This window comes from Rhinopithecus roxellana, chromosome 4 (genome assembly GCF_007565055.1).
Source record: "Rhinopithecus roxellana isolate Shanxi Qingling chromosome 4, ASM756505v1, whole genome shotgun sequence".
NCBI lineage: Eukaryota > Metazoa > Chordata > Mammalia > Primates > Cercopithecidae > Rhinopithecus > Rhinopithecus roxellana.
Genome location: NC_044552.1, coordinates 74,497,241 through 74,752,229, shown reverse-complemented (window position 1 = coordinate 74,752,229; position 254,989 = coordinate 74,497,241). Strand labels below are relative to the sequence as shown.

At 39.8% G+C, this 254,989-nt stretch overlaps 1 protein-coding gene, 2 non-coding genes and 1 pseudogene across 3 annotated transcripts; all 4 read left to right on the top strand.

Annotated features, from left to right (window-relative positions):
* The first annotated feature begins 24,481 nt into the window (after window positions 1–24,481).
* LOC115897075 lies at window positions 24,482–24,588 on the top strand. The gene has a single exon (XR_004057022.1). It is a non-coding gene; the product is annotated as a U6 spliceosomal RNA (small nuclear RNA).
* A 1,620-nt stretch (window positions 24,589–26,208) lies between these two features.
* AFG1L (AFG1 like ATPase) lies at window positions 26,209–247,484 on the top strand. Its single transcript, XM_010382494.2, has 13 exons — window positions 26,209–26,557; window positions 56,541–56,764; window positions 78,717–78,768; window positions 87,405–87,506; window positions 88,443–88,573; window positions 99,152–99,251; window positions 132,000–132,058; window positions 173,373–173,455; window positions 204,101–204,171; window positions 204,428–204,528; window positions 237,035–237,175; window positions 241,204–241,317; window positions 244,198–247,484. The coding sequence occupies exons 1-13, from the start codon at window positions 26,419–26,421 to the stop codon at window positions 244,324–244,326; spliced, it is 1,446 nt and encodes a 481-aa protein (XP_010380796.1). The 5' UTR covers window positions 26,209–26,418; the 3' UTR covers window positions 244,327–247,484.
* Window positions 122,465–122,569, top strand: LOC115897088. Its single transcript, XR_004057035.1, has one exon. It is a non-coding gene; the product is annotated as a U6 spliceosomal RNA (small nuclear RNA).
* LOC115897242 lies at window positions 182,587–182,710 on the top strand (annotated as a pseudogene).
* Window positions 247,485–254,989: the final 7,505 nt, after the last annotated feature.

The window sequence follows — 254,989 nt, the reverse complement described above, 5'->3', positions numbered from 1 at the left end:
TAGTTTTACTCAACCACTCCTACCTTGGATGGATGGGTGGCAATGAGTCAAGTTTTTTTTTTTTTTTTTGAGATGGAGTCTTGCTCTGTTGCCCAGGCTGGAGTGCAGTGGCACGATCTTCGCTCAGTACCTCTGCCTCCTGGGTTCAAGCTATTCTCCTGCCTCAGCCTCCCGAGTAGCTGGGACTACAGGCGCCCGCCACCATGCCCAGCTAATTTTTGTGTTTTTAGTAGAAACGGGGTTTCACCATGTTGGCCAGGCTGGTCTCGAACTCCTGACTTTGTGATCCACCCACCTCGGCCTCCCAAAGTGCTGGGATTACAGGTGTGAGCCACCGCACCTGGCCCAAAGGTTTTATCATTCAGAAATGGCAAAACTCGGCTGGGCGCAGTGACTCATACCTGTAATCCCAGCTCTTTGGGAGGCCGAGATGGGCAGATCACCTGAGGTCAGAAGTTCGAGACCAGCCTGGCCAACATGGTGAAACCCTGTCTCTACTAAAAATACAAAGAAATAGCTGAGCATGATGCTGGGTGCCTGTAATCCCAGCTACTCCAGAGGCTGAGGCAGAAGAATGGCTTGAACCTGGGAAGTGGAGGTTGCAGTGAGCCGAGATGGTGCCACTGCACACTCCAGCCTGGGTGACAAGAGTGAGACTCCATCTCAAAAAAAAGAAAAAAAAAGAAATGGCAAAACTAGCTCCAGAATTTATATACTTACCAATATTTTATGCTGCCTCTTAGGCAGGAATTCAAATAGACAATAAGCATAAAAAAGAAATGAAATTACTATCACTGACTGTTTAGTGAGCTCAGAATAAACACAAATGGATAATCTTAATGGCCAGAGCCTTCAAACTGTGATAATTAATACTCTACTCAAAGGACACACCTCTCAGGGCACCCACAGCGATACCAGTATACAGACAACTTATTTTTCTAGAATTAGGCCACTCTAGGAAAACATAAAATTTATGATAGTTTTCTAACATTTTAGCTCATCGTTAGAATATATTCATGTCTTCTTCTCCTGCCTCCACTTCAACTGCCACTATACTCAAACTCACTAATCATATAAATGCACATTAAACATGAATACTTTTTTCTGTGTATCAGAATGGCAAAAATCCAAATGAACAGAAACACACGGTAGGAAAGTAGGAAAACAGGCATTCATATTTTGATGACATGAGTATGAATTGTTACACCCTTTTGGAAAAGTAATTTGATGATATTTATCAAAAGTAAGACTATTAGAGTAGTTTTACCTGCAAATCTAACTTTTGCTGCAAGAGTCCATGGTACACAAGGTTGTTAGGGCAAGGATGTTTATCACATCTTTGTTTGTAGTGGCAAAAACTGGAAACAGCTCCAAGGCCTATCAGTTTTTAAAAATGCTTGAATTAGGCTGGGCAATGGCTCATACCTGTAATCCCAGCACTTTGGGAGGCCAGGTCAGGCAGATCACTTGTCAAGACCAACACAGGGAAACCCTATCTCTACGAAAACTTTAAAAATTGCAGGGCATGCTGGTGTGTGCATGTAGTCCCAACTACTTGGGAGGCTGAGGTGAGAGAATTGCTTGAGCCCAAGAGGTTGAGGCTGCAGTGAACTATGATCATGCCACTCTACTCCAGCCTAGGTAACAAAGACCTTGTCTCAAGAAATAAAAAAAGAAAAAAAAAAAAAAGAAAAAGAAATAGAAAATGCTTGAATTATAGTATATTTAAACTGTGGGAAATTGTATAATGATTAAAGTAAATTAACTGGTTATATTTTCGTTTATTAGAATAATTGATTTTTTAGTTATTAGAATTAGAGGGGGAATATCCATGATGTATTAGTGAAAGCACTGAATCCTAGCCACTAGACTACCAGAGACCATGATATTGGTAAGTGAGGATCACAAAATAATCTGTCTGCTATGGTCCATTTGGGTAAACAAACAAAACCCTATCAGTAGGCCAGCCAGAGTGGCTCATGCCTGTAATCCCAGCACTTTAGGAGGCTGAGGCAGGTGGATCATTTGAGGTCAGGAGTTTGAGACCAGCCTGGCCAACATGGTGAAACCCAGCCTCCGCTAAAAATACAAAAAAAATTAGCTGGGCATGGTGGCACATACCTGTAATCCCAGCTACTAGGGAGGCTGAGGCAAGAGAATTGCTTGAACCCGGGAGACAGAGGTTGCAGTGAGCCAAGATCACGCCACTGCACTCCAACCTGGTTGACAGAGTGAGACTCTGTTTCAAAACAAACAAAAAAACCCCACCCTATCACCCTACATTTATATTTGTATATGTTTATATGTGCATGGGGAGAAGTATAGAAGGATATACACCAGGGTATTAGTGCTGGTAGCTTAAGAGGGTGGCAATTGAAGTGGAGGTAGGAGGAGAAGACACAAACATATTCTAAGGATGAGGTAAGATGTTAGAAAACTATCATCAATTTTCTGTTTTCCTTAATGGCCTAATTCTAAACAGAATAAGTTGTCTGTGTACTGGTTTTGCTGTGGGCATCCTGAAAGGTATGTTCCTTGAGTAGAATATTAATTATCACAGTTTGAAGGCTCTGGCCATTAAGATTATCCATTCCTTAGCCGGGAGTGGTGGCACGTGCCTGTAATCCCAGCTACTCAGGAGGCTGGGGCAGGAGAATCACTTGAACCCAGGAGGTGGAGGTTGCAGTGAGCTGAGATCGTGCCATTGCACTCTAGCCTAAGCAATAAGAGCGAAACTCCATCTCAAAAAAAAAAAAAAAAAAAAAGATTATCCATTCCTGACTGAGCACAGTGTCTCTTGCCTGTAATCCCAGCACTTTGGAAGGCCAGGGTAGGTGGATAACTTGAGATCAGGAGTTCGAGACCAGCCTAGTCAACATGGTGAAACCCTGTCTCTACTAAAAGTACAAAAATTAGCCTGGCATAGTGGCATGCACCTGTAATCCCAGCTACTCGGGAGGCTGAGGCAGGAGAATCACTTGAACCTGGGAGGTGCACGTTGCAGTGAGCTGAGATCATGCCACTGTACTCCAGCTTGGGTGACAGAGTGACACTCCACCTCAAAAAATAATAATAATAATTAATTAATTGGGATTCTGTTTTATCAATCAGTCCCTTGTGAACTTGATTAGTGTGTCACTTCCTCAAAACCTGATCACTTCTAAGGGAAAAGAATAAAACCAAGTCACTGAACCTCTTAAGTGTCAGACTCTGGAATTATGGCTGTCAACGAAAAGAGTCAAACTGTGTGAAATATTTGAAGAGATTTATTCTGAGCCAAACATGAGTGACCAGTGGTCCATGATACAGGCCTCAGGAGGTCCTAAGAACATGACCCCAGGATGGTCAGGGTACAGCTTGGTTTTATACATTTTAGGGAGACATGAGACATCAATTAATACATGTAAGATATACATTGGTTTGGGCCAGAAAGGCGGGACAACTGGAAGTCAGGGCTTCCAAGCCATTAGGCAGATGCAAAGGTTTTCTGATTGGCAATTGGTTGAAAGAATTATTATCAATAAAAAAGAATGTCTGGGTTGTGATAAGGGGTTATGAAGAAATAAAAGTTTTATTTTGCAGATAAAGCCTCCAGGTAGAGGGCTTTAGAGAAAATAGATTGTAAATGTTTCTTATCAGATCTAAAGAATCTGTTCCATCGGTAATTCCAAAAGGGAGGAGGGTATGATAAGGCATGTCTGACTCTCCCTTCCCATCATGGCCTGAAGTAGTTTTTCAGGTTAACTTTGAAATGCCTTTGGCTGAGAGGAGGGGTCCATTCAGATGGTTGAGGGGACTTAGAATTTTATTTTTGGTTTACGTGGCAAACCTAATGAGATCTGTCAACTTCTCAAGTGCCAGCTGGGTTTCTTTTACATCATTTTTCCTATGTGGAGCATTTCAAATCTCACACCCTGACCTACCCTCCAAACTCCTGCTCCCAGGCTGCTGAGCATTCCTGGAGGAAATCTAGACCTACTGGCACCTTTGCAAATTTATGGTTTCCAACTTCAGTTGATCCTTAGACACATCTCAGAAATCCCATTTAATTCTTTTTTTTTTTTTTAGATGCAGTTTCGCTCTTGTCGCCAGGCTGGAGCACAATGGTGCAATCTTGGCCCACTGCAACCTCCACCTCCTGGGTTCAATCAGTTCTCCTGCCTCAGCCTCCTGAGTAGCTGGGATTACAGGTGCCTGCCAACATGCCAGCTAATTTTCGTATTTTTTTTTTTTTTTAGTAGAGATGGGGTTTCACCATGTTGGCCAGGCTGGTCTCAAACTCCTGACCTCAGGTGATCCACCTGCCTCAGCCTCCCAAAGTTCTGGGACGACAGATGTGAGCCACCTTGCCTGGCCTCCCCTGTTTAATTCTCTTCTCATATTTTGCATTCTTCTTCCTTACTCTCAGCAGATAACCTTACTTCTTCCTGCACAAAGAAAAGTAAAAGCCATGAAGCTTGGTATCTCCCTCCTCACCACCAAAAGACTATTTACAGTATGAGTCAATTTCAGAACTTCTGAGAGCATGAAGCAGACCCACACCACTTCCAGCTTTTGAGGATCTGGACATTTTCAACTTTGGTACTGAGGAAATTATTTAAAGGCATTGTGAGTTGTTTGTTAATTTTAAGTAGATAAAGCATTTACATTATTTAAAAATCAAAATGTATTTAAGGGTGTTCATTGAAAAATTTGTCGCTAATTCCTGTCTCCAGCCATCCTCCCTTCTCTATTGACAGCCACTGTTGGCAGTTTCTTATGTATCTCATATATAAGAAAGAAATAGTACGATAGGATACAAACACTTTTGCACCTTACCTCACTTAAATGTTATATGCCAAGGTAGTTACACATCTATATCTGTACAAGAGCAAAGTATTCTATGATATGCCATAATTATTTAACTTGTCTTCTACTGACAAATACATGTTGATCCTCATCTTTTACTATTATAGTGCTATAATGAATAACCTTGAATATGCCAGTCATTGTACACATGGGAGCATATCTGTAGCATAAATTGCTGTGAATAGAATTACTGAGGCAAAGGATATATGCATTTGTAATTTTGAGAGATATTGTAAACATTTCCTTTCATATAGATGAGAAAAAAATAATTCAAAGCAGCCTGAGCTTGGAGAGGTATGCAAAATTTATCAGGCCCAGATAAACTTTAAGCAATAAAGACCTTTTTTTTTTTTTTGAGACAGGGTAGCACTCTGTCACCCAGGTTGGCATGCAGTGGTGCAATCATGGCTCACTGTAGCCTCAACTTCAGCTTTGACTTCCTGGGCTTCTGCAATCCTCCCACCTCAGCCTCCTGAGTAGCTGGACCACAGGTGCATGCCACCACCCCCATATACTTTTCGTATTTTTGGTAGAGTTGGGATTTCGCCTCATTGCCCAGGTTGGTCTCAAACTTCTGAACTCAAGCTATCCACCCGCCTCAGGCCTCCCAAAGTGCTGAGATTACAGACATAAGCCACCATGCCTAATAAGACTTTTTTTTTTTTTTTTAAATAGGCAAAAGGAGGTACTGCCTTGTGGGAGCAGATAGTTTATATATCTTATTTTAAATTAGTAAATTGGAATTCTGTTTTAACAGCCAGTTCCTTGTAAACTTGATCAGTGCATTGCTTCTTCAAAACCTGGACGAGCGTGGTGGCTCATGCCTGTCATCCCAGCGCTTTGGGATCACTTGAGGTTAGGAGTTCAAGACCAGCCTGGCCAACATGGCAAAATCTCATCTCTACTAAAAATATAAAACAATTAGCCAGGCATAGTGGCTCACACCTTTAATCCCAGCACTTTGAGAGGCCGAGGAGGGCAGATCACGAGGAGATTGAGACCATCCTGTCTAACAGGGTGAAACCCCGTCTCTACTAAAAATACAACAAAAATTAGCCAGGTATGGTGGCGGACACCTATAGTCCCAGCTACTCAGGGGGCTGAGGCAGGAGAATGGCGTGAACCCGGGAGGTGGAGCTTGCAGTGAGCCAAGATCGCGCCACTGCACTCCAGCCTGGGTGACAGAGACTCCGAGACTCCGTCTCAAAAAAAACAAAAAAGAAATTAGTGGGGCGTGGTGGTGTACACCTGTAATCCCAGCTACTGGCAAGACTGAGGCAGGAGAATCCCTTGAACCCAGGAGGTGGAGGTTGCAGTGAGTTGAGATTGTGCCACTGCACTCCAGCCTGGGCCACAGAGTGAGACTCTATCTTAAAAAAAACAAACAACAGCAATGAAAAACCTGATGAGTATGGGACATGAATCATGACCTCTTAAGGGCAAATACTTAAAGGCGTTTTGTTCCTGACTTGCTGCCTCACCCATTATCTTCATGTTTCTGGAGTCTGTGATATAAAGAATAAAGTATAAAAAAAAACAAACAACCCCATCAAAAAGTGGACAAAGGATATGAACAGACACTTCTCAAAAGAAGACATTCATACAGCCAATAGACACATGAAAAAATGCTCATCATCACTGGCCATCAGAGAAATGCAAATCAAAACCATAATGAGATACCATCTCACACCAGTTAGAATGGCAATCATTAAAAAATCAGGAAACAACAGGTGCTGGAGAGGATGTGGAGAAATAGGAACACTTTTACACTGTTGGTGGGAGTGTAAACTAGTTCAACCATTGTGGGAAACAGTGTGGCAATTCCTCAAGGATCTAGAACTAGAAATACCATTTGACCCAGCCATCCCATTACTGGGGATATACCCAAAGGATTATAAATCATGCTGCTGCTATAAAGACACATGCACACGTATGTTTATTGCGGCACTATCACAATAGCAAAGACTTGGAATCAACCCAAATGTCCAGTGACAGACTGGATTAAGAAAATGTGGCACATATACACCATAGAATACTATGCAGCCATAAAAAAGCATGAGTTCGTGTCCTTTGTAGGGATGTGGATGCAGCTGGAAACCATCATTCTCAGCAAACTATTGCAAGAACGGAAAACCAAATACCGCATGTTCTCACTCATAGGTGGGAATTGAACAATGAGATCACTTGGACACAGGAAGGGGAACATCACACACCAGGTCCTATTGTGGGGAAGGGGGTGGGGGGAGGGATAGCATTAGGAGATATACCTAATGTAAATGACGAGTTAAACCTATAATCCTAGGGAGGGACAGGAGGATTGCTTGAGTGCAGAGCTTGAGACCAGACTGGGCAACATAGTGAGACCTGCCTCTACAAAAATTTTTTAAAAAAATTAGCCAGGCATGGTAGTGTGCCCTTGTAGTCCCAGCTACTCCAGAGGGTGAAGTGAAAAAGGAGGATCACTTGAACCCAGGATGTCGAGGCTGCAGTGAGGTGTGAAGGCACCATTGCACTCCAGCCTGGGCAACAGAGCAAGATCTGTCTCAAAAAAGAAAGAAAGAAAGAAAAACCCACCCCATTTGTAACTGCTGCTAATAGGAGTGCATATTCAGGGTGACTTGAATCAACATTGCTGGGTGGCCATCCTGAAGCTTTGGGCTCAGTTAAACTCTACATTTAACATATTTCCCAAATCTCCTTATTGAAGGTTGACATAGGTTTTGCCAGTTTATACCCTGTTCAGCAATGTATGGAAGTGCTTGTTGGAATGTATGAAAAGGGTGTGTGTGTGGCAGGGGGAGGGGGTGGCGGTTATGAGAAGCACCAAATTAGTAGGGGCTAGGCAGAAGTGTGGGTAGTCTGGACATCCTGTTTGCAACTGGCATCTGAAGTGGGGGCAGTCTTATGGGACTGAGCCTTAACCTGTGGGGTCTGCACTAACTCTGGATAATTAATGTCAGAATTGAATTGAATTGTTGGATACCCAGTTGGTACCAGGAGAATCAGAGACTACACACATAACCTTGGAGATGATGTTAATGTTGTTTGAAGTCCTTTGGGATGGGACCTATGTGACCTGCTCCTTTGTGATGGTCCTCCTGGGAACCCCTTGCCAATCCCCATGAAGAGCCCTTCTCATCTTGTTGTGTTCTAGTAGCATATTAATCAGTCTCCCTGCTCTCAAAGGCTAACTACTTCCACAGTCATGAAGAGATCAGCACATGGATTGCTCTCTGGACAGCCTGAGTTTGATGTCTCTGGGAGGCTAATACTTTAGTTGAACACTGATTTCTTTGTATATTTGTTCAGTTTTATTTAGAGAAGAGGCTAACTACTGCTGGGGAAGAGCAGGAAAGAGCCAGCCCCTGCTTGCATGCCATCTCAGCCAAATAAGCCTGGTGGTAACTTTTAATTTTCATTTTTTTTTTTTATAGAGATGGGGTCTTGCTATGTTGCCAAGGTTGGTCTTGAACTCTTGACCTCAAGTAGTCCTCCCCCTTTGACCTCCCAGAGTGCTGAGATGACAGTTGTGGGCCACTGTACCAGTCCCCTCGTGGTAACTTGACTTTCACTCTTGGTAGGTTAGGGAGGTTAGTGACCATCCGTTTTGTTTTAGGCATGCTCATTAAGGGGTCTCACTCCCTGCTAGACTTTACAAATTCTCTTCCAAGGCACGAGTTTCTGTTCTGTTACATTGTTTGCGCCTTGCCTCTTGTATGTTGGTAAATCAGGCAGTGCTGGATTGGTTGTATGAACATCAGAACCATCTTTGTCCAGTTCTTCTCCATCAATTACCTATTTTTATCTTCTCCCTTACGCGTTGTGGCAGCCATGAGACTGCGTCTCTCAGATCTCCAACTGCAGAAAGCATAATTAACCTTTGGCCTCACCTGCTGTACTCTGAAATTCATGACTACTGCATTTGCTCAGAGGCTACACTTTCCATGGGCTGCTCCCAGCCAACGGCCAAGCACATCAGGGATACTAAGGCAGGCTTATTCCTTTATAGATGACATTGGACACAATGTCTGAAAAAGTCAAAAGGAAGCATGACATGTGCAACATGTGCAATTCTTGTCTCAAGTCAGGTGGTTAGCTTCTGAAAAATCATAGGCACAGAATTTTTGTTGAGATAGGGGAGCGCCTGATATCATGCAGAGTGTGTGATTTCAACCATGTAAAGGCCATGTTACATGTTAGTGTAAACCTGGATCAGGGCAGAAATAAAAAAGTTCTCAGCCACAGGAATCCTGGAAACCAGGCATTTTCACTGCTTCTCTCAAGAAGATGAATTACCCACTTTCTGAGTAAAGAACCACCAATGTATCTATCTAGAGCAATGTTTCTTCAACTGTTTTTTTTTTTTTTTTAAGACAGAGTCTTGCTCTGTTACACATACTGAAGTGCAGTGGTACCATCAGAGCTCACTGCAGCCTTGAACTCAGACTCAAGTGATCCTACACTCTCAGCCTCCCCAGTAGCTAGGACTAGAGGTATGTGCTACCACCACACCTGGCTAATAAAAAAAAATTGGGGCCGGGTGCGGTGGCTCATGCCTATAATCCCAGCACTTTGGGAGGCCGAGGCGGGTGGATCACGAGGTCAAGAGATCGAGACCATCCTGGCCAACATGGTGAAACCCCATCTCTACTAAAAATACAAAAATTAGCTGGGCATGGTGGCGTGCACCTGTAGTCCCAGCTACTTGGGAGGCTGAGGCAGGAGAATCGCTTGAACCCAGGAGGTGGAGGTTGCAGTGAGCTGAGATCATGCCATTGCACTCCAGTCTGGCGACAGAGCGAGACTCCATCTCAAAAAAAAAAAAAAAAAAAAAAAAAAAAAAATTCTGTAGAGACCAAATCTCATTTTTTTTGCCCAGGCTGGTCTCAAACTCCTGGGCTCAAGTGATCCTCCCACCTTGGCCTCCTAGAGTGCTGGGATTACAGGAGTAAGCCACCTCGCCATGCCAGAGCAATATTTTTTCAAATACTAATATGCATACAGATCACCTGGACCTTGTGAAAATGCAGATTCTGATTCAGGAGTTCTAGGATGAGGCCTGAGATTTTGCATTTCTAACGAGTTCCAGGTAATGCCAATGCTGCTGGTCCCCAGACCACACTGAGTAGCAGGGATGTAGAGAATCTCAAGAATGCCAGATGTATTTGATTAATTGATGGGATCTTGTGGAGGGTGCCATTCCAGAACCATTAGCATCATGATATTTCTTTGGCTGAACAGATATGGCTTTCTTAGGATTCTCAGACCCTCTGGCTATTCATGTGACAAATATGTACTGAGCACCTACAAGAAATCAGGGACTGTGCTAGGTGCTAGGGTGGGTGTGAGGCATATGGAGAGGAGACAAAGTGGTAAACAAGATACAGTTTTTCCTTCCACGATCTTTTGTCTTTTATGCTTTTTTAGAGACAGTCTCGCTCTGCTGCCCAGGCTGGAGTGCAGTGGCACGATCATGGCTCACTGAAGCCTCCACCTCCTGGGCACAAGCTATCCTCCCATCTCAGCCTCCTGAGTAACTAAGACTGCAGGTGAGTACCACCATGCCTGGATAATTTTTTAATTTTATTTTTTGTAGAGACAGGGTCTTGCTATGTTTCCCAGGCTGGTCTCCAACTTCTGGCCTCAAGTGATCCTACTGCCTCACCCTCCCAAAGTGCTGTGATTACAGGCATGAGTCACCATGCCCGGCCACGATCTTTCAGTCTGGTCATAGGGGCATGAAAATGAACAAAGCCATGTCAGGAGAGTGTCATAACAGCCACATAGCCCAGTCTTGGGGGAAGAGTAATGGAGGAAGGATTCCAGAAGGAAGCAACAAGGAAACTGAGACATGAAGTTGGTGTTTGACAGGCAAATTGCATATGTTTTGGGTGTGCTTAAGTGTCTGAAGTATATTCCAGAGGTAGAGATAAACAGCTGAAGAGGTCCAGAGGAAAGAGAGAGCATGGGACACCTAGGGAACTAGTGTAGTTAAGGACTATTGGAATGAAAGGGAAAGAAGATCAGGACGCAGGCCAGAGAGACAAGGTCATGAAGGGCATCATAGTCCATGTTTATGGTTCTAGACACTATCTAAAGACACTCTAAAGTAAACCATGGAATGAGTGTAACTTATTTTTAGCTCAAAAAGATAACTGTGACAGAACAAAGACAGTAGCAGTAGGAATGTGGAGAAATTAATGGACTTGAGAAATACTTACCCTGTTTCTCTGATTTGACCCAAAGAAGGTACAACTGAGGATTGCTCAGACCAGAAGTCTGTGAGATGCCAGGCCAGAGGAAAATGTCAGGATATAAAAAGCACCATGACTTCCATTGGGAGTGGAGGGCCTGGCAAATCTCTGTGGATTGTTTTCAGGGTTCTAATGAAAGCCCTTAGCCACAGGGGTATATACTCCTAGGAACAACAGGTTTGATTCCCAATTGTATTTGCAAAGGAAGTTCTTCTAACTTTTCATTTACACATCCTCACAGGAGGTATATTTGTCAGGAACCCATGGGTTGGGTTTGGTAGAGACTCTGACCAGGCCTGCCAGACAAGACTTGGTATACTAAACTGTCCAATATTCCCAAACCTTTAATTACCTCAACGAAGTATGAGAATATCATTACAACTTTTGCCACCTGTCACACCAAACACTCACACAGGCACCCACAGGCTATTTCTGTTTGTTATCCTACTCACTAAATAAAGCTCAACTTGTGTGAAGTCAGTCTAATGCCATTTACCCTTAAGCATTTCCCAATATTTACATCCTTTCTGCTGCAAATATTATCATTACTTATCTAATTACTTTGGGCTTATACCTCTGAGACATGTTTTTGTCTTTCTCATCTACCCCTCCCTGCCATAACTTATTTAATGTTAGACTATAGAGCTCTCCATATACTGTTTTGCTTTCTCTAATCTCTTCAGTCCATTGTGAATAATAGCATGATGTGCATATCACTATCCTGGTATACTTTGCTTTTATATTATAAATTATTTCTTGGCTAGAATGTTTTTTTTACATTTTTTTTTGAGAGGGAGTTTTGCTCTTGTTGCCCAGGCTGGAGTGCACTGGCGCAATCTCGACTCACTGCAACCTCTTCCTCCTGGGTTCAAGCGATTCTCCTGCCTCAGCCTCCCGAGTAGCTGGGGTTACAGGTACCCGCCACCTCACCTGGCTAATTTTTTTTTTTTTTGGATTTTTAGTAGAGATGGGGTTTCATCGTGTTGGCCAGGCTGGTCTTGAACTCCTGACCTCAGGTGATCCCCTGCCTCTGCCTCCCAAAGTGCTGAAATTACAGATGTGAGCCACTGCACCCAGCCTAGAATTTTATATTTTATATAAATCTGTCTGGTTTGAAGACAGTACTATAAGCAAATCAATTCTATTTAATCAAGGGTTGGTAGAGATGTGCTTAGTAGCTGTGTAACCTTAGGCAAGTTATTTTACATGTCTGGGTTTCCATTTCTTCATGTATAAAATGGGGACAATAGTAGTCCTTAATTCACAGGGTGTTACGAGGATTGAAAGAGTTAATATTTGTAAGACAGTTGGAACAGTGCCAGAGACTTGGTAAGCTCTGAAATACCTGTAATCTGTGTAGAAGTCAATAAGGAAATGAGTTTATCAAGAAAGAAAGAACATGGTTGAAGATGAGACCTTGAATCCCACAATAAGGAGTGGCGTTTGGTGGTGTTTGGCTGGGTTTGTTAGCTGAGGATAGCGAATGAATGTTATATCTAGGTGAATCTAATAATGGAATTGATTATTCTCTTGACCAGAAACCTGAGCTTAAATCTATTGATAGAATGTTTGAACTGTTTGACTTACTGTTGTCTTAGATTCAAAACATTGGTTTTCATAGGCATTTCAGTTCAATGCAATGTCAATTAAGTAGGTCTGAAGTAAAAGAGTTACCATGAGAGGTTTATATTACTATAGCTTGCATTTGAGAAAGTCAAAATTTTCAAAATATGGTTAGTTCCAAAGTATATTTTTGATAAACCAGCTTGAATACTGCATTGTGGATAACAAGGTTAAATAAAGGTTCTAATAAGACAAACAGTGACAATTTAAATAAATCAGATGTTTTTGTCGAAGATTACTCTGTGATTTTCTCCAATTATTCATGACATTTCACCCATGCATATTGTGATCTGCTTTAATAGTGGAAGAAAAAAAAACCCTTGTCTCCTTGTTTATTCTTTGTTCTCAAGGAGATAAGCTGTTTATAAAGACACGTTATTTGTTATTTAAATCACTTTTACTGAAGTTGTTTATTTCCTTGTTTCAGTTTCTAAAAATATTGCAACAATTGTAATGCTTCTTAGAGATGTCTATTCAATTCAGAGTGATTTGTACTGAAATTCTTTGCTAAATGGGCACAGGTGCTGATGTGTATAACATGCTAGAGTGAGTCAAAACTAATAAGTGCTAAAAAAAGATAGTGGGGATATACTTGTGTCAACTTTAAAAATCTATGATTAAAAACATTTTAGACCTAAAGTCTTAGATATTTGTAAAGGTCTATCTCTACACATCCTTTTAAATAAGAATTTAATAATAGTGGCCGGGCGCGGTGGCTCAAGCCTGTAATCCCAGCACTTTGGGAGGCCGAGACGGGCGGATCACAAGGTCAGGAGATCGAGACCATCCTGGCTAACACGGTGAAACCCCGTCTCTACTAAAAAATACAAAAAACTAGCCGGGCGAGGTGGCGGGCGCCTGTAGTCCCAGCTACTCGGGAGGCTGAGGCAGGAGAATGGCGTGAACCCGGGAGGCGGAGCTTGCAGTGAGCTGAGATCCGGCCACTGCACTCCAGCCCCGGCGACAGAGTGAGACTCCGTCTCAAAAAAAAAAAAAAAAAAAAAAAAAAAAAAAGAATTTAATAATAGTAATAATAATAATGAAAATAATAAATTAGGTATAACACCAAAACCATAAGCAGAAAAGCTGCATAATTTAAATACAGAAATCTGTTTCCTAGAAAATGCCCTTTAATCACTTTGCAGACTTTGAAGATCATAATTATTATATAAAAGTAATTACATTAAAAGATAATTTACCTGGTAGTAAAGTATCAAATTAAAGCTGAAAAACCATACTTGTAAACAGAATTATATATTTTAAAATATTGTTAAACAGCAAACATGTGAAATTGTATCTCCTGCTTCTCTCTTTGCTATGCATAAAATTACCTCCAGAAAAAATTTTGGTGATTTGGTACTATAAAGTTACATGGTAGTAAAGTATACAGCTACATTACATGTCTTGAATATCAACCTAAACTATGACTTATCCTAGGTAATCAGCAGGATTGATGTGTGAAATAAAGCCAAGCAGATTTGATATTTTAAGGGACAGCTGATTATTTCTAAGAACTAAAGGTTGAAAATCCAGCTGGGTTGATTTGGCTTGAAAAAATGAAGTCTGGTAATGTAATTTATAGTATCTATTCCTGCTGAGTAAGCCCTGGATACTGCAAACTCGTATCTGTGATGCACATCTCTCCCTTTGAAATTGATGAGAATTGCTTGGGCTAAGTGAGAGGCATGCTGGGAAAATTGGGCCCTTACAATTGGTGTGTATAGACATTAGAGGTTTCATGACACTTTCCTCATCTGGTCCCTCAGTTGTCTCCAGTTCTGGTTTTGGCAGAAGACACTCAGCTTTGGAAGGAATACTCCTTGAATTAGATATGTCCAGACTAAAAATTATTCAGGTGTTATCACCTAGAGAGTCTTACTTGAGAATTTCTTCATTATCAGTAAAGTTGGGTAAATAAAACTTACCTTGATTTAAATCTTATCCAAGTAATCTCAAGATGTCCATTTGAAAAACAAAACAAAAACCAGCTGATATCTTTGAAGTCTAGGCCAAATCATGGCTAATTTTGAGTGTAGTCACCTGGAGCAAGTACTATACTTATAAACAAATTCATATAGTTTTATCATGGAATCTTTGAGTTTTGAAGATTGGCTGCATTTTAGGCCAACTTCAGTTTCAGTTCAATTTGTTTGCCTGGTTGCATCTCATTAAATCCAACTAACCAATCAACAAAACTAGATTGGTTATGACTATCAATGAATAGCAATCAAAGTATTATGTGGCATGGTCTACTTTTTGTCTATCTGTTGATCTGGTTTAAGGGTTATTTCCATTACCATTCAGTTAACTTCAAGAAGGTATAGTAGCTGTGTTATATTGGACAAGTCACTTACTGTATCTCTCAGAATCATGGAGTTTTTTTGTTTGTTTTAATTGAGACAGGGTCTCGCCCTGTTGCTCAACCTGGAATGGAGTGGCTCGAAAACAGCTCACTACAGCCTTGACCTCCCAGGCTCAAGCAATTCTCCCACCTCAGCCTCCTGAGTAGCTGGGACTACAGGTGGATGTCATCATACTTGGCTAGTTTTTAAAAGCATTTTTTTGTAGAGATGGGGTCTTGCTATGTTGCCTAGGCTGATCTTGAATTCCTGGCCTCAGCAATCCTCCAGCTTAGCCTCCCAAAGTGGTAGGGTTACAGGCGTGAGCCACAACGTGCCCAGCCCCCTTGAGGATCTTGAAATAAATGTATTCATTAAGTCTGAATATCAACAGTAGTATCAAGTATATAATGTATGTGTAATGATGGATACTAAATATATATTGCAGTATTAACCTGGAACATTCTTTTTTTTTTTTTTTTTTGAGACAGAGTCTTGCTCTGTCACCCAGGCTGGAGTGCAATGGCATAATCTCGGCTGACTGCAACCTCCACCTCCCAGGTTCAAGCAATTCTCCTGCCTCAGCCTCCTGAGTAGCTGGGATTACAGGCACGTGCCACCACGCTCAGCTAAGTTTTGTACTTTTAGTAGAGATGGGGTTTCACTATGTTGGTCAGACTGTTCTTGAACTCCTGACCTCAAATGATTCACCCACTTTGGCCTCCTAAAGTGCTGGGATTGCAGGCATGAGCCACTGCACTTGGCCTAAACCTGGAATATTCTTAAAATTGCCTTGAAAATATTAGAAGTCAATTGATAGTTTGGGTAATTATTTTCATTAAAATTTTCTTTCTTTCTTTTTTTTTTTTTTTTTTTGAGGTAGAGTCTCACTCTATCACCCAGGCTAGAGTGCAATGGCGTGATCTTGGCTCACTGCAACCTCCGCCTCCCGGTTCAAGCAATTCTCCTACCTCAGCCTCCCTAGTAGCAGGGATTACAGGTACCCACCATCATGCCCGGCTAATTTTTTTTGTGTTTTTGTAGAGATGGGGTTTCACCATGTTGGCCAGGCTGGTCTTGAGCTCCTGACCTCAGGTGATCCATCCATCTTGGCTTCAAGTGCTGGGATTATAGGCCTGAGCCATTGTGCCCAGCCAAAACTTTTTTTTTCTAATTTAAAAAATATCTTGAACCTGACCTCAAGTGATTCTCCCACCTCAGCCTCCCAAAGCACTGGGATTATAGGCGTGAGCTACTGCACTGATTTTTCAAATATTAGTAAAAACCATCAGAACATGTGTAGGAAATAAAGGGGGGGGGGTTACCAGTTTTTCTAGAGTAATATATACAAAGGTGCATGTAAACAAATAAGATGCTTGGTAAATCACCCATGATATGTCGCTTACTGAGTATAAATTATTTGAGTGATCTGAGAGGATGGTAAGGTAGGCAGGAGCCAGATACTGATTTTCTAAAGGTCCATAATAAAGAAATTGTACTTCATTCTGTAGACAGTAGGGAGGCATTGCAAATTTAGGAACTGTGAAGGATCATAGTCAGAGAGGTGACATATTTGGAAAGATGCATTTGACAGCAGTATGGTGTGTAGGGGAAAGAGCCAGAGCCAGAGCTGGGAGATGACTGCATCAGCCTCTGAAAGACAAGAGGGAGACCCAATGAGCACTGGACTAGACTTCAAATATTCTGGCCAGTCTCTAGTTGTGAGTTAAACAATGTTTCAGTAAAGGGGAAAAAAGGTAACTTTTGTTGAAAGGTTAGCAAAAGAGTAAGAAATGAACTGCTTATAGCAAAATCTATACTTTGTATACATTTATAAATCTATATTACTGAAGTGTGTACATCTTGGTTAGAAGTTACATTTCTCATAGTTAATAAGGTACTTAGGTATATTTGTTTATCTAGTTTGTTTAAATTAAGTAACCTAGTGCCTATAGTCCCAGCTACTTGGGAGGCAGAGGCAGGAGGATTGCTTGAGCTCAGGAGTTTGAGGCTGTGCTGAGCTATAATGGCACCACTGCACTTTACCCTAGGTTGACAGAGTGAGATCTTGTCTCTAAAAAAATGGAAAAGAAAAGAAATTAAGTAACTTAAGTTATATCTTGTTAAGGATATTTAAAATACAAATGTTATGAATTTAGAAGCTAGATATTTGACTCGACTGTAGAAACTAGGAGTTATTATGTAATGGTTTCCATGTGAATTAATTAATTAATTTATTTATTAATTTATTTAGTGTAGTGATGGGGGTCTTGTTATGTTACCCAGGCTGGTCTTGAACTCCTGGCCTCAAGCAAGCCTCCTACCGGTGCTGCCTCTCAAAGTGCTGAGATTACTGGCGTGAGCCACTGTACCCCCTGAAATAATTTCTTATGTATCTTCAAATGGACCACATTGTTTTTCTTAGCTCTAAAGTGTTTGTTAAATTAGAAGAAATTATACTTATGAAGAACCATGTGTAATGGCAAATAAATAAAGAAGCAAATGGAAAAAAGGGCTCTTGGGTTGTGTTTCAATTACTTCTGTAATATTGAATTTAATGGTGTTTTAAAAAATTAATCTTTAAAATGGATCCACAGTATGGATGTTCCTAAAGAAATTAGAAACAGAACTACCCGGACTACAGTGGCTCATGCCTGTAATCCCAGCACTTTGGGAGGCCGAGGTGGGAAGACTGCTTGAGCCCAGGAGTTTGAGAGCAGCCTAGACAACATGGCAAACTCTGTCTCTACAAAAAATACAAAAATTAGCCAGGCATGTGTTGCGCACCTGTAGTTCCAGCCACTTGGGAGGCTTATGTGGGAGGGAGAATCGCCTGAGCCCCGGAAGTCAAGGCTGCAGTGAGGCAAGATTGTGCTACTGCACTCCAGCCTGGGCGACAAAGTGAGACCCTGTCTCAAAAAAAAAAAAAGAAGAAAAAAAAAAAAACCCCTCAAAACCACAGAACTATCATATAAACCGTCAATCTCCCTTCTGGGGAAACCACCTCCTTGTAAAGATATCTGCACACCCATGTTCTTTGCAGCATTAGTCACAATAGCCAAGATATGGAGACAACCTTTGTCCATAGACAGGTGAACGAATAAAGAAAATGTAGCGTGTGTGTGTGCGTGCGTGCGCTGGAGTATTATTTTATTTTTTTGAGACGAAGTTTCACTCTTGTTGCCCAGGCTGGAGTGCAATGGTGCGATCTCGGCTCACTGCAACCTCTGCCTCCTGGGTTCAAGCGATTCTCGAGCCTCAGCCTCCCAAGTAGCTGTGATTACAGGCATGTGCCACCACGCCCGGCTAATTTTGTATTTTTGGTAGAGACGGGGTTTCACCGTGTTAGCCAGGTGGTCTTGAACTTTTGACCTCAGGTGATCTGCCCACTTCGGCCTTCCAAACTGCTGGGATTACAGGTGTGAGCCACTGCGCCCGGCCTGGAATATTATTTAGCATTAAAAAAGAAGGAAATCCTGCCATTTGTAGGATGGACCTGGAGGATGTTATGCTAAGTGAAATAAGCCAGACATAGAAATAAAAATATTGAATAGTCTCACTTATGTTTGGAATCTATTTTTGTTTTTTTTTGTTTTTTTTGGCTAATTTTTGTATTTTTGTATTTTTTGTGGAGGTGGGGGTCTCCTTATGTTGCCTTGGTTGGTCTCAAACTCCGGGGCTCAAGTGATCGAGCCACCTCGACCTCCCAAAGTGTTGGGATCACAGGTATGAGCCACCACCTGGCCTTAATTGTTTTATTTTAGTTTTGAGGTGGGATCTTGCTCTGTCATCCAGGCTAGAGTGCAGTGGTATGATCGTAGCTAACTGCAGCCTCGAACTCCTGGGCTCAAGGTATCCTCCTGCCTCACCCTTCCAAAGTGCTGGGATTATAGGCAGGAGCCACTGCACTCAGCTTAAAATTTTAAAAAGTTCAAACATACAGAGATAGAGAATAAAATGGTGGTTACCGGGGTAAGGTTGGAGGTTCACTGGAGGAAATGAGGTGATGTAATTCAAAGGATACAAAGTAGCAGATCTGTAAGCGGTCTATAGTTAATAAAATTACACAGTATTTGAGATTTTTTGCTAAATAAGTAGATTTTAGCAGCTCTTGTCACAGAAAAGTAACTGTGAGATGACAGATACACTAATTTGCTTCACCATAGTAACTATTTTACAATCTATACGTATCCTATAACATCATGTTGTAAATCTCAAACATACAATAAAATTTACTTAAGAAATTAAAATGGGCTCAAAATCTTAGAAGCATCGCTTATACCATGAAGAAGGTAAAGTAGTCTCTTTTTTTGCAGACAGAAAATAAATTTTGTATTAAGACTACTCATTTAGTCATTTAACAAATATTTGAGTTCCTTATAACCTAGGTACTACTATAGGCCCTGGGGATATGGTAATGAACAAAACAGACATAAATCCCTGCCACAGGGAGCTTAGATTCCAGGATGAGTAGTAAGAGCAGATAATAAGCTAATAAATTAGTAAAGTACATATTATGCTAGATGGTAGTAACTGTTGTGGAGAAAATAAATCTGGGAAGAAAGAAAAGGAGTGCTGGGCAAGACTGTAATTTCATATAGACAGTAGTCAGGAAAAGGCCTTAACTGAGAAGGCATCATAAGGAAGTAAAGACAAAAGGAAGTGAGCCAAGTAGATATTTTGGAGCAGAGCATCCCAGGCAGAAGGAACAGGACATGCAGAAGCTTTAGGAATGGGAAGCAGGCTTGGTGATTTCCAGGAACAGCAAGAAAGCCAATGTGGATGGACAGAGTTGGGGCCAGCGAAGGGTCTGAGATGAGATCAAAGAGGTAGTTGGGACCCTCATCATGAGACCTTATAGGCTGTTTTGATAACTGAGTGGCAGGGTAAGGCACTAGTAGGTGTTAAACACAGGAAAGTAATGATGCAACTTAGAATTTTAGAAAATATATATGGCTCTTGTAACTGCCCAGTGGTTTCATTTTGCCCATTGCCCAGGTATAGAGTCTATTTATCAAGACAGGGGAATTGACATTAGAGAAAGAGTTTAATTCATACAGAGCCAGTTGAACAGGAGATCAGAGTTTTATTATTACTCAAATCAGTCTCCCTGAAAATTCAGAGACAAGGGTTAAGGATAATTTGGTGAATAGGAGGCCAGGGAGTCAGGAGTGCTGATTGATTTATTATTACTCAAATCAGTCTCCCTGAAAATTCAGAGACTAGGGTTAAGGATAATCTGGTGGATAGAGGGCCAGGGAGTCAGGAGTGCTGATTGATCGGGCTGGAAATGAAATCAAAGGGAGTCAAAGCTGTCCTCCTGTGCTGAGTCAGTTCCTGGGTGGGGACCACAAGACCAGATGAGCCAGTTTATCGATCTGGGTGTCACCAGCTAATCCATCAGGGTCTGAAAAATATCTCCAGCATCAATCTTAAGTTTTACAATAGTGATGTTATCCCTAGGAGCAACTGGGGAGGTTTAGAATCATGTGGCCTCTAACTGCATGACTCCTAAACCATAATTTCTAATCTTGTGGCTAATCTGTTAATCTTACAAAGGCAATCTGGTCCCCAGGCAAGAAGAGGGTTTGTTTTGGGAAAGGGCTATCATCTTTCAAAGTGAAACTATAAACTAAATTCCTCCCAAAGTTAGTTCAGCCTTCACCCAGAAATGAACAAGGACAGCTTGGAGGTTAGAAGCAAGATCAAGTCAGTCAGATCTCTTTCACTATCATAATTTTCTCACAGTTATAATTTTTGCAAAGACAATTCCACTGTGTGGAGAACAAACTATATGGGTTGAGAGTGAAAGCAAGGAGACCAGTGACAAGGCAACTGCAATAATCCAGGAGGGAGATAATAGTGACTTGGATCAGGGCTGGTGGTAGCAGTACTGGCAGTGAAACATGATGGAATTCTGGATAATTTTGAAGACGAAGCTGACAAAATTCACTGAAGGACTGGCTGTAAGGTGAGAGTGAATGGGGAAAGCAGAGGATGATTCCTGTGATAAATGGCTTGACCTACTGGAAGGCCAGTGTTGCCATCTACTGAGATGAAGAAGGCTATGGACGAAGTGGTGGAAGAGGGAATCAATTACTAGGTCCTTTCCTCCCTAGGGAGGTGGCTATAAGAAGAAGAACAATAGTATGAGGAAATGGTATTTTGGCTGCTTCATGCCAATTGCCTATTCCATCTGCAGTCTGTCTCTGTCAATGGCCCAGTGGTATCCTCTAAAATGGCAACCTCATGAACCTGGAAATGGAAAATCCCAATCACCCACATTTATTTAGGATTACCATCTCATTTATTTAGATCCTACTTGAAAAATATTTTTCTTTTCCTTTAATGAGTTTCATAAATTTGCTACTTGATGTTCTGTAGCACTTTCTTCTACTTAAAAATTTCTTCTGGGCACAGTGGCTCACACCTGTAATCCCAGGACTTTGGGAGGTTGAAGCAGGCTGATTGCTTGAGTCCAGGAGTTGAGACCAGCCTGCGCAACATGGTGAAAGCTCATCCCTACAAAAAATTAGGTGAGTGCGTGAGGCATGCCTGCAGTTTCAGCTACTCAGGAGGCTGAGGTGGGAGGATTTTTTGAGCCCAGGAGGCAGAGGTTGCAGTGAGCTGAGATCACGTTGCCGCACTCCGGCCTGGGCAAGAGTGAGACCCTCCCTCAGAAAAAAATTTTTTTGCACCATTTTCAAGGTTAGAGTGCATTCCTTATTTCTATGATTCTTGGATATCATGAATCTATGTTGTCCTAGGCATGCCCTTATTTTATTTTATTAAAAAAAATTTTTGGCCAGGCAAGGTGGCTCACACCTGTAATCCCAGGACCTTGGGAGGCCAAGGCAGGCGGATCACTTGAGCCCAGGAGTTTATCAGCCTGGGCAACATGGCAAAATCCTCTCTAATAATACCAAAACAACTAGCCGGGCATGGTGGTGTGCACCTATAGTCCCAGCTACTAGGGAGGCTGGGGTGGGAGGATCACCTGAGCCTGGAAGACAAGAGGCTGCAGTGAAACCCTGTCTCAATCAATCAATCAATAGAGATGCGGTCTCGCTGTGTTTCTCAGGCTGGCTGGCCTCAAGTGATGCTCCCACCTCGGCCTCCCAAAGTGCTGGAATTATAGGCATGAGCCATGGTGCTGGGCCTGTTCCTTATTTTAGGTTTTGACATTATTCTTCTCAATTTCTATTTACAATCATTTCTGAGTAACAGTTTGTATATACTGTATATATTATCTCATTTAATTCTCACAAAGCCTGTGAGATAGCTAATACAGAAACCACCCTAATTTTATGGATAAGAAAAACAGACTGGACATGGTGGCTCAAGCCTGTATCCTCAGCATACTGGGAGGCTGAGGCGGGAGGAACATTTGAGGGGCCTGGGAAATATAGGGAGACACTGTCTTTAAAAAAAAATGTGAAAATTTTATCCGGGCATGGTGGCACATGCCTGAGGTCCTAGCTACTCGGGACACTGAGGTGAGAGGATTGCCCTTTTAAGCCAGAGAGGTGAAGGCTGCAGTGAGCTGAGATCCCACCACTGCACTCCAGCCTGGGTGGCAGAGCAAGACCCTGCCTCAAAAAAAAAAAAAAAAAAAAAAAAAAAGAAAAGAAAAGAAAAACAAAGGGAACTTGAATTAGTGACGAAATCAGAGCTCAAATGTATCTCCTGACTCAGTATGTTTTCTATTGATCACTTTCTTTCTTATTTCCTCATTTCCTTCATTGTATTTGTCTTTCTCTAGACTCTTTTAATTTGGTTTTATCCTTAATATTAGATGCCAGAGCTACTTGCCATTTTCTCTAGGAAGATTTTTTTTTTTTTTTTTTTTTTTGAGACGGAGTCTTGCTCTGCCGCCCAGGCTGGAGTGCAGTGGCCGGATCTCAGCTCACTGCAAGCTCCGCCTCTCGGGTTCACGCCATTCTCCTGTCTCAGCCTCCCGAGTAGCTGGGACTACAGGCGCCTGCCTCGTCGCCCGGCTAGTTTTTTGTATTTTTTAGTAGAGACGGGGTTTCACCGTATTAGCCAGGATGGTCTCGATCTCCTGACCTCGTGATCCGCCCGTCTCGGCCTCCCAAAGTGCTGGGATTACAGGCTTGAGCCACCGCGCCCGGCCAGGAAGATTTTTTAAATAAGGACAAGAAAATACCTCATGATTTTATGACTTATTTCAAATAGTTTTCCTGACAATGTTCAAAAATTTTTTCAGGTTATTTTGTTTAATTTGTTTTAGGAATTGCAGGAACAGCAGGATTAATGTTTTAATAAAATGGTTTACAATGGCTACTTAGTCTTCTGGTCATTCTCTTAACTACATCAATTATAATATAATCGAATACATCAATTACACTCTAAGTTATTAAGTTAATCTATTTCCTTTTAAATTAGCTTACATTTGTATAAAATAAAGTTAATTTCCTGTGTTTCTGTCTACTTGCACAACCATGTGAAAATTTCCTGTAGGTCTTCTTTGGCATTAAATTATCCATGAGTGCTTATATTACCTCCATAATTATTAAGCTGTTGGAATTTCTAATAAAGGATAATTTCATTGGCCAAGACAAGTGATTTTTCGGAGCAAACATGATGAAATCTAAAGACTCTCTGAAAGTCTTTTGAGTGTGATAAATACATATTCAAGTCAAGGGAAAAACAATCAGATTTTTCAAAAGGTCTTTCACAAAGTGTCACACCAAAAATTAGCAACAAAATAAAAAAAAATCACCACAGTATGGAAGAACAGTTTGTCATGTCAGGTCGTGGAATTACAGATAGAAGATAAATAGTTAGTGTAAATTGGCTTATTTTGACAGATACAATCAAAATAATTTTTTTTTTTTTGAGACGGAGTCTTGCTCTGTCGCCCGGGCTGGAGTGCAGTGGCGCGATCCCAGCTCACTGCAAGCTCCGCCTCTCGGGTTTACGCCATTCTCCTGCCTCAGCCTCCTGAGTAGCTGGGACTACAGGCGCCCGCCACCTCGCCCGGCTAGTTTTTTGTATTTTTTTGTGGAGACGGGGTTTCACCGTGTTAGCCAGGATGGTCTTGATCTCCTGACCTCGTGATCCGCCCGTCTCGGCCTCCCAAAGTGCTGGGATTACAGGCTTGAGCCACCGCGCCCGGCCCAAAATAATTTTTTCTATAAATGATTTGACCAAGTTGGTAGAGACGTCTCTAAATTATTATGCCATGCTACGGTTTCTCTTTCTTGTTTCTTTGGAATTCCTCTTCTAGTGTGGATTAACTGCCTGACTTCCTGGAATTCTTCTTAGTGTAGTCTTCTCATTTGTTTTCACACAACTGAACTTTCTCCTTCCTATACTCCAGACTTTGTTGCCTGCCTTATTTCACTCTATTCCCTGTTCTTGGAAGGTCTTTATTTCTTAAAAGTTAAGCTTGTAGTGCTTGCTTTGGCAGCACATATACTAAAATTGGAACCATACAGAGAAGATTAGCACGAACTCTGCACAAGGATGACACACAAATTCGTGAAGTATTCCATGTTTCTAAAAATTAAAAAAAAAAAAAGCGTTTAAAGCTTGGGATGGTGGTTCGCACCTGCAGTCCCAGCTACTGGGGAGGCTGAAGCAGGAGGATCATGTAAGTTCAGGTGTTCAAGGCTGCTATGCACAATGATGGAGTCTGTGAATAGCCACAGCACTTGGGCCTGGGCAACATAGTGAGGCCACTTCTCTTTTGAAAAAAAATAAATAAATAAAAAAGTTGAGCTTTTAGAAGGCCTTTTTGATTTACCAGCCAAACTGCTCTCTCATTGATTCCACAACACTGAATTATCTTTTTTAAAAATTTATTTTAAAAACCTTTTTATTTTGCTCCCTCTCACTCCCCTCCCCCTTTCCCTCCTCTCCCCTCCCCCTTTCCCTCCCTTCCCCTCCCCTCCTCTTTTTCTTTCTTTTTTTGAGACAGAGTCTCGCTCAGCCGCCCAGGCTGGAGTGCAGTGGCGCGGTCTCGACTCATTGCAGCCACCCTCTCCCGGATTCAAGCGATTCTCCCTGCCTCAGCCTCCCAAGTAGCTGGGATTACAGGCACCCGCCATCATGCCGGCTAATTTTTGTATTTTAGTAGGGACGGGGTTTCACCATGTTGGCCAGGCTGGTCTTTAACTCCTGACCTCAGTTGATACGCCTGGCTCAGCCTCCTAAAATGCTAGAATTACAGGCGTGAGCCACCGCGCCCGGCTTTCTCTCTCTCTCTTTTTTTTTTTTTTTTTTTTTTTTTTGAGAAGGGACTCACTCTGTCTCCCAGGCAGGAGTGCAGTGGCACAATCCCAGCTCACTGCAGCCTCCACCTCCGGGACGCACCCCCACCTCGGCCTCCCTGGTAACTAGGACGACAGGGCGCAGGCCACCATGCCCAGTTAATTTTTGTTTTTTTTTGCAGAGACAAGATCTCGCTATGTTGCCCAGACTGGTCACAAACTCGCGGGCTGAAGCAATTCTCCTGCCTTGGCTTCCCAGGCATGAGCCACCTAGCCCGGCCTGTATTATCTTTTCTGGAATTCATCTCGCTTACTGGATTGCCAGCCTCTTCTGGACAGCAATTTGTACTCCTAATTCGCTTATTATAGTATCTCAAAGCATGTATCGTTTAATCAAATTAGGGCTGATCAATGAGAAGTTACCCTTCGGATACACTATCCCATTACTTCTCCGTCCACCAACAGTCCTTCTTAGGCCCTTGGTTTTCCCATGCCACTTATACATTCTTTCAAAACATTTGAGTGCGTACCATTTATATTACTCAAATACGAAAAGGGAAAACGGTACGCACACATTTCAGGTACTCGTCAAAGATGAGTTGGACGCTGGAGGTAAAATAAAAAATGGGCCTACCATTTAAGGAGGTGTGACGAAGTGACATCACTATTGCGTTAAAACCCGAGGGCCCACTGGGTCACCTCTATTTTATTCAGGTTTCGGAATCTCGGTCATGTGAGCTAACTTAAAAGGCTCAAGAGTGGTTACCTGCCCACCCGTCATAATCACTTCCCAATTCCTTGAAAACTTCGGGTTCCTAGGCCGCCAGCGCCAGGCGGAGAATCCCCCTCCCTGCGGCTGCCCAGACTGGAGCTGCCCGTTCCGTTCCGCCCCGCCCCACTGCATGCTGGGAGTCGTAGTCCCGGCTGGCAGCGTCCGGAAGGACGGGAGGGCACGGGAGTGCAGCCTGCCTATCTGGCTACTGGAGGTCACGTTCCCTAACTGCTCCCTTGGTTCTGTCGGGTGGAGCCTTCAGCGTGCACGGCGGGATTTGACTTTGCCACCGTCTCTCTTGGGTTTCAATAAAGTTTTCCTCTTCCTCTCCTCGTACGGAGTTCAAGATGGCGGCCTCCTGGTCGCTCTTGGTTACCTTGCGTCCCTTAGCACAGAGCCCGCTGAGAGGGAGATGTGTTGGGTGCGGGGCCCGGGCCGCCGCTCTCGCTCCTCTGGCCACCGCCCCTGGGAAGCCCCTTTGGAAAGGTCAGTGACTGTGCCATGAGTAGTCCGAGCCGACTGCATATTACTGGAGAAGCCTCTGGGGTCACCCTCCCTGTCCGATCTACCCCAGGTGTCTCCTGCTTTCACGAAGCTAAGGGCTCCTCGAGAGGTGTTTCCATTTCTCTTGACCTTTTATACTGTCTGTGAATGAGCCCTGAGCACTGAGGGAAATGACCCTGAGTGACTTTCATTTTGAGGGTCAGAGGTCGACTCAGAGTTTCTTCCCTCCGGGACGTTTAGAGACCTGAGCCCAGTGGGAGTGCCTGGCTTGAAGTGATGCAGGTGTGGGGTTGGGGCTTGGGGACCCCTACCCTCTGCTTTTTCCGGGCTCTCAGGGCTGGTGACTTAGGGGCACTGGAGGAAGAGCCGCGCCTGGGACCTCTGCAGGCCCTGCTGTCTCGTGATTCTGGGAAAGAAGGTCCACATGTATTCTCAGATTTAGGGATCGATTCTTGGTGTTCTTTTAAAGTCACTAGAGGGTTCAGTGGAATTATTTTGTCACCGGGCTTTCCTTCTTCCTGGCTTCCTTCATTCATTTGTTATATGTTCGTGAATGAATGAATGTATATTCTGAGTAACCAAGTCAAGAGTGCCAGTTTTACTGCTCTATTCGTATACTCGCACTAAACTGCACGTTTTTCAAAGGCAAGGACATTGTGTCATTGTTTCCTAAGCACTTAGCGCAATGATTGGTACCTGATATGCAAATATGATTTTTGAATGAATGAATGAAATTATTCTCATTGTCTCCCTGATCCACATACTTGTTTTCCTTTTTCTCAAATTCAAGCAACCCCTGTAATATACCTTAATAGATGGATGACCTTAATAAAGTATATACCTTAATAAATAGATTCTTATTGATTAATTTAGCTAAAAATATGACAATCTTTGACCCTTATCATTAGTGCAGTTGAAATTAATACTAGAACTTTGATTACATCACCTTACGTTTTTATGGAAAGATTAGCATAATGCACTTAGTATAATGGAATAGGCTCCACACACTGCCTAAGGGGTACCCCTGATCTGCTGGAGTAGTCATTATAAATAAATAAATAAATAAATAAATAAATAAATGTATAATGGAATATTCTGGTAGTGTAAGCTGTGGATTATAATATGAATTTTATTTTTCATTTTTGGTAGTCAATAAAAGCAAATGGTATAAATTTCAACAGGTGCAAGAAAGAATATGGCAAAATGTAAGGCTTTCTTCTATCCCTATCCCTTAGCTGCTTAGTTTTTCTCCTCAGAGGCAATCTCTGATACTAGTTTCTTATGTATTCTTCCAGATACATTCTGTGTATGTACAAGCATATACATATAGAGATAACCGTATTAAAAAAAATAGAAGTAGTAACATGCTGTACACATTGTTTTGTGTATACAGCAGTTAATTCTGTTAATTGTTAATTTCTTTTTAAATTTAGTAGCTTGGAGATCATTCCATATCAATACCATATCAATTTCATATTAATAGAACTGCCTTGTGTTTTAAGTTTTAAAAATAGTATTCCATTCTATGTATATACCATGATTTATGAACATTAAGATTTAAGGAGCATCATTATAACATATAAAATTCACCGAATGCTTATTCCGTGTCATACAATATGCTAAGTACATTCTGCGTACATTATCTTATTATTCCTCATTATCCTCATTTGGAGATCACGAATCCAAGGTTGCTGAAGATATATGGCTAGTAAGTGTCAGAACTTCTGAATTCAAGTAAAGGCTGTGCTATATTAATCTGTACTCATATTTTCTGGAATATACAAAATTTAGCCAGTTCTGGGTGTGACGATTAGGTGAAAATGCAGTTAGGTTAGAGGTCCATTTAATTGTATCTAAGGATGCTCCCTTCCCCTCTTTATTTTTATTTTGTATATATATATATATATATATATATATATATTTTTTTTTTTTTTTTTGAGATGAAGCCTTGCTCTGTCTCCTAGACTGGAGTGCAGTGGCATGATCTCGGCTCACTGCAACCTCCACCTCCTGGATTCAAGCAATTCTCCCTGCCTCAGTCTGGGTGGGCATCTCAGATCACAGATGTCCACCACCACTGGTTAATTTTTGTATTTTTAGTAGAGACGGGGTCTCACCATGTTGACCAGGCTGGTCTCAAACTCCTGACCTCAGGTGATCCACCAGCCTCGGTCCCCCAAAGTCCTGGGATTACAGGCGTGAGCCACAGCACCCTGCCCCCATCTTTAAATAAAAGGAAAATTTTAGTTGAAATTTTGTTCAGTATTCAGAGTCTGATTTACAAATCTATTTTCTATCCCTTTCCTGATTTTATTTTTTATTTATTTTATTATTTTTTTTGGGATGGAGTCTCGCTCTGTCGCCCAGGCTGGAGTGCAGTGGCGCGATCTTGGCTCACTGCAAGCTCTGCCTCCCGCGTTCACGCCATTCTCCTGCCTCAGCCTCCTGAGTAGCTGGGACCACAGGCGCCTGCCACCATGCCTGGCTAATTTTTTGTATTTTTAGTAGAGATGGGGTTTCACCGTGTTAGCCAGGATGATCTCGATTTCCTGACCTCGTGATCCACCGCCTCGGCCTCCAAAAGTGCTGGGATTACAGGTGTGAGCCACCACGCCCAGCCCTTTCCTGATTTTTTTGGGGGGTAATTTATTGTTTACATTTCTATTTTATCTTCATTTTTCATCTTTTGAAGTCTACTATTTAGTACAGTGTAATGTGGCTGGGCATGGTGGCTCTCGCCTGTAATCTGGGCACTGGGATTCTGAGCGGGGAGGATCACTTGAGCTAAGGAGTGTGAGACCAGCCTGGGCAACATGGCAAAACCCCCTCTCTAAAAACATACAAAACTTAGCCGGGTGTGGTGGTGCACGCCTGTAGTCCCAGCTATTTGGGAGGCTGAGGTGGGAGGATCACTTGAGCCCAGGAAGTCGAGGCTGCAGTGAGCTGAGAGAGATGGTGTCACTGCACTCCAGGCTGGGTGACAAAATGAGACCCTGTCTCAAAAAAAAAAAAAAAAAAAAAGAAGGAAAAGTGAATGAAACTGAGTTCCAGCCCTTGAATTCCAGCCCTCGAATAGCCCATAGCGTTGAAAGGCAGATGATATTATGGTAGCCAGCATTTGATGAGCTCCTTCTGTGTTCTAGGCATTTTGCTAGCAGTTTCTGTTTCATAATTTAATCTCCATAAAACCCTATAAAAATTGTTGTCTTTATTTTATAGATGAATAAATAGGGATGGTCACCCAAGTTGGATTTTTTTTTTCTTTTTCTTCTTTTTTTTTAAAGTGAGCAGCAGCAAGATTTATTGCAAAGAGCAAAAGAATAAAGCTTCCACAGTGTAGAAGGGGACCCGAGGGGGTTGCCCCCAACTTGGATTTTAAACCCAGGTGTTTTTGCTTCAGAGTCACAAACTTAACTGCTATTTATAATAGTTTTTTAATGTAACAATGAACATTAATACATATTGTACCATGATCTAAGCCTGTTTAAAGTGTTCTAAGACTACAGAGGAGGAAGCAGCTCTGCTTGGAGAGGGGAAGAATTTTTTTTTTTTTTGAGACAGAGTCTTGCTGTGTCACCCAGGCTGTAGTGCAATGGCGTGATCTCGGCTCACTGCAACCTCTGCCTCCCAGGTTCCAGTGATTCTCCTGCCTCAGCCTCCTGAGTAGCTGGAATTACAGGTGTCCGCCACCACACCTGACTAATTTTCGTATTTTTAGTAGAGAGGGGGTTTCAACATGTTGGTCAGGCTGGTCTCAAACTACTGACTTCAGGTGAGCCGCCCATCTCGGCCTCCCAAAGTGTTGGGATTACAGGTGTGAGCCACTGCGTCTGGCCAGATTTTTTATTTCTAGCAAAAGTATGGATGTGAGCTGTACATGGCCCTTATTGTTTTATGGTCTCTGAGAGAGCAGCTAGAGATGAAGCTGTAAAGGTGGGCTGATCTGGTTGAGAAGAGTCTCTTACAGTATGTTAAGATGTCTAAGCTCAGTGGGACACTAGTGGAAGTTTCTCAGGAATAGAAGTGATCAGATCTGTTTTAGCATGATTGTTCTTCAAACAGATCAGAAATGCCTGGATGGGAGAATACTGGAAGCTGGGTGATTATTTAGGAGGAAGTTGAAGTAGATTGAGTGTTAGGGAGTGGTTTAGGGGCTGAATTACTGCTGTGGTGAAGGAGAGCAGGGCAGCAGAGGGAGGGAATTCAGAGACACTTCTTTGATAGAATTAACATACTTGGCCAGGCACAGTGGCTCATGCCTGTAATCCCAGCACTTTGGGAGGCTGAGGCTGGTGGATCACCTGAGGTCAGGAGTTCGAGACCAGTCTGGCCAACATGGTGAAACCCTGTCTCTACTAAAAATACAAAATTTGCCAGGTGTGGTGGCGCATGCCCATAATTACAGTTACTTGGGAGGCTGAGGCAGGAGAATCGCTTGAACCTTGGAGGTGGAAGTTGCAGTAAGCCGAGACCACCTCCATTGCACTCCAGCCTGGGTGACAAGATTGAAACTCAGTCTCAAAAAAAAAAAAAAGTCATTCCACTTCTGGCTGAGTATATTCAACACTTGTTTTCTTTCTTTCTTTTTTTTTTAAGACCAAGTCTCACTCTGTTGCCTGGGCTGGTCTTGAATTTTGTGGGGTTTATTTATTTACTTCTTTTTTTTTAAGTGAAAGCAAATTTATTAAGAAAGTAAAAGAATGAAAGAATGGCTACCCCATAGACAGAGAAGCCCCAAGGGCTGCTGATTGTCCGTTGTTATGGTTATTTCTTGATTATATGCTAAACCAGGGGTGGATTATTCATGCGTCCTTTTTTTAGACCATATAGGGTAACTTCCTGACATTGCCAGGCATTTGTAAACTGTCGTGGTGCTGGCGGGATTGTAGCAGTGACGCCAACCAGAGGTCACGCTCATCACCATCTTGGTTTTGCCTGGCTTCTTTACTGCAAGTTGTTTTATCAGCAAGGTCTTTTTGACCTGTATCTTGTGCCAACCTCCTGTCTCATCCGGTGACTAATAATGCCTTAGCCTCCTGGGAATGCAGCCCACCAAGTCTCAGACTTATTTTACCCAGCCCTTCTTCAAAATGGAGTTGCTCGAGTTCAAACGCCTCTGACATTTCCCCCACTCCCTTTTACAAGGAAACCCTTAATCCTAAGGGTTGAAGAGAAACAAAGATCCATCTTCTGCAACTTCTTGAGGCTGAATAGGGGCAATGCTATTCCTGCCTAACTATTAGGGTCTCTTGTATTCAGGGTAGAGAGGAGCTCAGTCAGAAAGCATCGATATGGCGAGGGCCACTCATAACTTTTGAGTTCTGACAAAAGGTGATATCTGGAAGATTAATAACTGTTCAATTTAAGAGAACATTGAGTAAGCTTATCCTGCATTCCTTCACAAAGAGTACAGTAGCAATATATTCCATAACAGTCAGGTAAAATAAATAAAATAATCCCAAGTAAAGGAACTTAGAAGGCTTTCCATGAACTGGGCAACTATTGGAACCAAGCTGATGTGGAGTTGCTAGCTGATTCCAGTATGTGCCCAAGATTAGCATATTGATCCAGATTTTTACATTACCCATCCCTCTTGTTTCTTCTGAGCAGCAACCAGAGATCACTGATTGATTTATAAGAATGAGCAGAATCAGTCTAAATTGTAGAAAAAACTTAAAAACAACTGATGAGACTATATATATTTTTGTTTTTGAGACAGAATCTTGTTCTGTTGCCCAGGCTGGAGTGCAATTGGCATGATCTCAGCTCACTGCAACCTCCCTCTCCCAGGTTCAAGTGACTCTCCTGCCTCAGCCTCCTGAGTAGCTGGGATTTCAGATGCCACCACCATGCCCTGCTAATTTTTGTATTTTTGGTAGAGACAGGGTTTCACCATGTTGGCCAGGCTGGTCTCAAACCCTTGCAGGTGATCTGTCCACCTTGGCCTCCCAAAGTGCTGGAATTACAGGCGTGAGCCATCACTCCCAGCCCTAGACAAGAATTTAATAACCATATTATACCATAGGTCTTGAAACATGATTTTTCTCTCTAGTCTCCCATTTTTACTAAAGACAGATCATGGTAAGACCGATTTGCTTTATTATACTTGGCCTGATATTTGTATGAAGTACAGGAAAAATAAATATTTTTCACATAGGCTTTTAAAATTGGCTTTGATGGAACTCTGTTCCATAGAAGGAATCTCAGATAAGACTTTTTTTTATAAAAGCTGAGCCCAGCCATGGGTTTGTACCCTCAAATACCTATGAGTTGAGTAAATACCTCTTCTCTTGAGGTTCCAAGATAACTTGGGGCTCCTGGGCCTGTACTTAATACTTATTTACTTACTACAGATCAGGAACCCTGTGTAGGGACTGTGTAGACAAGATATGAGGCCAGTTTCCAAAGGAGCTTTTATTGGCTCTGTAGGTCAAGTTTGATTCCTTAAAGGAAAGCACACCACTTCAGTCAAAACCTTGGTAAAATAACCAGTTTCTCCAATTGTGCCCTGTTACAAATGAAAACAGATTATTATTGCACTTAAGCAAATAACTATTGCCGTAAGTTAAGATACTCACTAATTGTTTTCAAGTTCTGGAGAAATCAGGTAGAGAGAAAAAATTGTGCTCCAAATTTTGTTTACAGGAGTATACTTAATTGTTAAAAGCTGTCAGTAGCTCAAAAGATAAGTTTCCTTGACTCTGGAAATTGGAGTTTTGCTCTGTCACCCACTGCAACCTCCGTCTCCCAGGTTCACGTGATTCTTGTGCTTCAGCCTCCTGAGTAGCTGGGATTACAGGTGTGAGCTGCCACACCCGGCTAATTTTTGTACTTTTAGTAGAGATGGGTTTTGCCATGTTGGCCAGGCTGGTCTCGAGCTCCTGATCTAAAGTGATCTGCCTTACAAAGTGTTGGGATTACAGGTGTGAGCCACCACGCCTGGCCTTTTTTTTCTTTTCTTTTTTAAATTAGAGACACAGTCTCACTATGTTGCTTGCACTGATCTGGACTCCTGGGCTCAAGCTTTTCTCCTACCAAAGTGTTAGGATTACAGGCATGAGCCACCATGCCCAGCCTGGTCTCTAATTTGAGCTCAAGTGATCCTACAACCCCAGTCTCCAGTAGTAGACTTCAGGTGTGCTCTACCCCACCTAGCTCTATCTTCTCTCCTTTTTTTTTTTTTTTTTTTTTTTTTTTTTTTTTTTTTTTTTTTTGAGGCGGAGTCTCGCTCTGTCGCCCGGACTGGAGTGCAGTGGCCCGATCTCAGCTCACTGCAAGCTCCGCCTCCCGGGTTTGCGCCATTCTCCCGCCTCAGCCTCCCGAGTAGCTGGGACTACAGGCGCCCGCCACCTCGCCCGGCTAGTTTTTGTATTTTTAGTAGAGACGGGGTTTCACTGTGTTAGCCAGGATGGTCTCGATCTCCTGACCTCGTGATCCGCCCGTCTCGGCCTCCCAAAGTGCTGGGATTACAGGCTTGAGCCACCGCGCCCGGCCTATCTTCTCTCCTAAAAGCGTTATGGATGCTAGCTCTTCCTGCTGTCTTTTGCTTCCCTTGCTCAAGGTTCTCTATTGAGGACCATTTCTACTCCTTGCCTGGAGATACCTGATACTTTAATCTCCAGAATCTCTTTCATAATCTCCTTTTACCATCCTGCTTATCCTTCTTATTTCTTCTCCTCATTGCTCCCATCCCAGAAGCTACTCTATCAACATGTTATCTATCCATACTCTTGACTAGGTGGCAGTTTTCAACAAGTTTTTAAGCCTGAACATGTAATTCATTCTTCCATTTCTTCATAATATAATTTAAATGCAACTCCTATGGATTCCATTTTGAAATTCTCATTTACATGTGTGTGTGTATAAAATTTAAACTAACATAACAAATGAATGGGTTTAAAAATCTTTTGAAAAAAATTAGATCCCTTAGATGTCTTTATTAAATAGTATGTGAGCAGGGTGAATATTAAGGAGTTACTCAGTATGCTGGGCCATGCCTCAGAATAGCTTTATTCAGATTTTTAGGCATTATTTTACTGATTTGTTATCATGACATTTAAACTACTATTTTTTTCCTTTTGTAAAGTTATACACATTGGCACATTTAAGATTAACTAGCTTCTGAAGGAAAAGAATGATAACCAGAAAGCATTTAGTTTTAATTTTCATAATTTTTCTATTTAAATCAAAAGCACCCTTTTAAAGCCCCTAACTCAGCCTTTTATAAATAAAGTAAATCATCTTGCAATGCATTCCTTGATGATGGCTTATGTTGTTTTTCTAAAGAAAGAGTTTAATTAAGATTTGATTTTCTTCTGTCCTGTACTTTGTTTATTCATCACAGAATGAAACATAGGTCTTTAATGTCAATGGTAAGTCTGACTTTTTGGGTCATTGATGACCACTGCAGTTTTCAAAAAAGCAACTGAATATTTATCTTTTGGGTATAATTAGAACATAATAGAGCATAAAATGGGCTGCCAGTGACCTTAGTATGGGCTTCTGTCATTTCAGGAGAACATTTCTGGTCAGTGGCCACTGTTTACAGTTTGTTAAAATCAACACAAATGTACAAATAACTCATGAATAATTGTGAACACAGTATTTAAATGGATGTTTAATAAATATGCATTAAAAATCTAATTACAGTAATGAAGTTTACAGCTGAAATTTTAATCCAGTCCTTTAGAAATACTAAAGTGCTTTTCCTGATTGTGCATTTTTCTCAGAGCAGTTGGATAAACATTTTAAACTGGAAATCTGAATTCCTTATATAGTTTTGATTTCATTTAACTAAGCATGTGTTCTTTTTGGCAATCGTCTTCTTTCTCTTTGTGAAGAAGTAAAGCTCCTTTATTCCATAACTGTTACTTTGAAGCATTTTGATCAGTTCTGTTTTAGGAATGGTGAACATATGGGATACCAGATGACTAATAAAACCTGGTCTGGAAAAGACTAGATTGCGATTTTTGTTTCATTCTGCAGTACTGGATCAATCATTTGATTTGGTATTTCCATTTCTCATCTGTAGAATGAGATTCATTTTCCTAATTCTACCTTCCTTGCAGGTCATTTATGAGACTCAAATAGGTTATTATGTGAGAAAGTCTTTTGAAAACTATCAGAAATGTTACATAAATGTATGTAATTGAAATATTAACCATGACATGCCAGAGGTGGTGGATTCTAGTCAGTGAGTAGAAATGGAATGAACTCAACTTTATACAGAATTTCTAGAGCCATTTTAATTCTGGAGAGGCTCATTATATTAACAATGGCCAAGGGCCTAGTCTGAATTCAGTGCTTTGAATTCCAGAAAATGCAGTTTTGATTTTTCTGAGATTGTGCAAAGGGCCGCTGTAGATAACCAGGGATGGTTTTTGTTCTCCTGGACTTCACTACCTTTCCTCTGGATACTCTGAACACCTAGAGGTTCTTAGAAATTATGAATTACCTCTTTTTTGAGACAGAGTCTTGCTCTGTTACCCAGACTGGAGTGCAGTGGCATGATCACGGCTCACTGCAGCCTCAACCTTCTGGGCTCTTGTGAGCCTCCTGACAGCCTCTCGAGTAGCTGGGACCACAGGCACAAGCCACCACCACTATGCCCGGCTAATTTTTGTATTTTTTTTCTTGAACCTCTAAATCTACTTTATAATTTTTTTGGGCGGGGGTAGAGGCAGGGCTTCGGCATATTGCCCAGGCTGGTCTCGAACTTCTGGGCTCAAGTAGTGTGCCCGCCTCAGCTTCCCAAATTGCTGGGATTACAGTTGTGAGCTACCATATCAGGCTATGAAGTACTTCTTTTGCCATTATGTTTCAAAGAAAGCTGTTGAAATTTGATTTATACTATGCAGGTAAACTGTCTTCATTTAGTAAGAAATGGATACTGGTTTCAAAAGGAACTGGAGTGATTGGTGATTGTGAATTATTTGTTGGACAGCAAGATCTAAAGATGACTTTTTTTTTTTTTTTTTGAGAGTTGTGCTCTATTGCCCAGGCTGGAGTACAGTGGTGCGATCTTGGCTTACTGTATCCTCTGCCTCCCAGGTTCAAGTGATTCTCCTGCATCAGCCTCTTGAGTAGCTGGGACTACAGGCACCTGTCACCACACCTGGCTAATTTTTGTATTTTTAGTAGAGATGGGGTTTTGCCATATTGGCCAGGCTAGCCTTGAACTCCTGACCTCAGATTATCTACCCACCTCATCCTCCCAAAAGGCTAGGATTACAAATGTGAGCCACTGTGTCCATCCTCAAGATGGCATTTCATAGAAGCATAGAGTATTAGCGCTACAGAGGGCCTCTGGGCCATATAGTCAAACAATGTTAGACATGTAGCTTCTGCCTTAACTGCTTCTTTTTGAGGCATCCTATTGATTTTTGGATAGCCTTAATTTTGAGAAAACTCTTAAGTAGGATGAAATTTGAGCATTTATGTAACTTCTCCCCATTCAGCTTGAATTTTTCCTCAGGTGCAGTGTATACAACACTAATACTGATTCCATGTGTGACCGTTCTTTTAACATATCAAGACTGATAATATTTCATTCATTTATTTACTCATTTACTCATTATTTATCAAATTATTGGGTGCCACTTTGTCTCAATTCCATTTAATCACCTTTAAAACATTAAAGGCTTATTGTATTTCTCCCATTCATTCACTCATTTCCCAAGCACTTCTTGCTGCCATCCATATGCTACATGCAGGATGTTGGGATGCTGTATGCTAAGTGTCTTGTTAATGTCAGCAGCAGTCTTTTGTGCTCTCCGTCAAGTCTTACAACATAGTTTCTAGATCCTTGAACTCTTTCCCTTTTTGAGATTACTATCTACTTTCTGAATGACCCTCTGAAAATGTGACCCCCATATCACAATATATTCCTTCAAATACGGTCAGCCTAGAGCCCTGTTGTAGGTTACCTTTTCTGTGTCCTGTTGCATTAACTTTTGGTGGTCAGGTCACATTCATATATTACTTGCAACTCTTAGAGTTATTAAAACAGGTCTCTCCTGTTTGTATTTGATTTAATATTTTTTCTATTTAAAAATAAATTACTTTTTTTTTCTTTCTTTCTTTTTTGAGATAGAGTCTTGCTCTGTCACACAGGCTGGAGTGCAATGGTGTGATCTCAGCTCACTGCAACCTCTGTTTCCTGGGTTCAAGAGATTCTCCTGCCTCAGTCTCCTGAGTAGCTGGGATTACAGGCACATGCTACCATGCCTGGCTAACTTTTGCATTTGGAGTAGAGACAGGGTTTCACAATGTTGGCCAGGCTGGTCTAGAACTCCTGACGTCATGATCTGCCCAACTTGGCCTCCCAAAGTGCTAGGATTACAGGCGTGAGCCACTGCACATGGCCTAAAAGTAAATTACTTTTAATTATAAAAATACTACATCATGTTTACAGTAGAAAATACAGAAAAGACAACTGCTGTTAACTTTAATTTTTCTTTTTTCTTTCCTCTTTTTTCTTTTTTTTTTGGAAACAGGGTTTTGCCCAGTCGCCCAGGCTGGAGTACAGTGGTGCGATCACAGCTCACTGCCACCTAAACCTCCCAGGTTCAAGTGATCCTCCCACCTCAGTCTCCTGAGTAACTGAGACTACAGGCGAGCACCACAACGCCTGGCTAATTTTTGTATTTTTTGTAGAGATGGGGTCCCACCCTATTGCCCAGGCCTATAGTACTGCTATGAATATGTTTGTACATATCTTTGGTGCATATATGTATGCTTTCTATTGGGCAGATACCACATAATAGAATTGCTGGATCATGTTTTATACATATGTTCAGGTTTAGTAGACAAGGCCAGTTTTCTGAAATGGTTATATCAGTGTATCTTTCCATTAGCAGTGTGTGAGATTTCAGTTACTATGCATCCTCACCAACAACTGGTATTCTTTTTGATTTTAGTCACTCTAATAAGTGTGTACTGATATCTCATTGTGATTTTATTTTGCTTTTCCCTGATACATTTTGAAGTTAAATACTTTTTTATATATTTACTGGACATTGGGATAGGCTCTTTTGTGACATGCACATTGTCTGTTTCTTAATGAGTTGTAGTTCTTTATATAATCTTGATGTAAGTCCTTTGTCAGATACATAGATTGCAAGTATTTTCTCCCAGTCTGTAGCTTGCTTTTTAATTTTATTTTTTCATTTATCTCTTATCTTGTAAGTGGTGTAAGGCCAGCTTTTTCATTAAAAAAATGTTTTTTTGAGATTACATCTCTCTGTGTCATCCAGGCTGGAGTGCAGTGGTACAATCATGGTTCACTGCAGCCTGGACCTCCTGGGCTCAAGCAGTCCTCTCACCTCAGCCTCCCAAGTAACTGGGACGACAGGCATGCGCCACGACACCCAGCTAATTGTTAAAATGTTTTATAGAGACAGCATCTCTCTATGTTGCCCAGGTTGTTCTTAGACTCCTGGCCTCAAGCTATCCTCCCACCTTGGCCTCTCAAAGTGTTGGGATTACCGGCACGAGCCACTATGTCCAATTTAGCATTTTCATTGCTAATGGAGTCTTTTCATGAACAGAAGCTCCAAATTTTATTTTACTTATTTAATTTTAATTTTTTTAGAGATGGGGTTTTGCTCTGTCGTCCAGGCCGGAGTGCAGTGATGTAGTCATAGCTCACTGCAGCCTCAAACTCCTGGGCTCAAGCGATCCTCCCACCTTAGCCTTCCAAGTAGCTGGGACTACAGGGTTGTGCCTAGCTGAAGAAGTTCTAAATTTTATTTTATTATTTATTTATTTATTTTTTTTTGAGACAGAGTCTCACTCTGTCACCCAGGCTGGAATACAGTGGCACAACCTTGCCTCACTGCAAACTCTGCCTCCCCAGGTCAAGTGATTCTTCTGCCTCACCCTCCTGAGTAGCTGGGACTACAGGGGTGCGCCACCATGCCCAGCTAATTTTTTGTGTTTTTAGTAGAGATGGCGGTTTCATCACGTTGGCCATGCTGGTCTCGAACTCCTAACCTCAGGTGATCTGCCCGCCTCAGCCTCCCAAAGTGCTGGGATTATAGGCTTGAGTCACTGCGCCCAGCCAAGAAGTTCTAAATTTTAATGTAGTCCAATTTAGCGATCTTTTTGTGTGTGTCCTATTTAAGAAATCTTTGCTTACCTCAAGGTCACGAAGGTATTTTTATATGTTCTTTTAGAAGCTTTATTGTTTTACCTTTCATGTTTAGATCTATGATACCTCTGGAATTCATTTTTGTGTATGATGTTAGGTTAGGGTCAAGATTTATTTTTCTTTGCGTGGATATCCAGTTGACGCAGCAACATTTTTTATATAGAGCATCTTTTTTTTCTGGGCTACCACAGTGCTGCTTTTAACATAAATCAAGTGACCATGTATGTGTGGGCTTCTGTTTTATTCCATTGGTCTATTCTTATACCAGCATCACACAGTCCTAACTTTGTAGCTTTATAATAAGTTTTAATATCTGATTGTATAAGTCCTCCAACTTTGTTCTTTTTCAAGATTGACTGGACCTGAGCTTTGATACCATCGCCATTAGCCACATGTGGACACTGAGCACTTGAAATGTGTAATATGACTGGGGAACTACATTTTTAATTTCATTTAATTTTAGTTAAATATAAAATTTAAAAAGGATACTTGATTCTGCTATTGGAAAACTGTTCAGCTATTGGAAGACTTTTAAATATTCTTGGAACATCTTGGGAAAGTGAATCTACTTTTTCTCAACTGTAGATTTTATGAAGTCTAAATACAAATTAAATATTTCCAATGAGAATTTAGCTTCCAAATTGAGATGTGTTGCAGATGTCAAATACTAAATCTTTAAGACCTAATAGAAAAAAAGAACACAAAATATCTTATTAATAATTTAAAATTTTTTATTATTTGTTGATTACATGCCAATTACAATTCTTGATGTCAACAACTCTCAGGAGATTTTACCCAGCTTGGAAGATAACACTTTAGCCTGTTACTGTTTCATGGATGTTGGCAAAAGACATGGAACTCCTGGATCAGAGATAAAGAACTTTATCATGGACTAGCAGGCAATGTGAGCTTTATGTGTGCCTCAGTTCCCCTTGTTCCTCAAGTCCCATGGGGCTATTCAGAGATCAGTCCAGGTGGGTGATGTATACTCAGCAGGTTTGTGTCACGGTTAAGGAACCCCAAGCTTAGGAAACCTCATCTTTTATAAGGGTTGCAAACAAGCCTTCCCAACTTTTGACCTGGGGGGAGACATTATTATACTAGACAGCAAACAAGCCTACGCCATTTACATTTCCGTCAGCAGTGTATGAGGTTTCTAATTTCTCTGCATCTTCTCTAACACTAGTTATTGTCTGTCTTTCTTATCATTGTGATCCTACTGGATGTGAAATGGTATCTCATTTAACTTTGATTTATATTTCCCAGATGACTAATGATATTGGATATCATTTCATGTGTTTATTAACCATTTATATATCTTTGGAGAAATGTCTGCTTAAATCCTTTTTCCTTTTAAAAATTGTATTTGTCTTTTTATTGTTGAATTGTAAAATTTCCTTATATATTCTGGATATAGATTCCTTATCAGAGATGTGATCTGCAAATATTTTCTCCCATCCCGTGGGTTGTATTTTCACCTTCTTTTTTTTTTTTTTTTTTTTGAGACAGAGTCTTGCTGTGTCGCCCAGGCTGGAGTACAGTGGGGTGATCTCAGCTCACTGCAACCTCCGCCTCCCAGGCTCGAGTGATTCTCGTGCCTCAGCCTCCAGAGTAGCTGGGAGTATAGGTGTGTGCCACCGCATCTGGCTAATTTTTGTATTTTTAGTGGAGATGGGGTTTGGTCATGTTGGCCCCAGGCTGGTCTCAAACTCCTCGGCTCTGAAGTAATCCTCCCACTTAAACCTCTTGAGTAGCTGAAAGTACAGGCAAGTGTGTCATTGTGCCTAGAAGTTAATATTATTTTTATCTTAGAATTCTTATTGTGAGTGGGATCCTTTTCTTTTCTATTGTATTTTCCAACTGGCTATCTATGGTATGCTGAAAGATAAAGATAGTAAAATGTGTTTCTCTGTTTCCAGTATCCTTCTTTTTGGCTTAAGAGAAGGCATAAGCCACTACATTCTTTAAAACTTTTAAATGGCTCCTGTGGCCTTTAGGGTTAAATTCAAACTGCTTATTATTGCAAGACTCTGCCTCACCTGGCTCCCTTGTACTCCTCCGGTAATTCATCTCTTACCTCTCTCTGCCTTTCACTTTACATCTCAGACAAACTGAACTTGTTCTGTTTTCTTTAGCGTTCCACACTGTTGTGTTTCTGGGCCTTCTTTCAGGCTAGTACATCTCCCTCCTTCCTTCCCTCCCTTTCCATGGCACACTTCTGTCTGCCCTTCTGATCTCAATTGAAACATCATTTCCTCTGAGTACCCTTCCTAAACTCCCTAACCTAGATTACTAGCTTTGACCCTGTGATCTTATAGCATCTACCCCTTCCCCTTATGACATACCACACACTTTATTAGAGCTGTTTATCCACTTATTTGTGTCTACCTATTTTTTTGTTTTGTTTTCATTTTTATTTTATTTTATTAATTAATTTATTTTTTAATTTGAGATGGATTTGTTGGTATGTTGCCCAGGCTGGTCTTAAACTCCTGGGCTCAAGTGAGCCTCCCTCCTCAGCCTCCTGAGTAGCTGGGATTACAGATGCACTCCACCACACCCAGCTTCACTGCTTTGAGTGCAGCTAACAGCATCCATCCAGCTCACCACTGATTGTATTTGCAGTTTCTGGCACAGAGCTTTGTACACTATAGACAGTTTATCATTATTTTTGAACCATTTATTACTTCACTAAATTCTCTATTTTATACTTTTTAAAACTGATTATATTCCAGGATAATTAAGGTATTTATTTATTTATGTATGTTTTTAATTTTTTTTTTTTTTTTGAGACAGCGTCTCGCTCTGTTGCCCAGGCTTGAGTAAAGTGGTACGATCTCTGCTCACTGCAAGCTATGCCTCCTGGGTTCCAGTGATTCTCCTGCCTCAGCCTCCTGAGGAGCTGCGATTACAGGCATGTGCCACCACGCCTGGATAATGTTTGTATTTTTAGTAGAGATGGGGTTTCATCGTGTTGGCCAGGCTGGTCTCAAACTCCTGACCTCAGGTGATCCACCTGCTTCGGCCTCCCAAAGTGCAGGGATTACAGATGTGAGCCACTGAGCCCAGCTAGGATAATTAAGTTTTTAAGCCTAAATGCACCTTAGTTAAATTTTATGTTGGTAGTTTCATCCAACTTTTGTAGCACATCAACATCTTCTTGAATTGTGATCGTGACCCAGCATGATTTGCTTCCTAATTTGGTGTCATCTTCAGATTTGAAGACTAGGTCATTTACGTCTTCATTTAGTGCTAAATATATTAGTATTTTATATTTGGAGTTCAACAAAGTGTACATAAACCTGGTTATTATCAAAATTCTTAAGAGCCTGTTATGTAAAATGTAAGGGCTTTTAGATGTGTATGAAAAGGAATTTCTTGGCCAGCGTGGTGGCTCACATCTGTAATCCCAGCACTTTGGGAGGCCGAGGTGGGCGGATCACGAGGTCAGGAGTTTGAGACCAGCCTGGCCAACATGGTGAAACCCTGTCTCTACTAAAAATACAAAAATTAGCCCGGCGTGGTGGCGGGCACCTGTAATCCCAGCTACTCGGGTGGCTGAGGCAGGAGAATCGCTTGAAATCAGAAGGCGGAGGTTACAGTGAGTGGAGATTGTGCCACCATACTCCAGCCTCGATGAAAGAGTGAAACTCCTCAAAAAAATAAAGGAAGGAAAAGGAATTTCTTCCCTCCAACACTTTGGCTTTGGGCTTTTCATAGAAAAAGCTCCTGCTGCTGATAGGCTTTAGAAGAGTGCCACTTATTAGTAGAGGCAGTTGACCTTAGTGTGTAGGCAGGGCCAAGCTCTAGCAAGGTTGAGGAGGATGGAGACCCAGGAGGAGTGGGTTGTTGGTTGCTCTAGGAGGCTTGAGTACTTCAGATATGACAGCCTGAAAGAGGTTTGTGTTTTGATTTTCTGTTACCTGCCTGTGACAAATGGGAGCACAGCCTTCATTAGTTTATAGTATTATGGTTGTTTGAGTGAGAGGGAGATCCTGGTGTTTTGGGTCACTTAGCTTCAGATCCTGGCTTGGACATTCACTTAACTTTTTAAGGTATTTTAGTTTCTTCATGTATAAGGAATAATAATACCTAACTTAGGTTTTTCTGGAGAAGTAAGATAATATACAGAAAGTGCTATTTGTGCACTGGCTATACAGTAAGCACTTCTCTTTTTTTTGGAGACAGGGCCTCTGTTGCCCAGCCTGGAGTGCAGTGACACCATCTCAGTTCACTGCAGCCTCAACTTCCAGAGTTCAGGTGATCCTTCCACCCCAGCCTCCCAAATCGCTGGGACTACAGGTGCATGCCACATGCTCAATTAATTTTTGTATTTTTTGTAGAGATGGGGTTTTGCCGTGTTGCCTAGGCTGGTCTTGAACTCCTGAGCTCAACAGATCCACCCAAGTAGATACTTATTAATGTTAGTTTTCTTTTTCTTTACCTTCCAGAATGTTGTCCCTCATGAATTTTCTTTATTTTTTCTTTTTAAAATTTTGTATTTATTTTACTTTATTTTAAGACAGGATTTCACTCTGTCATCCAGGCTGAGTGCAGTGATATGATCATGGCTCACTGTGGCCTTGAGCTCCCAAGCTGAAGTGATCCTCGCACTTTAGTCCCCACCGCTGAGTAGCTGGGACTATAGGTGCATGCCCCCCTGCCCAGCTAATTTTTGAGTTTTTTGTAGAGACAGGGTCTTGTCATATTGCCTAGGCTGGTCTCGAACTCCTGTACTCAAGTGATACTCCTTCCTTGGCCTCCTACAGTCATGAGTTACCACACTTAGCCAAAAGGATAGTTTTCTTTACTTTGGATACACCTTACATTTGTATAGACATATGTCATTTTTCATGTCTTCAATTCTTTCCTTTAATCATGGGTGTTTTTGAGTTGGAAATTTTTTATGGAATGTTTCTAGCTCAACGCCACTTTACTAATAAGTTGTAAGTTTTCTGCACATTATACCACATCTTTATTGATTTTGAGTATGCAGTTGGAGATGAATTCTCAAAAAATATTGACCCCAAGTATTAAAATAACCTTAAGTATGAAACAAAGCTTCATTATATATATATATTATATTATATAATATATATAGTTTTGTTTATAGTTTATATATTATATATAATATAGTTTATATATAATATAGTTTATATATAATATATACTTTATATATAATTATAATATATATATTATATGTATGTATAGTTTTGTTTTGTTTTCTTGAGACTGGGTCTTGCTCTGTTACCCAGGCTGGAGTGCAGTGGTATAATCTTGGCTCACTGCAGTCTTCACCTCCGGGGTTCAAGTGATTCTCCTGCCTCAGTCCCCCAAGTAGCTGGGACTACAGGCATGCGCCACCATGCCCGACTAATTTTTGTATTTTTAGTAGAGACAGGGTTTCACCATGTTGGCCAGGCTGATCTTGAGCTCCTGACCTCAGATGATCTGCCCGCCTTGGCCTCCCAAAGTGTTGGTATTACAGGTGTGAGCCACCATGCCCAGCCTAAAATATAATTTTAAGAAGAAAATGTTTACTTTCTGTTGAAAGATTCTGGTCCCTCATTTTCCCTAAGTTTCTAAAGAGTATCAAATATAGAAGCCAGGCAAGTGGCTCATGTCTGTGATCCCAGCACTTTGGGAGCCTGAGGCAGGAGGATCACTTGAGGCTAGAAGTTCAAGACAAGCTTGGGCCATATAATGAGACCCTGTCTCTACAAAAAAGTAAAAAAAAATAAAAAATTACCCAGGCATGTAGTGCGTAGCTGCAGTTCCAGCTACTGGGGAGACTGAGTTGACAGAATCACTTGAGCCCAGGAGTTGAGCCCAGGAATTTGAGGCCACAGTGCTATGCTTGAGCCACTGCACTCTAGCCTGGACAACAGAGCGAGACCTTGTCTCTAAAATAAAGGAATAATAATAAAAAAGAATATCAATACAATAAAGATATTTTATCCAGTCCAACCTAAAGCACCAAAGAACACATAGGCCCCGTATTCCCTTTGCTATTATCACCCTAGCTATGTGGAAACAGTGTCAATACAATTAAGCTTTATGACATGTCAAGATTATGATTATCTTGCCTGTGTCAACAATGTTTCCCTTTATGTTCTTTTTTTGGTTGTGAGATAGAGTCTCGCTCTGTTGCCCAGGTTATGGTGCAGTGGTGCGATCGTAGATCATAGTTCACTGTGGCTTTGAACTCCTGTGCTCAAGTGATCCTCCCACCTCAGCTTCCTAAAGTGCTGGGATTACAGGTATGAGCCACTGCACCCAGCCTTCCTCTCATGCTCTTAAGATGCAGCAGTCCAGGTATCCTGATTTCACAGGTAGAAGTACAAAGGCAGGAAGGAGCGAATCCCTGTCCTGGTCTCCTTTTGAAGAGCATTGGGGAAGACTTTGCCAGAAGCTAAGTTCCCCATTAGGCATCATTGGCCAGGGTGGTGATCACATGCTCAGTACACCATGGAGAACAACATTATCATGATTTAGAGCTGAAACAGTGGAGTCAGGTGAGGAACCCGGAGGTTATTATCCCAGAGCCCACGTTCCTTCCACTACTATAACATCCTGCTTTCCTGCTGTACTGTGGGGCACAAATGCCACTTCCTGGCTTTGGGAACATGGACAAGTTACTTTGCCTCTCTGTGCCTCAGTTTCTTTCATCTTTAAAGTAGGGATAATATTAGTACCTACCTCAAAGGGTAGTTGTGAAGATCAAATTAGTTAATGTACAGAAATTCCTTAGAAAAGTAACCTGGTACTTAGCAAATACTCAGTAAAGGTTAGCAATTGCTACTGTTATTAGCTACGTGATCTCGGTCTGTTAACCTACAATGCTAACTCTCCGGTCCAAATCATAGACATTGCTCTCTGTCTCTCTTTCTTTTATTTATTTATTTTCTTTAAGACAGGGTCTCACTTTGTTCCCTGGGCTGGAGTGTAGTGACATAATGACAGCTCACTGCAGCCTTAACCTTCCTGGGCTCAAGTGATTCTCCCATCTCAGTCTCCTGTGTAGCTGGGACAACACGTGTGCACCACCACACCTGGCTAAGTTTCGTATTTTTTGTAGAGACAGGGTTTCACCATGTTGCCCAGGCTGGTCCTGAACTCCTGGACTCAAGTGATCTGCCTGCTTCAGCCTCCCAAACTGCTGTGATTACAGGCATGATCCACTGAGTCCAGACCATAGATATCTCTTAACTATTTGAATACTCTTCTAATTTCTACTTTCACGTAAAAAAATACATAGTAGTTTTATTGAAAATAATTCACAGCTGGGTGCGGTGGCTCATGCCTGTAATGCCAGCACTTTGGGAGGCCAAGGCGGGTGGATGACCTGAGGTCAGGAGTTTGAGACCAGCCTGGCCAACATGGTGAAACCCCATTTCTGCTAAAAATACAAAAAATTAGCCAGGCATGGTGGCAGGTGCCTGTAATCCCAGCTACTTAGGAGGCTGAGGCAGGAAAATTGCTTGAACCCGGAAGGTGGAGGCTGCAGTGAGCTGAGATCGCTCCATTGTACTCTAGTCTGGGCAACAAGGGTGGAACTCCGTCTCAAAAAAAGAAAAAACAAAAGAAAATAATTCACATACTATATAATTCACACATTCTGCTTCCACTTTGCATTCCTAATCTTACTTTCTAAAGCAATCTTTTATCAATTTTTATTATCTTCAATAATATCTTGTACTCTGATCTAAACCTTCTTCTGCTTCTTTTTTTTTTTTAGAGACAGAGTCTCTGTAGCCCAGGCTGGAGTGCAGTGGCACGATTTCAGCTCACTGCAACCTCTGCCTCCCAGGTTCAAGCAATTCTCCTGCCTCAGCCTCCCGAGTAGCTGGGACTACAGGCACACGTCGCCACGCCCGGCTCATTTTTTTGTGTTTTAGTAGAAACGGGATTTCACTGTGTTGCCCAGGCTGCTGTCGAACTCCTGAGCTCAGGCCATCTGCTGGCCTCCGCCTCCCAAAGTGCTAGGATTACAGGCGTGAGCCATCGCGCCCAGCCTCTTCTGCTTAGAGGGGTTCAGTTTAATAAAAAAAAAAAAAGGAAATAAAAAAAACCCCAAAAAATAGAAAAACTTTCTCCTTGTTCTCAATCCTACTTAAAAAACCTGCATTACTTACCATGGCTTTTAAGGCCCTACATCATTTAGTGCTTGTACTTTTTTTTTTGAGACAGAGTCTTGCTCTGTTGCCCAGGCTGGAGTGCAGTGGGGGTGATCTTGGCTCATGCAAACTTTGCCTCCTGGGTTCAAGTGATTCTCGTGCTGCAGCCACGTGAGTAGATGGGATTACAGGTATGCACCAGCATGCCCAGCTCCTTTTTGTATTTTTAGTAGAGACGGGGTTTCACCGTGTTGGCCAGGCTGGCCTCAAGTGATCCACCCTCCTCAAGTGATCTGCCCACCTCGAACTCCTGGCCTCAAGTGATCCACCGGTCTAAGCCTCCCAAAGTATTGGAATTACAGGTGTGAACCACTGTGCTGGGCCTCTTATTGTCCTTTCCAACCTCTTCTTGTAGCACATAGTCTACCTTGCTTATTTGCCTCAACCATATAAACTTCCTTTCTCTTCCCTCAACAATGTGAAGCTCATTTCCATTTCCACTTTTCGTCATCTATAAACTTAGGCTGGGATGTTCTCCTTGATATTTCTCATGGGTGACTCCTTTTGGCATTCAGGTGTCAACTTAATGTGTTTTTCACAGAAAGGCTTTTTCCTGATAATCTGTAGGAGTCTCTGGTCATTCCCTGGCACAGTGCTTCTCAACCTTTAATGTGCATGTAAAACACCTAAGTATTTTGTTGAAAATGCAAATTTTGATTCAGAGGGCTGGGGTAGGGCCTCAGATTCTGTATGCCTGCCTTCTTTCCTTGTTCTCTTTTCTTTTCTTTCTTTTTTGTCGCTTTTTTTAGAAATAGGGGCTTCCTCTGTTGCCCAGGATCCGTGCACTATTATAATCATAGCTCACTGTAACCTCAAACTCCTGGTCTCAAGTGATCAGCCTCTCAAAGTGCTGGGATTACAGGCATGAGCCACTATGCCCAACCCAACAGTTCTTTTTAATATTTATTTATTTATTTATTTTGAGACAGAGTTTCGCTCTGTCACCCAGGCTAGAGTGCAGTGGCACGATCTCAGCTCACTGCAAGCTCCACCTTCCTAGTTCACACCATTCTCCTGCCTCAGCCTCCTGAGTAGCTGGGACTACAGGCGCCTGCCACCGCGCCCGGGTAATTTTTTGTATTTTTAATAGAGATGGGGTTTCACCATGTTAGCCAGGATGGTCTTGATCTCCTGACCTCATGATCCACCTGCCTCGGCCTCCCAAAGTGCTGGGATTACAGGCGTGAGCCACTGTGCCCGGCCAACAGTTCTTTTTTAAACAGTGGTTCTTGGGCTGGATGTGGTAGCTCATGCCTGTAATTCCAGATCTTTGGCAGGCCAAGGCAGAAGGATAATTTGAGTCCAGGAGTTCGAGACCAGCCTGGGCAACGTAGGGAGATCCCCTCTCTATAAAAAATGAAACATGAGCCAGGCATGGTGGTGTGTGCCTGCAGTCCCAGCTACTCGGGAGGATGGAGTGGAATGATAGCTTGAGGCTGCAGTGAGCTGTGATCATGCCACTGCACTCCAGCATGGGCCACAGAATGAGAGACCCTGTTGCCAAAAAAAAAAATTATAAAACATTGATTCTTATCTTGTTTAAAAATCGGAAAGTTGTATATTTAGAGGACTTGCCTCAGATTAAACATACTCACACATAATTTTCTTTCTTTTATAGAACTCATAATTTAATTGACAAATAATTGTATATATTTATGGGGTACATTGTGATGTTTTAACAGATGTATATGTTCTAGAAAGATTAAATCCAGTTAATAACATTCATCACCTCAACTCCTTATCATGTTTGTGATGAGACTGTTTAAAATCCATTATTAATTTTGAAATATACAATATACAATTTTCTTTTAATTTCAAGAGGCTTCCAGACACCTACCTCCCCTTAAGTCTGTCGTGGATGCTAACTCAGACCTTGTTAAGAAGAAAAGCCCTATATTTATTATATAACAATTCTTGTAAGGGTATCAGTGACAATTTGGATTACCTCTTCTTTTTGGATTGTGCCATTAAAAAGAGCATGATTATGAATTTGTAATTACCTGATGGGTTCTTTCTGTTTACTGTACAGACAAAAATCAATCCCCTGAGACCGTGGCATTCCAGTAGAGAAAAGAGTTTAACTGATGCAAGTCTCCACACAGGAGAACTGGAGTTATCCCTCAAATCAGTCTCTCTGCAGGCTTGGAGCTGAGGGTTTTTATGGACAGTTTCATGGGCAGGGGGCTAGGGAATGGCGCTGTTGATTGGTTGGGGATGAAATAATAGGAGTGTGGAAATTGATCCTCATGCGCTGAGTCCAAGTCTGCGTGGGACAACAGGACCAGTTGAGTAATGAGTCCAGGTGGGGTCAGTCTGAAAGACATTTCAGCAAAACCAATCTTAGGTTCTATAACAGTGATGTTATTTGTAGAAGCAGTTGGAGAAGTCACAAATCTTGTGACCTCTGGCCACATGACCCCTGAGCAGTAAGGGAGTGTAGAAACTTGGCCTACATTTTAGCAGAGTTCAGGCCTCTCCCATAATTTTATTCTCGTGGGCTTTCATTAGTCTTACAAAGGTAGTTTTTGGTTTTTGAGAAAGGGTGGGGTTAGCTTAAGGGAGGGAGCAATAATATTGTGGTCATTATTTTAAAGTTAAACTAGAAACTAAATTCCTCCTAAAGTTAGCTTGTCCTGTGCCCAGGAATGATCAAGCAGAGCTTGGAGGTCAGAAGCAAGGTGGAGTCGACTATGTCAGATTTCTCTTACTGTCATAATTTTGTAAAGACAGTTTCAGTTTATTATATATTATTTGTTTAATGAAGTAAGATTAGTTAAGGGGAGTATATTAGCATAAACTTGGGACTCCACAGCTTCAGGAGAATTTTATTTGTTCCAAACTTATATTTTAAGGTGAAAATAGAAAAATGGAAAGAAATCACTTCTTTTCTTGCAGATAGCATTCCTATAAACATGGTGAATGTCTCTAAAACCCTCTAGACTTTCTGTAACATGTGTGGCATGTGGCAAGCACCAACCTCACGACAAGATCAGGATAAGAAGGGCAAGGATTCTCTGTGTGCCCAAGGAAAGTGGCATTATGACAGGAAGCAGAGTAGCTATCGTTATCATAGGCAGACTAAGCTGATTTTCCAGAAAAAGGCTAAAACACAAAGAAGACTGTGCTGAGACTTGAATGCGTTGAGCCCAACTGCAGATCTAAGAGAATGGTGGCCATAGGAGACGAAAGCATTTTGAAATGGGAAGAGATAAGAGAAAGAGCCAAGGTTGGTCTAGTTTCTAAGTATCATCTTTTGTTTTATTATGCAGATAATACAATCTTGAGGTTACCTTTACTTAAAAAAGTTGGAGAAAATGAAAGTAATTACAACTATACACAAAGCCTGAGGAAACTCATTTTTTCCCTGGGGAAAGTAAAACTAAATAGGAGTAATTTTTACAATATCAAGGAAGTTTTAATAGGTTATTCAGATGTAGGACACAAGATACTGATTAAATCTTTCGGCAAGTGGGCTGTGGAGTATACTAGGATCTTCCTGAAACTCAGTTTAGGAGAATATAGTGAAATAAGGTACAAAATTGAAGTATTCGAAAGAATAGCGCAGACTTTTTGGGTTCCTAAAATCTTTCATTTATGTTTGTAGATTAGTGTGTGGAACTTCCGAATGGCATTTTCCCACTGTCCATTTGGAGTACAATAAGACAAATTAATACAAATCAAAATAATATGGCAGCAGCATCACATAATTTGTGTACACTGATGTAGTAACAGATTTAATTTAGTGCAGCTTTTGAGAAGTCTTTTGTATTTCAATTTATACAGCTGCTATCCAGGGCTAAGCTGGCCGATCTGTCAGCCTTGAGTATCTTGCCTGACTGATTCTCTTTTTATCTCTGCTGACTAGCTGAATTTATGCCTCATCTTCACTGTACCTTGGTTTTCTTTTCTGAAAACTGGGAATGAAGTCTACACTATTAAATCAAGATGTTAGGCTAGTGAAAATAAAAGAAATACTTTAAGCCTCTCCAAAGGCAGATGCCAAGAGAAACAGTATGTTTTGCCCACAATACTGATATTTCCTATGAATAACTTTTAAACAATTTTTAGTTAATTAATTAATTTATTTATTTAGACAGGGTCTTGCTCTGTCACCCAGGCAGGAGTGCAGTGGCATGATCGCCACTCACTGCAGCCTCAACCTCCAGGCTCAAGTTATCCTCCCACCTTAGCCCTCCGAGTAGCAGTAGTTCCTAGTAGTAGTAATCCCCATAGGACTACAAGCATATACCATTATGCCTGGCTAATTAATTTTTTTTTTTTTTTTTTTGTAAAGACAGAGGTTTCACTATGTTTTCCAGGCTGGTCTCGAGCTCCTGAGCTCAGGGGATCTTTTCACCTCAGCCTCCCAAAGTGCTGGGATTACAGGCATGAGCCACTGTGCCTGGCCAAAACAATTTTTATTTATCTTATTTTTATTTTTTTTAGAGATGAGGTCTTGCTATGCTGCCAAGGCTGGAGTGCAGTGGCCATTCACAGGCATGATCATGGTGCTCTGCACCCTCCAACTTTTGGTTAAAGGGATCCTCCTGCCTCAGCCTCCCAAGTAGCTGGGACTACAGATGTGCACCACTCCACCCAGCCTTAACTTTTAAAAATTAGGTATTATTTATTTATTTATTTTGAGACATAAGTAAATATGCTCTGTGGATGGTAGTCTCAGGCCTGTTGTGTTAACCCTTTTCTGCGCATTATTTGTACTAAATATCATCCTCTAAAGTGAGGCTGTTGGGAAATAGGGTGGTGTGGGTATGTGAATGAGGGGGATATGAGGAGGGTGGGACTTTGTGCCCACCTTCCCACTTTTCTCTTTAATAAACAGAATTCTATGGAACATTTTGTATGTAAAAAAGGTATGGCTGTTAAAATAAAGTTTAAAAACCACTCCTTTAAACAATGAGATGAATTTCAAGCCAAAGATTGATAAAATCACATTTGGATTTTAGTAAGATCAGCCCTAGAGTTGGTGGAAGATATTTTACAGATCGTGGTAGTGGTAAATTTGGCACAGTGGTGGCGATCAGAGTCATACATCAGTACGTGGGGGCTATGCATTGATTTGACCTAAAATAGTGGGATATCTTGAAGGGAGTGGCCCGCAGGTCAAAGCTGGATTAAAAGATTTTCTGATTTGCAGTTGGTTAAGGAAACAAAGCTTTGTCTAAAAATTTGGGATCAACGGAAAAGAATGTTAGCTCTGGCTCATGAGCATAACCTCCTTCAGGCCCCTCAGGAAGAAATTTAGAATAGAGAACAGTGGTCAGAATTCAGTCCTTAGTTCCCCCTTATCTGAGGTCTGTGTGCCAGTGGATCCGTTTGGTAGGGGTTGGAGTTTCTGAAAAACAACTCAGTGACATATATTAAGATGTTATCTTTAGTTTCTATGGAGAACAATCTAACTTCCTTGGCCATTATTTTGAGTTCCTATTATCTTCTTATGAAGTGGCTCATTTACTTCTCAGGGCTAGCTAGGTGTCTGGAATTTCCCTTGAAGGAATTCCAGAATTTTCTTTTCCACACTGGGGGGGCATGGCAGGCCCTAAGAGAGACCCTGCTTCCTTTAAAGGGCTCAAGCTGGGGTGGTAGGATGAGGAAGGAGAGAAGGGAATAAATTAGAGAGAATTTCACATACAAAATTGAGTAGCATCGGTGATTGATTGGCTGAGAACCTGGTTGAGGAGTGGAGAACAGGATCGTGGGAGGGAGAGGAATATATCAGTAATCATTCTGGGGTTTCTCACTTGGTTGACTCCAGAAATCTAAAAGAGGGGGTAGAGAAGAGCGTTTTTCTCTTGTGAGATTCTCAAATCCTGTAACACTAACTGGGTATTCAACAGTTCAATTTGATTCTGACACTCTTTATTTGAAGTGAGCATCAGATCCCACAAGTAAAAGGGCTCAGTCCCACAGAATGCCCCATTTCACATGCCAGCTGCAAATGGGGTGCACAGGCTACCAATATATCTACCTGGCAACTACAAATTCGGGAATTCCCATAACCTTCCTCCCCTTTAGATTTGATAATTTGCTAGAATAGCTCACAGAACTCAGGGGAAAATTTTGCTTATGCTTACTGGTTTGTGATAAAGGATACAACTCAGGGAGCCCAATAGAAGAGATGCCTAGGGGGATACCTAGAGGTTGAACGCACCTAGATGCGTTCACCAACCCAGAAGCTCTCCAAGTCTTCTTGAGTGTTTACAGAGCCAATCTCTAGCCCCACCTTCCTGGGGTCAGTGCGTGGGGCTGCAAGTTCCAACCTTCTACCCACTTGGTCTTTCCGGCTACCAGCCTGACCCTAGAGTCACCTCCTTAACATAAACTCAGGTGTGATGCAATGAAAAACAGAAAACACTCCTATTACTCAGGAAATTCCAAGGGTTTTAGGAACTCCATGCCAAGGAATAGGGACAAAGATCAAATATATTTCTTTTTATGTCACACTGGCAAATATCTCAAATTGCCGGGAACCTTTAGGAACTCTCAACCTGCATCTCCAGCTTCAACATTGAACCCAAACCTTATCCTGGTGCTGTGAGGCCCAGTGTTCCAGGATGCCCTTAGATTCTCTTTTACAGGCCTTAAGCACCTATATCAGTTAGGGTACAACTTAGGCTTCTGTAACAGAGACCCCAATTATACACTACTTTAAAAGCAAGATAGAAGTTTATTACTCACTTTTTGTTTCTTTTGGAGAGAGAGTCTCACTCTGTCGCCCGGGCTGGAGTGCAGTGGTGTAGCTCATAGCTCACTGCAGCCTCAAACTCCTGGGCTTAAGCTGTCCTCCCACCTCAGCCTCCCCAAGTAACTGGGACTACAGGCACATGCTAATTTTAAGCCTGGCTAATGAAAAAAATTTTTTTTTAAATTTCTTATTTTTAGTAGAGATGAGGTCCCACTATGTTGCCCAGGCTGGTCTCGAACTCCTGAGCTCAAGTGATCTGCCCGTCTAAACCTCCCAAAGTGCTGGGATTACAGGTGTGAGCCACTGTGCCTGGCCAGAAGTTGATTATTCTTTTACATAAAAATCCAGGTAGGCAATCCAGAGCTGGTTTGGCAGCTCAGCATTGTTGGAGAACCAGGCTTTGTGCGCTTGTTGCTCTGCTTTATTCAACATTCTGTGTGCATCTCATTGCCTCTTCCAGCTGCAGTCATTACACTTTCACTCCAGTTAGAGAGAGGGGAGGAAAAGGGAGCCAGGAGGATATGCCCTTTTCCTTTAATGGGATATATCAGAACTACACACGTTTCTGCTCATATCCCATTGTTAGAACCTGCTCACATGGCCATACCTGACTACAAGAGAGGCTAGGAGATGTAATATGTATTTGGGCAGCCATGCATCCAGCTAAAACTTCTATTTAGAAAGGGGGAACAAATAATGGAAGACAGCCGTCCCTATCTCCAACATTCATAGTATATTTAAGGACTTTTCCCCCTCTTTTGGGGAAAACATGGACCTAACATTGTGATTGTTAATTCTTTTCACTAAAGTAATTTTTATGTTATTGTGACAAAGGAAACACAATGTTCAATGAAATGAATAAAATGCTGGCAGAGTACCTTTGGGAAATCTTGTTCTGAAAAATGTGCCAGGTCGCTGCTGTTTATTGTTACTTCTAAACAGTAGAGAAGGAGTTAGCTGCTCATTAAACCTGCCCCAGATGAGGAATGGAATTATGGTTGGACCTCGCCACAATCATTTCTCTCCCAGGAGAGGCTAAAAATAGGATCAGAACACCACCCTGCTTTGAAGCAGACACTCTTGCTGTGTCTCAACTCCATGTCCAACTCCCTAAAGGTTATGGAAAACAGAAAAATATCTTAGAAGCAGAGGGCTGAAATCGATGTGGTAATATCTGAATGTTGTGTTGTCTTTGGGTAGAGAATTAAGGAGCAGTGGAAAACCCTTGGGACTAATCTTGATGTCTCTGCCTTGGTGCTTAAGAACCAGAATTAGGGCTAAGTCAAAGAAAGGCAACTCTCTTGCTTTGGGAAGGAGATGAGCACCAGTGGCTCTTTTAGTGGACTGGAAGCAAAGCAGAAGCTGTAGTAGGAATAGGCCTTCTGGAAGAGAGGTTACAATTATAGTTTATGGGTTTGGGGTTTATTTCCTTTTGTTAAAATAAAACAATTAGAAATATATTCATAGTTTAATTTTTTTTTTTTTTTTTTTTTTTGAGACCGAGTGTCACTCTGTCACCCAGGTTGGAGTACAGTGGCACAATCTCTGTTCACTTCAACCACTGCCTCCCAGGTTCAGGCAATTCTCGTGCCTCAGCCCCCCAAGTAGCTGGGATTACAAGCGTGCCCCACCACACCTGGCTAATTTTTGTATTTTTAGTAGAGATTGGGTTTCAACATTTGGTCAGGTTGGTCTTGAACTCCTGATCTCAAGTGATCCACCTGCCCTGGTCTCCCAAAGTGCTGGGATTACAGGCGTGAACCACCATGCCTGGCTGAAAATGTATTTTATATTATTTTTATCAAAATGACATTTACAAAAACTGCTCAAATAGATGTAACTAGTTAAAAGTTTGAATTTGACCCTTACAAAACATGTAGAGCACTGTGAAATGTATTTAAGAAAGTCTAAAATTTTATATGTTTTTGTTTATAGCCTATACAGTTCAGACATCTGAGAGCATGGCCCCAACTGCCACTTCAGAGACTTATTTGAAAGCTTTGGCTGTTTGCCATGGACCTCTGGACCACTATGATTTTCTGATCAAAGCTCATGAGCTAAAGGATGATGAACATCAAAGAAGAGTCATACAGTGTTTGCAGAAATTACATGAGGACCTTAAAGGATATAATATAGAGGCAGAAGGCCTTTTTTCAAAGGTGAGGCTTGTGTGAAGTGAAAGATTAAACAGTTAAAAGTGTAAGCATTTTTTAAAATGGGTGCAATGCAGTAGGGCACAATCATGAAACAGCTTGAAAAATTTCTACCAGTTCCTTTACACAAATTCTGTTGGATCCCCATTCCTAGCCTTTTGATGTTCCATAGCTTTCTTTTGCCTTCAGGGATTTGAATAGCTTCATATTCAAGTATTTTAAAAATGCAGTCCAATCTAAATAAAAACTTCTATGGAAATCAAAGCTTTCCCTTTCCTCTAGCTCAGGTCTCATCCACGGATCAGCGTGGAAAAGGAAGAGTGATGTGTTCTTTCCCTTTTCTTCCTCCTTCTTTCTCTGTTTGCCTGACATCTCTAGGGTCAGAATGAGAAGAAGGAAAGATTAGAGTGAAACAGCAGTCGTAAGCGACCAGTTAGTTATTGGGGCCTTTGTATGGTAGATGCTGACATGCTAGCTCTTTGTTGAGGGTCTTAATGGTGGGTTCTTCAAGACTCCCCTGGGGACCTCCACACTTCTCCAATCTTTGACTAACTTCTTATGACTCTGGAGAAGCAACTCACAACCCCACATTCTTCTGACACCCCCTTGCCCTTGCCTGTAGGCTTCTTGGGTGGGGTCCTTTCAGGACAATTTTTTTTTTTTTTTTTTTTTTTTTTTGAGACAGAGTCTCACTCTGTCGCCCAGGCAGGAGTGCAGTGGCGTTATATCTTGGCTCACGGCAACCTTTGCCTCCTGGGTTCAGGTGATCCTCCCGCCTCAGCCTCCCAAGTAACTGAGTCATAGGCATGCACCACCACACTTGGCTAATTTTTATATTTTTAGTAGAGATGGGATTTCACCATGTTGGCCAGGCTGGTCTTGAACTCCTGACCTCAAGTGATCCACCTGTCTCGGCCTCCCAAAGTGCTGGGATTATAGGTGTGAGCCACCGTGCCTGACCTGGAACATTTCTTGTTGGGTCATCTTTTATGGTGTCTGTGCAGGCCACAGGAAGCATAACATCTTCTTTCTCTACTCCTTGCTGCATGGGCGGCCTCAGTCAGCCTCCTGTCCTCAGACTTTTGCAAGCAAGAAGCAGGCACTAATTTCTGTCTTTGTCATGCATATCCCTTCCTCCTGGGGATGTATATCAAGTTCTCCCAAGAACTCTTCCACACCCTGCTCTGGCAGCTGCTTGCGCATTTTCTTACCTAGGCAAGCATCCAGCTGGGGAGAGCGATGTCCATCTCAATTTATATTCAATCCTTATCTCTTTGGATGCTTCTCTTGGGAACCCCTCTTATTTGTTACGAGATATCTGAAGGGAACACCACGGCACCCTACCCAGCTAACAACTTTATACCTTGATCACTCTCTTCAGTTTCACTTTGGTTTTAGGGCTGTTTTGCCTTTTGTTGTTGTTGTTATTATTGTTGTTTTAAACCTAATTCCTGCATGGATGTGACTAGTGTGTCTATTTATTTATTTATAGATGGATTCTTGCTCTGTTGCCCAGGCTAGAGTGCAGTGGTGTGATCTTGGCTCACTGCAACCTCCACCTCCCAGGTTCAAGCAATCCTCCTGTTTCAGCCTCCTGAGTAGCTGGGATTACAGGCATGCACCACCACACCCAGCTAATTTTTGTATTTTTAGTAGAGATGGGGTTTTACCATGTTCGTCGGGCTGGTCTCGAACTCCTGACTTCAGGTGATCCGCCCATTTTGGCTTCCGAAAATGTGGAATTACAGGCATAAGCCACCGCGCCTGACCTATTTATTTATTTGAGACAGAGTGTTACTCTGTCGCCCAGGCTGAAGTGCAGTGGTGTGATCTTGGCTTACTGTAGCCTCCACCTCCCAGGTTCAAATGATTCTCCTGCCTCCCAAGTAGCTGGGATTATAGGCGCCTGCCACCATGCCTGACTAATTTTTGTATTTTTGGCAGAGATGGGGTTTTGCCATACTGGCCAGGCTGTTCTTAAACTCCTGATCTCAAGTGATCCCCCTGATTCGGCCTCCCAAAGTGCTGGAATTACAGATATGAGCCACTCTGCCTGGCCTATTTATTTTTGGAGATACTGCCTCATTCTGTCACCCAAGTGGAGTGCAGTAGCACGATCATAGCTCACTAGTAGCCTTGAAGTCCTGGGCCCAAATGATTCTCCTCCCTCAGCCCACTGAGTAGGCTAGAGCTACAGGCATACACCACCATACGTCACTAGTTTTTTAATTTTTTGTAGAGACAGGATCTCACTATGTTGCCAGGTTGGTCTTGAACTTCTGGCCTTAAGCAATCCTCCTGCCTCAGCCTCAAAAGCACTGGGATAATTGGTGTGAGTCACCGCATTCAGCTTATGTCTTTCTTTAGAGTGAATGGGAGCTTATTTTCCCTGGTCCTCAGCTTTGAGCTTTTGTTGACTCCATGACAACAGGAAAACTCCTGTTCCTTATCTAATATAGAAGCCAATAGTCTCATCTTTAAATTCTGGAGAACGTTAATAGTAATAAGAGTTAAAATATGGTCCAACCTAAGAAACAAGTTTTCCTTTAATTGACTGTCCCCATCCCCTGCCAAATATGCTTTTACTGTAAAGTCTTTAGAAGAAAGGCACCACAGAACAACATTAGTAGTACTTTACTTAAAAATGAATGAGGGGCCAAATGCAGTGGCTCATGCCTGTAATCCCAGCACTTTGGGAGGCCGAGGTGGGCATATCACCTGAAGTCAGGAGTTCGAGACCAGCCTGGCCAACATGATGAAACCCCGTCTCTACTAAAAATACAAAAATTAGCTAGGTGTGGTGGCAGGTGCCTGTAATCCCAGCTGCTCAGGAGGCTGAGGCAGGAGAATCGCTGGAATCCAGGAGGCGGAGGTTGCAGTGAGCCAAGATCACTCCAGCCTGGGTGACAGAGGGACTCCATCTAAAAAAAAAAAAAAAAAAAAAAAAAAAAGAATAAGGGCCAGGTGTGGTGGCTGAACCTATAATCTTAGCACTTTGGGAGGCCAAGGTGGAAGGATAGCTTGAGGCCAGAAGTTTGAGATCAGCCTGGACAATATAGGGAGACCCTGTCTCTACAATACAAATAAAAAACAAACAAAAATGAGTGAAAGTAATTTTACTTTTTAATAAAGCTCCTGAGAGTATAATTAGTTTATTTTTACGTAAAGAAAATGTCTTCCCATTGTGTTAACACTATTAGTTGAAAGAAATAGAGATTCATTTAGATTGCAGAAAGAAATGGAGATTTAGAATGAGATTATATAAGAACGTAGCAATGAAAGGCACCTCCATGACACAGCTAGGCCTTACAGTGCTCTGCCATTCATATCATTCATTGTCTTGGTTCACTTGGGCTGCTATAACAAAATACCATAAACTGGGTAGCTTATAAACAACAGAAAAAGATTTCTCGTGGTTCTGGGTGCTGGGAAGGCCAAGATCAAAGTGCTGGCAAATTCAGTGTCTGGTGAGGGCCTGCTTAACTATTCATGGACAGCTGTCTTTTCACTGTGTCCTCACATGGCTGAAGGGACAAATGAGCTCCGTCAGGCCTCTTTTGTAAGGGTACTAATCCAACTGAGGAGGGCTCTGCTCTCATGACCTCATCACCTTCCAAAGGTCCTACCTCCTAAGAGCCTCACTTTGGGGGTGAGAACTTCAGCAGATGAATTTTGGGGCAATGCAAACATTGAGACCACAGCACACACTTACTTTTTTGTTCCTTTTCTCTCATGTCTGCTTCAACTTCTACCAACTTCTTAATTCTCTCTATGTGTCTGTAGTTTAAATTCCTGAGTAAGGATCTCATAGCTCAACCAATGACTTCATCCCTGTTCGGGTAGAGCTTTCACACTGGGTTTCTTAGAGGCCGTTAACCAGTGTAAAGATTGACTTACCTATGTTCCCATGCAGGGCACCTCCTGTGAGCATGGCAGTTGCTCTCAGAAGTGAACTGTGAGTGTGGTGGGCACCATGAGTGATCAGTCTAGCACGATGGTTGTAGGTAATAATGATGAATTATTTGTTTGTTTTTTTTTTTGAGACGGAGTCTCGCTCTGTCGCCCAAACTGGAGTGCAGTGGCCGGATCTCAGCTCACTGCAAGCTCCGCCTTTCGGGTTCACGCCATTCTCCTGCCTCAGCCTCCCGAGTAGCTGGGACTATAGGCGCCCGCCAGCTCGCCCGGCTAGTTTTTTGCATTTTTTAGTAGAGACGGGGTTTCACCGGGTTAGCCAGGATGGTCTCGATCTCCTGACCTTGTGATCCGCCCGTCTCGGCCTCCCAAAGTGCTGGGATTACAGGCTTGAGCCACCGTGCCCGGCCAAATTACTTGTTTTGATGACCAGCCTCTTTTTCCCATATTTCTCAAAGTTTATAGGTGAGTAAAGAACCAAAAAGTTTGAAAAATATAGACTGCTTATGTACTGCATATCTAGTTATATGTGATATATAGGGATATATTTGCATATAGTATATGAACTATAACATATAAAACTATGTAATTATATAGTTTGCGATACAGGGGGGCATCCAAGTAAAGTACAGTTTAGTTACGTGGCCTAGCCAGGAAACAACATGTTGTACTCAACTGGATATTTTGGTTATCTGAGATTTGAATTGCTTTCCTGAATTTTATATCTTGCTCCCTTTCTAGTCCTCTTCCTTTTGGAAATATATTCCTTTTTTTTTTTGTTTTGCTTTTGAGACAGGGTCTCACTCCGTTGCCTAGCTGGAATGCAGTGGTGCAATCATGGCTCACTGCAGCCTCAACCTCCCGGGCTCCAGCAAGCCTCACACCTCAGCCTCCCCAGTAACTGGGACTACAGGTGTATGCCACCACACCCAGCTAATTTTTTTGTATTTTTTTTTTTTTTTAAATAGAGATGGGGTTTTGCCATGTTGTCCAGGCTGGTCTTGAACACCTGAGCTCAAGCAATCTGTCTGCCCCAGCCTGCTGGAAATATATTCCTTTTATCCCTCCTCCCTACTCTGTAGCATCCCTAGGACTCATCTTACAGTGGTTGGTGAACTCCCATCCAATCACAAGTATCCTGTAATTATTAACTTACTTGGTTGAGGATTCAACAACGGTGGTTTTTTAAAAAATCATTGGCTCTTCTTAGGGGTATTTTCCCATACATCCACCTTTGATATCTGAGTTGGCTATGATGGGCCAGCTAGTGAATAACCCTGGTTTTATTGGGTAGTTAAAATCTAATGTAAATGTAAGATTTGATATGGCAGGTAGAGTTTCAAATGTGTCTAACGAAAGGTCCTATTTGTTAAATCCTAGTGCATGTGAATAAATGTTTAGTAGGTAGAGAAACATATTTTTCTAATAGTATTTGTCTTATAGCCTGTCTCCCTCTCTTCCTCCCTCCCTCCCTCCCTTTTGAGACGGGGTCTTGCCATGTTGCCCAGGCTGGTGGTGATCTTCTGAGTTCAAGCAGTCCTCCCATCTCGGCCTCACAAAATGCTGGGATTATAGGCATGAGCCATTGCTCTTGGCCCTTATAGTTTCCTAAACCCACTGAATCTTTATTTTAAATAAATATTTTATTTAACAATTTAAACATTTTTAAATAAACAGTTTTATTTTTTATTTATTTTTTGAGACCGAGTCTCGCTGTGTCACCCAGGCTGGAGTTCAATGGTACGATCTTGGGTCACTGCAACCTCTGCCTCCTGGGTTCAAGTGATTCTCCTGTCTCAGCCTCCCGAGTAACTGGGATTACAGGTGCCCACCACCACGTCTGGCTGATTTTTGCATTTTTAGTAGAGACGGGGTTTCACCACATTGGCCAGACTGGTCTCAAACTCCTGACCTCAAGTGATCCACCCGCATTGGCCTCCCAAAGTGCTGGGATTACAGGTGTGAGCCTCTGCGCCTGGCCCCACTAAATCTTTAAAATACTGAAAGAGATCCAAACATCTAGCATAATTTGAAGAAAAGTATATAAAACTTTAGTTTTTGAAGAGAATAAAGATGACACAGACCTATTTTTTTCTAAAAACAAACACTGATATGCCAATTATCAGAAAAGGAAACTTTGGGCTATTAGGTTTTCCAGTGATGGAAAAACTTTATTTGGAGAGTTCTTTATTCTGGTGCTATGGTTTGATATTTGTCTCTTTCAGAACTCATGTTGACATTTAATCCCCAGTGTGGCAGTATTGAAAGGTGAATCCTTTCAGAGGTGACTGAGTCATGAGGGCTCTGCTGTCATGAATGGATTAGTCCATTCGTGGAGTAATGGGTTAATGGATTAGTGGATTATCATGGAAGTGGGACTGGTGGCTTTATAAGGGGAAGAGAGTCTTGAGCTAGCACACTCAGCCCCCTCACCATGTGATGCCCCTGTGTCATCTGGGGCTCTGCAGATAGTCTTTACCAGCAAGAAGGCCCTCACTAGGTGGGGTCCCTCAGACATGGACTTCTCAGCCTCTGTCACTGTAAGAAATAAATTCCTTTCTTTCTTTCTTTTTTTTTTTTGAGACTGACTCTCACTCTGTTGCCAGACTGGAGTGCAGTGGTACAATCTCAGCTCACTGCAACCTTCCCGAGTTCAAGCGATTCTCCTGCCTCAGTTTTCTGAGTAGCTGGGTGTGCCACCACGCCCAGCTAATTTTTGTATTTTTAGTAGAGACCGGGTTTCACCACTTTGGCCAGACTGGTCTCTAACTCCTGTGCCACGTGATCTGCCTGCCTGGGCCTCCCAAAATGTTGGGATTGCAAGTGTGAGCCACTGTGCCTGGCCCATAAATTCCTTTTCTTTATAAATTACTCAGTTTCTGAGTAAAACTCTGACTTTGGACTGTAAACCTTTGCCTTGGGTATGAAACCTTGGCGTTGTTGAAAGAATAGTGGAAACTGTAAGGGACAAGTTTCACCACAGCACAGTCTTCTCTCTCTGATAGGCCATCCGAACAGCTAAGGAGAAGACAGATCACTCAAGAACTTAAGTTGTTTGTTAGCTACAGCATTTCTGCTGCTGTGATACACATTTAGCCATTTTGGAGGAAAGCTAAGCAGTACTGACTGCCCATTTTCCTGAACTTTAAATAACAAAAACTATTTCTCAAGATCTTCATTTTATTATTAAATTCAACTAATTACTACCTGTTTAAAAATAAATTTCAGAATATCTGAAACTCAGTTTCTGTTATAAGTGACAGAAAATGAACTAAGACGTGGTAAGTAGGATTTATGATTTTATGAACTTTGAATTTTGTTTTTAATATAGTTGTTTAAACTTCATTATGGGCTGGGTATGGTGGCTCTTGCCTGTAATTCCTGCATTTTGAGAGGCTGACATTGGAGGATTGCTTGAGGCCAGGAGTTTGAGCCAGCCTGGCCAACATAGGTAGGCCCCATCTCTACAAAAAAAAAAAAAAAAAAAAAAATTAGCTAGGCATGGTGGTACATGCCTGTGGTCCACCAAATTGGGAGACTGAGGTGGGAGGATCACTTGAGCCCAAGAGGTTGAGGCTGCAGTAAGCTGAGATTGTGCCACCGCACTCCAGACTGGGCGACAGAGAGAGACTGTCTCAAAAAACAAAACAAAACAAAACACAAATAGATTTCATTATGGTGCAGTTATTTTTTTTCCCTCATTGTACTCCTAAGAAACTTTCTGTAAGTCTATGCTATAATATTAAAATAAAGTATACCTTCTTCATAAGATACCAAATTTATTAACCAAGGTGAAAAAATTGCTGACAAACTACCAGGCTGGTTTCACCTACCTATGTAATAATGTTTTCTCTAATAAATTAACATTTGAAGATGTTATGAGCAGATGACCATGCCATATGAGCAACAAACTATGAAGAATGAGCATTTATAAACATGTTACTTTTGTTATTGAATAAAATTTACAACCAGGTTAATCTGACACATTTAATGTATGCATAATTGTTATTGTGCTGTGAGGTAATTAGGCATAAATGGTAAGTAGTTCATGTAAATCACTATAATTAGAATTACTTTTACACAGCCAAATCAAGCATTTCCAGAGTCAGGGAGGGAGAGAATTAAATAGAGTATGGAGCTACTCTGAAAATCTGTGTTTCCATTAATCAGGGGTCTATAGGCAGCCAGGTTTTTTCATCTCTTAGGAGGAGACATTGTAGCGCAAGAGACCTAAGAATTGGGAGCCACAGAACTCCTTTCCTTTTTCTCCTGCCCTCTACCAGATAATTTTCAGTTTTTCCCTAATGAGAACTTATTTCCAACTCCCTTTTATATCCTACCATCTTTTATTTGGATACACCCTCCTCACCCTTCCAAGAACAATGCATGAGGCAGATGGAAAAGAACTCAATTCTACTATTGCACTCAGAGCAGCCACAGGCAATACATAAATAACTATATTCCAATAAATCTTTATTTACAAAAACAAGTGTCATGCTGGATTTAGCCCATGGCCGTAATTTGCTGGCCCTTGCTCTAGATGACTGCTACCTGACTAGGTATAGAGAGCTGGTAGATGATTACCTAGTCTAGCTTTCCAGTTTAATATTCCATTACTGTATTGTATCCCTGCCTCTATTCAACAGGAACTATTCACTGTTCCATTAAATAGACAAACAAATAGAACAAAATAGAAAGTTCAAAATATACATGGAAACTTGATATATGATTGAGTTGACATTGTGAATCAGTAGGAAAAGGATCATCTATTCACTAAATTAGCATGGGATCATTGGTTATCTATGTGAAGATTAAAATAAAATTAGGTACTTACCTCAAGCCTGTCATCCCAGCACTTTGGGAGGCCGAGAGGGGCGGATCACGCGGATCACGAGGTCATAAGATCAAGACCACCCTGGCTAACATGGTGAAACCCCGTCTCTACTAAAAAATACAAAAAACTAGCCGGGCGAGGTGGCGGGCGCTTGTAGTCCCAGCTACTCGGGAGGCTGAGGCAGGAGAATGGTGTGAACCCGGGAGGCGGAGTTTGCAGTGAGCTGAGATCCGGCCACTGCACTCCAGCTTGGGCGACAGAGCGAGACTCCGTCTCAAAAAAAAAAAAAATGAGGTACTTACCTTTAGAAATAAATGCCCTAAATTTAAAGTGAAACTTAAGAACTTCTTGAAGAAAATATAGAGGAATAACTTTATGAACTTGAGAAAAGGAATAATTTCTTTTCTTTTTTTCAAGATAGAGTTTTGCTCTGTTGCCCAGGCTGGAGGGGAGGGTTGTAGTCATGGCTCACTGCAGCCTTGACCTCCTGGGCTCAAGCAATCCTCTTAGCTTAGCCTCCCCAGTAGCTGGGACTACATGTGCATACCACCATGCCTGGCTAATTTTTTGTATTTTGTAGAGACGTGGTCTCACCATGTTGCCCAGGCTGATCTAAACTCGTGGCCTCAAGCAGTTCATCTGCCTCAGCCTTCCAAAGTGCTGGTGTTACAGGCTGAGCCATCCTGCTCAGCCAGAAGAATTTCTTATACAAGATATGAAAGTCCAATATATATATATTCATATTGTCCTGTAAATTGAAAAAAAATTAAAAAGTCCAGCTTATAAAGGTAAACACCAATACATTTGACTATGTTAAAATTTAAAACTTCTAGTTAACAAAAGGTACCATAGAAAAAGTGAAAAGGTAGACAACAGACTGGGAGAAAAGATTTTTCATCAAAAATAATTGACTACTGGCTGGGCACGGTGGCTCATGCCTGTAATCCCAGCACTTTGGGAGGCCGAGGTGGGCGGATCACCTGAGGTCAGGAGTTTGAGACCAACCTGGCCAACATGGTGAAAGCCTGTCTCAACTAAAATTACAAAAATTAGCCAGGCGTGGTGGTGGGTGCCTGTAATTCCAGTTACTCGGAAGGCTGAGGCATGAGAATCGCTTGAACTCGGGAGGCGGAAGTTGCAGTGAGGTGATATCTGCCACTGCACTCCAGTCTGGGTGACACAGCGAGACTCCATCTCAAAAAAAAGTTGATTATGAATCACTCTCTAGAATATGTAAAGAACCCTGACCTGGTGCAATGGCTCACGCCTGTAATCTCAACAGTATGAGAGGCTGAGGGTTGGGAGGATCACTTCAGGCCGGGAGTTTGAAACCAGCCTGAGCAACATAGCAAGACCTCCTCTCTGCAAATAATAATAATAAAATATAAAGAACTTCTACCATGTAATAGAAAAACAAACAACCCAGTAGAAAAATAGACAAAGGAGAGTATCTTTTTTTTTTTTTTTCCAGAAATAACTAGAAGATGCCACAAGACTGGATAAACAAATCAGAATGTATTTATAAAGTGGAATGTTGCTTAGCATGGGGATGATAAACTATACATTCAGGTGGTTAATACTGAGGAGGAAGGGGACAAGGGAGGCTTCAACTATAATTAATGCTTTATTACTTGAATTTTGAAATAAATGTCAACATAGAAAGATTTGATAAACCTGGAGGGTTGGAGGGTGGGTAACGTGCTGTTCCATAGAGTGTTCAATTTTGCCTCTTTGTAATATTCCATTGTGAAAATATTTTACATGTGATTGTGAGATATTTCAACAGGTTAGATTTTTTTTTTTTTTTTTTGAGACAGAGTCTTGACCTGTCACACAGGCTGGAGTTCAGTGGTGCGATCTCGGCTCGCTGCAACCTCCGCCTCCTGGGTTCAAGCAATTCTCATGCCTCAGCCTCCCATGTAGGTAGGACTACAGGCCACCATGCCCGGCTAATTTTTGTATTTTTAGTAGATGCTGTGTTTTACCATGTTGGCCAGGCTGGTCTCAAACTCTTGGCCTCAAGTAATTGCCCACCTCAGCCTCCCAAAGTGCTGGGATTACAGGTGTGAGCCACTGTGCCTGGCAGCGTTAGTTGATTTTTTTTTTTTCATTTTGAAAAAATTACAACTTTTCTTGAAAATATAATTTTAGAGTCTACTAGTTCAGCCTTTCCTTCTTACAAACAGACTGAGGGGCTGGGTGTGGTGGGTCATGCCTGTAATCCCAGCACTTTGGGAGGCTGAGGTGGGTGGATCACTTGAGCCCAGGAGTTTGAGATGAGCCTGGGCATCATGGCAAGACTTCATCTCTAAAAAATGAAAATTAAAACATTTAAAAATCCAAATAGACTGTGGAAGGGGAATTATTAGCACAGTTCTCAGAAAGGCATATGAAATATATTTATAAGAGGGTTTTCGCAATGCAATATTTTCCTCTTTCTGAAATTTCATAAACTGAATACATATAAATCTGATCACACTCTTCTCCTGCTTAAGGCTTTCAGCCTCCTCCAGATAAAATACAAACTCAGCATGTTCTTCAAGGTTCTTGAGAGCCTAGTCCCTGCCTTTTGCCAACCTCCTCTGCCATTGTTCTCTGCTGGCAATAAAAGCCCCAGCTATAATGACCTGCTTGAAGATCCTTGGATGAGGCTGAGACCTTATTTTGTTTCTGGGTCTTTGCTAAAGCTGCCCACCCCGCATCCTTTTGTTATGGCTCATCTCACATTGCCTGCTGGTGACCACATGCTTCTCTGGTAGATATTTTCTTTCTTTCTTTCTCTTTCTTTCTCTTTCTTTCTCTTTCTTTCTCTTTCTTTCTCTCTCTTTCTCTCTCTTTCTCTCTCTTTCTTTCCTTCTTTCCTTCTTTCTTTCCTTCCTTCCTTCCTTCCTTCCTTCCTTCCTTCCTTCCTTCCTTCCTTCCTTCCTTCCTTCTTTCCTTCCTTCCTTCCTCCCCCTCCCTTTCTTTCTTTCTTTCCTTTCTTTTTTGAGATGGAGTCTTACTCTGTCATCCAGGCTGGAGTGCAGTGGCACGATCTCAGCTCATGGCAACCTCCGCCTCCCAAGTTAAAGCGATTTTCATGGCTTCAGCCTCTGAAGCAGCTGGGATTACAGGCATTTGCCACCATGCCTGGCTAATTTTTAGTAGAGATGAGCCAGGCTGGTCTTGAACTCCTGACCTGAAGTGATCTTCCTACCTTGGCCTCCAAAAGTGCTGGGATTACAGGTGTGGGCCACTGCCCCTGGCCGGTTTTTCTTTTCTTGGTCTTCTGGGCCTGAAGAATCCCAGCCCACTGCCTAGCACAAAGTAGGTGCTCAATACTCAATTCATGTTTGTGGAACGAACGAAACATGAATGAATAACAAAGCCATCACTAAAGAGTCACAGAACCTATCTGTGTGTCTGTGTGAGAGGATAGGTGTCTTCATTGAGTGCCTGTATCCGCATATGTCTCTGTGAATGTGTCCTGTTCTCATTCCCTCCTTAACATCAGTTCTTAGCTAACCCTGAAGATGCCTGGAAGGACAGTTTAATTTCTCAGATTCAGAAAAACAACAGTGTTCAGAACCAGGGATATTTTCCACATCTTTCTTTTGCTGAAGCCCAGATTGGCTTGAGAATAATGCTCGTATCTTAGTAGTGGACTGAATTAGTAGTGGACTGGAGTAGACCAGACCTAGCAGAGCTTCACCTAAGCCAGGCCAAAAGCAGAGTATCAGGTAGGAGCAAAGTGAACATGGAAGGATTTGCCAGAAAACTAGCCCGCTGTCATTTGTCTCCCAGTGGTGATGTAGGAACTTATAAATGTTTGTGACTTGAATGCATGAGACATCAAAAAGTCATTTGCATCTTTAAATTGTGTTATAATCAGAAATTGAGCTATTTCTTACACTAGTAGTTTTAGAGTTTTAAGCACACCCCCATCTTATTTAGATACTTAAATAGGCTTAATTATGCTAGTAAACTGAGCAAGTTGATGTATTATACTTTAGGTTGCCGAGATTCTTTTGCAAATCAGCTAAAGACATTTCAAAAACCATTTTCATTTAAAGAGAATTTATGGGTGCTAATATATAGTTCAGTTTTTTAGTTTTTAAAGATCTTCTTAGAAACCTGAAATGATCTACTTTTATCAAAAAGTGGTCCATGTTGAGAATGCTATAATGCCAGTTTTTAAAAGATGTAATTATGCTCAGCATTCCAGCTGGAATCATTGTTTCTGATTCTATCATTTTGGGAGATAATAATGCAATGGTGGGGGGAATGGAGAGAAACAGGAAAAGTAGTATTCCTGCATTTTAAACAAATTGAAAACAACACTTTTTATTTTAACAGCACCACCCTTATTATCTAATTGTCCTAGTGGAAATGATGCCAGAGTAGCAGGTGGATAGTGACCCAGAAAGGCAGAGGACGTGCTATTTCAATGTATAACTTTGATGAGAATCACCTTGGATCATTTTTTAATGCTAGAATTTTGATATCATAGGGAACAAAGGATAATGTTAAAATCATTAAATCAAAATGTTTGGAATGATGGATGACATACATTCTTTTAGTTTGCAGTAAAGGAATAGTTTTGATAACAGGTTTGAAAGCAAATGTATACAATACAAATATGCAGATATTTTTGAATAATTTTAGGTTTAGTTCAAAAGTAAAAGTAATACAGTAATTAGTCACCTTACCAAATTTTTTTCTGTTTTTTTCCAACTTTTCATTTTGAAAAGTTTCAGCAATATACTTAGATCCACTAATGGTTAACATTTTGCCACATTTGTTTAACCTTCCCTCTAAATATCTTATTTTCTGGAACCATCTACAAGTCAGTTGCATCATAATACTTGACCCCTAAATATATCACATATAACGCCTCACAAGGACCTTTTCCTGCATAACTATATTATCATCATCACATTCTAGAAATTTAACACTCATTTAGTAATGTTATCTAACCTTCCAGGTTCAAATGATTCTTGTGCTTCAGCCTCCTGAGTAGCTGGGACTACAGGCACGTGCCACCACACCCGACTAATTGTTATATTTTTAGTAGAGATGGGGTTTCACTACTATGTTGGCCAGGGTGGTCTCAAACTCTTGGCTTCAAGTGGTCTGCCCATGTTGGTCTTCCAAAGTGCTGGAATTACAGGTGTGAGCCACTGTACCCAGGCAGAAAATAAATTCTTTAATCTTTTTTTTTTGGGGGGGGGGATAGTCTTGCTCTGTTGCCCAGCCTGGAGTACAGTGGCATGATCTCTGCGTACTGCAACCTCTGCCTAATGGGTTCAAGTGATTCTCCCACCTCAGTCTCCCGTGTAGCTGGGATTACAGGTGTGTGCCACCATGCCTGGCTAAGTTTTGTATTTTTAGTAGAAATGGGGTTTCACTATGTTGGCCAGGCTGGTTTCGAACTCCTCACCTCCCACCTTGGCCTCCCAAAGTGCTGGATTACAGGTGTGAACTACTGAAATTCTTTTAAGTTATTTTTTAGTTTTTAATTTTTGTGGGTACATAGTAGGTGTATCTGTTTATGGGGTACATGGGATGTTTTGATACAGGCATGCAGTGTGAAATAATCACATCATGGAGAATGGGATATCTGGCCCCTCAAACATTTACCTTTTGTGTTATAATCAGATTATATACTCTTTTAGTTATTTTAAAATCTACAATTAAGTTATTGACTATAGTCATTCTGTTGTGCTATCAAATAGTAGAACTTATTCTTTCTTTTTTTTTTTTTTTTTGAGACGGAGTCTGGCTCTGTCGCCCAGGCTGGAGTGCGGTGGCCGGATCTCAGCTCACTGCAAGCTCCGCCTCCCAGGTTTACGCCATTCTCCTGCCTCCGTCTCCCAAGTAGCTGGGACTACAGGCGCCCGCCTCGTCGCCCGGCTAGTTTTTTTTTTATTCTTTAGTAGAGACGGGGTTTCACGGTGTTAGCCAGGATGGTCTCGATCTCCTGACCTTGTGATCCGCCCGTCTCGGCCTCCCGAAGTGCTGGGATTACAGGCTTGAGCCACCGCGCCCGGCCTCTTTCTATTTTTTTTTGTACCCATTAACCATCCCCACCTCCCCCTCCACCCCAGCCTCTCACTACACTTCCCAGTCTCTGGTAACCATCCTTCTACTCTCTGTGTTCATGAGTTCAATTGCTTTGATTTTTAGATCCCACAAATAAGTGAGAATATGTGGTGTTTGTCTTTTTGTGCCTGGCTTATTTCACTTAATGTAATGACCTCCAGTTTCATTCATGTTGTTGCAAATAACAGGATCTCATTTTTTTATGGCTGAATAGGACTCGTAACTGATGCAATTTTTTTTTTTTTTTTTTTTTTTTTTGCAGTTTATTTGCTGTTTTTCCTTCCTCAGGATTTTTTCTAACAGAAAGTTTTAATTTCAGTGGTCGTTTTTTTTGTTTTGTTTTGTTTTTTTGAGATGGAGTCTCACTCTGTTGTCGAGTCTGGAGTGCAGTGGTGTGATCTCAGCTCACTGCAACCTCCACCTCCCAAGTTAAAGCGATTCTCCTGCCTCAGCCTCTCCCAAGTAGCTGGGATTACGTGTGTGTGCCACCACAGCCAGCTAATTTTTGTATTTTTAGTAGAGACAGGGTCTCACCATATTGGTCAGGCTGGTCTCGAACTCCTGACCTCAAGTGATCTGCCAGCCTCAGCCTCCCAAAGTGCTGGGATTACAGGTGTGAGCCGCCACACCCTGCCTTAATTTCACTATTTTTAGTGTATCTATTTTTTTCCCTTATGGTCTCTGGGCCTATGTCTTGTGAAATAGTACACTTCAAGATTGTAAAAGTAAATTAATTGGAAAACATTTTATAAATCAACAGCTTTATAAGCTGTTGATAAGAAGGATTACAAGAGAAGAGGAATTTGATTTGATGGGCCCTGGTTCCTGAGAAGGTAGATGGGGTATGAAATTAAACACTGATAGAAGGTTGGAAGAAGGACAGGAAGAGGAATCGTTTTCCTTTGTAACAGGAGGAATGTCACGGGAGAGAGGAATCGTTTTCCTTTGTAACAGGAGGAATGTCACAGGAGGGAGGAATGGATGGGTGCAGATGTGGGTGGGATTGCAGTTTCACATAGGAAGTTGAGGGACTTTCAACCCAATGCCTTCTGTTCTCTCTTTATGAAGAAGTAGGAGACATCTTCTGAAAGTGATGAGTGAAATGTAGTTTTGCTTAATGGGAAGTAAGAAGGTTCCAGAGATTCTTTGCAGAGACACAGTGAACTCACTAGGGAAACAGAATTGTTGACAATATGGAGGGTCCAGAGAGAGGGTCCACTCTGCATGACTGTCAGACTTTTTTCAGCAATCCTCAGCAATCTGGGTGAAGTTCATGGAAGGGTATATATTTTAGTATGAGATTTTTCTTTTTTTAGCTATCTTTTTATCATTTGTATATAATTTTATTAAATTATGGTTAGAGTACGTTCGATTCTTTGAAATTTATTGAAGTTTTCTTTCTGGCTTAGCATATGGACTATATTTGAAATCATGCTGCTTGTTCTTGAATGTATTCTTGGTTTGTTGGGTTTAGAGTTTATATGGATGTAAATTGCTTGAACTTACTAATTGTATTATTCAGATCTTTGAGAGGGATGTGTCAAAGGATGTGGTGTTTCTTTTTCCACGAATTACAGGTCTGAGTATAAACAGGTATTGGTAAGCACATTATGCTTGCAGTCTTTGGTGTGATTACACATGCAGAGGTGAGCAGTGATGGGGAAATTCCCTATGCTGGGCCCTGCACCCAACAGATAAGGAGACAGCAGGTTGCAGAGTTGAGAGGGCTTACCCAGGGTCACCTAGCTAATCAATAGCCAGCCAGGATTTGTACCTAGATCTTTTGGGTTCAACTCTAATACTCTTCTGCCATATCTCTTATGCTTGGTGGAGGTAGGTGGTAGGTTATCACCGTCTTCCAACATCATCCTTAAGCTTACGATCTATCTGCACAATCTAAAAGGTGATGTCACTGGATCCTCATCAAAAGCCCATTAGAGAAGGTGTCATTATCCTACTTTACAAACTCCCTAAGATACAGGTAACTTGTGACAAATCTTATAACTGGTCACTAGAGAAACTGAATCATTTCAGATTTTAAAGTCTGAGTCTAATGTTACGTGTGTGCATTTTGGGAGTCCAGAATGTATCAGAGTCCTGGCAGAAAACACTTCACAGTAGATGTTTCAATAAAGACCAAATTTAGAGACTACATAGAGAGGCGTGGGCAGGCTTAAGGTAGCAAACAAGGGATGGAAGGGCAAAGGAGGAGACTGGTGAGAGCTAGAGCTGTGGCCTGAGGGATGGGCTGCTTGTTGGTCTGGAGGGATGTGGCTCTACTGAGACACATCTCTGAAGCAGGGAGGGATGGGAGAGAACGACCCATCCCTTTCTATGCCCTCTCTCCTATTTCCTGCAAGGAATGCCTCCCATGGGCTGAACCAGCCAGGAGCCAGCCAGAAAGGTCAGTCTCTTGGGGTACAGACAGGAGGGAGAAGGCATCAGGGGAGGGGAGCACATGGCGAATAACCAGCACCGAGAAACAGTGTAAGGGTGGAGTTCACTGTGATTTCTGAGACATAAGGAAAGTTATAGGGAATTAAATTTAAGGAAGGAAATTTAATAGAACAGAAAAATAGCGTTAAGTTGTGAGAAATCTAAATTGGGAGTGTGCAAATGATGTGGGTTCCTAAGGGACAGTCATTTTGAAGAAAACCATGTAAACCTTCCTCTCCCCGAAATCACTACTATTAATAAAGAATTAAAAAACTTCTTTAGGACCCATTTTATAGCCTTCTGATTAGTCTTACTTTTCTCCATTTGATTCTCTGATTTTTCCCTTAAGACATAGATTTTTAAGTGCCTTAAAATAATTTCAATAATTATTAGAAAACTGAAATTTTTATTAGGAGGAAATTAGCTTGTTTCCCCAAGTAAAAATAAGTGGTGTATATAATATTGTTTAGATAGACTATGTCTATGTCTAATGATTCTTGTTAGGAGGGTATCCATTTTGTTGATCAATTTGCTTATATTAAAATCTCCATCTTAAACAGTATTCATGTGATACGAGGTATTTGTGATCTTAGATGTTTGAGGATCTTTTCTTTGGCACAGCAGTATCTCTTTGTCATCTTCTAAATGTTACTATAAAATATAATACAACATAACAGATTATATATGTAATATAGAATGTGGTATTTGCTAAAGTGCTCTTTCTAAAATATATTGAGTTGAGAGTGAAAAATAGAAGAGACATCCATGAGTGCAAATTTTTCTCTCTTTTTATTTTTTATTTTTTTGAGATGGAGTCTTGCTGTGTCGCCCAGGCTGGAGTGCAATGGTGCGATCTTGGCTCACTGCAACGTCTGCCTCCCGGGTTCAAGCAATTATCCTGCCTCAGCCTCCTGAGTAGCCTGCTACCATGCCTGGCTAATTTTTGTATTTTTAGTAGAGACGGGGTTTCACCATGTTGGCCACTGGTTTTGAACTACCGACCTCAAGTGATCCGTCCACCTGGGCCTCCCAAAGTGCTAGGATTACAGGTGTGAGACACCACACCTGGCCAACTTTTTTGTTTTTTTTTTTAGCAGCATTCAGCTCTCTCCATGCAATGTTCCCCTGCGCCACCCCCCCATCTTTCTTCATTTCTTTTCCCTGAACTTCATTTATTCACCCTATCTTGATTTTAAGTATTAGAATAGGTCTTAAAACTATTCCCACAAAATTTATTGTGAAGAATTATGAATTGCTATGACACTCTCAGTTGCCTATACAAAATGCTGCTTTCAAAAAATTTCACATACATAGAATATACTTAGAGATTATTAGGTTTTATGCAAGTTTTCCAATTTGAAGCTGTTCTAAAATTAAGAGCATAATGCTTTTTCTGGCACTTGAAAATAGAATAACCAGTGCATGATAATGGTTCATATAAGAAACAAAAAACCAAGAAAAATTAAGAAGTTTTGGCAGGAGTAGAAAACTGTTTTGAGTGGAGATTTAAGAATAGATGGGGAGTTAACATGCAGAGAGATACTAGGAAGCCATCCAGATTGCAGAGTCAAAGCAAAGAAGATCCTTTTGTCTGGCCTAGACCGTGAGTGAGGTCTAGAAGGCACAAGCTACATTTAATAGAGAAAGAAAGCAAAAAGGAACAGGAAAACAAGAGAGGTTTCTGAGGCAGGTTGGAATGAACCCATAAATTATAAAACAAAAGCAGGCCAGGTATGATGGCTCATGTTTGCAATCCTAGCGCTTTGGGAGGCCTAGGCAGCAGTTTAAGACCAGACTGAGCAACATAGTGAGACCCTATCTCTACAGGATAGTTTGTTTGTTTGTGTTTTGAGATGGAGTCTTGTTCTGTTGCCCAGGCTGGGTGCAGTGGTGCGATCTTGGCTCACTGCAGCCTCTGCCTCCTGGTTCAAGCGATTCTCCCACCTCAGCCTCCCAAGTAGCTGAGATTACAGGCATGCACCACAACGCCCAACTGATTTTTGTATTTTCAGAAGAGACAGGGTTTGACCATGTTGGCCTGATTGGTCTTGAACTCCTGACCTCAAGTGGTCTGCCTGCCTTGGCCTCCCAAAGTGCTAGGATTACAGGCATGAGCCATTGCACCCAGCCTACAAGAGAGTTTTTTAAAAATAAAATTTAGCTGGATGTAGTGGTATCTGCCTGCCCCAGCTACTTAGGAGGCTGAGGCAAGAGGATTGCTTAAGTCCAGGAGTTCGAGGCCTGAGTGACAGAGTGAGACCCTGTCTCTAAAATAAATAAAATAAAATAAGACAAAACCAAAAGCATTATGGATGAAACCCTGAAAGCTAGGTTTTGAGAATGTTCTCTGCCGAATTATTGACCACTCTGGTTGATGCTAAGTGGCATAATCTTCACTTTTTTCTGTTTTACTCTCCCTTTCTGAACTCACTCCACCCTATCATACCTTGTTGTTTGCACAGGTGTTTAGGAACTGCTGCAGAGTTTGAAGGTTACTCTTCTAAGTGTAACAAAATTAAAGATGGTTATTTGGGTTAATAATAGCATTAGGTAAGAGAAGTTCCATTTTGCTTCATCTCCAGAGCCCTTCAGTTTCCAGTTTTGCTCTGGACCTGACTGCTTTCCTGACCTGCAGTGCCACTGTGGTCCTAGAAGCAGGCCTCCCTCTGACAAACTTTTTTCCCTCCCAGGAGCCCTCTACATTTCCCAGAGCCTATGTTTTCTTCTTGCTGAGTGGGAAGTTTTTTTCATACCCTGAATGTATGAAAGGACAATTTTCCATTTTCACACTTGATGAATAGATTGGATGGATTAGTAGGAAATCATTTTTCCTCAATGGAAACAATTTCTTTTTTGTAAAGATGGTGTCTTGCTTTGTTGCCCAGGCTAGTCTCAAACTCCTGGGCTCAAGCAATCCTAACGCCTCAGCCTCCCAAACATCATTTATTGAAGAGACAATTTCTTTTTCCCACTATGCTTTATATGGTTTTAGTAGCTTCTCTTATTTTTCCTCAGTATATTATTATGTTGACTTCACTTTTATTTTTATTAATTGATTGTGATTGAGTGAGACAGTGTCTCGTTCTGTTGCTCATGCTGGAGTGCCGTGGTGTGATCTTGATTCACTGCAGTCTCCACCTCGGCTCAAGCAATCCTTCCACCTCAGCCTCCCAAGTAGCTGGGACTATAGGAGTACACCACCATGCCCGGCTGATTTCTGTATTTTTTTGTAGAGATGGGGTTTTGCTATGTTGCCTAGCCTGGTCTCAAAACTCCTGAGCTCAAACAATGTGCCCACCTTGGCCTCCCGAAATACTGGGATTACAGGTGTGAGCCACCGTGCCCGGCCCACTTTTATTTTTGAGGTTTTTTTTTTTTGGATGTCTAGAAGGCACATTTGCTCTGAGTTTATTCCCCTCTGTATATTTGTTCTGGTCTCTGACTTTTATCTTGGAAGTTTCTTCCAAATATCTATTGACCATTGGTACTAACAAGCTGATTGAAGCTCCAGCTTGAGAGGTTTGGTGACTGGTGTGCTTTATTTACCAGAAGGTAATCTGGTAGGGATCTAGGTCTTTCTTTGGGAGAAGCTTAACCAACATAAGTGCCTTTGGGCCTTTTTGTCTGGAGATCATTCAGTTTCTCCAGAAAAATTCTTCTACTCTACTCATTAATTGCTGAGAATGAGCCTAGCTGCCATTGTTTGGGGAGCCCATCTGGGAAAGAAGGGAAAGACTCCATGGATGGTAAATCGTAGAGGGGATGTACATTCAAGTTGTGTGACTGTGAACCCCTCGCTGTGGGCTACTATGGTTATTGCCTCCTGTATTGAATCCTAAGAGGGGCTTCACAGCATTTTTTTCCAATTTTCTTTTGTGGTAAATACACACATAAGATTTACCATCTCTCATGTTTTAAGAGTACAGTTCAGTAGTATTAAATACATTTGTAATGTCATGCAACCATCACTGCCATTTATCTCCAGAACTCCTTTCATCTTGTAAAACTGAAACTCTGAACCCATTAAACAATAATTTCCCATTCCTTCCTCCCTCCAGCCCCTGGTAACCCCTTTTTCTAATTTTTTCTAATTGAGATGGGGTCTTGCTCTGTTGTCCAGGCTGCAGTACAGTGGTGTGAACACAGCTCACTGTAGCCTTGACCTCCTGGGTTCAAGCAGTCCTCCAACTTCAGTCCCCTGAGTAACTGGGACCACAGGCACATGCCTCCACATCTGGCTAATTATTTTTAACTACTTGCAGAGATGAGGTCTCCCTATATTTTCCAGGCTGGTCTTGAACTCTTGGGCTCAAGTGATCCTCCTACCTCAGCCTCCCAGAGTGCTCAGATTATAGGTGTGAGCCACAGCGCCTGACTTCTACTTTCTGTCTCTTTAATTTTTCGCTGTTCTAAGTACCTCATGTAAGTGGAGTGATAGTATTTGTCTTTTTGTGACTGGTTTATGTCACCTAGCATAATGTCCTCAATGTTCATTCATGTATATGTTAGAGTTTTTTCTCTTTTTAAGGCTGCATAATATTTCAGTTTTATACATTTTTATATCAAGTTTTTTCTTGCTTATTGTATATAATAGTCCCTCTTGGTTGTGTATATAGGACAGTTAGGAAGACTATGTATATGATTATATTTAATTATTTGCATGGTAGAGATTTATAATTTGTTCTTAATTTGCAGCTTTTTTCAAGGAGCAAACCTCCCAGGGGCCTGTATGTTTATGGAGATGTTGGTAAGTGTGTTAAAATAAGTTTTGGGTGGGCAAAACAGAAAGTTTCTCAGCTTTTGCTCAGGGATAATTTCTATTTCTATCCCTATTACCAGCAAGGGAATAGGATGAGGCAGGGTAAGGCAGGGAGAAAAGAAAGGGGATAGAGGGTAGTATCTCAGCTTTTACTTTACTTCTCTTAGGATACAGCTATAGTCTAGGGCAGAATTAGTCACCATGTTAGGGTGCAAACATTATTTAATGTATAATGTAATTAATCTCAGGGAAGGAAATCATCTACAGATAGGTTATTAGACAAATCAGGATTCCATGACTCATTAACTCAGCTTAATACTTTTTAAAAAAATAAGCTGTTCTTTTTTACTTTTAATTTCCGCTAATATTTCTAGTCATAACCTAAGCACTAAGATGAATAATTTAGTCATTATTACCTTTAATGTAGTTGATAGTAGATACTCTTAATGCATAAGTGGTAACATTTCCTTGGTCTCCCAGTTCTAGACATTGGGCAGAAAGACTCACATTTTGATGGAAATCTTCTGAGTCGTCACTTCTTTCCAGGTTTTCCTAATCATGTAGTGTCTTGCTTATGAAGTCTTCCCTGACCTCATTCTTACTGAAATATTCTGTTTTGTGGTTTCTATTTTCTTCAAACAAACCCTTTTCTCTTAGTCTTAAACCTCTCCTTGGCCACCCTCAGTCACTGATATCATAAAGGGGTTTCTACTTGGCTTTATTGCCTCCTTGCTTTCAATTATTTCTTTGATGTCTTTTTTAATTTTTTAATTTTATTTTTTTCTAATCCCTCAGTTTACTGTCAATCAATTATTTCTTCTACTGGCATACTGAAAACTCACATTCACATGTAACGAGGTCAGTTTTGTACTAGACTAATATTCACACTCTAGGCTCCCCTATAGCCACAACACATTTGCGTTATGAGGGAGTAATGGCAGGGAATATTATCTTAGTAACATTTTTAGGAAAAGAAAAAAAGGGCATTGAATAAGTAGTTTTTTTGTTTGTTTGTTTGTTTGTTTTTGAGACGGAGTCTCCCTCTGTCACCCAGGCTGGTGCGGTGGCACGATCTCGGCTCACTGCAAGCTCCGCCTCCCGGCTCACTGCAAGTTCACGCCATTTTCCTGCCTCAGCCTCCCAAGTAGCTGGGACTACAGGTGCCTGCCACCACACCCAGCTAATTTTTTGTGTTTTTAGTAGAGATGGAGTTTCACTGTGTTAGCCAGGATGGTCTCGATCTCCTGACCTCGTGATCCGCCCTCCTCAGCCTTCCAAAGTGCTGGGATTACAGGCGTGAGCCATGGCGCCTGGCCGAATAAGTAGTTTTAATGCCTTAAAGATAAAACTGTTCCTTTCTAAACTGTTCCTTCTTTTTCTAATTTGTTTACTGATGCCTTGCATTGAATATCCGTTTTATATTTCCAGATTTAGCTAATCTAATAAAAGAGAATAATTTAGTTCACAAAAGTGAACATTAGAGATTGCCCCTTAAAATTCCTTAAGTTCTTGAAATTACAGAAAAGAAGCTCAAACTATTCTTTTTCTTAGTTCATTGGCTAATTGGTACTTTTGAGACCAATGTATACTTCTTATTTAGAAAGCAATTTATAATAGACACTTGATCAATTTTATGTTCCTGCACCTTTGGGCACCATTAATGATTCTCATCCTGTTGTCAGGGCTCATTCTCTGCCTCCTGAGAACATTTACTTCCAGTACCTTCACTTTCATATTAAGTCATTGCTAAAATCAACAACTTTGTTCCTCCTGTTACTTTAACCAGCTGACCATAAATGGAGATGGTTGATAAAGCACAACTGCTTCCACTTCTGTAAAAGGACTGTTTTTTTAAACGCTATGAATGTTGTTGGATTTTAATTTAGAAAATACAGCCATATGGTAACTAACTGAAGGGAAGCACATTACAAGTTATTCATCTGAGTGTTTGAAATCAATAGAAAAGATGTGATAGTATGGGATGTTCATATAGTTTGGGTGTGTGGCAACCTTTGTTTGGAAACATCCTTATAGTATAGAGAGGGGAAGAGAAAGGAATTCTGAAATGGGAAGTGAGATGAACATTTTGGTGGCTATAATAAGTTTAGTTCAGACCACTTATAAAATAGGTAATCTGCCAGGCATGATGGCTCATACCTGTAATCCCAGCACTTTGGGAGCCCGAGGTGGGTGGATTGCTTGAGCCCAGGAGTTCAAGACCAGCCTGGGCAACATGTCAAAACTCTGTCTCCACAAAAAATACAAAAATTAGCCTGACATGGTGGCATGTACCTATAGTCCCAACTACTCGAGAGGCTGAGGTGGAAGGATCACTTGAGCCTGGGAGGTCAAGGCTGCAGTGAGCCATGATTATGCCACTGCACTCCAGTCTGGGCAACAGAGTGAGACCCCCATCTCAAAAATGAAATAAAATAGGTAATAAAAGATAAAGTTTTTATTTGGGGGGCTCTCTGGGAGAATAGCCTCAAAATGCCACCATAAGCTCTTATTCTTTATTCTTTTCCTTCTTTGGACTTGGGAAACAGGTACTAACTTTTAAGAAGGCTGGGCATGGTGGCTCATGCCTGTAATATCAGCACTTTGGGAGGCTGAGGTAGGATAATTGCTTAAGACCAGAAGTTTGAGACTAGCCTGGACAACAAGGTGAGACCCCGTCTCTACAAAAAATTAAAAAATTAGCTGAGCATGGTGGTGTGTGCCTGTAGTTCCAGCTACTCAGTAGGATGCGGTGGGAGGATCACTTGAGCCTGGGAGATCAAGGTTGCAGCGAGTTGAGATTATAGCACTGCACTCCAGCCTGGGCTACGGAGTGAGGCCCTATCTTAAAAATAAATAAATAAATAAATTGGGCTAGGTGCGGTGGCCCACGCCTATAATCCCAGCAACTTTGGGAGGCTGAGCGGGGCGGATCATTGAGGTCAGGAGTTTCAGACCAGCCTGGCCAAAATGGCAAAACCCTGTCTCTACTAAAAATACAAAAATTAGCCTGGCGTGGTGGTGGGTGCCTGTAGTCACAGCTACTCAGGAGGCTGAGGCAGAAGAATTGCTTGAACCCGGGAGGTAGAGGTTACAGTGAGCCGAGATCACACCACTGCACTCCAGCGTGGGCAACACAGCAAGACTGTCTCAAAATAAATAAATACATACATGAATAAATAAAATAAAATAAAAATAAATAAACATGCTTGAGCTCAGGAGTTCGAGACCAGCCTGGGCAACATAGTGAGACCTCATTTCTTATTTTTTTTTTTAAGAAAAATGTAAATAAATAATTTGTAAGGAGACTTCACGGGATAGAGAATAGCTACCTGGTAACACTCCCTTCCCACTTTTCATTCTTGCACTCTATTTGGGCTTTGTCCTGCTCACTTCACCCCTTTCTTCACAGATGTGTTGAGAGGATTGACCCAGATGGAACCTAAATCCTGGAAACTGCAGTAGGGTTGATGTATGAGTTGGAGGGATTATTATCATGGTTCAATCTTGAAATGAATTATTTTTGTTGTAAAATGTTTATCACATCTCATATAGAAGCCCAAAGCTGTGGTAGTAGTATTTTGTGGCTTCATTCATACCCAACAGCTGACTTTCTCACAACAGAGCCTCAATTCTTGACCAGCCGACTACAGTGGTGATGGCGGGGTTAATGAATTCTCTGGTACACTAGAAGAGAATAAAAGTATGTTTTGCTTATCAGCCCCTTTTCTGCTGCCTCCTCGTTTCACCTCACCTGTTTCACATTGACACAGATTCTAATTTCACCAGTTGAAAGGTAGGCTGGTTTTAAGGTTAGGAGTTAGGAAGCATAGTTCTCCCTGGCTTGGATGCAGGGATACATGTGCCTACTACACACCTCAGCTGTATTATAGAACCTATTGCTTCTGTGCTACAAACCTGTACAGCATGTTACTGTATTGAATATTGTAGGCAGTTGTAACACTATGGTATTTGTTTATTTAAACATATCTAAACAGAGAAGGTGCAGTAATAGTACAGTATAATAGATAAAATATGGGATGCCTGTTTGACTATGAATGGACTGGAAGTTGCTCTGAATGAGTCAGTGAGTGAGTGGTCAGTGGATGTGAAGGCTGAGGACATTTCTGTATACTACTTTATACAAGATGTTATCAGTGCTGTGTACTTGAGCTACATGAAATTTATAAAAAAAAAATTAATTGTGCTTCCATGTTAGGATAGCTATGACATCACTAAGTGATAGAAATTTTTCAGCTTCTTCATAATCTTTTGGAACCACCATTGGCTATGTGGTCCATTGTTGACCAAAATGTCATTATATGTGTTACTGTTTATAGAAATGCAGTTGATTTTTTGATGACCTTGTATCCTATGGTCTTGCTAAATTTAATTATTAACTCTAGTGGTGATTTGGTAGATTCTTTAGGATTTTTTTTGTGTATATACAATTAGGTTATCTGCCAATAAAGACAATTTTGCTTTTTTAAATTTTTATGCATTTTATTTATTTTTGCTGCCTCCTTGCACCAGCTAGGACTCCCAGTACAATGTTGAATAGAAGTAGTGAGTGTAGACATCCTTTTCTGTGTCAAATTGGAGGGGAGAAGTGTTCAGTCTTTTACAAATAAGCATATTAACTGTATGTTTTAAAAAATATATTCAATCGTTTTTATTATGGTAAAACACATAACATAAAATTTTCCTTTTTAAACATTTCTAACGTATAATTCAGTATCATTAAATCTGTTCACATTGTTGTACAACTATTACCACCATCCATTTTCAGAACATGAGTGTAGACATCCTTGCCTTTGTCAAATTGTAGGGGAGAAGTGTTTAGTCTTTTACCATTAAGCATATTAACTATAGGTTTTAAAAAATGTATTAAATTGTTTTTATTATGGTAAAACACATTACATAAAATTTACCCTTGTAAACATTTTCAGTGCATAATTCAGTAGTATTACGTCTGTTCATATTGTTGTACAACTATTACCACCATCCATCTTCAGAACATTTTTATCTTCCCAAACTGAAACTCTGTGTCCATTAAACCACAACTTCCTATTCTACCTCTCTCCCACATTTTCCACATCCCACCCTCTGACTCCCCTGGCCTGGCAACCACCATTCTACTTTCTGTCTTTATGAATTTGATTATTCTTCAGTACCTTATATAAATGGAATCATACAATATTTTTCCTTTTGGGACTGGATTATTTTACTTAGCAAAATATCTTCAAGATTCATCCATATTATTACACACTGCATATGAGTTGGATTCCTTTTTAAGGCTGAATAATATACTTGGTATTCATGGGGGATTGGTTTCAGGATCCCCTTGGATACCAAAATTTGAGAATACTCAAGTCCTGTATGTAAAATGGTGTAGCATTTGCATATAAACTTTGCGTGTTGTCCTGTATACTTTAAATCCTCTAGATTACTTATAGCAATGTAAGTGGTACATAAATGCTATAATAGTTGTTATACTGTATTGTTTTTTGTTTATATTATGATGATAGGATGATTATTACTATTTTGAAGCAGAATCTCGCTCTGTCACCCAGGTCCTGAAGTGTGGTGGTGTGATCTCAGCACACTGCATCCTCTACCTTCTGGGCTGAAGTGATCATCCTGCCTCAGCTTTTTGAGTAGCTGGGACTACAGGCATGCACCACAATGCCCAGCTAATTTTTATATTTTTTTGTAGAGAAGGGATTTTGCCATGTCACCCAGGCTGGTCTCAATCTCCTGGACTCAAATAATCTGCCTGCCTTGGACTCCCAAATTGCTGGGATTATAGGTGTAAGCCAATCCACCTGTTCCTTATTTTTTATTTTAAAAATAATTTTGATCCACTGTTGGTTGAATCTGGGGATGTGGAAACTAGATACAGAGGGCCAACTGTATCATTTTATGTATATACCACTTTTTGTTTATCCATTCATCCATTAATGGATGTTTGGGTTGTTCCATCTTTTGACTATTGTGAATAATTCTGCTGTGAATATTGAGGTGTAAGTATTTGTTTGAATCCCTACTTTCAGTTGTTTTGTGCATATACTCAGAAGTGGAATTGCTGGATCCTATGGTCACACATGTTTAGTTATTTATTTTTTTGGACACAAAGTCTCTCTCTGTTGCCCAGGCTGGAGTGCAGTAGCACGATCATAGCTCACTGCAACCTTGAACTCCTGGGGTCAAGCAATCCTCCCATTTCAGCCTCCGAGTAGCTGGGACTACAGGCATGCACCACCAAACATGGCTAATATTTTAAATTTTTAGTAGAGATGAGATCTTGCTATGTTGCCTAGGCTGGTCTTCTTGAACTCCTAGTCTCAAGCAATTCTCCCTCCTAGGCCTCCTAAAGTGCTGAAATTATAGGCGTGAACCACTGCACTTAGCCTGTGTTTAATTTTTTGAAGAACTGTCATACTGTTTTCCACAGTGACAGTACCATTGTTATTCTCACTAGCAATGCACAGGTTCCAATTTTTATACATCCTTGCTAACACTTGTTATTTTCTATTCCTTTTTTTTAAAAAATAGTCGTTCTAATGTAAGTAAAGTGGTATCTTTACCTACATTAGTTTTGATTTGCTTTACCCTAATGATTAATTAATATATTTTTAGTTAGATAATTCATGACTTTATTCTGAATCTATAAGTATACTACACTGCGTGCAGCAGAATTTGAAACTTTGTTAACTTTTCTGGGTAAATATAATTATTTAAAATCTACTGCTAATCACTATATCAAGAGATACCGTACTGAATATTTTTGCAATGAATGACTTTCCATCAAAATGACTTCTTCATAAAAAAATGTTTGGTGGATTGCTTTTTCATATACAAAAGCACTCTGACATTCAAATGGCATGGGCCCGGTGTCATCTTGTGGCATGGAGGAAACCCAAAAGATAAGATTTAGATCTTCTTACTTTCTGAAGTGCCTTTGGATTCTATTAATTGCAAAGGAATTACTAGACAGGAAGTAATCTTGTGGTGGTGGGAGACGAGGAAGTAGGGAGGATGTGAGACTGGACCAGCATGTGCTGGTCTGGCTTACTGAGGAATGCCAGGTACAAACTGAACTTGGGCCACTGAACCGAATGCCCTAGGCTTTCTGAGAGGGGATAAGACATTTTTATGCTACCTGCATTAAATTCTCAGGCTGTTGGATATTCAGTTACAGTAGTTTCCCCTTATTCATAGAGGATAGTTCCAGTGGATGCCTGTAACCTCACATAGTACTGAACCCTATGTTTTTGTTTTTGTTTTTTTTTAAGATGGAGTCTCTCTCTTGTCGCCCAGGTTGGAGTGCAGAGGCACCATCTCACTGCAACCTCCGCCTCCCAGGTTCAAGCTATTCTCCTGCCTCAGCCTCCTGAGTAGCTGGGATTACAGGCGCTCACCACCATGCTTGGCTAATTTTCGTACTTTTAGTAGAGACAGGGTTTTGTCATGTTGGCCAGGCTGGTCTCGAACTCCTGACCTTATGTGATCTGCCCATCTTGGCCTCCCAAAGTGCTGGGATTACAGGCATGAGCCACCGTGCCCAGCTTATATACTATGTTTTTAACAGAGAAGGCCACTAAGTGACCAATGGGAGGGTAGTGAATACAGTGTGGATATGCCAGACAAAGGGATGATTTATGTCCTGGGTGGAATGGAACGGGATGGCACGAGGTCTCTTCATGCTACTCAGGAGAGCTGCATAATTTAATTCTTAAGGATTGTTTAATTTTGGAGTTTTCCATTTAATATCTTTAGACTATGATTGTGGGCCTTGAGTAACTGAATTCTCAGATAAGAGTGTTCTACTCTACTAATGCGATTGTAGTCATTAAAAGTTTTAGTGTTGAAAATTAGATAATTTAATTATAAGGATTGACTGTATCAGAATTTCCTCAAGTAGGTTTTATTTTGAGAGATCTATATTCTCAGCTTTTAAAAAATGGAAGTGTTAAAATTGGCAATTCTCTAGCTCTAATCTACATATATGATTCATGTTCAATATTTATGTTAGATACTCATCTTTATATTTCATCTTTCTTCTCTTTTCTTTCTTCTTTTTTTTTTTGAGTTGGGGGTCTTGCTATGTTTCCCAGGCTGGTCTTGAATTCTTGGGCTCAGACAATCCTCCCATCCTGGCCTCCCAAAGTGCTGGGATTATAGGCGTGAGCCACCATGCCCAGCCTCTTCTCTTATTTTTCATTTTTGAATTTTCCCGTAGTGCCTAAAACAGTTCCTCATGCATAGTAATGACCCAATAAATTTTTAATTAATTATTTTATTTATGCTAGTGTCTTTTGGAAGAGAAGACTGTAAATCTTGCCAGTTTATGAACATAGTTTTCAGGGGGAAATAGCCCCTGTAATGTTAAGTAATTGTTGTATTTCCTATAAACAGGATTTTAACAGAAAAGAGTAATATCAGCATTTTATTTTTAGCTAGTTTAACATACAAAGTAAGCTCCCCCTTCTAAAGAAGTGACATAGTCTTCAGCTTCCCGGTGGAAGAGTATGGTTTCATTATCTCAAAGCTAATGAACAATCATTACAGCAATCAGTACGTACTATTTAATAGTATTCTTATTTTTTTGTTTGTTTGTTTTTAAGGTACAGGAAAAACAATGGTGATGGACATGTTTTATGCTTATGTGGAAATGAAGAGGAAAAAACGAGTTCATTTTCATGGTTTCATGCTAGATGTGCACAAAAGTAAGCAATGATCTGAAAGAAGTGATTTTTTTCAGTGGGGAAACACTACAGAATGGTTTTCTTCATTGAATGAACATATACTCTTTTTAAAAATTAGATTTTTGCTTGCAGTAAGATTTTATTTGGTTCCATTTGTTTTGTGCTATGTTGAAACAGTCAGTAATGTGTCCAGAATTGGTCCTTAAGACTAATTTAATACTTTCAAATCAGAGAACAGAGATTGCTATATGAAGCTCAGGCATTTTCTGTTTCTACTAAGGGCCAATAAAAAAAGTTAAAAATGCACCTGTTTAAATAAGTGATTCTTGATTAGGTCCTTTACTCTGTATTACCTTAGCATGTAGGCATTCAGTTTGAGTACGCATGTAAGCTTTATTGCTTTCCTAGTGGTCTTATGTTATTCCAGTTTTGCATGATTTGTTTACCAGTTGCACTGTAACCTCCCCAGAGCAGGAATCATGTGTTTTTTTCCGCTAATACTTGCAGCATTTAGTACACACATAATGAATGAAGTGGACTGGCCTTAGTGTATTAGGCTAGAGATGAGGACACATTCTGATTGCATATGTTAGACGTAATATGTACTACTTGGGCAGGATCATATCCTCTACTCTCATCCCTGAAATACACGACTAAGGTGGATGTATTGATGCATCTAGTCACTTGTCTATTACCTTGTAATTTCTGAAATGATTGAAGAGTAGAAATGGAATGACTTTGAAGTTTCCTTACAACTATAAGAACACAATAATATTTGAACAACTTATTTTGAAGTACAGAAAATGCAAACAATTTCAATGATCAAATTTGATTTTACATGAAATTTAAACTTAATTTTATGTCCATACTAAAGTTTCATTTAGAGATTTTAAAAGTGTTATAATTGTCTAAAATACACTAATGTATTTCATCTGTGTTTAATTTCATTCGTTTAAGGAATACATCGCCTTAAACAGAGTTTGCCAAAAAGGAAACCAGGATTCATGGCTAAATCATATGACCCAATAGCTCCTATAGCTGAAGAAATCAGTGAAGAAGCATGTCTCCTATGTTTCGATGAATTTCAGGTAAAGTAGAGATTTTTCATAGATATAGAATGTTATACTGAATGGGGTATGAAGATTTAAATTTTGCTCTTGCTTTTATCATTGTTTTATAAGGTGATTTGACACATTATCTCTTTAGTTGCTTCAGTTTTACTATCTCGTTCAGGAGCTGGCAAATCACAACCTTCACAGCTGCACAGGGCAAATCTGACCTGCCTGTTTTTTTATGGTTAGTGAGAAAAGAAGAGTGTATACATGCATACACACACACACACACACACGCACGCACACATTTTAAGAGACAGGATCCTGCTCTGTTACCCAGGCCCAGGCTGGAGTGCAGTGGCGTAATCATAGCTCATTATAACCTCAGACTCCTGGGTTCAGCCTCCTGCCTCAGCTTCCTGAGTAGCTGGAACTATTGGCTCGTGCACCATACCCAGCAAATTTTTAAAAACAATTTTGTAGAGATTAGGTCTTACTGTGTTTCCCAGGCTGGTTTCAAATCCTGGCCTCAAGTGATCCTCCAGCTTCAGCCTCCCAAAGTGCTGAAACTACAGGCATGAGCCATGACACCCAGCCAAGTTTTTGTAATTTTAAAGGTAGTTGAAAGAAGAAGAAGAAGAAAAAGAAGAAAGTACAACAGAGACCCTGTATGGCTTGCAAAGCCTAAAATATTTACTATTCAGTCTTTTATAGAAAAAGTCTGCCCACCTCTAAATTTTGGTCGATGATTGTACATCTCCCCTACACCACAAAGATAATCTAATTATCATAAAACAATGTCTTTAAAGATGTTTTAGTATTTTTAAAAAATGTTATATAAAGAACAAGTGATTCATCTCATTTAAGCCTCACAACATACGTATCTGTGATAAAGGGAGGGAATTGCCTTAGTTGAACTTTCTAAGTTCCTCTTAGTTTTAGGATTCTCTGAAATTATGCATTTAAATTGATAGTGAGTTATTTCCTGTTCTTCTGTGTTTTATAATCTGGATTAGTGGGGAGATGATATGGCTAAGATGCTCTTATCCCAAAGCATGCATGATTGGTCTCCTTTAGCAACTGGTACACATAGCTAACAATAGTCTAGATTTATGATGGAAGGGAAAGAATTTTCACCAGCAATGCTGTTACACTAATCCATCTAGGGAAGAGGGATCTTTGCTTCTTTCTTCCTTCAGTCATATTTAAGACAGACTGGACTCACCTTTGTATTTAGAACTGCAAAGGTCTTCCAAGGAAAGGCTTTATGGAAAAGAACAGATGCTCTCCTGCCGTTCTGAAGAGGCATACTAATCACATCAATGTTTTGCAGGAAAAGGGCCTCATTGAGTTGTTTGAAAAAGCACTGACTTAACAGTTAATGCTGCTTTCAAGAACAACAGTCAGTGATGAATCAATAGCGGCCATTTCTCTTGATTTTTCCATTACTAGCCTTTTAACCAAAATATCTCTAAATAAAACTGAACTGGCATAGTTACAATTTTGATTAAGGTATTGAAGTTAAATTTTTAGAGAGGTGTATTAATACCTAGCCTTTGTAAAATGATCCGTAGTTTACAATGTGTTTTTACATCCTTATCTCATTTAATTCTGCAAAATAGTTGGCATCTCCACATGGAAATGAGAAATCTAAAGGCATTAGAATTTCCTAGGTATCATGTAAAAATCATTACCCTTAACTGTAAAAATGTAGATTTCAAAACTTTCAGAGAAATGATTGGCTTTTTTATTTTTATTTTTATTTTTATTTTTGATATGGAGTTTTGCTCTTGTTGCCTAGACTGGAGTGCAATGGCATGATCTCGGCTCACTGTAACCTCTGCCTTCTGGGTCAAGTGATTCTCCTGCCTCAACCTCCTGAGTAGCTGTGATTACAGGTGTGCACCACCATGCCCGGATAATTTTTTTGTATTTTTAGTAAAGACGGGTTTCACCATGTTGGCCAGGTTGGTCACGAACTCCTGACCTCAGGTGATCCACCCACCTCGGCCTCCCAAAGTGCTGGGATTACAGGTGTAAGCCACCACACCTGGCTTGATTGGCATGTTTTTATGGCATAAGTGTTATTGGAAGGCAAGACTAAGAAGGTTAGGATGCTATGAAAATCTGACTGTGCATGGCCGGGCGCGGTGGCTCAAGCCTGTAATCCCAGCACTTTGGGAGGCCGAGAAGGGCGAATCACCAGGTCAGGAGATGGAGACCATCCTGGCTAACACGGTGAAACCTCGTCTCTACTAAAAATACAAAAACTAGCTGGGCGAGGTGGCGGGCGCCTGTAGTCCCAGCTACTCGGGAGGCTGAGGCAGGAGAATGGCGTAAACCCGGGAGGCGGAGCTTGCAGTGAGCTGAGATCCGGCCATTGCACTCCAGTTTGGGCGACAGAGCGAGACTCCGCCTCAAAAAAAAAAAAAGAAAATCTGACTGTGCAAAGCACGTGATCCTGAAGAAGCTACAGAGCAAGCAGGGCAACTGCCCAGTCGGTGCAGCAGACACAGTGTCTAGGGCTCGTGATACTTTTAGGGATCAAGAAAACATTTTAATTTCTTTTAAAATTTGAGGACGTAAATGAACGTATCAATAATGACTCCAGCCTGTATCTGTCTATTCTGTATTATATTTGTCCTTATACCAACATAGTTGTAATGTTTTCTTATTTGAGGATGGGGCTCATGAAAGTAAAAGTTCCTAGGGCTTACAGGAGTCATAATGCCACCTTAATAGTGAAGTCCTACCAGAAACCTGCCTGGTTGTGCTGACATACTCCATTGGGTTCAGATTTCAAAAGGTTGATATGTTAGAAAGAAGGAAACAAAAACAGCTGTCAGGACACTATCGATCCAAGTGAACTGAGTCTTGCAAAGAAATGCAGGCCACAGAAAGGATTTTTCAGATTACATATTGAGTATAAGAGAGATCCAGGGGAAACAGGCTCTTATAAAATGCTGCTTCCTGATGGAGAGAAAGCAGATGTGATAGAGATCCCTGTTATTGCCTGCCCCGTCCAAATTGCTTTGATATTTATTCATTCATTGACTCATGCATCTCAGTTGCCTTGAAGGCCCTTGTTCCATATCACAGGACAGGGGCCTATCTGTCCCACAGCTAAATGGACCATGCCTGGACAGCTGATCTATAAGTAGTTAATCCACAATCTTCTCAGCAACCTTGGACTTGTATGGTGTGGCTTGGCAAATAGGCCAGTATTAGCCCCTTTCTAATGAATTTGAACTAAATGGCACACAGGGAAGCTCTTCTTACTAATGAAATAGAAACAAAGAAATATAGAAAGTAACTGAATCACTTTAGGGGAAAGAGCACTAGAGCACTCCCTAGACAGCTGCTGAGCTCTCTATAGCAACCTCCAATTCCAAACCAAACCCCATAAGGTGCCATCAGTATTGTCCCTGTCCTGGAGTTTCAAGTAAATCTCTTTTCTTCAGCTCGATCTCCGGTGCCTATTTCTTACAAACAGTCTTGATGAAAATAGAACTATTCAAGTCGTATTTTGCTCCTATCTGCTATGTGAAGGCGTATTTCCCTATGATCTGTAAAAGATAACATAAACATTGGTAAGAAGTACTGTAAGGAAATGTCACTTTCCTTAAGATGAAATCTGTTACCTCCAGTGGAAAGAGAATTGACTGATGAGCTAAAACCCAGGAAGAGAAAGATGAAGTATCTGCTAGGAATGCTTTTGGCCACAGGAAACAGAAAACCCAACTTAAAAGGGCTTGTTCTCCAATGGGGAAATACTCTGTTATATAAGGTAGTGTCATTTTCCTTGCTCAAACCCTTCTACTTCCTCTCTGACCTTGTCTCCTACAGGTTCAGCCTCACTCATTGCTCCCTACTTTCTTCATAGATTCAATCCTATTTTCTTCATAGGTTAAGGAACCACAGTTAGTAGTTGGGTATCATGATAACTACTTATTTCCTGTAGGGTTCTGAAGAAAACATGCACAGAGATGACAAAACAAGACAATCCAAAATTGATTGCTTTCATTTGATCCCAAATTTTAGTGTAGCATGTTTTTTTTCCCCCATTCCCAATTATTGAATAATATAGCATTCTTGTATGTTAAGAGTTGACAATATGGGAGACCCTATTCCCCTGAGCAAGTTTGACCTGAATGTCTTAGAATGCAAAATGTTAATAGTCTTGCTCTTTTATTTCTTTTACAATTCCAACTTGAATCTTGGAGATTACTGCTGCATGCAAGAAAAGACCGATAACTGCATATACCCAGTGTTAGAAGAGCCAGAGAAAATGAAAATATAAGAGCAAGAGTGTGCCCCCTAAGGGAAGAAGTGATCTCTGCTAGTTTCAGTATCCTGAACTGCCTTCTTCAGGTCTTAAAGAAGTTTCTCCAATACACCAAAATTAGATGATCACAAGTCTAAATCTCTACTTATCCCCCTTCCCTAAAACTCAAGAGGGTGAAATATACTCTAAAATGTTGCTGCGCCAGCACTCTGATCCCCACCAACCACACAATTTATAATAAACAAGCAGAGCCTTTGCACTGGGCATTCTTTCTGCACAGAGTGGTCCCTCTGTTCTGAGAGCCCCCAGCTAAATTGGGGTTCCAGCACCAGAGCACTGGCAACCCTGCCCTAACAGGAAATTCAGGTAGCTGGATATAGGTGTTTACAGCTTGCCTTTCACAGAAAACTTCTTTCACCTGGAGAACGACCTGATGCCTGGTTGTCTGACCCATGACCAAGGAGTCCCTCACACAGGAAGCTTGTTTATACTGGCATATGCCTTTGTGGCTCTTGTCTGACTTATGTCCAGTTTATGCCTGTCTGACCATTGCTTTGGCACTGGGAGCCTGATGTTGTGTTCTTCCTGGCATCCTAGGAAAATCCTGGCCTGGGGCAGACCCTGGTTCTTCAGGGGGAAGGTGCAAATCAATACACCACTACAATAGAAAATAAGTTCAAAGACTGATTATTACAGATGCTGGGCAGGGAGGGAGCAATGAGTCAGAAGGCCAGTCCTTCGTCCCTGGTCACAGGAGGCAGTAATGAAGAGTCAGGCAGAGAGAGAGTATGGCAACTAGCAGCATGCATGTATATGTGTATTTTATATATATGTAGGAATAGGATGTGGCTAACTATGCTTGTGAGCAAAAGCCTGAATGGTACGTTTAAAGTAAGGGAAGCAGCAGGAAAAGTGAGGAGCCCCATCTTGTAAGCAAGAGCTATGCCTCTAAGCTCTTATCTCTGGCCACAGGCTTAAGCCATTGGGTTCTACTTTTAATGCCTAGGCAGCAACTGGTGCTGTGGGGTTTTCCTCACACCCTTACATATTCGTAAGAGCAACTCCCTCATTTCATCATGTCTTTGCTCAGTTACATCCTTAACAAGGCCCATCTTAATACCCTATTTGAAATTGCAGCTTACCATTGACCTCCACACCTCTGATGCGCCTTAGCCACGTTTTTTCCCATATCATATATCACCTTTTAACATATTATATGTAATTTACTTATTTATTATGTTTATTGTTTATCTGTATTCCCAGAATGTAAACTTGAAGGCATGAATCTTTATTAATTGATGCATCTCAGGTTTCTAGAACAGTGTCTGAGAATGAATGAATAAGTAGTGAATAAATGAATGAATGAATGAATCTAATACCAAATGAAAACTATGGAAGTGGTTCATATTAAGTCCCACTCCCCTTCCATATAGTAGCATTTCTCAAGCAAAATCAGCATTTACAGACCTCAAAATCAGCATTTACAGAATAATATGGCTGATTTTTTTTCATGTTTGTTTACATGCTAGTTAAATCCATCTTTTATGAACTATTTGAGGTATTGCCCATGTATTTACTAGAATGCTTATATTCCATCTATTATATATGCTCTATAGTATTAGTTACTGTGTATTGAGTGTTTTTCTATGTGCCTGTGTTCTTATTTTATTTTATTTATTTATTTATTTTTTGAGACGGAGTCTCGCTCTGTCGCCCAGGCTGGAGTGCAGTTGTCGGATCTCAGCTCACTGCAAGCTCCGCCTCCCGGGTTCCCGCCATTCTCTTGCCTCAGCCTCCCGAGTAGCTGGGACTACAGGCGCCCGCCACCTCGCCCGGCTAGTTTTTTTTTTGTATTTTTTAGTAGAGACGGGGTTTCACCGTGTTAGCCAGGATGGTCTCGATCTCCTGACCTGGTGATTCGCCCGTCTCGGCCTCGCAAAGTGCTGGGATTACAGGCTTGAGCCACCGCGCCCGGCCGCCTGTGTTCTTAATAACTGTATAATGCTAAATAGAATTCTAGCTACAGCTAAAATTCTATGTAGCTGTACATTAATAATACAGAATTATATTAATACTAGAATATATATCATACATAGGTAATAGTCAAAGTTAATAGTCTCTCATTTCTTGAGAGTTTACTTTATGTCTCATAACAATATTTCAAGGTAGGTATTATTACTGCTTTTGTTGCATTGATGAGGAAATTGAGGGTCAGAGAGGTTCAGTAACTTGACCAAGGTCACACAGCTGGTAACTAACAGTTTAAGTCCAGCACTAATGCTCTTGTTTACCAGTAACAGCTATGCTATACATTTTCCTTGGTATATGAAGAGTCTTGTATTATGTGTTTAAATATACAGTTCTAGAGCTGGGTGGGGTTTTGGTAGATGTTTTAGTGGTGGAGCCTAAAAATTATCCTTAAGCCTATTAAGCCTAGTACAATACTTGCTGATTTATTAGGAAAGAATTTTTGAGGCACTTTATTCTTAGCGACAGTATATCTACAATCACCACTTCACTTTTAAAATGGAATCGTATTAGTAGCCTTGATTTTTAGCTAGTTATTATTGGCCTTTAGATGGTGTTGATTAATATAATATTTATTTTACTAGGGAGATGAATGGTAATTATTGCTGCTTAAAAACATGGATATACTCCTTTTTTGTGCTCTTGAATTTAAGGAATTTTAAAGATTATGTTTTGGTAAGCATTCAGATTACACTTGCAGAATGCTCTTCATTAGCTTGGTCTTCCTTACTAAGTGTAGCATTTCAGCTTTTTTAAACTTTTATTTTAGGTTCAGGGGTATGTGTGCAGGTTTGTTATATAGGTAAACATGTGTCACAAGAGTTTGCTGTACTGATTATTTCATCACCCAGGTATTAAACCTAGTAGCCAATAGTTCTTTTTTCTGCTCTTCCCCCTCCTCCCACCCTCTACGCTCAAGTAGTTGCATTTCAGTTTTACCTGAGGTGTTAGAGACTCGATTCTTATCTTGGTTGAGAAATGTGTTTGGATAGGTTTTTTTTTTAATGTGTTTTGGTTGGTGAAATAAATAATAGCTTATCTTCAGAGTAAAGACACATGCACACGTATGTTTATTGCGGCACTATTCACAATAGCAAAGACTTGGAATCAACCCAAATGTCCATCTGTGACAGACTGGATTAAGAAAATGTGGCACATATACACCATGGAATACTATGCAGCCATAAAAAAGGATGAGTTTGCATCCTTTGTAGGGACATGGATGCGGCTGGAAACTATCATTCTTAGCAAACTATCACAAGAACAGAAAACCAAACACCGCATGTTCTCACTCATAGGTGGGAACTGAACAATGAGATCACTTGGACTCAGGAAGGGGAACATCACACACCGGGGCCTATCATGGGGAGGGGGGAGTGGGGAGGGATTGCATTGGGAGTTATACCTGATATAAATGATGAATTGATGGGTGCTGACGAGTTGATGGGTGCAGCACACCAACATGGCACAAGTATACATATGTAACAAACCTGCACGTTATGCACATGTACCGTAGAACTTAAAGTATAATAAAAAAAAAATTAAAAAAAAAAAAGAGTTTTCCTTAGGATCTTCATTATGTCCTCTTGGAATATTTATGTTACATGTTAAACTGTTTATGTTCTGAAGACATCAGATTAGTGAGGAAAACTGATTTTTTTAAATGTTATTTCTTCATATCTCTTCTGAGAGGGACACTGAATAGATGTTTTACTAATACTGGTCCAGAAAAAAAAAAAAAAAAAGAATTCTGATGAGCAGAAGATCATGCAAAATTCTCCTCTATAAGCTATCAATATCATTTAAAAAATAGTTTTAACCATTTTTATGAAGCAGGAAGAAAGCTATTAAAAACTGCTAATAAAAACTAGGTGCTTATTTTTGTGCTAATCCTAATTACTGATAATGCATGCTTATGTTTGTCATTCATTATATGGCACCGTACCAATCAGAGGATGACTGAGACTCAAGCACTCACACATGTAAATTCACCATTAGATTTTTTTTTCCTTTTTTACTTAAGTGAGTCATAATGGAAAGCAACTCTAGGTTATAAAAAAATCTTTTCTCTTTAATGCTAATGAAATGTCTCCACTCTCTGTATTAGCAGACTACCCTTATTGGTAATCTGTAGCCTTCTCTTTTGTTCATGGTGGTAATGAAATGCTGGGTACTGAAAAAGCTAGCTCTCCAAGAATGTGTGGCCAATTGTCTTCTGTTCACTTATACTGTAAAATTACTGTTCCCCGGCAAGGCTGAACAAGTGCGGGGACAAGATCAAAAGAGTATACACTGGCACCCAGCTACACCAAGTGACTCCTGCTTTATTAATTAGTCATAGCTTCTCCAAGCTAATTTGCTCTGATAGGGCAAAAACATTCTGAAATATAAAAACAGCAAATTATAACTCAACCACAAGCCTTTACTGTTGGCTCTCTTCAACTTTCAGTTTAAACCTTTGCATTGTGTCATAAGCTAAATGTCCCTTCAGTTTTCTAAACCTTAGGGCACAAAGGCTATTTTACATTTTTTTCAAAGACATTAATGATATAGTCAAATGACCATTTTTATTCTCTAAAATCGGGCAACCTTTCATTGATATTGTTCTTTTAAAAAGTCAGTGTATTGGCAATGTAATTTAAAAGTGCAGTTACTATTAAAATGTGCAAGCTTGTTCTGTTCTCTCATCAGAAATGCCACTGGTGTTCAAGCATTTGAAAAGGACTTTCTCTGTCAGTGTTTTTGCGGAAGCCAAATTTGACAGTGATCCTAAACTCTAAATTAAATAATATCAGCACTACTTTCCTTTTCATTTAATCACCATTTTGAAGTTCCCGAAGTCTTTTTAATGTAAGGAATCTTTAGTAGTTTTTTGGTTATAACCTGAGACAGCAAAAATAAATAAATAAAAAATAAAAAATAAAAAAATACATCCCTATTTCATGGTTTTGTTTTCAGGTGGGAAAGAAATAATTAAACCTTTGAGTAAGATATTAGCTGTAAAAAGAAAAGTGATTTAGACTTGTGCAACCCAGGTTATTGTTAATTGCATTATAACCATTCAGTTTGTAACTTTTAGGATTTTGATTTAATTGAAAGAATTCACCAATTTTTATGTCCTCTAATGGGGTTTAAAAATAACAATGTACTATATCTTGTGGATATATGTAAAGCAAGTTGTACTGAGATTATTTGAAATGTGCTATCAAAGAAAGATCAAGACATTTTTACACTGGGAGTATCTAAAACCCATGTTATTATATACTTACAATGATTGATGTCAATCTTCATTACAAATTTATTTTTGGAGTCAACTTCTTTCCCTCCTTAATTGTTGTCTTTCTTTGTGAATTTTAAAAGCCTTTAGAAAAAGTTACATCATTAAGCTTACTTCGTAATTGTGAATTTAAAAAACAATTTTAGAAAAGACCAATAGTTATATTTCTCTATAACCTAACTTGGATGGAATAGTTTTATCTGTATTATGCATTTCTAGTATTGTCACAAGTTATTTTTTTAAGGGACTGTATTAGCCATTCTTGAAAGGTTGTTTTGGGTTTTTTTTTTTTTTTTTGGTAGAAGGAATATTTGTGTTTGTGAAGGTTAGCAGAGGCTGGCTGTGCTGGAAGTGACTGCAGTGCCTTTTGATTATTCATGGACAGTAATAGAAGGCACTTAAAAAGAACAATGAAATTGCTTATTTTTGTGATGGGCCATCTGTTGAATTGTTTTGTGCAACAATTGCACAATAGTATCTATGTCATATCATTCTATTTTCAACAGCAGCTGATTATGTCTCACTGGCTACTTGTCCTTATTTCTAAAGTCCCATGACCATTTAAAGTCACCTTTCCAGGGACCTTTGCCAGAAAGGTATTAGAAATCTCAAACAGCCTGTATATTTTATTATTATTATTTTTTCATCTCTCTTGTTTTGGGGGGGTGGGAAACGGGTGGGAAGAGGAGGAGGGTGTTGGTCATGTTAGTTCTAATTAATTAGACTTCCTAAATGTTTAGGACAATTATCTATGCTTTCCACCTGTAGTTCTATAAAAGAAGTTATCATAGAACCATTTGGTAATTTGTGTAGAAATGATAGGCTTGCAAAAAAGCAGAGTCAAGTTTAAAAGGCTGCTATACAGTGTTTCATGATTTTAATTATCTACTCTTTTCTTTATGATGATAATTAGAATTTTTCTCTTGGAATTTACTTCCATCTTAAAAAAAAAAAGATGATCCATTAGCAAATTTGTTAGAGCAGAAGTGAAATTAAAATAAAACAAATGTGTTGTTGTCAATAGGTCACTGACATTGCTGATGCCATGATTCTGAAACAGCTTTTTGAAAATCTGTTCAAAAACGGGGTCGTCGTTGTGGCAACATCCAACAGGCCACCGGAAGGTAAAAACAAACATTGTGCTAGTCATCCAATTAGGTGGAAACTAACAAGCTTTTAAAAATCCATAATTTTGTACTAAATTTATTGTGTTAGTAAATCTGATTACTTTGCTTATTACTAGTTTTATAACTGGCTTAATCTGAAAAATCATTTGATATTTGTATTTGAAAAGTTATATATTCTTAGCAAGCTAAATCTAGTTGATTCCCATGTTTGGTGCACTTGCTGTTTTTTTGTGTTTTTTTCCCCTAAATATTAGATATGTCATATGTGCTTATAAAAAAAATGCGGGCCTTTTGGACTGCTTTTTATGGGCCATGAAAGAAACTCAACTAAATGAAAGACAAAACTCATAATCAAATTTTAGAAAAAGAATGAAAACTTGCTTGCATGAATAGTTTCTAATACTTCACTTAAATTATCATTTCTAAAAAAGCACTTGTGGCTTATTAAGTACTTAAAAATTAAAATACAAGTAATATTTAGATTAAAAACAACAAGTTTAAGATCTTGCATCTTTCAGCCCATCATGTGCTCAGTTAAAGGTCTAAGAAGCCACAGATATTTCCTGAGAGACTTAATGGGAACATCTTTCTGCCTGGAGTGCTGTTTCTCCAGATACCTGGATGGCTAAGCCCTCACCTCCTTTGTCTTTGCTCAGAAGTTACATTGCTAGTAAGGCCTAGACTTGTCTCCCTGAACCTGTAACACATCCCTTTCTTCTTGGTACTACTTCCCTTTACCCTGCTCTCTTTTTTACCCATAGCACTATGGATCTACCATATAATTTACTTATTTATTATATTTATAGTTTATTGTCTGTTCCCTTCCAGGATACAAAAGCTTCATGAGGGCAGTGATTTTTATCTCTTCTGTTCTCAAATGTGTTCTCAGCACCTATAACAGTGTCTTACACATAGATGGTTCTCAGTAAATAGTCTTAGAATGAACACGGGATGATTGCATGTTTTAAAAAGATCTCTCTGGCTGCAGTATTGAGAATAGAGTGTGGGTATGGGGTTTCAGAGTTAGAAGTAAGGAGACCATTTAGGAGACTACAGCAACAATCCCAAGGGGAGGTGATGGAGCAGTAAAGTGATGAGAAGAGGGCAGGTTCTGGATATACTGTATAGGCAGAGTCAGCAGGATTTACTGATGGAATGGATCTATGGGTATGACAAAAGAGAGAGGGATCAACAGCAACTCAAAGGTTTTGGCCTGAGCAACTGGAAGGATGAAGTTGCTGTTTACTGAGATGGGGAAGACTACAGAAAAAGCAGATTTGGGTAGGGAGGTGGAGGTAGGGGTTTCTGTGGTGACCAAGGGGGATGCATATAAGAGTTTGGACTTCACTGGAAAAGTCTGGGCTGGAGATGTATATTTGGAAGTCATCAGTCTTAAAGGAGGCAGGAAAGAGCAGCTGGTGAGGTAGGAGGAGAACCAGGAGAGTGTCAAGTGAGGAAAAGAAAAGTAGTAACAAAAGGGTTGATGAATCCTTCTGTGAAATGCTGCTACAAGCTGAAATGAGGTTGAGAATTAACCATTGCAATTAGTAACGTGGAATTCATTAGTGAGTCTGAAAAGAGTAATGTCATAGTGGGAACTTTTTTTTTAAAGTAAGCTGTGCCACATTGATGGCGTATATTGAATTTAAAATTGCTAACAGACCAAGATCTTACTATGTAGCCTGCTGTGAAACTAGGTCTCTCTCATTCTATGTTTGTGTAGTGAATTTCTTTTTCTTCATATTACATTTCAACCTATTAAGTCTATGTTGTTCCATTTTATTGATTTTTATTGAAGTATTTTTTATTTTTGTTTTTTGTTTTTATTTATTTTTGTTTTGCAAATGGAGTATGTTTGAAGTATTTTTGAACTATGATTCTAACATAATTTGTTTTTGGCTATCCCTACTATGACATTTATACATTTGATAATCATATTTCTATATCTTTAGCCATTCCTTAATTAAAATGTGTAAATCAGATAGGACTAAATTAAGTTACTTGTTGCATACCACTGGAGGCCTTGTCTTAGGAAGACATCAATTAACTAATCACCACTTTTTGGATCCAGTTATTCAAACAATTATAATTATACCTCATCCATTGTACTACAAAAGAATTATGAGTGATTTTGCAGATGTACTTATTAAAATCCATATAATGTTATATATAGCATTCTTGTGATTAACTAGTGTTAGCAACCCTATGAGCCAAGGGAGTGAGCTTTTTAATATTAGATCTTCTATCTAGGTGGAAGTGAAGCTTGTCTCTACGACAGCTGACATGTTGATTTGACAGTGGCATCAGTATTACCTTTAGACATTCGGTGACAAGCTATGCTCATAAATAGCAAAGAGCTAGAACAATTTTGGAATCCCTGTAGCAAGGACTGCTGAAAGGATAATTAGGCTGCTTAGACTATGGCAGTGTGGTTAACTAACTGAGGAAGGACAGCCACCAGGAGGCGTAAAGGAATATTTTGCAGCTCCTAGCTTTGTAGGAGTGAACAAAGCTACCGGTGTATCGGAGTAACCTGCAGAAATCTGAGCTGGAGCCACCCTTCTGGAGAAGACTGAAAGTTCAAGATGCAGAATTGCAAAAACTGGACAAACTTAGAGAAAGCCTTTTCTAAATATAAACTGTGGAAGGAATGGGATGCTTGTCATAGAGCAGGTTTTTAGCCATAGCAGACAATCATCATAAATAACTTAATATTTTAATGTAATGAAGATGACGTATATGTGTGTGTGTGCGTGTGTGTGTGTATAATTTTATTCATGGAGAAAAAAACTCAGAGAGCCTAAGCATATCAGGAAAAGGTAAAACTATAAGACGAAGAATGGAGCAGTGATTGCCAAGGTCCAGGGTAAGGAGGTGTTTGACTACAAAGGGGCAGCGTCAGGATGCAACTGCTACATCCTGATTGTAGTGGTGGTTACATGTGCTGAAAACATAGAACTGTAGGCCAAAAAAAGTTACATATTATATGTAAATTAAAAACGAATCACATGGATAGTGAATGACAGAACAAAGACGAGAACTTAGGTTTTGTGACTCTTTTTACACATTGTTTTCGATCTTTTTGCCTTATGGTCATCACTGATCTCTGTCTATCCTGTCCCAGAGAAAGAATGTCCTTTTCTTAAAACAGCAACTCAAAGTACTACATTAGAAAAAGGTGGGGAGGGGGAGAAGAAAAAAAGAAGAGTGTCCTCTTTTCCAGCTATCAAAATGCATTCAACTTTTTTTTAGGTCATAATTTTTTTTTTTTTTTTTTTTTTTGAGACAGAGCCTTGCTCTGTTGCCCAGACTGGGGTGCAGTGGTGCGATCTCGGTTCACTGCAACCTCTGCTTCCTGGGTTCAAGCGGTTCTCCTGTCTCAGTCTCCCAAGTAGCTGGGATTACAGGCACCTGCCACCATGTCCAGCTAATTTTTTGTATTTTTAGTAGAGACAGTGTTTCACCATGTTGGCCAGGCTGATCTTGAACTCCTGACCTCAGGTAATACACCTGCCTTGGCCTCCCAAAGTGCTGGGATTACAGGTGTGAGCTACCGCGCCCAGCCCCAGATCGATGGATCTCTCTCTCTCTCTCTCTCTCTCTCTCTCTCTCTCTCTCCATCCATCCATCTTTTAAAATAGAAGCAACTTCTTAGACTGCTACAAGAGCTGGCAGAGGGTTGAGGCAAAGCCGAGTGGCTGGAGATAGAATGACCCATTTGAGGTAGCCAGTGGGGCTAGAGTGGAGAGTGAGGGGGAGAAGGATGCAGTAAAGTACAAGTTAAATCTGTAGAGGTAAGAGCTACACCTTGTAGCAATAATAAGGATTTTGGATTTTATTCTAAGAGAAACGCTAAGCCATTGAAGCTTATCTTAAGCAGGGACTGATGTGATCTGAGTTGGAAATACCCTTCTGGCTGTAGTTTGGAGAATAGGTTACTAGATGGGGTATAGTAATATGGTGCATGCAGGGAGACATATTAGGAAGCTGTTGTAGCACACTAGACAACAATGAATATACCTTGGTATAAGGGTATAAGGCAGTGATTCTCAACGAGGGGCCTCTTTTGCTCACCAGGGAATATTTGGTAACACCTGAGACATTTTTGGTTCTCTCACCCGGTGGGAGAGGGCTGCTACTGGCATCTAGTAGGTAAAGGCCAGGAATATAGCCAAAGTATCCTATAATGTAACCCCTGCAACAAAGAATTATGTAGCCAAAAATGGCAGTAGTGCCTAAGTTAAGAAACCCAGGTACGAGGTGATGGCAATGGATATGGAGAGAAGGATAGATTTGAGAGAGATTTAGGAGGTGAAGTAGACAGCACTTGGATATAGGTTAGATACTGGGGAAAAAGGAAAGGACACTTTCTAACTTTCTGAGTTGTACAGCTGGGTGAATGGTGTGTCTGCCATTCAACAGAGACAAAAAACTAGAGGTTAGGAGTCTAGAAAATAATGCCTGATGGAGAAGAACATACTTTTTTTTTTTCTCTATTAATCCTTTAGCCCCTCTGTTTAATTCCTTCTGCTTCATTCATCTCATTCCCTTCATTTCTACTTATAATGCTTCAATTTCCTGGGCAAGAATGGATGGTTGTTGGTGATGGGGGCTACAATCATAGCCTAATCAGTTAATAATTTATTGTTTAGAATAACTTAATTTATTGTTAATTTATAGACAAATTAATTATTAACATTAATATAAAATTGTGAGGACTAATCATTATTAGTTTTAATCGAAAATAATTGGTGGTCATGTAAAGCAACACCAAGTTTAGGAACCTAAGAGAGTAAATAACTGTGGAGTGGAGTGTCTCGGACGGTCTTGTAGAAGAGAAGGGGAAGTCATACTTGAGGTGGGTGGAGGGAATAAGGGACCAAAGACTGCTGTCCTGCACTTCACCATTTTTTCTAGCCCTAACTTCCAGTTCATGCCTTGTTTGGGTCCAAGGCCTCACCCTCTGTACACCATGCAGCTGTGTCAGCTTGTGATTACTACTTTATTTTTTGTTTTGTATTGTTTTATTTTTGTTTTGTTTTGTGACAGTCTTGCTCTGTCACCCAGACTCGAGTGCAGTGGTGCAATACCACTACAAGACACTAGAAATGTTGTTTAAAATAAACTAAACAGGCTGGACGTGATGGCTCATGCTTATAATCCCAGCCTTTTGGGAGGCCTAGGCAGGAAAATTGCTTGAGTACAGGAGTTTGAGTCTAGCCTGAGCAACATAATGAGAGCCTATCTGTACAAAAAATTTAAAATTAGTTGGGCACGGTGGCGAGTGGTACTGCTGACTGCATCGTCGACCTCCTGAGCCCAAGCGATCCTTCTGCCTCAGCCTTGTGAGTAGCTTGGACTACCAGGCTCAGCAAACTTTTAAATTTTTTGTGGATCTCCCTCTGTTGTCCAGGCTGGTCTCAGACTCCTGTGCTCAAACTATTCTCCTGCCTTAGCCTCCCAAAATGTTGGGATTATAGGCTTGAGTCCCTGTGCCTGGCATGATTACTACTTTAGTTTTTAGCTTTCTCTTTGTTTTTTGGTCTCTAGGGATTTTCCTTTCTGGCAGTCTCAAAATGTTTATTAAATTTAATTAATCAATTAATTACTTTATTTATTTTTAGAGACAGGGTCTTGCTCTGACCCAGGCTGGAGTGCAGGGGTGTGATTATAGCTCACTGTAACCTTGAATTCCTGGGCTCAAACCATCCTCCTGCCTCAGCCTCCTGAGTTGCTAGGACTACAGGCATGTATCACTGTGCCCAACTAGTTTTTAATTTTTTTTTGTAGAGTTAGGGTCTCGTTATGTTGCCCAGGCTAGTCTCAGACTCCTGGGCTCAAGCAATTCTCCCTCCTAAGCCTCCCAAAAGGCTGGGATTATAAGCATGAGCCATCACGCCCAACCTGTTTAGTTTATTTTAAATAACATTTCTAGTGTATGTTTGTATATATGTGTATATATATATTTCACTTTATATAAATTCACTTGTTTTCATTTATTTCAAATATGTGATGACATCACTATAAAATTAACATTTGGTTATTTTCTTTATTTTCTTCACCTCCTTGGTTAGATGTATTCGTAGGCATTTTTTGTGTGTATGGCTATTACAAATGGGATTGCATTCTTAATTTGGCTCTCAGTTTGAATGTTATTGGTGTATAGAAATGCTACTGATTTTTATATATTGATTTTGGTATCCTGAAACTTTCCTGAAGTTGTTTATCAGTTCCAGGAGACTTTTGATGGAGTCTTTAGAGTTTTCAAGGTATAGAATCATACTGTCTGTGAAGAAAGAGTTTGATTTCTCCTTTTCCAATTTAGATTCCTTTTATTTCTTCCTCTTGCCTGATTGTTCTGGCTAGCACTTCCAGTGTATGAATAGGAGTGGTGAGAGTGGGCATCCTTTCTTATTCCAGTTCTCAAAGGGAATGCTTCCAGTTTTTGCCCATTTAGTATGATGTTGGCTATGGGTTTGTCATAGATGGCTCTTATTATTTTTTAGGTGTGTTCCTGCAATGTCTAGTTTCTTGAGGGTTTTTATCATGAAAGGATGTTGGATTTTATTGAAAGCTTTTTCTACATCTATTGAGATTATTCTATGATTTTTGTTTTTAATTCTGTTTATGTGGTGAATCACATTGATTGATTTGTTTATGTTGAACCAACCTTGCATCCCAGGACTGAGGCTTACTTGACTATGGTGAATTAACTTTTTGGTGTGTTGTTTAATTCAGTTTTCTAGTATTTTTTTGAGGATTTTAGTATCTATGTCCATCAGGGATATCAGCCTTTTCATTGTGTCTTTGCCAGGTTTTGGTACTAGGGTGATACTGGCTTTGTAGAATGAGTTAAGGAGGAGTCTCTCCTCAGTTTTTTGAAATAGTTTCAGTAGAATTGGTACCGGCTCTTCTTTGTATGTCTGATAGAATTTATCTGTGAATCCATCTCTGGTCTAGGGCTTTTTTGGATTAGTAGTTTTTAAATTATTGATTCAATTTTGGAACTCGATATTGTTTGGTGTTTCAATTCTTTCTGATTCAATCTTGGGAGACTGTATGTTTCCAGGAATTAATCCATTTCCTCTGGATTTCCTAGTTTGTGTATGTAGAGGTGTTTGTATTAGTTTCTGAGGATCTTTTGTTTTTCTGTGGGATTGGTTGGAATGTCACCTTTGTCATTTCTGATTGTGCTTATTTGGATTTTCTCTGTCTTTTTCTTTTTTAATCTAGCTAGCAGTCTATAGATCTTGTTTATCCTTTCAAAGAACCTACTTTTGGTTTCACTGATTCTTTGTGTGGATTTTTGAGTCTCAATTTTGTTCAGTTGTGCTCTGATTTTAGTTATTTCTTTTCTTCTGCTAGCTTGGGGTTAGTTTGTTCTTGTTTTGTCTAGTTCTTCTAAGTATGATGTTAGATTTTTGGTTTGAAATCTTTCTTTTTGAGGTAGGCATTTAGTGCTGCAACCTTTTTACTTGATACTGCTTTTGCTATATCCCAGAGATTTTGGGATATTGTGTCTTTGTTTTTATTTATTTCAAAGAATCTTTTGATTTCAGCCTTGATTTTATTGTTTACCCCAAAGTCATTCAGGAGCAAGTTGTTTAATTTCCATGTAATTGTGTGGTTTTGAAAGATCTTCTTGGTATTGATTTCTATTTTTATTCTACTGCGGTCTAAGAGTATGGTTGATATGATTTTGATTTTTAAAAAATTTATCAAGACTTACTTTATGATTGAGCATGTGGTTAATCTTGGAGTATGTTCTGTGTGCAGATGAGAAGACTGTATATTCTGTGGTTGATATATAGAGTGTTCTGTACATAGCTATTAGTCCAATTGGTCAACTGTTAAGTCCAGAATTTCTTTGTTAATTTTCTGCCTTGATGATCTAATCCTGTCAGTGGGGCATTGAAGTCCCCTACTATTATTGTGTGGTTATCTAAGTCTTTTTGTAAGTGTATAAGTACTTGTTTTATGAATCTGGATGCTCCAATGTTGGATACATATATATTTAGGATAGTTAAGTTTTATTGAATATAACCCTTTATCATTATGTAATACCCTTCTTTGTATGTTTTTACCGTTGTTGGTTTAAAGTCTATTTAATCTGATAATAAGATTTTTTTTTCTGCCTTTTTTTTTGGTTTTCTTTTTGCATGGTAGATCTTTCTCCACCCCTTTACTTGGAGCCTGTGGGTGTCATTACATGTGAGATGGGTCTTTTGAAGACAACAGATGGATGGGTCTTGTTTCTTTATCCAACTTGTCACTCTTTGCCTTGTAAGTGGGGCATTTAGACCATTTACATTCAAGATTAATATTGATATGTGCAGTTATGATCCTATTGTGAAATTGTTAGCTGTTTGCTTTGTAGTTTCTATTGTTTTTTTTCTTTATAGGATCTGTGGGCTATGTACTTAAGTGTGTTTTTGTGGTAGCAGGTATCATTCTTTTGTTTCCATATTTAGGACTCCCTTAAGGATCTATTGTAAGGCTGCTCTAGTGGTAACACATTCCTTTGGCACTTGCTTGTCTGGAAATGATTTTATTTCTTCTTTGCTATATGAAACTTAGTCTGGCAGGATGTGAAATTCTTGGTTGGAGTTTCTTTTCTTTAAGAATGCTGATAATCGGCTCCCAGGCTCTCCTGGTTTGCAAGGTTCCGGCTGACAAGTCCGCTGTTAGCCTGATGGGGTTCTTTTTGTACATGATCTGCCCTTTTTCTCTAGCTGCCTTTAAGATTTTTTCTTTAGCATTGACCTTGGACAGTATGGTGACTATATATGTCTTGGTGATGTTCATTTTGTATATAGTATCTTGCAGGTGTTCTCTGGATTTCTTGTATCTGGATGTCTACCTCCCTGGCAAGATAAGGAAAGTTTCCTTTTTTTTTTTTTTTTTTTTTGACATTTTTCACAAATTTATTTATCCATGTTCTAAGGACTAGGGAAATTTTCTTGAATTATTGCCTCAAGTATATTTTCCAAGTGGTTTGCTTTTTCTCCTTCTCTCTCAGGAATGTTAATAATTTGAAGGTTTGGTTGCTTTACATAATCCCACATTTCTCAAATAATTTGCTTATTTTACTTATTTTTAAAAATTCTTTTTTCTTTTTTGGTCAGATTGGGTTCATTCAAAAGACCAGTCTTGAAGTCCTGAAATTCTTTCTTCTGCTTGGTCCAGTCCATTTATAAAGCTTTCAATTTTATTTTGAAATTCCTTAAGCGAGTTTTTTAATTCTAGAGGCTCTGATTGATTTCTTTTTAAGATGTTTATCTCTTCATTTCTTGGATTGCTTTAGAAGTTTCTTTTCTCGATTTTTAACTTTGTCTTGGATCTCTGTGAGCTTCCTTGCAAGCCATGCTTTGAAGTTTTTTTTTTTTTTTTTTTTTTTTTTTTTTTTGATACAGTCTCACTCTGATGCCCAGGCTGGAGTGCAGTCATGTAATCTCAGCTTACTGCAACCTCCATCTCCGAGGTTCAAGTGATTCTCCTGCCTCTGCTACCCAAGTAGCTGGGATTACAGGCACATGCCACCACGCCCAGCTAATTTTTGTATTTTTAGTAGAGATGGGCTTTCACCATATTGGCCAGTCTGGTCTTGAACTCCTGACCGCAGGTGATCTGGCTGCCTTGGCCTCCTAAAGTGCTGGGATTACAGGTGTGAGCCACCACACCCGGCCTATGCTTTGAGTTCCTGATCTGTTATTTCTGAGTTTCTATTTTGGTTAGGGACCATTGCTGGAGATCTAGAGAAAATTTTTTGGTGGTGTCACTACCTTTAACTTTTTCATGGTGCCAGAATTCTTGTGCTGGTTCCTTCTCATCAGACACCGGCACTTCTGATTTTTGTAATTATTTTCATGCAGGTAGGATTTTTTTTCTTTTTCTTTCTTTCCCTGTAATGCTGTTATTATTGTTGTTATTATTATTATTATTATTAATTTTTCTTTTCTTTCCCTTTTCCCTGCTTGCCCAGGGGATGTGACTGTAGAGAATGCTCGGTAAGATCTTTTGGCTTTGCTTGAACAGCCCTATGCTGCTGCTGCTGCTGCTGCTCTTCTCCTCCTTCTTCTTCTTTTCTTTTTTTTGGAGATAGAGTCTCACTTAGTCACCCAGGCTGGATTGCGGAGTGCAGTGGCCCAATCTTGGCTCACTACCACCTCCTCCTCCCAGGTCCAAGCAATTCTCTTGCCTCAGCCTCCTCAGTAGCTGGGATTGCAGACACCCACTACCATGCCTGGCTAAGTTTTGTATTTTTAGTAGAGACAGGGTTTCACCTTGTTTGCCAGACTGGTCTCGAACTCCTGACCTCAAGTGATCTGTCCACCTTAGCCTTCCAAGCTCCCAAGGTTGCTGGAATTACAGGCATGAGCCACTGCGACCAGCTACCCTATGTACTTCTTTCAGCATGTTTTTTTTTTTTTAATATTTTTTATTATGCTTTAAGTTCTAGGATACATGTGCACAACGTGCAGATTCGTTACATATTTTCAGCATGTTTTATATTGGGCTGTGAACTTTGTCTTATAAGCCTGTAGATGGCACTTACAGGTGAGAGCCAGCTACAGCCAGTGTATTTGGGTATATACTTGATCCTTGTTTACTGGCAGAAGCTCTCTGTTGCTCCAGGCAATTAGCTGATTTGTAGAAGGCACAGTGGTCTGCACTCCTTGTTTAGCCCTGATGGTGACAGGGGTTGGGAGGGTGGCAATGGGAGACATGAAGGGCAGAGGCAGACCTGGCGAATCCTGCAGGTCCCCTGATGGTAGACACAAGCACTAGTGCCAAGGGAGAATCCAGTGGGTGACCATGAGGTACCCAAAGGTTTTCCTAGGTGTGGACCTGGGAAACCTGCTCAGCTCCAAGTTCTGTGCATGAGGATGAGAGGATGGCCTAAACTCCTAATCCAGGAGAGTGGTTGCTCCAGTTGCCTGGCGAGCTGCCTGGACATGGACCAGAGAGGGTCTTGCTGCACTATGATCTATGCCCAGGAAGCGTGGGGCAGTTTAGGCTGCTGAACCAGATGAGAGGGTGCTCTGAATGCCTGGATAGCTGTCTGGTTGTGAGGCAGAGGGGGCCTCTCTGCACCAGACTCTCTGCACAGGAAGAGTGGGGCAGGTCAAGCTGCCGATCCAGGTGAGTGATGCTCCAAATGCTTGGAGATCTGCCTAGACATGGAGCAGAGAGGGCCCCCATGCACCAAGAGCTCTACACAGGAGGGGTGGGGCAACTTAGGCTGCTGGACCAAGCATGCAGGTGCTCTGAATGCCTGGAGATCTTCCTGGGCATGTAACAGAGGGTCCCCCTGCACCAGGATCTCTGTACAGGAAGGCTGGGGCAGCTTAGGCTGCTGAACCTGGCAAACAGGTGTTCCAAATGCCTGGAGATCCACCTAGGTGTGGAGCAGAGAGAGCCTCACAGCATTGCAGTCTATGTCCAGGAACGGTGGGATGGCTCAGGCTACTGGTTCAGGCAAGTACATATTCCAAATGCCTGGATTTCTGCCTGGGGTTGGAAGAGAGAGGGCCCTGCTGCACCATGATCTCAGGGAAGCAGGGTGGGGCACCCAGCGATGGCACACGCAGATCAGTTGCAGGTTTCCATGCTGGCCCTGGCTTCAAGTCTCACCACCCAGGAGAAACTGCAGCTCTCTTCCATGCCAGACTTGTGACAGGGGAGAGCACAATTCCAGCACCTACTGCTGAAGCACTTTCCACAGTTCTGGATATGGAGGCCCCCTATCCAACTCTGGAGCAGGTGTTCCAATCTCTGGCCTGAGACTAAAATGCCCGTACAGACATGCTGCAGGTCACCAAAGAATGGCCCAGATTAAAAATGGTGTCCTGCTCTCAGTCTCAGATCTGGGAAAATGCCTGCAGCTTTTCCCAGTGTCTTTCCTTCCCAGTGTCTCCAATCCTCTCCTCAAGTTAACTACAGGGCTTGGGAGAAGCAAAATGCTTTTCCTTGGCCTGGGTTGCTTGGATTCCCAGTGGCAAGGTGAGTCACAGAGCGAGACTTCATCCTTTCTCACGTACTGGGGATTCACTCACCTTTGTCAGCTGGATGCTAGCATGGGGGCTGTTTTCTGGCATTCTCCCCCCTGGGTTCTGGGATGTCCTTTATGACTCCAGTAGATTTCCATTTTCCTCCTTGAATTAAAACTCACAGAGTTGATCTTTATGTACTATCTTGCTATTTCCAAGTGTCTGAGGCATGCTGAAAGCCGCTAATCCACCATCTTGGAAAAAAACCAACCGAAAACACTCATTTTGTATTTCATAGGACAATCTGGTTAAGGCTCTTGAACCTGAAATAAAGAGGATCTTGGATCAGATCCATAGGAATAGGAAATTATTTGAAAAGTTTCAGATAAAATATACGCAGAGAGAGTTTGTGTTTAACTTCTTATTTTTATAAAGCTTCAAGTAAATTATTCATTTAGCAATTTTGTCATGTAGGTAAATATTTTAAAGTCTACATACAAGTAAATACATTTTTACTTTTCTTTCTTTCTTTTTTTTTTTTAATCAGAAGAGACCTGGATTATGGTTTTTACTTTTCAAAGATTCTAGTGTCGGGGCTGGGTGCATTTGCACATGTCTGTCATCCTAGTTACTTGGGAGGCTGAGGCAGGAGAATTGCTTGAGTCCAGGAGTTCAAGGCTACATGAGCTACAATCATGCCTGTGAATAGCCACTGACTGTAGCCTGAACAACATAGGAAGACCTTGTCTCTGGGGAAAAAAAAAAAAAAAAAAAAAAAAAAAAAACATCAGAATAGCTAGAAACAAAAATCCATGATTTAAAATTTCACGTACATGACTCTCACATTTTAGGTACTGCAGTAAAATGTTGTTAATTTCATGACATTCCAATAGGGAAATATAATAAGACTGTTTAAGTGGATGAAGACTCTGACAACAAATTAATAATAGATTTGTAGGTTCAATTAGTTAAAAATTTGAAATTAAATTAGTAGTTCAACTTGAGACATTTATTCAATCAAAAATAGAAACACATTTTTATGGGGAAATAGACTACATAAATTGAAATGACTCTGCTTCTTTGGCAGATTGACACAAGGTGCTAAAAATGTCCCAGACTGACTGACCCTAGAACCATCAGAGCAGTGAACTTTGGAGTTTCTGGGTTTTATTCTTTTTTTTTTTTTTTTTTTTTTGTGATGGAGCTTTGCTCTTGTTGTCTAGGCTGGAGTGCAATGGCACAATCTCGGCTCACTGCAACCTCTGCCTCCGTGGTTCAAGCGATTCTCCTGCCTCAGCCTCCCAAGTACCTGGGATTACAGGCATGCGCCACCACGCCTGACTAATTTTGTATTTTTAGTAGAGACGGGGTTTCCCCATGTTGGTCAGGCTGGTCTTGAACTCCCGACCTTAGGTGATCCACCCGCCTTGGCTTCCCAAAGTGCTGGGATTACAGGTGTGAGCCACCGCGCCCAGCTATTCACTGTTTGTTATAATGAAAATGCATTAGATAGCATTCGAATGTCAAAAATAATACTATTTTTCTTAGATTATCAGGCAACAGCATGATGTGATTCCTACTCAGACCAGCATATTCATACTAAATAAAAGACTGAATATCACTAGAAAGTTGGCTAACAGTTATGGGTATGCACATACACACACATATTAATTTTAATTTATTATTTTTATGCTTCTAGGGGGAAAAATACAATGATCATCACCTTAAAGGCTGACAAAGCATTTGGCAAAATTCAACATCCTTTCTTCATAGAATAACTTCATAAAATATAAGTAGATGAATAGTTTCTTAATATGAATACCAAATATATGTATCTTAGTTAAAAAGTCTGAATTATGCTTAGCAGGGAAACTATGGAGACATTTCTGCCACAGTTATGAACACATCCAGGATGACACTGATTACTTTTTAATGTTGAACTAAAGTACAGACAGATTATGACAACAACTAGGTGGGAAGTGAGGGAAACTAGGTAAAAGCCATGTATCTTGATTGCAGAGTTGCACCAAAATTAGACCTTGTTCAAGATTATATACACTTGCTTAAGAAAATACCCTAATACGAGAATGACAAAAGATACTGCAGCAATAAATCTAATTCTTAAAAGGTGAAAGAAGCTGAGTGCCGTGGCTTATGCCTGTAATCCCATCACTTTGGGAGGTAAGGCGGGCGGATCACTTGAGGCCAGCAGTTGGAAACCAGCTTGACCCACATAATAAAACCCTGTCTCTACTAAAAATACAAAAAAAAATTGTGGTGGTGCACACCTGTAATTCCAGCTACTCAGGAAACTGAAGCATGAGAATTGTTTGAACCCAGGAGGCGGAGGTTGCGGTGAACCAAGATCAGGCCACTACACTCCAGCCTGGGCAACAGAGTGAGAGTCTGTCTCAGTAAATAAATAAATACATAAATAAAATAAAATAAAATAAAATAAAAAAGGTGAAAGAATAACATCCTTTTACAGATGATCTTACTAGAGCAAAGAGAAGTATGTTTTAGGAATTTTTTGTTTTATATTATTCAAAAATCAGGAAAACATGGACTCTTCAATACAGATGATCCAAGCTGAGAAAAGACAACAGATTGAGCTGAAAACTGATTTACTGAGATCAGCTGTGATAAAAGAAAACAAAATGAGATAAGAGATTAAATTAATTAAAATTAAATAAATTAAAATTTTCAGTAGAAGTACTAAACTGTAGACTTAAAACTGAAGAAAGTAAAATCAGTAATGTAGGAAAACTAACATAAGAAGCTCTGCCAGAATACAGAAATAGAATAATAGAATGATGAAGAAAGGAAACAAGTCCTTTGGTTATAAATGATAATTTTGTTCCCTTTGCAGGGAGAGTTTACAGTCTTGAAGGGCAGTGTCATCAGTTGTAACACTGGTAATTGGAGACAGATACAGTCAAGTATTTTAGAAGTTAAAATATGCCTTCTGCTTTTCAGATGACTTGAAAATCTTTTCTACAAAAGTAGAAAAGATGAAAGATCAAAGAAAAAATATTTCTTAGAGCAAAAGCTAGAAAACAGCAAAAAAGTATGAACAAAAATTGTGAAACAAGATCAGATATTTCGCTGACAGGGAATATAAATGGGTTAAGTTCCCTATTAAAAACTAAAACCTCTTCAGTGTATGTAAGGCCATAGCCAAATGATCTTTCTGCAGGTAACAATGATAAATTCTGAGTAAAATACTCTACACAACTATGTGAAGGTCCTGGAGAGTAAAAAAAAAAAAAAAAAAAAAAAAGTGGCTGGCAGATTCTTGAGAAAAGACAACACTTGGAAGAATGTCCAGCATGGAGAGTTTCCTGTTTTTTTTTTTTTTTGTTTTTTTTTTGTTTTTTTTTGTTTTTTTTGTTGAGACGGAGTCTCGCTCTGTCGCCCAGGCTGGAGCGCAGTGGCCGGATCTCAGCTCACTGCAAGCTCCGCCTCCCGGGTTTACGCCATTCTCCTGCCTCAGCCTCTCGAGTAGCTGGGACTACAGGCACCCGCCACCTCGCCCGGCTGGTTTTTTTTTTTTGTATTTTCCTGTTTTTTAATACCAGCCTCAGGGCAGGGTGAAATCAGTGCTGCATTGATACCTGCTATTCTCATAGAAAATCCAGTCTTTCTGGCCTGAAAAACCAGATGATAGAGTTTGCAGTAAGAAACTGCTGCTGGAAATGAGAAATGGATCCTAGAGAGAACTAGATTGGTATAGCCTGAGGTTCTGTGTGTAACCCCTGCCCAAATCTCTGACTGACTTCTGAACCATGCATGTGCAGGGCAGACTAACAGCTACCCAACTAGGGGTAGGTCCGAAACTGAAATTTGAGTTGCTGCCCAAGAGAAGAATTTGTAGTTTGAATCCAAGCAAGGTAATTTCCTACTAAAACAAAAATGTCAACAGTCTTCAGTGAAGAAAATGAAATTCACAGTATAACATTCACAAGGTCCAGGATACAATCCAAAATTGAAAATGAGGAAAATGTGTCCCATTCTGAAGACAAAAAGCAGTTAACAGAGACTAACCCCAGTGTGAACTGGATTAGCAGACAACTACTTTAAAGCAGCTGGGGAAGCAATTGCTGGGAAAGGGTGAGGTAAAGAAAATATGTTCAGAATGAATGAAAAGACAAGAAATCTCAGCAGAGAACTGAAATCATAAAAAATGTAAATTCTAGAACTATAAAATATAAAAATTCACTTGATGGGCTTAATAGCAGAATGGAGATAACAGAGGAAAGGTTCCAATAACTTAAAATTATCCGATGTAAAGAATAGAAAGAAAATGATTAGAAGAAAATAAACAGAGCCTTAGGAATGTGAGGAACTGTACAAGCTTATAACATATTTCCAATTAGAATCCCAGAAGACAAAGAGGGAGAGAATGAGGCAGAAAAACTTTTGAAAAAACAATGACTGAAAAATTTCCAAATCTGGAACACATAAATTTATAGATTCCAGAAACTTAGTGAACTTAAAGCAGAATAAATTAGGTACACTGTAGTAAAACTGCTAAAAACCTAAGGTAAAGAGCAAATCTAGAAAGCAACCAGAGAAAACATGACACGTTAAATATGCAGGTGTTGGGAACAGGCCCCCAAAATCTGGCCATAAACTGGCCCAAAACTGGCCATAAACAAAATCTCCACAGCACTGTGGCACATTCGTGATGGCCATGACGCCCACACTGAAGGTCGTGGGTGTACTGGAATGAAGGCAAGGAACACCTGGCCCACCCAGGGCGGAAAGCCGCTTAAGGCGTTCTTACACCACAAATGATAGCATGAGTGATCTGTGCCTTAAGGACATGTTCCTGCTTCAGGTAACTAGCCAGAACCCACCCCTTTATTTCAGCCCATCCCTTTGTTTCCCATAAGGAATACTTGTAGTTAATCTATAATCTGTAGAAACAATGCTTATCACTGTCTTGCTGTCAGTAAATATGTGGGTAAATCTCTGTTCGAGGCTCTCAGCTCTGAAGGCTGTGAGACCCCTGATTTCCCACTCCACACACTATATTTCTGTGTGTGTGTCTTTAATTTCTCTAGCGCTGCTGGGTTAGGGTCTCCACAGCCAAACTGGTCTCGGCATGGAGGAACAATAATTGGGAACTGATGACTTCCGTTAGAAACTTTGGAGGTCAGAGACAGTGGAACATCTTTAAAATGTTGAGAGGAAGAAACCATCAACTTAGTAATCTTATTCTAGAACTTCCTGTGAGAATGAAGACAGTAGCTCACACCTGTAATCCCAGTGCTTTGGGATGCTGAGGCAGGGGGATTGCTTGGGACTAGGAGTTTAAGACCTGCCTAGCCCATCTAGAGCAACATAGTGAAACCCCGTCTCTACAAGAAATTTTAAAAAAATTAGCTGGTGTGGTGGCACATGCCTGTAGTGGGAGCTTCTCAGGAGGCTGAGGTTGGGGGAACACTTGAGCCCACAAGTTTGAGGCTGCAGTGAGCTGTAATTGTGCCACAGCACTCTAGCCTGGGCAATAGAATGAGACTCTGTCTCTCAAATAAATAAGTAAATAAATAAAAGAATGAAGGCAAAATAAAGACATTCTAAAATTAAAAAGAAAAATGCCTCTCCTGGGCACGGAGGCTCATGCCTGTAATCTCAGCACTTTGGGAGGCCAAGGCAGGTGGATCACCTGAGGTCAGGAATTCGAGACCAGACTGGCCAACATGGAGAAACCCTGTCTCTACCAAAAATACAAAATTAGCTGGGCATCTTGGCGCATACCTGTAATCCCAGCCATTTGAGGGGCTGAGGCAGCAGAATCGCTTGAACCCGGGAGGCGGAGGTTGCAGTGAGCCAAGATTGTGCAATTGCACTCCAGCCTGGGCAAAAAGAGTGAAACTCTATCTCAAAAAAAAAAAAAAAGAAAAAGAAAAGAAAAGAAAAATATCTAAGAGAATTTATCACCAACAAACCTGTACTACAAGAGATTCCAAAACTTGTTCTTCAGGTAGAAGGAAAATGATGGATGGGTACTTCAATGATGAAGAAGTGAAATGCATCAGAAATGAAAATGGTGAATATTGGGGTAAACATAAGCACTAATTTTTTCTCTTAGTTTCTTTAAAATATAATTGATTGTTTTACATAAAATTATAGTGTTGTCTTATAGAGTTTATAGTGTATGTAGGTATGATACACGTGACACCAGTAGCAGAAAGGGGGATGTTTAGGTGGTTGTATATGAATGCAGTATTTCTACATTTTTTTGAAGTGATATTATATTCTAAGTAGAGCATGAAAAGCTAAGGATGTATATTGTAATCACAGAACAGCAACTAAAATAAAGACTGATAGATTAAATTAAAAAGGAATTTTTAAATGTATTCAAATAATCCAAAAAAAGGTAGGCAAAAAGTAAAAGAAGGGACAAAAAGAAAACAAATAATAAAATCATGGACCTAAATATTAAATGTTAATGAACTAAACTTTCCAATTAAAAGGTAGAGATTATCAGAACAAATTTAAAAAATACCAAGAGATATACTTTTTTTTTTTTTTTTGAGACGGAGTCTCGCTGTGTCTCCCAGGCTGGAGTGCAGTGGCCGGATCTCGGCTCACTGCAAGCTCCGCCTCCCGGGTTGACGCCATTCTCCTGCCTCAGCCTCCTGAGTAGCTGGGACTACAGGTGCCCGCCACCTCGCCCAGCTAGTTTTTTGCATTTTTTAGTAGAGACGGGGTTTCACTGTGTTAGCCAGGATGGTCTCGATCTCCTGACCTTGTGATCCGCCCGTCTCGGCCTCCCAAAGTGCTGGGATTACAGGCTTGAGCCACCACGCCCAGCCCCAAGAGATATACTTTAAAAATCCACAGATAGATTGAAAGCAATTGTATGCAAAAAGGTATAGCATCCAAACAGTAATGATACAAAGGCTAACATGGATGTATTAGTGCCATATTAAATAAACTTCAGAAAAAGCTGGGCCTCTCTTTCACAGCAAAGATGGATTCTGAGGTAGATGGGGAGGTCAGCTTCCCAGGGTGGCTTCCCAAGGTGGTGGAGGCAGTGGCCACACCATGGTCTCAGATGCTGAGGCAGGCCTGTGTGACTGCCAGTGGGTAGGCCATGGTGAGCGGAGAAAACAGGCACTTGTCCCCTCTGCATGCCCTGTACATACACCTGGGCTATGAGCCCCACCAGCAGATGCTTGTGCGGGGTTCAGCCTTGCCCTCGTTGGTTTCTGGCAGCACTAGGCCTGTGTCCCTTATTCCTGGGCCACAGTGCTAAAGTTTGTCTTCTATGGATTAGGTTGTAGATAAATCAAGTATTGTATGGTGGCTTGTGGAAGACAATTTTGATTCTAAGATCAGTTCAACAACCATTAGCTTCAGCTATAATCATTTCTGATATCAAAAAGAAGAAATATTTTCAACATTAAGAATTGATTAAATGATTTTTAATTTTTTTTCTTTCTTGTATCAAGGGACAAGTCATAGATTAAAAAATGTTTGACAGCAAGCCCTATCTAATTTTATAGTTGACAAATGTGTGCTATTATCACAAAGGAGAAGTCAGAGAAAGATGCTACAGACTGCGCCAATTCATTCATCCAATTTTTCTTTTCTTTTCTTTTTTTTTTTTTGAGATGGAGTCTTGCTCTGTTTGCTCAGGCTGGAGTGCAGTGGCACAATCTCAGCTCACTGCAACCTCCACCTCCCAGGTTCACGGCCTTCTTCTGCCTCAGCCTCCTGAGGAGCTGGAACTACACGTGCCCGCCACCACACCCGGCTAATTTTTTGTATTTTTTAGTAGAGATGGGGTTTCACCATGTTAGCCAGGATGGTCTCGATCTCCTGACCTCGTGATCTGCCCGCCTCGGCCTCCCAAAGTGCTGGGATTACAGGCGTGAGCCACCACCCCTGGCCACAATTTTTCTGTAGTTCAAAAACCACAATATCTCACATTGTCTAGCCGCAAAAATTTTTTTTTTTTTTTTTAGTTTAAGAAAAGCAAAATACCACAATGAACTTAAATGAACTCTTCAAAGAAATTAGTTGAATAATTCCATCCACTCACACTAACACCCCATCTGGTAGTAAGGCCTTTAGACTCCAAAGACAATCTAGTGGCAAAGTGGAAGCTATTGTTGGCTGAGCCTCTGTCACTCACACTTCATAATGAAGTAGATAGTTTTAAAAGTCGACAGGAGGATTCTGGTCACTGCCATTAGTTTGTACATGGGTTTTGGGTCTTGTTCACACACAAAGGATTCCCAGAAACATCTAAGTTTTGTTCTCTTGTTGAAGACTATAGTCATGATATTTAAGTCCATTGACTTCTATTATATAAAGAATCTCTGGTGCAAAAAACTACATCATTGGTGTTTGACCTTACTGAAAATAAGTATGTAAGTATATGGATGGTGGTACTTTTGTATTCAAATTTTATGGAGCATTTTATAAAGAGAAAATTAGGGTCAGGTGCAGTGGCTTATGCCTATAATCTCAACACCTTGGGAGGCAAAGGCGGGAGCATTGCTTAAGATCAGGAGTTTGAGACTAGCCTGGGCAACATGGCAACATCTCTCAACACACACACACTTTAGCACTTTCATGGTTCTAAAAAAAAAAAAAAAAAGAGCTTCTGGAGCCTATCATTTCCTTAGATTCCCATTACCTGTTATAGGGCATTGTACTATTTAAAACCAGGGACCAGGAACAGTGCCTCATGCCTGTAATTCCAGCACTTTGAGGGGCCAAGGTGGGTGGATCACTTCAGTCCAGGGGTTCAAGACCAGCCTGGGCAACATGGCAAAACCCTGTTTCTACAAACAACTAGCCCAGTGTGGTGGCATGTACCTGTAATACCAGCTAGTAGGGAGGCTGAGGTGGGAGAATCATCTGAGCCCAGGAAGTCGAGGCTGCAGTGAGCCATTGCACTCCAGCCTGGGTGACGGAGTGACACCCTGTCTCAAAAAAAAAAAGGTAGGATATCTAAAGTGGAGGGTTGACAATTATTATTTGAATACAAAATTGAATTTATAGGACTATGTATTTGTAGGACTGATGGAAAGAATTTCATCTTTCTGCCATCTCTAAAGCAGTTTCCATTGAAAACATTCACCAGGGATGCATGCAGTCAGTTAACATCAACAATAGATCACCCTGACTTTTCTTTTTGATGTTTTAGTTTGTGTGTCAACAAACGCATTACAAGTTGAGCATCCCTAATCTGAAAATCTGAAATCTGAAATGCTCCAAAACCTGAAACTTTTTAAGGGCTGACATAACACCACAAGTAGAAAATTCCACACCTGACTTCATGTAACAGGTTGTAGTCAAAACGCTGTGATGGGCCTATTGAAGGACTAGAGCAGTGTGTATTCCTAACAAAGCAAGAAATCATGTCACTTTATAAAATCAAAGAGAGCCTTCAGAGACAAAAACTATTGTTAATTAGGCAGATGACTCTGGAGGAAACTTCTTTAAAAAGTTTTTTATTTCCATAGGTTTTTGTGGAACAGGTGGTATTTGGCTACGTGAGTAAGTTCTTTTTTTTTTTTTTTTTTTTTGAGGCGGAGTCTCGCTCTGTCGCCCAGACTGGAGTGCAGTGGCGCAATCTTGGCTCACTGCAAGCTCTGCCTCCCGGGTTCACGCCATTCTCCTGCCTCAGCCTCCCGAGTAGCTGGGACTACAGGCGCCCGCCACCTCGCCCGGCTAGTTTTTTGTATTTTTAGTAGAGACGGGGTGTCACCGTGTTAGCCAGGATGGTCTCGATCTCCTGACCTCGTGATCCGCCCATCTCGGCCTCCCAAAGTGCTGGGATTACAGGCTTGAGCCACCGCGCCCGGCCGTGAGTAAGTTCTTTAATGGTGATTTGTGAGATTTTGGTGCACCCATCACCCAGGCAGTATACACTGAACCCAGTTTGCAGTCTTTTTTCCCTCACCTCACTCCCACCCTTTCCCCGGTCCCCAAAGTTCATTGTATCATTCTTATGCCTTTGCATCCTCATAGCTTAATTCCTACTTATGAGTGAGAACATACAATGTTTGGTTTTCCATTCCTGAGTTACTTCACTTGGAATAATAGTCTTTGGTTCCATCCAGGTTGCTGCAAAAGTCATTAATTTGTTCCTTTTTATGGCTGAGTAGTATTCCGTCGTATACACCCACCACAATTTTTTTTATCCATTTGTTGATTGATGGGCATTTGGGCTGGTTCTGTATTTTTGCAATTGCGAATTGTGCTGCTATAAACATGCGTGTGCAGGTATCTTTTTTGTATAATGATCTCTTTTCCTCTGGGTGGATACCCAAGAGTGGGATTGCTGGATCAAGTGGAATTTCTACTGTTAATGCTTTAAGGAATCTTCACACTGTTTTCCATAGTGGTTGTACTAGTTTACATTCCCACCAACTGTGTAGAAATGTTCCTTTTTCACTGTATCCACACCAATATCTATTATTCTTTGATTTTTTGATTATGGCCATTCTTGCGGGAGTAAGGTGGTACTGCATTGTGGTGTTGATTTGCATTTCCCTGATCATTAGTGATGTTGAGCGTTTTTTCATATATTTGTTGGCCATTTGTGTATCTCCTTTTGAAAATTGTCTATTCGTATACTTAGCCCATTTTTTGATGGGATTATTTATTTTTTTCTTGCCAACTTGTTTGAGTTCCTTGTAGATTCTGGATATCAGTCCTTTGTCAGATGTGTAAATTGTGAAGATTTTCTCTCACTCTGTGGGTTGTCTGTTTATTCTGCTGACTTCCTTTTGCTGTGCAGAAGCTCTTTAGTTAAGTTCCACCTATTTATCTTTGTTTTTATTGCATTTGCTTTTGGTTTCTTGGTCATGAAGTCTTTGTCTAAGCCAGTGTCTAGAAGGGTTTTTTTTGATGTTATCTTCTGGAATTTTTTGGATGAAACATTTTAAAAAGCCATCCAACAGAATGCATTTCTAGAGGATGCACTTCTTGGTCCCTCAACTGCTTCTGATGTCTTTTCTCACCTAAAAAATAATAATAATAAAAATACAGTGTACAGTACAAGGCTCAACATTGTAGGTAGAGACTGAAAGCCTGTCATTGTTAATGTTGTTTGCAACCAGTGTAGGTGTTCTGATGATGCTACCATGCTGCTTACTTACCATGAACACATTATTCTTTCATTATATTAATGATGTCATATTTTTTCCTGTTGAGTACTTATATGTGAACAAGTATAAGAAAATGATTGCTGTGCTTGCTTTGGAAGCACATATATTAAAATTGAAATGATACAGAGAAGATTAGCATGGCCTCTGCACAAGGGTAAGTTTTATTTAAAAGATGTAAAATTTTTTGAAAAAGAAAATGATTGCTTATTGGTAGCATATAAAGACAAGAATGATGGTGATGCTTAACAACCACAAATTGTCCTCGCGGGTGGCAGAGATAGTGATACCTTCGCTTTCTGATCGTTAAATGTACACAGTCTTTGTTTCATGCACGAAATTATTCAAAATGTTGTATAAAATTACTTTTAGGTGATGTATATAAGTGATATATGGAACATAAGTGAATTTTGTGTTTAGACTTGGGTTTTACTTATTATGATTTGTGTACAGTGCCTAGCAAATTGTGTGGCTTCTAGTAGGTGTTCTGTAAATCTTGGTTCCTCTTTTTATCTGTTGTCTTCAGCACTCGTTTCAGTGAAGACATAGTAGAGTTCATCGATGTGTATTGAACTGAATATCAATCTATAATATAGTATCACATGAGAGCATTTAATGAGCTGTACTACCTACAGATTTAGTAAAATGTTTGAACTTTAGTTCTTTTAAAAGAAGCTATTTCAGCAACAGCTGCTTAAGTAGTCTATAGGTGCTCTTTTATTTTAGTCTGAATACAATAAGAATCTCCTAGAAGGATAAATCAAATTGGTTCCATGAAACCATAAAATTATTTTGTGATAATTTATAGGAAACCTCCTTTAATGACATGTTTTAAAAATTTTTCTTACTCTAAATCGATATGTATATGTGTAAGTAAGCATTATTCAGCTTCTTGACTTGACACTTGGATTTTTAAGGAAAAGATCTGCATATCCGTGTGCATTTCCAAAATATTTATTTAGGTACTTGTAATTACTTTAAAAATCCTCTTTGCTTGTGTTTCATCTGTAGGTATTATAGCTATTCACTGTTGAGAATTTAGAGGTACTTATACCATTTTTTACAAAATGAATGTCCTGTAATTTTAGTATTCTGTTTTACATGACCAAGTGCTCATTTCATTCTGTTTAGAGAGATGATGAAGAAATCATAGTCAAGAACTCCTGAATTTTAAAATAGTATTTAGTAATGACAAATGTTGATATAAATGTATTATGAAATCTTTATGTCTAAGAAAAATAATATTAAACAGCTAATATTAAACATTTTGGAGGCTAAATAACATTTCAAGAGATGGCTCTATTGCATTGATAATTAGCATGATATTTGAATTACAAAAAACTTTTCAATTTAATGAGTATGGTCCCTTTTCACTTGTGTTCTATAAAAACCTAAAGGTTTTTAAGCCAAATGATTTGTTTAGAATTCTGTTTAGAATACACTTCTCAGAGCATAAAGTTTTGGATCATATATCCTTGTACAGGCTGATTTTTTAAAAAGTTCGTCCTTTAAAAAATTAAGTCTCTAAGACTTAAAGGCATTGGTATTCTATTTTAACTTTGTTGATGAGTGGAAATCTTTTAATGAAGAATATTACAAGTGGGCCTTTACATTTCTCATTTTGATTAACATATTAAAAGGTGCATGCTTGTTAAACTACATCTCAGAGCCTTATACATCCATAAAAAAGATGTTATTCTACAAAAAGGACCAAAGCATTACCTTCACATAGATGAACTTTCATTTGTGTAATATGTTAGTTTTAATTGTATAACATTGTGCTCTTTAATAATCACTGATGATATGTATGGCTTATTTCCCAAAATTTTAAAGGGCTTATTGAAATATAGTTGACGTATTATAGGCTGCACATAGTTAAAGGATACAGTTTTTAAAATACTGACATATGTATACCTTCATGAGACCATTGCCACAACTAATAGAGTGAACATTTCTATCACCCCCAAAAGTTTCCTCTTGCCCTTTTTTCTCTCTCTCTTCTTCCCTTCCCCTTCCCTTCCCTTCCTTTTTTCTCTTCTCCCTCCCCTCTCCTCTCTCTCCTCTCTCTCCTCTCTCTCCTTTCCCTTCCCTTCCCTTCCCTTCCCTTCCCTTCCCTTCCCTTCCCTTCCCTTCCCTTCCCTTCCCTTCCCTTCCCTTCCCTTCCCTTCCCTTCCCTTCCCTTCCCTTCCCTTCCCTTCCCCTCCCCTCCCCTCCCTTCCCGTCCCTTCCCCTCCCCTCCCCTCCCCTCCCTTGCCTTCTTTCACTCTGTTGCTCAGACTGGAGTACAATGGCACAATCTTGGCTCAGTGCAACCTTTGCCTCCTGAGTTCAAGTGATTCTCCTGCCTCAGCCTCCCAAGTAGCTGGGATTACAGGCATGTGCTACCACACCCGGCTAATTTTGTCTTTTTATTAGAGATAGGGTTTCACCATGTTGGTCAGGCTGGTCTTGAACTCCTGACCTCAGGTGATCCACCCGCCTCGACCTCCCAAACTGATGGAATTACAGGCATGAGCCACCATGCCTGGCCTTGCCATTTTTTTCATCTGTCACTACCAAACCTGCTGTCCCTCTCACAAGCAGCTACTGATTAGCTTTCTGTTGCTATAGATTCGTTTGTGTTTTCTAGAGTTTTATATAAATGGAATCACATAGTATGTACTCATTTTTTAGGTCTGGCTTCCTTTACTCTGCATACTTATTTTGAGATTTATCTATTTTGCTATGTGTATGAATAGACTATCCTTTTTATTGCTGAGTAGTATTTCATTGTACAGATAACCAATTTGTTTATCCATTCTCCCGATGATGGATATTTAGATTTCTTCCAGTGTTTGGCTATCCCAAATAAAGCTGAAGTTTTTAGCTTATTTATGAATAAAGCTGCTATAAACATTGAGTATGTTTTTAAAAATTGTCTGATTTTCCATTTTTACCACTTCCCACAATCATGGCTATCAACTCTTAACCTACACCAATGTTTTTATCCACCTTCCTCAGCAACTTGGCAATTAGGAAAGACTGAAAATATTTGACATTAAACCCGTTTCCTACATTTTAATCCTTTTCCTCATTAGAGGTATTTATTATAGGGAAGAAAAAAATCTGATTTTGAATCTTGAAATCTAAATAGCCTGGCCAGCATTATTTTACCTTTTATGACATTCCTAAATAAAAATTTTAAATATAACCAAATTGAAACCCGTAGTCTTTAATCACCCAAAGAGCTTATGCAAATACTTTCCTTACTATAATGATGTTATGATGAATCTTTTCTAAAGAGAATAAATGTTTCCTAATGACCATATTTTATTTCCATAAGTATATGTGGCATTTGAAGTCTATCATAGTTACCAAGTTTTCTCTAAACAAGGAAATACAGAAAAGATCCCATAATGCCATACTTTTTTAAAAAATTGAGACACATAATCTAATTTGTGTTTTTTATTATTTAAAAATTTTTTACTATTACTTTTTTTTGAGACAGTGTCTCACTCTGCACCCAGGCTGGAGTGCAATGGCACTATCATGACTCACTGTAGTCTTAACCTCCCCAGGTTCAGGTGAGCCTCCCACCTCATCGTCCCGAGTAGTTGAAACTACAGGCATGTGCCACCACTCCAGGCTCATTTTTCTATTTTTTTGTACAGACAGAGTTTCACCATGTTGCCCAGGCTGGTCTCAAACTCCTGGACTCAATCCACCCACCTTGGCCTCCTAAAGTGCTGGAATTTACAAATGTGAGCCAGTGTGCTGGGTATACTACCGTATCTATTTTCCTAAAATTTTAAAAATCTCATAACTTTATAGAATGACCTTGAGGGAGGGAGGGAAGTAGAGAGGGAGAGAGGGAGGGAGAGAGAGAGAGAGAGAGAGAAAGAGAGAGAGGAGTCTCGCTCTGTCACCTAGGCTGGGGTGCAGTGGCGCTATCCAGCTCACTGCAACCTTGACATACAGGGTTCAAGCAATCCTCCTACCTCACCCTTCCAAGTAGCCGGGACCACAGGTGTGTGCCACCACACTGGGCTAGGTGTCTGTTTTTGTTTGTTTGTTTTTTGTAGAGATGTAGTTTCCCTGTGTTTCCTAGGCTGATCTTGAACTCCTGGGCTCAAATGATCCTCCCGACTTGGCCTCTCAAAGTGCTGAGATTACAGGCATGAGCCACCATGCCCAGCCTATGGAATGACTTTTAAAAGAAATGTTTATATGAAATAAAATTTTACCCTCTTGAGAAAATTTTCTAAGAACTCTCCATTTTATAAAGAAAAATATGCAGAGCTTAAAACTTGTCCCTTTTCATTTGTTTGTTCTTGACAATACATATGTTTACATGTATGTGTGTGTAAATATACATACACTATGACAGTTATGTATATTAAAAAACATCTTCCTAAGGCAATAAATACTACCCGTTTATGATATAATTGCATATTTACAGCTTATTAAGAGTTTTTAAGAAATAGTTTAAAAATTTCTGTGGGTACATAGTGGGTGTGTATCTTTTTCTTTTGTTTTGTTTTGTTTTGTTTTTTTCTTGAGGCAGAGTCTCATTCTTTCGCCCAGGCTGGAGTGCAGTGGTACAATCTTGGCTCACTGCAACCTCCATCTCCTGGGTTCAAGCTGTTCTCCTGCCTCAGCCTCCCAAGTAACTGGGATTACGGGTACTCGCCACCACACCTGGCTAATTTTTGTATTTTTAGTTGAGATGGGGTTTCACCATGTTGGCCAGGCTGGTCTTGAACTTCTGACCTCAAGTGATCCACCTGCCTCAGCCTCCCAAGGTGCTGGGATTATAGGCTTGAGCCACTGCACCCAGCCCATAGTAGGTGTATGCCTTTATGAGGTATGTGAGATATTTTGGTACAGGTATGAGATTATTTGGTAATAGTCACATCATGGAAAATTGTATATACCATCCTCTCAAGCATGTATCCTTTGTATTACAAGCAATCCATTATACTCTATTAGTTACTTTAAATGTACAATTAAATTATTATTAAACTATAATAATTCTGTTGTGCTATCAAATACTAGGCCTTTTTTATTCATTCTTTTTTGTTTTTGTTTTTGTTTGTTTGTTTTTTGAGACAAAGTCTTGCTTTGTTGCCCAGGCTGGAGGGCAGTGGCGTGGTCTCAGCTCACTGCATCCTCCGCCTCCCAGGTTCAAGCAATTCTCCTGCCTCAGCCTCCTGAGTAGCTGGGATTACAGGTGCACACCACCATGCCTGGCTAATTTTTTTTGCAATCTCTGCCTTCTGAGTTCAAGTGATTCTCCTGCCTCCATCTCCCAAGTAGCTGGGATAACAGGCGTGTGCCACCACACCTGGCTGATTTTTGTATTTTTAGTAAAGACAGGGTTTCACTGTGTTGGTCAGGCTGGTCTCGAACTCCCGGCTGGTCTCGAACTCCTGACCTCAGGTGATCCACCTGCCTTGGCCTCCCAAAGTGCTGGGATTACAGGCGTGAGCCACGGTGCCTGGCCCTGGCTGATTTTTGTATTTTTAGTAGAGACGGGATTTCACCATGTTGGCCAGGCTGGTCTCCAACTCTTGACCTCAAGTGATCCGCCCACCTCGGCCTCAAAATGCTGGGATTACAGGCATGAGCCATGATGCCCTGCCTTTTTTATTCTTTCTATTTTTTTTTTGTACCATCCCCACCTTCCCCCATCCCCCACTACCCTTCCCAGCCTCTGGTAACCATCCTTCTATTCTCTGTGAGTTTAATTGTTTTGACTTTCAGATCCTACAAATAAGTGAGACTATGTGATGCTTGTCTTTCTGTGCCTGGCTCATTTCACTTAACCCAGTGACCTCCAGTTCCATCCATGTTGTTTCAAGTTCCATTTTTTTTATGACAGAATAGTACTCCATTGTATATAAATAGCACATTTTCTTTATCCATTCATCTGTTGATGGACACTTAGGTTGCTTCCAAATCTTGGTTATTGTAAACAGTGCTGCAACAAACATGAGAGTGCTGATATATCTTCGATGTACTGATTTTCTTTCTTTTGGATATATACCCAGCAGAGAGATTGCTGAATCATGTAGTAGCTCTTTGTTTAGTGTTTTGAGGAACCTCCAAACTGATCTCCATAGTGGTTGTGCTAATTTACATTCCCACCAATAGAGTATTGAGGGTTCCCTTTTCTCTGCATCCTCAGCAGTGTTTGTTATTCCCTGTCTGGATAAAGCCATTTTAACTGGGGTGAGATGATACTTCATTGTAGTTTTGAATTGCATTTCTCTGATGAACAATGATGTGGAGCACTTTTTCATATGCCTGTTTGCCATTGTCTTCTTTTAAGAAATGTTTATTCAAATCTTTTGCCCATCTTTTAATTGGATTTATTAGACTTTTTCCTTATAGAGTTGTTTGAGCTTCTTATATATTCTGATTATTAATCCCTTGTTAGATGAGTAGTTTACAAATATTTTCTCCCATTCTGTGGGTTGTCTCTTCACTTTGTCAGCTGTTTCCTTTGCTGCACAGAAGCTTTTTAACTTGATGTGATCCCATTTGTTCATTTTTGCTTTGGTTGTCTGTGCTTGTGAAGTATGACTCAAGAAATTTTTGCTCAGACCAATGTCCTGGAGAGTTTCCCCAATGTTTTCTTATAGTACTTTTATAATTTGAGGTCTTAGATTTAAGTCTTTATTTTTATTTTATTTTTCTATAAGGTGAGATAGGGGTCTAGTCTTATTCTTTTGCATGTGGATATCCAGTTTTTCCAGCACCATTTAATGAAGAGATGGTCTTTCCCCCAATGTATGTTCTTGGCACCTTTGTCAAAAATGTGTTCACTGTAGGTATGTGGATTTGTTTCTGGGTTCTCTGTTTTGTTCCATTGGTCTATTTGTCTGTTTTTGTGCCAATACCATGCTGTTTTTGTCTATAGCTTTGTGTGAGGTCAGGTATTGTGATTTCTCTAGTCTTGTTATTTTTACTCAGGAGAGCTTTGGCTATTTTGGATCTTTTCTGATTCCATGTAAGTTTTAGGATTGCTTTTTCTATTTCTGTGAAGAGTGGCATTGTGATTTTTGTGGGGATTGCATTGAATCTGTAGATTGCTTTGGATAGTATGAGCATTTTAACAATATTGATTCTTCCAATCCATAAATATGGAATAGCTTTCCTTTTTTTTTTTTTTTTTTTTTTTTTTTGAGACAGAGTCTTGCTCTGTTGCCAGGCTGGAGTGCAGTGGCACCATCTCAACTCACTGTAACCTCTGCCTCCCGGGTTCAAGTGATTTCCCTGCCTCAGCCTCCTGAGTACCTGGTACTACAGGTGCGTGCCACCACACCCCACTAATTTTTGTATTTTTTGTAGAGACGGGGTTTCACCATGTTGGCCAGGATGGTCTTGATTTCTCGACCTCATCATCCTCCTGCCTTGGCTTCCCAAAGTGCTGGGATTACAGGCGTGTGCCACTGTGCCTGGCCATCTTTCACTTCTTTGGTTAAGTTCATTCTTAGGTATTTGATTTTATTTGTGGCTGTTGTAAATGGGATTATTTTTTAAATTTGTTTTTCATATTATTTACTGCTGGCATATAGAAATGCTACTGATTTTTGTTATGTTGGTTTTGTGTCCTGCAACTTTGCTGACTTTGTTTATCAGTTCTAATAGTTTTCCTTTTTTTTTTTTTTTAAATTGGGCATGGTGTCATTTGCCTATAGTCCCAGCTACTGGGGAGGCTGGGGTGGGGTGTGGAAGTATCTTTCTCTCTCTTTTTTTTTTTTTTTTTGAGATAAGGTCTCACTCTGTTGCCCAGGCTGGAGTGCAGTGGCAAGATCTTGGCCCACTGCAGCCTCTGCCTCCCAGGCTCAAGGGATCCTTCTGCCTCAACTTCCTGAGTAGCTGGGGCTACAGGCACATGCCACCACGCCTGGCTAATTTTTGTATTTTTTGTAGAGATGGGATTTTGCCATGTTGCCGAGGCTGGTCCTGAACTCCTGGACTCAAGGGATCCACCTGGCTCGGCCTCCCAAAGTGCTAGGATTACATGTGTGAGCCACTATGCCCAGCCCTCTTGTGGAATCTTTAGGTTTTTCCAAATATAAGCTCGTATCACCTGCAAACAAGGATAATTTGACTGTTTCCTTTTCCTTTCCAATTTGGAAGCCCTTTATTTCTTTCTCATCTGATTGCTTTAGCTCAGACATCTAGTACTATGTTAAATAACAGTGGTGAAAGTGGGCATAGTTTGTCATGCTCCAGATCTAAGAGGAAAGGCTTTCTGTTTTCCCCCGTTTCGTATGATACTAGTTGTGGGTCTGTCATATATAGTTTTTATTATGTTGAGGTTTGCTATTTCTTTTTTTTTTGTTGAGACGGAGTCTCGCTCTGTCGCCCAGGCTGGAGTGCAGTGGCCGGATCTCAGCTCACTGCAAGCTCCGCCTCCCGGGTTTACGCCATTCTCCTGCCTCAGCCTCCCAAGTAGCTGGGACTACAGGCGCCCGCCACCTCGCCCGGCTAGTTTTTTTTTGTGTGTGTGTATTTTTAGTAGAGACGGGGTTTCACCGTGTTAGCCAGGATGGTCTCGATCTCCTGACCTCGTGATCCGCCTGTCTCGGCCTCCCAAAGTGCTGGGATTACAGGCTTGAGCCACCGCGCCCGGCTGAGGTTTGCTATTTCTATACCTAGTGTTTTGAGGGTTTTTATTATGAAGGAATATTGAACTTTATCAGATAATTTGTTGGCATCGATTGAAATTATTATATGGTTTTTGTCCTTCAAAGAATGGAGTTTTAATTTTTAGGCAATTTCATTTAAAATGACTTTTTTAAACCTTGATATCAAATATATAATATATGTTTGCATTATATATATAATGCAAATACATGAGCAGTTCTGTCTATTGGTGTATTTTCTAAAAAGGCTAATCTTATTACACAATGTTTAATTCTTTTTTTCTTTTTTTTTGAGACAGTCTCGCTCTGTCATCCAGGCTGAAGTGCAGTGGTGTGATCTTGGCTAACTGTAACTTCCACCTCCCTGGTTCAAGCGATTCTCCTGCCTCACCCCCTGAGTAGTTGGGCTTACAGGTGCCCATCAGCATGCCTGGGTAATTTTTGTATTTTTGATTTTTGGTAGAGTTGGAGTTTCACCATGTTGGCCAGGCTGATCTCAAACTCCTGACCTCAAGTGGCCTCCCAAAGTGCTAGGATTATAGGCATGAGCCACTGAGCCCATCCAAGTTATTTATTAAGAATTTTTATTATACGTTGAGAAAAGGAGAGATTTTTTTTTCCTAGTAGAATGCTATATATTCAAGTTTTAAATGCTTTTACGTATCTAATCTTCTTATGTTGGGTTATTGGTTTCGAATTTTGGAAGTGATACCTTCCAAATTCTTTTGTTGCCTCTTATTACAGTTTAAAGCTAATTTGATTGAATACCTTTTGATCTTCTTTCTGTGGCTGTTAATTTTTTTCTTTTATTAAAATTAAAATAAAATATGTGTAGGACCCGAAGAGAAATCAATTTTGGTCTATTTTTCTTTTTGCTCCTTTTTTTTTTTTTAATCAGTAGAAAGCTTTATTTGCCAGGCTAAATGATAAACTAACATCATGATTTAGGCTAAGTAAAAAACTAATATCATCTTTTTCTTTCAGATCTCTATAAAAATGGACTCCAAAGAGCTAACTTTGTACCATTCATAGCAGTCTTGAAGGTAAAAACAAATCTTTTATTTGTGTTTACTAAGATCATACTTATTGATAATCAAGGGCTTTAGTAGGATTGCCTTGGTCTTGGCATTCAAGGAGAATTTATTTTGGCATTTAGATAGTAATAGTCAGGGGCTGGGCACAGTGGCTTACGCCTATAATCCCAGCACTTTGGGAGGCCAAGGTGGGCGGATCACAAGATCAGGAGTTCAAGACCAGCCGGACCAACGTGGGGAAACCCCATCTCTACTAAAGATACAAAAATTAGCTGGGTGTGGTGGCATGTGCCTGTAATCCCAGCTACTGGGGAGGCTGAGGCAGGAGAATCATTTAAACTCTAGAGGCGGAGGTTGTAGTGAGCCAAGATCACACCACTGCACTTCAGCCTGGGTGACAGGGCAAGACTCTGTCTCAAAAAAAAAAAAAAAAAAAAAAAAAGAGACTAGCCAGGACAACACGGCAAAACCTCTTCTCTAGATAGTAATAGTCAAAGACACTAAAGGAGAAAGGAATCTTTTGATATAGTATTCATCCATGCGTACACTGAAAAAATTACAAAATATAGTCTAAATTATTCTCTAACTGAAACAGTGAATATTCTGCATTTTATAAATTTTAATTTGAGGTTTGCTCATAAATATTATAGTGGAATGTTTAAACTTATACATTTATTTCTGAAAAAAATGTTTAATGTTCCCTGTTTCCTTCAGGTTAATGGCCATTATTAACATGTTTTCCCAGCTATTAAAGTTGCTATTCTAGAATAGCATTATTACAAAAATATTCTAATATATTTAAATGTGATTGCCATCAAGTTATGAAATTATGTCAAGTTGAGGCACATAAATAGTTTAAATATTTGTGTGTATCATCACTGCATAGAGTTTAAAATAGTCTTCATTACAATATGATTAAGAATAAAATAGCCTCCTTTTTTACTATTAATTTTAAGTAATATTTTACATGATTATTTAATGATTTCATATTCTGCCAATATTTATTGAGAACCTACTATGTATAATGTGTGGCATTAGGCATAATGGATAATAGAATTATAAACTAAGCTGTTTTTCTGGCACATTATTTATAATCTAGTTGAGGATGTAACATATACACAAAAAAGCAAAATTTGCCAAAATATAACTCCCATAATTTTAGATAAATACCTTTTCCCCATGCACATCAAGTATCTGAAGAAAGGATAAAGTATTGTTTAAAAATTGAAAGCTTAAAAATTCTTACCCAAGAAGGGTTAAAATATTTTATCTTCAGACCTTCTAAAGGCATAATCAGACAATCTTTTTGACGTGTACTTTGGTTGGAATTATTGTTGGTGCCAAACTTTATTCCCTATGCTATACTTAGGAGAACTCAGACATCTGTTTCCTTGACCAATTTTAGGTTCCCAAGGATTTTAATTTCTCGGAGATATTTATAGATGTAGGAAAAGTACTTTTGGAAGATTTATGCTGTTAGTAATTTTTTCCCTTTATATTAATGCTTTGCATTTAGGGGGAACATAGACTTGCAATGTTTTCTCCATGCTAGGAATCCAAAGTAATATGGTATACACAGATACCAAAATATAAAGAGGAAGCTAGGAAAAATAGGTGCTAAAAATAGTGTCTTCATGTAGCATAAAATTCACAAAATATAAAAAGAGAAGTCTCAGAAAGAAAAAAGTTAAGAGGTTCCGAGGGAACAACTTTATAGCTGTACTTTTGTTTTTTTTACTCCAAATATTTTGTTGTTGTTTTCTTTGGCCAGTAATTTGTCATACTTCAATATATAATAGCAGTATTAATAGGAAAAATGAATAGTATACAATTTGAAATTGAACATGAACTGAGATACATAATATACAATATAAAGTTGAACATGGACTGAACTTCCCGGGAAACTAAATACCAGATTAGATGAGAAAAGGTCTAAAATATCTAATTTATTCAAGAGACTTTTCATATATAACAAAACATCAATGAAAACTAGAGCTGGTTTCTCTGAAGCTTTTCTGTTTGGGCATATAAAGTTTCTTTTGTAAGGAAGGGTGGTTTAATATTAACTTAAGTGACATTTTGCCTCTTCACAGATGCTAGTGTTACTTCTTCATTCTGGCCCAGCTGAGAGAAAGGTGTAGCAGAAGTCAATCTTAAAACAAATTGAGAATCTTAGTTACATGAAAAGAAATTATTATAAACAAGAGAGAAATTTGTTGAAGAAAAAGTACATTGTAAAATTCATTTTTTAAAATGTTCTTCTCTATAAACCAAATAGTTACAAGTTCATAATTCACCACAAAAGCTTGTGGTTTGTTGCTTGGGATATTGAAAGATAACAAAAACTTAACTATGCTCTTAGTAAATAAAGCCTGCTTTATGGCCCAACATGTGGACAATTTTTGTAAATATTTTCTTTAAAATATTTCTTCAAAATAGTGAGTACTCTTCAGTTGTTGTGTATTATTGTGTAGGTTTGTTAATTATGCTGTTCAAATCTTTGTTCTCATATTTTTTTCCTATCAATTACTGAGAGACTTATGGGAAACATCTCACTATAATTGTGAATTTGTCTGTTTTTCTTGTAATTCTGTCATTTGCCTTACATATTTGGAGACTATGTTATAAGTTGCATACAGATTTATAATAATTATTTTATTTATTTTTTTACTTATTTTGAGACAGAATCTTGCTCTGTCACCCAGGCTAGAGTGCGGTGGTACAATATTGGCTCACTGCAACATCTGCCTCCCAGGTTCAAGCGATTTTCCTGCCTTAGCCTCCTGAAAAGCTGGGACTACAAGTGCACGCCACCACACCAGACTAATTTTTGTATTTTTAGTAGAGATGGGGTTTCAACATGTTTGCCAGGCTGGTCTCAAACTCCTGACCTCAAGGGATCTGCCTGCCTTGGCCTCCCAAAGTGCTGGGAGTACAGGTGTTAGCCACCACACCTGGCCAGATTTACAATAGTTAAATACTGCTTGTGAATGGAACTTTTAAATATTATTAAGTACCATTGCCCCTTCTTTTCAAGTGTATTTGTAACCATCTCTTGAAACATTGTTATCATGAGTGCTTTAAAATCTTTATCAGATAATTCTAACGTCTTTGCCATCTTGATGTTGCCATTTCTTTACATTTAGTTTGAGATCTTCCTGATTTTTGGTATAAGTGATTTCCAATAGAAACTGACATTTTCGTAATTTGTCATTAGACTTTGAATCTTAATGTTTTAACCAAACTTTTCATTATGGCAAAATATACATAACAAAAGTTACTATTTTAATGATTAGTTATTTACATTTTGAGACAGGGTCTCACTCTGTTGCCCAGGCTGGAGTGCAGTGGCACAATCATAGCTTACTGCAGCCTCAACCTCCCCAGGCTCAGGTGATCCTCCTGCCCCAGCCTCCTGAGTAGCTGGGACTGCAGGCGTATTCCACCATGCCCAGCTAATTTTTTTATTTTTTGTAGAGACAGGGATTCACTATGTTTCCCAGGCTGGTCTCGAACTCCTGGGGTCAAGTGATTTGCCTGCCTCCACCTCCCAAAGTGTTGGGATTAAAGGCAAGAGTCACCACACCTGGCCTATTTTAATGATTTTTAAGTGTGCAGTTCAGTGGCATTAAGTGCATTCACATTGTTTTACAAGCACCACCATGATTCATCTCCAGAATTTTTCATCTTATCAAACTGAAATTCTGTACTCACTAAATAATAACCACCCGTTGTCCCCCTTTCCCAACCCTACTTACCACCATTCTGCTTTCTGCCTCTGTGAATTTGTCTTTTCTAGATACTTCATGTAAGTGGAATTACCTAATATTTGTCTTTTTCTTTCTGGCTTATTTCGCTTAGCACAGTGTCTCCAAGGTTTATGCATGTTGTAACATGTGTCAGAATTCTTATCCTTTTTATGGCATAATAATATTCCATTGTAAGGATATGCTACGTTTTGTTTATCCATTCACCTGTCAATGGATATTTGGGTTATTTCTACCTTTCAGCTATTATGAATATTGCTGCTTCAAACATTTGTGTACAAATATCTGTTTGAGTCCCTGCTTTCAATTCTTTGTGTACATACCCAGAACTGAAATTGCTAGATCTTATGGTAATTATATGTTTAGCTTCTTGAGGAACTGCCATACTGTTTTCCATAGCGGCTGTACCATATTACGTTCCCATCAGCAATACACAAGCATTCCAATTTCTCTGCATTTTCCCCAACATTTTCTTTTTCCTTTTTTTTTGGTAATAGCCATCCCCGTGGGTGTGAAGTGGTATCTCATTGTGGTTTTGATTTGCATTTCCCAAATGATTAATGATATTGAGTATCTTTTCATATGCTTATTTTATTGATTGACTGATTGATTGATTGAAATGGAGTCTTGCTCTGTCACTCAGGCTGGAGTGCAGTGGCAGGATCTTGGCTTGCTGCAACATCTGCCTCCTAGGTTCAAGTGATTCTCATTCCTCAGCCTCCTGAGTAGCTGGGATTACAGGCACGTGCCACCACGCCCAGCTACTTTTTGTATTTTTGGTAGAGATGGGGTTTCACCATGTTGGCCAGGCTGGTCTTGAACTCCTGACCTCCGGTGATCCGCCCACCTCAGCCTCCCAAAATGCTGAGATTACAGGTGTGAGCCACTGCGCCTGGCCTTATCTTCTCTTTTTTCAGATTGGGCAACATCTCATTCTATAAAATAGATTGTTACTCTGTTTCTCTGTGAATCTTATTTGAACTTTCTGTTTTAGTTAGCTCTTTTTAGACATTATTCTTCAAGAGAAGGGAGGCACTACTTCCTTTACTGCCGGATATAGCTAGAAATCCAGGTTCCCTGTTCAGCCTCCATTGACACCTGAGCTCTGGTTTGGGGTGTGCTCCTTGTTACCTGTTACTGCTGGAAAGGGGGTTTTGACTCCCGTGTGATCTCTACCGATATCACTGTGGGAGGAGCATGCTCATACTGGTTGGCTGGGATGAAAGTTCCAGTTCCTACTTGGCATTCTGTGACATCACCCTGGCAATAGTGTTAGGATTCCTCGTGACAGCCTTGTGAGGGTGGAATTCTAGGCTCCCCTTAGCCTTTGCTGGCATGGTTGGGGACGTGGCGCCACAGTTTTTCCCCGTGGTATTTGCTTTAGTAGAACAGTTATTGTCTAAAAGTGTTATCTTTTATTAAGTTGCCCTTTTCCTGCTTCTTTGGCTAAAGAGAACAGACTTTTATGGGGACCTTATTTGTATGTTTCCATCAGCATTTCTGGGTTGCTGGCTTCTTTAACTCTAAGTCTGGGATATATGAGTCAAAGATAAACCCTGTGGCTCACACTTGTAATCCCAGTGCTTTGGCAGGCCAACATGGGAGAATTGCTTGAGGCCAAGAGTTTGAGACCAGCCTGAGCAATGTAGTGAGTGCCCATCTTTACAAAATTAAAAAAAAAAAAAAATAGCCAGGCATTGTTATGTGTACCTGTCCTCCAAGCTACTTGGGACGCTGAGGCAGGAGGTTCACACGAGGCCAGGAGGTGGAGGCTGCAGTGAGCCATGATTGTGTCACTGTACTCCAGCCTGGGCAACAAAGCAATACCCTGTCTCTTAAAAAAAAAAAAAAAAAAATCCCACAGGAGGGAACCTCACCATCCTGTTGTTCTTCAGGTCTTGAATAGTTCTAGCTGTTCTTCCTTCTTTCTACTTTTCAGGTAGAGATGGGGTTTCACCATGTTGAACATCAGGGGTCTCCTGATGTTTGCTTTATATATAATTTCCAGAGGTTTTAAATTATACGTATGAGGAGGGATAGGGAAAAGTATATCTCCATCTTCCCAGAAGCAGAAGTCAGCTTATTTAAAGTCCTTGTCTGCCAATTCCATCATTTCTGGTTTTGTTTCTATGGTTTGATTTTTTTCCCCCTGGTTGTGAGTCCTATTTTCCTGCTTCTTTGCAAGTCAAGTAAGTTATGATTGGATGCTGCACGTAGTGATTATTACATTGAGTCTCTGTTACTTCCTTTAAGGGTGTCAAATTTTATTTTGGCAAGTGGTTAAGTTTCTTGCAGATCAGGTTGATCTTTTTGAGGGTTTTTTTTTTTCCTGTGCCGGAGTCTCACTCTGTTGCCCAGGCTGGAGTGCAGTGGCGTGAGGCTTATTTTTAAGTTTTGATAGGGTGAACGTAGATTAGCCATTATTCCAGGTCTGTGTTAGCCCTTCTAGGTGTTAGGTTTTAGGACCTTTCTAAGCTCTTTACTGAATCCCCGTGGTGTTCATTGAGGTGTTTCAGTGCTGACTATTCAGAATGCTTATATCTCCCAGATTATGTGTATTATTCTTTGCCCAACTCTGCATATGCAATTTGTTATTCAGCCAAAGATTACATTCCCTATGCAGATATCTGAAGCTTTTCTTCTGCATAGCATTTTCCTGTGCTGAACTCTACTGTGCAAATTCCAACTGTTTCAGCATCCCAAAACTCTGAGAACTGTCTCTTAAACTCATTTAGATTGTTCTATTGCAGTCTAGAAATTGCCTCTAGATAGAAAGCCAGGGAATATGGCCAGCTTGCTTGCCTGATTTTTTTCCCTCATATCTCAGGGATTGCTGTCTTTTGCTACCTATTACATAATGTCTGGTATCAGCTGTTTCACATGTTTTGTCCAGTGTTTTAGTGATTTATTGCAGAAGGGCAAAATCCAGTTCCAATTACTCTGCCTTGGCTAAAAGCATAAATCTCTTTCTTAGTTTTTAGTTATAAAGGAAAAGAAGGTCAGGGTTTGTTTTTTTCCTGTCTTGTTCGTGTTCGTTCGTGCGGCTTGCGGTCTTCGTGAGGGGGTGTAGGGAGGGAGGTCGGGATGGATCCTTCGGAGGGAGTTCTTGCTCTCTAGGTGTCTTTTTTTTTTCTGGAGGAGGTATTGTTTTTTCTTCTGTTATGGCGTTATCTGTCTTTCTTTCTTTCCTCTGTCTTCCCTCCTTCCCTTCCTTCCTTCCTTCCTCCTTCTTCCTTCTTCCTTCCTTCCTTTCTTCCTTTCTTCCTTTCTTCCTTTCTTCCTTTTTTTTTTGTAATCTAGGAACTTAGAGCCATGTTTTATCATAGAAACAAAAAATAAATAGGATAACAATAAAAAGACAGTTGTGGGCACAGGAATTTTGTTTCAGCTTTCTCTCACACATTTAGAGGAACAGTTAAGTAAAAGATAATACAGTCACATGAGGGGATATAACAGTTATATGGAATGTTTTTCAAAAGCTTTCGATAATGTAGAATAATGCTTATAGATAATGTGAGTGGAAAAGTATGATGCAAGGGTGCACCTATTCCTGTCTCAACTATGGAAATAATATACATGCATGAAAAAATACTGGAAAGAAATATCCCAAAATGTTAATAGAACCTATTTCTGGATATTAAGATTATGAGTCATTTAAATTTTCTCTTTTAGACTTTTCTAAAGTTTCTGGAATGATCTTGTATTATTTTTATAATGAAAACCATTTTCAAACAGGTGAGTTTTGCTCACTCCTCTTTGGAAATCAGCAGACCTGACTAGGAGAACTCATAGTCAAAGTTGAGAAACCAGCAAAAGGCAAAATGGATTGAACATGGGTCCTATCTGTAGAGACTATTATTATAAAAATAAATGGGATGGCAGGCACAGGGAGGAAGGAGCAGGAGCAGGGGGAGAGGCAGAAATGAACTAACAAGTAAAAGCACGTGACAGATATATTTTGGAGGAAGAACTACCTCAGGAAATGGGATAATTTTTCAGGTAAAATTTTCTATATTCTAAGAGAAATTAAAGTAGTCATGGTACTGATGACATAAGAGATTAGACATGAAATAATTATAAGATTGGATGATAAGTGAGCTGGCAGAGCAGCTCTCAAATAAACTGAGAGCAGACCGTTAAGTAAAGGAAAAGCATCTTAGAAAAAGCAAATGATAGAATCAACACTGCTGAAAATAAAATCAATGATAAAGAGACCAAACTTAAGAAAGATCATATAAAATGAAGCTCGAATAGTCAGAGATGAAAACTACTGCAGAAAAAAAAATGCTAGATGTGGAAAGCAGACAGCAGAGATCATACATTCACATAACTCATATTTCTAAAAAAGAGAACTCAAAGATAAATCAGAAGAAAACTTTCACGAAAGAAAGTTAGGTTGAAAGTCTACATTCAAAGTATTCATTGTATATTTCCCATTGTGTGATTCCCCCATTAAGAGTCATACACTTTTGACTGGGTGCAGTGGCTCACACCTGTAATCCTAGCATTTTGGGAGGCTGAGATGGGCGGATCACTTGAGGTCAGCAGTTCAAAACCAGCCTGGCCAACGTGATGAAACCCCATCTCTACTAAAAATACAAAAAAATTAGCCAGCCATGAGGTGGGTGCCTGTAATCCCAGCTACTTGGGAGGCTGAGGCAGGAGAATAGCTTGAACCTGGGAGACGGAGGTGGCAGTGAGCCAAGATCACGCCACTGCACTCAAGCCTGGGCAACGAGTGAGACTCTGTCTCAAAAAAAAAAAAAAAAAAGAATCAAATCATACATTTTTTTGACACATAACTGAACCTGAACCTGAAGGATTATAAAAATAATCTTACAATCATATAGAAGAAAAATCAATGAGAAAATAAGTCAAGCTGGTCTGAGACTTGTAAACTACAAGTAGATACTAGAAGAGAAGAGAAGAATTTTTACCAAACTCAATTTTTTTAGGTTCTGTAATAAATTTATTCAGAAGGTTTTTCAAAAATTTCCTTTTTTACAGTAAGAGACTTCAACAAGAATATTGAAACTTCAATAAGAATAACTTATCTCAACAATATGTTAGTTCATTTCACATGTATTACACATCTAACATGGTATGAGACACAATAAATACAAAAATTAATAACATTAGTGTTCTCAAGTGATATACAACCAATCAGTTTCTTGACATCTATAAGCAAAGAGGCCAAGTAAGGCAAAAGATCTCAGTTTAACAGGTTCTTCAGTGAAGGGCAATAGAACGGGTCAATAGGGTAGAAAAGGAGAAATGAGATAACTTTAGGTCATTTGTAGGGGAAGAGCATGAGAATGATGCCCATCAAATAAGTAAGTATTAATAAAATTGAAAGCTAATACACACTATGTAGACACTGGATTCTGCAGAAGAGGGCAGTTGGCAGGATAGGATATCAGAGGCACATATGAAGGGCACATAAATAAAGCTATTAGGTAAAACAAAAGTATATTCATTGAGTTTATAGCTTTGCTTGCATGTCTTAGTTTATGTTCCCCAAAACAAAGCTCATAGAACAAAGTTTTCCAGCTGAGTGCATATTGTTAATCCTGATCATAGGAGCACCAAAATGTACTTCTGTTAATCCAGCAAATTCCATACATATAACTCCTTGCCTCTGTTTGGTAGCAGACATTGTATTTCCTCATATTTAAAAATGTGACATCTGGTCAGCTAGGCTGTCATGCACATCTACACCCACAGATATATATTTTGGATATATGATAATTTAGGATTTATAGTCCTTAATGAAGTTTCCTGAATAAACAACTTTAAGATTTTATACCATCAGTCAAAATTGATAACGTATAAATGGAGATATTGTGGTAAGAAAATATTGGTGGTCATTGAATCTGACTAAACATTGTCTTCTTCTGATCTATAAGTCAGACAATAAAATTTTTTATCATATTATGGAGAACTTCTGTAATTGAGTTAACTACAGGATGCTAAAAAATAAAGGGGCCTTAGGAGGTTCCAAGATGGCCGAATAGGAACACCTCCAGTCTGCAGCTCCCAGTGTGAGTGACGCAGAAGACAGATGATTTCTGCATTTCCAACTGAGGTACTGGGTTCATTTCACTGGGGCTTGTCAGACAGTGGGTGCAGCCCACAGACCAGGGCAGGGCATCACCTTACCCGGGAAGTGCAAGGGGTCAGGGAATTCCCTTTCCTAGCAAAGGGAAGTCATGACAGATGGTACCTGGAAAATCGGGACACTCCCACCCTAATACTACGCATCTCACTGGGGCATGTCGGACAGTGGGGACAGGACAGTGGGTGCAGCCCACCGAGCGAGAGCTGAAGCAGGGCAAGGCATCACCTCACCTGGGAAGCACAAGGGGTAAGGGAATTCCCTTCCCTAGCCAAGGGAAACTGTGACACACAGCACCTGGAAAATCAGGTCACTCCCACCCTAATACTGCACTTTTCCAAGGGTCTTAGCAAATGGCACACCAGGAGATTATATCCTGCACCTGACTTGGAGGGTTCCACACCCTTGGGGCCTCCCTCATTGCTAGCACAGCAGTCTGAGATCTAGCTGCAAGGCAACAACGAGGCTGGGGGAGGGGCGTCCACCATTGCTGAGGCTTGAGTAGGTAAACAAAGCGGCTGGAAAGCTCGAACTGGGGGGAGCCCACTGCAGCTCAAGGAGGCCTGCCTGCCTCTGTAGACTCCACCTCTGGGGACAGGGCTTAGCCAAACAAAAGGCAGTAGAAATCTCTGCAGATTTAAATGTCCCTGTCTGACAGCTTTGAAGAGAGTAGTGGTTCTCCCAGCATGGAGTTTGAGATCTGAGAATGGACAGTCTGCCTCCTCAAGTGGATTCCTTATCTCCGAGTAGGCTAACTGGGAGGCACCGCCCAGTAGGGGCAGACTGACACCTCACACGGCTGGGTACCCCTCTGAGACAAAGCTTCCAGAGGAAGGATCAGGCAACAACATTTGCTGTTCAGCAATATTCACTCTTCTGCAGCCTCCACTGCTGATACTCAGGCAAACAGGGTCTGGAGTGGACCTCCAGCAAACTCCAACAGACCTGCAGCTGAGGGTCCTAACTGTTAGAAGGAAAACTAACAAACAGAAAGGACATCCACACCAAAACCCCGTCTGTATGTCACCATCATCAAAGACCAAACGTAGGAAAAACCACAAAGATGGGAAAAACACAGCAGAAAAGCTGAAAATTCTAAAAATCAGAGCGACTCTCCCCCTCCAAAGAAACGCAGCTCCTTGCCAGTAACAGAACAAAGCTGGATGGAGAATGACTTTGATGAGTTGAGAGAAGAAGGTTTCAGACGATCAGACTTCTCCAACCTAAAGGAGGAAGTTCGAACCCATGGCAAAGAAGCTAAAAACTTTGAGAAAAGATTAGATGAGTGGCTAACTAGAATAACCAATGTAGAGAAGTCCTTAAATGACCTGATAGAGCTGAAAACTGTGGCACAAGATCTACATGACAAATGCACAAGCTTTAGTAACTGATTCCATCAACTGGAAGAAAAGGTATCAGTGATTGGAGATCAAATGAATGAAATGAAGCTAGAAGAGAAGTTTAGAGGAAAAAGAGTAAAAAGAAATGAACAAAGCCTCCAAGAAATATGGGACTATGTGAAAAGACCAAATCTACGTCTGATTGGTGTACCTGAAAGTGACAGGGAGAATGGAACCAAGTTGGAAAACACTCTTCAGGATATTATCCAGGAGAGCTTCCCCAACCTAGCGAGGCAGGCCAACATTCAAATTCAGGAAATACAGAGAATGCCACAAAGATACTCCTCAAGAAGAGCTACTCCAAGACATGTAATTGTTGGATTCACCAAAGTTGAAATGAAGGAAAAAATGTTAAGGGCAGCCAGAGATAAAGGTCGAGTTACCCACAAAGGGAAGCCCATCAGACTAACAGTGGATCTCTCAGCAGAAACTCTATAAGGCAGAAGAGAGTGGGGGTCAATATTCAACATACTTAAAGAAAAGACTTTTCAACCCAGAATTTCATATCCAGCCAAACTAAGTTTCATAAGTGAAGGAGAAATAAAATTTTTACAGACAAACAAATGCTGAGAGATTTTGTCACCACCAGGCCTGCCCTACAAGAGCTCCTGAAGGAAGCACTAAACATGGAAAGGAACAACCGGTACCAGCCACTGCAAAAACATGCCAAAATGTAAAGACCATCAATGCTAAGAAGAAACTGTATCAGCTAACGAGCAAAATAGCCAGCTAACATCATGACAGGATCAAATTCACACATAACAATATTAACCTTAAATGTAAATGGGCTAAATGCTTCAATTAAAAGACACAGACTGGCAAATTGGATAAAGAGTCAAGACCCATCAGTGTGCTCTATTCAGGAGACCCATCTCACGTGCAGAGACACACATAGGCTCAAAATAAAGGGAAGGAGGAAGATCTACTGAGCAAATGGAAAGCAAAAAAAGGCAGGGGTTGCAATGCTAGTCTCTGATAAAACAGACTTTAAACCAACAAAGATCAAAAGAGACAAAAGTCCATTACATAATGGTAAAGGGATCAATTCAACAAGAAGAGCTAACTATCCTAAATATATATGCACCTATATATGCACCCAATACAGGAGCACCCAGATTCATAAAGCAGGTCCTTAGAGACTTACAAAGAGACTTAGACTCCCACACAATAATAGTGGGAGACTTTACTACCCCACTGTCAACATTAGACAAATCAACGAGACAGAAAGTTAACAAGGATATCCAGGAATTGAATTCAGCTCTGCACCAAGTGGACCTAATAGACATCTACAGAACTCTCCACCCCAAATCAACAGAATATACTTTCTTCTCAGCACCACATTGCACTTATTCCAAAAATGACCACATAGTTGGAAGTAAAGCACTCAGCAAATATAAAAGAACAGAAATTATAATCAACTGTCTCTCAGACCACAGTGCAATCAAACTAGAATTCGGGATTAAGAAACTCACTCAAAACCGCACAACTACATGGGAACTGAACAATCTGCTCCTGAATGACTACTGGGTACGTAATGAAATGAAGGCAGAAATAAAGATAATCTTTGAAACCAATGAGAACAAAGATACAACATAGCAGAATCTCTGGGATACATTTAAAGCAGTGTGTAGAGGGAAATTTATAGCACTAAATGCCCACAAGAGAAAGCAGGAAAGATCTAAAATTGACACCCTAACATCACAATGAAAAGAAGTAGAGAAGCAAGAGCAAACACATTCAAAAGCTAGCAGAAGGCAAGAAATAACTAAGATCAGAGCAGAACTGAAGGAGATAGAGGCACAAAAAATCCCTCAAAAAAATCAATGAATCTAGAAGCTGTTTTTTTGAAAACATCAACAAAATTGATAGACCGCTAGCAAGACTAATAAAGAAGAAAAGAGAGAAGAATCAAATAGACACAATAAAAAATGATAAAGGGGATATCACCACTGATCCCACAGAAATACAAACTACTATCAGAGAATACTATATGCAAATCTTATGCACACCTCTATGCAAATAAACTAGAAAGTCTAGAAAAAATGGATAAATTCCTGGACACATACACACTCCCAAGACTAAACCAGGAAGAAGTTGAATCCCTGAATAGACCAATAACAGGTTCTGAAATTGAGGCAATAATTAATAGCCTACGAACCAAAAAAAGTCCAGGACCAGATGGATTCACAGCTGAATTCTACCAGAGGTACAAAGAGGAGCTGGTACCATTCCTTCTGAAACTATAAGAAAAAGAGAGAATCCTTCCTAATTCATTTTATGAGGCCAACATCATCCTGATACCAAAGCCTGGCAGAGACACAACAAAAAAAGAGAATTTTAGACCAATATCCCTGATGAACATCAATGCAAAAATCCTCAGTAAAATACTGGCAAACCGAATCCAGCAGCACATCAAAAACCTTATCCACCACAATCAAGTTGGCTTCATCCCTGGGATGCAAGGGTGGTTCAACATATGCAAATCAATGAACGTAATCCATCACATAAAGAGAACCAAAGACAAAAACCACATGATTATCTCAATAGATGCAGAAAAGGCCTTCAACAAAATGCAACAGCCCTTCGTGCTAAAAACTCTCAATAAACTAGTATTGATGGGACATCTCTCAAAATAATAAGAGCTATTTATGACAAACCCACAGCCAATATCATACTGAATGGGCAAAAACTGGAAGCATTCCCTTTGAAAACTGGCACAAGACAGGGATGCCCTCTCTCACCACTCCTATTCAACATAGTGTTGGAAGTTCTGGCCAGGGCAATCAGGCAGGAGAAAGAACTAAAGGGTATTCAATTAGGAAAAGAGGAAGTCAGATTGTCCCTGTTTGCAGATGACATGATTGTATATTTAGAAAACCCCATCGTCTCAGCCCAAAATCTCCTTAAGCTGATAAGCAACTTCAGCAAAGTCTCAGGATACAAAATCAATGTGCAAAAATCACAAACATTCCTCTACACCAATAACAGACAAACAGAGAGCCAAATCATGAGTGAACTCCCATTCACAATTGCTTCAAAGAGAATAAAATACCTAGGAATCCAACTTACAAGGGATGTGAAGGACCTCTTCAAGGAGAACTACAAACCACTGTTCAACGAAATAAAAGAGGACACAAACAAATGGAAGAAGATTCCATGCTCATGAATAGGAAGAATCAATATTGTGAAAATGGGCCATACTGCCCAAGGTAATTTGTAGATTCAATGCCATCCCCATCAAGCTACCAATGACTTTCTTCACAGAATTGGAAAAAACTACTTTAAGTTCATATGGAACCAAAAAAGAGCCCGCATTGCCAAGACAATCCTAAGCCAAAAGAACAAAGCTGGAGGCATCATGCTATCTGACTTCAAACTATACTACAAGGCTATGGTAACCAAAACAGCATGGTAGTATTACCAAAACAGAGATATAGACCAATGTAACAGAATAGAGTCCCCAGAAATAATACCACACATCTACAACCATCTGATCTTTGACAAACCTGACAAAAACAAGAAATGAGGAAAGGATTCCCTGTTTAATAAATGGTGCTGGGAAAACTGGCTAGCCATATGTAGAAAGCTGAAACTGGATCACTTCCTTACATCTTATACAAAAATTAATTCAAGATGCATTAAAGACTTAAATGTTAGATCTAAAACCATAAAAACCCTAGAAGCAAACCTAGGCAATACCATTCTAGACATAGGCATGGGCAAGGACTTCATGACTAAAATGCCAAAAGCAATGCAACAAAAGCCAAAATTGGCAGATGGGATCTAATTAAACTAAAGAGCTTCTGCACAGCAAAAGAAACTACCATCAGAGTGAACAGGCAACCTACAGAATGGGAGAAGATTGCTAATATCCAGAATCTTCAAAGAACTTAAACAAATTTACAAGAAAAAATCAAACAACCCCATCAAAAAGTGGGTGAAAGATATGAACAGACACTTCTCAAAGGAAGACATTTATGCAGCCAACAGACACATGAAAAAATGCTCATCATCCCACTAGCCATCAGAGAAATGCAAATCAAATCACAATGAGATACCCTCCCACATCAGTTAGAATGGTGATCATTAAAAAGTCAGGAAATAACAGGTGCTGGAGAGGATGTGGAGAAAGAGGAATGCTTTTACACTCTTGGTGGGAGTGTAAACTAGTTAAACCATTGTGGAAGACAGTGTGGTGATTCCTCAAGGATCTAGAACTAGAAATACCATTTGACCAAGCCATCTCATTACTGGGCATATACCCAAAGGATTATAAATCATGCTGCTATAAAGACACATGTACATGTAGGTTTATTGCGGCACTGTTCACAATAGCAAAGACTTGGAACCAACCCAAATGTCCATCAGTGATAGGCTGGATTAAGAAAATGTGGCATATATACACCATGGAATACTATGCAGCCATAAAAAGGATAAGTTCATGTCCTTTGTAGGGACATGGATGAAGCTGGAAGCCATCATTCTGAGCAAACTATCACAAGGACAGAAAACCAAGCATCACATGTTCTCACTCATAGGTGGGAATTGAACAATGAGAACACCTGGACACAGGGTGGGGAACATCACACACCGGGGCCTGTCGTGGGGTAGGGGGTGGGGGGAGGGATAGCATTCGGACATATACCTAATGTAAATGACGAGTTAACGGGTGCAGCACACCAACTTGGCACATGTATACATATGTAACAAACCTGAACATTGTGCACATGTACCCTAGAACTTAAAATACAACAATAATTTTAAAAAATAATAAAAATAAAGGGGCCTGGGCTGGGTGTGGTGGCTCAGGCCTGTAATCACAGTGCTTTGGAAGACTGAGGTTGGAGAATTGCTTGAGGAGTCTGAGATCAGCCTGGGCAACATTGCAAGACCTCATCTCTACAAAAAAATAAAAAAATTAGTCAGGCATGGTGGTGTATGCCTGTGGTCCCAGCTACTCGGGAAGCTGAGGTGGGAGGATTACTTGAGCCCTCGAGTTACAGGCTGCAGTGAGCCACGATTGTAGCACTGGATTCCAGCATGGGCGACAGAGCAAGACATTGTGTTAAACACACACACACACACACACACACATACACACACACATGAAAACAGGGAAAAAAAGAAAAGGGGCCCTGACCCACACTGGCAGTTTGAGTGGAGGAGGTAGCACATGTCAGGAGTATTTCCAAAGAGCCGATGAAGCTTAAACTGAGACTTAAAAGACAAGTAAGTTATCAGGAAAAGTGAGAAAGGATGTTTACCATGCAGGAAAAAGACATAGAAGCATGAGAACTATAATTATAATTTTATTTTCAGTAATCAGTTCATTGAGAAAAATACTTTTCATAAAATAACTGTCACTAGGCTGTTTACTTGAGGCTTGCAGATTTATTTAAAACTCAGATTTTTCTCCAAATAAAAGCAAGATATGTTTTGTATTGTATTTAAGTAGAAAAATTTAGGTAATTCTTACTCTGTTGGTTGTAATTATAATAATTATCCCTCCTTCAATAAGTCTGTACTTTAACTTGAAATTTCTTTCTGATCATACAACATAGTATCTTGATTTTACCAATATTAATAAAACTTAGGTAATTCTCCTAAAGCATAAGAACAAATATAATTTATTATTATTATTATTATTTTTGAGATGGAGTCTTGCTCTGTTGCCCAGGCTGGAGTGCAGTGGCACAATCTTGGTTCACTGCAAGCTCCGCCTCCCGGGTTCACGCCATTCTTCTGCCTCAGCCTCCAGAGTAGCTGGGACTACAGGAGCCTGCCACCACGCCCGGCTAATTTTTTTGTATTTTTAGGAGAGACGGGGTTTCACTGTGTTAGCCAGGATGGTCTTGATCTCCTGACCTCGTGATCCACCCGCCTCGGCCTCCCAAAGGCAAATATAATTGTTAAAGCATTTGTTGCTATCTATGTAGCATCATTTTATAAAGTTAAATGGATTCATCTTACCCTCTGCACTGAAAGTATTTTAAAGTAGCCTGTGATAGCTTATATTAGGGTGGACAAACTATAGCCAGTGGCCAAATCTGGCCTGCTGCCTGTTTTTATAAATCAAGTTTTATTGAAAAACTTTATGCTCATTTATTTATGTATTACCTATGGCTTTTTTGAAGTACAGTTGCAGAGTTGAGTAGCTGCAGTGGAGACTTACGGCTTTTAAAGCCTAACATATATACTATCTGACCCTTTACAGGAAGTTTGCTGGCCCTGATCTATATAATATACAAAGGGCAAACAATTGCTTAAAACGACATATGTCAACAGCACAATTTTTTTTCTGTAAAGTATGACTCGTTTTATTGATGAAAATCCTGCGTCAGCATAGATTTATTGGTAGATCTTGGAGAAAGGGGCATTCCAAGAGCTTGCTGGATAAATGGTTGATTGAAGGGAGGAAGCTTGGTGAGTGAACCAAAAGCAAAGATAGTGGTTCAGTATCCATTTCAAATAATTTAGTAACTTGAGAAATATCAACTTTGTTAGGATCAACTTTCTTAGAAATATCTTCAATTTCATACATTTAAAAGGAATAATATATCTTAAATGTACCTTCATTTAATAATATTTATGGAGTATAATCTCACTGCATTGTAAACATTATTTAAAATTAGTGAGGTTAAAAGGAAAAGAGAACCAGTTGATATTTTGATTGGAAGAATAGTTTATTAGGTTAATTTCAATTTACTATTACCAGCCTTGTTGAAGATTAGATTGCCTGGCAAGCATTGCTATTCTCATCTGATCAAGGTCCAGCAATGCATGATGTTTTACACAAATGTTTTCTATTTGGGTAAAAATCTGTCTGTTTACTCCATCACTTACACTTTCATAAACCATTTAGTTTGTTTCATTCCATAATGAACCCTGAAAGAGATAAATGCTATTCATAAGTTTTAAGGTTAAAAAAATTCTCAATGTGAATTTCGTTAGCTTTCTTTTTATGATTTTCTTAATCAGTTTAACAGTGTGAAATAATCTAAATAATCTCCCCATGGGAAATGTTCCTGGACAAGATCGTATGTAGTGTTTTTGCACACAATGATAGATTTTAATATCAGTAATTTAGCACTTTGATTCTCATTCACAATGACAGCTTAGCATGCTATCTTCTTTCTTAACTTTCAAATTTCTTCTTAAAATTAAATGTTTGATGATTAGATTACTGGATGATAATTAAACTGGTGAAAAATAACCAACAAGGCATTCTACAATATAATTTTCTCTTTAATGAATTCCAGATGATTAGAGAAAAATAATTCCAGCATTAACTCTTATAAATATGAATTTTCCTTTTCCTAATAAAGAGTTGTCCATTTGGAAAGCATCACTATCTGATTTATTTGTTGGGTTTAAATATGTAACATAAAGAAGTGATACTTTATAACCTCAAGTAGTAACAATTTTGTTCTTATTATTACTACTTTTGTAATATTTGTTTAATGTTCAGGTAATGACATCATATCTTCTACTTGGTTATTAGTATTTCTTGACTGTTGTGTATCCTTTATATAAAACTTAAAAAACTTAAGTGGTATATTAGTTTTTATGTTTTTATTTCCTGAGAAAATTTTTCCAGTGAGAAGAAAATTTTTCCTGATAGTAAGCTAGAATATTGCCATGGTGTGATTTCCAGTTACAAACTTTAGAAAACTTGTTTGATTATAACCCTTCAATAAAATGCTTCAGTGTTCAGCCTTTGTCCAGCCACCTGCATTAGGATTTATAGTCTTGCTAAATAAATGTATATTTGCTATTTTTCCTGCCACAGTTTTCATTTCATTGGTGAAATTGATGTGTCAGTTTGTTCATTATAACTTTCAATACCAGAGCTTTCAGAGTGCTAAATAATCAGAATCAGCCTTTGAGGTCAGTGTCAGCCTCTATGACCTCTACTGCGTTGTCACCTGAGTCAGCCTTGCAGGGATTAACCCTTTGTTAGTGTGATAATGTCTTTACTTATGAGTTGGCTTTTTAATACTTAAGATTAAAAGAAACAAAAGACAGAACAAAAGTAGCAGACAACTCCTGAATTGAAAAGTGTTGTTGCTTTCCCCCACAAACTGTTTTAAGTATGAAATTTGAATTCTAGTATTCAACATTTTATAATATAAAATGACCATTTGACTTGTAAAGTATTTCTAAAATTATCAAATTTTAGTCTAAGTCTAGGAAATCTACCCAAGATATTTTCTTAAATTAACCTATTCCATATATGTTTGAGAAAATTTATTTAAGAAAATTGGCTATAGTAACAGGCACTAAAGTTTTATTTATTATGGTGTTTTTGTGCTATGTCCTTGCAATTAATAAATATCTAAGATGTAAATGGTTGTGATGTGGATTTAAAATATCCTTTTCCATCTTCATAACAGAATGTCGACCTTGTATTAGTCAGGGCCTATCTATGGAAAAGTAATTTTAGGTGTATGCCTTTTAAAATATTTTCTCTAATTATCTCATATAAAATAAAAATAAAGATTTTCCATGAAATATGTAAATTATATATTTGTAGTTATCTGGAATACAACAAGCTATTGCTTACATGTAAAATATATACTGTTTAGGACTTGAATTCTCTTCTCTTAGAATAATAAATAGTTATTTTTGGTTAAATCACAAGATATCAATTATTTGATGACAAAAACGGCTTAAAGGAAGTGTGTCTTAAATATGGATTAGCTAGTTCTTTGAATGATGAGATAAATTAGTTTAATTACACGTGGCAATTTTCTTGGCTAGTGATGTAATGTGAAATAAAATTCTCCCTTTCCCCTCCCTGAAAACTCAAGCCAATTAATAGAACTTTTAAGCTCTTTGTCATAGGCCACCATGGAGGTCTGCAGAGAAGAACTTTAATCCAATAAACATTTCATTTAGATCATGAAAAGAAAGCATGAGGAGAAGCTCCTGTAAGAGAGGGTGTTACTATGATTCCAACCATGAAGAGATGTGAGGAATTTGCCAAATTAACCAAGAGGTCCTCATATTGAACGCATAAATGTGTCAAAACTAACGGAATCATTATTTAATTTGCTTGAACTCTATATTGAGGAAACTCTAAAAAGCCACAACTGTTTTCTTCAAAGCCTTCACTGTTGGGCTGGATGGACAGGGCAAAAGGAGGTTGTGAGAAATCCAGATACCAAATAACACTGGCCGAAGCTGGTCAGAAAAGGGAATAGATAATTAGGCGTAATTAGCGTGTATGAATCGTTGTCTCTCTGCCCTTAGCTTGAATAAATTTTGAAGAAAAACCCCTAGTGGTGAAAATCCTTTGATGTAGGAAGAGTCATTGTGGCTTGGCAGCATAAAGGCAGTGTTTTATACTTTTTACATAATGGTTGTGATACAGACAGAGTGAATGGACCCTGCACTCCCCCTGTCTGCTTTAGACCAAGGACTTTTGGATTCTCTTGAAACAAAATGCATCACAAGTTTTCAGTTGTTCGTAATGAGGTAGCGGACCTCATCAGGGCTCAGAGGAAGCCATCTTTAGCTTTTGTTTAAATTTTAATCACAGTTTTTTTTTCTTTCTGAGAAATCTGTTTTCTTAAATCAACACTTCTTTTTTCTTCTTTGCTTGCACCTCCAGTAAGATGGGAATCATGCTTAAGAAAGCTAAATAGAAAAGTTAAACAAAAATTATCACATAAAAGATGTATACATTTTTTAATCCCACATGAAAAAGATGCTTGCTATATTCCCTTTTGCCTTTAAATCAGTAACGTTCTAGTAAAGTTGTTTTATAATAGAAAATATAAGAAAACATATCGGGAATAATTTTAGATTGTTTTTGGAAAGGACTTGTTTTCAAATTGAAATTACACAAAGTAAAATGATAAGTAGGTTACTGTTTCACAGAATTTAAGTTTTTAAGTGGAAATCAGTTTAGTTAAAATTATTAGTAGATTTATTGCAAACTTTGTTTATTCAAGAGGCATAATTGAAACATAGGTTTGAGAACCTGTGTCCAGAATAGTCGATTTGTCTGATATCTACTACTGGGGAAGTCATGAAATTATTCTTGAGAAAGCATTGCATTTATTCTGAGGCGGATGGATTACTTGAGCTCAGGAGTTTGAGAAAGTGTTGCATTTATTTTGAAATTTTCTGAAGCACCGAAACAATCACCTAAAATGCAGTTATCAACTTTTTCTGGCAGTTGAATTATGTTCACTTTGTCTATCCAAAATATTTTTAAAAATTAGTCCTCGGCAAAAAAAAAAAAAAAAAAAAAAAAAAAAGAAATGGGCTATTTCAGAACTCTAAAGTAAATCAGGTATTTTGTTGGGGGAAGGGGGTGCTGAAATAATGTGTATATTATCCTCAATATCAGAATAGCATCTCTAACTAAGTTTTATAATTCTGATAAATGTTCTATCTCTTTATTAGCTACTTTGAAACTATGTTTAAAAAAATCTACCCTTCAAATACTTCAGTGCTCAGATTTCCTTCTAATTAATATTATTCTTTTAACATATTTTAATTATAGGACTTTCTGCAGTAGTCATCCGTAATCCATTCCTTAATGTGTAATCTGTGAAGCTATTTTTATAAGCATTGCTCTGCCTTAGAGTGGTTTTACTATGACGTTTTGATTCTGGATAGACTTCTTTCAAGCCACAATGCTCTGAGATGCTTTTGGCTACTTAACCCATTTTGCATATTGTGCCATTTGTAGAGTAAAGTAGCTTTTTATACTTGAAGTTGATTTGAACTCTGAAAGGCAACACCTGAACATCTCACAAAACTGGATAATTATGGCTGATTGTGTTTTTCAGGTATAGGTCACAGGAAATTCATTTGGGGTAAAGTATGCACAAAGCTAAGAAATATGCAGATTTTCTGTTGTAGGACTGTGTAAAAATTATTTACAGTTAATACTTGCATAAAGGTTAGAAAGGTTGATGAAGTGATATTTAGTTTTGCTTTACTATTCACTGCATGTCAGAATGTAATTATGACTGATTCATGAAACTGTCTTAGAAACGAACCATCTTTATTAAAATGCTGATCAAGATAAGAGCTGACAGTAATAAAGAATAGAACATTTTAGTCTTGTTGCTTTTGAATGATTGCTAATTACCCCAGAGGTCATGTATAGTGCTTGGTAGGATTCATTGACATTATTTCTTTTAAGTCTGCTGTTTCAACAACATCTGAGCATGAAGACACAAACTGTGTGCACATTGAACAATAGTTTGGCTAAGTTTTTAGGGCTTCAAAATATCTAAGAAATTTTCTTCTGCCATAGTGAATTTAGTTTTTCTCTATCAAAATTATAGTATATTAGGGGTGCTTGGTACAAAATGCATTGTATATTTATTTACTATTGACTGTATCTACACCTCCCATTTTTAAGTTGTGTTAAATAGTATATATAGGTTATTGGGACAGTGTCGCCTCTAAATATATACACGAGCATATACAAGTAATAAGAACAAAATGAGTACTAACATTTAAGTTAGAATACATAAAATGACTTTTTAATGTGTAATCAGAATATACTCTATTAGAATATACAATTTGAACACTAACTACAGATAGCTTGCTTTTTATTAAATGTGAACTTTGTAATTTGTCTCTAAAGATATGTGGAAATCCTTATCATGTATTCCTTAGCTAATGATGATTGATAGGATTCATATATTATAAATACATAGTTGATTAACTGAATAAACTCTGACATACTGTCTAAGATAACTTAAATCTTTACAATTATTAACTGAAAGTAGAAGAATGTGGGATATATATATGTAATATGCATGCATGTGTGTGTGTGTTAGTATATGTATATATACAAACTATACAATCACATCACACTTTTCTTTTTTTCTGGTTTCCATGATGTAACAGAAAAATCAATGAGATGAGAAGGCAATCTTTGTGGACCTGGCTCTGTCACTGACTTTGCTCAGTCACTGGCAAGCCTCTTAAACCTGTGTGAGCTTATTTCATCTGTAAATGATGGGATTGGACTAGAAGGTTGCTAAGGCTCTTATGAAGCTGTGGATTTTCAGAAAGATTAAGTTTCAGAAGTTTACTTACAATTATTTCTTTTAAACTATGATAGATTTCTCCCTCAAATAGTGTTCTAAATGTGATAGTAAAGTCTTAGGCTACCTAGTCTTCAAAAGTCTAATTGCCCCAAATAGCTCATCTTATTATACCCTTGTAAAATGAAGTAGAAGAAAGCAATAGATTTCAACATGCATTTATGAAGGGCTTAGTCACTGGGGATACAGTGAGAAATGTGTTACTGAGTTGAATCCTGCCATCAGGGAAATTAGGATGTTCTAGTAGGGGAAGTAGACAAAAAATGATTATTATATAGCATAGAAAAATATGATAATGTTAGAGATATATTGCAATATATATAATAGAGAATGAGTTGGAAGTGGTTAGCTGTGTGGTGGGAGGTTATAATGCTAGCAATTATGTAAATTGCAATATGTTAAATTAAATTAAAAGCACAACTTTTAAATACGTTTTCTCTGTGATGCTGGTAATTGTGGAGGAGGAATGGATGAGATAGAAATGATTGTGAATTCTGAATGGACTCCTGTATGTGTTTACAAATTTCAGAGGCTGATGAAACCGGAGCTTTGTTTTGCCTTTTGTTTTCTTTATATAAATGTATCACTGCCATCACTCTTGGTTTAATAGTCATGCTTATGATGCTGGAATGAAATGGAGATTTCCTAAGAAAACTGGACAAAGCTTAGAAGGGAGACAGAAAGAGCAGAGGAAGAAAGCTAAAAATGGTTTCGGTGTATACAGAAGAAGTTACCTGACATGGAACTAAACAAGTTATGCATAGTGAGAGCTGAGAAATACAGAGCAAGGCATATGTAGAAACTCTTTTTGAGTGGCGGGCAGTCGGAAAGGGATAGCAGTCTAGGTTGTAACCAGAGGTTGAGAGCCTGTTTAACTCCTGGAATGTCACTGTGTGTAGAAGGCAGACTACAAACAGAGCGTTACACATGGTAGACATTTTATAATTTGAAGAATGCTTGTAAATAAGCATGGTTGTTCACACTTTTTAAAAACTGGTATAGCATTGACAGACCAAACATAGCAGACGCTGGGTTGTGATCAGTTGCCCCATACTGGTGTATGATAGTGAGTACCAGCCTTACCTATAAATAGAAGTGTGTGTATGTGAGTGTGTGTGTGTATGTGTATACTCACAGAATTTGAAGGCACTTTAGAAACACTTATCCCACCACCTTATTATACAGTGGACGTGACTGAAGCTCATGCCTGAGATCATCTTACCTAAGATTGCCCAGATAGCAGCAGAGCCAGGTCTACAATCCAGATTTCCTAGTTTTTATTGAGAGCTTTTTCCACCAAACCATGTTGCACAATATGTGTGTGTGTGTATGTGTATGTGTGTGTATGAAGATATACATACATACACATATACACGTATATTCACTATATTTACATATTGCATACCTTATTGTCTTTAGGTGGAATTAATTATATTCCCAATTGCTCTTATTGATAAGGAACTCTTTATCTTTCTTTCATGTAAAAGTGTAATCTATCTTATTAATCTAGCTTTAGTCATACACAATGGTAAGTTAAATATAGTGATATCCAAATATTGTTTTAGAAAATAGCTTAAAATTTACTCTTCAGATCTTTTATCAGTGGTAAGAATCGACTTTTGTTAAGAGTGACTAAATTTGTTTCTTTTCATCTTCAGATAAAGGTACTAATAAGCAGTGAAATAACAAAAAGTTGAGCAAATACAATGAAGAAAGAACAGAACCAAAGTTTAGGATATTTGTAAATGCTATCCTGGATACTAAAACTCTAAATAATGAAGCCTCTGTAAATGGGTAGGGGTCATTTTTTAAGCTAAGTATTTTATTGAGATATTGTTTTTATTCATTATTCCAGTGTGGTAATTACAGTATAAATGAATCATATGCCTTATGGGCTTTGTGTAATTATAGGGCACTTTTTTTTTTTTTAGTTAGAAAAGTTACTGCTTACCTATGATTATTTGTACAGAAGAAGAAAAAATCTTGTGGGTGAATTTACTGGATGTTGAAAAACTAATTTTGCAAAGCTGCGTGTATAGTGGGAACTTTCTGTTAGCTTGAAGCTGTGTTGCATAGTTCTTTTCTGTGGGAGAAAATTAAAACTTACAGGAGCTGCAGTTGTGTGTTGGGTAGCATAGTTATAAAAAAGATTCTCAAAAGGTGCCCATTTCAACTTCTTTACAGCCTATGGTATGCCACTCTTCTATTTTTCTTTCTTTCCCCCCTAGGAATGAGGACTCTGGTTTTCTTGGATAAGGTAAACAGTGGGAGAAGAATGGAATATTAATTAAAATTCTGTTTGTTATGACAGAGTTGGAAATGTATAATGGTTGTGACTTCCATAAGACATAAAAATATTTCCTTTTGTAATTTTTTTTTTTTTTTTTTAAGACGGAGTCTAGCTCTGTCGCCCAGGCTGGAGTGCAGTGGCGCGATCTTGGCTCACTGTAAGCTCTGCCTCCCAGGTTCACATCATTCTCCTGCCTCAGCCTCCCTAGTAGCTGCGACTACAGGCGCCCACCACCACGCCCGGCTAATTTTTTGTATTTTTAGTAGAGACAGGGTTTCACCATGTTAGCCAGGATGATCTTGATCTCCTGACCTTGTGATCTGCCCGCCTTGGCCTCCTACAGTGCTGGGATTACAGGCGTGAGCCACCACACCCAGCCTCCTTTGTAAATTTTCATAAGAGATAAATGAATGCACGATAGGCTAACAAATGCCAACATCATATAAATATATATACTAAGTATTAAAACTCCCTGTTCACCACTCTTCCCTCTTCCCATCCCTCCTCCACCTTCTACTCCACCTCATTCCTACTTCCCTCCCCAGGAGTAGCCACTATTAAAAATTTAGTTTGTATCTTTTCAAGCATTTTTCTTTACATTCATATGCATACATATCTCTATATATGTCCAAACATATAGTTTTGTTTTGTTGTAAGTTAATGAGGGTAATATATATGTATACCTTAAGTCTGAGTTATACTTTTATCCCTCAGAGATATCCTAAAGATCTTCTGATATTAGATATATCTCAATCTCATTTTAAATTTTTAAATTTTTAATTTTTATTTATTTATCTTTTTGGAGATGGTGTCTTGCCCTATTGCCCAGGTTAGAGTGCAGTGGTGTGATCATAGCTCACTACAGACTTGATCTCCTGGGCTCAAGTGATCCTTTTGCCTCAGCCTTCTGAGTAGCTAGGACTACACACTTGGCTAACTTTTTTATTTTCTGTAGAGATGGTGTCCTGCTGTGTTGCCCAGGCTGGTCTCAAACCCCTGGCCTTATATGGTTCTCTGACTTCCTACTCTCAGTTTTAAATGCCTGCATTATTATTTTAAAACTAATCTGCTATTTTTGTATACTTAGGTTTATTCTAGTTTAGTTTACTCTACTTTTCAAGTAATGCCTTAAAAATATGTTTGCAAATGCATTTTTAGTGCATAAGAGCTGATATTTCTGTAGATTAGATTTCTCAAAATGGATTTTTTTTTTTTTTTTTTTTTTTTTTTTGAGATGGAATCTTGCTCTGTCACCCAGGTTGGAGTGCAGTGGCATAATCTTGGCTCACTGCAAACTCTGCCTCCTGGATTCAAGCGATTCCCTTGCCTCAGCCTCCTGAGTAGCTGGGACTATAGGCGAATGCCACCACTCCCGGCTAATTTTTGTATTTTTACTAGAGACAGGGTTTCACCATGTTGGCAAGGCTGATCTTGAACTCTTGACCTCAAGTGATCCGCCTACCTTGGCCTCCCAAAGTGCTGGGATTACAGGCATGAGCCACCACCCCTGGCCTCAAAATGGAATTTCTAGGTCAAAGGCTCTTGCGTTTAAAACTTTGCTAGATTTTGTCATATTGCTCTTTACTTGTGTATTAGCTAACATTAAAAATTAAATTATAAAATTAAATTTGTAAAAGGTTATGTATTTATATTTCAATAGCTTTTGGGGTACAAGTGGTTTTTGGTTACATGAATGAATTGTACAGTGGTGAAGTCTGAGATTTTAGCGTACCCATCATCTGAGTAGCATACATTGTATCCACTATGTAGTTTTTTTATACTCACCCTCTGTAACTACTCCATCTTCTGAGTCTCTAATGTCCATTTTTATTACTCTCTATGCTTTGCATACTGATAGTTTAGCTCCCACTTGTAAGTGGGAACGTGTGGTATTTGGTTTTCTATTCCTGCATTACTTTACTTAGAGTAATGGCCTTTACCTCCATCCAAGTTGCTGCAAAAGACATTATTTAATTCTTTTTAATGACTGAGTAGCATTCCATGGTGTATATATACCACATTTTCTTTATCCACTCATTGGTCAGTGGGCACTTAGATTAGTTCTACGTGTTTGCAATTGTGAATTGTGCTGCAATAAACATATGCATGGAGGTGCCTTTTTGATGTAATGGTTTCTTTTCCTTTGGCTAGATACCCACTAGTGGGATTGCTGGATAGAACGGTAGATCTACTTTTAGTTCTCTGAAATCTCTATGTTATTTTCCATAGATGTTGTACTAATTTACATTCCCACCAGCAGTGTGTAAAAGTTTCCTTTTTACCACATTTATACTGACATCTATTGTTTTTCGACTTTTTAGTAATGGCCATTCTGGCTGGGGTAATGTGGTACCTCATTGTGGTTTTAATTTGCATATCCCTTCCTAAATCTTTACATTACTTCCATTTTATGGAGTTAGGATATTTGTCTTGCAAAGCCCTTTACGACCTGAGCTCTTGCCAGCTTCTATAGCCCCATTTTGGGCCGCTCTTAGAATACATGCAACTGAAAGCATCCTAATGCTTGAACTCTGCATTCTTGGTATGCTGAACTAATTTTAGATCCCCAATTCGCTAAGCTGTCGTTTGCATCTATATATGTATAGGTGTTATTTCTTGAGTTTGAAACATTCTTTCCTACATCTTCTCCCTCACCTGCTAAATGAGGATACTTGCCACTTTTTTGGAGTTAGTTATTACTGTTCAGTGTTCCAGAACACCCTGTTCTGATTCTTAACCATCTGTCTTCCTTGCTAGACAGATGTTCTGATCACCTCCTATTTACCCTGTCAGTAAAGGAGGGATCCCCAACCAAATAGTGATTAAGATGGCGAAGCACAAGATGCCAAACATTGGACAGACGAGATTGGCAGCAGTGAATTAGTCACATGAACTCACACCCTGAGGGATAGGGACATTATACACATAACAATTATAGACCAGAAGGGGCTATGGGAGGCAGGCTTTGTAGTAAGATGAAGGTGGGATACAGCTGGTCTGGCCGATAGGGATACCGGCCAGGTAGGGAGACTTTACCTCTAGGCATGGGAACCACTGGGTGTATCTGACAAGAGCAGGGAATGGCTCTGTGAAGCTAAAAAATGTCAAGGTAGCACCTGAGTGTTTAGGACTTACAAGAGGGCTGGGCACAGTGGCTCATGCCTATAATCCATTACTTTGGGAGGCTGAGATGGAAGGATCGCTTGAGGCCAGGAGTTTGAGACCAACCTGGGCAGCAAAGCCACACTCTGTCTCAACAAAAATTACAAAAATTAGCTGGGCATGATGACACATGCCTGTTGTCCTAGCTACTCAGGAGGCTGAGGCCAGGAGAGAAGATGTTTCCTGTTATAGACTCGAGTGTGTAGCACTCAGGATGTGGGTAGTGAGACCTGATGCTGAGTAGGTAGAGATGGGCTGTGAACTCCAGGGTGCAGTCTTTTCGAAATCCTGCCATTTTCTCAGTTGCTGACCTTATTATAACTGGCAGAGCATAGCTGGAAGAATGCTTCATTTTGTCATAAAAGCTCCTTGAGAAAGGGACTGCACCAGTTGGCTTCTTCCTGTAGTTCCTAACATACTAACTTGCACTAGAGCTTTACACATATGTGTCTGCTAATGGTTTGTTCAGTTGATAAATATTTACTGAGCATTTACTAGGTACTGTGTGCTAGATACGAACTGCTGTAGAGACAGTGATGACAAAACAGACATAATCCTGGTCACATAGAATTTACAGGCTTGAAACCCAAATCTGTCTCTGCAATCTCATTCAGTATAGAAAAATGACCCATTTTGTTATGTTGCAGTATAATATATAACAGCTACACAAAGTCTGTAGAAAGCTGCCTCATATCATTTGTGTATGAGAGTAGGTATTTTTTTTTTTAGAGTCTCGCTGTGTTTGTTGCCAGGCTGGAGTGCAGTGTCACGATCTCGGTTCACTGCAACCTCTACCTCCCGGGTTCAAGTGATTCTCCTGCCTCAGCCTACTGAGTAGCTGGGACTACAGGCACGCACCACAGTGGTCAGCTAATTTTGTATTTTTAGTAGAGACGGGGTTTCACTGTATTGGCCAGGATGATCTCGATCTCCTGACCTTATGATCTGCCTGCCTTGGCCTTCCAGAGTGCTGGGATTACAGGCGTGAGCCACTGCATCCAGCCGAGATTAGGTTTTAAACAAATAAACCAATCTGTTTATAGCAACATAGCTACTTCTCAGGAAAGCAAGCAAGCTTGGACCTTGTCAGTGAGCACAGGAGCAGAGGGCAACAGATGTAGGATTTTGCGAGACAAACTGACAGAGTACTGTGAAAACCTCCCAATAAGCCCATGTGAATTTTCCATTGCCTTTTGCATCCAAGCAAGAACCATAGTTGCCTGAGCATATCATGGGCTATGATGAAACACCAGAGCCAAAATGCCTGTGTTTGAATCCTGGTTCTGTCACTTTTGGACAATTGTTTGACAATAGACAAGTTACTTAGCCTCTCTGTGCTTTAGTTTCTTTATCCATTTGTAAAATATAATAACAATAATTTCTACCTCATAGAGTGGCTGAAAGAATTAAAAGGATCTTAGGATAGTCCCTGACACATGGTAAGCCCTTATACCAGTGTTTGCTGTTACCATGGCGTCTCAGTCCAGGCTGAGAAGTCTAACATGAGGGCACCAGCAGATTTGGTATTGGATGAGTACTCCCTTTCTGATTCCAAGATGCTACCTCCTAGCTGTGTCCTCACATCATGGAAGGAAGGAAAAAACAAGCTCGCTCAGCCTTTTTTTTTTTTACAGAGGCAGTAATCCCACTCATGAGGGATCTGCCCTCAGGACTTAATCACCTCCGAAAGGCCCTACCTCCTAATATCTCACTGGAGATTAGGTTTCAACATATGAATTCTGGGGGGACACAAATATTGAGACCATAGCAGATGATGCTGATGATAATGATGGACTCATTTATTTACACCTCAAATTCCCTTACCAACTTTATGCCAGGTCTTATTATGGGACCTATTAAAATGTGAGAGTAATTATCATGTGTATTTTGTGGAAGAGAGTAATTGTCAGAGATTACTTTATACTTTTCATTTTTGCACCTCTGAGAGAGAGAGAGAGGAAATCATCATCCTTGTTAGACTCTCTTCTGCTTTGAAGGGTCTGTGAATATATGGTGCTGTGCAGGATTAAGAGGCAGTCCTGCTCTCTTGGAGTTTCCTTTCAAAGACTGACGTCCTTGGTTTAGATGATCAAGTGAAAGCCATAGGAACAGTGGACTATGAGTGGAGCAGACATTTTAGATAAACACAGAAAATGTCCTATGTAATGGAAATTTACTGTAATGTAACCCATTATAGTATAGACTTTAATATGGTACATTTATCTCATACATGGTTTTGGACTAAATACCTAAAGGAAATCATATAGAATCATATTGTATGGCCCCCAGAAGAGTAATTAGCATATTTACACGGTGCAGAGGTAATTAATTTGAAATGGGAGGGAGAGGTAGAAGAACAAATATGAATTACGTAAGCTGTGTAAGACTAAAGAAAAATGATCCTGTGGCTACTGTTGAATAAATCAGTGTGACATAGTGGGAGGACCATGGATTTGGTGGAGGCAAGATTGTCCTGGTCAAATCACAGCTCAGCCACCTACAAACTGTGTGGCCTCTTTTTGGGCGCACTGTGAACTGTGAACGTACTGTGATGTTTTCTTCTGGCTGTGGCTGCAGAAAGAGTCAGATTGTGACCCACCTCGCAAGGAAGTGTATGGAGGTGTGCTTTTAGCTTCTGTCCTGGCTTGCTTGCTTGCTTGCTTTTTTGAATCTTGCAATTATTCTTTCTTTTTTTACTTTTATAAAATGCCTTTTTCTATGCTTATTACTGGAGCAAGGTAGCGTATTGGTGATTGTATTGGTTTATTAGAACTGCTAAAACAAAGTTCAACAGACTGGATGACTTAAACTACGGAAATTCACTTTCTCAGAGTTCTGGTGGCTAGAAGAACAAAGACGTTGGCAGGTTTGGTCTCTCCTGAGGCCTCTCTCCGTGACTTGCAGGTGACCACCTTCTCGCTGTGTTTTCACATGGCCTTTCTGTGGGGTACACACATAACTGTATCCACATGTCCACATTTCCTCTTCTCATGAGGATACCAGTCAGACTTCGTTTTAACTAAATTAAAGGCTCTGTCTCCAAATACAGTCACATTCTGAGGTATTGAGGGTTAGAGTTTCAACATGAATTTTGGGGAGATGCAGTTAAGCCCATAATAGTACTTTTTTTTAAAGTTACCTTTCTGATCCTGTGTTTCCTCAACTGTAAAATGGCGATTTAAAAAAGTACTTCCTTGCCCTGGGGATGGATATTATGAGGAAGATAAGAGATAAAGCCAAGTCAGTTGCCTAGCACATCTGAAGCACATAATAAGCACTTTATGATGCTTAAATATCCCCCTTCCTGCTTTTTGGAAGGAGAAAGAAATTCTGAAACTGCTTAATAAAAAGAAGGGATACAGACCTTACCTAATAAGTTAATTGTGTATGGGTATTTGAAGTGTGAGACAAGTAGGGTAGCTAGGGAAGGAGGAGTGGGGAGATATGGAAAAAGATGTTTTTGATTTACTTTGGGATATGAGATAATCAAGAAAGCAAAGGAGGCTGATACAGCTTGAGGTAGACTCAGGCCTTGCGGTCTGCTCTGAAATGAGATAAGCCCAAGGAAGAACTCAGCCCTGAAGAGCCCTGAAGTGAGAGAACTTCAGCAATAATGTTAATTTTAGAGCTTAAAGGGATCATAATCAATTCCTTTATTTTGTAGAGGAGAAAACTGACATCTGGAGAGGTTACATAACAGGCTAAAATCACACAGCATGACAACTGGCAGAGGACTTCTCAATTTATCAACTTGAAAAATTATGTCTATGATTGAGAGAAGAAAATGATAACTTGAACAAATAGCTGATTACTACCAGACTGTCAGAGTAAAAGCTGTATCTTATTCATCATTATATCTCTAGTAACGAGGGAAGTGCCCAGCCTGTAGTATTCAATTATGTTTGTTAGGTTGATCCAAAATAAGTATTAAATTTGGAGGGAACTTGTTAAACCATAAGTGCACATTTTTGTGATATAAAACAGTGTGGCATATTTTATGAAATATATGAAACACCTTTAGTATCATCCCGATCTTCCATGTAGATGGAAGAATCTCACTGACATAAAAGAACCCTATCACAAAAGAATACATACTGTATGATTTCACTTATGGAAAGCTCCAGAAACAGGCAAAATTCTGTGGTGCTAGAATCAGAATAGTAGTTACCTCTGGGGAGTAGAAGGTGATATTAGGGGGGCTTCAGAGATGCTGGTGATAATCTGTTTCATGACTGAGCCAGATACTTATAATTTGTGTACGTTCCTATATTAAGTTATACTTAAATTATGAAAACCTCAAAATATGGAGCAGCTTATATATTGAATTTTCTCATATATCATTTTTTTTTTTTTTTTTTTTTTTTTTTTTTTTTTTTACGGAGTCTCGCTCTGTCGCCCAGGCTGGAGTGCAGTGGCCTGATCTCAGCTCACTGCCAGCTCCGCCTCCCGGGTTTACGCCATTCTCCTGCCTCAGCCTCCCGAGTAGCTGGGATTACAGGCGCCCGCCACCTCGCCCGGCTAGTTTTTTTGTATTTTTTTAGTAGAAACGGGGTTTCACTGTGTTAGCCAGCATGGTCTCGATCTCCTGACCTCGTGATCCGCCCGTCTCGGCCTCCCAAAGTGCTGGGATTACAGGCTTGAGCCACCGCGCCCGGCCTCAATCATTGTTTAAGCTTAGAAGTAGTAGTGGCCGGGCGCGGTGGCTCAAGCCTGTAATCCCAGCACTTTGGGAGGCCGAGACGGGCGGATCACGAGGTCAGGAGATCGAGACCATGCTGGCTAACACAGTGAAACCAGTGAAACCCCGTCTCTACTAAAAATACAAAAACTAGCTGGGCGAGGTGGCGGGTGCCTGTAGTCCCAGCTACTCGGGAGGCTGAGGCGGGAGAATGGCGCAAACCCGGGAGGCGGAGCTTGCAGTGAGCTGAGATCCGGCCACTGCACTCCAGTCCGGGCAACAGAGCGAGACTCCGCCTCAAAAAAAAAAAAAAAAAAAAAAAGAAGTAGTAGTACATGATTACTTTAAATATGACTCAAACAGCTGTCTTAGAATGTATAGCTGCCTCAAAATAAAAAAAAAAGACACCCTCCACTCAGTTTTCCACCCTTAATTGTATTCTTAGCAAAAAAAAAGTTAGTACAGTACGCAATTAAGCTTTTCTGTATTTAAGTGTTTATTTTCTCTCAAAGAACTTTTAAGATATCAAAAGAATTAAGCATAGAACTATGTATATACTCTGATAGACATCTACCTCTGTAATCTCTATATGTATAGGAAAAACTTGAATCATACAAGCTATAAACAAACTTTTTTCTGAGAAGGGGATATTCACTTCTACTGTTATGCTTTTAATATCATTTGAATGTTTTATAATAAGCATGGATCACTTTTTGAGTTCAAAAAAGATACATTTTTATTTTATTTTTTATTTTTTGATGTGAAGTCTCATTCTGTTGCCCAGGCTGGAGTGCAGTGGTGCAGTCTCGGTTCATTGCAACCTCACCTCCCAGGTTCAAGCAATTCTCCTTCCTCAGCCTCCTGAGTAGCTGGGATTACAGGTGTACGCCACCATACCCAACTAATTTTTGTATTTTTAGTAGAGATGGGGTTTCACCATGTTGGGCAGGCTGGTCTCAAACTCCTGACCTCAAGTGATGTGCCTGCCTCAGCCTCCCAAAGTGCTGGGATTACGGGCATGAGCCACCGCACCCAACCTAAAAAGGATACGTTTCTGAAATAATCAAGTAAAATGATATATCTTAGTTATTTAAAATTTTATTTCCTGGAATAAGAAAAAGTCTCGACTGGGTGTGGTGGCTCGCGCCTGTAATCCCAGCAATTTGGGAGGCTGAGGCAGGCATTCAAGACCAGCCTGGCCAACATGGTGAAACCCTGTCTCTACTAAAAAATACAAAAATTAGCCGGGCGTGGTGGTGGACACCTGTAATCCCAGCTACTTGGGAGGCTGAGGCAGGGAGAATTGCTTGAACCCAGGAGGCGGAGGTTGCAGTGAGCTGAGATCATGCCACTGCACTCCAGCCTGCACAACAGAGCAAGACTCCATCTCAAAAAAAAAAAAAAACCAAAAACAAAAAAAAGAAAAAGTCTCAACCATTTTTTCTTTTTATTGTTTACTCATTAAAAATTTATAAAATAAATTAGTTGACTGTTACCAAGAAAAACACTAATAATTTTGATTCTTTAAATGCCTATTTAATATAGTCACTTAGGTAAGGGATAGAAGTTTGATTTATGCAGTTGGAATTTTTTCCTCATATTCCAAATTTCTATGATAAGTGAAATTGCTTTTATGATTAAAAATGCTAAGGTGGGCAAATCTGTGTTTATTATTTCAATCTTTGCTTAAGAGGTTAGTATGTTATAGTTTTAAAAGATTTTCTCCACAATGTCTTTATTCTTTGTTCCAACTGGGATGGAGTAGAAGCTATATAAAGTTATTTTGTGAGATGGCTGTTTTTCTAATGGTATTATTCAGGATTGCTAAAAATACACACAATAGATTTTGGGGACAATATAAACTGCTTTAATACAGTTATTTTAGTCATACATTTTTCTTTCCAAACTCAAAGGTCTTTGACACATGAGTATGCTCAGAAGGGTGTGTTAACCTCCCTCCTTTTCCTCCCCAAGTTTTCTAATTGCATTTTTTTTTAGATTGTGTAATTGTATTTGTCCTTTGTATATATATAAATATGCAAACTATTTTAAAATAAATTTTGTTTGCTAGCTGATTAGTGTTATGTATTAGAATTGGATGGTGATAAGAGGTCACAGGCCTTGTAAATATCACTGGAAATTAGGAAATTACTTAGAGATCATGCTCTTTTGACTAGATTCACTGTCAACTTGCAGCTTAGCTTCCCCCTCCTCCACCCTTCTGCAAAGAGCTTTGGAGAATCTAGCGTAAGTGAATGAAGTCTGAAAATGTGAGGTTTATTTAAAAAAAAAAATATATATATATATATATATTATATATATATATATATAAACTGAGTGTTAGTATTTTTCAGACAATTAAGTGCTAACATCTAAGGGCTTTGGTAATAGTTCTTTTACTGCTGATTAGGTATTCCTCAGTGGTGATTAGTGAATGTACAAATGCAATCATTTGGTAGGTCTTAATCACTCATATGATCGAGAAGTTAGTTACCCAGAAAGAGAAATTGAAGCTGTATAACTTTCATTAGCCTTATTTTTTAATAGCAAAAAATAAAAACTTTTTGACTAAATTAGGAATACTGAGTCATATAAGATAAATTGTAGTTTAAAAGAAATAGAGAACCTGGCAAATATATTTGTATGACTGTATTGTGACACTGTATTTTATGTCTGTAGTAAAGGTACCTTATGGAAAATTGACCACTGCTTACCATAGTAGGGCAGGTTTTTCTCAGGGAAATTGAGTAAGACATGTTCACTACATAAGGACATTTTTCCTTCTTCTTCTTTTTTTTTTTTTTTTTTTTTTTACTGGGTAACTGAGCTCTCACAATTATAGCAGGAACAAGGGAAAGAAAGTATCTATTTTTTCACATTTATGACATCAAGAAAAACACAGGACATCTTGAGGCAAGGGGAGAGATATATATTAATATATCTCTCTTCTTCTCAAGAAGTAATATAGTGTATATATGAAACACAGGACATCTTGAGGCAAGGAGAGAGTGGAATGCATGTATTTGGGCAATGCTGTATTCTCCTCTGGTGGGATTGGTTATAGGGCCCAGGTCCTGAAGGAGAGGCCTGGGGAGTTGGATTTGGACAAGTGGAATGATGAGCTAGGGATATCTGTATGGAGATGCCAACAGGTTGCTCATGCCAGCATTGCAGAGAGCCATGACTTTTGCTAGTTTTTCAGGGCTGTTCTTCAAATGTTAGTTCAAAAGCCTAGGTTTGTAGGCCTCCCTAGAGGACCAGCTTCTTGGGTGTTATTTTATGTTAATCAAATTCAGAATTGCTGATACGTAATCGAAATGCTATACCTACACTAGCCACAACCCAGCCTTCTGGGTCTTCACTCAGGTTAACCAACCATCCCGGATTATCTAGGGTTGTCCTAGTGTTAGCACTGAAAGTTTTATATCCAGAAACCCCCCTTAGTCTTCCATAAACCCTTCATTTCCAGGGCATTATTGGTCACCTATTTTACTCTCCTGAGCCCCTTAGCAGCTGCAGCGTAAGAGGAGGGGAAATGCAATCTATGCCCTGGATGCAGATGATAAACAGCTCTCAGCCCTTGTGTAACAGTACAACCCAGGATGCACTTTCAGGGAGGAAGAACATTGCTACTTCTCAAGTGTGCCCAGATATTGCTGTTCTGATTATCTCTTGCTGCATAACAAATTATTGTAAAATGACTGTAAAAGAGTCTAAAAAACATTACTTTATTCTCTCCTGGTTTCTGTGGGTCAGGGATTTGGTAAGGGCTCAGCTGGCAATACTGGCTCCCTCAGTAAGATAGTGGCTACAGCTAGAACAGCTGGGGACTGTCAACACCTCTGTCTTCATGTCATCTCAGTGCCTCTCCAGGGCCTCCTCTCTCTGTATTGGATAGTTTAAGCTTTCTCACAGCATAGTAGCCTCCAGGCAATTAAATGCTCAATTGACACTTCAGAGTTCCAGAGCAAGCATTCCAACCAATAAGAAGCTGCCTCAAGTGTCACCTAGGATATTACTGCATAGACCATTTCCATCACAGTCACAACATTCAAGGGGTGGGACATAGACTTCATTTCTTGATAGCTGGAATATCAGCATCACATTGTAAGGAGAACATGTTGAGATGGAGAGATTATTTTACAATGTACAAGTCTTAAAACCCACCACAATTACCTTGGTTCCAAAGGTTTGAAAAATGCAGTTTTTGACTGGGCGTGGTAGCTCATGCCTGTAATCTCAGCACTTTGGGAGGCTGAGGAGAGCAGATCACTTGAGGCCAGGAGTTTGAGACCAGCTTGGCCAACAGGGAGAAACTCCGTCTCCACTAAAAATACAAAACTTACCCGGGCATGGTGACACATGCCTGTAGTCCCAGCTACTTGGGAGGCTGAGGCATGAAAATTGTTTGAATCTAAGAGAAGGTTTCAGTGAGCTGAGATCACACCACTGCACTCCAGCCTGGGCAACAGAGTAAGACTCTGTCTTAAAAAAAAAATGCATTTTTTCATTAGTAAAAGTAGTGATGCTGTTAAAATATGTTTTTCCCATGAATTGTCATTAAGACAATTTTCATTTTGAATGCAAACAAAATGTCAGCCTATAATTGTTTCTTGACTTGTCCTGAAATCCCTTGGTCACCATTCTTCTACTGAAGTGACTATCTTCCTATCTATCTATCTATCTATCTATCTATCTATCTATCTATCTATCTATCTGTCTATCCATCTATATCTGCACAGGCGTACCTTAGAGATATCGAGGGTTTGGTTCTAGGCTACTGCAATACAACAGTATTGCAATAAAATGAGTTGCAGGAAGCTTTTGGCTTCCCAGTGCATATAAAAGTTATATTTATACTATACTATAGTCTATTAAGTGTGCAATAGTATTATGTCTAAAAAAATACATACCTTAATATAAAAAATACTTTATTGCTAAAAATGCCAATAATCATCTGAACCTTCAGTGAGTGGTCATCTTTTTGCTAGTCTTGCCTTGATGTTAATGGCTGCTGCCTAATCAGGATGGTGGCTGCCAAAGGTTGGAGTGGCTGTGGCAGTTTCTTAAGATAATGTTGAAGGTTGCTATATAGATTGACTCTTCCTTTCACGAAAGATATTTATGGCAGATATAGCCTTACAAAATGTATTTCTTAAATAATAAGACTTGTACGTTGAAATTACTTCTTGATTCATGGGCTGCAGAATGGATGTTATGTTAGCAGGCAGGGAAACGACATTTATCTCGTGCTCTTTCATCAGAGCTCTTTGATGACCAGGTGGATTGTCATGAGCAGTAATCTTTTGAAAATAATCATTCTTCTAAGCAGTAGCTCTGAACAGTAGGCTTAAAATATTTTGTAAACAAAGGCGCTGCCATCCAAGGGCTTTGTTATTTCATTTATAAAGCACAGGCAGAGTAGATGTAGCATAATTCTTAAGGGCCCTAGGATTTTCAGATTGGTAAATGAACATTGGCTTCAACATCAAATCACCAGTTGCATTAGCCTCTAATAAGAGAGTTAGCCTGCCCTCTGAAGCTTTGAAGCCATGCATTGACTTCTCCTCTCTAGCTGTGAAAGTCCTCGTTGGCATCTTCTTCCAGTAGAAGGCTGTTTCATCTCCAGTGAAAATCTGTTGTTTAGTGTAGTCACCTTCATCAATGATCTTAACTAAGCCTTCTGGATAACTTGCTGCACCTTCTGCATCAGCACTTGCTGCTTTACCTTGCACTTTTATGTTGTAGAGATGGCTTATTTATTGAAACCTCATGAACCAACCTCTACTAGCTTCTGGCTTTTCTTCTGCAGCTTCCTCACCTCTCTCAACCTTCATAGACTTGAAGGGAGTTAGGGCCTTTCTCTGGATTAGGCTTTGGCTTAAGGGAATGTTGTGGCTGTTTTGATCTTCTATCCAGATCACTCAAACTTTTATCCACATCAGTAATAAGGCTGTTTCGCTTTCTTATGGTTCATGTGTTCACTGGAGTAGCACTTTTCATTTTCTTCAAGAACTTTTCCTTTGCAATCACAACTCAGCTAACTTTTTGGTGCAAGAGGCCTAGGTTTTTGTCTGTTGTGGCTTTTGTCATACCTTCCTCACTAAGTTTAATCATTTCTAGCTTTTGATTGAGAGTGAGAGATATGTGATTCTTCCTTTCACCTGAACAATTAGAGTTCATTTTAGGGCTATTAATCGACATAATTTCAATATTCTTGTGTCTCAGAGAATAGGGACACCTAAGGAGAGAGAGAGAGAGAGAGAGAGAGAGAGAGAGAGAGAGAGAGAGAGAGAGAGAGAGAGAGAGAAATAGCCAGTTGGTGTAGCAGTCAGAATGCAAACAGCATGTATAAATTAAGTTCACCTTCTTCTATGGGTGCAGTTTGTGGTGCCCTAAAACAATTACAGTAATAGCATCAAAGATCACTGATCACATAATTAATATGTGATCACTGATCATATAATTAATGACAGATACAATTTTTTAAAGTTTGAACTATTGCAAGAATTACCAAAATGTGACGCAGAGACACAAAGTGAGCACATGCTGTTGGAAAATTGAGGCCAATAGACTTGCTCAATGCAGGGTTGCCACAAACCTTCACTTTGTAAAAAATGTGAGAAGCACAATAAAGGGAAACACAATAAAATGAATATGCCTCTATCTATGTAGAGATACACACACACACACACACACACACACACACACCCCTACATATATTCCTCTCATGGCCCCCAAAATCCAACTGACCAAGAAGATACGTGTTGCAAAAGTACATTTGCCCTCAAAATAAGAATTTGGGGTGTGTGTGTATGTGTGTGGTATATGTGCTGGTGTACACATATGCACCCTGGGGGAATGGAAAGAAAGGAGCACTTGGGAGAAGAGAAGGAGATTAGTGCCACAGGGTGACTTGGGTTGAAAGGAGGTAGGCATCCACAGCAGGAAAGTGCACTGAAATGTTGATGGCCAGAGAGGAAACTAAAAGGGAGACAAGGGCAATGGCAGCCATTCAGAAGCGAAGGATGGGCATCACTACAACATCATTCTAGTTTGGTCATTTGGTTTAAAATGTGGACACTAATGTTCTGGCCCAACTCTCTTTCTCTCTCTCTCTCTCTCTTTTTTTCTCTCTCTCTCTCTCGAGACAAAGTCTTGCTCTTTTGCCCAGGCTGGAGTGCAGTGGCATGATCATAGCTCATTGCAACCTCCACCTCCCAGGCTCAAGCAATCCTTGCATCTCAGCCGGCCAAGTAGCTGAGACTACAGGCGTATGTCACCACACTCAGCTAATTTTTGTGTTTTTTGTAGAGGTGGGTTTTGCTGTGTTGCCCAGGCTAGTCTCAAACTCCTGGACAAACACAATCTGCCCGTCTAGCCTCCCAAAGTGCTAGAATTATAGGCATGAGCCACCGTGTCCAGTCCCAGCTCTCTGATGCTGCCTCTCCCCCACTGTGGTGCCTAAAACCCATGAGTTATTCTTTCTGGTAGCCTCTAGTTTCTCACTCCAGGGTATTAGAAATTGGGCTTTAAAAAAAACCCAAATGAAGTTATTTGGGGAATTTGCTGACAGCACTTTTTGGGCAATGTTTCAGAAAACATGATGCAAATTTTAATTTTTTTAAAACTGATATTTCAGTGGCTTGATATATTTAATATTGCAACTTTGGTTTTATGAATCTTGCATGAGTTCTGTTGTTTTCATGTCATCTCATTATACTATTTTTTGAGCAAACATTTGAAAAATTTAAAAAATGTATAGTATAAGGGAAGTATTGTAATTCTGAGCCACTGCTTGTTTAAAAAGATACTTTATTTATTTGGATTGTAGGAATATTGTAATACAGTCCAGCTAGATTCTGGGATAGATTACCGGAAAAGGGAACTTCCTGCTGCAGGAAAACTCTACTACCTGTAAGTGTTTTTAATTTTTGAAGTTTAATATCTAATCGTTAATCAGAAAAAGATGATAAAAATAAACAGTTTAATTATTGGAACATGAAAGGCTGGTTCTGAAGCCCACGAGTTTTAAACTGCAAATGTTCTCATGTTAACTTCTTCAACCCATGTCTTTACCATCCATATTTGCATCATTTATAATGTGTGATTGGATAAAACCCTAATTAGTTTTTTGAGAAGGAATGATGACAGATGGTTAGAATGTAATGAGTATCCTTTTATAAGAGACTCTACTATTATGAGAATATTTTTAATGTGTGAAGTAATTAATTATTTGTGGATATCATCTGACAAATGTGCCATTTCCATTCCCCCAAAAATTGTTGTTTTATTTGTCAATCTGTTTGTATTTATCATTGTTGATTGACTTCCATATATAACTGATATAAAATATATATACACAAATACAACTGGATATATTTTTGTCTTTTAAAAGCTAAGATGCTCCTGAGTAGGAGCAATTTATAATAATAGATGTATTCAGCATGTGCAGTTAATACGGAAAAACAAATATAGTTTGTTTTAAAATGTCCTTTATGAGAACCCGAAAAGGAAAAAGTGCTTTACAAAAGCAAATTTGTTTAGTATATGCCAACAGTGTTGGGCACATAGCAAATTCTCAGTAAATAGATCTGTCTAAGGACTAACTGTAATTTAACTAAAAGGCATGTTTCTAGTAATTTAAATTTTGATGACAACGTGCATTTGAGAGGTTGAGAAAAGTTCTTGTCTCTGCCACCTTGTAAGCAGAAGTACTTTACTGTTTTTGAAGCAGAAATTAGCTAGAAAAATCACATAATTAAAATTGCATACTTTACAGTGTACCAAGGGGACTATTTTAGTTTATAATTCAGATCCTGATGATTATTATAGGAGGTTCTTCATCTGTCCTCAAGTACTTTGTCTTTAAAGTACTTTATAATTTTAAAAAATTCATATAGCACATTTTTCTGCTTTAACTTGGACTTTTTCTTCCCAGTTTCTTTTATGTTTGTGTTTACTGGATATTTTATTTTTCTGATATTCACAGCCTTTCCCTGATTTTTTGCTACCTATGTCTTGATATTCCAGATGTATGGTACCAGTGCATTAATTTATTATTATTCTCTTTATTCTTTTTTTAAAGGAGGTAATTGTTGTTCTCTGTTTTTTTCAAAAAGTGTATCCTCATGTGGAAGAATAAAAATATTTTCCTTATGGGAAGTTCCTTAAATAAAGGTGGTAGTCTGAGTCTAAATTATGAAATTTGTTTCATAGTGCCGAAGAGGTCTTGGAAGTTACTGGAGGTGAAAGGGCTACTTTTGCTTGGAGCATAACCACTTTTTGTCTCTGACTTACCCTGTGTTACCCCTTCCTTTTCCTGATAAAAGTAATATTCTAACCCAGTGAAGTTCAGTTTTGATCTTTAAAAATATGCTAGAGGAAAACTAACACTAACAATGTCCAGAGTCCAGGAAACCAGACCTATAAAGGACACCAGGAAACTCTGGACCAGCTTTCCTGAAAAGTATATAAATTCAAAGGCCAGGCACAGTGGCTCATGCCTAGCCAAGCACTTTGGGAGGCTGAGGTGGGAGGATCACGTGAGCCCAGGAGTTTGAAACCAGCCTGGGCAACACAGGGAGACCCTGTCTGTACAAAAAATTTAAAAAATAGCGGGTGTGGTGGCACCTGCCTGTAGTCCCAGCTACTTGGGAGGCTGAGATGGGAGGATCACTTGAGCCTGGAAGGTGGAGGCTGCAGTGAGCCATGATCACACCACTGTACTTCAGCCTGGCAACAGAACAAGACCCTGTTTCAAAAAAAATAAAATATATATATATATACACACTTATATAGATATATATAGGTGGTATATATCTATTATCTATCTATCTATCTATAAATTCATTTAATCCTCAAGGAAGATAAATTTGTTCTGGAATTTAATATCCAAAGGGCTTGACCATAGTCAAGAATAGAAAGCCTGGGGACATCCCTCAGTCAGAGGAGAAGGCAGATATGTAAGTATCCCTGAGGAGAATGAGCAATTAAAATCATCTCAGAAGTGGGAAAGTAATATGAGTTACTAAGACAGGATGCTAGAGATGTGCATTGTATTGTTTCACATGAGGACTTGGATAGAACTTCTCTCATGAAGATTTTCTGAGGTTATATTAACTTTGGTTTAATTAGGTTTCTTTTCATTCTTGTTCTTGCAGGAAAACTTACTAACTTTACCCTGTAACAGACTTTAATGTGCTATGCTATATATTGCCCTATTAAAGCATGTGTTTCTCTTTATTACCATCTGGCCAGACATCTGGAATTGATTCCTGAATATGCAAGTCCAGACTACTCCCTTGTCAGTTTCACTGGAGCCCCAACTGCCTGAAAACAAACAAACAAACAAACAAACAAACAAAAACACAAAAAACAAAATTTCAGCTTCCTTCTAGGGGAACACCAAGCGCTAACTCAGAATTTCATACAAGTAGAATCCCACATAAGATCTTTAACGAAACAGAAATATTAGTATTCATCAACTCAGTATTTTATTAGCCTAATTTTCCAAAGCCAATTAAAGATATCCAAAATACAATCCAAATAATATCAAGAATTACCACAGGTTTCTAAAACTACCCAAAAAGCTGACATGGAGCAATTTCTGTAGTTCGTAATATTGCCTGGATCCCACAAGAACTAATTCACATAAAACAGGGCATGTTTGTGTGTAATCTATATCACAGTAAATTTAGAAATCCTAGAGTACCTTCGTAAGTAAGTTTCAGATGTTTCTGGCCCTGTAACAACCTCATATACACCCGCAAGCTCAGAGAATTTAAATTTAGCAAGCTACAAAACAGAGACCTTAAGTGCAAATACCCAAACTTTTGCATAGACTGAAACACCCCATGCTTGTCCAATTTTTTATTCTGTGCTAAATGCATGATCACTCCAGAGATGAGCACAGGTTTTTTATTTTTTTATTTTTATTTTTTTGTGTGGGAGGCACGGAGTCTTGCTCTGTCACTGGAGGGCTGGAGTGCAGTGGTGGGATCTCGGCTCACTGCAACCTCTGCCTCCCAGGTTCAAGCGATTCTCCTGCCTCAGCCTCCTAAGTAGCTGGAATTACAGGCATACGCCACCACACCCAGCTAATTTTTGTATTTTTAGTAGAGACAGGGTTTTGCCATGTTTGTGCACCTGGTCTCGAACTTCTGACCTTAGGTGATCCACCCGCCTCAGCCTCCCAAAGTGCTGGGATTACAGGCGTGAGCCACCACACCCGGCCAGTTTGTTTCTTTTCTAATTGCTTGGTGAATAGCACTCAATAAAGTCCCCATGCTGAAGTCCAGACAGATCAATCAAGCACTGGGCTTGCATTTGCATCTGGATGGAGGCTTGGACAGTAATCTATTTTGAATCGCCTGGTACTGATCAAGGGTGACCCCATCTCATGCTTATAGAGAATTTAACTGCTTCAGATTAGCTCTCTGTTTGGGGGCTGGTAATACTAGAGGTTTTTTTTTATATATGCCTATCTTTTTAAACAGGAAGCACCATTGCTGAAGGGTCCATGATATGCTGCCCCAGGCCATTTTGCTGTCCCTATTGTGAAGTGTTACTGGTTTCCTGGGGAGAGGAGTTCACATCACCTTGGACTCACCCTTGCTGTCTCTTTTTTATTCCAAGGCTGAGTCCTATAGGTTCTTTTCTCTACTAAGTCTGTTGAAGTGGGGGTTCTTTTCAAACACTCTATCTTTCCATACTCACATACAAACACTCTGCCCTTCACACAGATGCCATAACCTGAAGAGAAGTTTTAAACTGAACCAAAAGAGGTGGGGGCAGGCATTGGTCCTGGGATTTTATTTTACCCCACTTATGAGCGTAAACCTAAAATAGGTTTGCCTTTTATTATTTCATAAGTGCTGGCAGAAGACAACAGAGACCTGGGTCAGAGACACAGGATCTTATCAGCCTTGGCACAGATAGCAGCATGAGCATTAGCATGTTGTGTCATTTCCCTCCTTGCTCCTTAGTCCCATGGAGTGGAGGGGAGGGTGTTTTGCTGAGGGCCTAGATAATTCCTGCAACAGGCAGTGAATTGTGTTATAGGAAAAGAACTCTGAGCTTGTGGAATCTGCCATCTTATAGCCAGACATAAGCAAGTCTGCTTTTTGTCTCAAGGGAGATATTGTCTCATCTTTCAAGGTTGCTCACTACACACACAACCTTGAGAAATGGTTAGGGCCTTGCATTCTTGGCATACTCAGCAAGATGTGAAGGAGAGACCCATGAAGGCACTTGTCTCTCCCAACATGGGGCATTTACCAGACGTTAGACCTTAAAGAACCAGGCTTCCTCCCTTTGTTTCAGTTGGCTTCTGTCCACTGAAGTCATCCACCACTTCAACAGAACTACATCTGAAGTACATTGTTCAATTGTTTAAAACTTAAATTGTCTCAAGACCATTTCAATTTCATGTATATGGGGATTTTGGATCATCCTGAAAATGGTGAAAATCTAATTTATGACTTTTTAGACACAGCCCAAATATTCACATATTTGTACTTGGCTAATATAATGTATTTACCCATCTTTTGAACAGATTTCAAAAAAAAAAGTTTTTTCTTACGTACTTTTACTAGTGGAAGTTTTATGTCTCAAGCGCTCTTAGTTTTCCACTTGGGAAATATCTATTCCAAATAGAAAATCATTTTGGAAAATATAACTTTGAACACCAGTTTTAAAAAGAATAACAATTAGCTGACAAAAAGACGCACAGCTTCAAGGTTATAGCTTTGTTTCAGAAGAAAGGTCTGTGACAACTAAGACAGAAGCTTATATGTGTTAAAACATACTTCCCCATAACTAAAAACTTCATGTTTCTTGCCTGTGATATTACTTACAAGCACTCCTCTGCTTTCAACTGTGAGAATCAGATTAATGAAACTTAAAAACATTTCTTAGCTTGATTGTCACATCTCCCCATACCTAAACTTTGGCTGAGACCCAGCTTCTGCCTCTAAGGTTGCCACCTTCTGGTTTAGTAGAGTGTCTAGGACAGCTTGGTACCTTCTCTCCATCACCCATCATTACCATTACAGTTCTCTCCTAGACATTGGAATCTGCAGTTTCAGTCTCAGTTTTTCTTACCAGTTAGACAGCTAGTCTGGTCATTTCCCATTTCAATTCCCACTGAAGAACCTCTGAAACATTCACCAGTGCAAGCAACTTGAAAATGGTTAAGTCTGGCCCCCTTCCTTTTAGGCTGTAATTTGTTTCAATATGTTGTGCTAGACTGCCCAGAGTCCTGTAGCAGGCAGTATGCACACCCCATTGAAATAATTTATCTCATCCTCTACAACAAAATTTTTATGGTCTTATGCCAAATATGAGCCAGCTCTACTCCTCCTCCAGCTCCTTAAATTCTCTCATGTGTCTTTTAGACTCCATTATATTCATATCATTTCTACTTCTCACACTAGTTTGCATAGTGTCACAGTGGAATAGTGATGGTATCAATGGAAAAATACTACACAGTTTAAGACTGTAAAATTTGTTTAGCAGTCAAGGTTGCAGAAATGTATCCACATGCAGACACTTGCACAAAACAGAAGATAATAGAGCATATTCCCAGTTGAAGCTTTAAGTTTTTCTGGCCTTTGAGGGCCCATTAGGTGACAAAGAGCACCTGATCAAGATAAGGGTCCCATTAGATCACCTTATCACTTTTGTCATTTGTAGGTGAGTGGGTTTACACCCTTCTGGTAAGTCTTGATTGCTGTGGAGACTCTGGCTATGTGCCTGCCTGCTTGCCAGGTACAATTACCAGGTGCAAACCCTAAGCCGTAACTGAATGTTTATTGTCAGTGTAAATCAAAGGTCAGTTTCCCATCCTTCAGCAACACCAGTCACTAGGCCTTCCTGAAGTCTGTTCTTTTTTTTATTGTTATTATTGAGACAGAATCTCACTCTGTTGCCCAGGCTGGAATGCAGTGGCGCGATCTCCGCTCACGGGAACCTCCGCCTCCCAGGTTCAAGCGATTCTCGTGCCTCAGCCTCCCGAGTAGCTGGGATTACAGGCACATGCCACCATGCCCAGCTAATTTTTGTATTTTTAGTAGAGCTGGGGTCTCACCATGTTGGCCAGGTGGTTTCAAACTCCTGACCTCAAGCAATCCGCCTGCCTCAGCCTCCCAAAGTGCTGGATTACAGCAGTGAGCCCCCGCGCCTGGCCCTGAAGTCTGTTCCTCAAAGAGCAAGAGATAGAATTTCTGTCTCTGGCAATCAAAGAAACTGTCTACTTTCTTTAGGTTCTGACTGTTGTCTGGCTAACTCCTCAGTCTGGGGAAGGGATGAAGATATTTGGGATATTTTTGATGTTTACAGACTATGTTTTACTTCTTCTTAGCATCGTGGCACAGAACATCATTTAGGTTTTTCTACTTAAGAAGTAATCGTGCCGGGCGCGGTGGCTCAAGCCTGTAATCCCAGCACTTTGGGAGGCCGAGACGGGCGGATCACGAGGTCAGGAGATCGAGACCATCCTGGCTAACACGGTGAAACCCCGTCTCTACTAAAAAACACAAAAAACTAGCCGGGCGAGGTGGTGGGCGCCTGTAGTCCCAGCTACTCGGAGGCTGAGGCAGGAGAATGGCATAAACCCGGGAGGCGGAGCTTGCAGTGAGCTGAGAACCGGCCACTGCACTCCAGCCCGGGCAACAGAGCGAGACTCCGTCTCAAAAAAAAAAAAAACAAAAAAAAAACAAAAAAAAAAAAAAAAAAGAAGTAATCGTAAATGAAAATATTTGCAGATGAAATAATACAATGTCTAGGATTTGCTTCAAAATAATCCAGTGTAGGGGAATTGAGGGGAGGTATAGAGTAAATAAGATTGACCATGCCATGTGTTGAGTGGGTGATTATTACATTGGGGTTTTAATAGTACTATTCTCTTCACATGTGTTTATGTGTAAAATTTTTCATAATCAAAAGATTTTAAAAAAGATATCCTTCTCTGTTTTTTTCTTTTTTTTTCTTTCTTTTTTTTTTTTTTTTTTTTTGAGATGGAGTCTCGCTCTGTCACCCAGGCTGGAGTGCAGTGGCCGGATCTCAGCTCACTGCAAGGTCTGCCTCCCGGGTTCATGCCATTCTCCTGCCTCAGCCTCCTGAGTAGCTGGGACTACAGGCGCCTGCCACCTCGCCCTGCTAGTTTTTTGTATTTTTTAGTAGAGACGGGGTTTCACCATGTTAGCCAGGATGGTCTTGATCTCCTGACCTCGTGATCCGCCCGTCTCGGCCTCCCAAAGTGCTGGGATTACAGGTTTGAGCCACCGAGCCCGGCCTCTCTGTTTTTTTCTGATTATGCTTACTGCAGTTGTAAGTCTATTGATCTTCCCAACGAAACTGCTTTTGTTGTGTTGATTTTCTTTATTATTACTTTCTGTTTTCTATATCCTTAATTTCTGAACTTTCATTATTTCCTTTATTCTGCTTAGTTTGGATTTAATTTGCTCTTCTTTTTCTAGTTTTTTAAGGTAGAAGGTTAAGTCCTTGATTTTAAACCTTTCTGCTCTTATATAAGCATTTTAAAACTATAAATTTCTCTTTACTACTTTAGATACATCTCATACATTTTATTATGTCATGTTTTCTCTCGTGATTTATTTTTTGACCCATGGGTTATTAAAAGCGTGTTATTTATTTTCCAAACGTTTGGTGATTTTTTTATACATCTTTCTGTTAATGATTCCCAAATTTAACTAATTATGGTTACAGAGTCTATGTTGTATGATTTGAATCCTTTTGAATTTATTGAGGCTTGCTTTATGGCCCAGAATATGATGCATCTTGGAACAAGTTTCTCATGCACTTGACTATGTATTCTGCTATTGTTAGTAATGTGTACTTTAAATGCCATTGGGTCAAGTTGGTTGATAGGGTTGTTCAAATCTCCTATATTCTTACTGATTTTTTGTCTACTTTTTCTATTAATTATTGAGAAAGAGGTGCTGAAATTTCCAAGTATAATTATGGATTTTTCTATTTCCTCTTACAGTTGTCTGGTTTTGCTTAATGTATTTTGAAGCTCTATTATTAGGTACATAAATGTTTAGGATTGATATGTTCTCTTGATGAATTGACCTCTTCATCATTATGAAATGAACCTCATTGTTCCTGGTGATATTCCTTTCTCTAAAATCTACTATGCTTAATGTTAATGTAGCCACTTCAGCTTTTTTAAAATTAGGGTTTGCATGATATATCTTTTCTCATCTTTTTACTTTCAGCCTATCTGTGTCTTTATATTAAAATGGGTTTCTTGTTGGCAACATGTATTTGGGTATTTATTTTTTATGCAGTCTGACAATCTTTTTCTTTTAATTGGGGATATTTAAACCATTTACACTTGATGCGATTGTTGATATGGCTGGGTTTAAATATACTATCTTGCTACTTGTTTGTTTTTTTTTTTTTTGTACTTTTTAGAAAAAAATTATTGAGATACAATTCACCTTTTAAAGTCTATAACTCAGTGGTTTGTTAGTATATTTAGAGTTGTACTACCATCACCACTATCTAATTTCAGAACATTTTTATCACCCCAGAAAGAAACCCATAACCATCAGCAGTCATACCTCTCACCCCTCTACCCTCTGTCTATCTACCTTCCATCTCTATGGAATTTGCCTATCTTATATATCTCACATAAATGGAATTACATAAGATGTAATATAGTCACGCACTGCATAGTAATATTTTAGCCAGTGATGGACCATATCACAGATATGATGGTGGTCCCATAAGATTATAATACTGTATTTTTATTGTATCTTTTCTATGTTTAGATACACAAATACTTGCCATTATATTACAGTTGCTTACAATATTTAGTACAGTAAAATGCTGTATAAGTTTATAGCCTAGGAGCATTAGGTTATACCGTGTAGCACAAGCGTGTAGCAGGCTATGCCATCTAGGTTTGTGTCAGTATACTCTATCATGTCTGCCTGATTGCATGATGACAAAATCACCTAACAACACTCTTAAAACATATCACCATTGTTAAGTAATGTGCCACTCTATATACGATGTATATTACTTCTCAGCCTTTTGGTTAAGATCAAGTGTAGTATCTGTTCTTACCAGTTTGATACTATAAGAAGTGGTCTTTGTGCCTGGCTTCTTTCATTTAGCGTAATGTTTTCAAAGTTAATCCATGTTGTTTGCTATTTGTTTTCTATTGTCCCATCTGTTGTTTTTTCCAATTTCCCTCTTTTTCTGACTTCATGTTAGTTATTTTTTTAAGATTCCCTTTTACCTCTTGTTAGCGATACCTCCTTGATTTTTTTCTTTTAAAAGTCACTTTAGGGCTTAGTGTAAGCACCTTTAACTTATCATAGCTTGCCTTCAAGTAAGAGTATACCACTTGATGTATAACACAAAAACCTACAGTATACTTCCATTTTTACTATCCTGGGCTCTGTGCTTTTATTGTCTCTTTTTGTTATTTTATTATGTAATTGTATATTTTATTATATAATATTATTATATGCAGTACTCTATTTTCTTTTTAGGTCATAAACTCCGTAATATATTGTCATTACTTTTACTTAAACAGTCAATAATCCTTTAAAGAGATTTTTAAAATAAGAAAAAAGTCTTATAATTTACCTACATATTTACTATTTCTTGTACTCTTCATTCTGTTATATAGATTGCCATTTCCACGTGATATAATTTCTCTTTTTCCTAAAGGACTCTGTTTAACATTTCTTATAGTAGTGGTCTGCTGGTGATGAATTTTCTCATATTAATGTTTTTGTTTTGCTTTTATTTTTGAAAGATTCTTGCTGGCTAGAGAATTCTAGGCTGACAGGCTGGCGGGCTTTCCTTTCTTCCTTTCCCCTTTTCTCCCTTCCTTCCTCTCTTTTTCTTCCTTCCTCCACTTTTTGTTTTATAGTACTTTAGTGATATTGCTTTCTTCTCTTCTGGCTTGCATTGTTTCCATGAGAAATCTACTGTCATTCTTTGTCCTTCTCTACATAAGGACATAAGTCTTATCACTGTCTGCTTCTACAATTTTATTTTTATCTTGTTTTTAAACAGTTTTATTATGATGTGCATTGGTGTGATTTTCAGCATGTTTCTTTTTTTTTTTTTTTTTTTTCTTTTTGAGACGGAGTCTCGTTCTGTCGCCCAGGCTGGAATGCAGTGGCCGGATCTCAGCTCACTGCAAGCTCCGCCTCCTGGGTTCACGCCATTCTCCTGCCTCAGCCTCCCGAGTAACTGGGACTACAGGCGCCCGCCACCTCGCCCGGCTAGTTTTTTGTATTTTTTAGTAGAGACGGGGTTTCACCATGTGAGCCAGGATGGTCTCGATCTCCTGACCTTGTGATCCACCCGTCTCGGCCTCCCAAAGTGCTGGGATTACAGGCTTGAGCCACGGCGCCCGGCTTTCAGCATGTTTCTTTTGCCTAAATTTGGTTGTGCTTCTTGGATGTGTAGGTTTATAGTTTTCATTTGATTTGGAGAATTTTCTCTTATTTCTTTACAGTTTCTACATCCCTTCCCCTCCTCTTCAATTTCTGGAACTCCAGTTACACTTATATTAGACCTCTTTATATTATTCCACAGCTCTCTGATGCTCTGTTCACTTTTTTCATTCTTTTTCTCTTCCTGTGTTTGTGTTTCATTTTGGGTAGTTTCTTTTGCAGTGTCTAATCTGCTATTAATTATAATCCAGTGTATTTGTCCATGTTAGAGGTGGCTTTTTTCCTTTTTAAGTGCAAAACTTGGGTTTCTTTCCCTTTTTTTTTTTTTTTCTTTTCTTTTTAAAAAGGCAAGGTCTTGCTATGTTGCCCAGGCTGGTCTTGAGATCATGGACTCAAGAGATTCTCCCACCTTAGCCTCCCAGTAGTTGGGACTACAGACACACACCACCATGCCGGGAGGTTTCTTTTTTTATATCTTCTTTGTTTGTTCTCATACTCATGCCTTCCTCTACCTTACTGAGCATATGCAGCATATTTATAATTGTGGTATTAATGTGTTTGTCTGCTAATACTATCTCATCTATGTCATTTCTGGGTCTGTTTCTATTGATCAAATTTTGTCCTTTTTATGAGTTGATTTTCCTGCTTCTTTTTTTTTTTTGAGACTGAGTCTCCCTCTGTCGCCCAGGCTGGAGTGCAGTGGCCGGATCGCAGCTCACTGCAAGCTCCGCCTCCCGGGTTTACGCCATTCTCCTGCCTCAGCCTCCCGAGTAACTGGGACTACAGGCGCCTGCCACCTCGCCCGGCTAGTTTTTTGTATTTTTTAGTAGAGACAGGGTTTCACCATGTTAGCCAGATGGTCTCGATCTCCTGACCTCTTGATCCGCCCATCTCAGCCTCCCAAAGTGCTGGGATTACAGGCTTGAGCCACCGCGCCCAGCTCCTGCTTCTTTTCATGCTTTTTTTTAAATTGGATTTCAGATATTGTGAATTTTATATTGTTTGGTACTAGAGTTTTTGTATTCCTTTAAGTATTTTAGGACTTTGTTCTGGGACACAGTTAAGGTACTTGGAAACAATTTTATCCTCACTAGGCTAGGCTTTGTAAAGTAGAACCAGAGTGCCTTTATTCTAGGCCTAGTTATTCCTGAAGCAATACCCTTCTGAGAATTCCACCTTATACCCTATACTTTAGTAGGACTTTCTACTCTGACTAGAGGGAACATAAACTATTCCTGGCCATTTATGAGCTCCAGGGGTAATGCTTTGTGATTCCAGTGAGTCCTTTCCTACCTCCCCATTTCAAGTAGTTGCTTCTTAGGCATACACAGATTAGTACTCAGCTAAAGACTCAGGGAAGCCCTCTGCAGATCACTGGACTTCTGTCTCTATATCTTTTTTTCCAGTATTATACCTTGCAAATTCTAGCTGTGCTAGCCTCCCCAAATGCTGAATTCCGTTTTCTCAACCTCCCAAATGCTGAGCTGTGTTTGTGTCCCTACTCCTGAAGTCTGGAAATTCACCAGGCAGTAAATTGAGGCTAAACTAATTTGTTTCCCTTTTCTGGGGATTGCTGTACTGTGCTTTTTGTTATCCAGTGTCTGCAAACCATTGTTTCATATATTTTAGTTCGTTTCCAGTTGTTTATGGCAGATAGGTAACTCTGGGCCCTGTTATTCCATCATGGCCAGAAGTGGAAATGTCTAGACCTTTATTCTGAAAAATTGGTAATAAAAGGAAAGAATCAAGTATTTTTTCCTGCCTGTTTTAAAATAACTGATCCATAGTGTAACAAAGTAGTTGATGAGGGCAAGCTTCTCTTTATAAAAGTTTTGTGGGTAGCAATTGAAAAAATCTTGAGAGAATTAGAATAGAATTAGAATATCACTATTTTGTAAAACACTCATAGTTTAATGGATCTAGTTAATGATCACAAATTCTATAATAATTGCTATAAAATGAGACCTGAATTTTATCCATTTACAGGAAATATAGGGGCAATGGAATATGTTCGATAACATCACAGGAATACATCCATCAAAATGTAGACTGTAGATTTTTTAAATGATATAAATCAATTGCTTCTTCAACAAATAAATAAAAAGAAGAGAGAGATGGATAGGGAACCTTTAGTTTAAAGGAGACATAGAAACATATCAACCAATTACAGTGCATGGGCCTTATGTGGATCCTGAATCACACCAACTATCAGAATGAAAACAAAGACAAAACAACCAAAAAACCTACAGCACAATAAAAAAAATGCAAATACTACAGGATGTTTCATTGACACTGAGGAATAATTGTTAACTTTGTTAGGTGTGATAGGGTATTATACTTATTTTTAAAATTTATTTTATAGCCTATCAAGATGCAATTTTAAATGACATAAATCAATTGCTTCTTTAACAAATAAATAAGATCAAGGAGGTCCGCCTGGTCCCTGGGCGGCATGACATCGCCTTCGTGGAGTTTGACAATGAGGTACAGGCAGGGGCAGCTCGTGATGCCCTGCAGGGCTTTAAGATCACGCAGAACAACGCCATGAAGATCTCCTTTGCCAAGAAGTAGCACCTTTTCCCCCCATGCCTGCCCCTTCCCCCGTTCTGGGGCCACCCCTTTCCCCCTTGGCTCAGCCCCCTGAAGGTAAGTCCCCCCTTGGGGGCCTTCTTGGAGCCGTGTGTGAGTGAGTGGTCGCCACACAGCATTGTACCCAGAGTCTGTCCCCAGACATTGCACCTGGCGCTGTTAGGCCGGAATTAAAGTGGTTTTTTGAGGTTTGGTTTTTCACAAAAAAAAAAAAAAAAAAAACAAATAAATAAGAAAAAGAGAGAGAGATGGATAGGGAACCTTTAGTTTAAAGGAGATGTAGATAATAAAGATTAGTAGAAATTAATGAAATAGAGAATAGAAAACATCAGGAGCCTATTTGTATCTCTGAATCTAAAACCTGTCTCCTGTAGACAGCATATAGTTGGGTCTTTTTTTATCCAATGTGACAGTCTCTGCTTTTTGATTGAATTGTTTAATTCATTTGGAAATTATGTTATTATTGATGGAATTAAATTTACATTTGCTTTTTACTTTTTGTTTTCTTTGTTTCCTGTTTCATTTCCCCTCCTCTATTCTTCCTTTACTGCTGTCTTTTACATTAAGTGTTTTCTGTTTTTTGATTTTTTGAGACAAAGTCTCACTATGTTGCCAAGGATAGTCTCAAACTCCTGGGCTCAAGAAGTCCTCTTGGCCGGGTGTGGTGGCTCACGCCTGTAATCCCAGCACTTTGGGAGGCTGAGGCAGGCGGATCACAAGGTCAGGAGATCGAGACCATTCTGGCTAACAGAGTGAAACCCCGTCTCTACTAAAAACACACACAAAAAAATTAGCTGGGCATGGTGGCGGGCACCTGTAGTCCCAGCTGCTTGGGACAATGAGGCAGGTTAGAATGGGATGAACCCAGGAGACGGAGCTTGCAGTGAGCCGAGATCACGCCACTGCACTGCAGCCTGGGCGACAGAGCGAGACTCCATCTCAACAACAACAACAACAACAACAGCAACAACAAAAAAAGTCCTCCTGTCTCAGCCTTTCAGCCTCTCGTGTAGCTGGGGCTAAATCTGACTCTTTTTAAAATAACATTTTAATTTTTTCAATACTTTTTTCACTGTATCTTTGTTACTTTCTTAGTGAAGAACTATTTATTGCTATGAGAAGTACAAAGTATTCAAACTGAAATGTCTCAGATTCAAATCAAAGCATTGTATGTTGCTATATGTTTTTGATAAGTAGATGATCAGTAATGGTAATGAATTTGTGCTCAAAGAACACCTGGGAGGGGAAAGGGCTCTATGGTGGGGAAATATAGTTGGTTCTCAAAAGTAGATGCACAGTAGTATGTTTGTCATAAGAACTCCTGTTGATATTTTATGAATGAGTAAAGCCCTGTTGTACACTTACTTATAGCTGTATATTATAAACAACAACAAAACAACAACTTTTTGTTTTATATTTTATAGGACATGATCCAGTAGGATGTTTCTTGCTGTTGTTTGTTTGTTTTTGAGACAGGGTCTGGCTCAGTAGTAGCCCAGGCTGGAGTGCAGTGGTGCCATCTCAGCTCACTGCAGCCCCGTTCTCCGACTCAAGCCATTTTCCCACCTCAGCCTACTGAGTAGCTGGGACTATAGACACGTGCCACCATGCCCAGCTAATTTTTGTATTTATTTTGGCAGAGATGGGTTTTTACTGTGTTGCCCAGGCTGGTCTCAAATTCTTGCCCTCAAGCAATCCACCTGCCTCAGCCTCCCAAAGTGCTAGGATTACAGGCATGAGCCACTGTGCCCAGCCCAAGTAGACTGTTTAAAAAATTTTTTTTGTGTCTATTGAAAATCACAAAAGGCTGGCCGGGTGCAGCAGGCTCACGCCTGTAATCCCAGCACTTTGGGAGGCCGAGGTGGGCGGATCACGAGGGCAGGAGATCGAGACCGTCCTGGCTAACACGGTGAAACCCTGTCTCTACTAAAAGTACAGAAAAATTAGCCAAGTGTGGTAGCAGGTGCCTGTAGTCCCAGCTACTCGGGAGGCTGAGGCAGGAGAATGGTGTGACCCTGGCAGGTGGAGCTTGCAGTGAGCCGAGATTGTGCCACTGCACTCCAGCCTGGGTGACAGAGCAAGACTCAGTCTCAAAAAAAAATTTTTTAATTAAAAATCACAAAAGTGTGGGTGCGGTGGCTCATGCCTATAATTCCAGCACTTTGAGAGGCTGAGATGGGTGGATTGCTTGAGCCCAGGAATTTGAGACCAACCTGGGCAACATGTAGAGACCTCATGTCTACAAAGGTTAAAAAAAACTAACTGGGCTTGGTGTTGTGTGCCTGTGGTCCCAGCTGCTTGAGAGGCTGAGGTGGGAGAATCGCTTGAACCCAGGAGGTCAAGGATGCTATGAGCCATGATTGTGCCACTGCATTCCAGCCTGGGTGACACAGTGAGACCTTGTCTCAAAATACAAACAAACCAGCAAACCACCCCCAAATCACAAAATTGTACATTTGATGTAATTTAGATGTCCATCTAAATCTTAATTAATCTTGCATTAACTCAAAGACTGCTGAATTAGAAATTAATTTCACCATTTGAAACAGCACCTACGAAGTGGTACAGCAAAAAAAGAAGTCCATCTAATAGAGACTTCAGTATCAGGTTCCACCAGTCAGTTTAGTATGCCTTTTGTCTCCTGTTCCTTTACTGAATAGTGTTTGTTTTCCAGCAGGAGAACCAGAATGGAGCTGGCCCACTATATCCAGCTAAACACATTGACAAAATATCCAGTTGTATGGCCACAGTCATCTAGTAGAGTGTAAATAATATTGTGTATATATATAATGTGTATGTTAGTAGATAATATGTATTCTTATACATATAAAAATACAGAAGAGGGTTTTTAGATTTCCTTAGAATTTTCATTGTGTTATTTCATCTTCAAATAGATCACAGTTATAACTGAAGATCAATCTGCTGTATAAGAAAAGCTGATCTGGCAAAAACCCTAGGTCTTTAGTTATTTGCTGTGTTCATTTTTAGCTATTAAAACTCCGTGGCCTCAGCTGGGTGTGGTGACTCACGCCTGTAATCCCAGCACTTTGGGAGGCTGAGGCTGGTGGATCAGTTGAGGTCAGGAGTTCAAGATAGCTTGGCCAACATGGTGAAACCCCGTCTCTACTAAAAATACAAAAATTAGCCAGGTATGGTGGTGCACGCCTGTAATCTCAGCTACTCAGGAGACTGAGGCAGGAGAATCGCCTGAACCTGCGAGGCAGAGGTTACAGTGAACTGAGATCATGCCATTGCACTCCAGTCTGGGTGACAAGAGTGAGACTCTGTCAAAAAAAAAAAAAAATTCTTTTTCTCTTTCCCAAGTGGATGTGACTATCTTTTTCTCCTAAAGAGGAGTTAGAGCTTTTTACTCTCCAACTTCTTCTCCCTCTTTTTTTTTTTTTTTAATTCTCAATCATTATAGCCTTTCTGAAATTCCATTTTAAAAAGAAGTATTTTTATGTCTACCAAGTTGCAATTCTAGATGTTATGGCACTGATTTATTTGGAGAAAAATGCAATATATGGATTTGATAGAAATTTTATATGGGAGTTTGTGGCTGAGAAGAGGAGGTGAAGGTCTGGAATTTGAGAGCTAAAGGTGCTAGATACCACTTTCTGCATAATGTACAGGTCAAGATTAATGGAACCAGGTAAGTTACTCTCCAGGTGATTGAGAAGGGTGGGAAATTTAGAGACTGAAATGGATCTCTGAACAGTCAGTTAAGCCTTTGAGTGATTGAGAAGATAAATACTCAGACAAAATCCATTCTAACAACTGATTTCGTTATGTAAAACAAACCTACAGGATTTGAAATGCAACCAAGTCTGTTTTATATTAAGGCAAGTATAAACCAACTTAATTTTAGACCTGCCTCCAGCCCCAGATTATGTTTGGTTTGAGGACAAAGAGCTGTACAGCATGAATGCACAGGCAATCAGTAGAGTGAGAAGGCTCACTGCCAGGGAAGTTTGGCAAGGAACTCTAAGAGGAAGGGGAAATTTCTGCGTCGAATCAACTTTGGCTCTCTGGAATAGAGAACATGGAGAGAGAGGGACTAAGGAACGCCAATCCTATTCTACTTGTTGATACCTTAACAAGCTGTTGATTTTTGAAAAGGGATAAAGAAGCAAAGTGTGGGTAGCATTCTGTTCCCTTGAGTCAATCCTAATGAAGTAGGAGGTTCTTGAAGAAATTAATTTCCATTTAAATTCATGCGTGACCCTCTTCCAGAAACCCCCAAGTGTTTTGGAATTTTCGTTGAGAATTTCAAATGATCCAGCAATAAATAAGGTCTTTTTTGACATGTTCTGTTTCTTTGAGTCTAAGTTTTATGTTGAATGCCTGATTTTAGCTGTAGAATTTTTCTCAAAATGGAAATGACTTGGTTACTTTCCTCTCTGTTCACTAATTTAATATGGAAAAATAAATCATGATTCTCATACTCCCAAAGCACTCAGGCTTTTCATCCAGGGTACTGTACTCACAGAATTCCTGTAGGAGTTGATGCCAAATTTCCTGGCAACTGAACAGTGGTCGATTCCAGGGTTTTTCTGACTTAAAGACACAGTGGTACTACTCAATAGAAAATAGGAACCTGCCCCTCCGCTGCAGTTTCTGAGTTTAACAAAAGGTGACAGAAGCAATGAAATGGATGGGTTTTATCAGGGCATTGCACAACAAAAGAAAGAAGAGCCCATCTTCTGTTGAGCTTTGCTCCTCAACCCTACCTCCCAACCCCCTCCCCTCAAAAAACAAAAAACAAAAACACTTGAAAAGAGTCACTCTGCTTCTTCATCAGAAATGACTTCAATTTCTTTACTGTGATCAACTTTTGATTATCTGTGGGTAGACTTTCTATTTTGCATTATCTGCACAAAGGCCTGCTTTATAGTAGCATCCCACTGATGGGGCAATTACTCAGAATGGAGCTGTTTCACAGGAATTAAAGGAAGTCACTTAAATTCTTTATCTTTACTCAGTGTCTGTCTCTCCTTAGGAGAAGAAAGGGGAGATGATTTATAGCATCTGAACTTAATTTATTGATTTCCGCCTGATCATTTTTATGCTACCCAGGTCGCTATTACTCAAGATACTCTTCTTTGTGGTTAAAATGGAATTATGCAAAACTGAACGAGATATTTTCTTCTATGCTATGTAACATTAGCATTGTAAATTAACATTTGTAGCCCCAAAAGAAAACTCTAAATTTAGCTCCTTATTTACACTGAAAAAAAAAAAAAAAGAAATTTAAATTTAGTGCCGTCTTCATGCTGTGGTCTTTCCATACAACTACTGTTGACTACCAGATGTCTCTACTTCCTACTTCCTCAAATTTTACTGGTTAGGCTGGAATATCTTTCAATTATGTTTACAGTTTGAGTTTAATTTTAATCAGTTTTTATTTTTATGTGATCTATATCTTTGTGTGTGTGTGTGTGTGTGTGTGTGTGTGTGTGTGTGTGTTTGTACATTTGTTTTTCATATAGGCTTGTTGCTGACCTTAGGTCTTATGTCCCAAATACCAGAGTTTTAAAAATGAGATGATCCTGATCCTTCTTTAGAGCCTCACAAGCATGGATATATTTCTGAATAGAGATTTTTAGTGTAAGGTGATGTTGCTATCTTTTTAAATGGTTTCACTACAGAACTAACAAGAGGGCCCTAGAGTCATAGAGTCACTGCTGCTGCTGCTGCTGCTGCTAAAGTTTTTACAATAAAGTTATGTTCTTAAAATTTCCTACTTTAAAAAGTGAAGATATCTTGAAGCACGGGTTTTAAAATTTTATGCGTATCATGACAATTGAGAAAATGTTTCTAGATTAACTATTTTGTTTATTTTTTATTTTTAATTAATTCGTTCTTTTATTTTTAATTTAACTTTTTAAAAGTATTATGTTTAACACTTTAAAACATATGTTGCCCAGGCTGGCCTCAAACTCCTGGGCTCAAGTGATCCTCTTGCCTCAGCCTCCCTAGTAGCTGGAACTACAGGCATGAGTCACTACTCTATGGATTAAGTCTTTTGTTAATTAAATTATATTTGTGTTTTTTTGCCCCATCCTTGTTAAAATATAAACTTGAGGCAACTTATGTTGAAGTCATTTATAATTTATCCACCATATCCACTAAAATGGAAGAGATGGAAAATGCCAAGTATTGGCAAGGAAGTGGAGAAAATGGAACTTTTTTTGTATTACTGGTGGGAATATAAATTGCTACAACCAATTGGAAAACTGGCAACATCTCCTAAACTGAAAATAGGTATACCCCATAAGCAGCTATTCTAGTCATATGCCCAACAGACATGTATATATGAGTTTACCAAAAGGAATGTACTAGAATGTTCATAGTAGCACTATTCACAGAATCCCCAAAATGTAAACTACATAAATGCTCATTGTTATGGACTGAATTTTGTCCCCCAAAATTCACAGGTTGGAGCCCTTACCCCAGTGGAACTATATTTGGAGATAGGGACCTTTAAGGAGGTACCTAAGATTAACTGAAGTTGTAAGGATAGGGCCTTAATCCAATAGGACTGGTGTTCTCATAAGAAAAGGCAGAGACCCCAGGAGTATGTGCACACAGAGGAAAGAAAGGCCATGTGAGGACATAGTGAAGGTGGCCATCTGCAAGCCAGAAAGAGAGCCCTCACCAGAAATCGATCCTGGCAGCACCTTGATCTTGGCCTCTATCTAGCCTCCAGAACTGTGAGAAGAAAAAAATATATATATATGTTGCTTAAGCCACCCAGTCTGTGGTATTTTGTTATGGCAGCCCTAGCAGACAAATGCACCCATCACTGGTAAAATGATAATAAATTGTGATATTTTTATGCAATACAATACAGTGACAAAAATAAACAAATTACTTCTACACACATCAATATAGATGATTCTCACAAACATAATGTTGAGTGAGAGAAGTCAGATACACGTGAATAAGGGAAATGAGCTTGTATGAAGCAATATGTACTTATACCCAACTTGAAATTGATTTAAGATGCAGTCGCAGAGATTTGACCAATGTTGGTGCAAAATGAAATAATTTTCCTATGTCTAGAATATTCGTCCACCAGCAAAGATCAGGACTGTCAGATAGGGTAATTCATGCATTATGTTTCAGAAGTCTTTAATTTTAAAAATAATAATTTACATATTAAATATTTGAGTTACTTACTTTTTTTTTTTTTTTTTTTTTTTGAGGCGGAGTTTCGCTCTTGTTGCCTAAGCTGGATTGCAATGGCATGATCTTGGCTCACTGCAACTTCCTGCTTTCCAGGTTCAAATGATTCTCCTGCCTCAGCCTCCCAAGTAGTTGGGATTACAGGTGCCCACTACCACCCCCGGCTAGTTTTTTGTATTTTTAGTAGAGATGGAGTTTCACCATATTGGCCAGGCTGGTCTCAAACTCCTGACCTCAGGTGATCTGCCCACCTCAGCCTCCCAAAGTGCTGGGATTACAGGTGTGAGCCACTGGGTACTTAACATTTTAAAGTAAATTTTACTTAGCATTTATTTTGTGTTGATGGTCTTATGTTTTCCACTTTGCATGTCTGTATCAGGTAGAGATCACTTTTACATGTTATTGTAATATATAATCTTGTTACAGTACATTGATTTATAATAGTGATAAGCCATGCGTTTATTATTATACTGTTATTTTACAGAAAACTACTGAACCTTTAGTATAACCCTATGGTAGAGAAATGATTCACTATTATTATGGGCATGCATTATTGTTTAAAAACACATAAAATGTAATAAATACAAATAACTTATGGTTTCAGGACTTTTTTTAAGGTTAGTATCTATTGGGAATTTGGGAATATGTTTTCTGGGATTTCCCAACTTTGAACTTTGCTCTGGTCATTCATACCAGAAGGGCTGCAGGTTTTCTACTGGAGTTTTAGTTGACGTGAGCAGTACTGACTACACTGTCTTCAGTCTGGAAACTGTAAAACTGGGTACCTAACCCCGTATTTGTCCCTTCTCCCAAGTGTCAGCACCCCACCAGAATCTGTTCACTTCTGTCCACTGTCCCATGCCTTCAGATGCCTGTTTTTATATTTTTTCAGAGTTTACATATAGTTGTTATCAACAGAGAGGGTTAGTTGAAGCAGAGCCAACTTGGTCCTATTAGAAGCAGAACTCTTCTCCCTTGTTCTAAATAGAACACACCCTTGAGTATCATCCTGAGAAGGGTACATGGGAAATACATATTTTGAAAACTCACATGTCCAAAAAATGTATTTATTTTACTTGATTAATAGTTTGATCATGGTTGTCACACACAATAATATTCTCTTAGAATATTTTAGACACTATACTATTATCTTCAAGCTTCCATTATTGCTGTTACAAAGTTGGATGTGAATCTGTTTCTTGACCTTTTATATTTGACCTGTTTTTTCCTCTTGAAGTTTTTAGAATAGTCTCTTTGTTCCTGGTTTCCTGAAATTGCATAAGGATATGCCTTGGAATGGAGCTTTTTTCCATTCTTTGTGCTGGGTATTCATTGAACCCTGTCAACTTTAGAAAGTCGTGTCCTGCAGTTCTAGGAAAGTCAATTTTATTCTGATTCTTTTCTTCTCCCCACCCCTCCACCCCACCTCATATTCTCCGGAACTCCTCCTGAACTTTGTGAATTGAACTGAACCTTGTGAATTGATCTTCTAATGTTCTTTTGTTTTCTCTTCTATTTTCCTTACTATTTTTTTTTTTTTTTTGGTCTTTTTGTTCTATTTTCTGATATGACCTCAACTTTTTTTTCAATCCTTTTCCTGCATTTTGGATTTGGCAGTCCTATTTAGAGCTCTTCCTTGTGCCTTTCTTGTTCTTTTGGTTTACAGCGTTCTTCTTTGTCTTATGGGTGCAATATCTTACTTATTCTCTCCAAGCATATTATAGTGTGTTCTTCCCTTTCTGTTCTCTTGTTTTTTTCTTTGCTTCCTCCAAGGTCCTTTTAAAAATGTCTTTATTTTGGTCTTTGTCTTTTAGCTATGGAAATACTTGGTTGTCCATTCACATGAAAGAATGAGGCATTAAAAAGCTGATCAGAAGTTCTGAGTGCATAAGCAGAGTTTTATTGATTGGTGGGCTTCACTGGAGGGTGATAAGGTGGCTGGTCATGTTTTTCATGGGAGAACTCCAAATGTGAATATCTGTAAGTCTTCCTTTTGGCGGTTCAGTTTCCTCCAAAGGTAAATCTTTCTAATTCCTGGGATAGAAGTTTTGCTGGTAGGATTCTGGATGCTGAATAGGTACAGGTTGTTAGTTACACTATTTAATATGTGGAATTTTATACAACTCAAGGGACATTTAAAAAAAAAAAGAAAAGAAAATTTTAATGTAGGCTTTCAGTATGCTATCTCTTCCTTTTTCTTCATTGTTAAATCTACCCCAGCTGCTACTTACTGTTATAGGTAATGACTGTCTGGCTGGTGGTGTGAGTGATAAGAAGACAGTTGTGGATAAAGAAAGGCAAATGTATTAGTGAAAGTATGAAAATACGTCGTAAGGGTGCAACAGGCAGGTCAGCAAGAAAGGAGGTGGCTGCAAGGAGACAGAGGCTTGCTGGGGATTTTATAAGATGGTACTTGTACTGTGTGCTGAAGAGGGTTTTGTGCAGTGATAATGCCAAGGTTGCAGTGAACTAACTTGCATTTTTCTATCTACTGAGTGTCTGGTGATAGCTGGGCACAGGAAGATTGTGAGTTATTTGCACAGGAGGAGTATATGTCCTGGACCATCAAGAAAGGCAGACTTAACTACCTTCTCTTTTTGCTTTCCCCTGGTCCTGTCAGCCTGGCTTGTTTCCCCTAATTACAATTCGAGACTTGCCAGTTTCTGCTGGAGTGGAGGGCGGCAGGAATCTGGCTATCCAAGTAGAAGGAGGGCATCTAAGGAACTGTCTTTATCTTATTTTCAAACAGATACCCCTGTTTGCAGCCTAACTCCTTACCTATATATTCAAATGTATCTGCTAGTGCCAAGCCTTTGGAGAGTTCTTTGGTGAGAACTGGTCTGCTTCATTTCGGCTCTGTACTCCGCCTCTCACCTTCTGGTTTCCCATCAATTAAGGTTCTGCTCATCCAAGTAAGGAAAGCAATGCCAGTCGTTCCTTCTAGGCTCCCTAATCTTTCCAAGTCATTCTCTTAGAGAACACTTCCCCCATCACTTGCCTTTGGGGAGGATAAGTCATCCTCTTCTTTTCCAAGGGGAAGGGAGGGAAAGGCTCTTATCACACATACTATACCCAAAGACTAGTGACTGTTGTTCCATTTCCCCCTCCTTATAAAGACACTGTGTTGTGGGGTATAACAGGAGATGGTGGAGGAGGGGTGGCAATAGAAGTGTCACTGCTTATATAACCATGAGGGCAGAAGTCTAGACCTAGTGGCTGCTGGCACTAAGTGGCTCACTGGCAGCTCTCTTTAGAAAGTTGGGGGATACTTAGCACTCTAACCATCAACTTTGTGGCTTAATTGTAATTCTAGGACAAGAGGGAAATATTGCACTTACAGAACTGCTTACTGTTCCATTGTATAAGTGTATCCAAATGTACTTAACCAAATTCTCCATTGTGGGACATTTCTTTTTCACTTTTGTGATGCTAGGAACAGTATTACAGTGATCATCCTTGTGGTAGTTAACCATTATTATGTCCATAGGTAAAATTTCTATGAGTTTCATATTTCATAAAAACATACGCATTTTTAGTACTTTCATTAAATATTATCTGTTTGCCTGAAATCTGGTACTATGTTTATACTCCTCCCAGCTGTACATGAGAGTGTTGTTTGAGATAACCTAACAGGAGGAGATTGACAGGAACATGAACAAGAACTCATTCACATGTTAGGAGGGTGGCACAGCCCAACTCCAAGGGGGACAGATACTCCTGTGCTAAGGAGCCTTGCAGAGCTCATTGTATGTATCTCTTCATCTGGCTGTGTATTTCTTTCTTTCTTTCTTTCTTTTTTTTTTTAAGAAGGAGTCTCGCTCTGTCACCCAGGCTGGAGTGCAGTGGCGCGATCTGTCACCCAGGCTGGAGTGCAGTGGCGCGATCTCTGCTCACTGCAAGCTCTGCCTCCTGGGTTCATGCCGTTCTCCTGCCTCAACCTCCCCAGCAGCTGGGACTACAGGCGCCCGCCACCACGCCCGGCTAATTTTTGTGTGTTTTTAGTAGAGACAGGGTTTCACTGTGTTAGCCAGGATGGTCTCGATCTCCTGACCTCGTGATCCGCCTGCCTCGGCCTCCCAAAGTGCTAGGATTACAGGTGTGAGCCACCGCGCCCAGCGTATTTATTTCTTTTAAGATATTCTTTGTAATAAACTATTAAACAGGAATCTTGGTCGACCAGAATCTTGGTCAACCACAAGGAGGGAGAAATGATGAGGACATGCTGACAGAATCATTTCAACTCTTCTCAATTGATCATCTTCCTAAAAGGTGACTAAGTGGAATGTGGCGAATGTGAGTGAATCTTTCTTGAGGGTGAGATTTGAAACCTCTGGAAATAATTAATGAGAACACAAATTCTCAACCTTCAGAACTATGATGAAGGCAGAGACACTGTAAAAGACTGAACTAAATACCGCTGGCCCCAGGACTGGACCTGATCATATTTCTTGGACTAAACCTCTGACGCAAATCTGTTTTGATCAATACTCTTGGATCTCCCATCACCCTAAGATAGTATAGGGCCATAGAAATGAAATTCAGACTGTTTCATTTAAATTGATGTTCCATCATGTTCTTCTTTTTTATTTTTATTTTTATTTTTTGGACACTGTTGCCCAGGCTGGAGTGCAGAGGCACGATCTTGGCTCACTACAACCTCCCCCTCCTGGGTTCAAGTGATTCTCCTGCCTCAGCCTTCCGAGTAGCTGGGATTACAGGTGCCCACCACCATGCCTGGCTAAGTTTTTGTATTTTTAGTAGAGATGGGGTTTCACTATGTTGGCCAGGCTGGTCTTGAACTCCTGAACTCGTGATCTGCCCACCTCGGCCTCCCAAATCCATCATGTTCTTATTAAAAATTTGAAAACATGTTGCCTCCTATTTACACCAGAGGATACTTGGACAAGAAATAGAATTATGGTACCATGTTTTCCTCTTGCCTTCTTGCTTCATTCCGAAACTTGCTTACTCTTCTCTTTTCATATTCCCCAAGTTCCTCTGGAGTCATTATACAGAACAGAGCATACTGGGAAAGCATTATGTTTAAAAGTATCTAAGGCTACAGTGTCCATTGATGGATGAATGGATAAATTGTGATCTATATATACAATGGAATATTATTCAACCCTAAAAAAGGAGATCCTGCAATTTGCAACAACATGGATAAAACTGGAGGACATTATATTAAGTAAAATAACTAGATACAGACAGATACTACAAGATCTCACTTATAAATGGAATCTTCTAAAAAAGTCAAATAATTAGAAACAGAGAAATCAAATATGTAGAAATAGAATAGAGTAGTCATTACCAGGGATGGGGGGTTGAGTGAAGAGAAGGGGAATGGATGAGGAGAGGTAGGTCTCTTTTGGTAGCAAGTTGCAATTACAAAGGATGACTAAGTCTAAAGATCAAATATATAGCATGAGGACTATAGTTGAAAATAGTGTATTGTACACTGGAAATTTGCTAAAAGAATAGATTTTAGGTGCTCTTACCACCCCCAAGCCCTCACACACAAAAGGTAACTGTGAGATGACGGACATGTCCATTTGTTTGACTGTAGTGATAATTTCACTGTGTATATCAAAACATCATGTAGTACACCTTAACATATACAACAAAAAAGTTTAAAATATTTTTTTTTTTTTTTTTTTTTTTTTTGAGACGGAGTCTTGCTCTGTCACCTGGGCTGGAGTGCAGTGGCCGGATCTCAGCTCACTGCAAGCACCACCTCCCGGGTTTATGCCATTCTCCTGCCTCAGCCTCCGGAGTAGCTGGGACTACAGGCGCCCACCACCTAGCCCGGCTAGTTTTTTGTATTTTTAGTAGAGACAAGGTTTCACCGTGTTAGCCAGGATGGTCTCGATCTCCTGACCTCGTGATCCGCCCATCTCGGCCTCCCAAAGTGCTGGGATTACAGGCTTGAGCCACCGCGCCCGGCCTTAAAATATTTTTTTTAAAAGAATATCCATTTTCCTTGCTTGGGATAGTTTATCTTTTTCCTTCTCTCTGCCAATTTGGATAAAAGAATGGCATCTTATTATTTTGCTTTGCAGTTGTTATTACTAGTAGAAAAAGAATGATTTTACATATGCTTCTTGTCCACCAAGCTATCTATTTTTTTTTTTTTTTTTTGAGATGGAATCTTGCTCTCTCGCCCAGGCTGGAGGGCAGTGGTGCAATCTCCCTCTCTCCCTCCCTCCCTTCTTCTTCTGCTTCTTCTTTTTCTTTTTCTTTTCTTTCTTTCTTTCTTTTTTTTTTTTTTTTTTGGAGACACGGTCTCCCTCTGTAGCCCAGGCTAGAGTGCAGTGGCATGATCTTGGCTCACTGCAACCTCCACCTCCCAGGTTCAAGGATTCTCGTGCCTCCGCCTCCTGAGTAGCTGGGATTACAGGCATGCACTGCCATGCCAGCTAATTTTTGTATTTTTTGTAGAGATAAAGTTTTGCCATGTTGGCCAGGCTAGTCTTCAACTCCTGGCCTCAAGTAATCTGATCACCTTGGCCTCCCAAAGTGCCAGGATTACAGGCATGAGTCGCCATTCCTGGATTACACCAATAAAATTTTTTATTTTGCATTTGTAACTTCTGAGTAACTATAATAGAATTCTTATAAGACACTTTTATAATAAAAATAATTTTGTGATATTTCACATGTAATTTCACTATATAGAAAATCAGGTATTATAATTTCACAGGTGACTTAGGAGAGGTGACCTGACTGAAGTTTAGTGAGTCACATTTTGATAATATAGTATATACGAGACCACAGAGTAAAAAAGAAATCACCACTGAAGAAGTTTGTAAGGAATTATTTATTCACCAAATATGCTTTTGGAGGCCTGTCTTCTTTCTTGGTTGTTTTTCAGAATTCAGTTTTCCCCCTATGTTGAGTAATGTGCCTGTGCTAAGGAAAGATTAACTTTCTAAATGACAGCAGACCATACCGAGTGGGTGGTGTTGCTGTTTTCGCTATGTTCCTTAAAAAGCAGCTCACTTTTTTTTTTTTGTTTTTTTTTTTTTTTTTTTGAGACAGAGTTTTGCTCTTGTTGTCCAAGCTGGATTGCAATGGCATGATCTTGGCTCATGCAACCTCCACCTCAGGGGTTCAAGCGATTCTCCTGCCTCAGCCTCCTAAGTAGGTGGGATTGCAGGTGCATGCCACCACATCCGGCTAAGTTTTTGTATTTTTAGTAGAGACGGGGTTTCACCATGTTAACCAGGCTGGTCTCGAACTCCTGACCTCAGGTGATTCGCCCACCTCAGCCTTCCAAAGTGCCACGATTACAGGCATTGAGCCACCATGCCTGAGCAGCTCACTTTTTAAACATATATATTTTATGTTAAGTTCTGGGGTGCATGTGGAGGATGTGCAGATTTGTTACATAGGTAAACGTGTGCCATGGTGTTTGCTGCACCGATCAACCCATCACCTAGATATTAAGCCCCACATGCATTAGCTATTTATCCTGATGCTCTTCCCTCCTCCCCCCTGCTCCTGACAGGCCCTGGTGTGTGTTGTTCCCCTCCATGTGTCCATGTGTTCTCATTGTTCAGCTTCCACTTATGAGTGAGAACATGTGGTGTTTGGTTTTCTGTTCGTGTGTTAGTTTGCTGAGGATAATGGCTTCCAACTCCATACGTGTCCCTGCAAAGGACGTGATCTCGTTCCTTTTATGGCTGCATAGTACTCCATAGTGTATATGTACCACATTTTGTTTATCCAGTCCATCACTGATGGGCATTTGGGTTGATTCCCTGTCTTTGCTGTTATGAATAGTGCTGCAATAAATACACGTGTGCATTTATATTTATCCCATAATAGAATGATTTATATTCCTTTGGGTATATATCCAGTAATGCGATGGCTGGGTCAAATGGTATTTCTGGTTCTAGATCCTTGTGGAATCACCATACTGTCTTCCACAATGGTTGAGCTAATTTACATTCCCACCAACAATGTAAAAGCGTTCTTATTTCTCCACAGCCTTACCAGCATCTGTTGTTTCTTGACTTTTTAATAATCACCATTCTAACTGGCATGAGATGTTATCTCATTGTGGTTTTGATTTGCATTTCTCAAATGACCAGTGGTGTTGAGCTTTTTTTCATATGTCCGTTGGCCGCATGAATGTCTTCTTTTGAGAATTGTCTGTTCATGTACTTTGCTCACTTTTTGATGGGGTTGTTTTCTTTTTTCTTGTAAATTTGTTTAAGATCCTTGTTGATTCTGGATATTAGCCCTTTGTCAGATGGGTAGATTACAAAATTTTCTCCCATTCTGTAGGTTGTTTTTTCACTCTGATGATAGTTTCTTTTGCTGTGCAGAAGCTCTTTAGTTTAATTAGATCCCATGTGTCAATTTTTGCTTTCATTGCAATTGCTTTTGGTGATTTCATCATAAAATCTTTGCCCATGCCTATGTCCTGAATGATATTGCCTAGATTTTCTTCTAGGGTTTTTATGGTTTTGGGTTTTACATTTAGGTCTTTAATCCATCTTGAGTTAATTTTTATATAAGGTGTAAGGAAGGGGTAAAACCAGTTTTGGTTTTCTGCATATGGCTTGCCAGTTTCCCCAGCAGCATTTATGAAACAGGAAATCCTTTCCCCATTGCTTGTTTTTGTCAGGATTGTCGAAGATCAGATGGTTGTAGATGTGTGGTCTTATTTCTGAGATCTCTACTCTGTTTCATTGTTCTATGTGTCTGTATTGGTACCAGTACCATGCTGTTTTGGTTACTGTAGCCTTGTAGTATAGTTTGAAGTTCACTAGCATGATACCTCCAGCTTTGTTCTTTTTGTTAAGATTGTCTTGGCTATATGGGCTCAAAAAGTAGCTCACTTTTAAGCCTTTTTTTTTTCTTATTCTTCTTTTTTTGCTTGTATACACCAAAGGTGATGTTGGTTCCAAATGAATTCTCGAGAATAATGTCTAAACAGACATGTGCTTGGCATGGGCATTGACATTTACATTGGTTTGTGTGATTTCTTTTACCTTTAAGATTGCTTCTGTTTCTAAAATTACTTTCTATAGTGTCATTTCATTATTTTAATACCACTGTATTTGAATATGATACCAGACCTCATGGAAGTCAACTAGCATTTCTCCTGCAAAGTTGGCTATTGCGAATGATGTTTTTAACGTCCTTTGAGGTGGAGTGGTTATTACTTGGAATGTGACAATTTCAATCTTTCAAAATAGCTATGTGCTTTGTTGCATTTTAAAGACATTTGCTCTACTAGAACAGTTGAAGAATTAGGTGCTTGTGTGTTAAATGCCTACCACCTGATAATTATCTCAAGGGAGAATTTGTTTAGTTTAAGCTTAATCTAAATAAAAGATAACCTGTCATACTAATTTTCAATAAGGCTTTAGTAAGATGAATGTCCAGAATTTAGTTTAATTGCTTCCACTGCGACGTAAGAGTGATTTGTGTGTCAAAATTAAGCATGTTGGCAGGTCATCCTGTAAAAGTTTGTATGTGGAGTTGAAGTAAACTTACATTTTTACTTGAAACTCTTTTTAACAGTTTATTTCTTCTGCCGGTTATTTTATTGACTGTTAATTTACCACCCCTCTTAAAAAAAAAAAAAAAGGTGAGAGGAAAAAGGCCACAGCATCATCACATTTATATATGAGTTCCCTAAACCATATGGTGATTTCTAATTAGAATACAAAAGATTCTGTGATGAGACTAACTTCATAGTAGCTGTAACAGTGGGCATCACAGAAGGAGAGAGTTTTCTTCAGTTTCCAACAAGGAGACTTTTGAGAGAAACTGTGTGGTCTATAATTGTCCTTATACTAGAAGTCTGACAAAGTTCTTGATGTGCAGATCAAGTTGGTATTTCGAAGGTAGTAATTTAATTCTGGAGGTTTGATCCTCTCAGTTAGTGGCTTGACTTGATTTTTTTTAATGCAGCTTCAATATTTAATTTCACATGTACCCTCTCAGTAGAGATTTCAAAGGATACTTTGCTGGATGCTTGACTGCCTTGTCTATTTGCTCTTGTTTTGCATGCAAGAGAGAGCCAGAAGCTTTCTTCTCATTGTGTACACATGGTATTAATGGATTTACTCTGCCTGTATCGTCTCATTACTGGAAACAGCTAGAAGCACAGAAGTCTTTCAGTGTATGCAAATAAGGCAGAATCATCTACCTGAGAGTTAATATTCTCTGCTTTTAAGTGTATTCTAAATCTAATGTTTGTATTTAGAGCATAACATCCTGTTCTTTTTTTTTTACGGGCAAAAAGCTAAGCAGACTCAGGCAGCTGTTTGATGTTGGCTTCAAGTGTTATTAATTTCATATTCTATTATTCTTTTCACTGTAGCACAAGTGAAGCTGATGTGGAGGCTGTCATGGATAAGTTGTTTGATGAGCTGGCTCAGAAACAAAATGATTGTACGTAAGTTAATTTCTCTTGAAAGAGAATACATTTAGAACACAATGCCCAATCTCCACTGACCAATTAATAAGTTCCATTGCTGTATATGGGTTGATGCCACGCTCAAGTGGCAGTCATTGTATCAGCATTTTGTCTAATTTATGTGTTGAATCATGTGCTATTATTCATCAAGCTATGCATTTCCTATCTGTAAGAGATGAATTTTATAGTAATTATCCAGACAAGATTGAGTCTTTGTTCATGTTCCCATAGTAACTAGACCAAGGATTCTAAAAGTGCAAGGCAGAGAGCTGCGCCTGAATAAAGCCTGTGGAACCGTTGCCGACTGCACATTTGAAGAGCTGTGTGAGAGAGTAAGTATCCAGGCACGTCCAGACTCACTGGCCTTTTCACATGTTAAAATACTTCATGTTTTCCTCTCTGCCCATTTCAGATTTTAAAATACCATTCACAGAGTCTGAACCGATTTAAAAGTCTCATTAAGGGAAATACTCATCTATATTTGCCATGTGCTTTTTATAGATATTGGCACAAAATTTGTACTTAGAAGGGCTCTAATGCAAAATTAGAAATGCAGAGAGAACTGTCAACTGTTGCTAGAAGCAAAAATAAAATCCGTTTTGTAAAAGTCAAACATAAGAGATTTTTGGAAAAATATTTGAGGTGAGAGTTAGTATGTGGGAAAAAGAAAGATGAAATAATGCTAGCATGATCCAAGGAAGCATCACATAAAATAATTTCCACCCCTTGTACTCATTGCCCATCTATTATTGCCATAACATCGGACCTACTAGGGCCAGAGTCAAAGAAGGTGAATTTCTGTAACTGTGACATTTATATTATATGATAAATAATATGTTCAACAGAGAAAAAATGTTTACCAGTGTATGCACACATTCATATAACTGAGAAAGATCTTGACTGCAGATTCATTATAGATATGAATTCTGTCTTAAAAAATCTGGAATTCTCAGTACTCAATGGATATGCAATGTATTTATTGATTGCAAATCTTGAGGAAAACAAATTCAAATTAGAATTTTAAGCTTAATTTCTCGATTGACATGCTTAATTTATCATTCTAGCTGGTCTCTGATTTATCTTGACTTTTAGGTAACTAAAGAACAGTTACTTTTCAGTAAGGGAAAAGACAAAATACGTATACCTGCGGCCATTTTATGAGTGTTTTTCTTAAAAGCTCGTGACAGCCGGGCGCGGTGGCTCCCTCCTGTAATCATGAGGTCAGGAGATTGAGACGACCCTGGCTAACACGGTGAAACCCCGTCTCTAGAAAAAATACAAAAAATTAGCTGGGCGTGGTGGCGGGCGCCTGTAGTCCCAGCTGCTGCGGAGGCCAAGGCAGGAGAATGGCGTGAACCCGGGAGGCGGAGCTTGCAGTGAGCCGAGATCGCGCCACCGCACTCCAGCCTGGGTGACAGTGCGAGACTCTGTCTCAAAAAAGCAATTATTTAGCACTTCAGAACCAGTAAAGTTTAGGATCAAGGAGGATCCTCCGATAGGGTGGTAATGTTGATTTCTATTAGTGAAAGTCATTCTGGGTGATACGGACTTTTCAGACCTCTCCTGGATCAATCTTTAAGGTCCTGATAACCTAACATCTCCTGACAAAATTCTATTAAGGCTCCCACTTAGGTTTGACTTACTTTGCAAGAAAAAATAAACTTGAGAAGAATCTTGTATATCCAAAAGATGAAGCTCCTCCACTTTCTACAGAAGAGGACCCAGTAGGGAACGGGAAAAGACAGGCGTGTTGAATCTTGGGGGAGGAAGGCAAAGATGGTCTCTTTTGGAGCAGACACTGAGTTTTATCTGCATTTTTAAAATATGCTCCTTGTTTTAGGAGTCTTAGTAACAGGAAAAGGCCACTTATCAGGGACCAAAATCTCCAGTTTATTTACTGTCCAGGGGTGATGGGGAAGAAGACTGATTGAGACTTTATCTTGAAAAATGAAATAGCCCTTATAAAAATAAATCGTTTTGTCTTATTTGACAAAAATGTGGATTACAATAGCAACTACAAATTAAACTCTTAGATTAAACAATGAACAAGTGCAGCGACATGATAATGGCTCACTACAGCCTCGACCTCCTGGGCTCAGACAGTCCTCCCACCACAGTCTCCCTGGTAGGTGGGACTACAGGCACACAACGCCATGCCTGGCTACTTTTTAAAAAAAGTTTTTGTAGAGATGGGGGTCTTACCATGTTGTCCAGGCTGTTCTCAAATTCCTGCAAGAGATCCACCCACCTCAGCCTTCCAAAGTGCTGGGATTACAGATGTGAGCTACCATGACCAGCCTTGTCAATTACTTTCTTTTGAAGTTTTTGTGATGTTATTATTTACTGATTTTTTTTCTTCTCCAAGTTGGCCAGATCTTCTTTTGTCAGTGAGTTTGCATGGACAGGTTTGCCCTTTATCTAGACTGTAATTGTGGGGTGTTTACTACATTACGCAAGCGCTGAGTGACCTGCAAAAGGCATTGACGTGGTAAGTGGGGTTAGATCCTAGTGTTAAGCTATGAGGGATGTTTGAGGAAGTGCTAAGTTTTTAAGTAGCTAGTTCGTTTGTGACTATTTTCTTGTTATGATGATTTTGCATTGCTTTGCAACCTTGTAACTGCAATTCAGATATTGATTTATTGCATGAAGAGGACAATTGAAAGCCCTCAACTTCAGATATAACCTAAAACTCTTAATGAGTTATAATGATCTTATGAGCCAGGCTAAATAATTGCCAAAAACCATTAAGTAAAGATAACAACACATCCAACCTAAGGTAAAGAAGCAGGCATCTGGTGTGTCTGGGACAGTCCCAGTTTTGGATCATCTGTCCTAATTTTCTAGAAGGCTCTTGAAGCCCAAGACCTGCCCAATCACCTGATACCATCATGAAAAAGTCTTTGGCAAGAAGTAGATTGGTTAACAGTCCATAATGATTATTTTTGAGTCATGGCCCCTTCCAAGGAAAAAATAATACAGAAACTTACCTGTGTCTTGATAAGGTAAAAGAAGGTTTAGATTGGAAGCCCTTGACATATGCCATAAGTAAAATGAAAAAGCCAGGCACATTCTGCTGTTTGCACACCTCTTCCCTCACTGTTCCAAGCACAGTTCCTCAGATTTGGAATCCTGCAGGTTAACATCTAGCCTCTTGGTATCTCCTGGATTCTCTTTCTTTGTAAATTTATAGTTCAGTACTGTCATGTTCAGCAGTCTGAGTTAGGAGAACCTGCAACACATACATAATAATAATAACGAATATAGCCACCCATCAGGTATCATCCTAAGCACTTTTATATATAAATTCATTTGATACTTACAATAGGTAGGCACTATTATTGTCCACATTTTATAGGTAGAGAATTTTAAACACCAAGATGTTAAGTTACCTTCCTAAGGTCATACAGCTAATAAGTGGTGTAGCCAGAGCTCGGACTTCTTGGTAGTTTGGGAGTCAGATTCTGTGCTTTTAATCACTACATTGTATCTGAAGATGTTCTGGACAAGTTCTTCCTCAATCTTTAATATACTTTGGACTCTATCTTAAAGTGTAATCATTTGGGAGGCCGAGGCAGGCGGATCACATGAGGTCAGGAGTTCAAGACCAGCCTGGACAATATGGCAAAACCTCATCTCTACTAAAAATATAGAAATTAGCCAGGCGTGGTGGCAGGCATCTGTAATCCCAGCTACTCAGGAGGCTGAGACATGAGAATCATTTGAACACAGGAGGTGGAGGTTGTGGTGAGCCAAGATCATGCCACTGCATTCCAGCCTGGGTGACAGAGACTCTGTCTCAATAAATATATAAATAACAACAACAAAAATAAAGTGTAATCAGATAATTTGTGAATTCTCACATCTGAGCTAAGCTTTAAGAATTTTATGGAGCATGAAGCTGAATGGGGAACAGACATCCCCCAGTCCTGAGAACCTCCCTCTGTGTTGAAAACCTTAGTACAGACCTGCCCAACTCATGTGTGTTGGCATACCCACTGGGAAGTCCAGCTACGAGCCCCTCTGCTCTTCTGAAGGCTGTACCTCCAGGGTTTGTGGCTCCAGGCAAGGGTCCCCAAGCCTTAGGCAGCCTCACCCCTTTGCCCATTAATAAAAATACTTTCTCTTCCTGCCATGACAAAGGTTGGGAAGTGCTGCGTTAGAGAAGTGGGGAGGGTGGAGGAGAATATGTTTGGGCGGTCTTTGTTCCCTGCCGTTCCCTCCATATCAGAGCTGTGGCAAATGAACATGGAGCAGATCCATCTCTGTGGACATGACATGAGCTTTCAGGTTTCCTTTCCTTACCTTGATATAGCTACTTGGTTTAATCCGAGGGTAGTGGAGGAGTCAGAAATATGGTATTGAAGGCAGTGGTTCTCAAAATGTGGTTTATAGACCTCTAGGAGTCCCTGAGACCCTTTCAGGGGTCCTGGGAATCTAAACTCTATGTAACACTTCTTGCCTTTTTTACTCTGGTAGTATTTACAGTAATGATGCAAAAGCACTGATGGGTGAAACTGCTAGCACGTTAGCAGGAATCAAGGCAGTAGCACCAAAAGATACTGTATTTTTCACTGATCATATGCTCCCAGTAAAAATAAATAAATAAATAAATAAATAAATAAATAAATAACCCAGTTCCATTTAAAAATATCCTTAAAGAAGCAGTAACAATTATTTTGTTAAATCTCAACTTTGAGAACATGTCTTTTGAATATTCTTTGTGATGAAGTAAAAGTACATGTAATAAAACACTTCTGCTCTATATCAAATATGAAGGCTGTCCTGGGGAAAAGCACTTGTACAGTTGTTTGAGTTGCAAGCTGAACTAGCCACTATTTTCACAGAATTCCATTTTTACTTGGAAGACTGAGTGACAGACAAACTATGGTTATTCAGATTTGGCAGACATTTTCTCACAATGTTTGACAGACATTTTCTTGAAAATGAATGAAATAAGACTGTCATTTCAAGGAAAACAACTGACAATATTTGTTGCCAGTGATAAAATTTGAGCAAACAAGTGAAAATTAGAATTTTGGAAAACTTGTTTCTGCCATCATGCGCTTGACAGCTTCCCAATTCTTAAACGTCTTTCAGATGAGATTGATGGTGATATTAACACATGCAATGTTTTGATAATTGTTTAATTAAATGTGTCAACATTTGGAAGATCTACATAACTCAATGAACCAATGCTTTCCGATAACCAATGCATGCTCTTACAAAATAATACATGACAAAAGATCCACTTAAAGTGCAGGAAAGACTAATGGATTTTAATATGACAGAATTCAAAAAGTATACTGATACTGTTTCAGTTTCTACATTGCAACTAACAGTTTAAAAATGACCTCTTTTCAAGTTAAAAATTTTTAATAGATTCTATTTTTAGAACAGTTTTGGCCTTAAAGAAAATCAAGACTCTAGTACAGAGAGTTTCCATATACTTCCTAATCTAGTTTCCCCTGTTAACATCTTACATTCATATGGTATATCTGTTACAATAAATGAACCAATATTGATATATTATTAACTAAAGTCCATATTTTATTTAGATTTCCCTAGTTTTTACCTAATGTCCTTTTTCTGTTCCACAATACCACATTACCTTTAGCTATGTCTCCTTAGGCTTCTCTTGGTTATGGCAGTTTCTCACAAACTTTTTGTTTTTGATGATCTTGACAGTTTTGAGTACTAGTTAGGTATTTGTAAAATGTCTCTCAATTGGGATTTGTCTGACATTTTCCTTATGATTAGACAGGAATGATAGTCTTGGGGGAACAGACCACAGAGATCAAGTACTACTTTAATCACATCATGTCAAGGATTCATACTGTCAACATGGCTTATAACTGTTGATGCTAACCTTCATCACACTTGTCTGAGATAATGTTTGTCAGGGTTTTTTTTTTTTTTGCCCTAAAGTTATTCTTTCTCCCGCTTTCCACAGTGTACTCTTTGGCAGTAACTTCTTGTTGAGTTTTCATGTAGCGTCAAAGAATATCCACAATTATCTGATAAGGCTATTAAAATACGTTTCCCTCTTTCAACTACATATCCATGTAAGGCTAGATTTTCTTAATATACTTCAACCCAAATAACTGAGTTGCAATAGATTGGATGTAAAAATGGATATGAGAATCCAGCTATTTTCTATTAATCCAGATATTAAAGAGATTTACAAAAATGTAAGACAATGCCATTCTTCTTAGTTATTTTCATTTCAAAAAATAGAAGTATTTTTCATAAAAATGTGATTTGTGTTAATTTGATGGCCTTAATGTAGTGGCTTTATAATTGTTACTTTAAATGAATTAATACATATTTTAAATTTTTCTCAGTTTTAATTTCTATTACAATAAACACTGGGAGAGATAACCCGTATAAGCAAATGTTCGTTGGGTTCCTCAATAATTTTTAAAAGTATAAAGGAGTCCTGAAGCCAAAAAGTTTGAGAACTCCTTGCTTTAGGGTTAAACTTTCATGGACCAAAAATGAAAGAATCCTACTGAAAGAAAACAAGGAAAGCTGAATTCTAAAGCCTTAATGAGTAGACTGACTAGACCCAAATTTTCCTTATTGAGAAATGTAATTTTTACACCTGCAGAAAATTGTTTCCTTAACCAATAACTGTACTCACAAGTAACTGTTTGCAAGAGCAGTTTGTTATTTGTATCTTAAAAATAATGACAGGTGGCCAGGTGTGTTTGCAAAAAGTCTAGGCAGAAAAATATATCAGTTGATGCATATGCATGGATGTATGCATTGCTCACTATCAACTTCTTGTTTATTACCTTTCTTCTTTGATATTTAGTACTCAAGAAATAAAAGTCCATCAGATAAGTGTATTGGCCTCCATTTTTCTATTAATCTTGATTATATCATGTTAGTGTATATATCCTTAGACTTACAAGTGTACCACATAGTATCCCTTAGGGAGTTGTTAAGTAACATTTCCCTTCTCTTGCTCCTTTTATGCTTTATTTAGCTTTATTCCAAGTGAAACCACTGGCTGGGAGCTACTTCTGGTTTGTGTCCTGTGCTTCGTTCACTCTCAGTAAATATAATACTAAAGGATGAATAGCTTTTATCTCTACTATTTGGCCAAGAGTCAAGGCTGATGGTGTTGAGATGTCAACAGTGGTAATTAGCATCAAGGAATAAGGGCATTAATCACCAGAGCTGAGGCAGCCCAGGAATATCCTTGGGCTTTTACCTTCCCAGCAGCAAAACCATTTTTGTAGCATTGCTGATCTGTGTATGCTCATTTCCCACATTTCCTGACTTCTGGCCTTGCCATGTCCAAATAAGGCAGCCGACCAGCCTGGCCACAGCATAGTGACAGGAGGACAGAAGTGAGATTGCAAAGATCTTCATAGAGAATGGGTCAGATTCTTGTAGGGAGGAATATGAATCCAGTGTCACAAATGAGCCGTAAGTCTTTTGTCTATCATTCCCCATCCACATTCCTAGTCAATCCTTAAACTAAAGAGTCATAGTCTTGATGTTGCAAGGCACCTCAAGGGTCACCTTATCTAACCATTCAACCAACACTGAATCCTGCAAGACCCCAGGCCTTCACTTGCGTTGCAATGCCAAATTGGGGAGTGCAGTTAAATATGTGAGAAGGAATATAAGACATGTTAAGATAGGTGCAAAATTTTACCATACACACCTAGACCTAGCCTATTTCATGAGTCCTCAGAATGATAAAGGAGGTTTTTGGAATAAAATCCCATAATTGACTTGTAATTTGATTTTTAAAAGTAAGATGTACACAAGTAACTTCTTATATGAATTTGTTTTGTTCTGATATTTTGTACATAAAAGAAAAAGTGAACTCTCTGTACGACTGGAGATTGGACTGAGGGATCCATTTTTACTAATTGTTGATTGATTATATCTTCCAAAGAAATCACTGTATATCAGGTTAAAAGTTATTATATATATATATATCTTACTATTTTAAAGGAAAAAAGAAATGTCTGAAAAAGAGGGTCTGGTTTAGAAATTTGAAAACTGTAGCCTCTTAGAATAATTGTGAATGTTTCCATGATGAAAAGGGAGTAAAGAAGGATTAAAGGAATAAAGAGAACACCTTCCTCCTTTCTTTACTGGCAAATTTTCTGTAATAGGACACATAGTGAGGCTGGACAATCCTGCCCAGCTTCTGTTCCCAAACTGAGGCAAGAGCAGCTTCTTAGATGATGCTGCTCAGGGCTGCAGATTTTAAGCTCTGCAAGCCATGGGCTTCTCAGACTCAGCAGCCTGAAGCTCTTCTGAGGGAGAAAACGCGCTTTCATTTTCTGTGAATGTATTTATGTCATGTTGTTAGCTGAAATGGTTCAAAAATATTGTCTCTCCTGTAATGGGGAGAAAATGCCCAAGGATTCCCAGAGGGTCTCAATGGAAGAGTAAGTGTGCCAAAAATTGTATACTTTCAATATGTTCTCCGTAATATTATTTTGAGGATCAGATCTAATAGTAGACACAAGTCCTCATGTTTGTTTTAAGGTCACTTCTACTCTAGCAAAGTATGAGAAACTAATATTTAACATTTGTCTCAGTCTTTGAAAGGAATATGTCATTCATTTGCTGAGATAATAATTAAGAAGTGCAAAGATTAAGAAATGTGAATTTAAATATATATATTTTTTCTTTCTTTTTCTTTTCTTTTTCTTTTTCTTTTTTTTTTTTTTTTTCGAGACAGGGTCTTGTTCTTTTGCCCAGACTGGAGTTCAGTGGTGTAATCACTGCTCACTGCAACCTCAGCCTCCCAGGCTCAAGCAGTCCTTCCCACCTCAGCCTCCCAAGCAGCTGGGACTACAGGCGCGCACCACCATGCCCAGCTAATTTTAGTATTTTTTTGTAGAGACAGGGTTTTGCCATGTTGCCCAGGTTGGTCTCAAACTCCTGGGCTCAAGCAATCTACCCTGCCTCAACCTTCCAAAGTGCTGGGATTACAGGCATGAGCCACCATGCCCATGATCACTAATTTTTTAAAATAGAATTTGTTTTTAATTTAAAGATAAATTATCTCATTTGGCTTTTAATAATAAATGTATCAGAGCTCAAAATAATAATTAAGAATAGCTCTCTAAACAGAAGACCTGTATGAAGAGATTGGTAAAGTGCTGAGAGAAAACAAGTCTAATTCAACCAATTAATATGAATATAAAACACTTTAAAAGTACTTGTTTGATTTTTTAAAAAAGCTTTAACACTAATGGTTTTTCTATTGCTTACCTATCAACTGGCCTGGTTTTTCTTAAACAGAAATTTTTTTTTAATCAAGTAACCCTTAAGTGTTTGTTTCCTATCATAGAGTATGATTTGCCATTTTCCATAGTACCTTCCCCCAGATTAGATCAGTTGACCCAAAATTAGCAATTACTTATTACATTGCCAATTAGAATATTTAATAAGGTATATTCCATTTTATCACTTTGAAATATATTTTATGGAAAAAAGTTTGGAAATTGTTAGAAAATGGCTTGGTGAAGATATTATTGAGTCAGGCAAAAGATTTTGAGAAAAAAAACTAGAAAGAAGCAAAGGAGCCATAATATCTTAAGAATTATAAGATTTTCACATATTTTATATAGGGTTAAATATTGCTTCATTCTTTTCTCTTTTATTGTTAATCAAGAAATATATGCTATGTAAGATCCAATCCTCCAAGATTACTACATTGACTTAGTGGTCAGCAACTATTTCTTTTTCTTTTTCTTTCTTTCTTTTTTTTTCTTTTTTCTTTTTTTGAGACACAGTCTTGATCTGTCACCCAGGCACAATCTTGGCTCCCTGCAACCTCCGCCTCCCAGATTCAAGCGATTCCTGTGCCTCAGCCTCCCGAATAGCAGGGATTACAGATGCATCTCACCACACCCAGCTAATTTTAGTGTTTTTAGTAGAGATGTGGTTTCACCATGTTGGCCAGGCTGTTCTTGAACTCCTGACCCCAGGTGATCCACCCACCTTAGCCTCCCAAAGTGTTGGGATTACAAAATAGCCACCATGCCCAGCCAGTCAGCAACTATTTCTTAAGTACTTCTATATCTGTATGCCTATGTTATGAGGAATATAAAAGAAGTGTGTAAGAAGTTTCTTTCAAAGAGTTTACAGTTTAGTAAAGGAAATAACATGAGCCAAATATTATTCAGTAAAGCAGAGTAGAAAGAGGCCCAACTGAGTCAGGAGATACCAATTCCAGTCACTAACTCAAATACTGTTTAGCTAACACTGGGTGCTGTGACACACACTTGGGAGGCTACTTGGGAGGCTGGGGCAGGATGATCACCTGAGTTCAGGAGTTCTTGGCAGTCCTGTGTTATGATCATGTCTGAGGATAGTCAAGGCACTCCAGCCTGGGCAACATAGCAAGACTCTGACTCCCCCCACCAAAAAAAGATACTATTTAGCTGAGTTGCCTTAGGCAGATCACTTAACCACTTCACCATTCTGGGTCTAATTGTGAAATGCATGATGTGATCAGCACATTTCTGTCATTCCTTTTATTTCATTTCATTTTATCTTTATACCATCAGTTTTGATGAATACTGATCTGTCATTCCTTGTAGCTATAACAGTCTACGTTAAAGAGCTGTGCTCACTAGTTAACTACATAATATAAGTGTATCAGGAGTTCAAAGTAAGGATGCTAAGGGTTGGAAAGGCTCCAACAAGACAGGAGATTTAAAGAGGAAATTGACCTTGACCTGGAAAGGTGAGCAGAATGTAGATGAGTAGAGTAAAAGTATTTCAACCATAATCCGAAGCCAAGCATCACCTGTTTCAGGGGGACAGACTGATGCCTAATGAGAGCAGAGTGCATGTTGGAGAGGAAAGGGAAATAAAGATGAAAAAGATCTCAGACAGATTCTACCATCAAAACCAGGCAGAGAAACAGTCTTCTTACCGTAATCCAGAGAGAGTCATTTTAGGTTTTGAGCAGGAATGTGGTACCTAGAATAATGTTTTAGGAAGATTAATGGGGCAGTATACGCTGGAAGAGGTTGTAACTTTCACCAACATATCCAGTGGACCAGCAAATAGTATTTCCTCTTGGGAAGGTTCTTCTTTCCAGAAGGAAACTTGGTTAAATAAACTAACATGCTAGATATTTGTTTGTTCCCTTATGCAGGGTAACACAGTCCTACGCTTTTAATATTTTACTCACACTTCTCCCTAATCATCCACCAAATATTTACAGAGTACTTAATAGAAGGATGGCATATTTCTAGGAACTGTAGTGGGTACCAAGATGAGTAAGAGTCTCCACTTTTATGGAGTCTTAATTTAGAAGAGAAGATTAGATCAGTACATAGATCACTAGAATGTGAGGCAGATTATAATTAGCACTATAGGATCAGTATGACCAGAATGCTATGGATGATCAAAGTGGAACTGGGCCTCAAAGGCTGGAGGGTTGGAGATTCTGGGTGCAAAGGTTGGGGGTAGTATGAGGTGGTAGCTGTTTGGTTTTTCCTAAGCAAAAGAGATCATGAGGGGCAGCTTTATGATCTCTTCCTTCTCTGAAGTTGTGTGTTTCTGTGAAAAACACAAGAGTTGGGGCTGGGCACAGTGGCTCACGCCTGTAATCCTGCACTTTGGGAGGCCAAGGTGGGCAGATTGCCTGAGCTCAGGAGTTCAAGACCAGCCTGGCCAACATGGTGAAACCCCATCTCTACTGAAATACAAAAAAAAAAAAAAAAAAAAAAAAAAGCTGGGTGTGATGGCACACATCTATAATCTCAGCTACTCAGGAGGCTGAGGCATGAGAATCACTTGTAGCCAGGAGGCCAAGATTGCACCATTGCACTCCAGCCTGGGTGACAGAGCAAGACTCTGTCTCCAGAAAAACAAACAAACAAACAAAAAAACAGAGTTGGAGATTACAGAGTATATTCAGAGAACTACAGACTCAGGAGGGTTCTACTTCCATTTATGGCAGAGTAGCTCCTATTTGATCAAATTACCTATTGATCACCTCTGCAAATTCTGGACAAAATCTGAAAAATAACTATCCAGAAGGCACTGCTTATCAAAAGCAGAGCACAGTCGACACTTGGAAGAAAGGATTGATACTGGTGAATTTCTCATTTTTATAGTTTTTCTCCTGAGAGCAGATCACAGTTGGTCTTATATGGATGTCTAAAACTCAGTGGAAGTTTTTAAAGTCTAAAACTCTGTTTTTAAAGTTTTTAGACAGAAGTCTAAAACTGTGTTTTTAGCTCGAAGAACCAGAGAAGAGCAAATCAGTGACCATAACAGCTGGAAAGTATAAGGAGAAATCTGGGAAAGGAGAGAACCACAGAGGAATAGCCTGAACTTTTTCCTATAAACTCTGCCCAAATCTTGGGCTGACCTATGAAATATACACACACAGCAAATGCTAAAACAACTGAACGGAGATTTTCGCTGCAATGCATCACAGAGGAGACAGAGTTTGGAGCTTGAGGCTAACCAAGTTAATTGCCTGCTAACATAGCAACAACAACAAAAAATCAATATACTAAAGAATCACAAGTCTCCACGACATACCATACACAATATCCAGAATACGGTCCCAAATTACCATGCCCCTCATCAGGGTACATGGCTGGACAGAGTATGGACTGGATTTCAGCTCCTAATTGCCCCCTCGAGGAGAGGCACGAACCAGGTATTCTTGAGAGATTGCACGAAACAAGATAAATAGAAGAGAAATCAGAGGATTGGGCATGGAGGAGGTCAGGGATGAGGACAAGCCACCTAGGGCTCCAACGGTTTCAGTTTGGATGACCAGAGAAATGGCAGGACCCTTAACAGACAAACCAAAATGCTAGAGGTAGGAGAATGAGACTTAAAAACAGTTGGAAATTTAGGACTGAAGATAAAGATCTAGAGGTCATTTATAAAGGTGTGTTAGTTTGGAGCCTAAAGGAGTCAATGACATCATCTGAACTGACATATAAAAAGGAAGAGATGAGGATGTGGGTGGGGTTGAAAAGTATGTTTTCACTAGAATCAATGGAAGGAAACAGAGCCAGAGGACTAGTATAGTTTAATCAGAGGCACAAGAGAAGCTATGCAGATTCCTCACCATTTTACTGAAGACTTTTAAAACACAGAAGTAATGTACTAGGCTGGGCGCAGTGGCTCAGGCCTGTAATCCCAGCACTTTGGGAGGCCGAGATGGGTGGATCACAAGGTCAACAGATCGAGACCATCCTGGCCAACATGGTGAAACCACATCTCTACTAAAAATACAAAAATTAGCTGGGCGTGGTGGCGCATGCCTCTAGTTCCAGCTACTTGGGAGGCTGAAGCAGGAGAATGGCTTGAACCCAGGAGGCAGAGGTCGCAGTGAGCCGAAATCACGCCACTACAGCCTGGCGACAGAGCGAGACTTCATCTCAAAAACAAACAAACAAAAAACAGAAGTAATTTACTAGATCAGTAACATCTTAGGGTTTGGATGTTACTTTGTAGAAAGTCTTAATATAATAAACCACTGTCATAAGTTTATTAATAACCTAATCTTACTGCTTTTCAGCCTTAGCACATGTGAAAAACTGTAAGTTGTAAATTGCTATACACATTTACATGGGAATATAAAAGTCATCTTGCATACATGTTTGTATCGTCAATTTCTTTCCTGAACTTTCTGCATTGTCTCCCTATGAGGTCTTGTATAAATCCAAATAGTTACATAGTCACATCATCCAAACTGCAGCCTTTGCAATGCACTTACTCTCCCCCTTCACTGCTTTACTAAAGGCAAGGTTGCTTTTTCTTTCTCAGGTTACTTCTTTATGCCAAATTCCATTCAATTTCGTGTTCATGAAATAGATTTCTACTTCCCTACACTGGGCTATTTCCCTCTGTTGAAAACCCACCTTCTCTAAGAATATCTCTCTCTACTGACAGATGCTCAGTACATACTTGGTAACTAACAAAATCAAAAGAGGCACTGCTATTTATTATCTGAAGTTCTTACTGACATTTTATTTCCCTGATTCTCCTTTGCCTCCTGTTTAACTAAAAGCAGACAAAATAAGATTTAAACAGAAATATAATAATTTTAGCATGGATTTATAATTCCAAAAAGTATGTTTTATGTGTGTACAGATACACACAACCATATACACACAGAATTAAATTTTTTTGAAATCAGGGCAAAGGGAAAATAATGAATACTTAAGCTGAAAGACAAAGTTAATATACATAAATCCATGTCATAAACTTCTACGTAGTTAAAATCAAACAAGTCAACACTCAGCCTTCTATCAGCCAAAGAGGGGAAAAGATATTCAGTAAGTTAGAAGATAAAAACAAACCAGTTACTCAGAAGAAGTGATGATTTTTTGCTGGCACTTGGACCTTTCATAAATGGGCTTCTGAAAGATGCCAGGAGACATTTCCTCAGCACCGTTCCTGCTGCTGACATATGCTTGTATCTGACAGATTCTTATATCCAAGCTGGAAACATAATGACAAAGTAAAGTTTAATGAAACTGTGCTATAAGGGCAAAAAACATGCTTTACAGCTAAGCTTTTCTCTTTATTTATCTGGCTTGATCCAGAAAAATAGTTCTAAATGTTTAGAGATTGAATAGATGCATGTTGTTCTGGCCTTTCATGGATATTTTTATCTTTTAATAAAATGTGGGCAGCAGATAATTCAAGGTTGTCTTTCGGCAAGAAGATGAAGTGAATAATTCTATTGATCTTACTCATAGTTTGAAGGGCTTGGCCCTTTATTCCAGCAGCGCAGGGAGGTATTCAGTCTTGCCCTGATTCACTTTTTAATATCTTTTGAATATGAATTAGCATTTTTAACTGAGTATTTCCATCATTTGGAAAGCAGAAAAGTGGGAGGAAGAAAGCAACTCTTCAATATCCACTTCTTTTCCAGCTCTGATTAGGCTTTTCAAATATCCAAGCCTGAGAGAGTTCCGTTTCTTTCCAGTGGACTCTCACAAAGAAAGCAAAACAAACAAAAACAACAGCAAAAAGCAAAACAAAAGTAACAAAACCTCTGCATTTACAAGACTTTAACGTGTTCAGAAGTTACAGTTCTCAAATTGAAAATAACTTATTAGCTATTCTAAAGCCTTTTCTCCTTTTTCATTTTGGGATCCTAAATATCTCTTTTCATGCCACGTAGCTCTGATTTCCAAAGGAAAAAGTTAACATTGGTTCGCCTTTCATGTCACATGCACATGCAAGACCGGTGTCAGAGAGTCTAGAACCTGACCTTGCACTATGCAGCTCATCTTTCCCATTTCTTCTGGGTAGATCTCAAAGCCAGACAAATGTACAAGTCTTTCCTCCCACGGAGATGTAGCAAATACTGCCCTCTACCGAGGGTAAAATCAGGATGGCTTGATTATGTTAATGATTACGTACTGATTTCAATGATTATGGTAGAATAATGCTGGTACTAATTACTTCATCATTATTATATACTTTCTTATTAAAATCATTATATTCAGAAAGAGAATACAAAACCAGTGGAAACATATTTCAGCCTTGGCCACATTCACTTATTACGTTCTGTAGTCTGGACAATCAGGTATCACAGCACTGTGTCTGAGGCGTTCATGATAATGTTTAAATTTCCTTTTGTTTTGAACTAGCTAAGAAAATACCTTTTCCAGTGGGAAATTAGAAGGAGTTGTTACAGCGTTATTTTAATAAAGGAGCTTGTGAAATAATTCTAGCAACGGTTGGGCTATTTTTCTTCCCCTTGCCAGGTTTTTTTTTTTTTTTTTTTTTTTTTGTATCTACTGGATTGCTAATATTCAGAATAATTTCACAGGACTAGCTATTAGTGCAGTTACAACAAGTTTTTTCTTTGTTCTTTATGACTTTAAAGGGTGAATTGTACATATTTAACAGTAGAGGATCATGTTAAAGTAAATGCCTTTTAACAAAAAGCCAAAAAGCTTCTTAAAAATATTAAACTAACCAATCAAATAATTACACACACACACACACACACACACACGCGCGCGCGCACAGAGAGAGAGAGAGACATTTGTAATGGCATGTTTTTAAAAAATGTTGTATTATCTACTGTGTTCCTGGATCTGGAGAGCGTGAGTTCATTTATTAGGCTAAATGCTCACTGTAATGTACTATCCAGCTCCCTTGTGCTGTTCCTGTTTTTCTAGAGTCGGATTTGCTTAGGATTGGCCCGAAACTAAACAAATTTTAGCAAGGAAACCATAAGAATCAAAACCTAGTTGTCCGAAGTGTTCCCACAGCATCTAATAAACTCCAAAGCTTAAACCTCTGGTTTCTTTAATTCAGAAACCTTAGATACTGTGAGAACTAGGAGGAGAGTCGAGCCAGGCTAAATCATCTGGTGGTGAAGATAGCTTCCAGAACATGGTGAGCCAAGGTGTGTGAAGGCCCGTTTTCTCCAGCCTCACAAACCAAAGCACCAGCCTTGTTCTTCACAGGCTCCCTCTGCCTTCTGACTGCCCCTCACACTACAGTTAAGCTGAAAACGTAAGCTGAATAAAGTACCTAGGCAAGATTTCCTAACTCTAGAAATATGGGGCGTCTTTCTGAGTGGGGGCTCTGAGCTACACTAGCTCATTTGCTGTTGTTAATTCTGTTGTATGGTCGAACCCAGTTTATCCCATTTCCAAAAGGAGCAACTTGACTTCTCCTAGATGTTAAATGTCTACCAAACAACAGATGCCAGGTAATTAGCAAGGTATAGTCTGGTTCATTCAATCCCAGGTGGTTAGTACAACTCATTCCACTAATTTTTACCATGTCGTGGATATGCTTTTGCAGTTGTTATGTATTGTCTTGGAGTTTTATTGATGCTTACATTTAGCGATGCTTATTAATAATGATGATAATGCTAATTAGGACAATTTCCTGCTTCATCTTCTTTTTCTTTTCTTTTCTTTTGTTTTTGAGACAGAGTCTCACTGTCACCCAGGCTGGAGTGCAGTGGCATGATCTCACCTCACTGCAACCTCCGCCCTTCAGGTTCAGGCGATTCTTGTGTGTCAGCCTCCCAAGTAGCTACAGGCCTGTGCCACCGTGCCTGGCTAATTTTTGTATTTTAGTAGAGATGGGGTTTCGTCATGTTGGCCAGGCCAGTCTCGAGCTTAAGCAATCAATCTGCCTGCCTCAGCCTCCCAAACTGCTGGGATTACAGGTGTGAGTCACCATACCCAGCCTCACATTTTCATTTTGGTTTTCCGTTTTTATGCCAATTGTTTCGATTCCCGCTCCCCCTGTTCCCCTGCCCCAATGAGTCCAGCATGGTGCTTTTCACATGGTAGATCTGATTTGATAGACCTGACTTGATGTGGCTTGTGTCTTGAGAAAATTGTCAGTTCCAGGATCCCCAGAATTAGACATCTCTAGAATTTGAATATCTCTTTATTACATACACAAAGCTGGTCAAGTAAATCACATTGATTTTTTTTGTTAAGTCATTGTTTCTACAAGCAAAATATGCACCCCCCCACCCTCCGCAAAAAAACAAAACAAAACTGTATTAACCATTAAAAGGGGTTAGAGAATTTAACAATGATCTGGCAGATTTAGGTAGAACCAGCCTCCTGCCATTGAGACTGTGTAAATCAAATGACAAAACTTTCCCTCAGCACTCCAAAGAACACCCTGAGAAGTAGAATGTGTTAAGAATTGGTGATATTTTCTGGAATGGTGAGATATTTCCCAGCTGGGTGTTTGGACTTCATATGCATGAGATTTCTTATATTAAGGTGCCATATGAATCTTGGGAAATTATTTACTCTGCAAATACACATATTTCAGTGCTCTGCTTTTTTTTCTTTCTTTTCTTTTCTTTTTTTTTTTTTTTTTTTAGGCAGAGTCTTGCTCTGTCGTCCAGGCTAGAGTGCAGTGGTGCCCTCTCAGCTCACTGCAACCTCCACCTCCCAGGTTCCCGTGATTCTCCTGCCTCAGCCTCCCAAGTAGCTCGGATTACAGGTGGGCACCACCATGCCTAGCAAAAATTTTTTTGTATTTTTAGTAGAAATGGGGTTTCACCATGTTGACCAGGCTGGTCTCCAACTCCTGACCTCAAGTGATCCGCCCACCTCGGCCTCCCAAAGTGCTGGAATTACAAGTGTGAGCCACCATGCCCAGCCTTGTTTTTCTAATCTTCTATTATTTTGGAATCTGGCACATAAAAATAGTCTTAACATGAATTCATATGGTATTTTCAGTTTGTTTTGAAAAGGATACATTCACTCTAATTCCATTCAAGCATTTTTCTATTAAAAGGTACTTCTCTTTAAGATATGAAGTATTGTCATTGCCATGTAATTAAAGTAGGATACCACGCATGTTTGTTTAATGAAGAGCTATCAGCGTATTCCTACAAAGGGTTTACGAGGAGGAGTCTATACAGATAAAGATTAACTCTTAGGACCGTAAAATCTAGATAGAACTCGAAATCGTAATCGTCCTACTTCAGCTGAAATAATGGTAGCAGAGCAAGCATTAGTGAAGCGGAGAAAAAAGAAATTCAAGCTGACAGCTCATTTAGGTATACTGAAGTGAAGTGGATCATTGGAGGGCAGAAGGTGGTCTGATGGTAATGCTTGTGCATTTCACATTGGTGTGGCGTTGAGAACATTCCCACTTCTGGCACCAGGGTCAATACCAAAGCAGACAACTGGGGCATTTCACATATAGGAGAAAAAAAAACAGCAAGCCAGCTCTTTATTTATTTATTTATTTTTGTTTGTTTGTTTTTTTGAGACGGAGTCTCGCTTTGTCGCCCAGGTTGGAGTGCAGTGGCCGGATCTCAGCTCACTGCAAGCTCCGCCTCCCGGGTTTACGCCATTCTCCTGCCTCAGCCTCCCAAGTAGCTGGGACTACAGGCGCCCACCACCTCGCCCGGCTAGTTTTTTTGTATTTTTTAGTAGAGACGGGGTTTCACCGTGTTAGCCAGGATGGTCTCGATCTCCTGACCTCGTGATCCGCCCGTCTTGGCCTCCCAAAGTGCTGGGATTACAGGCTTGAGCCACCGCGCCCAGCCCAAGCTCTTTATTTTTAAGTTTGTTAGAGAAACTGGGCTACATATAATCCAGCTGTATACTCTTGGTAATTAAGGAAAACACTTTGCAAACTCATTATAGATTTAAAGTTCTTTAAGTTTGCATCAGGTTTCCACAGAAACAGAGTTTGAAACAATAGTGGAGAATGCACAAACCATCGAATAAGTGGATTTTAATTGTTCCTGCAAAGAAAATTATTCAGATAACCAGCCACATCAAAGACTATTAAACTTTTTAATTGCTCAGGTGGAAAGATGGAGAATGTCATCATTATCTATCATAAGAAAATCAGCCTTAGATAATCCTACTTGAATTTTGAGCTAGAATAACATACTCAAGGATGCTACTAACTGAAGTGCCATTTAGTACTCAAAGTAATCGTATGCTTTAATTATTCATAGGGCACAATGCATGAATTCACAATACTAATTATGGTTTCAAAAAGTGTATTATGCTATGGTTTAGTTACATAGGAGGATCAACTAATGCAAAACAAAAGTATAAATATTTGCAACTGCCATAGATATACTGTGCATGTAATTTAGTTGTATGTTAGTGTGGTCAGAGGAGTAGAGAAATGTCTTTTCCCTGTGTTTTGCAAAGTTCTTGTAGGATTTAATACAATGCTTCATATTTATTAAGCATTCGGTTAATTATAATTGATTTTGAAGACTTGGTGATAGTGTCTTTATTTATTCATTAATTATGAATTATGCAAAACTCTGTTGCCTAGTCTGTGCTAGGTGCTGGGGACACTGAGGTGAATAGGACTCCCTGTCTTGTACAATGACGTAAATGAGGGTGACAACGGCAAATTTAAATGGCGTTGTAGCTCCTCAAGGTCTTTAGTATATGCTTTGTGTTGCATATTTTACATCTTCATGATGTATTATAACATTTGGGAAGATGCAGGGGACAAAATAGCTGAAAAATAAAAACACACAGAGAATATACTTTGCAATTAATAAAGATCTTTAATGATGTTTTTCTACATCATTATTTTGGTTTTGCTCTTTTTTGTCATAATCATTTTGCTTCTTTCTCCTTTGGAAAATACTGACAAACCAAAAAAAAAGTGAAGATTATTAAACATACCTCTAAGTCTTTCACTCCGACCATTTAGAAATAACAACTAACATTTTAAATATATTTACTTATGCTATTTTCTGCATATATATTTTGGGCAAAACAAATATATAATTTTGCATTATGCTTTTTCACTTAGTTTTTTTTTAATCATGGCATGTTTCTATATCATAAAATATTTTTCATGGACACCATTATTTGTTGACAACATATTATTTATCAATGTGCCTTAATTTATTGAACCATTCTTCAGTTTTTAGATATTAAAGTCGCTTTTTGGTGACATACTTATACATAACCTTATGTATAACCTTTGGTTGAATTTCTGATCACTTTCTCCTGATTGATTTCTAGAAGTGAAATGACTAGTGTAAGTTTATAACTTTTTTTAGGGCTCTTACTACAACCCAACAAACTGTTTTCAGGAACAACTAAACTAATTTGCTCTTCCAGCAGCAATGGACGCTGCATTACATGTTTGCTGGCATCAAATTGCATAATTTATTTTTCATTGCCAAATTGCTATTTGAAAAATGATATAACATTCTTATTTCTTTGAAATAAGAATTTCTTTATTACTACTGAGCTTGACTATTTTTTTCATTTGTTTGTTAGCCTCTTTTACTTACTATATTCTTTGCTCCAGGAATTGTCTATTCAAATTCTATATTCATTTTTTTTATGTTGGAATGCTGTTACAATTTTAGTTTTATTGTAGTCAATCTTTGTCTCACTTAATTCCTTTTTCATATCAATTTGCTGTCTCCCTGCAGTTCTCTGCTTGTATTTGATTGGGTCCATGTCTTCTTGAATTCTAAAACGATACCACAAAATTTTCCAACTTTTTCCTTCTAGTTCTTGTATACAGTAAATCATAAGTTTTATTTCTAGAAATAAGTTTCATATATACCAGAAAAATTCCAAAATTGATTATAAAAATAAAATAAATGGTGATATATATGTTTAAATATACTTATCAATTATGCAAAACTAATTCTTAACTATAAAAGCTGGATCATATTTTTCTAGAGTGGCTGGACTTGCTAATGACTTAAAATAAAAGCTTTCACTAGTAAATCTCTGATAGTGTTTTCATTAGCTCTTGCTGTATAGTAAATCACCCCAAAATTCAGTGACATAAACTGAGTAACAATAAGCATCTGTTATTACCCTCTAGTCTATAGGCTATGGGGGAGTTCTTTGGATCTCTGTTGGGTTCGTGTGTGCGTCTGCAGTCAATTTGCTGCTCTGGGCTAGGCTCTTCTCATCTGTGTGGGGCTGGCTGGCTGTATGCTAGCCTAGGATGCTCTCTTGGCTTTGGCAATTTTTGGCAAAATTTGGCAATTTTGGCAATCTTCTTGTGTTCTCTCCTCCTCCAGCAGGCTAGCCAAGGTATTGCAAAAGAGTGAACAGAAGCATACAAAGCCTCTTGAGACCTAAGTTCAGAACTTGAAAGCTGTGACTTTTGCTTCATTCTGTTGGCCATGGTAAAGAGTTGAGCCATGGTAAAGAATAGACTCCATGTCTCAATGCAAGAGCTAGAAAGTTGCAATCCAAAGGATATGGACAAGGAGGCAAGAACAATTGCAGCCATTACTATAATCAGATGACCCCCCGCCCCACATAGGCCTTCTTCAGTTCTCCAATGGATTTTAAATTATTGTAATTTAGTTCTAGAGAAGTTTTTAGTTAATCCAAGTAAACATCTCTAAATAACCCAAACATTTTAAAATAATGAATGCTTGGGAACAGAAGGCAACATTTGTATTTAAATCAGTATTGGTCACATTGATCAAGATGTCACACATCAAAAGTGATGTCCTTTGTGGGATACACAGGGTTGTATAAGATGATTTGGCAGCATCGATATGTAGTTTAGTGAAAACATTCATTATATTTCTGTATATTATATGATGATGAGAAGAAAAATAAACTTACAAATATATTTTGAAATATATCGGCCGGGCACGGTGGTTCATGCCTGTAATCCCAGCACTTTGGGAGGCCGAGGCAGGCAGATCACCTGAAATCAGGAGTTCAAGACCAGCCTGACCAACATGGTGAAACCCTGTCTCTACTAAAAATAGAAAAATTAGCCAGACGTGTGGCATACACCTGTAATCCCAGCTACTTGGAAGGCTGAGGCAGGAGAATCACTTGAACCCAGGAGGCAGAGACTGCAGTGAGCCAAGATTGTGCCAATGCACTCCAGCCTGGGTGACAGAGTAAGACTCTGTTTCAAAAAAAAAAAGAAATATATGAAATATTGCATTTGAATAAAACTATCAAAATGTTTTCAAATTTGTAATGAGAAACTTCCCTGCATAAACATAACCTTTTTTTTTTTCTTGAGACAAGTTATTGCTCTGTCGCCCAGGCTGGAGTACAGTGGCGCCATCTTGGTTCACTGCAACCTCTGCCTCCTGGGTTCAAGCCCTCCTCTCACCTCAGCCTCCCAGGTAGCTGGGACTACAGGCACATGCCACTACACGTGGCTAATTTTTGTATTATTTGTAGAGATGAGGTTTTCCTATGTTACCCGGGCTGGTGTCAAACTCCTGAGTTCAAGAAATCCACCAACCTCAGCCTCCCAAATTGTTGGGATTACAGGTATGAGCCACCATACCCAGCCCATAAACATAACTTTTTAAAAGTCAGTTTTGATACTTGAAATGGGATAAATGCAATTCCTGATTAAGACTTTTTAAATGATAATCCAGGCCAGGCATGGTTGTGCATGCCTGTAATCCCAGTCCTTTGGGAGGCCAAAGTGTTTGGGATTGCTTGAGCCTAGGATTTTGAGACCAGCCTTGGCAGCATAGCAAGACCTCATCTCTACCAAAAAAAAAAATTAGCTGGGCTCCATTAGTAGGTGGAGTGCACCTGTAGTTCCAGCTACTCGGAGGCTAAGGTGGGAAGATCGCTTTAGTCCAGGAGGTCAAGGCTGCAGTGAGCTGAGATCATACCACTGTACTTACTCCAGTCTGGGCAAAAGAGTAGAATCAGTCCTCCCCACCCCACCCAGAAAAAATCTGAAGAAAATTTGAAGAGGAATTTTTTTTTAAAATAATAGATTCAGGGGTATATGCACAGGTTTGTCACATGAGTGTATTGTATAATGCTGGAATTTGGGCTGCTAGGGTGCTTGTCATCTGAATAGTGAACATAGTGACCAATAGGTAATTTTTCCAACCCTTGCCTCCTCTCTTGCTCGTGCTTTTGGGGTTCCCAGTGTCTGTTTTTTCCATCTTTATGTCCATGTGTACCCATTGTTTAGCTCTCATTTACAAGTGAGAGCATGCAGTATTTGATTTTCTGTTTCTTTGTTAATTTGCTTAGGATAATGGCCTCCAGCTGCATCCATGTTGCTGCAAAGAACATGATTTCATTCTTTTTATGGCTGTATAGTATTCCATGGTATGTGTGTGTGTGTGTACATATGTGTGTGTGTGTACATATGTGTGTGTGTACACACACACACCTTTTCTTTATCCAGTCCACCATTGATGGACACTTAGATTGCTTCCATACCTTTGTTGTTGTGAATAGTGCTGTTATAAACATGAATGCAGATGTCTTTTTGATAAACATGAGTGCAGGTGTCTTTTTTTGCACTATCCTTTGGGCAGATACCCAGTAGTGGGATTGCTGGGTTGAATGGTAGTTCTATTTTTAGTTCTTTGAGAAATCTCCATACTGTTTTCCATGGGGGTTGAACTAATTTGTGTTCCCACCAACAATGTATAAGCATTCCCTTTTCTCCACATTCCTCACCAACATCTGCTATTTTTTGGCTTTTTAGTAATAGTCATTCTGACTTTTGTGAGATGGTAGCTCATTGTGGTTTTAATTTGCATTTCTCTCATGATTAATGATGTTGGGCATTTTTTCCTATCTTTGTTGACCACTTGTATTTCTTGTTTCAAGAGGTGTCTGTTCATGTTTTTTGCCCACTTTGAAGAGAATTTTTTTTTTTTTTTTTTTTTTTGAGACAGAGTCTTGCTCTGTCGCCCAGGCTGGAGTGTGATGGCGTGATCTCTGCTCACTGCAACCTCCACCTCCTGGGTTCAAGCGATTCTCCTGCCTCAGCCTCCCAAGTAGCTGAAATTATAGGCACACACCACCACGCCCGGCTAGTTTTTTGTATTTTTAGTAGACGGGGTTTCACCATGTTGGCCAGGCTGGTCTCAAACTCCTGACCCCGTGATCTGCCTGCCTCGGCCTCCCAAAGTGCTGGGATTACAGATGTGAGCTACTGCGCCCGGCCGAAGAGAAATTTTTGATAGTTATTATCTGCATGAACAAGAATCCTCATTCATACAAGGAAACATTAAGAAGTTTTGCATTTTCAGTAATGGTCGACTCTCTGTAATTTGCACCACCTTTTTTGTTAGGGCAATGAAGAAAGCTAGATGAAATTAGTAGTGGGATAGGCTAACTGCTACAACAAATAACCCCCAAATTAGAGGGTTAATAAATAAGCATGTATTTCTTGAACATATTACCATCCAATGCAGGCTGACAAGGAAATGTAGCTCCATGCAGTCCTTCATGGACCCAGACTTCATCTCTCCTTTAAGTCCTTAGAGTCCTCTCTCTTCAGCCACAGATAAGGAAAAGAAGGAAGATTCTGTGTAGAATGTTTTTGTGGGCTAGACCTTGAAGTGATCATATTACTGTCTCTCTCATTCCCTGGTCTGAACTTGATTACACAGCCACACTTAAATCCAAGGGAGGCTGGGCATTAATACAGACATACCTTGGAGATATTGCTGCTTGGTTCCAGACCACTGGAACCAATGAGTTGCAGGAATTTTTTGGTTTTCCAGTACATGTAAAAGTTATGTTTATAGTCTATTAAGTGTGCAATAGCATTATGTCAAAAAAATACATACCTTAATTTAAAAATGCTTTATTACTAAAAAATACTAACTATCATTTGAGCCTTCAGTTAGCTGTAATGTTTTTTACTGGTATAGGCTTTTCTTGCCTCAATGTTTTGTTTTGTTTCTTTTTACCCAGACAGAGTCTCACTGTGTCGCCCAGGCTGGAGTGCGATGGCACGATCTCGGCTCACTGCAACCTCTGCCTCCCAGGTTCAAGCGATTCTCTTGCCTTAGCCTCCTGAGTAGCTGAGATTACAGATGCAGCCACCATGCCCGGTTTTGCTTTGTTTTGATTTTGTTTGTTTGTTTTTTGAGATGGAGTTTTGCTCTTGTTGCCCAGGCTGGAGTGCAATGGCGCAATCTTGGCTCACCACAACCTCTGCCTCCTGGGTTTAAGTGATTCTTCTGCCTCAGCTTCCTGAGTAGCTGGGATTACAGACATGTGCCACCACACCTGGCTAATTTTGTATTTTTAGTAGAGACGGGGTTTCTCCCTGTTGATCAGGCTGGTCTCGAACTCCCTACCTCAGGTGATCCACTCACCTCGGCCTCCCAAAGTGCTGGGATTACAGGCATGAGCCACCGTGCCTGGCCTGGTTTTGTATATTTAGTAGAGACAGGGTTTCCCCATGTTGGCCAGGCTGGTCTCAAACTCCTGACCTCAAGTGATCCGCCTGCCTTGGCCTCCCAAAGTGCTGGGATTATAGGCGTGAACCACCATGCCCAACCTCTTGCCTCAATGTTGATGACTGTTGACTGATCACAGTGGTGATTGCTGAAGGTTAGGATGACTGTGACAATTTCTTAAAATAAGACAATGAACTTTGCTGTACCATGGACTCTTCCTTTTACAAAAGATTTCTTTGTAGCAAGTGATGCTGTTTGATAGCATCTACTCACAGCAGAACTTCTTTTGAAATTGGAGTCACTCCTCTCAACGCCTGCCACTGCTTTAACAACTAAGTTTATGTAATAGTCTAAATCCTTTGTTATCATTTCAACAGTGTTCACACCATCTTCATCAGGAGTAGATTCCATCTCAAGAAACCACTTTCTTTGTCATCCATAAGAAGCAACTCTTTATCAGTTCAAGTTTGATCACGAGATTGCAGCAATTCAGCCATATCTTCAGGCTCCACTTCTAATTCTAGTTCTCTCGCTATTTCCACCACATCTGCAGTTACTTCCTCTTAAACGTCTCCAAGTCATCCATGAGGCTTGGAGTCCTCTTCTTCCAAACTCCTGTTCATGTTGATATTTTGGCCTCCTCCCCATGAAGCACTAATGTTCTTCATGGTGTGTAGAATGATGAATCCTTTCCAGAAAGTTTTCAATTAACTTAGCCCAGATCCATCAAAGGAATCACTATATGTGGCAGCTATGGCCTTCCAGAATGTATTTCTTAAATAATTAGACTTGAAAGTCAAAATTACTTCTTAATCCATCGGCTGCAGAATGGATGTTGTGTTAACAGTCATGAAAACAACATCCATCTCTTTGTACAGTTCCACCAGAGCTCTTGGGTGACCAAGTGCATTGCCAATGAGCAGTAATCTTTTGAAATAAATCTTTTTTTTCTGAGCAGTAGCTCTTAAAGGGGGCTTAAAATACATAGTAAACCATGCTATAAAAAGACGTGCTATCATCCAGGCTTTGTTGTTCCATTTTTAGGGCACAGGCAGAGTGGATTTAGCATCATTCTTAAGGGCTCTAGGATTTTCAAAATGGTAAATGAGCATTGGCTTCAACTTAAAGTCACCAGCTGCATTAGCCCCTAGCAAGAGAGTCAGTCTATCCTTTTGAAGCTTTGAAGCCGGACATTGACTTCCCTCTAGCTATGTCACAGAGGGCATCTTCTGATTCATCTGCGTTGAAAATCTGTTGTTTAGTGTAGCCACCTTCATGAATGATCTTAACTAGATCTTGCTGCAGCTTCTACATCAGCACTTGCTATTTCACCATGAACTTTTGTTATCGAGATGGCTTCTTTCCTTAAACCTCATGAACCGAACTCTGCTAGTTTCCGATTTTTCTTCTGCACCTTCCTCACCTCTCTCGATCTTCGTGTAATTGAGGAGGGTCAAGGCCTTGCTCTGTGTTAGGCTTTGGCTTAAGGAAGCATTGTGGCTGGTCTGATCTTCTATCTAGACCACTCAGACTTTCCCCAAATCAACAATAATGCTTTTTTACTTTCTTATCGTTTGTGTGTTCACTGGAGTAGCACTTTTTATTTCCTTCAAGAAATTTTCCTTTTCATTCACAACTTGGCTAACTGGCTCAAGAGGCCTAGCTTCTCTCTTGACTTTTGACATGCTTTCCCCACTAAGCATAATCATTTCTAGCTTTAGCTTTTATATGAGAGATGTACGACTCTTCCTTTCACTTGAGCACAGAGGCCACTGTAGTGTTATTAATTGACCTAATTTTAATATTGTTGTATCTCAGGGAATAGGAAAGCCTGAGGAGAGGAAGAAAGATAGGGGAACAGCCAGTGGTGGAGCAGTCAGAACACACAAAATGCATCAGTTAAGTCCACCATCTTATAAGGGTGTGGTTCGTGGCACCCCAAAGCAATTACAACAGTAACATGGAAGATCACTGATCCCAGATCACCATACCAGATATAATAATAATGAAAAAGTGTGACATATTGTGACAGTTACCAAAATGTGACACAGAGACATGAAGTGAGCACATGCTGTTGGAAAAACGTCACCAACAAACTTGCTTGATGCAGAGTTGCCACAAATCTTCAATTTGTAAACAAAACAAAAGTATCTTCAGAATTTATGCAGTAAAATGAAGCACAATAAAATGAAGGGTGCCCATAGTCTATCTGTGTGCCCAGAAAGAAGAGAAAAACATGGATATTGGTATGTACTAAGCAATCTTGTTTTCAAAATGAGGTGAGCTGAGCTTACTTTTGGCAGCCTTATTTTGTTAGTGGGACAAAAGTCAGAGACTAGGGCCATCCATGGATGGGAACCTATTTAACTGCCTGTCTCCCCAACTTTGGATAAAGTCCTGAGTGGATTTCATCCTGAAGTCCTGAAGGACTGCACCTAGGAATTAGTGTAAAGCAGAAATAAGCCAGCCCTCTCACGGGCTTCAGCCAGATTTTCAGCTGAATACTTAGAAAATCTCAAGCCCTGAGCTTGGATTTTTTTTTTTTTTTTTTTTTTTTTTTTTTTTTTTTTTTTGAGATGGAGTATCATTGTGTCACCCAGGCTGGAGTGCAATGGCACGATCTCAGCTCCCTGCAACCTCCACCCCCTGGGTTCAGGCAATTTTCCTGCCTCAGCCTCCTGAGTAGCTGGGATTGCAGGCGCCTGCCACCATGCTCAGCTAATTTTTGTATTCTTAGTAGAGACGGGGTTTCACCATCTTGGCCAGGCTGATCTTGAACTCTTGACCCTGTGATCCACCCGCCTCAGCCTCCCAAAGTGCTGGGATTACAGGCGTGAGCCACTGTGCCTGGCCAGATTTTTTTCTATATGTATTTTTTTTCAATGGTGAAATCCAGGATGCACAAAGATAACCAGGCATATGAGGAGACAAGACACTGTGAATGAGAACAAACAAAAACAACAGACAATAAAATTAGGAACTCCAGATATTTGAATTATGAGTCCATATTTTAAACAACTAGACGTACATATTCAAAGAGCTTTTTCTTTAAAAAAAATGGACTTGAAGCTATGCATCAGAAGAGATCTAGAGATAACAAAAAGAGACATCTCAACCTTGAAAAACAATCAGTGGAAATTCTAGAGCTACCAAATGCAGTAACCAAAATTAAGGGCTCAAGGGATGAGCTTAAGAGCAGATTAAACACAGCTAAGGAGAAGCACAGTGGATCAGAAAAACTATCCAAAATGAATCATGGAGAAGTAATAAAGAAATATACAAAATAAAGGATAAAAGGAGAGTATGACATTTAACCTAGATTTGTTTAAAGTATCAGAAGGAGAAAAGAAAGGGAATGGAGCAGAGGCAATATACATAGGTAGATGTACTTGATATTGTCTGACATTTATGGAGAAAAATACTGACAACACACTAGTCATCATCGCTACATGGGAAAAAATGCTAAAATTAAGACATGCTATAAATGGGAGCATATTGACGTGGGCTGTGTCATGGATTTTGACTGGTTTACTTTAAAGTACAGTCACCCCTCTGTATCCATGGGTAATTGGTTCCAGGACCTTCCACAGACACCAAATCTGCAGATCCTGAAGTCCCTGATATAAAATGGAGTAGTATTTGCATATAACCTATGCACATCCTCCCGTATTTTTTGTTTGTTTGTTTCTAAGACAAGGTCTCAGACGACCGGGCTCAAGTGCAATGGTGGTGATCTCAGTTCACTGCAAACTCAGACTCCCAGGCTCAAGCGATCCTCCCACCTCAGCCTCCTGAGTAGCTGTAACCACGGGCACATACCATCACACCTGGCTAACTTTGTGTATCTTTTGTAGAGATGGGGTTTCACTATGTTGCCCAAACTGGTCTCCAACTCCTGAGTTCAAGTGATCTACCCACCTCAGCTTCCCAAAGTGTTGGGATTACAGGCGTGAGCCACTGGGCCTGGCTTCCTCTGCTATACTTTAATTATCTCCAGATTATTTATAATACCTAGTGCAATGTAAATGCTGTGTAAATAGTTGTTATAATGTATTGCTTGTTAATATTTGTGTTGGTTTTTATGTTTTTTTTTCCAAATATTTTGATCGGCAGTTGGTTGGTTCTGCAGGTGTGGAACCCACAGATATGGAGAGCCAACTGAATTGTTTTTCTTGTTTATCTTTCCTATTTATTATTCTCTTTTTTATTTTTTACTTTTTTGAACTTTTCTTTTTAGAAATATGTTTACCCATGAATTTATGAAAAACCAAAAAATGTCATTATTTTAAATTAGTCCTATTCTTATTGGACCTGATTTTTTTTTGAGGGCGGGAGGGAAACTTCCTTCTTTGATTAATACATTTCATTCTTCTTTCTCATGTTTTTAAAGAAAAAAGTAATATTACTATCTCTTCATGGCCTAAATTGAGAGAGATCTGTTTGGCAACAAATAACCTCTCCTTGTTTGAATGACTTTTTTTTACTGTAGTAAAATACTATATAACATAAAATTAACCATTGTAAGTAATTCTAAGTGTACAGTTCAGAGGCATTAAGTATATTCATATCATTGTACAGTGATCAACACTGTCTACCTCTAGAACTTTTTCCTCATCCTAAACTGAATGTATTAAACAACAATTCCACATTCGCCCAATGACGATTGTCTTGAAAGGAGACAGATAACTCTATTGAGCTTTGTTTTCTTTATGTGAATGAGCATGTAATTGTTTTAGGAATATGAGGGGAAGGAATAGTTGCTAATATAATGGCAAATGCAGAACCTACTGCCAAAGGTATATAATTTGTAAAATAGCTGAATGGGCAAAATTCTGATTTTCAGTTGCCCTAGGCACTTCAGTGCACTTCTGATAATGATTTTCCTTGGGCATGTAGCTATTCTGATAGAAATCACATCCATGCATAAAGAGTGAGCTTAATTATACATAACTACATACCTAATATGAGGTTTTACATTTTTTTACATATACTTTCTGGTTTACAAAAGATGAGACACTAAATCCTAACTGATCTCAAAAAAGGTAGTGTACCTTCAGAGCATGAGAGTCTTAATGTATGAGTTTTCATTTTTACAAAAAGACACTATATTTTGCCCTCCCCTCTCTCCCTTTCGGGGATTGTTTTCACTATTTGGTGATTCCACAGTCTCATCTGGTGCCTGCTGTGACTCCCAAGACAGACAAGTGCACAAAGGCTGATTTAGGGTCTTGGATTCCTCTTAAGAATGACATACTCAATTCATTTGTACTGACCCCAATCATTTGAGCTCAAAATAATAAAAATAAAAGTCATTAAGATGGTTTGAATACTAATGTATGCTCCAGGCACTGTGCTAAATGCTTTGCATGTGTTACTTTATTTAATCCTCACAATTCTGTCAGATAGGAATCAAATTCCCATTTTACAAATGAGAAAACTAAGGAACAGGAAGATGATATAACTTGCCAGTGGCACCCAGTTGATAAGTAGCAACTAAGGAGTCAGATCCAGGCCTTCCAGAGCCCTCACTCCCAGCTTCTCTATTAACATGTGCTCCTGGTCTGTATTGGGCTCAATAGCAGGATTCTCTTGGAAGAGAAGCAAGTTTAAACCAACCCCACCCCACTCCCAGAAAAACCCACAGCACACTGGAACCCTCCATGGCTGAGGTGAGTGGCTTGTCTCAGCTAAGGCCAGGCACAGGGTCTGGAGGTAGAGGCTCTCCAGCCAGGGAAGGAAAATGGGAAGGGCGGAGGTTGCCTCCTCCTGGCCACCATTTGTTATCTGATTGGTGAGAAGAGATGGGAGGAAAGGGCATGGTCAGCACGTTTCCAAAGGACTCGGGTCGTTCTTGGTGCTCTTTGTCTCTGGTTTTGTGCCCATTGCCTAGGTCCCATAATTGCTGTATCCTTCTTAGAACTGCTCTCTATGTAGGGAACCACTTCTCCAGAACCTAACTCTCTGGATTTACTTGTACCTCCCACTTGTACCTCCCCACACCTCCATGCAAATTCTTCTTTCCTGAGCATAACTGATTTCAGCTGGTTGGTAGGACAGTGGTAGGCTTAAATGAATGGACAAGGGTGAGAATGACTCTCCTCCTCCTCACGGTTTCCTAATTCTCCCAGGAATATCACCTTATCAACATTTCTGAAAGAAGTTTCATGCAAAGGACTTCCCAAATGAGATAGACATTTCTGGACAGGGAGGAGTAATGATGGATTCTGCCAGAAACTGAGGAGGTTCAGCCACCTGTGTCCTAGAGGTCGGTCAGGGTGACCCAGAAGCTTCCAGAGGAACTTCAGAGCAGCTCCTGGGCCACTCAGTCTCTGCCTTCTCCCGACTCCAGCAGGGCCAGAAACACTCTCCTGACATTTGCTTATGGTTTGCTGCTCACAGAGTACAGTCATCCACAGGCAGCTTGAAATGAGCAGAGGTAACATTTCCTGGGAGTGTTCCTAACCCCAAATAATGTGTTTGCAGATCATGTTCCTAATGTTCAGGAGTTAAATTCATGTTTCAGAAACAAGTGCTTTACATCTGTAGGTGGCACTTTTATGAATAATATTGTGGACCTTGAGTCCCAAATTCTCCTCGTGTCGAGAGGCAGTGCACTGCCTCCAGTTATTCTGGAGCTCTCATCTGCTCCTGCTCATTTAAGCCCTTCAGTATTTCCTACAGAGGTTAGCAGTGTTACACTTGAATAATTGTACCTTAAATTAAACTAAAAATAATTTCTGATGATTTTCATACTGACGCACAGTCTTTATTTCAAAATGGCGGTATAATCTTCAGCATGCCGTTATCAAATAGCTCCATTGACCAATACTGGCAGTTTGCAGTTGAGTCACAGGAAAGATTTATTAGGACGTGTTTAAAGTGATATCATAGAAATAAAAATATGGACAGAGACCTAAAGACTACCAGCTAAGGCTGTGGCTAGAGATATTCTTTAACTCCCCACCACACTCTTGTCTTCTCTCTTACCCCTTTTTTACATCACTATTAAGGCAACACGGTGTACATTGTCTGTGTCCTTAGCCTACTCTGAAAACACTGCCCCATTTGGTCAAGTTACCCAAAGCTACCACCTAGATCACACCGTGACAAGAAAGAGGTGTTTTCACACTAAACCAATCCAAAGGCAACCAGAATTGATTTATTTTTTAATTTTCTTTATTTCATTTTAATCATAGCCACTTGGAGCCAGTGACTATTTGGAACTATCAAAGAGTTTTGATACAATATTTTTACGAAACATTCCGCAATTTACTTTGGCAAACAGGACTCAAGGTCGAAGATTCATAACTCTCATCGATAACTTTTATGATCTCAAGGTAAGGATGTAGCACATTTTCTTAAAACTAAACACTTTGTATTGTGGAGCCAGATTGCCTGGGCTGGAATCCTGACTTAATGTACTTCTATCACTTACTTCACCTCTTTGTGCCTCCATTCCTTCATGTGTGAATTGGGGATGATAATATTATTTACTTCTGAGGGTTGTTGCGATGACTAAAAAGGCAAATCCATGTAAAGCATTTAAAACATTTGGCACAAGCTGAATGCTATGTAAGCACTATGAGTAAAGCAGCAGTAGTACTATAGTAAAACTCCCATCACAAGACGCTCTGCTGTGTGAATGAATGATTACATCATTCTACCAAACAGCTTATATGCTTCATCTATCACATTCTGAAACACAATGTCTTGCATAGACTGAATGCTCAATAAGTATTTGTTGCATGAATAAATGATTGCACTGATAGAATAATGCATGAGCAAGCCAGGTGTGATGGCTCATGCCTATCATCCCAGCACTTTGGGAGGCCAAGGGAGGATCGCTTGAGGCCAGGAGTTCAAGACCAGCCTGGACAGCATAGCAAAATCCTAGCTCTACAAAAAATAAGAAAATTAGCTGGGTGTGGCGGTGTGGGCCTGTCATCCTGCCTAGTTGGGAGGCTGAGGTGGGAGGATTGCTTAAGCCCAGGAGTTCAAGGTTACAGTAGTGAGTCATGGTCATGCCACTGCACTCCAGCCTTCCAGCCTGGGTGACAGAGTGAGGCCCTATCTCTCAAAAAAAAAAAAAAGAAGGAGGAGGAGGAGAAGGAGGAGGAGGAGGAGGAAGGAGGAAGGAAGAGAAGGAGAAGGAGGAGAAGGAGAAGGGGAAGAAAACAAATGAGTAGATGACTAGAGGATCCTTCTGAATAGTGAAGCTCTTCTCTCTCCCTATGACCCAGAAGCCCCAGTAGCTAGCATTATTCCATCTTGTTGTTTGTTTGTTTTTAATCCATATGTTTTAGCATGAATTGCCAAGCCATGGCCCATTCATCAAAGGAGCATAGCCTAGTGGTTCAAGAGTGGGCCCTGGGGTCAGGCTGTCTATCCTAGAGACCATCTTAATCTCTCTGAGCTTCAACTTCCTTTTCTAGAAAAAGCAGATAATAATGGTACTTATGAAGTTGTTGTGAACATTAAATGAGCATGTAAAGCACAAAGAATGTTGTCTGGCATATGGTATGCTCTCAAAGGTGAGCTATGAATAGAATGTATCTGTAAATATAGATTCATAGCAAAAGTACATTTTGAAATTAGAGTTAATTTAAGTATTATTTTACCATTAGATACACTTTTTTCTCCCTATTCTTTGCACAGAACTAGAGCAGTGATTCTAAATTGAAGGGACTTTGTGGGAAGGAGATAAGCAACAGAATCTGCCGGGAGGGAGAGGTGATAATTTAATGTTTCATTTGCTCATTCATTCTGTAAACTTCATCATGCCAAACACTAGAAATTCAGTGGCAAGTGAAACTAGATGGTGCCTGCCTTCAAAGAGCTTAGATAGCCTAATACCAGAGAAAGGTGATTCAGCTGTCCACAGAACTCAATGTAAAATCACCACTGTGGGATGACCTCTTAGAGGAGGCATATGGTGCTGTGAAAGTCTAGCGGGGAGAGTGCACTAATCTATGGGGTGGGAAATCCTCTGAGGGCCACCTGTGGCAGAACCATCTGGCCTACTTAAAAATCCAGATTCCAGGCCGGGCGCGGTGGCTCAAGCCTGTAATCCCAGCACTTTGGGAGGCCGAGGCAGGTGGATCACGAGGTCAGGAGATCGAGACCATCCTGGCTAACCCGGTGAAACCCCATCTCTACTAAAAAATACAAAAAACTAGCCGGGCGACGTGGCGGGCGCCTGTAGTCCCAGCTACTGGGGAGGCTGAGGCAGGAGAATGGCGTAAACCCGGGAGGCGGAGCTTGCAGTGAGCTGAGAGCCGGCCACTACACTCCAGCCTGGGCGGCAGAGCGAGACTCCGTCTCAAAAAAAAAAAAAAAAAAAAAAAAAAAAAATCCAGATTCCAGAGCTCACCCATCCCCACCCCAGCAAATGAGTACCAGGCATGGGGCCAGGAACTGCATGTTCTCATATTTCTCAGGTGCTTGCTATAAACACTGAGAAGAGCGAGGGCTAAACTCTACGCACAGAATGAAAGGGGTAACCAGCACGGGGAGTTTGCAGCAAGGCTCTGACGCAGAAGCTGAGGGAAGGCCACCTAAGGGAGTGCTATCAAAAGCTGCTGTGTGTCCCTGTGGAGCCCACACACGTGTGACCAGATTCAGGGAATCTGGAGAGGCAGGAGGCTGAGGACACAGAGCTTGGGGATGGAGACCCATCAGCTGTGAGTGGTTTGCCTTCCACAGACTCGACTCTACACTAATGGTGGGGAGGGCAGGGGTGGAATGAAGGGCAGGGGCCTGGAGGCTGCTGTTTTTACAGGACTAGGCTTCAAGAAGAAAACGACGGAGGGGCATAATTAGGATGGCTCATAGTGGAGGATTGAGAGACTTGTTATTTTGATATTTCAGCTAGGAATGCCTTAGAGAAAGCTTATGGCCCCCATCCCTCAGTCCTACCCCCAACCCTACCTCACCCCCACCTTTTCACTTCTTAATTGAAGGGAAAAAGAATTTATCTGGCAATATGATGGAATACTCAAACTACCCTCCTAACATTCCCTTTAACAAAATCACTCATTTAGAGATTACACTCTTTATTAAAGTGTAGTCAAAACCATTTTATTTCAGAAATTGGGAGCATTAAACAGACATTATTCTATAATGTACTCATGGAGATTTGTGAAAGAAGGATATTCCCATGTAAATAATGAAAAAGTGTCTTTGATTAAAATAACTTATAAGAGGAGGTAGAAGGCGATTTGGATATGGAAAATCTAGTGTCAAATGTCAACACATGATTTTTAAGTACTGGTGTATTATTATTTAAATAATGATTTTAAAAGATAGTTATGAATCCTGAAGACAAATTCAGGACTTTTAAAACATCAAAAAGAATATGTTTTGTATTTAAACTAGTGAATATAAAAGCTGTTTCCAATATATGATTACATATGAACACTCACTCAAATACTTAATCAAGAGATATTAATGTAAATCTTAGTTTTTTTGAAGAAGGTCCTAGCAGGATGCTAATATCACTGGCCTAATTAGAATAGCAATGCACTGAACTTAGCAGTCTGCTGTGCAGCAAAAGGGTAACTAACCTCTTCACAGTGTCTCTGGGGAGCATTTTAGGTGCACAGACCAGCTCCAAACAGCCAGGTATAAATGTCAACATCACAGTGTAATCATCTTAGTCAGTATGTGGTGCTATACAAAATACCATAGACTGGGTAATTTATAAATAATAGGAATTTATTTCTTCCAGTTCCAGGAGGTCTGAGATCAAGGTGCCAGAAGGTTTGGGTGTTTGGTGAGGGCTACTCTCTGCTTCAGGATGATGCCTTGTTGCCGCCAGAGGGCACAAATGTTGTGTTCTTGCATGGTGGAAGGAATGGAAGGCAAAAAATGGTGAACTCCCTCCATCAAATTCTGTATAAGGGCACCGAATCCCATGGGTGAAGGCAGAGCCTCATGACTCAGTCATATCCTAGAGGCCACACCTCTTAATCCTGTTGCATTGTGGAGTAAGTTTCAGCATGAATTTTGGATGGGACAAAAACATTCAAACCAGAGCAGTAATGGAAAAAGCATTGGACTAAGAACTGAAGATCTGGGCTGACGTCTTGAACTGAGTCCTGTCCAGCCCTGAAGTCTCCCAATAAACCTTTGTGCCCTACTTCACAGGGTGGTAGGAGTTGTGTGGAAATATTCTGAAAAGTACTGTGCAGTTTTAAAGTACTGCTTTAAAGAGATAAACAATTAGGAAAAAAATATATGGACGTCTTAAAAGCAAAGATCTAAGCTTCTGTATGTGAAAAACAGATTTTTATTTTGTGAGATTTTTCTTACCTTCAACTTGTGAAATGTAAAGAGTAACACATTTACTCATTTTCTTCTATTTCAGGTGCGTATAATTTGCTCTGCATCGACTCCTATATCAAGCTTATTTTTACATCTACATCATGACAGTGAGTTGGAGCAAAGCAGAATACTGATGGATGATTTGGGGCTGAGCCAGGTAAGCGATATTACCATAATCTCTTTTTATTATAAAACAGCTTAATTGTTTTTGGTTTGATGCATGGCTACATTTTGAAGAAGAAATGCAGTGTGTAGTTAACCATTGATTTGCTGCTTCTCCTGTAAGCCTGTGTAGCAAATTTATCATTCTCAATATCACTAAATATAGAAAATTATAAACTTACAGTGGAGGGAATCTTAGTGGTCATGTAGTTCAGTGCTCCATTTTGCATGTGATAAAAATGAAGCCTAGAGAGGTGGACTAAGGTGCCCACAGTCACACTGCTGAATAACGGTAGGCCAGAGCTGGATGCCAAGCCACCTGTGCCTGGTTCTGGGCTTGCTCTGCTATACCATGCTGCCCTTTCTGGATATCTTTCTAAATGATTGCTGGATTTGTAGAGTGCATGATACAGTATCCAAGCATGTGGGCTGGCTAGTCCAGGACCATGGAGTGCCTAGCAAGGCCCTGGGCTTGAAAAGAAATCCCTGATTAATCTCCCTACCTCCATTCTGCAAACATTTATGGAGTACCTGTGGGTGCCAGGCTCTGGGGACACTCTGTAGGGAACAAACAGATGCTAGCCCAGTTTTTCTGGAACTTGGAGTCTGGTGATTCACCCCAGGCCAACCAGAAGTGATTTTGCATTTTCTCCTTCTGTAAGAACGTTACGGGATGTGTTTCTTCTCACCTATCAACAATTGAAATATTAGTCAAAAGTTTACAACTATCAACACTCACCCCATGAGGAGAGCCCAATTCTTCCCGCCCCACAGGTGAGAGACTGCCTAGAACAAGGAAACAATTCCTTATCAACCTGAGTAGAAATGAGGCATTTTCAGGAGTTTGGGAGAATGAGGCCTGTTCAGTAAGTGAACTTTCCAATATGATGACTTAAACCTATGTGTATATCTTAGTCTGCTATAACAAAACACCATGAACTGGGTAGCTTATAGGCAACAGAAATTTATTTCTAACAGTTCTGGAGGCTGGGAAGTCCAAGATCAGGGTGCCATCTGGTGAAGGCCCACTTCCTAGTTCATAAGCCTCTTGTCTTTTCTGTATAAACCTCACATGGTGGAAGGGGTGAGGGATCTCTCTGGGGCATCTTTTATAAAGGCATTAATTCCATTCATTAGGGCTCCACCCACAAGACCTAATCAACTCCCAAAAGCTCCGCCTCCAGTACTATTACCTTATGGGTTAGGATTTCAACATATGAATTTTGGATGGACACAAACATTCAGACCATAGCAGTGTAGAAATAAATAGCTGCTTATAAATCTCTGTACTGGGATCATTTGAAATGTTGGTTCTCCAAGAACAATATTTACATCCAAATACTGTCTTTGACAATTTGAAAGAATACACTTGAAGAGCTACATCAGCTCAGTTTCTAAAGTCCTTTACATCAGGGCCCCCCAGCCCCTGGGCCGCAGACTGGTATTGGTTTGTGGCCTGTTAGGAACCAGGTCTCACAGCAGGAGGTGAGCAGTGGAGGAGCAAGCATTACCACCTGAGCTCCGCCTCCAGTCCCATCAGCAGCAGCATTAGATTCTCAGAGGACCGCAAACTCTGTTGTGAACTGCATGCGCAAGGGATCAAGGTTGCATGCTGTTTATGAGAATCTAATGCCTAAGATCTAAGGTAGAACAGTTTCATCCCGAAATCATCCCCCTGCCCCCGGACCATGGAAAAATTCTCTTCCACAAAACTGGTGCCTGGTGCCAAAAGGTTGGTAAAATTTACATCATTGGCTCTTAAAATTTTTTTCCCCTAGGCTGGTGCAATGGGTCATTCCTGTAATCCTAGCACTTTGGGAGGCCGAGGTGGGCAGACTGCTTTGAGCTCAGGAGTTTAAGACCAGCCTGGGCAACATGGTGAAACACCATTTCTACAAAAAATAAAAAATAAAAAATTAGCCAGGTGTGGTGGCACACACCTGTAATCTTAGCTACTGGGGAGGCTGAGGCAGGAAGATCACTTGAACCCAAAAGGCAGAGGTTGCAGTGAGCCAAGATGGCACCACTGCACTCCAGCCTGGGTGACGGAGTGAGACCCTGTCTCAAATTCCCCTAGGATCAAGACAAAGTAAGCTCAGCAGATGGAGCCACTCATATATGAAGAAATCAGGGAACGTGACCTCAGGGCCACGAAGGTTCACAATGAATCAGTGGAGAAGATGGATTTAGGGATCCAGAATTTTTCTCTGAAAAAGCATACTAGCAAACCTCTAAGGAAAGAGAAAAATTCCAAGCCCACTTAGTGGCCACGAGTCTGTGTTGGTGTCACTAGTCTGGGATTACCAGCCTCATAGAGACAGGGCTTCCCAACTTGGTCCTAGATGGTGGGATCAATTGTCCCAGCAGCTGAAGACTAAAAACAGCCCTGGCTTTTAGATCCCAGGCACATTCTCCAGAACCCAGACCCACTGTTCATTCGCATTTGCTTTCCTTTAGTCATTGGTTGGACTGGAAAAGGCTCTCCAGAGGTTTGTCCTTAGGGCCTCCCCGTTAGGCAGTGGGACCCTGTCTGGAGGCCTACACCAGCCTCTTTCTAGCTTCTCAGAACTACTGTTTTTTTTTTTGTTGTTGTTGTTGTTGTTGTTGTTTTAACATTACTTATTTCTGGTGTACACTTCTGGAGAAAGTTTTCCCTTTTAAGTTTTCTCTCTGATAATTTGATGTGTTTACTGCCTAGCAGTTTAAATTGGTTGACTCTCTAGTCTCATTTAAGGGATTGTATATGAAAAAAAAAAGTTATAAAAAAAGGCATAATCTAAACCGGTAAGCCTAAAAAGTTTTTTAAACCTATGCTTAGGTTCTGTAAATTTTCATTTGTGATGGCTTTAATTTAATTTGTTTGTTTTATAACCAGGATTCAGCAGAAGGACTCTCCATGTTTACCGGAGAAGAGGAAATCTTTGCATTTCAGCGCACGATTTCCCGACTCACAGAAATGCAGACTGAACAGTACTGGAACGAAGGAGACAGAACCAAGAAGTAACTGTCACTTTCACATAAATAAAACTCTAGACAAATGGTTAACGCAGGCAGAACTCCTTATTGTGGGACTTGAAGGAATCATTTTCTCATCATTAATTATGCACTTTGTCCTCTGGACCATTTTAATCTAAAATTGCTGTCAAAGATCTAGTGGATTAGTAAGTTAAACACTTAACATTTTTAGGTCTACTTTTTCTTATTTGGTCTTATTTCTGCACCATGAAATTAAAATCATCATTCCTGAAGATGAATGTAGGACCAGACATTTTAGCTTCACATTAAACCACCTGAATGAACCTTGAATGCACAAGTAAATGCAAGACATCTGGACGCCTTCAAGCTTTGACTGCATGGTGGTGGCACGTTAGAAATCCATCTTTTATAACAGGGGAGAAATGCCCTATGTTTCAATTCAAAACAAAGACAGTTTTCCAATCTGATATAAACTAAAAGGGATAATATTTTAGAATATGGGCTCATATGTGGTTTTTTTTTTTTGGTTATGAATTATAGTAAATGTTGCAGGCCTTCAGATGTCTACATAATGAAAAAATATGTTTTTAACCCTGAGATCAAGCTTAGTAGGCAGGACTTGATCTCAAGTGGTCACAGAGTTTTCTAAAAAAAAAAAATTGAGAATTATAATGGGATCAATTAAGGAGCAAGTGTCAAATTCCAGCCAACAGGCAGATCTGCAGGCAGAACTACCAACTCTGCAACCAGGAATGGGGACCAGCGAGAAAGTGTGGGCGGGAGGGTGGGTGTCAGAGCCGTAGGCACTCCATCAGCAGAGGAGACTCCCGCTCACATGAGGCCGGCTGGACCCCAGTGGACAGCAGCCTCCTTCCCACTATTCGCAGACACTTGCTCTCCTTGCAGCATGCTGCCCCTGCCCTTGCTGCCGACTCTGCCATGAGATGGACCTAATAGCAAATAGGAAAGAACGCCTGACAAGCCTGCTTCAAAGGAAATCTGATTTGTCCTTCACTGAGCTCATTTTTTGCTTCTTTGAGTAAAACCTGGCTTTACTAACTATTGTCACAAAGTGGATCTTCGGCTGTGGATGAGTGTGAAAAAAAAGAAAAAACATAAAATCCACAAAATCTAGTGAAAATTAAGCATTTAGGGGAAGGTAAGGCAGAGGTAAGTCAGTTCAATGATTACAGTGGTCAACATAAGTAAGCTCTTTGAACCTATTTGATTTATTATTTATTTATTTATTTTTAATTTTTATATCTTGGCCACTCCAGCCATCTCCTGGCAGGTGTAGTGTGGCATGGCATGGCCCTGTTTAATTTGTTAGTCAATAATCCATCACAGTAGTCTCTTTTAGACATTAACCTAATTAAGGCAAGCAGATAAATGGATGAGTACCCAAGCCAAGAGAAGAGTTTATTTAAATTAAGCCTTCTGTCAATGAAATGTGGTTTAAAGATATTTTTATTGAAGTGAAACACAGTACTTTCAAAGAGGTTAAGTAATAGGGAAGAAAGATGGGAAATAACCACTTTGTGCCAGATTTAATGCTACATATTTACATTAGCTCAATTAAAAAAAAATAGTCTTAGAAAGTGAATATTATAATCCCTGTTTAAAGATAAGAAAAATGAGGCTTGGGAAAGTTAAGTAGCTTGACCTGAGATTCACAGTTTACAACTACAAAACTCATGTACTATATTTTATACCACACTGTCTCTTACTATTTAAAAAAAAAGAGAGATTGTTTTAAAAATTGATTGATTTAACTCAGTGAATGAAGTTGAAGATAAATTTACAACAGAACCATTGATTTGAACTCAGTAAATATAAAACGTTTAACTTTATTCTTTAGATCTTAGCTTTTTACTTTTCCCATTCCTTTGGTAATTATTCTGTACCTTAATTTTTTAAAAAATAATGTGAATGGATAGATAGACAGATGGACAGTATGACCGATAGACAGAACTGTCCCTGAGTGTGAGTGTATGTAGAAGAGTCCTCCTCTTCTATATACTTTCATAACTTTTATAACTGTTATGTTATAAAAGTTCATTTGAGGTCAGATATTGGGAATAAAGTTTCATTTTTCCATAGAAACAATCATGTAATGTTAGTTGGGGTGCTGTCCCAATGTGTAGGAGCCTATGTAATTCTCAGTGTAGCTTCCCTATAATGTCATTTTGGTACAAAAGAACTTAAACCCTGAGGGAAAAACTGTAGCTCAGGCTCCACCTAAGTAACTGGAGCATGTGTCCACTTCTGTGTCTCCAATCTGCAATCTTCTTCCCCAGCTCCAGGGGCCTGGTGGGATTGGCTACAGTGTAAGAGGCTCTTTGAGCTGGGAGAAGGGTTTATGCAGAAAGTGGGACTAGAAGGCTTTGGCTGGATCTCTGGAGGGGAGGAAGGAGTTCCAGGGTGGCTGGAAATCTACAAAGTTTATTTCATAAAATAGCATGCAAGAAAAAAACCCAAGTCTTCAAGAATAGCCATCACTAGGAAACAGTATGGTAGCTCTACTAAAAGAAAAGTAATGCCAACATGAAATGCAACCCCTAGATTGGAGAGCAGCATTTCAATTTGTCTTTCTTCCAAGCCCTGCCCCTGTTACATTCTCAGCATTCCAGTCTTTCTCCCTAGAAGTCTCTCAGCAAATGCTCTTTTTTTGAAATGCTTTAAATGTATACTTTGAGATGGAGGTTTGAGCTGAGTACTGCTGTGGAAAGCTCCCATTCAATTCAAAACACAGAGGGGGGATGTCTTTAGAGTCAGGAGAAAACACCATGTGCCAAGGGTGCTCTCCAAACTGATCACTGGTTCCCAGACTTAACAGAGGTCAAGCGGAGAAAAAGGAAAGCTTTCCTTAGAGAAGAAAAAGAAAAATCTTATCACTTCTCATATTTCTTTACGCAGTGTATGAGCTTATTTGCTGATATCACTAATCCTGAGATGAAAAACAGGATGGACTTAAGTAATTTTTAACCTATTTCTGAGGCCAAAAAGACTGTAGCATTATTTTAATCAAATTTATGCCTTTTCAATGGGACTTCAAATTTTAATAATAAGGCAATACTTTTATCTTCTTAATGTATATATATTTCCTGTACTTACAAGTGTGCAAATAACATAATTTTAAAATTAGTTGGAATATTGAAAAAAATTAAAATTTCACTTGTAAAATAAGTGGATGTGCTCATATCCATTTATTTATTTAAGAAACACATCATGTTTTCTGTGTCCTGGGCATGGTTCTATGTGCTTTATAAATAAACTCTTTTGATCCATATAACAGTCTTATGAGATAGGTGCCATTATAATCATTTTATAGACAGGGAAGCTGAGACATGGAACACAGCTAAAGCAGAATCCTGAATTGCTAAGATATACGCTGAAGTCAATAAAATTAAGCAAAGTGCTAGCATATTAAATTTTCCATTTCATCGCCTCTGTCCTGAAAACAGTATTGCTGGTCCATGTAACTGGAACCTACACTTGACGGCTGCTTTATCTGAGATTAAAAACATGCAGAAGGATTGGGCGCCTGGGTCCCTGACATTTGGGTTCCTGATCAGTTACGGGAATCTGTCTTGCAGCAAGTCTGTAAGTTACCTTTATTAGATTTACTAATGTCAAAAGACGTCACTTGCTGGTAGGAAAGGATTTTCTTTGGAAATGAGTTTATAACTTCTTATATAGTCAGAATTAAGATGAATGTTCCCTATTGGTATATAGCAGTTCATTTTTCTGGAATAGAAAATTACAAATGTTAAAATCTGCCCTCTTGTCGAGTGTCTGCTGACTCAGTCCAGCAGCTCACTGGGACCCTCACATCTGTTACCCCCGCTGGTCACTCGGTCCAGTCAAACATGCCTGTCCGCCGGCCTTTCATCTGTGCTGCATGGAGCCATCAGTCTGTCTTGCCTGCTTGCCTAAGGGGCTTTCCGGATGTTGTGCTGAGAATTTTCCTATCTCAGGGCTGTACTTACTGGGTTCCCGGTGGTTGATTGCTTGTCTCTAATGATGCAGTGGGAAGGGCTCGAGATCCAGCATTGGAAAATTCAGTTCTGCTAATTATTGTTTTGTGACCTCGACCAAGATAGTGCTCTGAGCCCCAGTTGTATCATCTTATAAATGGGAATCATAATGCCCATTTCATAGAGTTACTATGAGGATTGTTGGTGAAAAGCGCTTTGCAAATGGTAAAGGATTAAATGATTAAACGAACATCAGTTGTCATTGATACTAATGATTATGATCATAAATCCTACTTTCTACTTTGTGTTATAGCCTTTTGAGGAACGCAAAACAGAAGACACATTCCAACCACTGGTTTCTAACAGAAGGGAAAAGATACTCATTAAATGGCTAGACACCAAGAACACACGGGTCTGGCTTCATGAGATGCTGGAGAAGGTTGTTAAATTCAAATCCATGTTTTCAGGATTAATACAGAAATTGTTGTTTGGCGGACATCAAAGATTTCCCAGAAACAGAGCACCATCTTGTGGTCAGTAGGATGAACTGACAGGAAAAAAAAGTCCAGTGGTTCTCAATGCTACACATTCCTAGGCTTAGGTCCACCTCCAGGGTCAGGTGTGGTGAGTCACGATGTGTGGCCCCAGCATCAGCACTTGTTAATGTTCCTCGTCAGATTCTAAGGTGCAGCAGGGTTGATCACCGCCAATCAGGCAGGCTGTGGAGCTCTTGCCTATGACTACACAGCCGGTAAGCACAGAGAGCCCTGCCTGCAGCTGGGTCCTGACTCTGGGCCCCTGATGCAGAGACCACGGCACTTTCCAGGGAGTAGAGGCTGTTGCTATGATTCCTGGAGCCCAGGTCATGAGCACACTGGCACACACAAAGGCACCTCCCAGAGCCCACCCCTCTCCTCCCTGGAGGCCTGCGCTCCTCTGCCTTTCTTCTCCACCCACACTAATAACGTCAAAATAGGTAACCACGCAGCACTTCCTAGTTTACAAAGCACTTTAGGAGGCCAAGGCGGAAGGATCGTTTACTCCTACCATATCGGTCGTCCACAGCAAATTCTGTGAGGAGATGTGATTATCCTACTACCCATGAGGAAACCGGGGCACTCGGGGGATAAGTGGTTTCACAAGCATATCGAGTAAGCACATGTCTTTTGGATCCCAACCCTGTGCTCTGCAGCCCTCCTGGTAGTAGTAGTAATAGTAGCCGCCATTCTAAAGTCATCGTGGTCTTGAGGCTGGAACAGGAAAGATGTGGGTGTCGGGGCATGCACAGGGGTGTTGTTTTGCACAGCCCCATATGTGATAGCAAATAATTGGAAACACAGTGGCTGGCAAACTGAAATATTTAATCTTCACAATAATTCTGGGAAAGGAGATATTGTTCTTAGAGAAGGGGTTAGAGCTTGAAGAAAATAAGGAATTCCATTGTGGCTATAAAACATTTCAATCTCAGGACTGACTCTCTCTCTCTCTCTCTCTCTCTCTCTCTCTCTCTCTCTCTCCATTTATTTATTTACTTTGAGACCGTGGAGTGCAGTGGCACAATCATGGCTCACTGCAGCCTTGACTTCCCCGGCTCAAGTGATCCTCCCACCTCAGCCTCCCAAGTAGCTGGGACTACAGGTGTGCACCACCATGCTCAGCTAATTTTTAAAAATTTTTTAAAAAACACAGATGGGCTCTGGCTATGTTGCCAGGGCTGGTCTCAAACTCCTGGGCTTAAGTGATCCTCCTGCCTCGGCCTCCCAAAGTGCTGGAATTATAAGCATGAACCACCACGTCTGGCCCCACTTTCCACTTTCAAAATGCTTGCAGACCCCAAAGAGCTTTTATATGGGTGGGATATATAATCACCAGTATTAGAAATCAAGCAGAGAAATTGTTAGATATTTAATTCATTTAAAAATAACAATAAGCACACAAAATATTACCTAAATAGCATTATGAAAAGTAACAGCATTTTCCAAAACAAGAAACAAGTTAGTGAGAAAAGTGGCATTGTTTTAAATTTTTGCCAATGTCTGGCTTAGTAAAATACAGCCAGATTCTCATACCTGCCTTTGCATTCAATCTGTTGGAATATCACACATCATGTAGCTCCTGAAAAAATCAACTGTGTGCATGTGGGAGAATGAGAGAGAAAGGTAAATAATGTCTTAGTGGTTTTATGGAAAATGACTTTCACCTCATGGACTCACCAAGAGTCACAGGTCCCTCAAGGGTCCCTGGACCACACTTCGACAAGGCTGAGTTTATTGCTAATGGGATGAAGGATTCCCATGTGCCCACTGGAGCCCACTGGTAAGAGCTGGTATTGGCAACTGGAGTGGAGAGAGGGTCCTAAGCATGGGAAGGGTGGGGCCAAGCTAGATGGGAATTTGAATATAGGAGAAGATGGTAGCCAGTCTACCCATTGAGACCTCCTAGCCACTGCCTCACTTCATCCTCATTGCTGCCTGCTGCTCTGAGCCCTAAGCACTTTGCCAGCCCAGCCCCAACCTTGCAACTCTCTTCTCTAGCTTCTCCTCTGTGTCTCAGCTCTTCCTTCTCTGAAAGCTTCTGGTTCCTTTTCCTTTTCTCACCATCTAAGTTCTTTCTTGGATCCACATAAAAATGCTAATTATGAAAAACAACACCCAATATTATACAAAGTCCTTTCACACTTAACGTCTTCTTCACACTCTTTTCTTGATGTCCATAGCAACAAATACCAGCTGATGCCAGTTATTCTCAAGTGTGTCTTCCCATCCCTGAATCCACCAGTCTCCTGTTCTGTACTTCCAATTGCCTGCTGGATCTCTCCTCTTGAATGTTGCTTAAACTCAGTGTGTCTCAAATAGTACTCAACCCAATCCTCCACTCTGAAATATCTTCTTGCAATGGTACACTTTTTGCAATGATACTGTCTCAGGCACTCACACAGCTGCAGTACTCTAATACTCTGCCACTGGCAGTCAACAAGAGCCAGTGATGTTGGGGACAGAAAAGAAAGGATAAACATTGGAATCATGTTACATGTTGCAGAAAGGGTCCAAAATAAGTACCAGTGCAGGGCAGGACTTGGAGAATGGTTAGTTATTGGAATGAATGGCAAACCCAACAATCTGAAGACAGGAGCAGTTTAAGCAAAGGTGATCCCAGGACTTTCAGCCTGTCCTGAGTGTTTCCACAGTTTCTTCTACAGTGACAGGATCAGTTCTGGAATCTCCCAGTCCTCATTATCCACCTGGGGGCTGGGGATAAGACTCCAGAGAGTCCTAGGACAAGCTGGCCTTTGGGAATGCAGTAGACAGTTCTCATTTCACTGATTCACTCTTTAATTTATTGAATAAACACTATCAAGTGCTTCTTATGACAAGGCACTCTGCTAGATGCTCTGTGGGACATGATGAAGTTTAAAGCTTTATTTAAAGAAAAGTCATTATTTTGTCCAGGCACAGTGGCTCATGCCTGTAATTCCAACACTTTGGGAGGCCAAGGTGGGGGGATCACTTGAAGCCAGGAGTGAAAAAAAAGAAAAAGGAAAAAAAAAGTGATTATTTGTATAGGAGAATTTATATGTTGATTATATTGCTCCTTAAGGAAAAGTCAGCAATTTAAATCAAAATTAAAGCTTGAATCTCTAAAAGTGGCTAACCTCATCTGGAACATGTGGCTCCCCCTTGCCCCTAAGATCACCTTCTCCGTAGTCTACCAGGCTAGCATGAGCCACACCTGTTCAGTTTTCCAACTCTCAGTGAAGAGAAAGACTTCATTAATATTTGGGGGATACGGGCCAGGTACAGTGTCTCACATGTGTAATTCCAGCACTTTGGGAGGCTGAGGCAGGTAGATCGCTTGAGGTAAGGGGTTCAAGACCAGCCTGGCCAACATGGTGAAACCCCATCTCCACAAAAAATATGAAAATTAGCCAGGCATGGTGATGAGTCCCTATAATCCCAGCTTCTCGGAAGGCTGAGGCAGGAGAATCACTTAAACCCAAGTGGCAGAGGTTGTAGTGTGCCGAGACTATGCCATTGCACTCCAGCCTGGGCAACAGAGTGAAACTCTCGAAAAAAATGTATATATTTTTGGGATACAGATAATAAATTCAGAAAATACCTGGAATCGAGATGATATGGCTAATCAAATTTAATGTGATCATCTTCAGCATGAATCTCCACTTTGTCCCAGCTCCCCCTCCAGATTCCAGACACCTCTTCTATCCCCCTCCACAAGACGATACTCATAGACACACATATACCTCTGAGTGCTTCCTGGAAAGGGCAGAATCCAAAAAGAAGCCTCTTCTGCAACATGACAGTCACTGCTAGAACTTGCCCATAACCAGTTCTCTCTTTCCAAGCACACAGGCGGGTCACACTTTCTGGCCCCTTGGCAGTTAGGCAAGGCCATGTGACTACTTCTGAGCAGTTAGTTGGCAGTGAGTGGAAGTGATGTGACATATGTGTCATTTCCAAGGTGAAGCACTTACTAGCTGGCTTGAGAGCTTCTAGATCTCTTTTCTTTTGCATGGAAAACCTGGAAATACCATGTTGAGACAGAGACACCCAAGATAAAATAGCCTGGAAGGCTGAACCTCCACATGGAAATACCAAACCACCCATGGTAAATGCTGTGTGAGGAAGAAATAAAATTACATTCTGTTTTTCCCTGGAGAAATAAGGGAAAAAATAAAAATAAATTACATTCTAATAAACCATGGTGACCTTTGGTGCTATTTGTTATGGCAGCATAATCCAGCTTGTCTTGACTATACACCAGCCGGCCGGCCGGCCAGCCCCTTCAGGGTCTGTTTCTTGTCTGAGGACCTGACCCTTCCTTGGGAACTGACACTAAGAATGGCTGCTCTCCTTGGCTTCATCTCCAGACCCGCGTGGCTTGTCTCTAGAGAGCTTAGCAATAGCAACACATCTCTCTATTGCCCCAAACCTCAACATTCACACATGTGCTATAACTGCCCCCAAGAATCCCCCTGCATCTCTTCACTTCCAATACTTTTTTACTTGGGTTTTGTGTTTTTTGGGTCACAGTGAAAATATTAGGTGGACAGGTTTAAATGTATCCGACGACTTTAAACCCGACTTTGATACTCAAGTGGGCATGAAAGCTGCTTGCAATTCTTTAGGGCTTGGACTTGAGCCATCAGTTGTTTAAAACTCTAAGCAGATGCAAGTTATAAAAACCATTTATTCACATATGAAGTCTGCATCCAGAGAAAACCGTTTTCAGAGCTTTAATCAATCTAACCAAAGAAGAATAGGCAGGGTATAAAATCACGCAGTGCCAAGGCACATGCTTACCCCGACCCAAAAGGAATCCAGCCATTTCATTCCTCCAGCAGGTGGCGATCCAGAGGCATCCTGAGAGAAGAGGCAGGCAGGAAGAACAGAGCACCACTAGGAGTCAGGAGTGTATCTGAGATCCTGTACTGCTACTAACCGTATATAACCTCATGCACATAACTGTGGGTAAGTCACTTAATGTTACTCTTTGGGCCTCACCTAAGACCTTTATTTCTGTGAAGCTCTGATGATTTATAATTTGATCAAACGGTGTACACAGATGGCCCGTAAGCACATAAAAAGATGCTCAGTATCATGACTCATTAGGGAAATGCAAATCAAAATCACTGTGAGACACCACTTTACACCACTAGGATGGTTAGAATCAAAGAGATGGAGAATAAAAAAGGCTGGCAAGGATGTGAAGAAATTGGAACCCTCATACGCTGCTGATGAAAATGTAAAATGGTGTAGCTTTGGGAAACAGTTTGGCAGCTCCTCAAAATATTAAGCATCTAGCAATTCTACTCCTAGATACCTAAGAGAAGTAAAAATATATATCCGCACAAGAACTTGTGCATGAATGTTTGCAAAAGATTATTAGCCCCAAAGTGAAAACCCAAATGTCCACTACCTGGTGAATGGATAAACATGATGTGGCATTACATATAAAGTAGTAGTATCCAGCAATGAAAATGAAGTCCTGATATGTGCTGCTACAAGGATGGACCTTGATATTCTTTTTTTTTTTTTTTTTTTTTTTTTTTTTGAGGTGGAGTCTCGCTCTGTCGCCCAGGCTGGAGTGCAGTGGCCGGATCTCGGCTCACTGCAAACTCCGCCTCCTGGGTTCACGCCATTCTCCTGCCTCAGCCTCCTGAGTAGCTGGGACTGCAGGTGCCGGCCACCTCGTCCGGCTAGTTTTTTGTATTTTTTTTAGTAGAGACGGGGTTTCACCGTGTTAGCCAGGATGGTCTCTATCTCCTGACCTCGTGATCCGCCCGTCTCGGCCTCCCAAAGTGCTGGGATTACAGGCTTGAGACACCGCGCCCGGCAAAAACATTATTCTAAGTGAAAGAAGCCAATCATGAAGGGCACACGTATATATGGCTCCATGTGTATGATATGTCAAGTAGGCAAATTTGTAGCGATAAAGAGTAGGGCCTGGGGGTGAGGGCAGGAATGAGGAATAATTGCTAATGGGTACAAGATTTCTTTTAGGGATAATGAAAACATCTGAAATTAGATTGTAGTGGTGATTGCAAAACTCTGTGACTAGACTAAAAATCACTGAACTGTGTGCCTTACCTGGTTGGATTTTATGGTATGTGAATTATACCTCAATCAAGCTATTAAAAATAGTGTACAGGGCTGGGCGTGGTGGCTCATGTCTGTAATCCCAGCAATTTGGGAGGCC

What these genes read in the sequence shown, in the direction of transcription:
- AFG1L (XM_010382494.2), top strand. Translation starts at nt 26,419, where the DNA reads ATGGCGGCCTCCTGGTCGCTCTTGGTTACCTTGCGTCCCTTAGCACAG. An exon ending in GTATGTTTATGGAGATGTTG is followed by an intron (nt 78,769 to 87,404) that starts GTAAGTGTGTTA and finishes TTTGTTTTTAAG; the next exon opens with GTACAGGAAAAACAATGGTG. An exon ending in CATTCATAGCAGTCTTGAAG is followed by an intron (nt 132,059 to 173,372) that starts GTAAAAACAAAT and finishes TTTGGATTGTAG; the next exon opens with GAATATTGTAATACAGTCCA.